Here is a 282550-nt window from a genome sequence, read left to right on the forward strand (position 1 = left end):
CCGACTGACGCTCCGGTTCGAAGATGTGACTACGGGACAGAGGTTCAGGGCCAAAGGGGTAGAGGAAGACCTAGGAAAACTTTGGAAGAGACTCTAAGAAAAGACTTAGAGTACTTGGATCTAACGGAGGACATGACACAAAACCGAGCGCAATGGCGTTCTAGGATTCATATAGCCGACCCCACTTAGTGGGAAAAGGCTTTGTTGTTGTTGTTGTTGTTGTTGTCTTCCATCCCTTTTTATTGTGCGTATCAAATTAATTACAATAGGTCATGAATCCCATTTAAATAAATCCTAGAAGTAGATTATGTGGATGCAAATTTCTTCCTCTTTGTTCTTGGACAAAATTGCACCTACAAAACAAATAATACCTTAGGACCTCCAATGCCAAAGTTGGAATTTTGAGGGAAAAGTGTTTGGAGAATTTTGAGTGTTTAGCAAGAGTGAAGACTTAGGTTTTTAGAGAAAATGATGTAGAATATATAAGGCATAGCCAGCCCCCTTGGGAGAGAAGGTGACCGGCCTCTTGTGTGTTTTTTTGGTGTAATTGATAGTTTAATTAGCCATTAATAGATTAATTAGGTAATAAATTCATTAATTAGCTAATTAACATAATTTAAAATGAGTGTTTTGGGGTTACCTTGTGGAGAAGATATGATGAGGGATGGATGAAATAGGTTATAAATAAATACCTATTTGGGCACTTTTGACTTTATTGAGGGATGATTGTCCACTGCTCGCGCGTAGGAATTTCGGTGTGCCTCGAAGGTAATTTTGTCATTTTTACCCAAAAATTCACGTGTCGCCTCTTAATTATTTTTGGCTCCACAGATTACAATATGTACACGAAATTAAACACTTGTGTGGGGCTTGGCTTGCCACTGAACTTTGCTGAGTGGCACTATAACCCACTCAAAACTCGCCACGTGCAAGTCTTAAATATAATATTTTATCATTCCTTTATATTTAAAATTTTCATAATTATTTTTTCTAGTAATTAATATATATTAATCTAATATATATTAATCTAATATTTCTTTTTTTTCCTTCCCCTTATTTTTTTTCTTCCCATATTGGAGTAAATATGTTTTTGTTTAAATATTTTAATTGCTATGTTTTTGTCTGTGGTGATATTTATATTTGGGTTTATTACAATCATTTAAATATATATATAACCTAAATTGTCTTTAATCTTACCTTTTGATGAGGAGTAATCTCTTCCACTACTTTTGAAACGTGAGAAAGCTTCTCACATTAAATGGTGGGATTCCTTCTCTGAATAGAGAAGAAGATTAGGGAAGATTAGGTCCTTATACATTCTTTTTGTTCGGTTTGAATATGTACGTTTTTTTATTTGACCTTTGAATATGTACATTTTTTATTTGACAGTTTTGGTTTCTTCAGCTTTTATTATTAAAGATTTTCAAGCCCTTGAATATAAAAAATTTGCAATGTGTTATATAAATGTAAAAGTTAGAGAGATAACCTTTATAGTGAGTGGACCGAAGCAGAGGTAAAATATCACACTGTAATTAAAACACAAGGAGATGGTAAATTAAAGAGGGGGGGGGAATGGATGATATTATTGATCTGTTTTTCATATCCTTTGATTGCATTCGAGTGCTCTATTTATAGAGCAACTCAAACAACCGTATTAATTACATATGGAAATTTACAGCATGTAACCTTTGACAAACATGATCTCATGCATCCAAAGTCACTTTCCAATTTGCATGGTCATTGAAAACTGCTACCAATGTTTTCAGTTTCTACGTGGGCATTCAATACCCACTAGTATTTTCAACACTCCCCCTTGGATGCCCACATATCAACATCAGTTGCCTCGTTAAAACCTTGCTTGGAAAAACCCAGTGGGAAAAAACCATAGCGAAGGAAAAAGAGTACAACTTTACCTGGATTGTTGATATAGTGTTCAGTATACTTATGTTGCCTCGTTAAAACCTTGATAGGAAAAACCCAGTGGGAAAAATCCTAATCGAAGGAAAAAGAGTACAACAAGCATGTATCATGGATGCTCCCCCTGAGATGTATCTTCCCTTGATTCCGCATTCTCCAAACTTAGTTGTTTGGTAAGTCGACGTAATCCGATACTTTGCACTAACTTCTGAAACGTGCATTTTGGTAGGGACTTGGTGAACAAGTCTGCCAGATTTTCATTAGAACGGATTTGTCTGACTTCAATAACTTTAGCCTTCTGAAGCTCATGTGCACCGAAAAACTTTGGAGATATGTGTTTAGTCTTATCGCCCTTGATGAATCCTTCCTTCATTTGGGCAACATAGGCTGCATTATCTTCATGAATGACAGTTGGATTGTTTGTCTTCGAAGGTAGACCACATGAATTCCGAATACGATGGATCATTGATCTTAACCAAGAACATTCACGACTTGCTTCATGTAAAGCAAGTATTTATGAATGATTTGAAGATGTAGCAACTAAGGTTTGCTTTATTGAGCGCCATGAGATTGATGTATCTCCATTCTTGAACACATATCCAGTTTGTGAGCGGGCTTTATGCAGATCAGAGAGGAAACCAGCATCTGCATATCCAACAAGGACCTGGTCATTTTTGGAGTTCTTTAAGTAAAAGAGATCCATATATGTTGTCCCACGAAGGTATCGCAATACATCTTTGACACCCTTCCAATGAAGGATTGTTGGAGCAGAGCTATACCTGGCTAACAAGTTAACTGAAAAAGCTATATCTGGTCTAGTACATTGTGCTAAATACAACAAAGCACCTACTGCACTCAGATATGGTACTTCTGGACCAAGGACCATTTCATCATCTTCTTTTGGACAGAATGGATCTTTCTTAATGTCCAGAGAACGAACGACCATTGGTGTGCTGAATGGATAAGCTTTATCCATGCCAAATCGCTTCAGAATTTTTTCAATGTAAGCTGATTGGTGGACCAAAATTCCACTAGCACAATGCTCGATCTGCAGGCCGAGACAATATTCAGGAGTTTTATGGAGCTCTTCAGGAGTTCCAACTAGGTTCATATCATCAACATATACTGCCACTATAGCAAATCCAGAGTTGGATTTCTTAATGAATACACAAGGGCAAATGACATTGTTGATATATCCTTCTTTAATCAAATACTCACTGAGACGATTATACCACATTCGTCCAGATTATTTCAGCCCATACAATGATCGCCTTAATTTGATCGAGAGCATACCTCGTGGTTTGTTACTTGTTTCAGGCAACTTAAGTCCTTCTGGGACTTTCATGTATATGTCAGTATCTAATTCTCCATATAGATACGCAGTGATGACATCCATAAGTCGCATGTCAAGCTTTTCTGAAACCACTAAACTTATTAAGTAACGGAACGTAATTGCGTCCATTACAGGAGAGTATGTCTCTTCATAATCAATTCCAGGTCTTTGTGAAAAACCTTGTGCAACGAGTCGTGCTTTGTATCTAGCAATCTCGTTTTTCTCATTGCGTTTCCTTGTGAATACCCATTTGTAACCCACGGGGTTTGGACTACTGGTCCAAAAACACTTCGCCTTTCCAAGGAGTTTAATTCTACCTGGATTGCATCTTTCCACTTAGGCCAATCTTGTCTCTGTTTGCACTCATCAACAGAGTGAGGCTCAATATCATCACTTAATATGATTTCAGTGGCTACTGCAAATGCGAACATATCATCAATGATTATTTCATTCCGATCCCACAATTTATTAGTACATGCATAATTTATAGAGATTTCTTTGCTTTCATGTACTTCTGTCTCTTCAGGGACATATGTCTCATCGAGGACATTTTCTTTTTCTGGAAGTCCAGAATCATGAATTGTGGATTTGTCATTCATTCTTTCTTCCTGAATGATTTCATTTGGATTCAGTTGTGCCCTTGTCTTTCTCTTTCGAGGGGCTGAATCTTTTGAACTTGGTGGTCTACCACGCTTCAGGCGTGCACCAGATGAATCATTCGCTGCCACTTTATTTTGTCAAACAGGGACATCAATTCTAGCAGGTGCATTTGCAGCTGGTATATGCGATTTTGTCACTTTCATAGCATCATTAAATGCATCTGGCATTTGATTGGCAATGCTTTGAAGATGAACGATCCTCTTTACTTCATTTTCACATTGAATGCTTCGAGGATCAAAATGAGACAAGGTGGGAACAACCCATGTCAGTTCTTTCCGTTCTTCTGGAACGGTCTTTTCTCCCCCTAACGATGGGAAGACTGTCTCATCGAAATGACAATCAGCAAAACGAGCTGTAAACATATCACCTGTCAAGGGTTCTAAATATCTAATGATATATGGTGAATCAAAACCCACATAAATTCCCAGTCTACGCTGAGGTCCCATTTTAGTGCGTTGCGGAGGTGCAATAGGCACATAAACAACACAACCAAAAACTCGTAAATGTGAAATGTTTGGCTGATGTCCAAACACGAGTTGTATTGAGGAGTATTGGTGGTTGGCTATAGGTCTCAATCGAACCAATGATGCAGCATGTAGGATGGCATGTCCCATGCAGAAACTAGCAATTTGGTTTTCATAAGCAGAGTGCGGGCTATTAACTGAAGCCGCTTGATCAATGTTTCTGCTAAACCATTTTGAGTATGGACATGAGGAACAGGGTGTTCAACATCAATGCCCAATGTCATGCAGTAATCATCAAAGGTTTGAGACGTAAATTCACCAGCGTTATCAAGTCGGATTGACTTAATGGGATAATCTGATAACTGTGCTCGTAACTTAGTTATCTGAGCAAGAAGTTTCGCAAAAGCTACATTCTGAGTAGACAAGAGACAAACATGTGACCATCTGGTGGATGCATCAACCAAAACCATAAAATATCGAAATGGTCCACAAGATGGTTGAATAGGTCCACAAATATCCCCTTGAATTCTTTGCAGAAATGATGGGGATTCAGCATCAACCTTTAGTTGTGATGGTCTTATTACCAACTTCCCTTGAGAACAAGCCTTGCAAGTGTTATCATTTGAGATAGCAATGTCTCTGCTCAATAATGGATGTCCATTAGAGTTGGTAATGATCCTACGCATCATGGTGGATCCTGGATGATCCAGACGGTCATGCCAAAGCATGTAAACTTTTGAATCAATGAACTTATGGTTCATGACAGTATGTGATTCAATTGTCCTTATATATGTATAATATAATCCACTCGAAAAACCACGCAACTTCTCCAATATACGCTTCTGGGTATTATTGGAGGTAATGCATATATACTCCACATTTTCTGCACTTTTCGTTTCAATGTGGTATCCATTTAGACGTATGTCTTTGAAACTCAACAAATTTCGAGTAGATCGAGTAGCATACAATGCATTTTGTATGGACAATATTGTTCCATTTGGTAACATAATCTGGGCTTTCCCTGAGCCTTCAATCACATTTGAAGGTCCTGATATTGTTGTTACCCCTACTCTTGTAAGCATTAAGCTTGAGAAATACTTTCGATCACGAAGTATTGTATGTGTGGTTGCACTGTCTGCAAGACAAATATCTCCACCATTTCTCATGTTCTGAGAATAACCACAGTTTTTATCCATGCTTTCTGAGTAAATGGAATCACAGTTAACAAACAATTTATAACAGGAAATTTACATGCCACTTTTATTGAATCTGAAAAACTAGTTTTAGACAACAAGTTCAGCATAATAAAAGTACATCAAACATAAACGATTTAGTCGGACCGATATACTTCATTCCCCCTTTCCATAATGAAGTCTGAAACATCGAGGTGAGTTGCGTCAAATTGCCCTGATAAATCAAACACTGGATCAAGTATATCCATTGGTTTAGCCTGGTCGAGAAAATTGGTCTCGACACCCTTCTCCTTGAGGGAGGCTTGATACAACTCCACCAGATGTTTTGGGGTACGACAAGTTCACGCCCAATGCCCATTGCCACCACACCTATGGCAGGCTCCTTCAGAGTTCCTGGGAGCATTGGTCATGTGAGCTTTGCCTTTGTGACGATTCACATTTTTGAAGCTCGGGCCAGAATTATGCCTCGGAACCTGGTTGTGAAACTAACCACCATGGTTCTTGCCTTTTCTATTCCATCGACCTCGTTTGTGGCCACGTCCTCGTTTATGATAATCACCACCAGAGGATGTGGCGTTCACTTCGAGGGAAGCAGCATTCACTTCTGGGAATGGTGCAGATCCAGTAGGTCGGGAATTATGGTTTTTCATCAGGAGCTCATTGTTCTGTTCAGCTACCAGGAGCACAGATATCAGCTAGTTGTATTCAGTGTAGCTTCGCGCTCTATACTGCTGCTGCAGGAGCACGTTATTGGCATGAAATGTGCTGTAAGTCTTTTCCAACAACATTTCCTCAGTAATGGTATCCCCACAGAGCTTCATCTGAGAGGTAATCCTGAACAACGCAGAATTGTACTCCGCCACTGATTTGAAATCCTGAATTCTCAGGTGAGACCACTCATAGCGAGCTTTTGGAAGAAACACTGTTGTCTGGTGATTGTATCTGCTTCTCAAGGCCTCCCAGAGAGCTAACGGATCTTCAACCGTTAAGTACTCACTCTTTAGTGCCTCATCAAGATGGCGGCGAATAAAGATCATGGCCTTCGCCCGATCTTGAGAGGATGAGCTGCTTTCTTCCCTGATGGTATCTCCAAGATTCCCTGCTTCCAGATGGATCTTGGTATCAAGTACCCAGGTAAGGTAATTCTTCCCAGTAATGTCCAGGGCAGCATATTCAAGCTTTGCCAAGTTCGCCATTTTCTTTTCTGAAAGAAAATGAGATGTGTAAGAACTTGCAATAATATGTATTCCTGGAGGAATGTAATGTTAGAACTTCTGGTTCTTACAAATTTTTCATTTTGATCTTCAGGCCAAAATGATAAGCACTCGAAACTTCTGGCTCGAGATTTTCAGGGTGAATGAGAAAGGCGATTGTACCGCACCATTCTCATTGAAAGAATGTAACATGGAATGGGCGATTAGTCCGCACCATTCAAGTAGCAAGAAAATTGAAATACGCAGAGCAGGGTGGGCGATTATACCGCACCACCTAAAATTGCAATGAAATTAAACAACAGGTAAATGTAAATTTGCAGAGCAAGGTGGGCGATTATACCACTCCACCTGAAATTTGCAGTAAAAGTAGATCTGCAGTCCAAGATAGGCGATGATACCGCACCATCTTGGATCGCAGTAAGATGAAATTTGCAGTTCAAGATGAGCGATTGTACCGCACCATCTTGGATTGCAGTAAAATCAACATAAATAAATACTGGGTTAGTAATCAATATCCAAACCAAACAAGTAATCAAAGATGTATGTAACCGCTAGTTGGAGAACTACGAGCAGGCATGGAGCAAATAGTTCTTCGCGAGGGTATACCGCGCAGTTGAGGCAGAGGAAGAAGATGAACAGGAAAAACCTTAGAGGAAACAATTTTTTTTTTTTCGTTCGGCGGAGAGAAATGAGAGAATGATTTCCTTTTTGTTTAGTGAATGTAAATGAGACATGATTATATTTAGAGACTCGTGCTGATAACGTGTTATATAAATGTAAAAGTTAGAGAGATAACCTTTATAGTGAGTGGACCGAAGCAGAGGTAAAATATCACACTGTAATTAAAACACAAGGAGATGGTAAATTAAGGGGAATGGATGATATTATTGATCTGTTTTTCATATCCTTTGATTGCATTCGAGTGCTCTATTTATATAGCAACTCAAACAACCGTATTAATTACATATGGAAATTTACAGCATGTAACCTTTGACAAACATGATCTCCTGCATCCAAAGTCACTTTCCAATTTGCATGGTCATTGAAAACTGCTACCAATGTTTTCAGTTTCTACGTGGGCATTCAATACCCATTAGTATTTTCAACACAATGTATATTTTATTGTCTTGCATATATAAATGTTCCTTGTTTCGAAGAAAAGAGGGAGGAGAAAAAGAAACAACAGCTTATTTTTTTTTTTAAATTGAGTTCTGAAAGCAACATATATAAAAGGTGTGAGTTCAAAAGTTCTTTCATTGTGCAAGGAAGAAGGTTATGGGCTGTTTTATCTTGGGGACGACGTGGTGTTTGAAAACTGCTTGCACACTTTGGGCAGAGCCGCGAAACGTCTTAAAGAGAGCGACTTAGTCCGCGACTCATCCCAAAAATCACTCACCACTCAAGACTTCTACATTTTTCGGGTAACTTTGTTCCTTTTTATTACTACAATTTTAAGACGTATTCAATCTGCCATGCATTATAAGGCAAACTCTGCTTTTCGGGCAAATCTTGTTGAAGAGCAACTGATTGCAATAATATCAGAAATCAACGTAGTTGATGGATCTGAGGGATGGTGGGTGGACACTGGCTCTTCTCGCCATGTTTGCTATGATCGTTCCCTTTTCAAGACCTATTCTGTGGCTGAGGGAAGGAAAGTGTTGTTGGGTGATTCGCACTCAACTGATGTAGCAGGTACTGGAGAGGTGGAGTTGAAGTTTTCCTCTGGAAAAACCATGATACTGAAAGATGTGATGCACGCTCCAGCGATAAGGAAGAATTTGGTCTCGAGCATTGGCGCAGATACATATACTCTTACTAAAAATGGGGTTTTTGTGGGAAAGGGATATGCTACTGATGGAATGTTTAAATTGAATGTTGATGCTAAAAAAATGTCTACTTCTATTTACATGTTGTCTTTGTTTAATACTTGGCATGCTAGACTTTGTCATGTTAACAAACGCTTAGTTAAGAACATGAGTAACTTAGGTTTTTTACCCAATTTATCATTGAATGATTTTGAAAAATGTGAATATTGTAGTCAAGCTAAAATCACTAGAACTTCACATAAATCTGCCAATAGAGAATCTGAACCACTTGACTTAATTCATTCCGATATATGCGAATTTGATAGAGTGTTAACTGGAAATGGAAAACGTTATTTTATTACCTTTATTGATGATTGTTCGAATTACTATTTTGTCTATCTTATGAAAAATAAAAGTAAAGCTATTGACATGTTCAATAGAATTGGGAAATTATTACAATTAACGTATGTATTATTGAGCTTTTATATGATTTTTTGAGAATTTATAATAATTGATGTGAGTTAAGTTTTAAATTAAACTAGTTACGAGGTTTAAAGTTTGGAAATTAATTATTTAAAATTCGTAGACCCTTCGAGGTCACAATTTATATGCTTGAATAGAGCTCGATCTCATGAACGCGTAGGCATAAACCGTTCGTGAAACGGAATTATAACGAGGAAGTTATTAACGATAGAAGTTGAGGGTAAAATAATTATTTTGTCATTAAGATGGAAGATTTCAGAAAATCTGGAACAAAAGGGGAGTGCCACGTGCGTGGCACTAATGGAAAGGAAATGAGAGATAAGGGAGAGTCTCGGGACCAATCCAAGGGTAAAGAAATGAGGGAAATGAGATAAGAGGGTAGGAGGAAAACCGGGCTCCATCGACCCGTGACCCGACCCAACTGAAACGTTGGTTTCCAAGGCTCCCTCCGGTTGAATTTCGGTGAAAAATTTTGTGTCACCTCCTAAGAAATACTACACAACCCTCCCTTTACCTTGTACTGATAAGATCCAAATCTCTAGGCCCTTAATCAACCTGCAAGTAACACAGAGGATAGAGATGGAGAAGGAAGGAAGAGATGGAGCAGAGCTCTTGAATTGTTTTTGTTTATATTTCTTTTTATCAAATTAACCATTGGGAAAAGCCATTACACATTGAACTATTTAAAGTACTCCCAAACCCACTGCCAACTAGCAGAATCTAACAACTTTCCTAATTACTTGTAATGGTCCCATTTAACTACATTGCCTACCCCTTAAGGACAACCTTGTCCTCAAGGTTAAAAAAGAAGAACTGGTTGTACTTCTCAATTGCTTTTTTCTCCCCAGTGAAAGCTGCAACTGTTCTAATGGAACCAACTGTTTGTTCTACCATATTGCCAGCTTCTACATAAGCAGATTGTCCGTGTGACAACATTTTTGACATGATAGTAGCCATGATTGCACCAGCAATGACAATGGCAGGAATGGTGGCCAACAATACAACAGTGAGGCGCCACCCTTGGACAAAAGCAATCATAAAACCACCAAGAAAAGTTGAACAAAGTTGTATATACTTCCACACTACAAAAACAATGCTGCTTGCAAGCTCATCCAATATCATATTCTCTGCATAGTTTTTAATCCCAATTTTCCTTGCAAGTAGGCGTGTTGTCTCGTGTCTTGCATTCGCAACATCGCAATTTTCCCCTAAAGTAATCAAAAACTCGCACAGCGTAGCGGGGCAACCTCCTGTTGCTAACATCAATGGAGTGTATCCATTGGCCTCAGAAGCACTCACATTAGAACCCATCTTATCAGCACGCAACTCCATCATTATTTCCTTTATTGCTAGCTTTGTGGTATTATAAGATTTCCCAATAATGGCAGGAAGTGTGGGTACAGAAGAAACCATAATCACATGCCTCGCCAATTCAGCCTTGTATTGAGTAATTGAGCTCTCTTGTACAATGGGAACATTTGTATCAACAATAAGGAACATAGCTACCGTAATATTAGCTTCATTGTGCTCTTTTGTCACAGATTTCCCACGCTCCTTGAAATGCATTACATGAAATAAGAAAAGTAAGATTGAAGCTGTTGTTGTTCCATCTTCCTGAAAAGGAAGCTTGACCGCAATCTCTAAATTGGGGGAACTTGTGAAACTGTTGGCAACCATGGAAATGACTTTCTCGAAGTAAGAGGTTTGTGCAATCAGTGACTTTCTTGGATTAAGTGGCAAGGCATCAGATAAGTAGGCGTCATCAAGAAATGTTGATTCATCTCTACCAAATATAACATCTCCATAACCATGAAACAATGATCTTCAAACAAAATGGCCCAAGTCTTGATATCAGGCACATTTTCATTTGTAGCTCTCTCTCCTTTAACAATACCCACACTAGCCTTTCTTACACCCAATAGCCCCAAGAGGAATTGTAATACTATAGTATCTAGTGCAGCATCACAGAATAATATGGCAATTTTCCAAGCATTATCTTGCTCAATAACCAAGGGTAGGAAAAGAACTATAGGAAGCAACTTCTGGATATTATAAGGGAATAAATTTGCCTTGATTTTGAGAGGATCATTTCGGTGTTTATGGTTGAGTATTACAAACACTTCCTCTTCTTGTCCGAAATGTCCATCTTGATGCCCTTTCAAGTTAGCATATTCTTCCAAGAACCTGATCAAGGTTGTAACAATTTGCACCAGCAAGAGCACGATTTGACCAAAAACACGATAGTTCCATGCTTCTGTAATATTTGTAGCAAGTTGTAGACCTGTGTAGCAGACCACTTCTTGATACAACGCAGGGTTTGGAGTGTTGGAAAAGATCTGGAGTTTGTTATCATTCTTACTGTTCTGAAAAAATATCGATACATATAGGTTCTTCCCTTTACTGATTGTAGCATTGAGAGCACTAGTAGCAGGCATAGCTGAGTCCTCTTTGTCAAACTGAACAAACCCAAAACCTTTTCTCTTCCCATTTTCTTCTACTACCGTGAAAGAGAGGAGAATGCAGGGCCTCTCCATCAACCATATCGTATAATTCCTTTGATTGAGAGAGCTTAGAGGATATTTGTTTTCCATCAACTTTGGATAGCGATTTATTCTACCCTATAAGAAAGAGAGAGCTTAGAGGATATTTGTTCCCTCTCCTCCAGCAATCTTCTACATCTTGCCCGTGCAAAGGACCGTCTTTCGTTGATTTCTTCGTCTTCTCCGTGCCGCACCGACGTAAGAAAATTTTAATTTTTTCTTGTCTTCTTCTTAGGAGGTGCTGCCACGGGGCAGCCGTCGGGGTGGTGCGGCACGTCGGCTGGCGGGGGCCAGGAATCGGCTTGTCATGGGCCAAGGAGGTGGTGTGGTAGGGGCCATTGCTTGTGTTGCTCGGCTTGATTGAAGCCAAGGAATAGCTCGGCATGGGCTGAGGAAGTGGCGTGGCATGGGCAACGATTTAGGCTACCATGTTTGGGCTGCTTGCCAAAAATGAGGAAACTGTTTGAGTTTGATTTCTCAGCTGCCGTAGATAGAGCAGTCAAGGATAAAGCTGCCAAGATTGGAGCTGCTGAAGATAAAATCTCGGATGAGTGAACTATTATGTGCAAAAGTGGCTGCTGCCCCTGACCATTTGCTGCCTAGTTGATCTTCAAACATTCGATCTTTTAAGCTATATGGCCTTCTCGCACTGGAGAGCTTACCTAGATGGGTGTCGGGGAATTAGTTTACCCTCTCGCACTGGAGAGCAATTAGTTTACCCTCTCACGCTGGAGAGCAATTAGTTTACCCTCTCGCGCTGGAAAGCAATTAGTTTACCCTTTCGCACTGCAGAGCAATTAGTTTATCTTCTCGCACTGGAGAGCAAACCCATATAGGTATAAATATATTAATTTGGGGTGTTATTTGATGATTCAATTAGCAATTAATATATTAATTAGGTATAAATATATTAATTGGCTAATTATCATAATAAAAGAAATGTTTTGGGAGGTTTTGGGAGGTTATGTAATGATTTCCTTGCAGAGGATATGGAGATGAGATAAATTTGAACTTATTATCTATTTTGGGCACTCTTGACTCGGTTGATGGATGATTCTCCACTGCTCGCGTGTAGGAAATCCGGTGTGTCTCGAGGGCAATTTTGTCTTCTTCACCCAAAAATTCAGTGTCGCCTTGTGATTATTTTTGGCTCTACAACTAGCTCATTGTGAGGCTTAGCTCACTTCCCCACCCCTCTTAGTGTATATAATATCATTTGGTAAAAAATTTAAAAAAAAAAGCAAACAAACTTTCAATTCCCTTGAAAATTATTCTATCTATCCGTAAGTGAACCGCAATTGTCATTCTAATTTTGGTTTTGAGTAAAATATTGCAGATTTATTCGTGTATATTTATCTATGACTAGTTCAAATGAAAACATTTATGTTGGGTTCAATTCATTCGATATAACGGAAAAATGGAAAAGTACGATTTTTTTCTTCAAATATGACTATGATTTTGACTCGTCAAATATGACATGCCAATATATTGTCTCTGTTGAGATTTAAAGAGAATCTTTTGTCAGAGTAATATAAAATAAAGGAGGATACTAAGAATAAAAAATTTGAAGAAAAAATTAAGCAACATTAAGCTCTTAATAAGGAAAAAACTTGAAGACAAATTGCCAATTTGGGATTGTTTTTGGGACAAAAATAATTGGTTTCTTTTTTTTTTCTTTCATTCTTGGGGGTTTTTTTTTTTTTTTTAAATGGGACAACTGGTGGCGAACCACAGTTATCCATTCATTTTGGAGTCCAGAGGAGGCTAGTTAGGAATTGCACCATACTCGTGGCCGCGATCAAGCAAATTCACAACTTACAGAGTATCAAACCTAGTTCCTCCCATTGTTTCCCTTCATTCTTGGGGTTTTACCTTTACTTAAATTTAGTGTACAAATACCTCCATAGAGATATACATTTGTTCCATGTTTTTGTTTTAAACTTTTTTTTTTTACTTTTCAATTATTATTTAAACTAGTGTTTGATGATATAGTTCTCATAAATTTACAACTTAGGTTTATATGTCTTTTATGATTTTTGCTTGTTTTGATGTGTGTGAGGCTTATTGGAGGAAAATTAAGTTGATGGTGTTAGTTTTTATCTATTGTAATTTCTGTTAATTTTGTTGTCGAACTAAACTTTTTATTAGATTTTATTTATCGAATTTTTTTTTGGGATTATAAAACCACTCAACTAAATGATAGAGGGCTGGTTTGGAAGTGCTTTAGATGATTGAAAGCGGTTTTGATGAAATTAATTTTGGGTTCCAAAAACATTTTAAGTGTTTTTTTTTGGAATAAGCATCAGATATGTGTTCCTTGAAAAAAAAAACACTTAAAGTGTTTTTCTATGATCCATTATGATTTTTTACTAAGAATTGGTTTCAAAAACACTTAATATCAACTATCTAGTCTACCACGATAAAAATGTTGAGTTTGGTATTAATTTCAATTTTTTTGCAAAAACTAAAACGAATTGTGAACTTTTTGCATCATTTTATTTTTCAGTAATCAGATATTGTTTGGGGAAAAAAGCCAACCCCAAGATTTTAATCCAAAAGTTTAGAAAGAGAACAACAGTGGGCTGTGGGGACTTGCATTCGGTGGAGCTGTCGACTATGTAAGAGACAAGCACAATGCCATCCCTGTTGTAAACAGTTGGTATGTTTGCCCACATGTGTATAGTAATGTGTATAGTAAAGTATCACATGTGTATAATAATGTGTATAGTAAAGTATCACATGTGAATAGTAAATTTTGTAAGTTTTCATTGAGGTGGCTCTATAAATAGAGCACTTCGGTTGTTCATTGGAAGAGAACATCAAGAAGAGAAAATGAAGAAATATAATAATCTCAGTATCCTCATTCTCTAATATTTGTAATATTTTTGTCAGTATGATATTTTGCACCACTTCGTCCTCCTCGCTCTTTTCTCTACTTTTGCCTATTTTTAAATGATTTTAATCAAAAAACTTCCTTCCCTTTTAAACACAATGTCCACTATTTTAGAAGTCAATGCCAGCATATATAAGAGACAAAGACTTTGACTTGTAGTAAGATAATTTATTAAATACTCCAATGTCATTTTCGTGTGGAAAATGTGACATTCTGCAAGTTGTGTATTTTGGTTCTTCTCTCTCACTCCTTTCTCTGTACGTGTCAAATTGATTACAATAACTCATGAACGACATTATAAATAAGTCTTACGAGAAGATCATAATATGTATACAAAATTAAACAGAGGCCATGACATCTTTAGCTTTTCACAAAATATGCCTTCTGGCTTATAGCCTTATTTTATACGTAGAGCTTGTTTCATTGCCAAGTTACGTTGCTTTTGTTTCTGCTGCTACTGCTACTGAAGCAGAAGCACTTCTCAAATGGAAAGCTACCTTTCAAAATCATACCCACCTGCAAAATCTCACCTCATGGACTCACCTACCCACTAATAATACAAAAGTAGCCCCATGCTTTTGGACTGGTGTTTCATGCAATGCTGCTGGAAGCGTCATTGGGATAAACCTTACCAATTCTGGTATACAAGGTACGCTACATGAATTTTCATTCTTGTCCTTTCCCAATCTTCAATACCTCAACCTTAGCTACAATAATCTCTTTGATGTCATTCCTGCTCAGATCAGTTCCCTCTCCAAACTCATCTATCTTGATCTTTCTAGCAATAATTTTTCTAGCACAATTCCTAAAGAGATAGGGAAATTGAAATCTCTTGTGGACCTAGATTTGTCTGAGAATCAACTCAATGGTTCAATCCCAACATCTCTAGGTGATCTCACCAGCCTTACCATTCTCCATCTCTACAGCAATAATCTTTCCAGCATAATTCCTAAAGAGATAGGGAAATTGAAATCTCTTGTGAAGCTACAATTGTACGAGAATCAGCTTAGTGGTTCAATCCCAACATCCTTAGGTGATCTCACCAGCCTTACAATTCTCTATATCTTCAGTAATAATCTTTTTGGCACAATTCCAAAAGAGATAGGGAAATTGAAATCTCTTGTGAAACTACACTTGGGTGAGAATCAGCTTAGTGGTTCAATCCCAACATTCTTAGGTGATCTTACAAACCTTACCGTTCTTGATCTCTCCAGTAATAATCTTTTTGGCACAATTCCTAAAGAGATAGGAAAATTGAAATCTCTTTGGGTGCTCTCTTTGTATAAGAATCAACTCAATGGTTCAATCCCAACATCCCTATGTGATCTCACCAACCTTATCTTTCTCTATCTCTATCATAATAATCTTTCTGATTCAATTCCTAAAGATATAGGAAACTTGAAAACTCTTGAGGACCTAGAATTGTCTGAGAATCAGCTCAGTGGTTCAATCCCAACATCCCTAGGTGATCTCACAAACCTTATCGATCTCTTTCTCTTTAGTAATAATCTTTTTGGCGCAATTCCTAAAGAGATAGGGAAATTGAAATCTCTTGTGTTTATGGAGTTGGATGAGAATAAGATCCAATCAATTCCCACTTCAATAGGCAATCTAACCAACTTGGAATTCTTATCAATGAAATATAACCAACTTTCTGGCTCCATCCCCCAAGAGATAAAGAATCTGAAGAAGTTGACTACACTGCGTTTGGATTTTAACCAGTTAATAGGTTATTTGCCCCAACATATTTGCTATAGTGGACAACTCCAAAATCTTTCGGTGAGATATAACCATTTGACTGGTCCAATCCCCAAAGGCTTGAAAGAATGCAAGAGCTTAGTCAGAGTTCGTCTTGATGGGAACCAATTCACAGGCAATATATCAGAAGACTTCGGTGTTTATCCAAATCTTAATTTCATAGATATGAGCCATAATAAGGTTTATGGTGAAATCTCACCAAAATGGGGACAATGCTCACAATTAAAAACCTTAATATTTGTGGGCAACAACCTTACTGGTAGGATATCTCCCGAGATTGTCAATGCTGATATTCATGTGCTTGATCTTTCTTCAAATCACTTAGTTGGAGTGATTCCGAAGGAATTCGGGAAAATGACTTCTTTGGAGAAGTTGATGTTGAATGGAAATCAACTTTCAGGTCCTATACCTTCGGAATTTGGATCACTTATCAATCTTGAATATCTCGACTTGTCATCGAACAAGTTCAATGGGTCAATTGTGAGCATTCTAGGTGACTTTCTCAAGCTGTACCATCTGAATTTGAGCAACAATCATTTTTCTCAAGGAATTCCATTTAAGTTGGGCAACTTAGTTCAGTTGACCGAACTTGATTTAAGTCACAACTCACTTGAAGGTAGCATACCACCAGAAATCAGCAACATGAAGAGTTTGCAGACACTCAATCTTTCTCACAACAATCTTTCGGGTTTCATACCATCAAGTTTTGACGGCATGCACAGCTTGTCGTATGTTGATATATCTTACAATGAATTGGAAGGTCCCCTTCCCAACAACAGTGCATTTCGACAAGCTAAACCAGAAGCTTTACAAGGGAACAAAGGATTGTGTGGCAACGTTGAAGGTTTGCAACCTTGTACGCATGGCTCGAGAAAGGACCGCAAACGGGTATTTAGAATCACATTCTCCCTTCTAGCAGCAATTTTACTTCTTTCTGCTTTCTTTACAATTATCTTCATTGTGAAAAGAAAAAAGAAACGTCCGGATAAAGCAGAAAAAAACATGCATGAAGAAATATCATTTTCAGTTTTAAATTTTGATGGAAAGTCGATGTATGAGGAAATCATAGGGGTGACGGAAAATTTTGATTCCAAATATTGCATCGGGGGCGGAGGAGAAGGAAACGTCTACAGAGCAAGTTTGTCATGTGGCGACATAGTGGCTGTGAAGAAACTACATCAATTGTGGGATGGCGAGAAGAATTCGGGAAAGGGATTCTGGAATGAAATAAGAGCACTAACAGAGATAAGACACAGGAACATTGTGAAGCTTTATGGTTTCTGTTCACATCATCGACACTCGTTCTTGGTGTACGAGTTCGTTGAAAGAGGTAGCTTGGCTGCAATTTTGAGCAAAGATGAAGAAGCTAAAGAAGTGGGGTGGAGAAAAAGGGTGAATATTGTTAACGGTATAGCTCATGCCTTGGTATACATGCACCACGATTGCGTGCCACCAATTGTGCATCGGGACATATCAAGCAAGAACATTTTGTTGGATTCTGAATATGAGGCTTCTGTTTCAGACTTTGGCACTGCTAAGTTTTTGAATCCAGACTCAACTAATTGGACCGCTGTTGCAGGCACATTTGGATATATTGCACCAGGTAATATGTTTTCTTCCTTTTAACCTTATTAATTCAGTATTGTTTATGATTAATTTTTTTGCCAAATATTATTTCTTTTCAACGTTATGATGGGTTAAACGTACCACTTTACATGCTTTAATTTTGAAGAGAACATTCACATAAAGTATAGGAAATACTTGGGTTCATTGTAAGTTCTTGGCTGACCCTCTTTCTCTAAAGCTATAACATAAAATTAATTAGAAAAAAAAAAACAATTATAAGCATACAAACTGCAGTAAGCACCTAATGTAATAAGTAATACCAATCGAGATGTTAATAAACTACTACAAACTAAGTAAAACAACATGCAGTAAGCATGCAAACTGCAGCAAGAATACAAATACCAAGTCATATAAGTCTTTCTTCATCAAGGTATTTCCGTAATTTAGATTTCACACTTAAAATTGAAATTTTTATCGAAATCCTGCATATGAGAAGTACAAAAACACAAAACATAAGATTAGCAAAGTTTATTGTGGTGTAAAATAACTCTGATCCAAGAAATTCAAACAAAATTTTATGAAGAAAAAAAAAATTGTCTTGCATTGTTTTCAATTAGAGGTTATCATCACCAAGGAAAAGCATTCACATATCAAAGGGAGCCCATGTCAAGTATTCTTCTAATTTAAACATGGCATGTAATAATAAAAGTGACAACGACTAACCCTCTTTAATGGGTGATTATGGATTTCGTGGGTTTACCTGAAATCACCAGTTAAATTAACGGGTTGCTGACAGGTTCACCTATTTTTAATTCAGTCCTTTAAGTCTTCACTTATTAGTTGAAATTTTGCGAGCGAAATGAGTCATGTTAATGGGTTGGGTCCATTTTGCCAGATTTGTTGCCATCTAGTTTTCATTAAAATTGATTGTAAATTAGTTGTCCAATTTTGTTCAATTTTTTCACTCTTTATCTTCGATTTAGGTATTATATATACAAACTAATAGTCCCAATATTGCTATGATCTTATTTTGAGTAGAACTTGCATATACCACGGAGGTGAACGAAAAATGCGATGTTTATAGCTTTGGAGTGGTCACATTGGAAACAATCATGGGAAAGCATCCCGGAGATTTTTTCTCATCTTTCTCATCAATGCCTTCTTCGTCCACATCGTCATCAGCATCTACATTACCATCCCATCAAATGCCGATCGCAGATGTTTTGGACCAGCGCATTTTGCCTCCAACACATCAAGAAGAAGCAGGGGAAGTACTCTCTCTTGTGAATATTGCGTTTTCATGCTTGAATCCCAATCCACATTCTCGGCCTACAATGAAAAAAGTTTCTCAACTCCTAGCAACTCAGAAGCTGCATTTGTCGAAGCCATTACATATGATGACCTGCGGTGAATTGCTTGTTCTTGATCATCTGACTACCTGAGAACCAGAGAATGTGCTTGTTTCTAATAAATAAATTTTGAGTTTTCCCTTTAGAAGAAAGATTCTTCGTATATGTTTCCCTTATTGTAATTTATTTCATGCACTTGTTTGCTAGGGCTCTATTCACTTTATACAGGATGCTTAATGCTTTTCAGTTCAAATTGTGTTTACCCTTGTGAGGAAGAAACAAAAGTGAATAAAAAAAAAAAGACTTGATTTTCATGCATAGGGACAACAATTAAATATGATTTGTAGTGTGACTCCACTTCTAATTAAACCGAGGTTTTTTGTGATAAAACTCTTATACCGGGCAGTGTTGTGTAGATGATAAGATACGAGTTGGGAAACAATATATGTATGATTAGTTGTGGGCCGCTAAATTTATTTTATAAATTTGGTGGAGGCTATTCACTTCTTAGTTCTTACGATAAGAAAATGTGTTCCTTGATTGCAGAAGAAATATAGAGAAACTAATTATTCGATCTGTTCGATTCTTCAATTCGTTCGTAGTGCTAATGGATAAAGCTGCATTGGCAATATAGTCACTTTTGAAAGCATGAATTTACTCAAGAATCGGGACATTCTCTGTTCAGTTTTCATATCTTTTCTTAGGAATTGATTCAGGAAATTCTTCTTTAAAAAGCACTTCACTTTGTCAAAATATAAAGAAGTTCTTGATTGTCATATGTATTCTTGAGAGAGAAAGAGAGATTTGAGAGAATATCAATCTTAGAGAGAGAAATGAATTGTATCTTGTTATGTATTGAATGAATCATTTGTGTTACAATATCTACATATATATATAGACAAGGCTATCTTAGTCACTAAGTAAGTTAACAAACTTTAACTACCTAGCAACCTAATCTACGTACACTTGTCTAAATCTGAACCACCTAATACATCTTTACATCCCCCCGCAATCTCATGCTTGATCGAACTAAGCATGAGATTGGAACAATGAGACTGAAACAAAGGAGCAGCAAGGCCCTTAGTAAGAATATCTGCAAACTGTTCTTTGGAAGACACATGGCAAACATTCAAATCACCTCGAATCACCCTTTCCCGGACAAAATGGTAATCTATCTCAATGTGCTTCACCCGAGAATGAAAAACTGGATTAGAAGATAAAGCAATTGCCGAAATATTGTCACAGTATATCACTGGTGCAGTGAAAACAGAAACATGGAGATCACATAACAACTGACGAATCCAGGCCAATTCTGCAGCTGCAATAGCTAGTGCTCTATATTCGGCCTCAGTCGAAGATCTGGAGACAGTGTGTTGTTTCTTAGAAGCCCAAGATATGGGACTGGAACCAAAGTATACGACATGCCCTGAAGTGGATCTGCGATCATTGGGATCACCAGCCCAATCTGCATCACTGTATGCTTGCAGATGTAATTGTCCAGGTTTGAAATGGAGACCATAGTCCAGTGTGCCACGAAGGTAACGAAGAATACGCTTAACTGCAATAACATGAGAAGTCATGGGAGAATGCATAAACTGACAGCATTGATTGACAGAAAAGGCAATGTCTGGCCTTGTAAACGTCACATACTGCAAGGCCCCAACAATACTCCTATATTGCTCTGGACTGTGATAAGGATCACCATCATCTTTAAGAAGTCTGTGGTATGGTAAGCAAGGGGTAGGACAGGACTTAGAATCTTGCAAATCAACTTTGCTTAAGAGATCTTTGATGTATTTGGATTGAGAGACAAACAGGCCACCAGATTGATATGAAACCTGCAACCCCAGAAAGTAATTCAACTGACCCAAATCCTTCATATCAAACTCCTTTGTTAATTCCACAATAACATCATCAATCAGTGTAGATGAACTGCCTGTAAGAATAATATCATCTACATAAAGTAACAACACAACCGTACCAGCACCATTATGTTTAACAAATAAAGAAGGATCTGCAAAGGAGGACTGAAAACCCAAACCAGGTAAATAACTTGTAAATCGTTCATTCCAAGCCCGGGGAGCTTGCTTCAGGCCATACAAGGACTTATTGAGCTTGCACACATACTGAGAAGGAGAAGCAACACTCTGAAATCCAGGAGGTTGAGTCATATACACTTCCTCATGTAACTCACCATGCAGAAATGCATTCTTGACATCTAATTGACGCAAGGACCAATTGAATTGAGCTGCCAAAGCCAGGATCAACCGCACAGTTGTTGGTTTAACAACAGGGCTGAAAGTCTCAGTATAATCAATACCTTCCTCCTGATTATAGCCTTTGGCAACCAACCTGGCTTTATACCGAGCTATAGAACCATCAGAATGTGTTTTGATCCGATACACCCACTTGCAACCAACCAAATTCTTCCCAGAGGGAAGAGGAACTAAACTCCAAGTGTTTTGAGCATGAAGAGCATCTATCTCTTCTTGCATAGCTGCTTGCCACTCAGGACATTTACTCGCAGATTTGTAGGAAGTAGGTTCACTACCTTGTGCAGAGGACTGAACAGTTGCGGTGAACACTTTTCTCTTTGAGATTCCACTTTTGGACCGAGTTTGCATGGGGTGCAAACTCACTGAGGGAAGGGGAAGAACAACAGGGAATTGTTCGATTTGAAAATCCGGATCAATAGGTATTTGAGACTGTGTAGACCTCGGAGAAGCTGGCTCAATGGTAGGAGAGGGAAGGGTTTGCAAGGATTCCGAGGGTGGAAGGGAAGGAGCAAGGGAAGAAGATGGTTGAGGAGGTATGACTAGGTTTTGAGAGGTGACTAAGGGTGGTAAGGACCGAGGGATAAGAACAGGCACCTGTGACTGTGAGAAAATGTTAGGAGACTGAGGAGATGAGGATTGAGAAATGGAAAATGGAAAATCAAATTCATCAAACAACACATGCCTAGAAACCAGGATTTTATTGGTAAGAAGATTAAGACACAAATAACCTTTGTATTGGCCTGCATAACCAAGAAATTCACATTGAGATGTTTTGGGTTGCAACTTAGTGGTATTATATGGTTTTAAAAGAGGATAGCATGCACAACCAAAAATTTTAAGATGGGAAATTTGAGGAGGTTGACCAAAAAGACATTTATAGGGTGAAAACATGTGCAAGGTTTGACATGGCATGCGATTAATAAGGTACACAGAAGCAGCACATGCATGAAACCAATACTTAGAGGGCATGGAAGCATTTTGGAGAAGAGTGATGGCAGTTTCTAAAATATGGCGATGCTTTCTCTCGGCAAGACCATTCTGCTCAGGGGTGTAAGGGCATGATTTGTTATGAACTATACCCTTGGTAAGTAAGAAATGTTGAAATTGATGACTAGAGTACTCACCCCCTCCATCACTTTGAAAAACTTTGAGAGGGGCAGAAAATTGAGTTTTCAAAAACTGATAAAACTGAGCAAAGATATGGAACACTTCACTTTTATTAATCATTGGAAAGATCCAGGTAAACCTGGTACATTCATCCACAAATGTAACATAGTATTTGTAACCTTCAACCGAAACAGTGGAAGAAGGTCCCCAAACATCACTATGTATCACCTCCAAGGGAGTTACAGTTTTATGTGCAGGAAAAACAAAAGGAAGTTTAGAAAATTTGCCCTCTAAACATGATTTACAAACAGAAGACACATGAGAAACAGGCACAGAGATATTGGATTGTTTTAACATTGTAGAAGTCACAATGTTGGAAGGATGGCCGAGCCTGTGGTGCCACAACGTTATTTTGACTTGTTGACCAAGAAAACCGGAATGTGTGGTATTGTATGCAGAAGGTTGATGAGCTTTATTGATGAGATGTTGAGGAAGAGAGAAGGGAATGGGATATAAGCCAGCTCTACACAGCCCCTGGAGAAGAATTCTCCCGGTGACCTTGTCCTGGATCCAGTAATAAAACTCATCACATATAAATCGACATTTGTTATCCTTACAAAGTCTATAAATGGATAATAAATGTTGAGAAATATGAGGAACATGCAGAATTTTGTGTAATTCAAATGCATATTGAGGTGTTCGGAGTGTACTAGAGCCAATATGAGATATGTTCAAACCTGAACCACTGGCTGTGGTTACGGTATCTGTACCAGAGAAGGGAGTAGCAAAATTCAAATTTGCCAAATCAGAAGTCATGTGAGATGTTGCTCCTGTATCAGCCACCCAAAACTGGTCTGAAGGTGCTGATGGTTGGTAAGTGGTATGCATAGCAGATAGAGTAGAAGAAGGAGCCCGTCCTTGATGTGAGAAATCATTGCGATGATAGCACTGTAAGGCAGTATGGCCAAATTTCCAACAAATTTGACACTGAGGCCTAGAAGGTGGATTAGGAGAAGAAGAATGTCGCTGGAAGCAATCAACAGCAACATGACCTCGTTTGTTACAGATTTGGCAGGTTGGAATATCATAACCATGGTCAGGACATGTAGAGACATGTGGCTTCCCTGGACCAAGTATTCCAGCACTGGAATTGGAAAACCCCGATTGAAACCTAGGAGTGGAATTATAGTAGTTTCTACCTCTTCCTCTGCCTCTGTAGTTAAAACTGTACCCTCCATTGTGATTAGAAGAACCACCAATATAAGAACCAGCATTGATTGAACTAGTAGGACTATATGGCTTTGATTGAGTTTGAGGAGACCCTTCGCCCAACATCAGAGCCTTTCCTTTGCCTTTGGTATCATTTGCCATCATTGCATACACAAAAGAATCACTCACAGAAGTATTTTCAACCACAGCTTCCTCGGCTAATAGCTGAGACCTGAAATCTTTGAGTGAAATAACATTGTCTCTCCCCCTTATAACTGTTCGAAAAGTATTATACTCAGCAGGCAAGCCCTTAAGTGCCAAGATGACAATGTCATCATCTTCAAAGAGTACTCCGGCAGCAGAGAGATGATCACGGACATCCTTGATCCTTTGAAGATATTGAGAGACAGAATCAGAGCCTTTCTTGATATTCTGCAATTCAGTTTTCAACTGAAAAATACTTGCTTTCGTGACGGTGGAGAACCGATCCTTCAAAGTAGTCCACATGTCATGAGAAGTAAGACATCCAATGATACAAGACATGGCTGTAGAAGATAGGGTAGCAATGATCAATTGCATGAGAGCACGATCATGCATTTTCCAAATCTGAAATTCCTCAGTTTCCACACCTTCAACATCCAAATCATCTATAAACCGAGGAGGACAAGGACGAGATCCAGCAACAAAGTCAAAAATACTATGACTTTCAAGAAGCAATCGAATCTGATAATTCCATACCAGATAATTTGTATCATCAAGCTTCACAGTTACAGAATTAGAGACATTCGAAATGAGAGTCGTGATTGGAGACTGTACAATCTGTAATTGTGCAGCAGTCACCATATTTGCAAGAATTTGAGAATTCAGGAGAAAACGATCACAAATCTATGGAGTCAGAAAGACGAATCGGACAAACAACTCACAAGGAATGCAATTGTGGAGATATCTTGGAAGACGATATCAATGCAAACAAATCGTGGAAGAAGCAATTAATCAAACACTTGGCGTGCACAATGAGACAGAAACGGCAAGAAAGCAACTGCGCAGATACACAACCTCACAAAGCTATAAAGAGAGGAAAATCAAGAGCAGAAATGCACACCAGAGCAAAGCGATCAGGAATGCGGAAGCAAAAAGAAACACAGATCAGGATCGAGAAGTCGTCATCACCGGCTCTGATACCATGTCAAAATATAAAGAAGTTCTTGATTGTCATATGTATTCTTGAGAGAGAAAGAGAGATTTGAGAGAATATCAATCTTAGAGAGAGAAATGAATTGTATCTTGTTATGTATTGAATGAATCATTTGTGTTACAATATCTACATATATATATAGACAAGGCTATCTTAGTCACTAAGTAAGTTAACAAACTTTAACTACCTAGCAACCTAATCTACGTACACTTGTCTAAATCTGAACCACCTAATACATCTTTACACACTTGAAGTTCATCCTAATAAAAGTATTTGAAGCACATAATAAGTAATTCTTTGATGCAATACTTCAAGTGCTTTTTTAAACTAAAAAGAATTTTAACTTTTTCTGCTACATAATGCGTTTTTTGACATCTAAAAACACTTATAGTTATTTATACATACATACATACATACATACATATATATATATATATATATATATATATATAGAGAGAGAGAGAGAGAGAGAGAGAGAGAGAGAGAGAGAGTAATGTTTTGTTATTTGGTCAATCGCACAGAAGGTGAGAGACCACACCAAAGAATTAAGAAGGAAGAGCGAAGAGATGAAAGCAAGGCTCTACTCAATTAGAACCCAACAGATGGAGCTCGACAGGAGAATCTTGGAGCAGAAATCCACCGTGCTCGAGCAGAAGCAAAGCGAAATCAAGGTGCCGAGAGTGAATACGGACAATGGAAATCCCCAAGTGATGGATTTGTTAGAAAGCTTGAAGCGCAAGGAAGCGGAAGTTGAAGATCTGAAACACCAGCCTGAAGATCCGGTTAAGGACAGGCAGGTGAGTGCTGGTGGTCCGTCATAGCCGCTTGTGAATCTAGCAATGTCAGTCTCAAAGTGTGTCGGGAAAAGAGAAAACAGAGGTGGCAGAGACAAAAGAAGACGCTATTGAGTCCGCCGGCAACGGAGACATTGGGAAACCCATGTCTCTTATCCCTTGTCATCGACACCCATGGCAAATCTGTAACAGGTTTTTTTTTTTTTTTTTTGGTTGAAATCACTTGCTGATTGATATTTCGGAGAAATTGGAGAAGAGGATGCAGGATGGCATTCAGATTGTCGGAGGAGAGTTGGATAGAGTAGGGGTATGCTGGTATGGTCGACGGTTGGAGGAGGGAGCGGAGATGGAGTTGACAATTGGAGGAAAGAAGTTGGAGGAGGGTGGGAGGAAAGAAGGTGTGTGAGAAGTAGAATAAGGTGTGTGGATATCACACCCCTTAACATTATTGGGCCACCTAAGATGGTCAGCAAATTGGGTACTCCCCAATGAGTACCTAAGTATTATCAAGGAAAATATGTTGACCGGAAAGTTGATGACCGCGATGAAAGTAAAATCACATGAAATGGGAGTGATGGGAATGCTTCTGAACCAGGTGAGATGCAGAAACTTGCTGCAACTGCGGGTGGTGGGATGAAGTTGGAAATGCAAGAGAGTTCCGAGAAAAGTGAGGGTTCTGGGGTGACAGTGAAGAGTGGCTTTATCAGCGGCGAGAGACTGAAACGAATGGGGATCAACGGCTAGTAATAGGAGGGAGGAGAACAAGGTTAAGTTTTTAAGACCAATGGAGTGGCAAGTGTGAGAAGTAGGAGACTCCTCATACTTGATCAGAGTGGGTCTGTGGGCAAAGAAGAGGAAGCGGCTTTAAACTGGAAACTAAACAGGGGATGATCAACCCGTCCATTCTTCAGATGTTGAAAACTTGGAGCTTCCAAACCCTGCAAAAGCCGAAGATCATAGGAAACAGAAACACTTGAAGTTGGAAAATCGAAAGAGTACAGGGACGTTAAAGACATCAACAAATAACCTAAACAACACGAACACCAGGAAATCAGAAAATAGTGATGAAGAAATGAAATGTTAGCTTCTGTGGCATTGTCGCGGGGAAGGGAGGAGAAAGGGTAAATAGAGATTATGAAGGATTGGTAAAGGGTCTGATTCGGTTGTCCTTCACAATCTCAAGCATAATTAATCAAACGACCTTATATCATTGAAAACATGAAAAGTTAACTCATGGGATCGTAAAAGCAACTACAAAAAGAGCACAACTGAACAGGGGCATAAACTCCCAACAAAACCATTAACCTCAACTTTTTCAATGTATTCATCTCCACAGACTAATCATAAATCATTTCCTGACAATGAGAAAGACATATGAAGGCATGTTATATCCAAGCAAACTTGTTATTACGAAGAAGTTCCAGGAGTATCTAAAACTCCAAACCTCAGTGCTTTGCTTCCACAAGGTTCTGAAAATAAACAACTTTAGTCAGCAAAAGCTAAAATTACAGTCCAAAACAAAACAAGAGTTACGTCAGTGATTCCATTCCATATTAAAATGCCAAGGTCACTTCCAGTTGTGTTTACCTAATTCAATCCAAACGTGTTGTTTATCTTCCTCTTCTCCCAGATACTACAACAGTCCTCCAATATAGTGGCACACATTATAGAAAATAGCTACACTGCATGCTTCACAACAGATAGAAGCACTCTATACAAACCGGAATTGTACTAAATTCACCTAACCTAATCCATTGTTAGCTCTATGCGGACATTAGAAACAAAACAACACACCATGATTTTATCATCCACACACACACACACGCATTTTTGAAAAAGCAACTCCCCATGATAATCTGATCAACTGACCATATGTGAACAACTTGAAGATTGCAAATAAGCGTGTTACACATTGTCCAATTCATCTGATGATTATATTTGTAAATTTTCTTATAGATGAACCACTAACCATTTAATACAACACCATCTCTATCCGACAACCAAAAGTGCACAATATACAGCAAAATATGATGAAGGGGCATAAGAAGAATAATCATTTATCTACACGGTATAAAATGGGAGATGCATCATGGGTGATCTAATTACGTATTTGGAGTCCTAGTTACTTTTCAGCATGCACAGACACAGAGTGAACCGAATCGATACGCTGGAATAAAAAAAGTAGAAGAACAACATTTCACTAGAATGGGAAAGCGAACAGTCATATAAACGCATATCTAATTGACTACACCAAAATCAGGACCATGAGCCGCTGCCCACGTTCATTTACATAAAAACCATTGCTCATTCAAATAACCACAACAATGTTGCTTAGGATATCCGATGCCTAGGCTCGTAACCGACCACAACAATATCATAGTGCTTAAGGGAGAAAGAAATCTGAAGTACCTCTTCTTTCTTGCCTTTGCCTCCAGTGAAAAACTTGTAACCTCCAAAGATGAGTAGACCCCAGCCAGATAAAGATACAATTACAAACTGCAAAAGTACTGAATACAATTACAAACTGCAAAAGTACTGAATACAATTACAAACTGCAAAAGTACTGAACCCAGTCAAGACAACTTAATGTGTCAACTAATTTCTATCATACTAGTGGTTCAAGAACAACACTAATCAATTTCAACGAGGTAACGTGTAAAACCGCTAATCCGTAACTAAAACTCTCTTTTACCATGTTTATATTTAAGAAAATCATCACTCTTTTCGTCACAATATAAATCATAACTCAGAAGATAAAAACATTTCAAACCCAAAACAACAAAAAATGCATCTTTCTGATTATATATAGATCATGCTACACTTCTTCATCCATAAAAAAAATTATTTTTTTTTCTTTATGATTGTCAATTCCAAACAAATGGGTAAAATCAAAACCCAGAAAAAAAAATCATCAGAATCATCACAACCCAAAATTTAACAAGTAACTAATTTCATGAAATTGAACACCAAAACAATAAATACATGCACGCATACATATTATATATACACACACACACATACATAAATTCATGAGATCGAAGACCAAAAAATGTAGGGGGGGAGAGAGACTGACATGCTCTTCCTTCCATTTAGATGGGCTCAATGGGTCTTGCCAGACGTTAACCCTTGGGGGTCCATGGTGATCTGAAAATTTCACATTTTTAGTGGTTGAAAACCAAATCAGCTAAAAAATCAGATCGGAGATCAAGTAATACACAAAATACAAGATTGAAAATTTGGGATTATTACCAGCAGCGCCGGCGAGGCCGCGGCGGTGGATTATATTGGAAGGGAGAGACGAAGTTCTCGCCGTGGAGATGCGGCTTGAAGTGGCGAGTTGACGAGCTGCGGCCGCCGCTAGAGTAGCCATGCCTTTGAGCTTCAAATGAGAGAGAGGGAGACGAAGAGAGGAGCGAGAAAGGGAAATACGAGGAAACGCTTTGGTCATAGAAAGAGGCTTGCCCATCAGAAAAACGACGTCGTCTGGCCTAATTACTGATGGAGCGCGGTTGGGACTTATACTTGGGTTAGTACTTGTAAGCCCAAGGGTGACAAACTAGGCCGATTTACAAAAGGAAATTTACATGCAACGGGAACTGTAGAATAACGGTTTTTTAAATATATCACGGAACGTTATGCGTTTCAACTTAGTCGCATAAAAAATAGGAATGTCTTATCAACATACTTTTTTTTTATTTCTTACACACTTGTTGTTAATTTATATTCTTTGATCTTCTTCAACTCATACGATTCGATGATTGAAAATTAAAAATGTGTGTGAAAAGTAAAAAAGAGTGTGTGGATATCACATCCAAAAAAATATAATAAATGTAATTGTTTTAGGATACTATCGTCTTGATGTCTAGTTACATATCAGTTCTCTCCTACGAAGCGTTCTTAAAAACTTGAAAATCTAGTTGATCTTAGCTAAGAATGTACTAGCCCTAGTGCCTAAAAGAAAATTTTTACTGAATTTGTTTCAACAGTTTAATGAAGTTTCACTTATCTTAATCGCCTACTTCTATTTAAATCATGTTAAAATGAAGTTTCAGGTTGTCACGTAGCTTTTGATATGTACCAGAGACTCACACAATGTGAACAACAAGGTTTTAAAAAGTGTGAGACACTAGTCGAGCGGGCGTTGGGGTTTAGGCCATTTTTTTAATTTTAATTAAATTTATTATCTAATGTATAAATAAATATTCACTTATATTTAAAAAATACATAATTGTACTAAAATACATAAATTGTAAAATAAAATGACATATATATTATAAAGTTTAGAACGTATTGAAAACATGGGGAACAAGCATATAATGAGTGTTCATCTAATTATTTAACAAGTCTCTTACAATATATTAAAAAAAAAACAAAATGCAAAATGAAAGTTATTTATTTTTTTATAAAGTGAGAGTTGTCTAGGTAGACTAGGCAGGTGCCTCAACAAGCTAGGCAGGCTTCTAGGCATGTCTATGGGCCTTTTCTTAATTTTCAAACGGCCTAGTAGTTAATCAGGGTGGTGGCCTACCGTTAGCGTCTAGGCAGGGTCTAGGTGTCGTTGGACGGAGATTTTTAGAACAATAGTCATGTGAAGCAAGTCCTAGCTATATAATTGATTAGTGTTCGGCACAACGTGCCGGCCCGTTTTAGTATTTTATTATACATCCTTATTAATTCAAAGTTAAATTATGAGATAAAATGAAATTAATATTTCATACAATGTAAGCCTAGCAGTGTAGAAACGTACAAAGAATACAACTCTTGTTAACGCAGAGGGCAGTTGCATGTTTTTTGTTAACTCTTGAAGTGAAGCAAAATAGGCAAAAGAAGAATGACAATAACACAAGTGCCAATAACAATGGCAATGCAAGTGCACTTCCTGGTACTCTTCTGATAGTCCTTAGCCACCTCAAGCTGCACGGTTCCCCGCCTAACAAACGAATTGGCATGCGCCACGTGGCTCTCGATGTCGTTCAGCTGCTGCCCTTGTGCATCTACGAGTGCAGCCATGTCAAGGAACACCAGGTGGAGCTCAATGAGGCTCTTCTCCATCTCCTTCACAGCACCAAGCCTCTCTTGGATTTCTTGAACCGTGTCCAAAACTTGGCCGCGGCCCTGCTCCTCGATCGCCTTCTGAAGCAAGGTCTCTCCCTCTCCGCTCGATATCAAATTCTCTATTGTTTCCTTGTTGGCCTTCTCACCTGTGATTGTGAAGTACCTCCTTTGAACTGTCTCTTTGTATTCGCATGCAATTTTGGCCCGTAAACCTTGAAAATCATCCATCATGTCCTTTAGCTTCTTGGCCAAGCCATTGAGCATTGAAGTTCTTGTTCGATCCGAAGATGACCCTGTGCCGCACCCTGGAACTTTTCGCTGATCGGCATTGGAGAGTTCGAGCTTTTCTAACTTCCCCTTGATGAGTTTAACCAACTTCAACACCTGCTCAACATCAGAGTCCATCCGTGCACGAAGCCCCTTCATGGACTTGGCATCGTGGACGAGCTTGCTCTTCTCGTTCGCTCCCTCTAACCGCTTGTAATGCTGCACCACAGCTCTCATGTCACGTTGGACATTCTCTATCTCCTTGAAGAATCCATCAAGATCGACAGTCTCTTTCCATGTCTCGCCTCCATCCTGCATGTCATCGATGTAGACTTGGCGCTCAAGGTCCTTGTATCTTTTGAACGAATCGCTCATAAACAAATCGTTCATCTTCGCAGATCAAGTATTTCGATCAACTTTCCTGTTTGGCAGGTAGGAGTTTCGGGTTTGGATTGGTGAGAGGCTCGTAGCAACCTTCACTTTTTAAGAGGTCGGACATTGGAGGAGAAAGAGGGATTCATGGTTGCCCATGAACTACCACCCCATGAACTACCACATGGCTGCATCTCCTAAATGAGATACCATTTGAATTGGGTTTGACTTCGTCATTGATTTTCAACTCAATCAACAACTGTAAATTTGAAACATAGGAACGAGTTGACCAAATGGACTAATTAAATAAAAGAAACATGATGAGCACTAAACATTTTGTCGCTGCAGCTGGCCGGCCTGAGTAAATTTCGAGTGTGACGGTCATACAGTCACGTAAATTACGCAATATATAATTCAATTCATCTAGGGTTTGCAGTGTGAGCAGTGCCGTTGCAGTGAAAACTAGCAAAAAAAAGATTTTGTCAACATGCTACAAACACACATGATAAGAAAGCAGAATTAGTAACAGCCAAACTTGGTATATCTACAATTTTTTTTTATTACAAGCGATATTCCTACTTTAAGCAACGTAAGAGGAAGACCCTATCTACGTAACAAAAGTGAAATTACGCGAATGTTCAATCGGCTAATGACCAAAACTTTCTTGCTCATTCACAGAACGTTATACTCACATATACATTACAAAGGCCAGTTTCACGCATCAATCACCTTCCAAGCCAACAATTTCTAAGAAATATAACGTCACTTAGCGCCCCTGCTATATAACTTCGTCGCAACCCTTTTTTTTTTTTTTTTTTTTTTTGTCTTAGTTGCTGCTAATTAATTTGTTCTTGTTTCCAAAGTTCCAACTGAATTATACTGCACTTCAAACTCCTCTCTTCAATCTGTCCGAACAACATCAGAAGGAATAAGTCAGTTTTCCGGAGTTTGGTGCAGTTCATGTCATCTGACATTAAGCATTAGTAACCGTAATTTGGAACACGTATAGTTTTATAGGGAAAAGGAGTTAGCGTCCGTTTACTACCTCTAGTGTGGAAATGTTTCTGAAAAGCTCAAGACACTCCTCTAAAAGCAATTTTTCTTGTGCAACCACCTCCGCTAATTCCGACAGTAACGGAGCAGCTTGCTCTGCCTGTTCAAGAATCGGCTTCAATGTAAGTGCACATTACACGAATCCCAAGTATACAACATTATAAAACAACTGAAGCATACCAATGGTGAGAAATTAGAAAGCAACAACTTAATGGAAGTGGTGAGATCCGAAGCATGTCGAAGAGCAACAGAAGCAGATTGAGTGTCCGCCTGCATTCGCACTCAGTTTTGTTAGAAAAAATGCATCTCGTTTGCCGAAAATAAGAGATTAGAGTCAGTTTCCTTTCCCCTACCTCTGCACCTTCAACGAGAGGCACCCTGCAGACAACAGAATGCAAGCACTCTTTCATCATGCAAGCTGCTGCCATGTGTTGCCGTTCCATATCTCCCCAAGAATCCAATGGCTTAAGCTACACAAATTACAAACATATTAACACAGGTTGTTTCAATCAATCCAAACTTCTATACACCATCAAATCTCGTAACGAAAACCTTTAGGTATCGTAGTTTGCTACTCACTTGAGAATAGAGTATGAAGTTCAGCTTCATGTCAAGCCTTTCTTTTTGTAACTTCACTTTCTTTTGTAGCACGGAATGCCGTAACTTCATCAGAGCATCCCAAGCATATAAAACATTGACCTGCAAATGTTGAAGAATGTTAAAAGTGTCGCATAGAAAACTTTGACAATTAAATATAACTTATATTTAGTGATTTTATTTCCAATTGCACCGAGACATACCTGTGCTTGATCTGCTATGTTCTGATTCACAACATCAGCTCTAGCATTTGCAAACCGCCACTGCAAATATCGATTATGAAGCAACCGGAGTTGATGACCCATCTCTGTCATACTTGAGCCCGAAGAAACCGAATTAGACCTCACCAGCAAGACATTAGAAGAAGAAGATTTTTTACTCTTGAACAAGTCCAACCCCAAGTTGAACAACTTCTCCACCCCTTTGGTTTTCGAGGGACTTGTAGGGGGCTTCAAGCTCGAAAATGACATTGGTACTTCCTTATTCTCCACAGACATCGTCGGCGACCCTGTTCTTCCCGGCGACAATGCCCACTGTGTTGTCGCCGTCAGAGAATGAGCCCTCCTCATCACATTTTTAATGGTGAATTTGTTCGGCTTCGGAGACTTATCTCCCGATATCGGATTTGCGATGTTAGAATCCGACGTCCCTCTTCGATGCCTCAAAGGTATCTCATTCATGTACTTGGAAGAAACCTCTACACCCGATTTCCGAGCAGCTGAACCAACATTCGGAGACCCCATAATCATCCCTGAAGAGCCGTCACTGCACTCTGATTCCGAATCAAGGGTATCCGGGAAACCATCCGAATTTCTCCGAGATTGTTTCTGATACAGAGCATTTTCGTCCACTGAAAATCTCCGAGGAGCTGCCACATTCGAACTGCTTGAAAACTTGCTGGAAGACGACGAAGTAGAAGAAGAAGAAGAGTTAGAATTTCTGGAAAACCTGAACTTTCCAGTGTATCTCATCGACCCGCCAAGAAACGGTATGTGACGTTCTTTGGCGCTTTCTCTCCCTTTCTCTTTGGGATTATCCAAATAACCAAACTCTCTGCAGCTCCTTCCTCTGTCAAAGATTGAATCCTTACGTTGGACGCGATCTTCGCGCCTGTCGTTTCCGAGGTGGTCGGCGAGAGTGTCGAGCTTCTTGTGCGACGAGTTTGAAGAGGGCCATAGTCCGCGGGTGGGGCCCGAATCGTCGAGCTGCGTTTTGGGCTTTCGGGCATCGGAGAAAGGTGAAACAGGTTTGCGCCGGACCGGCGAGATGGGATGGTTCGGCGACGGGAGCGTGGTGGTTTCTGTGGTGGTTGGCGATGATAGAAACCGCGAGCTTACTTCGCGGGATTTGGCTCTTCTGGGTTTGTGGGATTGGTCTGTCACCACTTGATCGTTCTTCATTCTCTGTGTGTGTATGTAGAGAGAGAGAGAGAGAGAGAAGTGTTTTGAAGGATTTGAGAAGTTGATTTGTCTGCGTTTGTTTGGGAAAGAGATGAGACCAAAAACAAACAACCACATTTGAAATGGCGGCAAATTAGATCCTCTGCCGGCATATGAGGGGGTTTTGTGGGATATTCGAGGTGGGATTACTGAAATGCCCTCGTCGAGGCTGACTTGGTAAATATGTGGCCAATAAAAAAAAATTGATTTGCATCAAATTTTCTTTTTGCGCTCCAAATTGAATATTTTACAGTGAACAAAAAATAATAATAATCTTAACTTCAAGTAGGAGTGTGAGAGGTCAAACGAAGAATGTTAAATCGTTATAATTTTGCGATAAATTTTAGAAACAAACTATCGCTACAAAATATCGATAAACGTAAATGAATTTAGATATTTGCATCATGTTTGTTTTTTGTCAAAATTTACATCATGTTTAATAATTATAGTAATGCTTATATGTATCGTATTTACTTATTGGAATTACGTAAAATTTATCAAACGTAGCAATGCTCCATGCACTTTATTTAATCGTATTGGTGTTTACATGAAAGAATGGCTAAATACAACTAATTTATCTTTAGAAATTTAAAATGTTTTCGCTTTGGGTGGTGGAAGGAGTGAATAGATATAAGAGTTAACGAAATGAACTGAGCCGGCAAAGTTAAGAGATAACAAGGGGTTTATTTGGAATCTGCCATTTGTCAAATTGTGTTTTTTGTGGGCTTCTGCAATACACTTGGTATTTGTTAATTTTGTATTTAATTTTTGGGTTAAATTTGTTATTAACATGAATGTGCGTGTTTATGTAAGCTAATTGTTTTATCTTTGTTACTGTAAATAAAATTCAAGTGATAAATTAATCCCAAATCATATGAAAGAACCACTCAATTTCAAATTCGATAAAACTAAGAGACCTTTTATATATTTTGTATGATTGGTAAGCTTGGAGTTCGAGTTGGAGTTGGAGGCATAAATATAAGCGTAGTTAGTTATAGGGGTAATGTTAGGGAGATCAAATCTTTTAAACCAAATTTGCAAATTAAAAGATATGGTTGGAGATGATTGGATTATTAATTCATTATCGATCAACGTGCTTTGTTTTTTTGTTAGTTATACATCATTTGGTTCGCAAAATGATTTTAAAAATTTTGTCTCTTAACATCATTCAAGTTAGATAGACGTGACACAATTCTAAAAGAAAGTAGAGTGGTTACATTAATTCTATAAAGATGAACAGTTACTTTGAATTACGGGTGAGCAAAAGCGAACTTAGAGCTACCAAATAATTACATGCACGCACAAGGGGGTCGTGAAATACTTGAAAAGTCAAACTTTGTGTAAGTTGGTGAGCTTCTCACATCACAAGCCAGAGATAACAGCAGCTCGGCCTCTGAAAAAAAGGAATAAAAATAATAAACAGCTTAAAATTCAAAAACCGAAACGCCGTTGCCGGGGATCGAACCCGGGTCACCCGCGTGACAGGCGGGAATACTTACCACTATACTACAACGACCTTGTTGTTCCAGATCCCTATTTGTTATTATTTGTTATTTTAACATTGTTTTTGCTCCATGTTAATTACCAATCGATTACCATCAATGACAGGAAGAGATAGAAGTATTATGGGTTAAAAAATCGACTTCACATTTTCCTACTACAGTTGGTTAGATCTGTAAATGGATCGGGTTTATTGAATTTGGATCGGGTTGGTTTATTGGGTTTTGATCGGATAAAATCTGATCCGTTAATTTAACGGGTCATCCAAACCCAACCCGTTAACTTAACAGTTCATTCAAATCTAACCCGTTAAGCTAACGGGTCATCCATTTCACCCGTTAACAATATTTTTTTTTTGGGTAAATTACATAGTAGCCCCTCAGGTTTGTGGTCTATTACAACCTCATACCAACAACTTTAAAACATTTCACTTTCATACATCCAGTACCATTTTATTTCAAAATAACATCTCCGTTAGATTTTCCATCCATTAGTCTGTTAAATGCTGACGTGGCTGCCACATTGTGCTGATGTGACTGCCACATGGCAAAAAAATAATTTTTTTAATTTTTAAAAAAAAAAAACCTAAATCTTCTAAATATTAAAATTAAAAAAAAAAACTAGAAAAACCCTTCCTTTGTCTCCCTTCCTTCCCCCCCACCCTTCTGCAACTCCCAAAATCCTCTATTCTCCCCGCAACCCCAAACCCATATCCATCATCTTCATCTTCTTCCCTGCAATCCAGAAGTGATAACCCCTCCCCTACCCCACCCGCGTCCCTCACCCCAAAACCAGAAACCCAGAACACCCCCACCCCCCCCCCCACCCGCGACCCTCCCTCCCTCCCTCCCTCCGCACCCACCCTCTTTCCTTCTCTACACACCCCCCACCCTTTTTCACTCACTCAAATTCACCAGGGCTTAGCCAAAGATGATGAAACATTCTCACAGTTGCAGACCCTCCCGCTACCATCGAAATTCCCATCCAGTCCTCGAACGCCCCAATTCCCATCACCCTTCACTTACCGCAATCCACCGCAACCATCAAAATTCAATCGGCCTACCGAGCCCACCTCATCCGCACCCACTTCAAAACAATCGCAGCCGTCCACTCCGAGGCCGACGAGTTCCAGCGCCTGATCCAACGGCAAGAAACTGTTGATTCTGTCAGGACAAGCGAGTGCGAGAAGCTGAGGATGAACGAGTCCCTGATGTGGCTGCTGTTAAAGCTGGACTCAAACCCCACGGTGAGGGAAACGAGGAGAAAGGTGAGCCGTCGGATCGTGGACGCAATCGTATCGGAAGACGTGGATGGCTTTTGGGGTGGCAGAGACGATGGGTTTGGGAGGAACTGGGACGACGTCCTTGCGGAGATGAAGGAGGAGACGTGCAGGGATAAAGAAAGGGAAGAGATGGAGAGGTTTTGCGCTCAGTATATGGGGGTTTTTCTAGTTTTTTTTAAATTTTTTTTAATTTTAATATTTAGAAGATTTAGGTTTTTTTTAAAAAAAATTAAAAAAAATTTTTTTGCCACGTGGCAGCCACGTCAGCATTTAACAGACTAATGGATGGAAAATCTAACGAAGGTGTTATTTTGAAATAAAATGGTACTGGAGGTATGAAAGTGAAATGTTTTAAAGTTGTTGTATGAGGTTGTAATAGACTTTAAACCTGAGGGGCTACTATGTAATTTACCCTTCTTTTTTTTCGTTTCACCCGTCGTCCGCACCTTCATCATTGACCTCTTCTGGGCCACAACTCTGGCTGATTTTTTGTATTTCCCTAAGATCCATGAACAAAATCACCCAGAGTTCAAAGGACCTCACCGACAACATTTTCGAATTCCCCGGACAGAAATCTCCTCTGAAGGCTATACACATGATCGAATTGGTGCTCAACCAAGACGACCCTGTTTATTGGGATTTCCTCTCCTTTTGCTCATATCTTCCCAAATCCAAAGGAATCATCGTCAACACGTTCGAAGAGCTCGAGCCACCTGCCATCCTTCAGGCCATTGCTGAAGGCTTGTGTAAATTTCATGCCTTAGGAGACGTCGGCGAGGGGTGTGAATTCCACGGCGTTGGAAGATCCACCGCCTTTGCCGAAGCTGAGGTATCTAGTGCCGCTAGATTTGGAAAGGAGGCAGTAGGAGAACAACCGGTTGTATTTCAAGGCGGATTACTCAATGAGGGAGATTTTTTCCAGGTCGAGACCGAGCAAACCGACGCCCCCCCCCCCCGAAGAGTCCCTGATTGTTCTAGCCGCACCTAAACAAAAACCCGTCAAAAATATCTGTCGGTGTTAAGCTCAGATGTTTCTTCTCGAAAAATCCGACGAAGAATGACTGGTCTTCGTACTTAATGTCGTAGATACAGCTAAAGGAGGAGCACTCAGGAGTGTTTTTTGTGACTGACGCTAACGGGTTAATGGGTTTCGCGGATTCACCCAAAATGATTTTTTATTTAACGGATGATTAACGGGTTGACCCATTAACCACCTGACCCGCTTATCACTCACCCGAATACTGATTTTAACGGGTTAAGTCGAGTCAGGTTAACAGGTCGGGATGAAAATGCCATCTACAATTGGTATTCAAGTAATATTTTAATCTAAACTACAACTTGAGTAATCATTTAGTACTATGACCTAGTGATATTTTACAACTTGAGTATTCAAGTAATGCCAGGTCTTAGGTTCGATTTTCGCCAAAGGAGAATTTGAACCACATTATTGCTAGCCTATTATGAGGCTAAGCCACCCTCATCCCCTTAGTGTAGAGAATATGGTTTGTTAAAAAAAAAAAATACTACAACTTGAGTGAAAAAAAAAATTACTACAACTTGAGTGCAAATGAAGGAGTTCTAACCAACTCTGCTACTCTATGGTTTGCCAACTCGGTTACCGTATTTGTTAAATCATAAAACTATATGTTGTCAGCACGTAAAGAAAAGAAGAAAATGATTTCTACACACCATTTTTCTTGTTCTAGACATCCTTGTTTATGCTTTCTCCTTCATTCTCCTTCATTCTCCTTTGCTTTGCTTGATCCAAAGTCATAGATTGAAGAGTAGATGAAAATGATTGATTTTATTAGAGAGGGTGTGATATTTCCTCTAGAACTCGACCAACTAATAGATCAAACAAATATGTGGTCTAATATCTTAGTGAATAAGGTATTGGATTTCCACCCAAGCGTCTCAGGTTCGAAACTCCCTCATCTCCTAAATTATTATACCACAGATACTGCAAAAAAATAGTTCTTGAAGAATAGTGGTTAGCATTAACAATCTGAATGACATATATGAAGTAAATCATCATCTATAGACTATACTACAACACAACTAGGAAGATCATATAAATAGCCCCACCCCTCTTACAACCACTACCCATCCATCCATGCTTTCATCCTGCAAAAATTATGCAAGCATTCATCCATGGCCTCAAAGAGGTTACGTCTCCTTTCCGCGCCCAACCTGTCGTGGTAAAGTCGAAACTTCCATGCCTGAAATCTCAATGGAAATTGCAACGTTGCAATAACGAATGACCATAATCAACATATTTCTCCCAGAGGGGCTTGTACTTTTCCATCCCGATCTTCAACCATGGTTTTGAGTTTCCGTTATAGTGCAGCACAGCACCTTTCTCTATTAAGTGAGGGTCAACAGTTGTGTAGCCCAAACCCAGAATATGCCATGAGGCGTCCAAAGGCTCTGTCAATCCGTAGAATGTCAACAACCCAGGTGGTAGTGTGCCAAGCTTCCACAATGTCCGGTCTATGTTTCTTTCCTGCCAGTAGTGGTAGATGCCGGTGACATTCCTTTTCCTCCATTGTACCAAATCAAAAACATTCATCCCGAATGCCCATCCACATGCATCAGGATCAAAATGAGCTCTTATGAGAGGGTGAGAGTAGTTCAGATATTTATGGTATCTGTGAAATGTTTCCATGCATGTCTCCACCGCACCATTGACATTACCTTTCAAATCAATGGAGAACAGATCAGACAGATCCTTCTGAACCACAACATCATCATCCAGAAATACCACCTTCTTCAGGGCAGGAAAAACTTCCGGAATATAAAACCTCAGATGATTAAGCATAGAAAGATACTTTGGGTTTCGAAACTTGATTGGTGTCCGCCCATCATCACTATTTCCAGAGAAATAATAACTCTGAGTATCAGTGTCTTGGAGCTGCTTAAGTACAGGAACATAAGAAGCATTCAACCACGTAAAATCCTCAAACTTTTGAACCTCAACGGCCACCCCTCTGAAGCTGTTTATAGAAAACCAGGCCTTCATTGCAGCATAGTTGATTTCATCAGTTACGAGATGGAAGACAATCTTATCTTGATTTTTGGAATTCATCGAAGTTGAATTCACCACAACAGAAGTTGCTAGGATGTTGTCAGAGAAAACGCAGAAATGATAGAGATTGTTATCCTTCAGTTTCATTTCTATTTGCTTTCTGTCCTTAATTTTCCTCTGTATATTCGGGCTTCTGAACCATTCACTAGTCAGCTGAATACCAAGGCAGTAGAGACTTTTTGGGACTTCTTCAGCAGCTATTTGTCCATACTTAGAACTTTTCTCACTCACCGAACTCATCTGTTCTTCCAGAGTTTGGATTTTGGCTTTCAGTCTCATGATCATGGTTGCACTATCATAATGGAGCTGCTGTGCTTGGTAAAGTATAAGTGCCATATCACGGATTGCAGTTTCCGTTTCTCTAATAGTCAGAGGAACTCGCCTGGTTGCCGCATTTGACAGCAGGATCTGCGAACTGCGAATCTGGGCACTTAATTCCCAAGCAAACTGAAGGTTGTTACTTTCTTTGGCAATCACAACAAAAGCTTTTGCAAGAGCAATTTGGTCATTGAGCTGCCTTGAAACTGAGTTGGGGCTCAGCATTTCGTCAGTAATATTAAGGCCTTCCATAACTTTATCATTCCTGAACCTCTGTGAAAGGAAAACAAGCACATTTTATTAAGGTTTGCAAATTAAATTGGAAAAGGTAAAGGGGAAAAAAATGCATATTTATCACTCCTCTAGAACAGAAAAGAAGAGAACAAAGATTTAGTTCGTCTTCCAATATATGGAAGGATTTTATTGGTGCCTGTCACATAAGAGCAGCTTCCCAGCAATCTTGCATCAAGACCACATGATTTGTGTCATGATACACTTCCAATTCAGAATGCTAGGATTCAGACAGCGTTTTAAATATTTTAACTCGACATCAGTCGAAAAGTAGATCATCAAGTCGTAGAAGTTATCTATATGAGTTCACTCTAGCCATACCACAGTAAATGTGCTGTCTTAAAGTCCCTTTTCTCGACACTATAGCATTCACTTCTCTGGGTACTTACCTCACTTTACGGTGACATCTACCTTGACTTTGTGATGACAATAAAATCTCTAGATTCTTCTATGGATCTAATCAAGTCTATACATTTTACAAGAATCCACAACATGAGCAGACTTTGAAACACTGAAACAGACATAACCAAGCACATCCATATCATTTTTTATGATTCAACAAACATCACTATTCCACTTCGAAAAACATAATGCAAGCAAGTTCAGTCAAATACACCAGAATCCCTTTACCCAAATAAAAAATTTATCTTAGAATTCTTCCGTTATATGCCCTTGCCACGGCATTAGTTCCCTCCTTCACTTAAATTCATATACTTATACACAATAGCGATATAGATCAGAAAGTAGCAGGTTCCTACCCAATAGATCTTGTGCACTCAACTCCTGTTACATGGAAATCAGAGTCTTCAGCCCTTTCGACGAAATCATTGGAAATAATAAGATTATATCAGATGAAATCTAGATCATGCTGAATCCCAACTAAACAACACTTCATTGTCTCTAATCGAACCAAACCCACGTATGCAAAATCAAATCCTTGCTCTACTAACTAAGAACACCAAGTAAAGGGAAAATACTATTGAATCCTAAAGCTCACATCCTTTTGTTGTTTTAGCTCCCAAAAAATGGAATACTCACAACCCAATTCAGCATTTTTTTTACCCCAGCTCCCAACTTACTCAGAAACCCATCATCCAATACTCCAAACCCTCCACTTCCCTACATTTTCTAGGCAACCAAACAGTGTTCAAAAACCCAACTAAACACAAAAACAACAAAAAGGGTAGAGAAGTAATATACGCATACCGTGGGAATGACAGGCCTGGACTCCATCTGATTCACTCTGCTCAAAGTAAAAACGAAAAGCAAAACCGCAACCCCGCACAGCGCCCACCAGAAGGCATTGGGGAACCGCCGCCGCAGCGGCCGCCGGAAGTCCGCGGCTCTCCGCCTCATTTCTCCACTGCTTCCAAATCTGAAGCGTCCAGAATACCCGTTTGTTTCCCGGAAAGTTGCAGCCTTCCGGACAGAGATCGCAATCCGGATCAAAACTTGGAGGGATTGGATCTTGTCACGCGAGGAAAATTGGGGATGGGAATTTAGGGTTGTGGGGGTTGAATCTGTGGTGGGTTTTTGGATTGGGAGGAGATTTACTGAGAAATAAAGGAGTTTTTATGTGTCTTCTTCTTCTGCTTCTCAGTCTTCCTTCGTCTTTCGCAGGGAGATAACAACTGTTGTTCTGGGAGTTCGTGTTTTGTAATTATATGTGTGGAGTGGCGTGGCTTCTGCTTCTTTGTTTTATTTATTTATTTATTTATTTTAGTACAGTTTTATTTATTTTTACTTCTTTAGGAGTTTTAACGAAAAAATTATTCATTTTAATAAAAAATCATATTTTTACACTAAAAGTCAAACTTCATACTATCTACTTTATTATTTATTTTATCATTATCGTTAAAACTCAAAATTTTCAAGTTTTTTTCATTAGTTTTTTTTTTTCCTTATAAAGTTAGTAATTTTTGTTTCATGATTTGTATTAGGGGGGTACGAATTCCACCTATTCATTTTACACATTTTCTCAATTTTCGTTCTTGAACAAAAACTAACAAAGATGCGTGAAAAGTAAAAAGCAATGTCTGCATAACACTCTCCTTTGTATTATTCAATGATCCAAAGTAATTAACTATTAGATATTGCATATAGAGATTTGGTATATTTTAGCAACGTTAGTTATTGCATGAAATTCTCATCATTGTAGTTGGATCCAAGATTTTGAAATGCGGTTACAATGTTATATTTCACTCAATATCATACAAGTTTTATGCAAGATTTAAGCGTTGCAAGGTTCTATAGAATTTCTAAATGTAGGATCTAACAATTAATTTTTCGGACCACTCAAGAAAAATTGAAAATTTTGATGCTGCTGCTTCTTATTATTTTTGTTTGTATTTATTTGGTTTTATTGAGATGAAAATAGCATATTGAAGCGAAACAAAGGTTAGTAGAATAATTAATTCAATTTGCTGATGTCATTTTCGTTTGATCCCTCAAAGTCTCTTTCCTCGATGGTTAAGTGATGGTTACCTCTGCATTATTGGCAAAAATAACTTCCATTTTATAGGAACAATAATAAATTTACTATGATATAAATAGATCAAAAGAGGAGAGTTTCTATATAACGAGATTGCAATCTTTTTGTCTGTGAGAATCCCACTGGAGCGTCTTCTACTTTTAATAAACGATGAACTAGATTAGGTTATCCTCAACAAATCCATAAGAAGTGATCTCATTTTTTCATCGGGTTAGTGTAAAGACCAAAGATCTTGAGTGACTGATCCGGCTTAAAAATTCAAAAGCACCATACCTGTAGTAGGGGATACCATAGTTATGTAGCATACTTGTAGTAAGGGATACCTGTGACGTCATTGTGAGATATGAAATCAACCACGTGTTACCACAATAATTGACTTACGATATTACAATGAAATCCTCTTCAATCAAAAGAAAGGCGTAATTCTTATGCGGACTAGCTCTAAGTGGTAAAATATATGTCAAGAAAATGAACTAAAATTAGTATATTAAGTTTGTTTATACCATATTTAGGGCCTCGTATTTAAATCTCGTACAAATACTCAGGGGACTCAAATGTAATTATGTAATAAAGGAAGGGGCAAATATGTAATAAGTGAGGAGCCCTTATTCTATAAAAGGACTCCTCACCCTCACAATTAGGGGAGGCCAATTCCTAGGCCTGAGGTATCTCATATTTAGAGGAAGCCTCCTCACCCCCAGAGGCTTCACTCTCACCTCACAAACTCTCTCTCCCTCTCAGAAATACAATATCAGTGTGGACGTAGCCCAAACCTTAGGGTAAACCACAATACATCTTGTGTTATTTACATTTCTTGCATATTCACAGTCGGATTTACGTTGTTCCAAGACCTCCGGTTTTGTGCATCAACATTTGGCACCGTCTGTGGGAATCGACACAAAAAACTATGTCGGTTCTCTTTCATTTTTTCAGCTCCACCATGAATCTGCAAAATCACAAAAAACCCAAAAACAAAAAAGATCCAAATCTGAAACACTCATCAATTCCCTATCTCTCTTTCGCTCTGACCTTCTTTCTTCACTCTCACTTGTTTCTCTTTCCTCATTTTCTCTCTCTACATTTGCTTTCAACTTCGGATTCTAGAAAGAGAAAGTAAGGTAGCAAAAAACATGGGGAGAGCTACAAAATGGTTAAAGGGCTTGCTGGGGATGAAGAGAGAGAAACACCACGTCGACAACACCAGCACTGTGTCCAGCGACCGGAAGGAGAAGAAAAGGTGGAGCTTTGCCAAGTCAGGGAAAGACACTACCACCAATCGTCCGCTGAATGTTCCTGTCCCTGCTGACTCTGCCTGGCTCAGATCCTATCTTGCCGAGTCGGAAAATGAGCAGATCAAGCATGCAATTGCAGTGTCGTCTTCGCTTACGACGACTCCGCCACCCTCGCCGCCAAATTTTGCAGCCAGCAGATCAGCGCCGGTTCCGGCGCTAACGAGTCTACCTCCGCATCAACCGTAGCTACTACCGCCAAGATGCTCCAGCACTAGCTTTGAGAGCAGAAATTGTAGCAAACGGAGATGATCAGCAAGCACAAGCCACAATCCAGGAACCAGATTACAGCAATGGCGATCCGTGACACATGCGAGGAATCTTCCGTCCTCGAAAACGACGACGTTCAGAATGGTGGTGAACTGCCTGCACAGACTTGAGCATGTACGCGACTGCTGGGGAATTGCTGTTGTACGACACGAGGTGGTGCGCGGAGCAGCTGAACAAGAACGTGAAAGGGGTACGATAACGACAGGGTTTGGGGAAGATATTCTAATTTCCCATATGTTTCAATAATTTGCCTGACCCATGCCGAGACAGAGACAGGGAGAAAAGCAGTGGGAACAGAAAAGCAAAAAGAAAAAGAAAAAAAAAAAGAGGAGTGAGAATGGATGAGCATGACCAAGCTGTCTAAGAAAAGCAAGTGGGTTTGCAAGCAAAAGATACCTTACAAAACAAGGTGGACAGAAAATGAGCGGGGAGATCAAGAAAACATCAAAAGCAGAAAGCAAAAGTAAGGAATAAACACCCCACCAGAATGATGTGATTTACTTTCCTTACTTTAAACGATATAATTTATTTTTCTTATCTTTTAGAGACATATGTATAAACCCTATCAGAGGGTAATAAAAAAAATAAAAAAAAATAAAAAAAACGGCAAGCCCAAAATAATGGGCTGCAATGTAATATAGAGAGCGAAGGCCCATAAGCCCAAAATAGCTCCAACCAGGTGATCAAAAATATGCCTAGTACTCCACAATTATTCGGCAACTTACCACTATTATCACTAACCAAGTGATCAAAAGTACGTCCAGTACTTCAAAATTATTCGGCAACCTGCCGCTATTATCACCAACCAGGTAATCAAAAGTACGCCCAGTACTTCAAATTATACATGAGCATTACTCATGTCAATCATACATAAAAATTCATGAGCATTACTCATGTCAATCATACATAAACATTCATGAGCATCACTCATTCAATCATACATAAACATTCATGAGCATCACTCATGTCAACATTCATGAGCATTACTCATGTCAAACATCCATGAGCATCACTCATGTCAATCAACATGAACATTCATGAGCATCACTCATGTCAATCAGCTTCAAAAACTTCATTTACAGAGCTCCAACTTCAAAAGCTTCATTTATAGAGCTTTAACTTCAAAAGCTCCATTTACAAAAAGCTCTAGCTTCAAAAGCTTCATTTACAGAGCTCCAGCTTCAAAAACTTCATTTACAAAAGCTCCAGCTTCAAAGCTTCACTTGCAAAGCTTCACTTGCAAAGCTTCACCTACAAAGCTTCAGTGCAGGGTATATAAATACCGTCTCCGAACAACCGCCACTTCGGCCCATACATGGATTTAATTTGAAGTCTCCAGCCAACAGACTCTATTGACCGAAGACTTGGGGGACTACATTATGTACCATATATTAGGCCTCATGAAAAATATTTGGGGGATTTAGCCCATTATCTATGTACTGAGGAACGATCCCTTATTCTATAAAAGGGACTCCCTCACTTTCATTAGAGAGCACCCATTACTCATTTACTAAGGAGCGAGCCCTTATTTTATAAAAAGAACTCCCTCACCTTCATTAGAGAGCATCGCCACCAGCTGAGCAACCGCCTCGCCGCAAACATCACTCCTGACCCATTATTCATGTACTGAGGAGCGAGCCCTTATTTTATAAAAGGGACTCCCTCACTTTCATTAGAGAGCATCGCCGTCAGCTGAGCAACCACCTCGCCGCGAGCATCACTCCTAACCCATCACTTATGTATTGAGGAGCGAGCCTTTATTTTATAAAAGGAACTCTCTCACCATCATTAGAGAGCATCACCGCCTACTGAGCAACCTCATCGTCGCGAGCATCAACTCTAGCCCATCATTCATGTATTGAGGAACGAGCCTTTATTCTATAAAAGGGACTCCCTCACCTTCAACGCCACAAGCCGAGCCAACCAAGGCAACATAAGCCACAAGCCGAACAGCCTCGCAGCATGTGCTACTTCTAGTTGAGCATCATTTTAGATTGAGCACCGCCTCATATCAAACATCAGTTCAAGACAACATCTAGTTACTTCGGCCCACACATGGACTGAATTTCAAGTCTCCAGCCAAAAGACTTTCTTGACTGAAGACTTGGAGGACTACTGTTTATACCATATTTAGGGCCTCGTATTTAGATCTCGTACAAATATTTGGGAGACTCAAATGTAATTATGTAATAAAGGAAGGGGCAAATATGTAATAAGTGAGGAGCCCTTATTTTATAAAATGACTCCTCACCCTCACAATTATGGAAGGCCATTTCCTAGGCCTGAGGTCTCTCATATTCAGAGAAAGCCTCCTCACCCCCAGAGGCTTCACTCTCACCTCACAAACTCTCTCTCCCTCTCAGAAATACAATATCAGTGTGGACGTAGCCCAAACTTTGGGGTGAACCATGATACATCTTGTGTTATTTACATTTCTTGCAGATTCACGGTCGGATTTACGTTGTTCCAAGACCTCCGATTTTGTGCATCAACAAAGTTTATATAAACATAAGTTAGACCAGTTAGGCAAGATAATGTATGCTCAACTCGCCTTTGGAATACCGCAAGAGAAAGAACATAAAAAAAAACCTCTTAGATATACCGTTCAATTCCACCCATTTATTATAAATGATTTATAACAAAAGAAAAAAGAGAAATGTTAAAGAGACTTTTTTCAAAGTGTAACTCTCTGGCACCTCACAATTAACTTAAATTATCGTGCCAAAATTATAAAACATTATGTGAAAAACATGAAGTGATAGAGAGTTCATGGAGAATCCACTGTCTCCTAATCATTTCTCAAAAACTAAACACTATATCTCTTTGCTAATTCCTGGGTTCGTTTAGAAGTGCTTCTAAATTGTCTGAAAACATTTTTGGTGCACATGTTTCTGAACTCAATCCTCAATAAAAATTCAAGTGAATTATGGAAAAACATTTAAAATGTTTTCTGCAAAAAGCACATACCTGGTGCTTTTTCCAACAAACACTTGATGTGCTTTTGGAACCAAAATCAATTTTACCAAAAACGTTTTTAGTTATTTTAAAAGCACTTTCAAACGAGGCATCTCTTGTATGGAACACTTTTTTTTCACTTGATCCAAGGTGAGTAACGTCTAACGTGCTTAGGCTTGGGTTTCGTTTCTAAAAGCTTGGTGGCATTTACCATTGAATATATATCTTCCATTAACATTGCTAAAAACGGTCCTATCAATTTTAGGCCAGCTTTGGCCTTTAATTTGTACAAAACCTACAGAAAACGGACACAGTGGTTCAATAAAAAAAATCTACAAACACTCCCCAATTCGTAAACCAGAGGATCATATTTCATACGTGTTTGTGTGACAGTATAATCTAGACAACCAATCACTTTAACGTCCTGCTTAGTAACAAACTCATGCTACTAGATTCAGCCAATCTTGTATAATAATACATAAGAAAATAAGCCAAATAATCAATTTATAATAACACAACCATTCATACAAAGCGCATAGCGAAGTGATACCGGCTGATGCACATGAAAAATGATAGTGTGCCTAAATGATACACTCTAGAACAACAATATAACTTCTCAGACTGTGACCTAAACGATACAACTCTTCAGAAAGGTTTATGGTATCCTTCTACTTGGAAAAGAGTATGGACTAAAGCAGGGGTACTAAAGAATGGGAGTTTAACATACTTGCCGGCAAGAGCACACTTTATACACTCGAGCAAGACCGAAACGTACACGAGTGCCACGACCGCCCAGTATTCTATGCCGAACGTGCCGTTGAAGTGTATAAGCGGGAAAAAATTGCTCGAGTACCACACCACTTGCAGCATTGTTTCTAATAGCATTGCCATGATTACGTGGTACCTGAAGAAGTGAGGCCACTCTTTTCTCTTCACCACTCCAAAGTATGCGAAGAAGAAATATATCATTGTGAACCAATACGGTAACCTCTTTATTGCTCCTGGGACATAATAAACCAAGTCTCCAAACAATTCATAGTGTTCTGCTAGGGGTTGAATATAAAACCCGGCATCAGACATTTGCAAAGCAATTAAGTAGGGGAGACATGCTAAAGTTCTCCACCACCATTCCGGCTTCTCTTTCATTTTCGGAAAAGGTATACTGATTGAGTTACTCTTCTGTGCTTGTGCCAATGTTGAAGATCTCCGTTGTCTTGGTAAGACGGATATGTTGTGTGACTGATCGACTTGATCCCCTCTTAACAGTGTGGATGACGTAGAAGAAAGGTGCAAGCTCGGCAATCCTGAAAATTACAAGTTTGGGAGAATAAGGACATAAACAATCTCAAAGATGCTCCTATCTAAAAGGCATTGCTTCTGTTATACATAACATATTAAGAGAGCTCCTTCGTAACACAAGCAACTGATTCATTTCAACCAGGCTATAGGAGAAACAAAGATGATACTCGACAAGAAACTTTGCATACCTTTCGGAGCCCAAGAATGCAGATTGTGACTAAGCTGTAGGCTCCTGCTACTTGACAGTATAGGCATTGCATTCAAGTTAGAACTGCATGCAACCCCGTTGCGCTTGTTCTGTGTTTTTAGATTCACATCCTTGTACCTAGTTAAAGACCAATATAATATAAGTGATTAACATGAGCTGGGAAACAATCATACACACTTAGCAACACTCTTGTTTCATTACTCAAATGCTGCTAATAATTGCCCCTATTCCAGACCAGAAAAAGAAAAGGTGGATCTCAAGACAATAAAAAACAAAACTGCCGTACTCTGTAAAAATACTCGGGAACAATTGAAACCAGTTAGAATCTGTCTTCCAAGCCTCGGAAAAAGCTCCTTACATAACATCTCTAACACGACTACTCTGTAAGCTCAATATCATCCTTTCTTTTGGTAATTAAAGATTCAACAAAACAGATTTCAGATCTATGTAGAACCATGCATGATCTCAGCCCTATATCTGTATCTCCACCATCACTTACTCATTGGAAAGTCATTCCGATCCTCCAAACTACACAAATTTTAGAAATTAGTTATGGCTTCCCTTAACACATACAAATAAGATGTTCCCAAATGTCACACTCTGTTTCAGATTAGAATTTTAAAGTATAACTCTACCGTGATATTACCCTAAAGCAAGGCAACTCAAGTGTGTCCCCTACTTAATCACACTTATAGCGATAATGAAAACAGTACAAATGATATATTAACTCAATGAAAAAAGTAGTAAAATTAAGAATCTCGGAGAATGTTAATCCTGCAAGCAAACAGAGGAAGAAGGCTTCACCAAAACTTCAGACCGCTTAAAATTGCCCATAAAAACTAATCATATTCTATTGCCAAGAATCTAAATATGCAGCCGAAACACAACTCATATTCCATTGCCAAGAATCTCTAAATCGATATCATATTCATACGCCTACAAACGAGAAATCAACAACTAATTACCAACAGACCTACTTTCCGACCTTGAATTTAAGGTTGAGCTTAAAAGAAGAGTGCTAAAATTACGGACCAATATTCAGCTCATGTAATGTAACAAACCTCTAAATCACATTCAAATTTTCATAAATTCCTAATTGTTCCCTCTTACATAACATCAAAAACTCTCTAACTCCGAAGAAATTTTTCGTTCCTAATCTCCGAAAATTATAAAATCAAAATCTTTCATCAAGCAAAACAACTCAGAAACAACCTACCACAGCTAAAGCACTGAAATAATTATTTAAAAACATTACAAACACCATTAACAAATAACAACCCCCCCCCCCCAACCAAAAAAAAAAAAAAACCAAATTCTTCACTTTTCCAGGAATTAAGAAATCGAAAAGCGAAAAAAGGGCGAGGCAAACGAAACCCAGAATTGGTTCCTTCTTTTGAATCTAATTTTCCAAAAAAAGAAACGACTTTTAGCATAATACAGCGTTTTCTCTGGAGATTAACATAAACAATCGTTTTTTTTTTTTTTTTTGGTTCCAATTTTGTTGATTTTCGGAGAACGAAACTACGAAAGAAAGTGTAGCTGTGAGAAGGAAGAAAACGTACCGGGAGGCAAGAACGCTGAGGCGGCAGCCCAAGGCGATCGCCATGGCTTCTCGAGATGTGTTGTGGTTTCTCTCGCACTCTTTAGAAACTCTGGTGCAGTCGGCTTTTCTTTCTTTCCCCGCAAGTATATGGCCCACTCTTTTATGGTATTCCTCAGGGTCTTTGTTGTAATTACCAAAACTTCAGGGGTCTATGCATACTTTTTAGTGGTGTATTGGTTATTTTGAGGGAAAAATTATTTTGTAGTACGTTTTTCGGTGGTTGTAGTTCAAGTGGTTAAAATATTCATCATACGCAAATGGTCATTTACCACAGTGATGGAAAAGTGTTGAGTCATTGCATGATATCGTGCGTTCCATCGATGACTAATCTAACATTTAATCTAACAAATCGTTTAAAAATAAAATAAAATATATATATATTCATCATACACTCGAAATCTGTTGTTCAATATTTGGTTCTTCCCTTGAGTATCCATAATTGTTTCCTGCCAAAAAAGGAAAAAAAGTGCATGATGATGTTACAAAGTGCTAATAATAAATTCATTTTTTTTAATCATACTCTTTCTTTTAAGGATTTTTTTAAAGAAAAAATAATAAAAAGAGTTTGAAAACTTTGAGTTTTAACTAATGACAGAATAAAGGGTAAAGTGAATGATACCATGATTGACTTTTGAGTGTAAAAATATGATTTTTCGTTACAGTAAACAGTACCGTGAGCTTTTCGTTAAAATTCTTTTTTTTTAATCATACTTTTTCTTTTAAGGATATAGGGGTGAATTTGAAGATTTAGTTGTTTTGAGAAAGAAATGTGGGATTGGTCTAAATTTCGTAAACTAATAATTTCTTTTTGTTTTGATTTTTTTTAATTTTTTCTAACAATATACTCTAAACTATTTTAATTTATAATAATGTCGGCAACCTCAGGTGCAAAACAAATTACATTAAGTTATTTGTTCGATTCTCCTTCTCCTCAATGTCACATGTCACTTATGTTGAAAAAAGAGGGGTGATATTTGTCTTCTTGCCTTATTTAGTTGAAAGGGTAGGTGAAAAAACATTTACTTTGTTAAAAGTAAAAGGGTAAGTGCGGGAATCAGCAAGAAAGTCTCATCTCATTTGTAAATATGGAAAATATTGGGCAACTTGAGAAATTAGAATTTCAAGTCAATATAACTTTTGAGCCTGTAACATCTAGATCGAACCAACTTCTTAGATTATGTTTGTAAACCATGTGATATGTCATAAATAGGAAATTATCACGTTAAATCATCATTCAAGTTGTAATTTAATCGTCAACAAACATGTCATATGGTTTACAAAATATGCTAGAGATACCATTTATTTAAATCATATTTTGTGAGTCATATGACATTGTTGTTGATGATAGGATAATTAAGTGTTGATTAAGTGCTTATTTCCTATTGGTAACTCATCACATGATATACAAACGTAGTTTAAAAATTTAGTTTCCTTAGCATTAGTCTTTAATAACATACAATGTAATGTTAAGGAGATTTTTTTAAAATGTGACTCTCTATGAACTCTTTGTCACCTTATAATTTAACATTATCGTACCAATATCATAAAACATTATGCAAAATCCATGATGCGACAGAGAATCCATGAATAATTTCACTCTGGAGAGAATTTTCTTAGCATTTTTCGTGTAACAATATAAATCAACGACATAGTTAATATATCTCAAATATCTTTTCCAAGTCCCTCCCCTACATCAGGGAACAAAGATGTAACTAAACTTGGTTGTTCAATGCTAAGTACTTGATTGATCCCCAAAGCACTGAACAACATGGGGTCCTACAACCAATCAAACTTCCAACGGTTGCTTTCTTTCACCAAGCTCTTGACCTCCCATGTCAGCCAAGGTCGTCATGACGAAGCCCTTTCCATCTTCCACCACATGCAGACCTCTCTGGCTCTATCTCTCGACCCCCATGTCTTCTCTCTTGTTCTCAAGTCCTGCTCCGCCGTCCACCGCCCGCAACTCGGCGTCTCCGTCCATGCCCATGTCGCCAAATCTTCCATCCTATCAAACCCATTTGTGGCTTCCGCTCTTGTTGACATGTATGGCAAGTGCGTGTCATTGTCGACCGCACGCAACCTGTTTGACGAAATTGCTCACAGGAACGTTGTTGTGTGGAATGCTATGATATCGCTTTATACGCGTAACGGTGATGTGTTTGATGCTTTGGGATTGTTTGAGGCAATGGATGTTGAACCCGATGTGTCAACTTTTAATACCATTATATCTGGTATGTCAGGATTGGATGATGGGTTGTTTAAGGCTGTCGAGTTCTATAGGAAAATGAGAGCGTGCGGAAGGGAACCGGATTTAATAACGCTGCTTGCTCTGTTACGTGCTTTTGTTGATATAGCGGCTTTAAAGTTTATTAAGGAAATTCATGGTTTTGATGTGAGAAATGAGATTGACTCGCATTCCCAATTGAGTAGTGGCCTAGTAGAGGCCTACGGGTGCTGTGGTTGTCTTGCAAATGCGCGTAATCTGTTCCGCTATATGAAGAAAAAGGATGTGGTTGCATGGAGTAGTCTGATATCTGCATATGCACTTCATGGGGAGGCAAGAGCTGCATTGGAAATTTTCAGAGAGATGGAATTGGGGAAAGTAGAGCCTGATGAGATTACTTTTCTTGCAGTACTGAAGGCGTGCAGCCATGCTGAAGGATTAGCAGATGAAGCACTGCATTATTTTGGTCGGATGCGTGAGGATTATGGTGTGCAAGCAAATAGTGATCACTATTCTTGTTTAGTAGATGTTCTGAGCAGAGCAGGGAGGTTGCATGAGGCATATGAGATCATAAGGAAAATGCCGGTGAAGGTGACTGCTAAAGCTTGGGGTGCTCTTCTTTCAGCATGTAGAACTTACGGAGACTTGGACCTTGCTGAGATTGCAGGGAAAGCTCTGTCCGAAATTGAACCTGATAATCCTGCCAATTATTTACTATTGGCAAGAATGTATTCTGGCTTAGGCAGGCACGAGGAAGCGCAACGAATGAGAAGGAAAATGAAGGAGAAGGGAGTGAAAGCATCATCTGGCACTAGTTGGGTGGTTTATCAAGACTAATATCAGGTGTTGGAAAGTTATCAGGCTTCGCCTTACTGCGAACAGCTTTCTCCTGTCAAATATCAGGCCAAAAAACTTAATTAAACCTAAACGGGGTTCAGTATAATGCCGTGCTTTTCGAACCAGTGGCAAGCTTCAAGATGTCTTCATTTTTTCAACACGATTTTTCTGGTTTTTTACTGAATTTTGAAGACGGTGAAGGGTGAAGATACATTGAGTTGCTTTAGGTCCCCGGATGTATATGTAAAAATATATTCTTGAGTTATTTTGCGCTGCGTGGATGAAGAACGCACGCAGTTACAACGATCCAATAGAAGTGTCCTAGAATTGTTCTTCACTTTTTCAATTCTTAGTTTCTGAATGACTCAACTCAACATTGTATGTGAGCTGCCTTGTTGAATCAAGGGCTTTCATTCGTCTTAGAATTGTTTTCACCAATGCATTCGTACATGTCATGTATCATCCCTAACAAAGTTAAAGCCCTTGATTCAATGTATTTGGGATTTAAAACAACCGCGTTGCAAATTCTAATTTAGGAGAACAAAAATGTGCAAATAGTGAATGTTCAGCGTCACATAGTCAATCTTGTGCGATCGCCCAATAAGTTGTCATGGTGTTGACCCTAAAAACTACCAAGCATACATGACGCGCAGGACGAGTAACTAATAAGCTAGCTACGTCCTTTGGTTGTGTGCGTGGCATGCCAACTCGTCGGCCAAGTTCGGCCGGGGAGTAAAATATGTTGATGTGGCATTGGGTGTGCTGCTAACTTCTTGATCTCGCGACTGCGGCCAAGGAAGGAATACGTCTTGGCCTTCGAGTTTTAGAGCCTGAAGACAAGGCTGCTAGTTTCTTCGAAGTTCACAAATCGTCAACGCCGGATTCAATCTCGATAATTATATTCGTCAGAGTATAAGTACGCTGAACTGGTACCAGACTGTACAAACACAAATACTCAAAAGAGATAAATGTCTTGATTGTAAATGTGGATCTGCCGTCGGAATGCCGAACTCTAAAATGTACTTGCGAATATCCAATCATAAAATAAAACTCGGCTTTTAATGTGCCGAGCCCAGTAACATGGTAATGCCTCACTTCGCCAAGAATGCTGATGAGATGACATCTACCAACAAGGACTCGGAAATCCTTGTTGACCGAGACTTGGATAAATAACTAGTCAATCTTGAAGTAGTGTTGTCTATCCAAACTGAATGTGCTCCTTGGTCGGATGATTCTACGGCTCCAGTGATGTCTATCCAAATTGAAGATGTCGTCGGTTGCCTTCATAATGTTGTCTATCTAAACTAAAAATGTGTTGACGAGAAGAAAGGGGGAGAGGAAAAAATCCCAGGGTTGTTGAGAAGCTTTGCGCACGGCAATTGTGTTGATTTGAAGAGAGCTTTCCTCATTACAGATCGTCCGTATTTATAAGGTGAACTTTCACGATGACTAGATAACCAAGTTGCAGAGTCCTCCACGAACCATACCTTGTGAAATAATAATCATGAACTACCACACATTATCCTCTGACTTTTGGTGATATCGTAATGTTAATCACTGCGATGCATTGAACCTTTTAATCTTCACGGTACATCACCATCTTAATGTTTCAAACAGATAAAATGGCATATCCATATGCTAATCATCCAAAGTTGCATCTGTGGATGCAAATTTTCTCCTCTTCGATCTTGGACGATTTTGCACCTACAAAACAACTAGCACCTTAGGTTAAGGCCAAGAGCCTCACGCGCCCACGATGAATGGGGGGGGGGGGCTTTGGCCGAAGAACCTCCGATGCCAAAGTTAGAATTTTAGAGAGAAATAGTGTTTAGAGTATTTGTGATTTTTTGTGAGAGAGTTGGAATGAATTTTTGGTGAGAATATGTGTTTATTTATAGAGTTAGGGTTTGCCCTATTTGAATAATAGTAGCCAGCCATAGGGTTTTTGTGGGGGTTAATTTCATGTTTAATTTGCCAATTTATTGGCTAATTAAATATGAAAATAATAAATGGGTGGTTATAAAAATGAATGATTATTTTAATAAGGAAAATGGGAAAGATGAGGATGTTATGGAATGTTTGAAATAAATGGCTAATTGAATAAGGAAAAAATGAGGTAAAAACATATATGAAATAGGTTTTGAATTTTACCCATTTTGGGTACTCCTGACTTGGTTGATGGATGATTCTCCACTGCTCGCGTGTAGGAGACCCGATATGCCTCCAGGGTATTTTTGTCCTATTTTGTCCAAAAATCCACGTGTCGCCTAGTGAATATTTTTGGCTCCACAAATGCCCCCACACCTGTTGGGCTGCTCGTAGGAAAGGGCAGCAGGTGTAGAGATCTTCTTGCTTTAGGAAACGTAGGATTGCTTCTTATTTTGATGTTGATTCTCTCTTTAATTGGAAATTAGGCCCTTCTAGGAAAGGGAAATAAACTTCTCTCAAAGCCTATTTAAGTCCACCTTAAGTGGGTTATTAAATCAACTTTGGAGAGCAATTTATTCTACCCCACAAGAGAGAGAAAGTTAGAGGATATTTGTTCCCCCTCCTCTAGCAATCTTCTACATCTTGCCCGTGCAAAGGACCGTCTTTCGTTGATTTCTTCATCTTCTCTGTGCTGCACCGATGTAAGAAAAATTTAATTTTTCTTGCCTTCTTCTTGGATTAGTGCTATTGCGGGGCAGCCGTCGGGGTGGTGTAGTACGTCGGCTGGCAGGGGCCAGGAGTTGGCTCGGCATGGGCCGAGGAGATGTCGTGGCAGGGACCACTGCTTGGGCAGACTTGGCTTGGCTTGAGCCAAGGGTAGCTTGTGTGGCTGGGGTCGCGGATTGTGGCGCTGGGGCGCAGTGCTAGGCGAGCCGCATGGCTAATGTCCTTTGGGCTCTTGGACTTGACTCGGGCCAGGCTGGCGATTAAGAGAAATGAGGAGATTGCGGGTCTCATGGACTGCTGGAATGTTGGGCATGCAGGCCTTCTGCCTGCTGGAATGCTGGGTTGAGCTCCCCTGCTGAGTACCATGAATGTCGTTGGCTGCTTAGTCTTCTTTGCTGAAAGAAAGATGGGCTGCTCCAGAAAGAGGAGGTAAAGAGGATCAAGGCGGATGCATTGGCTCGTCTGATCGCTGTCGTGGAGCTTACTATGAATGAAGATGGAAAGAAGAGATCTTCCCCGCCTGCTCATGAGATGCCAGTTAAGAAAAAACTGAAGACTTCTTCTGCTGCTCATGAGGGTCCGCTTGCTACCGATAGGTATGTGATTGACATGATTTTCCAATGGGAAGAAATGTAAGGCTGCTAGATCTGAGCATGTGGCGTCTTCCATGTTGAGAATGGCTAGTACAATTGTGGATAAGATTACTCAGCGTAAAGGTTTTATCATGCCCCCAGTGCCGAAGTCTGTACCAGGACGTTCTTTGGTAGCCAAGTCCGGTTCACCTTTGTAGAGACTTGCTATTATGAAGAGTGGTAATGTGGACTCTTCTGCTAAAGTGGCGCCAAAGCCTGCTCCTTTTGCTGCTGAGATTGATTCGCCTCAGATTCAAGATCTTAAGCTTGCAATTTCTGAGCTTCGTTTCGCTACTTATGCTAAGAAGAGAGTGGATGAGCTTCTCTATTTCTCCGGAAGACTTGCTTGCTTTTACTTTTAAGGCTTCCATTGGTGAAGTAGTTGGAGAAGTTAGTGCCCAGACTGGGGCAGCCGGGGGTGAAGCGTCGGATGATGCCGCTGCTAAGAGCATTACGGCTGTTGAAAGTGTGGCGACCGAGTAGTCATGGGATGTCCAAGCTGCTGTAGTGTAGTATTTTAGGTAGCCTTTAGGATTTTCTTTGTTTTTCCTTGTAGCTTTTGTTTTGCTTGAACTCCTCCGGCCTTTGTTAGTTGTTTATAAACATGTTTTCCTTCGTTTTTCTTCATCTTCACTTCTTTTGTTCATGCCCTAACCTTTAGACTTGATAGACCAGTGGCAAGCATGCTACTTTTTTATAAGCAGACAAACTTGCGTAGCCTATGCAGCCGTAGGTGTTGGTGTAGAACTTTGCAAAGTTGTTAGCCATAGGGTTGGCAGCCGGATGCCTTACTTACAGAAGCAGACAAGTCCGCGTAACCACTAGGCTGTTAACCTTGACTTTCTTCAATTCTGTAGGTTGCGTAGCAAGTATCACAACACTTTAGGACTTGGTGTAGGTTGTTCCGCGCTTGGCAGAGGTGAAGCTTATCGACTACGTAGCATGTCGGCAGTGGATAAAACTTCGTATATGCGCGCTAGCTTGTTTAACCTTTCACAAGAATGTGCGGTTGTACAAGTCTAGTGCGGCTTCACTGCTCGAAGGGCAAGCCGTAGGCAGTCTTCCGGAATCCGTAGGCTACCTTAGTGCACTCGGTAGCAGCTTTAGGATTCCAGGGCAGCCGTCCATCGGATGTACTGCGTAATGTGCCCTCTCCGTCTCTAGGGCCCGGTTCCCCACGGATTAGGCCAAGAGACCCAAAATCCTTCAGTTAGCTAAGCCTTGAAAAAGACCATTGCGGCTACTTCTAGGAATCCCGGCGCAAGCCATCGTGCATCTAGTTATACTAGGGCAGCCAGGCTCATCCACGTCTGGATATTCGGAGTGTAAAGTTTATCCTCCCGTCTTGGAGAGCTGACCCATATGGGTGTCAGAGAATTGGTTTACCCTCTCGCACTGGAGAGCATGGTTGGTCCCTCGGGGGGGGGCGCAATTCCTGCGATGAGTCCCTAAGAAGGGCGCAGTCTTCTTTTGAAGTGCAGGAGTGATTAGTTGTTGTAAGCATGCAGCCAAGCCAAGTTGTGATTACTTCTAAATTCTTCATTGAAAAACAAGTGAAACGAACGAGAACTTTAGCTGTAAGGTAAGAACTGCATAACAACTGGATAGTCCTCAGCTTGTGAGGTGGTGCCCGTCGAGCTTATTGAGTCTTCGGGTTTTGATGTAGCGGGAGGTCACACATGGTACTTCTTCAGATTGTAGGCTATCCATTGCTTTTCAATCTTTTTGCCGCTTCATGGTGGTGAGGGTGTAATTGCTTTTGCCCCATACTCTGCTGATCTTGTACGGACCTTCCCAGATGGGATCCATCTTTTTGGAGCCTTCTCTGCCGGCAGTGATGAAGGCTTTTCTGCGCCGTCGACATGCAAATGCCAGAAGTCTCCATCGGGTGGAGTAGGCGCAGCTAGAGTGTGCTCAGCTACTTCTGAGGCATCGTTGGGCCGCTCTGTTGCGTCACCTAGGCTCGGCGTGAAGGCGCAGTAGGGAGCTGTGGAGATGGGGCCATGTCATACGCAGCAGGAGATGCTCAACTGTCGGTATTGGGCCACTCTAGAGTTAAATCATTGAGCAAGGGTCAGCTAGGGCCGTGTGATGCGTAGCAAGAAATGGTACTTAACTACCGGTACATGTTGCTCCTATGTAGAATCTTTTAGGGTGATGAGGACAAAACTTGCTTTCGAGTGTGTTCTTCCAATGTTGCGTTCGTCAGAAAACTTTACATCCGCCAAGGTCTACGCCTTTATCGTCGCGCGTCTGGATTGGGCAGAATAGTACTTCATGAGGATGATTGCATGCGTTTGAAAGTAAAACTTGTGCTTCTGGGTTGCAACAACTATCGCCAAAGTTAGCTTTTGAATTTTTAATAACATCGATGAGAGCTTTTGAACTGTAGAATACAGGTAACTGTGGAATACAGGTAGTCGGGCCCTCATCTCTTCTCGCATGATGGTAGAGCTTATTGCTACTTTAGATACCGTCAAACATGTGAATAAGTCATCTGCTGCTTCTAGGGAGGTGATGTCGGGTACTTCTTCAAGTCCTTGAATGTGCATTGGCGAGCCTCATCCCAAAGTGCATACTTCTCTGCCAAAGCAAAAGAGTCTGCTAGAGTTAGATCTTCTTTCATGATCAATTTTCCGAATAGCGGGTGGTCTGCTGGAAGTCCTTTTTGGAAGGCTGCTCTAGCTATCGAGTCGTTGCATCCGACTATTTTTGCCTTCTCTACTTTGAACCTCCTCACATAGTCGCGAAGCGACTCTTTTGGGTTCTTCTTGACGTTGAACAAATGATCAGACTTCTTTTTGATCGAGCGATAGGATGAATATTCTTTGGTGAAAACCAAAAAAAGTTCGTAGAAATTCCGGATGGATTGTGGCGGCAGGGTGTAGAACCAATCTTGCGCCTCGCCTTGTAGAGTGGTGGCGAATATCTTGCACATAAGCTCATCATTGTTTCGATAAAGGATCATTGCGCTTCGGTAGCGCTTTAAGTGTCTCTCCGGGTCTTCATCCCCTTTGAAAAATGTGAAATGTGGCATGCTGAACTCTCGTGGAGGCTCTGCCTGCTCAATCTCCTCCGTGAAGGGTGACCTGCTTATGTTGGTTATGTTCCGTCGTAGTGCCTCGTCGGTGACCTCGTTGCGTTGGAAATCATGCAATCGCTTGGTCAAGAGTCTCTCTACTTCTTCCTGAATTTGCCTTTGTTGGGGTAGCGGAGCTCTCGGCTGCCCCCAGTTATGACTTGCTGGTCTAGGCTGCTCTTCCATGTGTTTGGCTCGTCTATGCCGCGGATGCAGTGCATGTGATGCGTTCCTAGTAGGCGAGCGAGTTCTTCGCATGCTGCTGGTTGAACTTGAGCTGGATTGAGTGACTGCTTCTCTCCGTCCGTCGTGCTGCCTACTCTGATGTGAGGTGGATGATGCTTCTTGTGGGCTTAGCCGCGAATGAACACTTTGTCCGGAAGGTTGCTCATGTTGACTATCGGAGTGTGACCCCAACCGTGAATGTATGCTCATCCGTGGGCCTAGTCGAGAGTACACGCTCCTCCGCGCGCTAAGACGGGAGTATACGCTATTTCGGGGGCCCAATCGGGAATGTACACTGCCTGAACGTTCAGCTCGTGGCTGGTCGAATGGCTGCTTGCTGGGACGCTGCTGGAAAGGTTCGTTTGCCCTTGTCCTACTTCGGGATACCTCGTCCGGGGCACGTTGGATCCCGATGCGTTGCAAAAGTTGATTCACCAAAGTTGTCTGTTGTGCAAGGGCGCTCGTCAACTCTATGACTTGTCGAGACAAGTGTTGTTCGCCATTTGGATTGGAAGAGCTTGGAAGGAATGCGCCTCCTTGGGCAGTGGAAAGGTGGTAGACTCCAGGCGCGAGATTTGAGTTGGGAAATGTCAAATCCGCGAAAAAATGTGGTGAGAATGCCCCCGGCTCGATGGTAGGTCCGGATGGTTGAGATAGTCTTGGGCCGACTTGGGCTGCTTGGAAAGCCACAGGAGCAGGCTGGGTCGTGAGAGTGGGTTGCTCGTCGGGAGCAGGCTGAGTCACGAGAGCAGGCTGCTTGGCAGGAGCAGGCTGGGCCACGGGAGTGGGTTGCTCGTCGGGAGCAGGCTGGGTCACGAGAGCAGGCTGATTGGCAGGAGCAGGCTGGGCCACGAGAGCAGGCTGCTTGGCAGGAGCAGGCTGGGCCACCGGAGTGGGTTGCTCGTCGGGAGCAGGCTGGGTCACGAGAGCAGGCTGCTTGGCAGGAGCAGGCTGGGCCACGGGAGCAGGCTGCTTGGCAGGAGCAGGCTGGGCCACCGGAGTGGGCTGCTCGACGAAAGCAGGCTGGGCCACGGGAGTGGGCTGCTCGTCGGGAGCAGGCTGGGTCACGAGAGCAGGCTGCTCGGCAGGAGCGGGTTGGGCCGTGAGAATGGGTTGCTTGACGGGAGCAGGCTGGATCACGGGAGCAGGTTGCTCAATGCGCGGTGCATGTGAATGCGAGGCTTGGGCTTGGGTCCACGTAAACTTGGATAACACGGCTTGGATCGTGGTCTTGGTACGGTGAGCCTTGGATGGCACGGCTCGGGCCGTGGTGAAGGCTTCATGGACCTCGCCACGAGTGGCTACCGAAGTAGCCATCGCGGTGGTTCCTATGGTGGCCGTGGTGAAGGCACCATGGACCTCGCCGCGGGTGGCTACCGAGGTAGCCACCACGGTGGTTCCCATGGTAGAAGCTTGTGGTGATGATGCCGCTCCCCTTATTGTCGCATTTTGCCTCACGGATCTCCGGGCCGTGGTGAAGGCTCCATGGACCTCGCCACGAGTGGCTACCGAAGTAGCCACCGCGGTGGTTCCCATGGTGGCCGTGGTGAAGGCACCATGGACCTCGCCGCGGGTGGCTACCGAGGCAGCCACCACGGTGGTTCCCATGGTGGAAGCTCGTGATGATGATGCCGCTCCCCTTATTGTCGCATTTAGCCTCACGGATCCCCGCAATCCCATTTCTTGAACATTAGAATTTTCACTTGTGGAATTTTCTAAATTTCTAGCCATTATATTTTGTTTATACGTTTTATCAAAGAACCTTTGCAAGTAAAAAATTCTAATAATAAGAACGTATGAAAAATATTCAAATGGACTAGAAAATAAAGAAAAAACCTTTTTGTGCGAGAGTCTTCTACGAGTATGGATTTCAACTCTCAATGAAAGCACCAATTTGTGGATGCAAATTTTCTCCTCTTCGATCTTGGACGATTTTGCACCTACAAAACAACTAGCACCTTAGGTTAAGGCCAAGAGCCTCACGCGCCCACGATGAATGAGGGGGGGCTTTGGCCGAAGAACCTCCGATGCCAAAGTTAGAATTTTAGAGAGAAATAGTGTTTAGAGTATTTGTGATTTTTTGTGAGAGAGTTGGAATGAATTTTTGGTGAAAATATGTGTTTATTTATAGAGTTAGGGTTTGCCCTATTTGAATAATAGTAGCCAGCCATAGGGTTTTTGTGGGGGTTAATTTCATGTTTAATTTGCCAATTTATTGGCTAATTAAATATGAAAATAATAAATGGGTGGTTATAAAAATGAATGATTATTTTAATAAGGAAAATGGGAAAGATGAGGATGTTATGGAATGTTTGAAATAAATGGCTAATTGAATAAGGAAAAAATGAGGTAAAAACATATATGAAATAGGTTTTGAATTGTTACCCATTTTGGGTACTCCTGACTTGGTTGATGGATGATTCTCCACTGCTCGCGTGTAGGAGACCCGGTATGCCTCCAGGGTATTTTTGTCCTATTTTGTCCAAAAATCCACGTGTCGCCTAGTGAATATTTTTGGCTCCATAGCATCCTTGTACCATTGTTCCACGTGGTTTTGCATGCAAACCCATTCAAATATGGAATCCATGCAACTGACTAGATACCATTTTGATTAGGATAGAATCCTAAAGCTGCACGGAAAGCCCTCACATAACTCTCCTTACTGCCGTATTGATTGTAAGGGGTTGGCAAGCAGCCAACTGATCGATCTCCTTTAATTTCTCCACAATCCGATAAAACCCTTGATTATTTGCAAAAGAATCACACGCATAACTCTGTAAGATTTAAGGATATTTTCAAGATAATTACTATGATTAAAATCAATAGTAATGCCAAGAAAAATCTCTTAATTTTCATAATCATCCGACCGCTTTGATTGCTTGGGCCGAAAATGTAAAATCAAGTCCAAACACATGGTTTGGGTGAACCAAAACAAGGAGACAATATTATGTTCATCAGATACACCGCATGACAATGCCACCTAGTATATCCATTCTATGGTTTAACATGTGTAATCGAATGGGTTTGTCCTACTGAAGTTTTTCTCTTAAGAAATAATTTTTGCACACCTTTTTTTTCCTTTATGTATACAGTATACCTTGTTTATTTTCTCTTGTTTGATTTTATTTAATGTAAAGGCTTTAAATTTACGGAAAAAAAAAAAACGAAAGTGCGGAAATCACTTTCCATTTCCTTTCCGAGTCTAAGCGGACCGGACCTAATAGTGTGACATGGGTCAATTGTGAAGTGTTTTGGGGCCATAATGCAAAAAGTCTGAACCTTCAAAACCCCAAAACACCAAATCTGCGGCTCCATCGCTGCTGCCGATAATGGCAGCAAAACCTCTCTAATCCCAAGCCATGGCGACTTCCATTCCCACATTCTCCGCTCCAACCCCCTCCATTCTCAGACTCAAAGTCACTTCTTTTTCTCCCCCCAGAATCCAACCTCATATCCAAACAATCCCTTTTCGCAATTCAACCAAATTCCAATGTTTGAACCGAATACAAGCTCAGAATTTTCCTGGGGTATCCTGGAAAACAAATGGGTTTTGGTTTGAGAGAAAGTTGAGGGTTCGTGCGAGTGCGAAAAATGAGGGTGTTGATGCAGCTGAGGAGGAGAGCAGAGGGGAGAGTACTATGCCTGAGCGGTTCAGGTACTTGACCAAGGAAGCTCCTGACCATCCTGTCAGGTGGCCTTGGCTTGTAGGTAAACTGTTCTGCTCTCTTTCTTCTTCTTTTTACTATCTGTTTGGCTGCTGAGAAAATGTTGGTTCATGAAAGAGAGAAAACAGAGAAAGTTTGATTATTTGGGATTGTTGTCGAATACAACAACAACAACAACAAAGCCTTTTCCCACTAAGTGGGGTCGGCTATATGAATCCTAGAACGCCATTGCGCTCGGTTTTGTGTCATGTCCTCCGTTAGATCCAAGTACTCTAAGTCTTTTCTTAGAGTCTCTTCCAAAGTTGTCCTAGGTCTTCCTCTACCCCTTCGGCCCTGAACCTCTGTCCCGTAGTCACATCTTCGAACCGGAGCGTCAGTCGGCCTTCTTTGCACATGTTCAAAATCACCGGAGCCGATTTTCTCTCATATTTCCTACAATTTCGGCTACTCCTACTTTACCTCGGATATCCTCATTCCCAATCTTATCCTTTCTCGTGTGCCCACACATCCCACGAAGCATCCTCATCTCCGCTACACCCATTTTGTGTACGTGTTGATGCTTCACCACCCAACATTCTGTGCCATACAACATCGCTAGCCTTATTGCCGTCCTATAAAATTTTCCCTTGAGCTTCAGTGGCCTACGACGGTCACACAACACGCCGGATGCACTCTTTCCATCCAGCTCGTATTCTATGGTTGAGATCTCCATCTAATTCTCCGTTCTCTTGCAAGATAGATCCTAGGTAGCGAAAACGATCGCTTTTTGTGATCTTCGCTAGATTGCTCCGGTCATTAGTGTGGATAAGTATATAAATGGATAGAGATAGGAAAGCAAACACAAGATGTACGTGGTTCACCCAGATTGGCTACGTCCACGGAATAGAAGAGTTCTCATTAATTGTGAAGGGTTTACACAAGTACATAGGTTCAAGCTCTCATTTAGTGAGTACAAGTGAATGATTTAGTACAAATGACATTAGGAAATATTGTGGGAGAATGATCTCGTAATCACGAAACTTCTAAGTATCGGAGTGTGGTGTCGTCTTGACTTGCCTTATCTGTCTCATAGGTAGATGTGGCATCTTCTCTGGAAGTACTCTTCCTCCATCCAGGGGTGGTATCTTTAACTGGTGGAGATGCACAAGGTAATGTATCAATTTCACTTGAAGCTTACTTGTAGTTTCAGGCTTGGTCAAGCGCGATACAAACCATGTAGTAGGAGTCCCCCAAGTCGCCGAGCTAGGGGGTCTGCTGAAAGAGGTGACAGACAAGGTAAGCAATCAGAGCTCCGACTGATTGTTCACCTTCTCCCCATCTTGCAGCAGCATGAAGGATAAAGAGAAGAAAAATGAGAAGAGATGATATGAGATACTTTTGCTTTTGAAGAAGTAACTTTCCACAGGCTTATTCTTGAACTGAGCTGGAGGGTTTTCTGGTTTCCTCCAGAGTATAAGGCCGACTGAAGAATTTGAGGGTCAAAACAAGTCCATCAAATCTAGAGTACGTTCCACCCTGCTGATATGGGATACTTTTGCTTTTGACAGAGTAATGAATGTATCGGCACGTGTGCTGTTACGCTTGTCTCCACATGCTTCCTTGTATCCTTCGCACTTGCCCTATCTGTTCCTCAAGCAGATGCGGAATCTTCCCTGGAAACATAAGATGTTGAAGATGAGTACTCGAGAGCAATGCCAGGTAAGTAATCAGGTAAGGGGTTCCAGGCAGTCAGTTTCTGGCTGGAAGCTTGATTCCAAGTGCTGACTGATTGCTCTCTTTCTCCTTGTCTTGCAGGTAAAAACAAGGTCAAAAGAAAAGACAGGGAAAAAGCATGATATGGGATACTCTTGCTTTTAACCCTGATGATATGAGATATTCTTGCTCTAGTATAGCTTGTTTGCAGAGGTATTATCGGGGGGAAAGAAAGCTGAATATTTCGAAAGGCTTCGTTGGGAGTGCCCTCTCAGATATGATGAAGGGTTGAGCATTTTTGCAGGTCTGCCTGTCCGTTGGGGATGGAGGTCGACATATATAGGAGTCTCCCTAACAACAAGTAGTAATGTTATTCCTTTACCCTGCTTGGTCATAGCACGGTAGTGGGAGCTGCCAGTTTCACATGTTTTAACTCTGTCAGAGCACTTTGAAAAAGTGGTCTGTGGTATCTGGCTCTCGAGATTCGGAGAACGATGCCTCTTTGATTTTTGAGAAAGCAATCATGCTGGGGGTATGACTCTCGAGATTCGGATAGCAGTGTCTCTTCGATTTTTGAGGAAGTAATCATGTTGGGAGTCTGGCTCTCGAGATTCGGAGGGCGGTGCCTCTTCGATTTTGGAGCAAGCAATCTTGTTGGGAGTGTTGTCTCGAATGTGAGTAAAGGTTGGGCATGTTTGCTAGTCTACCTTGCCACGAAGCACAAAGGTTGACACACAGGGACTTTCCAATTATCCAGCAATGGTACTGTTCCTTTACCCTCTCTTCGATTTTGAGAAAGTAGTCATGTTGGGAGTCTGGCTCTCGAGATTCGGAGGACGGTGCCTCTTCAATTTTGGAGCAAGCAATTTTATTGGGAGTGTTTTCTCGAATGTGAGTAAAGGTTGGGCATGTTTGCTAGTCTACCTTGCCACGAAGCACAGAGGTTGACACACAGGGACTTTCCAATTATCCAGCAGTGGTACTGTTCCTTTACAGTTGTGGGTAATAATATGGTAGCTAGGCCTTCAAAATTTATGTGTCTAAACTTTTGTTAGTGCTGTTTCTTTGCTATTCTTTTACCTTTCTTGGTCAGAGCGATGTAGTGGGAGCTGCAAGCTTCACGTGCTCAACTTTGGCAGAGAACTTTGGCAAAGTTATTTGTGGTACCCATGAGCTATTGTTGCGTGTGGGAAGTGGGTGATTGAACAGTAAGATTCATGTGCTTTCTACTTCACCAGAAGTCTTCGACAGAATGCCCATAATTTCTGCAAAGCTGAGTGTGCGTGTGACAGGTGCTGACAAGGCTAGAAAAGTAAGTGCCTCTTCGATTTCTGAGATCGGCCCTCGTGGTCTCTGAGCAGCCCAGCTTTTGAGAAAGCGAGCGCCTCTTCGATTGATTCGGAGAACGATGCCTCATCGATTTTTGAGAAAGCAATCATGCTGGGGGTCTGGCTCTCGAGATTCGGGGAGCAGTGTCTCTTCGATTTTTGAGAAAGTAATCATGTTGGGAGTCTGGCTCTCGAGATTCGAAGGGCGGTGCCTCTTCGATTTTGGAGCAAGCAATCTTGTTGGGAGTGTTTTCTCGAATGTGAGTAAAGGTTGGGCATGTTTGCTAGTCTACCTTGCCACGAAGCACAGAGGTTGACACACAGGGACTTTCCAATTATCCAGCAATGGTACTGTTCCTTTACCCTCTCTTCGATTTTTAAGAAAGTAGTCATGTTGGGAGTCTGGCTCTCGAGATTCGGAGGACGGTGCCTCTTCGATTTTGGAGCAAGCAATCTTATTGGGAGTGTTTTCTCGAATGTGAGTAAAGGTTGGGCATGTTTGCTAGTCTACCTTGCCACGAAGCACAGAGGTTGACACACAGGGACTTTCCAATTATCCAGCAGTGGTACTGTTCCTTTACCCTTGTGGGTAATAATATGGTAGCTAGACCTTCAAAATTTATGGGTCTAAACTTTGTTAGTGCTGTTTCTTTGCTATTCTTTTACCCTTCTTGGTCAGAGCGATGTAGTGGGAGCTGCAAGCTTCACGTGCTCAACTTTGGCAGAGAACTTTGGCAAAGTTATCTGTGGTACCCATGAGCTATTGTTGCGTGTGGGAAGTGGGTGATTGAACAGTAAGATTCATGTGTTTTCTACTTCCCCAGAAGTCTTTGACAGAATGCCCATAATTTCCGCAAAACTGAGTGTGCGTGTGACAGGTGCTGACAAGGCTGGAAAAGGCTGGAAAAGTAGGTGCCTCTTCGATTTCTGAGATCAGCCCTCGTGGTCTCTGGGGAGCCCAGCTTTTGAGAAAGCGAGCGCCTCTTCGATTTTTGAGATCGGCCTTCGTGGTCTTTGAGCAGCCCAACTTTTGAGAAAGCAAACGCCTCTTCGATTTCTGAGATCAACCCTCGTGATCTCTAAGCAGCCCAGCTTTTGAGAAAGCAAACGCCTCTTCGATTTCTGAGCAGGCGCCTCTTCGATTTCTGAAGCTTCGTCGAGTGCAGATTTTTATAGGGGCTGGCATTAAGTTCCAAAGCACACTTGAATCTCCACCAGTAGAAGCTTCATTCTTGCACTTCTAAGATCTTGATTTGTCCGACCTCTTCTCTTTTCAACACCTTTGAAAATGTCTGGCCCCTCCGACCGTCGTTTTGACTTGAACCTTGTTGAAGAGGCAGCCCCGCCTTCTCCAGACAACATATGGCGCCCATCCTTCGTCTCCCCTACTGGTCCTCTTACCGTTAGGGATTCCGTGATGAAGAATGATATGACCGCTGCGGTGGTGGCCAGGAACCTTCTCACTCCCAAAGATAACAGACTACTTTCCAAACGGTCTGATGAGTTAGCTGTTAAGGATTCGCTGGCTCTCAGTGTTCAGTGTGCAGGTTCTGTGTCTAATATGGCCCAACGCCTATTTGCTCGAACCCGCCAAGTTGAATCATTGGCGGCTGAAGTGATGAGTCTCAAACAGGAGATTAGAGGGCTCAAGCATGAGAATAAACAGTTGCACCGGCTCGCACATGACTATGCTACAAACATGAAGAGGAAGCTTGACCAGATGAAGGAAACTGATGGTCAGGTTTTACTTGATCATCAGAGATTTGTGGGTTTGTTCCAAAGGCATTTATTGCCTTCGTCTTCTGGGGCTGTACCGCGTAATGAAGCTCCAAATGATCAACCTCTGATGCCTCCTCCTTCTAGGGTTCTGTCCAGTACTGAGGCTCCAAATGATCCCCCTCCGGTGCCTTCTCTTTCTGGGGCTCTACCGACTGCTGAGACTTCTCCTAAGCAACCTTTGTGAAGGCTCCCTCTTGTGTGCTTATTTTGACTCATGTATATGTACATATTTGTAGCTTATCGCGGATATCAATAAATAAGCTTTCCTTCATTTCAACGTATTGTGTTAAATACACCAAAGCCTTCTTCGCTAAGTTCTTTGAATTTTCTTTTGTTAAAGCTTGTATGTTGAAGCTTTCTGAGTTGAGCATGTAGGTTGGGGTAGTGTTCCCTTAATTTCCCGAGTGAGGAAAACTTCTCGGTTGGAGACTTGGAAAATCCAAGTCACTGAGTGGGATCGGCTATATGAATCTTAGAACGCCATTGTGCTCGATCATGTGTCATGTCCTTCGTTAGATCCAAGTACTCTAAGTCTTTTCTTAGAGTCTCTTCCAAAGTTTTCCTAGGTCTTCCTCTACCCCTTCGGCCCTGAACCTCTGTCCCATAGTCGCATCTTCTAATCGGAACGTCAGTAGGCCTTCTTTGCACATTTCCAAACCACCGTAACCGATTTTCTCTCATCTTTCCTTCAATTTCGGCTACTCCTAATTTACCCCGGATATCCTCATTCCTAATCTTATCCTTTCTCGTGTGCCCACACATCCAACGAAGCATCCTCATCTCCGCTACACCCATTTTGTGTACGTGTTGATGTTTCACCGCCCAACATTCTGTGCCATACAGCATCGCCGGCCTTATTGCCGTCCTATAAAATTTTCCCTTGAGCTTCAGTGGCATACGGCGGTCACACAACACGTCGGATGCACTCTTCCACTTCATCCATCCAGCTTGTATTCTATGGTTGAGATCTCCATCTAATTCTCCGTTCTTTTGCAAGATAGATCCTAGGTAACGAAAACGGTCGCTCTTTGGTATTTCTTGATCTCCGATCCTCACTCCTAACTCGTTTTGGCCTCCATTTGCACTGAACTTGCACTCCATATATTCTGTCTTTGATCGGCTTAGGCGAAGACCTTTAGATTCCAACACTTCTCTCCAAAGGTTAAGCTTTGCATTTACCCCTTCCTGAGTTTCATCTATCAACACTATATCGTCTGCGAAAAGCATACACCAAGGAATATCATCTTGAATATGTCGTGTTAACTCATCCATTACCAACGCAAAAAGGTAAGGACTTAAGGATGAGCCTTGATGTAATCCTATAGTTATGGGAAAGCTTTCGGTTTGTCCTTCATGAGTTCTTACGGCAGTCTTTGCTCCTTCATACATATCCTTTATAGCTTGGATATATGCTACTCGTACTCCTTTCTTCTCTAAAATCCTCCAAAGAATGACCCCAAGATATTTTGAGAGCAGAAGGGACTTGCTTCCATGTATAAATACAGCTTGTTTGGTTGATTTCTTGTTAGAAAGTATTTGACATTTTTCACCAAGACTTTCCTCGAATTTAGAAATGTTTGAAGCGTATGTGAAGAAAAGTATATGAATTTGTCACCAGCATCTGAAAAATGAGCTAGCAGGTTGTAATATGTTTAGGCATTACAATGTGTTTGAAACTTCAACTAATTGTGTTTTCTCATAGTTTTACATTCGGTCTGATCGGGGATATTTCATGACTTAATCTTCACACGATGTAACACAATTAAGTTTATTGGTTTATATTGAAGACTGTCGTTTCTTATGGGTTTGTAAGAGATGATTTAGACTAGTGCTCTGATTAATGTGTCTTACTTCTTCATGCTTGACAGCATTCTCTCCCACAAATGCTTTTTCATTGCGAGTGTATGAGTATAGAACGAATTGGTGAATTGGGATGCTTATGAAGTTTAGAAACTACTTAAGAGAGGGAAGAAAGCACTGGTTTGTAGAGTAAAACAGATCTGAGCACTGACTTTATTGATGTGATATTGTACTTAACCTGACGAGATGAAACTTTAATGTATTGGTTTAGACTATTTAGTTCCTGATACGTGCACACATCAGTGGTGTTATGAGATGTTTTCTAGTTATAACTTTTTGAAGCCTCAATCGAAGCTGAAATAAATCGTTTCGTTATTTAGTTTCCGGTTGAGGCTTTCACGTATTAGTTTTTACAACCAATGCAACTTGATTTTCTTAACTCTCTCAAAATACTTTACTATGAATACAAATTGCACTATAATAGTTTATGGAGCTGACTAAATACTGTTTGTCATTGATCGTGCAGCGTTGGTCTTCCTTATCTATGCATGGAGAGCCGTCTTGCTGGAATTAGCTAACTGGAGAAAGGCTGCTGTGGGCGTTGTCCGTTTTGTTGGATACCCCTTGAAACTTATCCTGGCCCTAATCTTCCATTTCATTGGTGATCCCATTACTTCCGTGATCAGATTCATAGAAACAACATTGTATGCCATACGCTCTTTCTACTCTGGCATAGTGGCATACGCTCCCATTCCAGAGTTGACGACAGTGATCATACTTGCATCAACTGTTCTTGCTATCGCAGAAGCTGTTGTTCCAAATGCTGTAAACCTTTTCTTCTCACAGCATCTGGTGTAGTAGGCTACGCAGCAGTGGCAGGTTACATCTCAGAGCCTTTCTTCTGGACGATTCTAGTAGGGTTCTACGGTTACTCACGATTAGTTAAAAAGAGGGATGATGTTACATCCGCATTGCCTGCGGCAGCTGTGATGTCTGCCATAGGAGAACCATGGGTTAGAGTTTTGGTGATCGCATCCGTATCTGGCCTTGGCCATTTTTCATCACTCAAAGAAGGTATCAGATACGGAGGAGGAAATTGTAGTGGCTAACAGGAAGCTTCGAATGCCCTTGCTTGGTGCAGGTTTAGCCATCGGAATTCATCTTGCTGCTAAGTGGGCTGGCTACCGGCATTTGACATGGATGATGGTATGAGTGTAAGAATACCATTATCTGAGATTGATGTAGTTTAAGCGAAGTTCCGCTTTGGTCCTGCAGTTTCAGTTGTCTCGAGTTAACCCTTGGTAGATTGTAGACTTTGTAGTGTGCTAATTTATGCAATTCAAGGACAATATTACTTACATGGTTAAATTTGTCGATCTTTGCATCGTAAGTAGCTCGTGAGTGACACTGAGGGAAATCGGACTTGTCTGAGGTAAAAACACCACACATACCTCTTGCGTAATGATCGTGTTGAAAAAATTGCAGAATTGCGGGGTTGAATTGCAAATTTGCAACAATATGAGTTCAAAACGCAACAACTGAAATTAAAAGGACCGAAGTGGAACAAAGACCGTAGAGGGGGTAGATTCGTAAGAAGATGACTATTAGACCATGAATGCTAAAACGATGCCGTTTGCGCCGTAACAATCGCGAAGAACAAGCCCTAGGGTTTCCGTAGGGCTTTGGATGCCTATATAAACAACACTAACCCCCGCTCCTTGTTCAAACTCTCCAGTCTCCATCGAAGCCTCCTCTGCCCTCTCGTCCAGAATTCCCCCAATTCCCCTTCATACAATCAAAACCCTAATCTTTAATTTCTGCAATTTATAGTTTGCAATCATGCACGATGCACCCCGGGCTTCTCTGAGAGTATATTTCACTGAAGAAGAAAGCCCCAATGCTCGTGCTAGAACGTCGCCGTCAAGTGTTGCAGTTTAGCCTCGCTCTTCCCTACGGCTTTTCTGTGTCAAATCGACGGCTACATCTCCCCTAAAACCCTAAATAATTTTATCAATTTTCAGTTTCATACGGTCCGATCCGATGCGCCTCGACACACCTTAAGCCTGTTTTTGAAAAATCTCCGAAAACTGAGCTAGTCATGGAGGCGCAAATCCAATGGCGGAGTCACACGTGGGGGTTTTTCTCTTCTCATAGTATTTCCTCTAAAAACGTCCGCTAAATTTTCTATTTTTTTGTGGATTTTGATATCTTTTGTTGAATTTTTGGCTTTGATTACAAATTATCCGCGCTTCTGAGAGCAATCGATGAAGTAGAATGTGATAATAAATGGTTGAATTTCTTGATATGAGCCAATTTGTTTTGTGATTTGTTGGTCTCTGTGTTTGAAAGGTTGAATTTTTCGGTTAATTGTGGCGCTGATGACTGAAATATACAGCTTTATGCCAGTTCTGCTTCAGAAAATTCGTGATCGAGAGAGCTGTTTCATACTCTGAGCCCTTTGTGTATAAATTTATTTGATTTGGTTTTTTGATGATTTGTATTTTATGTTGGGATTTTGATGATTGTGTTGCCGATGATGATTGAATCCGCTTGTTCGAGGTACAGTGGAACTGAGACCCTGTTTACAGGGAGAACCCCTCGGCGAAGCTGCATTTCATATGAATTTTATGGATTTAACTGAGGTTTTAATTTTTTTAATAATTACTGCGAATGTTTTTGTGTTAATTGTTTTGTTTTTCTCCTATAAGATTTGATTACTTGTTTGTTTTGTTGTTAATTGCTTCTGTTGATTGTTAAGTGTATTTTTGCTCACTACCATTTTGTATGGAGTATTCTTACCATTCTATTTATCATAGTTAGATAAGTTTGAATTTTGAAATTTGTGCTTATTTACCATACGAATCTTAAAATTCAAACCCATTAGTATCTAATGGTAACCATTCTATTTATCATAGTTAGATAAGTTTGAATTTTGAAATTTGTGCTTATTTACCATACGAATCTTAAAATTCAAACCCATTAGTATCTAATGGTAACTCATAGTATGATAAGCATATACCATATTAAATGGTAATGAGCAAAAATGCTCCCTTATTCTTACCAACCGTCCCAAATTTTTTTCTAATTCGTCATCAATTTACAATTGCAATTGATGCCCCTACAAATCATGTGTTTGCGGTACGTTGTTAGGAACGGTGGCGCAATAGGAAGAACGAGTTTTGGGTTTCAAAATGGCCCTCTCGCAGGTTGTTTGTATCGGTATTGCAGTTTTGGAGCGGATGGACCGCTCGAACCGGGTCGTTGTTGCTGCTAATCTTTTTGTGACTCGGGTTGATGCTGCTAATCTTGTTGTGACTCGGGTAGATGCAGCTAATCTTGTATTGTTGACAGAATTAGATTTTTGTAGTGATTGAGTAGTTTGCAGGAGAATCAAGCTTTTGCAAATATATAACGTATTTCTAACATGCAATTTGTTCGTGATATTCAGACCAAATGCGAACATGCAAGACTCATTGAGTTTTAAGAAAACTTTAAAAAAAATCATATAACTCTTAAGGCATGTTGTAATAATCACAAGAAACCTTAGTCAATTCCAAGGACAACCCTCCTCAAAATTGCATCTCCAAATGTCCTAAGGCTCGTGGTCTCATCCTAGCCAACGGAATTTAGTTACTAACTTTTATAAAACAAAATATTATTAAGATCATAGATGGAAAACACCTGGAAAATAAACTTGAATTGTTGAATTCTTGAAAGTAGTGCCTTTTCTAAAATAATGTGTTCATCTCTCTAATGGCCAAATAAAGTTATTTATGCTACTACAAAATAAAATCCTATTTAGAAAAGGTCTTCTAAAATAATGCGTTCTCTAATGGTCAAATAAAATAAGATAATTAGGAAATAAAATGTTTCATATTTAAACTTAAATTCGGACTGCAGAGAAAATCCATCTTTTGACCAACCAAATCAACTCTGATTTGGTCCCAAAAGGTTTCTTTTTAAAGCTTGAGACGTCTCTAACAAATCATCAGAAGGAATCTTCCTCAAAATATGCCATCTTGAACTTCAAATACTCAAAGTGTCTAGAAATGTCAATTCGGGAAAGTTGTGCGCTAGGTCTTTTTTTTTTTTTTTTTTTTTTTCCGTTATAGTCAAACGGCTTGGTAGAAAAATCTGGAATTTTGATACAATCATCTTGAAATACTCATGAACATCTTCCAATTGAAATCACTCCAAAATTCATCCGTTTGACCACTTCCTGCATTAAAAATATAATTCAAAGTATCAAAATTCTTTCAAAATAATAACAAAAATAAACTAAGATTAAGGTAATATATAATATAATATTGACTCATCACTCATCTCAACCATTCAAACACTACCCTACGAGACAATGCCACTTGCTCACATTTGAGCCTAAGATCTCTAACAAACTTAATCACAACCCTTCAGCAGTGACACTAATTTACACACACTACTACAAAAGGGCCTTATTGTGTCGGTGGTTGGTGTGTGTTTTATATAATATAGTGACGGATAAGACATTTCTGACACCTACTTAACATGTCGGAATTACTATCGGTTATAAGCGATATAAATTGTATATGTCGCTTATAACCGACATAAACTGTTAATGTCACTTATAACCGACATAGATTTTAATATTTTTTTAAATAGTGGTGTTGCATAAAGAAAAGCGTGTCGCTTGTAACTGACATAAAGTTAGCGTCGGTTAAAAGAAGACTGGTGTCACTTCTACCCAACACTAATGAAAGTTTTTAAATATTTTCAAAGCATGTGTCGGTTGTAGCAGGCATGGATTTTAATTTTTTTTTAAATAGTTTGAAACACAATGTTGGTTGTAGGCGACATATTGGTAGCCTTTGTATACCCTCCCCATGTTTTCTTCTTCCTCTCTCGCATCTTTCTTATTTCTTCTTCCAATTTATAAACTATCCCCCGTGTTTTGTTCTTTCTCTCTTGCATCTTTCTTATTTGTTCTTCCAACTTCATTAATTCCTTATTCTTCATACTAAGTTTTTCTTGCTTCTACTATTTTTACTATTTTCTCTTATGTTTATTTTTATTTACAATTTAATTTTGTAGGGATTTTATTTGAGCTGGTTGAATACATAAAGAATTAATCAACAACGGATAATTTGAAATATTTAGGCGGGAATTTTCTTGCTTGTTTTGCATGAGGAATTGGATTGAGAAGAGTTTGTAGTTAGTGTCAGACTTAGTGTCGATTTTAACCGACGCCAAGTACATTTAATTCGACGCAAGTTTCATTATCCGTAAAGTGTGTCAGAAGATGGTGTCGGTTAGAACCGACACCAAATTTCATCTAAACTAACGCCACATGAATTTCAATAAAGTGTGTCCGGAAGTGGCTTCATTTTATTCGAAGTGCATATCAGTAAAGTGTGTTAGAAGTTGGTGTCGGTTTTAACCGACACCAAGCTTCATTTAATTCAACACCAGTGGCTTTTAATTTGACGTCAATGCAATCAATGTCGGTTTTAACCGACGCCAACTCAGTATCTATATTTAAATCCCTTTCTTCCCCATTTCATCTGTGCTTTCATTTCTTCCACAATTTCAGTCTTTCTCCTTCTCCTTTCTTCCCCCGTTTCAATTTTTCTATTTCTCCTTCTAGTAACTTTTGCTATGGATCAACATTTTGCAAATCAACTTTATGAGCAACTCCATTTCGAAGATGAAGAGTTCGAAGGTGGTTCATTTTTAAATTATTATGATTATTAATTTCAGTTTATGTTTTGTATTCTAACTAGTATTATGCTTAAATTGAAAATTGATTTTTGTTTCTTGGTTTTTAATTGTTTTTTCTATATTTATAAGTATGAACTCAACGGAGATGCGGATCCTCAATTCCTAATTGGAAAGAACAGCCTTGTTCATTTGATTCGTCTGGAAAATGTATTAGTGATAATTCTAGTGCTTTTTCAAAACATGTAGCGGTAGAGATTAGAGATCACATAAATCATCCGTTTATGATTTATTTTATTATACCTTGAAATTTGTCTAATAAATTCTCTTATTTTTTCAGGAGATAGCTATAAAGAAATAAGCATAATCGTCAGTTGAAAACAATGAACCACACAACCAGTTCAAGATCTTTTGCAAGAGTTCGGGAAGAATATATGTATAGGTTGTACATTTTTAAGAATTGTAGTTAATTGTAGTTATGGTGGATAATTGTTAGTGTTTGGTACTATTGTTATTGTTAATAGTTTTATTAATGTTTGCTTTGGCCTATATATGAAATATGGTGGGAATGATTTTTATATAATTTTTTTTAACATTAATAACTAAAAACTGAAGCCAATTTGTTTTTTATTATTAATATATTTGGTGTCGCTTATGGGCAACAACATAATAATTATTTTATTTATCGAGATGTTAGGTAATGTCGGTTAGGATTGACAATAGTTTGATATTTTAATGTTGCTTCTAAGCGATGTAAAGTACAATGTCACTTTTAACCGACGTTGTTGTTCTTTTTTATTTTATCTTACTTTGCTTCTTGATGGCGAATTAAGGGGGCTAACCGACGTCAATACCTTTTTCGTGACGCTAGCAATGGTGTCGGTTCCCCTATCCGACATTGCATGATTTGATGTCGGATTTATTCCAAAAATTCGACAATAATTGGGGTTTCTTGTCGGTTTTTACACCGCCAGTGATAGTCTTTTTTGTAGTAGTGACATCAGCATGAATAATTTAACTCTAATAAATCAGTTTAGAGAGCCTTAATTCCCAACATCATGATCGTATGTAGTCCCGTTGAAATATACGTGCACCATAATTCATAGCAAGCATAAGTGCTTAGTATGGTACATTAACTTGCAGTCGAAGCAATCTAACTCGAACACGTCCTAATCCTAACTCAAACCTCTATCTCTTCTCGGGTTTTGGGTAGGTGCTGCCTCAAGGGTTTCACATGGTTGAGCATTGATGAGTTTGAACAGAAGCTTTGACACGGGAAGAACAATGTTCAAGCCTTTTCCATACATTGCTTTTTCTACATAGGCTTGGTCCAATATGGCAGCTGCGTGCTGAACATGCGACTTCTGGGGTTGCAATGGTGAATCTGGGCTCATATGTAGTTGCTTCATGGGTTGCAATGATAAATCAGGGCTCACAAGTCGCATGCACTTCACATACGCAAGTGCAGTCAAGCAACGTGAGCATAAAAACAAGATTTTTTATGCGAAGGTTGAATGGTATAACTACATAGTTGACTTGAAATGATCACCACGAAAAGGGCATATAGGTTAAGTTCTAGTACCATGCATATGGTTATATCTTTTGCCTGTCTGCCGATTTTTTTTGGTGCAGCCATGGATACCAAACCAAACTCAAAAGTTTGTCTTGTCCGTGATTTTATTATGTGCATTTCTCGAGTCCCATGTTTCCCTAGCACTATCAGCGAAAACCAATCTCTCTCCGGCGATCAAACCATTTTTTCCGCAGGTGGGATTTCGAGCTAGGCTTCTTCAAACCAGGTCAGCTTCCAAACTACTATATAGGCATATGGTACTCAAAGCAAGTCATGAGAGGACTGTTGTTTGGGAAGCAAATAGGGAAATACCAGTCTCCGAAAGATTTTCGGCATTGAGGATCGTAGATGGTAATCTAGTTGTCTTTAACGAGTCCAAAACCCCAGTTTGGTAAACAAATTTAAACTCCACCACCAATTCTGGTTCTGTCCAAGCGGTTCTTTTGGATAGTGGAAACCTTGTCTTGAGAGCGGGGTCTAGTAATAATACTTCAGAGCCTTTATGGCAAAGCTTTGATCATCCCACTCACACATGGTTACCCGGAGGTAAACTTGGATTCAACAACATTACCAAACAAACCCAATTTCTCACTTCATGGAAGAATTCGGAGGATCCTTCATCGGGACTTTTCTCTGTTGGGATAAACCAAGATGGAAGCAATTCGTATAGCATATGGTGGAATAGGACTATACAGTATTGGACCAGCGGATCATGGGATGCAAGTTCGCGTACTTTCAGGTTGGATCCTGAGCTGAGGCTTAATTCCATCTATAATTTCAGATATGTAACAAATGAAAACATAAGTTACTTCACCTATTCTCCTTATGATCCTAAGTTAGTATATCGATGCTTGATGTCTGTCACGGGGCAGGTTCAGCTACTGTCATGGATGGAGAATACCAGGCAATGGAATTTGTTTTGGTCTCAACCAAGAAGACAATGTGAAGTTCATGCAACTTGTGGGCATTCGGGAGTTGCAATGATGCATCAGGGCCCCTCTGTACTTGCTTGATGGGTTTTGAGCGAAAGTCGCCACCGGACTGGTATTTGCAGGATTATTCTGATGGTGTTCAAGAAAAACGAGTTTGCAGTGTGGGACGTAAGACAGGTTCCTAGAAATGCATAACATGTTAATGCCTGAAAATAAACAGGCTTTGGAGGTTAGGAGTGTTGAGAAATGTGGATCAGTCTGCTTAAGTAACTGCTCTTGCACTGCTTATGCTTATGATAGCAGTACTGGATGTTCAATTTGGACCCAAGATATCTTGGGCGTGGAACAACTTGCGGAAGATGACAGTCACGGAAGAATGTTATACATCAGACTTGCAGCTTCTGAGCTTATGTATCTTAAAAGTAATATGCGAATGATTATTCGGGTTGTTTTGAGTGTCTATTACTTGGAGAGCCATCATTTTTATTGGTTAACCAAATCTTTTATTTTATTTTCAGGCGGTAAGGGTCGTGCTGATAAGCGTTCCCTTAAAATTGCACTGGTCTCAGCAGCAGCAGGATTGTTTGCTGTAAGATTTGGCTATTTCTTATGGAAGAAAACAATGGGAAAGAAAAGGTACTGCTTCCATTCTGCCTGTCTTTCTTTGCTTCTCATACGTGCACGCACACACACACAAATAGAAGTACACGCAGTAGCATGGATTCTAGCAGTCTTTCTTTGTTTCTCATATACATACGAATGATCCATGCTCTAACAATAAGACTGAAACAGGGAGCACAGGAGGAAGCATGGTGGGATTGAAATAAACTATGGAGCTGGAGGTGTAAAGAATGATACGGAACTACCACTTTTCGGTTTAAAGAGAATATTAGCTGCTACAGACAACTTCTCTTAAGCTAACAAACTCAGAGAGGGAGCTTTGTCGCTGTTTATAAGGTGACCCTTCCATTTAATTTGTAATGCTAAAGTACATTGATTGTTCTTGATAAAAATGATAATTTCTTTGTACTTGTCTTAGTAACCTTTTCCCCAATTAAGTAATATTGGTACGGTGGTGGTTCTCTTTGTGGCATTTCCCTTCCTCTACTGGGCACTTTGCTTGAAAATCAAGGCGTAGCGATAAAAAGGCTGTCAAAGAAGTCAGGGCAAGGACATCAGGAGTTTTTGAATGAGGTGGAGCTTATAGCCAAGCATCAGCATACCAATCTTGTTAGGCTCTTGGGTTGCTGTGTCGAAGAGGAGGAACTACTATTGATCTACAAGTACATGCCCAATCGGAGTTTGGACAAACTTTTGTTTGGTATATCCTCATCATTTCTAAAATTTATATCTTTTATATTGTTGATTTCAGGGATGTCGACTTTGATTAGGTTTGTCCATCGAAAAAACACTAGCTCATTTGCTTTCATGGTCTGTCCAATCAGATCCATGTGCAAAAACAGAATTAGTTGGGGAAAGCGTTTTCGAATTATAGAAGGGATCGCTCAAGGAGTACTTTACATCCACAGGTGCTCCAGAGTGAAAATCATTCACAGGGACCTATAAGCAAGTAATGTTCTGTTGGATGGCTTGATGAACCCCAAAATATCAAACTTTGGAATGGCTAAGATTTTCGAGATAAATCAGACTGAAGCACATATCAATAGGGTTGTTGGCACATAGTAAGTCGATATGGTACATGCTTTCAATCATCTAAACCTTACTCAACCACTACTTTAGTACTTTTGCTTTTTGTACCATTAATTGATGCAGCGGCTACATGTCACCAGAGTATACAAGATATAGCCATTTTTATGAGAAATTGGATGTATTTAGTTTTGGAGTTCTATTGTTGGAGATTGTAAGTGGAAAGAAGAATGTTGCTTTCTATCACTTTGAACATTCACCAACTCTTGCTGGATGGGTAAGTACTAAACAAACATTCCAACTTATAATCATTCTGTTTTTAAGCCTTGCACTTGCAAATGACCGTAAATTCAACATTTTAATTAGGCATGGGAGTTGTGGAAAGAAGGAAGAGGAATGGAGGTGATTGATGAATCAGTAAGGGAAACATGTCGGCCAGATGAAGCTTTGAGGTGCATCCACGTAGGGTTTTTGTGTGTTCAAGAAGCTCCAAGTGATCGACCAACAATTTCTTTGGTGATTCTTATGTTGCAGAGCACTGAAACTACATCTCTTCCACCTTCCAAAGAACCTGCCTTTTCAACATATAAGAATTCTAGTTTTGTTCCCTCTTCTCAAACACCTACAAGTTTTTCCCACAACGCAATCACCATAAGTTTGCCAGAAGGTCGATAGGAGTTGGAAGAGTAGTGACTGGCTAGAAGATGAGAAAATAGTGTATTAAATTAGAAAAAAAAAACTAAAAAAAAAAAAAAAACACCCTGACAACTATAAGTTTTATACAAACACTTCAAGGGCTCAATTGGAGAGATAAAAAAACCCCTCAAATGCGAGGCCGAGTCTCTTAGACACGTATATACAAAATGGATTTTTGGTCTTCTTTACGCATTTTAACACATTACAGGAACTCTTTGTGTGCTTTATGGTTTATTCCCATCCAAACTAAACTTAATAACACAAGATTTTTTTTTTTATTATTGTTCAACTACAGATGTGGACGTAACCATATCATGAGAAGACAAGTACACTAAACTAAAAGAAAAAACAGGAATTTTCTAACTTCTCCCAATTTTTAGAAAACAAGTACACTACTCCAAAAACTAACTAGTCTAGCTAGAACGAACAATATCACATTAGAATCTTCATAGTTCACAAAGACATGGTTAGTGTGACCTGAACACAGAATGGTACACTACGTGTCACTATATAAATAGTGAGATATGTGTGTTAAAAAATTAATAATTTAAAAATTAAATTTGCAACCACTGGTATAAAAACAAGTGATGCACCATCCGTATTCCGATCACAATAAAAAATTTCTCGTAATGGCAGCTATTGATCAATATTAAATATCAAGTATAACAAGATTTCAATGTGAAGGTTAAGTTGTAGACGTATAAATATATGAATTTACCCTTAAATAGTTGACTTTGAATCCATACAGTACAGTTTAAATTCTACCCTTTCTGCTATTTTTTTTTGGCAGCCATGGATACCAAACCAATCTCGTTGTTCAAGTTCTCCATTATTTTATTACGTGTATTTCTCAAGTCTCGTATCTCCGTTGCAGCTGACACCATCAGCGAAAACAATTCTCTGACCGGTGATCAAACCATTGTTTCTTCAGGTGGGATCTTCGAGCTAGGTTTCTTCAAACCAGGTCAGCTTTCAAACTACTATATAGGCATATGGTACTCCAAGCACGTAGTATCTAAGAGGACTATTGTTTGGGTGGCAAATAGGGATATACATGTCTCCGATATGACCATTTCTCTGAGAAATTAGATGTATTCAGCTTCAGAGTGTTTTGTTGGAGATTATAAGTGGAAAGAAGAATGTTGTTTTTTATCGCTTTCAAAATTCAGCAACTCTTGCTGGATGGGTAAGTACTAAAACATTATTCTAACTCATTCTCATTCTGTGTTTAACTCTTGCAAATTTATGAGTAATATATATATATATATATATATTGAATTTTAATTAGGCATGGGAGTTGTGGAAAGACGGAAAAGGAAAGGAGGTGATTGATGGATCAATAGGGGAAACATGCTGGCCTGATGGGGCTCAAAGGTGTATCCATGTGGGGTTTTTGTGCGTACAAGAAGAGCCAGATGATCGACTAACAATGTCTTCGGTAGTTCATAGCTGCAGAGCAATGAAGCTACACCTCCTCCACTTTCCAAAAAAACCTTCGTTTTCGACACATAAGAATCTTGGTACTGTTGGTTCTTCTCCTCGAACACCTACCAATTTTTCCCATAATTTAGTCACCATGAGTTTGCCAGAAGGTCGATAGGGGTTGCATGAGCAGTGACTGAAAAGAAAATAAGAAAATAGTATAGTAAATTAGAGAAAAACATCACGACAAACTATAAGTTTTATACAAACGCTTCAAGCATTCATTTTCGGGAGAGATTCAAGCCGTATTTGGAGACTTCAAAGCACATTTCTGGCACATGTCAAACTATATTTGAAGAGGTCAAAGCACATTCTGGCACATCTAAATTATTATCCTTATTAGCTAGGTTCACTATTGTGGCATAATGAGTGTTTGCATTTGTTTATGCGATTTGTTTACTGTCACAATGTCGAACTTACTGCAGTAATATCTTGTTCTCTCAATTCTTTTGAATGTGCGAAATGTCGAGCTTATTGTAGCAAATATGTAGTTTATATATTCTGTTGATTGAGAAAACGTTCATAGAATTAACTCAATTGTTTTTTGGTAAGTACAATATGAACACATTGTCACCGAATCATAGGATACAATTCCCTTCATACCATCGATGTTAAGAAAAAGATACAACATCACAGACTTATAGGATACAATTTGATTAGTATGAGGGACAAATCTCACGATATGAATAGTTACCCAACTGTCTGTGTTTTGCCGATCGACTGGCTCCTCACGTCCTACAAAAGTTATACATCATCAGAGAAAACCCTATTTGATTAGATGGTGAAAGCATTACAAATTAATTTACAACCTAGTCTTGGATTGTTGGAGAAGGTACACGTGTCCTAATATCCAGGTTTGACAAGTCAACCTCGGACCCAAAAAAATAGTGTTTGTCCGTCTAACCTTAGACCTCGGACCTTCACTCACATACCCGGCCATTAGAAACTGTCACACCCCAAGTTTTCGAATTCTTCTAAATCCAGAAATAATATATCCGCCATTGTAATTTTCTAACCTTTTCTTTCCCAGAAAGAATCAGAAACAATTTGAGTTTCAGAATGTGGGGACATTCTTTCTTTGAGACAGCCTCGAGGCTTTTCCATCAACGTTCCTCTCTATGCAAGATTCTTGTTGTTGTCACTGTGAGGTACTTGTTCAGTTATGAAACATACGTATGTTCTTTATTTTAAAAAACAATCGATTGTCAATATCGGTATATTTTTCAGAATAATAATATGTATTCATTTTTTAATAAAGAACAGACGTCATGCACATGAAATTTCTCTCTTTAACACACATGTTTATCGTGCCTGCATAATTTTTGTTTTTTTTTCTTTTGCAAGGATTTATGTATTTATTTATTTATATCTTTTTTGCCGATTATATATGGTGCACATAACATCTTTGGCATTTTATGTTAAATGAAACTCTGCATATCATGATTTCTTCTGACTTGCATTGCATATATTTGCAGTGGGGGAGGCCTAGCAACATTTCATGAGACCAAACCAGTCCATACTGTATATGCTGATTCGGCTCAGGAAGCCGAAACAAGCAGGAAAAAGAAGGTGGTAGTACTAGGAACCGGTTGGGCTGGAGTCAGTTTCTTGAAGAATTTGAGGAGTTCTTCTTATGATGTTGAAGTGGTGTCACCCAAAAATTATTTCATGTTCACGCCTTTGCTACCGAGTGTTACATGTGGCACGGTTGAAGCACGCAGCATTGTTGAACCAATTCGCAAGATTACTGAGAAGGTATGTGCCTAGACATGTAATGTGTATAAATTTTATGATCTGGATGATTGATTAATTGGATATGATGAGACAATTATGCTTAATTCTCTTTGGTTTCAATGATATGGCAGAAAGGTTTAGATGTTGAATTCAGGGAAGCAGAATGTTATCGAATCGATCCAAAGAATAAGAAAGTTCTCTGTCGATCAACCCAACACAGTAATTTGGGTTTGAAAGAAGCTGAGTTTAGCGTAGATTACGACTACCTGATCGTTGCAATGGGAGCCAAAACAAACACATTTAACACTCCTGGTGTTGAGCAATATGCTCATTTCTTGAAGGTAACTTAAACTTATTCTTCCTCCCATGTCCGAAAAGTATTTTACAAGATGAAGAAATAGTAAGTGTTAATGTTGGGTTTGAGCTTTTGATTTGCAGGGAATAGAAGACGCTGTGAGGATCCGACAGACTGTGATTGACTGTTTTGAAAGGGCAAGTCTTCCTAGTGCAAGCGAAGAAGAGAAGAAGAAACTTCTGAGTTTTGTATGTGTTGGTGGCGGTCCAGCTGGTGTAGAGTTTGCTGCAGAGCTTCATGACTTTGTAAAAGACGATTTAGCCAAATTATACCCTTCAGTTACAGGATACGTAAAAATTACTGTGATCGAAGCAAGTGATCATATTTTGAACATGTAAGGCATGCATACAGGTTTCTGTATTAGGGTTTTACATGTTTAAAGATGCTAATTTAATTTTTACACACTTGGTTAATTTGGTGTTGCAGGTTTGACAAGAGAATTACTGCATTTGCTGAAGGGAAGTTCTTCCGAGACGGAATTGATGTAAAAACAGGTTCACTGGTCGTAAAATTAACTGATAAGGAAGTCTCCGCTAAGGATAGAGACACAGGAAAAATTTCAAATATACCTTATGGGATGGTTCTCTGGGCAACTGGTATCGGGCCACGCCCTGAGATTATCGATTTTATGAAGCAGATTGGTCAGGTTTGATACGAACTTGTGCTTGTTTCCAATTGTAGTCGAGAGCTTAACTTTGGATTTGATGCTTCAATTAATCAAATGATGTAATTTGTCTGCACAAAACAGACTAATCGGCGTGTTTTGGCTACGGATGAATGGCTGAGGGTGGAAGGATGTGACGGCGTGTATGCTTTAGGTGATTGTGCAACAGTAAATCAACGCCGTGTCGTGGTATCTATTTAATGTTTTTCTGCTTATGCCATGCATTGCAGTATGGTTGAAAGTGTCGATGCATGTATTGTTGTATGGTAGAATTTGCCGATTCTATGTATGATATTTTGTTGTCATTGCATACCGATTTGTTGTCAGGATGATATTGTTTCAATATTCCGAAAGGCAGATAAGGACAACTCTGGTACATTAAGTCTAGAGGAATTTCACGAAGTCATGGAGGACCTCATGGTCAGGTATCCTCAACTGAGCCTTCATTTGAAGAGCAAGCATATGAGGAATATTGATGAGTTGCTGGAAAATAGTTGGAAAAACCCGAAAGATGAAATCGATATTGAAACGTTTAAAGCAGCTCTTTCCCAAGCAGATTCGCAGATGAAAAATCTTCCGGCAACTGCCCAGGTTAACTCATTATATTCACTTCTTTTTCCATCACATCTCCTTATCCTCTAACTCATATTCCATTTCTTTAACTATTTTTGTTTTCTAAATTCTAATAATTTAGGTAGCTGCTCAACAAGGTGCCTACCTTGCCGACTGTTTCAATCGTATGGAGGAATGTGAGAAGTACCCTGAAGGTCCCCTCAAGTTCAGGGATGTTGGACGCCACCGCTTTCAACCCTTCAGGTGAAATTCTATCACCAATCCATCATACAACCGACTTTAATGTCGTGCTTAGTTACAATGCTATGCTACTAGGCTCGTTGGCCTGAACTTTTTATATGATTTACTTGAAGGTACAAACACTTTGGGATGTTTGCCCCACTGGGAGGAGAACAAACTGCAGCTCATCTTCCAGGAGATTGGGTCTCAATTGGCCAGAGCACTCAGTGGCTCTGGTACTCAGTATATGCTAGGTAAATATCTGATACACATTTTCTTTCACTCAGCTTAAATCCGGCATTAGCATATCGGTTTCTGCTGAAAATTCTCGGAATTTTTGCAGCAAGCTAGTGAGTTGGCGCACAAGGGTGCTGGTGGTTTCGGACTGGGGAAGGCGATCTATTTTCGGAAGGGACACCAGTCGGATTTGAGACCAGATGGGAGCATATATATCATCACACTGGAACTGTGTTTCCACCATTTGTCTTGCAATATATTAGGCAGAGCATTGGTTCCATTTATTTCTTACTGTCAAACTTGTAACCGGATTGAAGTTATGATATTTGTACTGCATATATGCAAATAACTCATTTGTATTTTGTATGCAACTAGTAGTTGTTTGTATGAACCAAGCCAAGACTGGAAATCTACAGTCTAAAGGTTAAGGAGCTAAGCGCTCAAATGGTTAACAACTTTTATTGTTTGCACCCGAGGTTCTAGATTCAATTCTCTTCTACAATATTGGTTGTATTGAAAGAAAAACTTTATAAATGATAGCTAAAAACATCAACCATGTCAACGAAAGAGATCAAAGTTGAAATGAACAGAAGTCAACTTTTCTTAACCTGTCTCCTTTTTATAAAGATATAATGTCTTATTTAGAAGTTCTTCTGTTCAAAAACCGAACTAGGGACACTGAGAGAGAGGGTGGGATCAATGAATGGGCAAGTGTAGGCCTGAAAACCAAGGGATAAGGTATATGTGATTTTTTGTGTCTTGCCGTATAGTACAAGTGAACCGGGTGCTAGATCTTAGAATTTCTCCCTATCAAGAGCAGGGAAAATGATTATGTACAACAAAATGGCAAAACTGGGCCAAAAAGAAAGAAGTCCAAAAAAACCAAGAGAGAAGTGAAAAAACCAAGTGTGCCGGCTTGTTTAAAGCACTTCTATTAAAACCCGCGCAGCCGCTCCTCAACGTTCTTCTCCTAAGTCCAGTGACTGACGGCTGTGGCATTTCATCAAACACCTTACCTGCACTTCCGAAACCCCCACCCCGTCCGCTATGAATATCCAGAGCATGCTATCTTCTTCCTCAAGGTGCTTGCGATGCTACATAGCAGCAGCAGCAGCATCAGACGTACGCGCTCTCACTTTCCTCCCCAACTCCGCTCCAATTCGGCGCCCGAATCACAACCCCCCGCCATTCTCCACCTCAGTCGATCCGCCATTGTTTTCCACCGCAACCAGATTCATCAGCAGCTCTCGGACCTCTTCTTCCCCAGAGCAAGAAGCTACCCTGAATCAAATTCTTTCCTCCATACAAAACGCCGCCACGTTACTCGAATCCTTGTACGAAAACCGCCTTTTCCTCAGCCCCAAATCATTCAACAGCGTGCTGGTTGCGGCCGCCGCCGAAAGCGGCGACCTTTCCCTCCTATCTCAGCTTCTTCAGGTCGCAATCGCGTCTTCTCAACCTTTAAATTCTGCTTGTTTTCTCACTGTCGCCAAAGCTTTCGCAAAGTCGGATGATTGCGCGGAGCTGCTCAGATTAACCAAGCAGGTAATGGAGCTCACCGCTCCCAGCATGACAGTCATAAACAGGATTCTCTTTGCTTTTGGCGAATGCGGAGAGACTGAGAAGGCGCTCCTGATCTTTTCCCAGATGAAAACTCTTGCTTTCGTGCCCGATTTGTACACCCACAACACTGTTTTAGAGATTTTAGGATGTGCCGGTAGGATTGATGAAATGGTGGGTCAGTTCAGGGTTATGAAAGAGGCCGGCATTGTCCCTGATGTGGTTTCTTACAATACTGTGTTGAACAATTTGAGGAAGCTTGGGAAATTCGATGTGTGTTTGTTTTACTTCAAGGAAATGGGTGAAAATGGAGTGGAGGCAGATTTGCTTACTTATACTGCAGTGATTGAGAGCCTGGGAAGATCAGGAAATGTTGAGGAGGCATTGAGATTCTTCGATGAGATGAAGGCGAGGGAGATTCGTCCTTCCCTGTATGTTTATCGGTCGCTGATCACGAACCTGAAGAAGATGGGGAAGGTGGACTTGGCATTGAGTTTAACGGAGGAGATGAATTCGTGTGATTCGGAGCTTGCTGGTCCAATGGATTTCAAACGTAATAAACGGTTGTAAATAGTTATAAGCTGGAGATACCTTCTGGTTTTCGATTTGTAGGTCTCTTGTTATTGCCATTTGATGTAGTTGTATGGTGATTTAAATCTGCTATTCACTTTGTTTGCCCAGTTTTGAAATGATTTGTATCAAACATGATTTGAATTCAACAGTTTTTCTTCGAGCAAAGCTGTTCTTATTTGCAGACTGATGATACTCAGATTACTAGTCCTATGGACTTCAAATGAAATATACACTTGTAAGTAGTTAGAAGCTGAAGTTATCTTTTGGTTTTCGGTTTCAAGGTCTCTTGCTATTGGCAATTGGTATATAGTTGTATACCAATTGGTATATATTTGTATACCAATTGGAACGATTTTGTATCAAGATTCAGATTTCGACACTTTTGTTTGAGTGAAATCGTTGTTATTAGCAGACACATCTCGCTAGGAAGCAAGAAAATAGCTTCATCTATTATTATTGCATAGCAGAGAAACCAGAGACTTACAAACCCAATTAACCAATACAAAATGCATACTTACTCCATAACAAGAGTTATGGCTAACTGAAAATCAAGTAAACTTTTGAACAAAAATTAACAAATTCAGTCGAGGTGAAGTTCCTCGACAATTCCACTTATTCTTCCTCAGCACCTTCTTCTGCAAAACTCAATTCATGGCAAACCTCCCCATTGGTGCTAAAGTAGGATTTCATCCCAACCAATTCAGCAGCCCTTTTGGCTGGCCCCGAACCCCTCGGAGTATCAATACCACATCGGACTGTCTTAATTTTTGGCAGCACATCTCCTATCTCGGCAATAACTGAAGGTGACTTGTTATCCTCTGCTGCAACTTGGTACACCACTATCTCACTTGGAATCTCCCACCTCTTCTTCACCCGGCACTCCGGTCCTTGACTCCTGGATGTCTCACGGGCAATGCCATGCGGCTTTCCAACCAAGGAGACCCGCCTCTTGTCACCTCTCTTACTGTCATCCTTATCATCCTCAGGCCAAGACCGCTTCCGACCATCACTCACTGCCGAATTCCCAATCTGATTGTACCTACTAGGCACAACCCTCCCAGGCTTGAATGGTGTTTTCTTAGCAGGCACAGACTTCTCGGCTCCGTCTTTAAAAAGCTTCTTGGGTCCAATTGATGCAAGAACCTTGTCTTGCTTCTTCACAGGCCTTTTGGACCCTCCAACAGTAGTTGCAGCCTGTTTCGGAGCTTGAACCTTGGACACAGTTTTCCTCGATTTCGGACTCAAACTCAAACTCTTGCCCCTCTCTTTCGTAGCCCTCAATTCATCGATGTCCTGAAGCTTCCAAAAGCACGATTTCCGGCGACTCTGCGTTGCCTGAACAGGGGTGATCTCGAACTTACTCGGCCTCTGAAATCCGGCTCCAGCTATAATCTCAGACGGCCCCAAACTCATTCCTCTCCGATTATCCTTCGACCTCACACTCATCATCATAGACTCAATCTTTTTCAACCCATCCAAATTCTTCACACCTTGTTTCTGCTCCATGAACTTCGCCGCCACAACCCTTCCACGCTTCTCTACCGCCTTCTCGTTTCTCTCAGCCTTTTCAAGTTTAAGCGCTTCGAGCCTCGAATTCAATCTACTAATCTCCTTCTCAATCTCTTCAATCTCCGCATCGATCTTCCCCTCATCTCGAACTCTCTCTTCTCCTTCTTCAACCTCTGCAAGACCCTTCTTCTTCGCAACCGCTGAGAAGGGATCAAGATTCGTATTTGTGTCCAGCGGCTTGAAGGGCACCGAAGATTTGACGCAGACAGGGGTTTTCAGAATCGTGGGGCTCAGATTCTCTTTGCTGCAACCCGATTCAAACGACTCTGAAGAGCAATTCAGCGAAAGGGGTTGGAGTATATCGGACCAGGAAGCCTTCACGACGGAGGAGCCACCTTCGGAGTCTTCGTTGTCGAAGGCGGCGTTGTTCCACACCTGAAGGTCTGGTGCGTTAATGGCGTCTTGGCATTCAACTACACTCATTTTCGCTCACTGGGTTCGAAGTTCAAACGATTTTAGGGGAAGATGGAAAGATTAGATGATGGGGTTTTGTACTGTAACTGCTGGTTTGTGATTCTTGGACGTGAGAGAGAGAGAGAGAGAGAGAGAGAGAGAGAGAGAGAGAGGCGATCTTTATTTTTTTTTGTATTTCGAGATTTTTGACCGTTGGGAAGAAATTTAGGCGTTGGGGCCAGCCTGAGGCTCCATGTAATCGTAGCCGTCGGATGCTAAACGGCTCCTATAGACGCTCCGATTTGAGTTAAAGTTTTTTGTTTTTAATGAGATTTGAAGTATTTTTGCTCTCGTTTTTTTTGGACATATTTGTTTTTACCTTTTACGTTTATATTTTTTTGGTTCAGAGGTTATATTACGTAGGGCTGTGCCCAATTTCTCAGAAAATATAATTTTGTTTTTTTCAAACACTAAATTGGGTGATTTTGGGAAACCCAATTTTTGAATGTTTAAAAATTGAAAACTGAAGAGAACCAATATATAATTCTTGACATCACATGGTAAAATCCTTGTTTTTCAACATTATATTGTATAGAAAAGTCTCGTTCAGTAACTCGAACTTGACATGAGTATCGTAAGGTGGTGTCACCTCTAACGTTTTTTTTCTTCTATTAAGATTAGACATCTTTCATATTTGGTGCTCTTAATCATGTGAGGACTAGATTCATTAAAATTGACAGTTGTGCGACCTATTAGTTAGTACAAGAAAATCTCGATCATGTCCTCGCCCGCCCACCCAAAGAGGCAAGAGCATGATTCTAATTTTTCATGGTATAAAGTTGTATTTCAATTTTTTTTTCAATTAATTTGGTTATTTTTTTTATGGAATTAATTTGGTAGTATTGAAAATTTTTGGAACAGTTCCTTCGGGATTACAAGCATTACGGGTGGAATATGACTCTTCCCTTCACCACGGAACTAATAACGGAGAATGGTAATTCAACTTATTTACGATTATACCAAAAATAATTGGCTGACAAATTTCCAACTTATAAAAAATAAAGATGCCAGCTTTTTCGCATCAATATATGAATAGGAAGGCTCCGATTAGAGAGATAGAGATATCGGGGCGTAATCTTTTTGTGTATAGTGCTGAAGTGAAGAAAGCTCAACAAAAACACACGAACACTATGCTCATAATTGAGATCGCTGACCATTTCATAGAACACATATGCTTGACTTTCCGCAATGCTCTTTTGGAGTGACCTACCAAACCAGCGATTGATGACACTTTCCAAGAAAAAAATCCCGGAGTGTTGGGTGTCCAAAGGTCTTGACTCAGCCCCAACCCAATCCTCTAGCCGCAGCCCACTCAGCCCACTTCCAATCTTTCTCTATAAACAAAGGGTCGAAGTCGAAACCCTAAATCTTTTGCCTTGTCAAAAGACAACTCTTGTGACTGTAAGTTGGAAACTTTCCTGTATCTTCTTCTTCCTCCTCCATTATTCTTCTCTTCTTTCTTCTTATGTAAAGTAAGTTCTCTTTATATGTATCTTCACTAATATGTATGTATATTTATATGTGTTTATATACACGTTGAACTCAATTATCCGAACTTCTATTTTTTAAGATGCACTTTATATATATATATATATATTAGCGTTTCGTATAAATAAGTTTTATTTAGGCCCTGATCATCATCAGCACTGACTTGAGGGGCGTTTTCTTTTATATTTTCATCAGGTAATGAACCCCTTAACCCATGGAAATCACCAGAGCTTTTATAGAGGGAGAAAAGAAAGCACACAATGAGCAAAAGTGCAGTATTGACAGAATCAGCAATCTTCCAAACGATGTTTTGTACCAAATACTCTCCTTGTTACCCTTCAAATACACAGCACGAACCAGTGTTTTATCTAGAAGATGGAGATATCTATGGACTTCCGTTCCCGTCCTCGACTTCTGTGCGGGCTTCACATCTGAGGTCGATGATACAAAACGGATGCAGTTCATAACCACTGTTTTGACTCGTCGTCAAGAAAACTCCAACATAAAGGTTTTTCGCATTGCGAGTGAAGAATCTAGAGATGCGAGTTTTGAATTTTTACATGACTGCATCTGCTGGGTTGTGCAGCATAATCAGGTTGAAGAAATTGTACTCTATCTGAAGATCGTAAATGGCAGGTTTGATTTGCCTCTTTGTGTATCTGAGTGTGATTCATTGAGGAGTCTCACACTGGCAGCCACTAGCGGTTTTTACTTTCTCCGTGTTAGGATGGCTACTACTACTATTGGTCTCCGTTCACTTCACACCTTGTCTTTAATTCGTGTGAAATTCTTGGATAATAGGGATTTGGTTATGGATTTATTTTCTGATTCAACATTCCCTTTCCTTGAGAAATTGACCATTTTAATATGTAGAGGAATAAGTGATCTCAAAATAAGTTGTTCGCGCCTTGAATATGTACGAATGTTCCGAACAGATTTATTTAGGCTGCACATATGTGGAATGAGACTGAAGAATTTGGACGTTGTGGGCTGTTTCATCCATGCAACTCAAAGTTTCGTCGACATATTTGCTCCAAATCTGCAGACGTTTCGTTGGAAACATAATTACCTTACAACTGGGAAGTATTTGATCCAAATCTCTCCTACCATGAGAACATCTGACGTAAATTTTTTGGTCCGGGGCAATGATATTAGCATGGCGATGACTTGTGTCGCAGTCAATCTTTTGTGCGGATTATCCCATGTTCAACAACTTGTCCTCAGCATCGATGCTCTCCAGGTTCATTTGCTCATCTGTTTTCTTGTCTACTACTTTGAAGCTCTTTAGACTTTTAATTTCATAAAATGAGATATATATATATATATATATATATATATATATATATATATATATATATATTAGACTAGAGAAATTGTGTTAAGTGATGATATCATCTACTTGTATGCATTTTCTGAATTATTTAATTGATATATGGCATATTTAACCACATCCAGGTTTTATCCAGAATATATTTCGAAGATGGTCTACCAAATTCATTTGTGAAACTTCAGACGTTGGAAATTCAAACTGAGGGCTTTGGCAAACGTGAGATCCCAGGTCTAACGTGCCTGTTCAAGAGCTCTCCCATACTCCACACTCTCAAAATCGACATATCCAATGGCAGCGACCATAATGATGTAAGTTTTTGCCTACTTAGAGTGTACTGTATATTGGCAAGTTTACAAGGACAGATGAGGTTTAAGGTTACGCTGTGAACTTTATAGAGTTTTGAATATAACTAGTAACGATTAACGACATATTTTATAATTTTGTTGCAGGTATGGAACAACAGTTTATTGGACATTACTGAATGCACTGAAGAACAGTACTGGGAAAGTCAAGCTCAGGTTTTGAGTCCCTCCCTTTGTCATCTAAAGGTGGTGAAGATCGTTGTTGCCAGTTATCCTATGAATCTTATGATCCCCGAGAGTGTGATTAGCGTTGTGAGGGTTTTACTTCAATATGGAGGAGGATTGCAAGACATGGTTCTCAGTTCTTATCACCCGACATATTTCCGAGATCCTTGGAAGGATACAATTGGTTTAATAGAGGGATTTCCGCGAGCATCTGCCAATGTCAAAATCTCAATCGTTTTGCTTGCTGACTGATTGTTTTTCAATGTGCATGGATCCATGTAGATGATGAAGCTATTGGCTGGTTCTTCATGTTTAATATGTGATCAAAACGAAAATGTAACTAAAAACATCTCCCATGTATGCAAATTGAATATAAACTTGATGGATTGGTGATGTCAACAGTGCAAGTTAGAGAACTTACAACCGCAGGATTTAATCTCACTGATTAAGCCTCCACCATTTGATCGACAGAAAAACACTGCCCGCTAACTAAGAGAGTCAAAACAGAGCTGAACTCTCTCTCTCTCTCTCTCCACCCTGAACTCGCACGCTCAGTCTCCCAGTCTCGCCGTCACTACCCACCACCACCAGCCCCCTCTTCGTTCGCCGTCCATCACCACCGCATATCTACCTCCATCTCGTCCTCCAGCTTCCACATCCAGCTAAGCCGCCAAATGTTAAAATGAAACCCCAAATTGAAGTCCATATCGAGTCCTCGACCTCCATCTTCCACCTGCAGCTTAAAACAAGGTATTATTTGTGTTATCCCTCTCCAATTTGGTTTGATTCTTCAATTTTGAAATTAGTGATTTATTGTTTCGAATTAGGATTTCAATTGTTGCTTTTATAATTCAAATTTATTATCCATTCCCCCCAAAAAAATGATAATTTTTTCCTACTATTTTATTCGAGTTGTACGCTCACCATGAGAGCGTTGGGGCGAAACTCTATTCGGAGTCCATATGAAAAAGTTGCAAAATTGCACGTGGAACTCCAATTATTAATGTGTCGTGGGGCCACGCTACTGACACTCTATCCTCTTTACTTAACACGTCCTGATATGATATTCTTCAAACACCTGAGGGTGACAAAATCATTTTAACATGCATGCAAGTTATGAAGAAAGAATAAACGAAAATAAAATATGTAAATTTAAAATATAATGAAATATGCAAATGCGGGAAAGCGTTTAGAGCATACAACTAATCAAGAGTACTACGAAAGGAATATGATTACAAAGAAAAAGGGGTTCTACACCGAGAGGACTCGAAGGTACCAATACGGGAATGCCTCAACGCCGAGATCCTACGCCTTGTTTTTAAGTCCTGAAGGGGGTGCAAAACAAAACGTGAGTGGACCAACGTTTATAGTAAGAATAATAAGAAAACCGTTTTTCCTTTATGAAAATACTAACCTCATGTTTTGAAAACACATATAATACTATATAAAAGGTTCTTTAAAAACCCTAGCATGCCATGAAAACGTTCGTAAAACATGTACGTATAAACCAATGCTTAGTAATGGTAATATAGTCGCCCGAAGGCAAATCTATAAAATCTTCGTAAATCATAAAACAGTGTACTTAACTAGGGGTATCATAGTCGCCCGAAGGCATTCCATCATCCGAGCGTGAAGCTATGCAACACTGGGTTACAACAGTGAAGAAACATGGTAGGTCCTATTACCTGAAAGTGAAGCTGTACGACTCTGGGTTACGTCAAAGAAGAAAAAGTGCATAACACACCGACATTGGTTTCGCCAGTGAAGCTGGGAGCATGTCATAAAATATCTCACTACTCATCAAACTGTGTCCTATGGCCATAGGCATATACATACTCATGTTGTGTGTATGTCTTGTATGATTACCCCCTAAATAAGTACCGAAAACATAAATCATATCTCTTGTATCAAATCATCGGAGCTCAAAAGCTCAAGCATTATATCTTAAATCATATTCGTAAATCCATCATATATCGTAATGTATAAAAAGTCATGGTTCGCAAATCTTTCTAAACGTAAATTCAATAATCATAAACATTTCATAAAACGTAAATTCGATAAATCATAAATATATCTCATGAAGTGTAAAATCAGGAAATCATGCTTTTCATGAATGTAATCCTCATATTTTGATAAAAACATGCAATTTAAGATGGGGTCCACTCACAAATACTCCGTTGCCGAAGAATCATGCAAACTAAGGAGGATGGGGTCGTCCTTAACAAACGCACCTAAGTGCATAAAATGACCACAAAACAACAATAACAACAAAGCATTTTCCCACTAAGTGGGGTCGGCTATATGATTCCTAGAACGCCATTGCGCTCAGTTCTGTGTCATGTCCTTCGTTAGATCCAGGTACTCTAAGTCTTTTCTTATAGCCTCATCCAAAGTTTTCCTAGGTCTTCCTCTACCCCTTCGGCCCTGGACCTTTGTCTCATAGTCGCATCTTCTAACCAGAGCGTCAGTAGGCCTTCTAAGCACATAAAATGACCAATTAGTAAAAACTAAAACCTTACCAAAACAATTGAATTTGGGAAAACGGAGCACGGATTTGGAATCAGGGCGTCGAAATTAGTCTAGGAGGGGTCATGGCCGAAACCGGAAAAAAGTCAACAAAAGTCAACATTGACGGCCAACTGGTCAATTGTCAACGCTGACTCACCCGAGCCAAGCCGCCGAAGTTGAGCCAAGCTGCCAGAGCTCACACTGGATTTTGGAATTTTTGGTCGAAAATTTGGGCAAATTTTGAAGCTTCGTAACTTCATTGTTTCTTAACCAAATTCGACCCATAATATATCAAAACGACGATAGGAAAGTGTAGAACAAGATTATACCTATTTGGAAGCTCAATGGTGGCCAGAGATAGATGGGAAATAGCCTAAAAGGCGACAAGTCCGCAGGAAAACTGGGTTCTTCGTCGAAAACTAAAAAAACTTTAAACATCCATAACTTCGTCTATACTCAACGAAATTAAGTGATTCAAAAGTAAAAATTATACCTCGAAATGAGACGAAAAGATTGGTACCCTCCTCAATGGCTAAGTCGTTATGGTTTGGTCAAAAAATGGCTTGAAAGCTATGGAGGTTGTGGGAAACAGGGTAAACTTTAAATGTTCATAACTTCTTCAATTCTTAACCAAAATCGACAATCTTTATATGGAAATGAAGCTTAAAATGAGGAGAAAACATATGTACCAATTTAGACCGAGTGGTGGTGGGAGTTGGTTGGAAAACGCCTGCAAAAGTCGTAGTTTTAATTGAAAAACTGGGGAAGTCTTTCCCTAAGGCATTTATGGTCCAAACGCCACCAAAGCTTCTCAAAAACCTTCCAATCATATCCCTAGACATGATCAACTAAGTTTTGGACTAAGTTTGGGGCTTACCTTCTTGGATATGGCGGGAACTCGCAGGGAAATTTTGTGCACAATGGCTGCACATTATAGCGCAATGGAGAGATTTCTCAAGGTTCTTAAGAGGTTTTGCGTAGAGCGAAGGTTTGCGCATGGCAGTTTGTGTGTTAAATTGGAGGTCCCTTTAATGTTTCCTGCCGCTTGGTATTTATAGAGACCTACATACCTAAGTCGTGGAAAACAATCCCAATTGCATTGTGACTCCAAATCTTTAATTGTTGCTGCTGCCCACAGACCTATCCCATGCATAATCACAATAAATGAAAACTCTGAAAACTTTATCCTTTATGCGCCTAAGTCCACGCCTTAGGCCTTATCACATCAATCAAAGCTTAATCTCATCTCCCAAAACTCCATCAGTAGCCTTTATCCCATGCATGCATAATAAAATGAAATATAATCCCATCATGCATGCCTTATTATCTGATACTTTAAAGACCATCTTCCATCAAACACATGGCATCCAATTGTTGCACGGCATCAGTCACTCACCCATTCAATCTCATCTGTATACTAACCAACATTTAATTTGCACGCAAATTGTTGCTTAACCAGATAAGAGTCTCAAAGCTTGAGATATAGTTTGCATCCCATTTTCTGTACTAAAAGATAATTATTATGATAAAACCATAATAATATCTTTAAATAACAAAATTATCTTCACCTTTTCATCTGTCCGTCTGGCACTATGCTCAACCAACGACCTCGGTTGCACGGGCCGATGGTGTAAATTTGGGTCCAAACAGAAGGCATTCCCAAATTTGGTAGCTCAAGGTCCTCCCCTCCTTGCAGTACCTCTTCTTTGCAAACCCACCTTTAAATATTATCCCTCTGCTTGTAATCTTGAGTAGTAGTATGCTCTACACATGTTCATCATTCTCACACTTTAATTCTTAAAGATATGTATTTTAATATGATTATTATATTCAACGCAAATTTGCAAGCATGCTTACATGTTCTTAGTATAAGCATGATATGATGGCTTGCTTCACTCATTGGGAGTCGGCCAACAAGTGGCTATCCTGGTGTCCTCCGGACAGCAGGATCGGGGCATGTCATATATAGCAAGTTTGTTTGTTTTTTGGCTGTCTACATGCTTGGACGTTCTTCAATAAAATTAGCTCAGACAAATTGGTTAGGGTTTCATATAATTAAGTTTTATTTAGGCCCTGATCATCATCAGCACTGACTTGAGGGGCGTTTATTCTTTTGATCTTTTTAGCAGGTAATTAACTCATTACTCCATGGAAATCACCAAAGCTTTTATAGAGGAAGAAAAGGAAGCACACAATGAGCAAAAGTGCAGTATTGACAGAATTAGCGATCTTCCAAATGATGTTTTGTATCGCATACTCTCTTTGTTACCCGTCAATTCCATAGCACAAACCAGTGTTTTATCTAGAAGATGGGAATATTTATGGACTTCTGTTCCCATCCTCGACTTCTACGAGGGGTTTCCATCTGACGTCGATGATATTAAATGGATGCAGTTCATAACCAATGCTTTGACTCGACGTCAAGAAAAGTCTTTGACATAAAAATCTTCCGCATTGCGATTAAAGATTCTGGAGGTGCAAGTTTAATTTTTTTAAATGATTCCATCTGCTTGGTGGTGCAACATAATAAAATTGAAGAACTTGTACTCTATCTGAAGCTCGTAAATGGCATGTTTGATTTGCCTCTGTGTATTTGAGTGTGATTCATTGAGGAGTCTCACAGTGTTAGCCACTAGCAGTTTTTTGTTTCTCCGTGTTAGGAGGGGTGTTACTACTAGTGGTATCCGTTTACTATACACCTTGTTTCTAGGTTCTGTGGAATTCTCGGATAGTAGTGTTTGGGTTATGGATTTATTTTCTGATTCAGCCCTCCCTTCACTTGAGAAATTGAAATTGATTATATGTAAACGTAGAGGAATAGGTGATCTCAAAATAAGTTGTCCACGCCTCGAAGAAGTACATATTTTCGGAACAAGTTTATTTAGGCTGCACATATGTGGAATGAGACTGAAGAATTTGGTCGTCGAGAGCTGTTTTGTCCATGCAACTCAAAGTTTTGTCGACATTTTTGCTCCAAATCTGCAGACGTTTCGTTGGAATCTTAATCACCTTACAATTGTGAAATATCTGACCCCAATCTCAACTGCCTTGAGAACATCTGATATTGATTTTTTGGTTCGAGATAATAGTATTAGCAAGGCGATGACTTGTGGCGCAGTCAATCTATTATCTGGATTATTCCATGTTCAACAACTTGTCCTCAACATCGACACTCTCCAGGTTCATTTGCTCATCTGTTTTTTTGTCTACTAAATTTTTCTACTTTTTAATATACTTTTTTTTTGACAAACCCTTAACGTAAATTTTGTATAATAAAAAAAAAAAACATACGACGTGGCATAATGTGGATCATGGATTTTAATGGACGGTCCAGATTAAAAGCATTGTACAATCCGGTACTAGGCCGGTAAGGCAGAGGATCCAGGTAGACGCTGGACCGTTCCGATCAGCGGCACTTGGCCCTCTGCAACTCCAAAACTCGTGCTAACTTCAGCTTCTTCTTCCAGTGAGCCGTTAGGGGGTCTGTTTGTACGCCTGGATAAAGATTTCGGACTAAATTATCCCGGAATTGGATTCGAAGATGGATTCAGGGAGGCAGGTGTTCACGGTGGATCTTCTGGAACGATATGCGGCCAAGGGGCGCGGAAATATCACCTGTATGGCTGCCGGAAACGACGTCATTTTGCTCGGAACCAGTAAAGGTTGGATCATTCGACACGATTTCGGCGTCGGCGATTCGTTTGGTACGTTACTCTTATCCAATCCTTTCGTTTGGTACTTTCAATTCTTTGCCAATTCACAATTTTTTCATTTGATGAGAATTTAGAATTCAATCTTTTGTAATTGACGTGAAATTCTAGACCTTCATCTCAAATTAGTGATTTTTTTTATTTAATTTTTTTTTGCAGAGAAAGTCTTGAATTCCTGTCAAATTTCGGATTTTGATCCGAGCTTATATGCTTAGTGATAGTGTTTAGCGTAATTAGCTAGATAGGATATGATTAGTAGCAATTTACTTGATTGATTGAGCTGATTAGAACAGTGTTTTGCTTTAGTTGCTAAGAGACCCGTTGTCGAATTCGGTTGACTAGATTGTTTTGCTTTCTATTTTGTGTATGGTATGATCAAACAATGCTTGATGGTTGTTGTTTATTTGAGCTATAGATATTGATCTCTCTGTGGGTCGTCCTGGGGAGCAATCCATCCATAGAGTTTTTGTTGATCCTGGAGGGAGCCACTGCATTGCCACCATTGTTGGGAGTGGGGGTGCTGACACGTTCTATACTCATGCAAAATGGACCAAGCCCCGTCTTTTAACCAAGCTAAAGGGTCTTGTTATGAATGCCGTTGCCTGGAACAGACAACAGATTACAGAAGGTAATTTGTCAGTCCATTGACTATTTTCCCCCATTGCATTTGGATGGAGGGTTTGTGCATATTGACTCATTTGAGCTATTGTGTGTGATTTTGTTCGTAAAAATCTCAGCTTCAACAAAGGAAGTCATTCTCGGTACAGACAATGGCCAACTTTATGAAATGGCAGTCGACGAGAAGGATAAGAAGGAGAAATACGTAAAGTTTTTGTTCGAATTATTGGAACTTCCCGAGGCTTTCATGAGTTTGCAGGTAATCTTTGATCACCTTCTCTAATAGAGAATTGATTTGACAGTTATACCAATTTGCAACTCTACGCATCAGGATCTTGATCTCATTCTTTGTGTGCAGATGGAAACAGCAACCATTCTCAGTGGGACTAGATACTATGTAATGGCTGTAACTCCTACAAGACTCTATTCTTTTACTGGTATTGGATCACTGGAAGTAAGTTTTCTTCCAAGCCTAGTGAAATTGTCATTTCCAGTGACAATATATTTGTTGCTGTTACAATTCTCATAATCTGAATATTCTGCGTTTCTAGACTGTTTTTGCTAGTTACTCGGAACAAACAGTGCATTTCATGGAACTTCCTGGTGAAATTCCTAACAGGCAAGTGTTTATGTTGACACTACTAAAATTATTTTCGAAATGGGATAAAAATATTCCCTTTTTTTTTTTTTTGGGAATCATTGTTCCTTTTATTAAATAAACTGTTACCTTTGATTTGCAAAATTGTTGATGTACTGTTTCCTGTCATTCTTGTTGAGCTTTCTGGTTTCACTTTGTCATCTTTCAGTGAACTGCATTTCTATATCAAGCAAAGAAGAGCAATACATTTTGCATGGCTTTCTGGTGCTGGTATATATCATGGTGGTTTAAATTTTGGAGCACAACATAGGTACAAGATAACATTCTTCTGTTCTTCCTTCTTTTCTGATGGCATTGTCTGTCTAGATTCTGATCATTCTGTCTTCTACTGAGTAGTTTTATGGTTGACATTGTGAAACTTGTTAATAGCATTCCTTGATATATTTAATATTTAATGATTGTTAGCATATAACCTTCCCCTAATTTATCTCTTTTGCAGTTCTCCTGATGGAGATGAAAATTTTGTGGAGAACAAGGCTCTTTTGAACTATTCAACTTTGAGTGGGGGTTCTGAAGCGGTGAAACCCAGTTCTATGGCAGTTTCAGAATTTCATTTCTTGCTTCTTATCGGGAATAGGGTTAAGGTATTCACATTTTAATTCTCTGAATAACTTTTTTCTTCTCAGTGCTGTTATCTCTATGTCCCTGTTGAGTATCATGTTATGAACTGCTGCTGGTGCTAAGCATTAGGTTAAATGCATTAGATATGTGATTCTTTTATTATTCACAGAATACTGCTGAATACTGTACCTGCCCCCTTTTTAGCTTCCATTATGAGTGTAATTCTTTTGTAGGTCGTAAATAGAATAAGTGAGCAAACTATTGAGGAGCTTCAGTTTGAGCAAACACCCGAAGCAGTTTCAAGGGGTGTCACTGGATTGTGTAGTGATGCCACTGCTGGGTTGTTCTATGCATATGATCAAAACTCTGTATTTCAGGTTTGCGTCTTCAATTGCCTAAATATTTTCTGAATTTAGTTCATTTTCCATCAGACAGTAAAGTTGTCCGTACTGCTGAATTTGAGAACATAATGTAGGTGTCTGTTAATGATGAAGGCCGAGACATGTGGAAAGTTTACCTGGACATGAAGGAGTATGCAGCTGCTTTGGCAAATTGCCGCGACCCACTTCAGAGGGACCAAGTATATTTGGTGCAGGTCGTATCTAAGTGATGGTTATACTCATTGTCGCTTATTGTAATTCATTCTCACTATGGCACTTAATTAAAAAAATGTGAAGATTATTGCGTTACTGGTTGTATATGTGTCTTCTCAATCTTGTATTTACCTGGGTAGTCAGTAACGAAGTAATTTGATTTGCAGGCTGAAGCTGCATTTTCCGCCAAGGATTATCTTAGAGCAGCATCATTCTATGCAAAAGTGAATTCTCTATTTCCTTGATCTGTTTTCCCATATATTTATTGCAATAATGGCTATAGGTGCAGCAGGCCATTTGTTGTTTATTAATGATAATATGATTCTTATCTAATCTTATTGCCTCGATTTTTCGGTTTTGGTTATATTTATACTAGATTTGAACGTACTTCTAATTGTGCAGTCACATGGATTACATTTAGGAATATGCTTCACTTACTGAGATATTGTGTGGTAGCTATTAAACTATAAAGTACACATTGTTTTTGTCTTGATGTTTCTCATATTGTAAGGCAATATCTAAGAAATTACCAGTTAATATCTTTTCAGTGAACAACTACATTACTAATATCGTTAAATTGAAATTGGCTACCCTTTCCATTCTATCACAGTCTGATCACCCAGGTCTCATATTTGATGGATGCTGAGAGTAACTGAATTAGTGATTTAATATGGTAGAAGCATAATAACAATGATTTTCCTGCCACTTCTCTATGATTGTTTTGATTTATTTCTAGTTATTATAACTTGTTACAGCTCATTTATTAAATTATGGGATTGTCTTGCAGATTAATTACATATTGTCATTCGAGGAGATCACTTTGAAGTTTATCACTGTAAATGAACAGGTACTTGCAAAATGTTCCTTGCACCGTCTGTGTTTTTGATTTGGTATTAAATTCTTATGCATTTTTTATTTTACTTGGCATGCTTGCAGGATGCTTTAAGAACCTTTCTGTTGTGGAAACTTGATAGCCTTGCAGTGGATGACAAATGCCAAGTAACAATGATTTCGACATGGGCAACTGAACTGTACTTGGATAAGGTCTTACTTAGCTCTTGGATAAAGAACTAGTTTTTTTTTTTCTTACCTCTCCTGCCTTATACTGGATAGCTTGTAAATGTTGCATTCTTTTTTCTTAATGCATATCAAAGGGCAAGAAGGATAATTAATGACGATGCATTCTGCTTAAGATAAAATCTGAGAACATCTTCCTTTTGACACTGTCGTCAGTTTATGCACACTTAAAATAGAATAATGTAGACGTTGAAAGTTTCCTTTTACCTGAAGTTACGAAGCCATCACTAATATGTTGTTTTTCATTGTAGATAAATCGTCTACTGTTGGAAGATGATACTGCAGTGGATAATCGTAATTCAGAGTATCACTTGATCATTAAAGAGTTTCGTGCATTTCTTAGTGACTCCAAGGATGTTTTGGATGAGGCAACTACCATGAGACTTTTAGAAAGGTAATTGTCATTGAATTTGTTTTGAATTGTTCATCTCGCACCATTCTTTTTAAATTCTTATACAGCTGTGGAATCCCATATGCTAATATCATGTTGTTTAAATGTATCAGCAGAAGAAAATGTCATTTTTAAATATTATCATCTACAATTAGATTATTGTGAAAGATCTGTGCCATTAGGTACTTGGTGGGTCTTTCTCTTTAGATTATATTATAGTTGAAAGAATACTAAAACAAAGGATCCTCTGGCTACATGCTGCAGTTATGGCCGAGTCGAAGAATTGGTTTTTTTTGCTAGTCTGAAGGAACAGTATGAAATTGTAGTCCACCATTATATTCAGGTGCTTTATGCTTCCAATTTATTTCTTATTTGGTTTCAGATTCTTGTCATTATCACCTGTTTTGCTACTTCCATGGTTTCTTTTAGTTTTTTATTTTTTTATTTTTTATAAATGTCCTTCTAGTCATGCTTGATTTACATTGACTGAATGCACATTAGCAAGGAGAGGCAAAGAAAGCATTGGAGGTGCTCCAAAAACCTACTGTTCCTATAGATCTTCAGGTATGGGTTATGTTCTCTGGTTTGGTGTTTGAAATTTTTCCCAAACAGGTTCCAGATGTTCTCAAGTGTTTATGTGTTATAATATTATTAGTATATATGTGTTTTATTTTATCAAATTATGCAATCCTTCACTTGCAGTACAAGTTTGCACCAGACCTAATCATGCTTGATGCATATGAAGCTGTGGAGTCATGGATGACTACAAACAACCTCAATCCAAGGAAACTCATTCCTGCAATGATGCGTTATTCAAGTGAACCACATGCAAGGTATTATCTCATGTTCATACTGGACTAGAAATTGCAATTATGAATTGAAGATCTGGATAAGGCTCTTTAGATACTAATCAATTTCCCTTAACACAAAAAGAGCACATATCCACTATATTTTATTTGTTGATTTAGACATAACACTTGAAATTTCTAATTCATTGTGAGAAGTAGCGTATTGCAATGCCTTCTTTGAATACATGTACCCCTCCTTTCGCATGACATATTAGGTTCCCATGGTGTATTTTATACTTTGGTCACTGAAGTATTTTATACTTTAGTTAATGATGCATTTAAAATTTAAAGCTTTACTCTTCTTTCTTACTGCTACTAATTTATTTTATATCACATGCAGAAATGAAACACACGAAGTCATCAAATATTTGGAATACTGTGTTCATCGTTTGCATAATGAGGATCCTGGTGTTCACAACTTGCTATTATCACTATATGCCAAACAGGTTGATTTCTTGAAGAATTTGATATGATTTTAGTATGATCTTGGTTTACAGGCGTATACACATACATACATACATACTTACATTATTAATTATTATATACATCTTTTAAAAACTGTGATGTCCCCGCTTTGCGAGGGTTGGGGGGTTCAAAACGTTTATCGTATGCAACCTTACCCTTGCTTTGCAAGGAGGCTGTTTCCACAACTCGAAAGTAGGAAAATATTTTGTAGCTTGAAATTTGCAGAAAAATCACATCCTGAGTTTAAAAGTGAATTTTAGGCTTATAGCCATATCTCTTACTTTCCCCTCGGTTTATTTCAGATGAAATTATATGTATGCGAGAATTTCTTTGCCTTGTAGCCATATCTATATATGAATGCGTTTCATTGCTTTCACAATAATTTACAGGAAGACGACGGTGCACTTTTGCGTTTCCTTCAATTCAAGTTTGGAAAAGGACGGGAAATTGGCCCAGAGTTCTTCTATGATCCCAAGTATGCTTTACGCCTTTGCCTCAAGGAAAAGCGAATGCGTGCCTGTGTTCATATATATAGTATGATGTCCATGCATGAAGAAGCAGTTGCTCTTGCCCTGCAGGTATAGTTTGAGGCTATGTTTTTGCGATTCAACTATTATTGCCCCAATCTATATATTGTTTTACTTGTAGCAAAAGGATTTCAATTTACATAATGTTCTCGTTTTTGGATACCAAGGGTCCTCTCTGGTTTATTTATTTGTTAGAACTACCTTTACGACATGTGCTGCCATTGGGATAGTTAAGATTGAGGTTATCTGAATGTTGAAGTAGTTATAAATTCCGTGTATCTTGTTTCTCCAACTCAATGGGAATAGGAACAATCACCTCCACCTAATATTCTCTTCTCCAGTGGAACCCAGGAAAATCTAATTGTTACCTAATTCTTTTACGGTTATATAATTGTAAGTTGAAATGGTTTTATCCTATTGTTTCATAACTTGTTCTTTTGGTGCCTTAAGGTTGATCCTGAGCTTGCTATGGCTGAGGCTGACAAGGTTGAAGATGATGAGGACCTGAGAAAGAAGCTTTGGCTCATGGTTGCGAAGCATGTTATAGAACAGGAAAAGGGAGCTAAAAGGGAGAACATTCGGAAGGCAATAGCATTTCTTAAGGAGACTGATGGCCTTTTAAAGATAGAGGATATATTACCATTCTTTCCGGACTTTGCCCTCATTGATGACTTCAAGGTAGAACTATCATACCCTTCTGCTTTGTCATGGTTTGTAATGTTTATAATGATTCAAGTCTTTTGCGAAGTTTCAAGCTTTCTTCTTTTCCGCCAGAAGTGATTTTTTCCGATTTTGTTTTTGTTGGCCACTTTACATATGATTTGTGATGTTGAATTGTGAATTTATTTGCATGCATGGAAACATGTTTTATTGTGTTCTGGTTACAGTGAATATGATTATATAGCTTTATTTGTTTCCCCTTTAGGTTACCTCTTTGTCAATTGCTATAGTGGTTGTTTATATATTAGATTTCCATTATGAAGTGGTTTTCAGAATATTTACTTGTGTGGTGCTGTTGGAACTATTAGTTTTCAGCACGTTGGATTTTGAACTGAATCTGTATGTATGTAGGAGGCAATTTGCTCGTCATTAGAGGATTACAACAATCAAATTGAAGAACTGAAGCAAGAGATGAATGATGCAACACATGGTGCCGATAACATTAGAAATGACATTAGTGCACTTGCTCAAAGATATGCTGTGATTGATCGTGATGAAGAATGCGGGGTATTGCTCATGTTGATGTTATAGTTTCAAGCTAAATTGAATTTGCTCATACTTTCATTTCTTTTTCCAATATTTGCTGTTCTTTTTCTTCTTCTATCAGGTTTGTCGGCGTAAGATTTTAACTGTGGGTAGGGAGTATCAGTTGGCTAGAGGCTATGCATCCGTAGGCCAAATGGCTCCATTCTATGTGTTTCCATGCGGACATGCCTTCCATGCCGAATGCCTGATTGCCCACGTCACACGTAGTACAAATGAAGCTCAAGTAAGTTGAAGTATTGTTTTCTGTTTTCTTCTCTTTTATCATTATCAGCTCGTAATAACATAGTATTCTGCAAAAGCTTTACAATGTGCGCCCAAGTAGTTGAAGTGTAAGAAATACTTTGGGCTAGATGATGCTTGTGCCAGTTGAATTAATGTTTTTGTTTGGTATGAAATGTATTTCAGTAACAGGAATTTTCTATAACTTGCCCCATTTTTTTATTGTGTATTGTAGGCAGAGTATATATTGGATCTGCAGAAGCAGCTTACTCTACTTGACGGGGAAGCTAGGAAGGATTCAAATGGTAGCCTTACTGAGGAAACCATAACAAGCATGGCCCCCGTAGATAAGGTCTGCATTTTGATCTTCTTTTGCTTTACATCGTATTTTATTTGATTTATTCTCTGTTTGGTTATTAGCCATTTTCGATAAGTTTCTATTTGATATCAACTATTTTCATATGTACGATTTCAACTTAACTTTGCAGTTTCTGGTGATAGTTTTACAAATGTATCTACATTACATTGTTTTTTATTTGATCTCTAATTGATTCATGAAATTAAGATCTGTATAGTAAGCTAAACCGAGTATTTCATGTTGGCAGCTGCGGTCGCAGTTGGATGATGCAGTGGCCAGCGAATGCCCATTTTGTGGGGACTTGATGATCCGTGAGATCTCTCTACCTTTCATCCTGCCTGTGGAGCAACAGCAGAATACTTCATGGGAGATAAAATCGCATAATCTTGGACACCAGAGGAGCCTGGGTTTATCTTTATGATCGTCTTTCTCTTCGTACGGGTGCCATGTGAGTTGTGTACTCCTACAGAGATGTCTCGTTGCCAGTTGCGGAACTTTGTTATCTTTCTTCTTTTGTAACAATTTGTTTGGCGTCATAAGGGCTGTTAACAGTGCCCTTGTTGCTTGTATAATTTTTTTTGTACCCTTCGGGCGGGCATTTCCGCTTCCTCATCTTTATCAGGGGATTTTGGGGCCCTACACGGTATGTAGTTACAAAATGGTTCCAAGTTGTTGTCAAAGAAACACTATTTGCAGTGATTACTTTTCAATGGCTTTAAACACCGAGACTGTATTGTAAGTGAACCATGCTGACTATTTTTGGAAAGAGATTTGAATTTTCGAGCTCTTAATTATTGGACCACTGTAGTAAATTTGCAAATTTGGGTTAGATCAGTCGGCCAAGAGTTATGTGCCCGCTCCCTTACGCCGCCATCCAAGTTCGACTTGCCCTCTATAGAGTACTTTAAAATACTCTTGTTACAAAATAAAATGGTAGATTTGAAAATCTATATATAAAGCCAATGAAAAAGATGAATAGTGATTTTGGTGTCACCACAAAAATATTTGGACAAAAATGCCCCCAAGATAAAAAACTTCAAAGGCATTCCAAAATAATGCATCAAATAAGGTAGGGGCATTTTCATCATTTTAACAGTATTTTTTTTAATAATTAATTTTTTTTGTGGTTTGTTTGTTTTTGTTTTGAATTAGTATCTCACAATAGGTTGGCAATAATGTAATTCAATTTCTCTATTTTTAAACAAGTTCAAAACATCTTAAGAGGTGTGTAATGTCTGTTATAAAAAAATGTATTTCGCACGCGGATAATAATGTGATTAAATTAGTTGTCAAATGATTTTTTTTATTTTTTTTAACAAACGATATTATCTACATTAAGGGGGAAGGGGGTGGGCTTAGTCTTACAATGAGCTAGCAATAATGTGATTTAATCAGTTGTTTTTTAAATATTATTTTCTCTATTTTTAAACATATTCAAAACATCTTAAGAGGCGTGTAATGCCGGTTATAGAAAATGTCTTTCTCACGCGGATAATAATGTGATTAAATTAGTTGTCAAATGATTGTTTTTTCTTATAACAAACGATATTATTTATACTAAGGAGGAGGGGTTTACTTAGCCTCACAACAGGCTAGCAATAATGTGATTCAATCCGTTGTTTATTAAATATTATTTTCTTTATTTTTAAACACGTTCAAAACATCTTAAGAGGCGTGTAATGCCGGTTATTGACACACCCCGACCTGGAATGTCCACTAGGACTCCGAATCGAGCTGTGATGGCCGACACCAGGAAGGTGACGAAGCCATAAAATGTAGTGATGTGGAAAATGTGAATAAATTTAAACCTAAAAGTGCCTAAATACAAGAGTGTGATGTGAGCAGGAATGAACCCATTTATAATAAGGCTTATACCCTCAAAGGTAGCCACCTATACTGAGATTTGCCAAGAATCCTCGTCGATAAGAAAGCTCAGCTACTAAAACCAGGAGGGGCGAAAAACAAGGGTGTGTGGGCCTGAAAATAAAGTTTTATAAAAACCTTTCTGAAAACATTGTAACCCATCGCTGTAAAACAAGTATAGTTTCCCGAAAATCATACTACGTATAAGTATGAAATCAAATGCATGCCAACAATAAATCTAGAAATATGCCACATCAGAATATCTCAATGGCAATATAAATATAATTATGTGCTCAATAATTTATAATAGCACGCAAGTCGGAGTCACTTAATGTGACCTGTATGACTGCACCTATTGCTCATCAATCTATGCTAACACACGAGTCAGAGTCACCTGGTGTGACCTGTACGACAAGCTAGGTGTGATAATATACGTTATAGTGCTACGATCACGTGAAAGCTAGAGCTATGCGTGGGTCGCCTACGAGTAGGAGTCACCTAATGCGACTTATACGATAGGCTAGCACCTAACTTGGATCTAAGGTGAGCATGTGGTGCGGGAGGTGAACAATCACGTGAAGACTGGCCCTGGCCCAAGACGGGAGCACTAACATCGGGGTGCAGCAATGATGAGTGAACTATATGAGTATAAGCATGCCATAATGATGCAATAACTCCAATCAACATAATAAACTTACCTGAACTTACCTGCACATCTCGTAGGATCATCTTGGTATTTCACAATAGTGCAAACATTTCTCATAACATAATTTAATAATGGCATGAAGTACATAAATCAATTCAAAAGAATTTGTGGAAACTATCAACCATATATATATATATATACTATAAAAAAAGAAAAGACCCACTCACCTGAGGTCCGCGCTACAACTCTCTAGCACGAATATCGAGGGTCACAAACAATCAACGCCTAGAACAATTATCAAATCACATCTCAGAATTCTTATCGATAGAACACGTAACTTACATAAACACATCCCCAAGGACGTTCTAGAATGGTTTGAAACCCATTGACCAAAAGTCAATTGTCGATCAAAGGTCTACGATAGGGTCCATAACCCTACGTAACTCAATTCGGAAAGATCCATATGTCAGATTCCCAATCCGTAAGTTTCTAAGATCCTCAAATATTACGTATTATAATGTACTAAAGTTTGGTGATGATCCAACGGTCAGATCGTCAATTCATATAAGGATCAAATGTGGTCTCTATCAAAACTATGTCCAAACGATGAGATTTCATCAATCGGACTTCACATATAGAATTGGGGTATCAAATTTAGCCTAGGAAGGTCAAGGGGTGTCTCGGTCCATGCACCGCTGCACACGGCGGTCGGCCTCCCTGACTCGCCGGAAAAATCAACTATTTCTAAAAATTCTCAAATTTTACAAGAATGAATATCTCAATGATTAGAGCAAGTTTTATACCTTTGTTCAAGTCCAATTTGACCGGGAAAAGCTTCAAATCGTTACGAACCCACCAGAACCCTAGAAATTGGTGGCTTTCGATTCGACTTCTCCGGTGTTCCGCCGCCTCCAAAGTTGTTTGGGCTTTGTTCTAGGCCTCAAGGGAAGTCTAATGATGGTGGTAATTGGAGGGAATCATTTCACAAATGGTGGTTCTCGCCATGACTCATTTGGAACCCCCACGAGTTCGATGGTTTCGTTCTCCTCAAATCGGGGGTTAAAGGAACTGGGTTTTGGTTGGAAATGGAAGAGGTGTTGATATTGAGTGACTTCCAGGTGGTGGGTGACTGTGAATCGCTAGAAAAACCGCCCAAAAAGGTGTCGGAAAACATGGTGGAAGTCGGCCGGGTTGCACACGGGAAACGGGTCAAGGTGGATCTGGGTTGACTGCATCTCCCACTCTCTCCTTTCCCTCCTGACCCTTTGTCTGATGGGTCAGACTCTCATCCCTCATCTCCTGATTTGTTCCTCATCTCCCTCTCTTCTCTTCCGATTGGGCAATTATGCCCAATCCCTTCTCCTCTATTTCTCCTCCTCCTTGATTCCTTTCTTTTCCCTTCTCAACCACACACGTGGCATACCAATTTATTAGTATAAAATAGTATACTATAATTAAAATAGTGATTCCTTCAAAATACTTTCGGATTCGTAGCTCTATAAAACTTTAATCGTACATCTGATTTTGATTCCGCTTTCGCCTACGCGTTCGTATCGTTGAGTACTTCAAGAATACACTAAAAGAATATTTCGTACGTCTCATTATATGTTGGTCAACGAAAGTCAATACCATTGCCTCTAGGACATTTTTGTAAATTCACATTTTAAAAATAAATAAAAACGTAAAATTAGGGACGGGTTGTCAAAGTTATAAAAAAGGTTTTTTGCATGTGAATAATAATGTGATTAAATTACATTAAATTAGTTGTCAAATGATTGGTTTTTTTTTTTTAACAAACGATATTATCTACGCTAAGGGGGATGTGGTGTGTTTAGCCTCACAATAGACTAGCAATAATGTGATCCAATCAGTTGTTTATTAAATATTATTTTCTCTATTTTTAAACTCGTTTAAAACATCTTAAGATGCGTGTAATGCCGGTTATAGAAAAGGTCTTTCGCACACGAATAATAATGTGATTAAATTAGTTGTCGAATTATTGTTTTTTTTTTTTTAACAAACGATATTATCTACACTAAGAGAGAGTGGGTGGTCTTAACCTCACAATGGGCTAGCAATAATGTGATTCAATCAATTGTTTATTAAATATTATTTTCTCTATTCTTAATGTAAATTCTATAGAGACCGATTTTATTATGTGAATTCAGCTGCTTGAATTAGTTTATGAAGGGTTTCTTCTAGCATGATCTAAGATTATTCATTTACTTCAAATATTTGACTTTCCTTTTGTCAATTTACGCATATAAATACATTTAAAACGTGTAAATCGTGCGTAGCACGCCTTGATTCAAAAAATGTCTTATGCATGCACATGAGCACGTTCAAGAAGGCTAGTAAATAAATAAATTGGATGGTGGATACTGATCAAATCGCTAGATGCCTACACTTACGTCCGCATAGTATATTTCTACGTCAAGTTGGTTTGCTACCCGCTTATCAAAGGTGGGGTCTGTCCTCTCTGAGGATTTGGGGCATGCTTAATGAATCACTGCTCGACTTATTCATCATACAATCAATTACTTTAATGCCCTATTTAATTACAAGCACACACTACTAGATTTGACAGCATAATATACTTCTAGTGTAAACAACAATATTTTAACCCATTTAGTGGAGTCGGTTGTATGAATTTTAGAAAGCCACAATTCACCAACAATTTCTTCTTATTTATTTATTTCTTTATCAAAAGTGAAAAACTATTAAAAAAAAAAGAAGAAAAAAAGTGGAATCTGGAAATAACATTGATGCTTGCTTGTGCTCTTTTTATTCATGCATTTATTTTCTCTTGTTGAACTCGAAGTCTCCCCTCTTCAGGCTCCCAGCGCTTATTTTGTTGTTCCAGCAATACAAAGCCATTGACCAACAAATATGGTGTTGCAGTTGATGTTAGGGTTGATTGCAAAGAAGTGAGCAGTCAGCTTGAACTTGCCCATGATTCCATTGCAAGTATCCCCAGCTTCTACCCCATAAACTTTTTGGCATCTTAGAGTTGCTTTCACACCCCCAAACCCAACTACACCATCAAATATTCATAAAACAAAAATCAACCACAAAACGCAACATATCAATATCCCATATAATCTCACAAAAGAAATTGTTATTAGCTCTCCTAAAATGTCAATTTGCATTTTTCCCTCATTTTGTAATTTACATTGGCAAGGGTACGGTGTTTGCTTGATGACTTGCTAGAGTGCCAATAACAACTCCCTAAAAAATGAGAAGATTTCATTTCATTTTATTTTACAAAAAACGATGATACGTGATTACCATTCATAATTGGACAATTAAAATTCTAATACCATAAAGCTTACTGTCGCCTATTTGTTTGCCCTCAGCAAAGGAGATGATGAGAAAAAGGCAGAGCATGAGAACCAAATTAAGGGACTTGTTAGATATAACCACAGCCATTTTTGCTTTATTATGTGATTGTATATTAGTCTTAGAAAATAAGTGTGTTTAGTGCGTTGGGTGATGATTTGATGAGAGTGTAAAGCCATATTTATAGGTCGAGATTGTATGCCTAGTTGGAAGCCGGCTTGTCCAACGTCCATTTTCTAGTGTATTTGCTTTGGTTTCCCAAAGTAATTATATTTTTGTTTAATCAGTTTTTGTGATCGTGAACAACATGTTGTGTGTTTCAGGAATATTGCGCATTGGGCAGGCTTAGCTGCCTCTGTATAATTTGCTATGTCCTGCTCGCCCATTTGTCTCATTTTCTTGTTGTTTGCTAAGATCTTTCTTTCTGAAAGGACCTACAACAAGAAGGATTTAGGCTTATTTTTTAGGGAACTTTAACGAAAAGCATCCGATACTGTTCACTTTAACGAAAAACCACATTTTTACACTAAAAAGTCAATCCTGGTACTATTCACTTTACCATTTATTTTGTCCTTATCATTAAAACTCAAAGTTTTCAAGCCATTTTTATTAGTTTTCCTTATTTTTTATCTACGCCTTCTGGAACTCGATTTTAATCTCCTTCTAACTTAAAAGTCGTCACTTTATTTTCTAGAACTCAAAGTTCGTTTCACTTTGCTCCCTGGAACTCGATTTGATTCCATTTTGCTCCCTGAAACTTGAAAGTCGTCTTTATAAAACTCAAAATTCGCTCCACATTGCCTTAAATCTGTTAATTTCTTACGTGGGTTTGATTTAGGTGCGCCAAGGTAATCAATTTTTTTTTTCATCTCTTTAATTTCTTTTAAACTTATATTCTCTGATTGTTAAATGTTAACATAACATGGAGATTTATAATTAAATTTATTGCACATGTAGCATAGTCTTTATAGGCGTTGGATCCCACATATGTTTTAGGAGGTGACCTACAAGTTTTTGGGAGAAGAGAGAGTCCACGGACTAAATTTTAAGTTTCAGACATTAAAGTGATGACTTTTGAGTTAAGGTGAACAAAATAAAATCAAAATAGGGTTACAGGGAGCATAGCTAAAATAAGCCAAGGAGTCATCGTTGGTGTATATTATCATTGTAGTATTTTGTGACAATGATGGTTTTTTTTTTTTTATACATAATATTTCATGATTGACAAGTAATATCAAGGTGGCACCCCTGTGCTACCTACCTTGGTCTCCTACAACTATATTACCCATTATTCTCATTTTTTTTACATGAAAAGGTGGGATCTTAATTTAAGGAATATTGTTCAGATAGGATGCTTGCATGCATTTTTTAGATGATGATTGTAATAGCATTCACATGATACTGATTATCATTGTTTACATCTGACAACACCTAATTTGATCCTATGTTTAATGCTTTTTCATCCTGTGATGGGATGCTTTTACGGAAGGATACTACTAGAGATGTTGAATTAATTTTCTGCGTTATAGTACTCTTATATAGAAGAGGGGAACACTATTCATGTCAATCCATGGATATATATAATATAAGGTGATGAAACAAAATCATCACAGGCAACAACACTATATATTGGAGAAAAGGAAATCGTAGAGAGGACATGAAAGCTAGAGTATAACTAGCTCATCCTCTTTATTTATACAATTATATAATTAATTCTCTCAACTGAACACGGTCAATCGATTAATTGCAGCTTAATTCACAGTCCCTTCGGTACACAGCCATTGACCCACAAAGAAGTTATCGCAGTTGAGATTAGGGTTGATAGAAAGGAAGGAATCAGAAGTCAGTTTGAACTTTTGAATAACAGATTCGCATGTATCACCCTCCTCAGCACCATAAACTGACTCGCAAACTACATCTCCCTTCTCTCCGAATCCAACTGCTACATTAATAATGCATGTATCAGATATGAGAACTCATATAGTTTTTTTACTAATATTTATGTATATACGAAACTAAGAAAAACAAGCATATATGAATAAATATTCTTACTGCCGAGCTGTCTACTCTCAGCAATGGAAATCATCAGAACAAGAGAGAGCACTAGAATCAAGTTAAGAGTTGTTGCCATTTTGTTGTTAGCCTTAGCCATCTCTGCCTTCTTAATCTCTATGATTAGTATTAAGTAAAAACTGTGGTTTCTCTGTTGGTTGTGCTTTAGAGAGTGGCCAGGAGTGTGTATTTATAGATAGAGAAAAGCCCACAAAACAAAGTTTGTGATCGAGAGCTAGGAGCATTGTAAACTTGATTCTTGGTTCAAGAGGGACGGCTTCTACATTGTTCAAGAGGGCCGGTTCGGTTAACATTGAGCAGAACACATGCATGAAAGAAAAAAAAAATATTGAAAAAGGGCTCATTGCAGGCCATGGTATACTTTTGTGGATCAATGTTGCATGAGACAATTACCAGCCGTCTTACATTTTTTTGGTATTTTCATAGTTTATTTGATAGTATGCCTAAAAAAATAAGAAAGTAAATTATATAACTTGGGGACACTGATAAAGTTACATGAGTGATCACCATCAATTTTGCATGATTAAACTTCAGTCTGTGACTCGGTTAAGTAAAATTAACATGATATTCATCATCTCCATCCTTTATGTGATAGCATCCTAGCTATATATAGGTTAGGTTTGGTTAGTTTATTCGACAACATACTAAATGAGTAATTAAATCCCATAGTGTGAATTTAATTGTCCAAGCGTTAAAAAAAAAAAAAATGTCTCCATATGAAAGATAATTGCCTAAAAATATTATGTAGGGGTATTGGAAGCAACTAAAGCACACAAGTAACGGTGTTTCGTATTCTTTCTTTCTATACGATTCTCAAATATCAAAGTAGTTGATTTTAATGATCTGAGAATCAAAAGGTGAAGACAAGTTAAGAAGTGAAGATTTGTTAGTGCTACTCTTAACTAAACTTTTTCTTATGTCATTGATAATTTGGGGATGTTTATGCATTCTTTGCACAATTTTAATAGTGTCTAATTTGTAACCAAGTATCCTATTGATTTCAGTCTCGATTTATAATTTGAAAATTTTTCTTGTACTCGGAGATAAAACTCAAAAAATTAAAAATGACAAAATAGAAAATTTTTCTGGTATTTTGCTAATCGGAGCTAAAGCTCAAAAAATTAAAAATATAAAAAATGCTCAGAAAAAATATGTTCGTAAAACAGAAACATATACGTACTCCAATGAATGTGTACTAGTCCATTAGAAACGGCGATAAAGCTCAGAAAATTAAAAATGCCAAGCACCCTATACCATCAGAAATGATCAGAAAAAATATATTCGTAAAACTAAACGTATTTTAATGGATCATAAAACGTATAGTTCATTCGAATTAGAATAACTTGTAAAATAATCCATTACTATATAGTTAAAATAGTCAATTTATTTTGATCGAGCCGCCTAATTTCATTCCCAGATGTCCAATGGAGTGGCGTATTTAAACTAATTCAGTTCCTAATTTTACTTTCATTTTAGTAAATAATAAACACAATAAATTGAAATACCAAAACCGTTCTCTTATTCATGGTTTTCATTTTATCTCCACAATTTTGTACAATTTACATAAATGATTCCATCCGAGTTAACTCAATAATTGAGTTGTCCGTTTCAACTATCTGTTTCCATGACGCTCGTCAACGGAGCAACTCCCGAGTCCCGATCAACTCTCTTAACTTTTTTCCGCCGGAAAAATTCCGATCTCCGGCGACCTTAGCCCTGACCCCAACAGTTCAAGTACATGACTTTTTGGATAGACTCGTCCGCGTGGTTCCGTCTCTCCTCGCAATTCTCCAACACTCCGGAGAAATCCGATCCAACTGCGCCGGATAACGGTCGGAGATCCGATGATGCGTCGCCGCCAGCGAAAGATGATCGCCTCCGGTTTAGCTGAAAGGATTTTAGGCCGGATTTCCACTTATGTCCATGGTCGACGGGGCCTTGCACCACGGCCACGCTCGCCGCCATCCACACTCGACTCAGTTGATTCATTGTACAAAGATCTCTTAACTTGAAAATTGAAGGTGAGACGATCGTTTTGTTTGATGATGTGTGTTCTTGAGTGGTTGGTTTCAGCGTTGTATTGAGGAGACAAAGGCGTTTATTTATAGGCAAAGGTGAAAGGTGGGAAGTGATACTGCGTTTCGTGAAACCGGTGGTTTATGGGTGAGTGGGAAGTGGTTTTGGGAGAAAAGTGGTGACTTAGTTATGCGTGGTGGCCCATTTGTTTTGGCGTTTTCTCTTTTGCTTTGGAGGTATCAATGATTCCTAAAATTTAATAATTGATTGTGTCCAAACTTCACATTGTGATTTTATCCTCAGTTTCTCGCCGATTGTGATTTGTGATGTGATGTTAATATTCTTTTTTGTTTTTGCAAATTGATGTTAATTATGTTCATTCAGTTTAGGAGATTATTTATTGTTGATTGTGAGCTTAATTTTCAGAATCTCCAATACGTGTGTTTCGCTAACGAACAAACTTCGTAATTGAAATTGTTATATTCTTAATTATTATTTAAAGATTATATATATAAAAAAATATTTAATTTGGAGATGGTTTAGTTATTCATGTGTGTCAACTAATCGATAGTTGGATAACAAATAGTGTTCTCATGATGAGTCATCTATTTGTTGATGTATATAAATTGCTAAATGTTCTCTTAAGTGACTGATCATTGACAAATATAATTTTTAGATAATGATATTGAAAATTAACGTCCAATTATAAAGTTGAACTAGTAAATATACGTTAATTATACATGGGAGATAAGTAGGTACCCCTGGAAGAACACAAGCATTATCCTTTCAAAATGAATAGTACTTGTGTTTTACATGTGAGGGAACGTGCTTGTCCTCCGCAAAAAATCAACGTAGTTTTATTAAACGTATTTCATAATCAAAATTGTTCATACTTAGTAATAACAATATTATGTGAGCCAAATCAATTGCGTGTGGGTTATAGACGACTGTGAGTAGTACAAATAATTGAGCTACTATCACAGACACGAAGCATGGTGATTAGAAGATCGGTGTGCTTTTAAAACAAAAGTCGAAATTGTATAAACGATAATAATTGCATCCCTCTATGAGGAGGATGTACATATTCTTTCATTTACAAATAACGTGCTTAATTTATCGAAATCATTCAATTTATTAAGTTTCATTAAAGATCACACGTACTAAAGTCACTTAAATTGAAGAATGTTTACTCATATAAACGTATCATATAAATAGATAATTCATTATGGATATGATACTTTAAACCCACACGTCTTTTTGTTATGTAAATTTGGATGATTAATTAATATATGATTGAAATAATTTTTTATGGTGATTTTCAAATAAAAATTAAGAAATTGAACAGTTTTGATTATAAAATTTGTACAACCATGATATTTGTTAGGTCTTGTGCTCCTCACCGAGGGACTTACTTGTCCTTTTCCACTTATGTTTAACAAAACTTTAGAATCCAAATACCATAATCATAACTGTTTCTTCTCTTTGTCATTATATTTTTAAGTAATTATATTTAAATTAGAGATCTTTCATCCATTTATATGCATAAAACAAATGAAACGTTCATCATGAGAATACTACTAGTTACCAAACAGTTGATTAGTTTAACATATCTGGATAACTAAACGATCTCTAAATTGAATAATTGTTTTTCATATATGATTTGTAGATGATGAAAAAAAGAAGAATGATTTCAATTATGATATGTGGATTGTAATAGTTCATTAATTGTGAGTGATAAAACAAGTAAATTCTCGTGATAAAACAAGTAAATTCTCGTGGAGAGACATAAGCATTATCGTTAAGAAAATATGAAAGATAAAGCTAAGATAATTAAATACTAGATTGAGTACTCAAAGAAAAACTTTCTACTTTTATGCATTAATATTTTTTGCTACAAGTTGTATCTGGAGATAAACATTTGAATTCGGGACACCATTCATAACGTGTAACAATCATTAGATTATACTATTCATTATCTTTTGATTTAATACAAACATTGTTTAGACAATACACTGTTCTTTATTAGACTTTTCTAACAAGTTGGATGAGATCGATCGCGATATGCAATGATGAAACCCTAGAAGACGAAATGAAGAGAAAAAGAATCTTTGTAGTAGCTAGAAGGCAGCCAATGAGGGCAAACAGGTGTCGTGCTTATCCGAACTTTCCCCTTCAATCTCATGACTCGTCGCTCGTGCATCCCGCCAGTGCAAACACGTGTACGTACAACATCGTTTCATCGTCCCCTGCTACCCTTACGTCCTCTTTCAGCATGTGGCTCGCCACTTGTCCTCCTCCCCTAGTTATCCTATAGGGTGCGTTTGATACGCAGACGGGACGGAACGGAACGAAGGTGTAATTTTTGAAAAAAATATGGGGTATATTTGTCTTAAAATGGTAAAACATTGTGTTCCACAGACGTGGAACAAACCCGTTCCAAGGGGGAGGTGGAACGCAAAAAACACCCAAAATCTGTCCCGTGGAACAGCCCGTTCCACCCATTTTTGGCGCACCAAACGCGGGACGGAACGCCTCGTCCCGTTCGATCCCGTCCCGTCCCACGTACCAAACGCACCCATAAGGATTGTGATTTTCACACGTCCTTTACTACTTTTCTCACATCTCTTCTTATTTTTAGTTAAATGGTATCGTACTATTTAATCTTTCATATATACCATTTTTACTTTTTTATGGTAATTAATGAAAGATTAAATAAAGAGAGGTATATATGAAAGATTAAATAGCTGGATACCAATTAAGTAGTAAAAAAATAAGAAGGGTGTGGGAAAAGTAGTTAAGGGTGTGTGAAAATCACAACCCATCCTATAAAACCTCAGGGGTAGTTTCGTCTTTCCGATGTGATCGGAGAGTGGATAAGGTTACGGAGGGAGAGGGACACGTGAGCAGGCAGTGCCGGCGGCCCTTTTGTGCGTTTTGGCGCCATGGGTGGTCATGCTCATGGGGGCATGCATGGCCATCACGTGCTTTGACGTGGGGTCTGTCGTCTCTATTATCCTCTGGTTTTAAAGCTTTTAAAATGAATAATTTTTTGCTTTTGTTTTTAGTATTCCGATCTTTGAGCTTTTTGGACGGGTGAGATTTCATGCAGCGCGAACGAACGGTGTCTGATATTAGTCGGTTGATCATCCGACGGTCGCTTCTTTTTCCCTTTTCTGTTGAAAACTCGACCAACAACATTAAACTTTCATTATTGTTTTTGGATCAGAACTTTGTTTTTTCTTCAAATTTTCATTTCATATGTGTCGAGAAAATTTTGTCTGGACCTCGTATGAGTTGTATTGTATCATGTCGATATATTGACGAATACAAATTTTGGGAAAATTTGGTTACGGTTGTACGGTATCATCATCAATCATGTTTATGCAAAGAAAACTTGCATGAAAGGTATGTATATTCATATTTATACTGTTTAGAGAATATTTTATTTTTTAGAGTTAATGTCACATTTTGAATTTGCGAATACGTAATCCTATCAACATGAACATTCTTGCTGAAGTAAAATAATTTCTAACTTCTGAAGCATGTTTATAGATTCTTAACATGAAACTTTTATATTTCCATATTGCATCTTCAAGATTATCTCCTTCCCCCCTTCTAACTTCTCAAAACGTTTCTAGGTCAACAGTATTTTTTTCAATCACACATCTATTAAAAAATAACCTCTTTGGAGTTGGAAATTTTGTTTGGTCACAACTTTATGACAATATAGAGGTTTTACCGTATAAGTAATTGGGTATTGGCTATTTGTAATCTCTATTACAATCGAAAAGTGTCTTCAAGTTTAAATTCTCACCTCTGTTGAGAGGTGATCAAAAGAGAGATTTTTCTGATCGAGTTAAGTTTAACTAGTTGACATGGTATGGTATGAATCTATATGAAATAATTGTAGATACATTGTTAGAGAGAATGGGATTGTGTACTTAAATATAGAATGGTTGGCAATAACCCTATATATGTATGTGGTGATAATGAAGATATAGAGATACTAACTGACTGAAGTTGCCAAGTTAATAGAGAAATACTTTTTTGAATGTGGAGAGGAAGAGGAGAGGTGGCTTACGATTGTAGGCATTTCCTAGCACACACTAGGATAAATCGTGAAATACAAATGAATTGTAACTCGAGTTGTAAACATTACTAAAGTTTTATATTCGATTTTGTCTCCGAATATCACTTATTTTCAGTTGTTAGATATTCTTAGGGATTGAGTTTAGGATGAGAAGATTCATCATGGCTGTCACATACAATGGATGGGGATCAAATTACAACTTGCTTCCCACCATGTACATTCTGTTTATTTTTATCCTTACTGCAGATGGGTCACCTGATATAGAGTGGGACTTCCATTTCACTAAGGAGGTCCACCACTCATCAGGCATCAGTTTTGACTAATAATTGTGTTTACTATATGCTCTCTAGTCATTATCAGAGTGGGGGAGCTGGTGGAAATTGTACAAGAACTGGTCCCCATTGTAGAGATATCTATTATATCTACAGTTCCAAAAGTGCTTTTACAATAATCGCTTATGGACTTTGTCAACAAAGAGAAAATGAAAAGAAACCCAACTGTGCTGCTGCTGGTATTGGAAACCAAATGTTTTAGATGTATCCATTCCTTTTTTTGATAGATTTTGCACTAATGGAGATTATTGTTCTTAGTATAATCCAATAATGAAGATGGTTAATTGATTTTTAATTATTTGTTGGTTTCATTTGCTATCACTTAAGCTTTACCAATAATAACTTTTTAATTATTTGTAATTACAGGCAGGTATTCCATTGTTAAAGAAAATTGTGAAAGCGATAATATATACTTAGTTGGGGATTAATTTATACTAATTAGAGGCAGGTACCTATCCATTGTCATTAGCTTACATTCCAATTCATTGTTAAGATTAGTTTAAAAGATAAGATCTCCTCTTATTCTCCATATCATATATATAATCTTTTATATTAGAGGATGACTTTGCCATCTGTCTAGCTCAAGTTACTGCACACCTCTTCTTCTGATAAACACTTTGATATAACTTTTTACAAATCTTTAATTAAACTTGGAACTTTTTATACTACAGGGGAGTCACACATTCAACATGGAACACCAAACGATTTAAGAATTTTTTGGACGTGTTTTAATAAAATGTTTTTGAAACCAGGTGAATTTTGAAAAAAACACTTGAAGTGTTTTGTGGAAGAAGCACATAACTGACGCTTCTTTTAAAAAGCAATTCAAGTATTTTTGAAATTCAAAAATATTATGTCTCAAAACGCTTTTAGTCATTTTAAAAGTACATCCAAATGTACTGTTAGTGTCCCTTATTAATGGAAAAAGTTCAAAAGTTATTTGTAAAAAGTTGTATCTATTTGTATTGTATTTAGTCTCTTTAGTGGAAAAGTTCAATTTCCTATTGAAAATTTGCAAAAAGTAAGCTTTATCTGTTTGTATTTCTTTATTCTTTAAGCCTGAGTTTTTTATTCTCTCTGTATGGGACAAAAAAAAATTGTAAACTAGAATCTCAAAGATCATGAGCAAGATACCTCCATGAAAATAAAAGGGAAACCAAGAAATGGTCTTTGATGGATAAGTTTGGTATTAATACGTTTGTTTTATGGTTAGTGGACCAAAAAATAAGAATTAAACTCAGATCTCAATCCACTTTCCACTAATTCCATATAATTAAGAAATGGAGAGCAGCCTCAGTATTGCTCTCTTTCAAGCTGTCAACTCTGAAGTCTGAACAATAGCAAAAGTGTAGTTGTATGTGTTTAGAACCACAAATTTCATAAAGTCATTAGTAATCTGAATCAAGATCATTTCAGATCAATACATAGTATACATACACATATATCATGATCCTTAGAGTGTATGTCAACATGGAACAAATAATTGCACATAGTTTTTGCAAATTCAGCAAAACCGTAAATTCGCCGCATCGAGAGTTCATGTTGCATATCTCAAGACAAAAATGAGGTAAAACAACCAGCCAGAACAGAGATTATATCTTCTGTCAAAATTAAAACATTCATTTATACTATCTACAGGTTATAAGGTAGAGATGGGGACCGGAACCAATAAGTACTTTATTCTAATTTTTCTCTTGAAAATAAATCTCTCAAAGGACAGAGAAAAACGAATCCATCCACAGCGAAACATGCTTTCAATTAGAAAGAAATGCCCTAAACAAACACAACTCTACACTGAATCAGCCCCTTCAACCTGCTGCTGCGCTAGGTATCTTTCCCTGCGCTCTTTCTACAAACGAAACCACACATAGCGTAAGTAAGAATGTGCACAAGAAGAATGGTCTAAACAAACACAATAATCGTCACTCTACCAAAAGAAACAACATGTTGAGTGCCTCACCCATTCATCTATGACAAGTCCTTCCCCTACAATCCGGGGGCCTGCTTCTTCTGGAGGCTTCTTTCGTGTTTCAAGGGCAGCTTCAGCTTCAGCCAATTGCCGCTTAAGTTTTTCCATTGCCTTAAAAAACAAAATTGAAAGTGAAAGGGCTTGTTACCGAGGCTAAAGCTAAGACAACCAAAAAAGTATGTATTGTGCAAGAAATGGCAAATTGGTCCATCTACTTACAGGGGTAGGGTGCTCAGGGTCAAGGAAAACAACACGCAAAACCTGCTCAACCACAACTTCGTCCCTCTGCTCCTCAAACTGCATAAACACATATTACAGTTAATGTTTAATATCTTTGAATTATGACGCACACTGGTTTCTATCTTGTCATAAAGTAAAAAATATACAGCAGATTTCAGGTCATAAATCGGATATATAGCAAGATTAACCTGTTGCAGAAGCAAGATATATGGTCTAAACAAATTATAAGGAAGCCTTAATTAGAAATTATGCCAAATGTTTGCTACTGTAGTATGTGACATCTGAGTTTTCACTTATTAACATATGGCGCAGAAGGTTATAGACAGTATGTGCTTTCACAACTGCAAGAATATTCCCAATTTCACACACCGGAGAAAACAACCTCAAATCTGACATCTCAAAGTCTACTCACAATATTTACTGATATTATCTTGAGGGAAAGTAAAAATGTTACTGTGGAAAAACAACGTAAATGAATATGGTAAAAGTTATTTACGAAATGCCTGCAACAATACCAGTTCTGGTACATAGTCCATATCTCCTTTCACTTTTAAGCTCATGATCTTGAACTTCACCCTGCTCTTCTGGTCTACAGCTGGTTTCTCATCGTTCTCCGGAGGTTCCACAAACTTGAAAACTGTCAAGATTTAATATTACAATTTTCAACAATGAACTTGCTAAAATATGACTAGCTAGTATGTTGTTCATTGCAAATATATGGACGTGAAATATAACCCGAAATAATGGAAGATCATGAAAAATGAATTACCAGTTGCAATAAGACTTTCACCAGGAGCAAGTATACCTCCAGGAGGACGCATGTAACAACTCTTTGGTGCAGTTGTTTGGAACTAAAGCAACCAACACGTAAGCAGTTAGATAGTCGTATCAAATTCGTAATAGGAAAACTCCTGATACTGTCATCCAATGCTATACAATTTTCAAAACTATGCTAACCAAATTTGGTCGTAAATCTAGTCGAACAGTCAGTTTTTCCAATTAGCTATGACTAGTTTCGATAATGTTATAGAGGTAAAATACATAACAGGGGAACTTAGGATTCAATCCATACCTTGAAAGCTACAAGAGACTTGCTTGTGTTTTTTATCCCAATTGCACTCCTGACCTGCTTACCGGGTTCATCTTCAGACGAAACAATCACAAAGTGAGGCCAAATATATCTAGCTTGAATCATCTACCAGCGAAGGAACTCAGCCAGCATTACACTTTTATAATGATTAGCAAATATTTCTGAGTGAAAAGCTTATAAGAAATCCTAAGTGGAACAAAAACAAACTACACAAATGGATACTTAAAAACAAACTATCAAAGAACAGAGATATCAGATGTACAGACACCGATTAGAACCGTCCAGATCGGCAAAAAGAAACAACATTTGGAACTACTATAAGGGCTTGTTTGGGGTTTGCCTGTAGAATGGTTTAAATCGCTTTCTAACTACCAAAAACAGCTTATGGCTACGTTTGGCAGAAAAAATTGAAAGTGCTTTGACGGGTTTCTTATAAAAACAATTCTATGAAAAGTGCTTCTAAGCATAAATGCTTCTCATCGAAGCATCAGCAAACGGTTCCCAAGTCTTTCACAGTTTAACTCATGAAACTAATAAATCATGCAACTTAAGCAAATCAAAGAACAAAAATTATGGCATTATGTTTTATGTACTAGATGTTGAAGACCCAGAAAAACATTTATCATTGAAAAAAACTGTCTAAGCTTAAAAGCACGACATTTCCCGCAACCAATTAGACAACCCAAAAGAAACAAAGGTCAACTTTTTCCATTGAAATTCTTAGAAACTAGAAAAACCCAGATCACAATTATTACATAACAACAAAGATAACTAGAAAGATACAAGTAAAGGGGCTTACATGGAAAAAAGAGCTTATTCGGAGGATCAAGACGCAGCCTTCTCCTAGCCGGAAGCAAAGACTTGGTCACGTACGACACCGTACTGGCGGAATGAAGAGCCATCCGCTCCGCCGCAGACTCGTGAATCTGACCCAGCTGGTGGTGAACATTGTGATGCATTGAAGACAAGGTCGAGGACGACGACGAAGAAGCGTTCCCGGACTGCCAAAACGGCATTTTGAATAGACTCCAAAGCTTCCCGTCAGGCCCAGATTTCTCAGCCTCCACAGCCATTCTCGACCAACTCGCCGGAAATCACTTCTCGTCGCTGGCAAGTGGGTTTCGCCGGAGATGGTGGGAAAACAGTGAAAAGAGAGATTTTGTTTTTGCGCGGATGAAGGCGAAAGCTGAAAGATTGAGACTTCGGTGGCAAGTAGTGTTTGTGGGAGGCCTTTATGGGATGCGATTGCCAAATGTGGATGAATGCGACCTTTCGTTCTGGACCTTTTGGATTGTCGGAAGTGGCGGTGGTTACTTTTGCTCACTCCACTCTGTTCTGTTGTCGTTGTTGGCTGTCAGTTGGCAGCTGAGGATCAAGTTTAAAAACTTATCGTGGGCTACATATGGACTATATATTTCGGAATTGGATCCCCTCCTCCGCAAATGGTGGGATCCTCGTAATCCATTAGCACGGATCGTTGAATTTTGATTCAACGGCTACAATTATTATAACTTGTTCAGGAGAGGATCCAATTCCATATATTTCGATTTCATTCAAATTATTGGACTATATATTTTTTTTAAGTAATATCCTAATCTAATATCTTTTTTTGTCTAACTAACGTCGTAATCTAATTTAATCAACGGGAGGGAATTCAAATTTGAATTGAAAGAGGGATACATTACCCTAATTAAAGTGGTTACGCCAAAATAAAATTATTGAAATATAAGAGCATAGTTGTATGTTTTTTCCTTTGTCGAATCTTACACTAATTTGATTTTTGGGTGCCACCAATTTTATACATGTACACACACACATATAGAAATGTAGAAATATTCCATGACACTATATTTTAGTCCAACATGGCAATTAATTTGATTTTTATTTTTACGATTTCTTTCCTTCTCCACCATCATTAATTATTTTTCCTTTCCTTCTACTGAATATCTCCTCCCTCCTTACCCTCTCCCCTTTCCTTCTCCACCTTTTGGATCTTTCTTCGTCCTCCCATGGTTGCATCATAGAAAATTTACTCGCATATTCAAACTTCAAACCACATAAACAAATCCTGCATCTGTCCTCCATTGCTCCACCTTTCGAATCTCCATTGCTCCACCATTTGAATCTCTAGTTTTGTTTTTTAATTTCCATTGTCATGTAATGAATGCTAGAGCTACAAAATTTGAAAATACCAGCACATAAGAATCAGGCCAATCGACCGGATTAGTGTGCATACTCTCTTGCATCTGAGTACGATCGTCTTTCATGTAAGTTAGAGCAATTTAAAAATACCTAGTCAAATATCATAGTAAAGTTTAAGATAAATAACATACAAATCTTACAAAATGTATGTGTTTAACTCATACGCTTAACTTGTATATGCGTGATTAAAAAATTTGCACATGATTTTTTCATAAGTTTTTCTCAAACTAAAATATTAGCCGTTTAATTGTTACATATTTTTAGGTATGTTATATTACTATGAAAGGAAAAAAAAATTCTTATGTTTTATTTTATTTTATTTTTACAAACGATATTATCTACACTAAAGGAAGGGGATGGGCTAGCAATAATGTGGTTCAAACTCGCATTTGGTGAGAGTCAAACCTAAGACTCACTCACAAGTGAAGATGAATACCCTTCAACCGTAGTACTAAGTGGCAAAAAAAAAAAAAAATTCTTATGTTATATACATGAGTTATGACATTCTCGCTATCGAAATAATTCTTATTGATCGATTCCTTTAGTGGATAACATTTTCTCTTCAATCCATTGTACTTGACGTTCATCGATCTCCCCTTAATATAATTTGAAGCAATAATATCGGTTGGAAAAGAAAAATTGATAGCTTGGTCCAAACATAAAATTGACAACTAGGAAGAATATACCCAAACCGTTGGTGGAAGAACTATAGCTTTGGATACGACATGGACATGCACCAAATCCACACTTTCTTTCAAATCTTCATATGATTCCTTTTTCCTTTCATCTCTCTTTTTATTCTTTTGTCTTTAAAAGAATGGATCAATCGCATGAGGCCATAATTAAAATAGGCTAATCATGTTTAGAGCATTAGAACATGTTCTCCTGGTGGTGCCATTAAAGATAACGACGCAGCAATCAGCAACTCCACTGATATTCCCATGCGGCTCCTCCCTCTTTCAAAGGCATCTCATCTTTTTCCCATATTTCATGCACCATAATTTTGACCTGCCATTTTTCACTTGGGAAAATCACAAAGTTCAAACAGCTTTTGCGTAAAGTTACTTCCGTTCTCTTTATTTTTCTCACAGTGCTTATATAATAAGTTGATCGACCCAAGGGCTAATTGCTTGGACCAACATAATTGCCTAGTGAAATTTAAGATTTAAGGATTTCTCTCTCTTAATTATGTTAAACACATCAATTTAGTCCTCCAATTTCCAAATCCCTCGATGCACATTTATACTTCGATATATATAATTAAATTTTAAAGAGCACGTAACTAATGTCGTGTCAAATAATAGGATGACGACATTGAGTGACTTTGGAGTTTAAGTTGGAAGACCAAACTGATGAGTTTTTGTAATTTGGAACCATTTTCAATCAGAATCCAAATTTTATTGTTTTATTTTTGTTAAAGATGAAATTCAATTCATTATTTGGTCTTGTATGTGTCATATAAAATAGGAGGACCAGAAATATGTGATTTCCTTCTTTCTGAACAAATTAAAAGGATATCATATTAAAAGACTACATACACAGCATACGTAACGCTTGGTAATGATTTCATAAACATGGGAGTGGGCAGGAATACGGTCTTTCCAGCTCAGTTGGGCCTCAACAACTCAAGTACATTATTAGTCTCAGTGGTCCTTCTGATTGCTTCAAAGTCCCCCTCTTCTTTGCCACCGTTCTTTTTTCGAAGAAGAAGATTCTCCCACTTGTGTAGAAAGTGGCTTCAATAATGTTGCTAATTAGGGGTCTTCATTTGGCACGTGGGCCATGGGCCTGCCCGGCCCATCGGAAAAACGCCCGACTCGGTTCTTTATGGGATACGGGCCGGGCCATCTAGTTATATAGGAGCTAGGCTTGGGCTAGGGTGTTTGAGGCCTGGCTCAGCTCATAGGCCCGTCTCATTTAAAGCCTAGGATGCCCGGCCTGTAGGCCCATTTCATATTACACACACATGACACACTTAGGGCTGGTTTGATATTGATGTGCTTTGAAGAAAAAAAACTGTTTCTGCTATGCTGTGAGAATAAGCTCATTTTTGCTGCTTCACGTTTTCATTTTTTTTTTCCACCTAAAACTGTGAAAATGAGCTGTTTTTAAGTGTTTACTAAACACTTTTTTGAGCTCAGTTTTTTTTAATACCCACTTTTTATAAAAGTACCTCAGTATCAAACCAGTACTTATACTAGCTGTTCCCATTTCGGCCCAAACCCAACTCACTTTCTCTAGCCATACTCGACCTTAAACTCACACATACCATTTCTCTCATCTCCAACTACATAATCGAATTGATCTAACGGTAATTAATAGAATAGTGAACAAAAATGTATCCTCCATAATTTATTGACGAGTGTCCTTATGTAATTGGTGTAGTTAAGTCTCTTGTATAAATAGTGATTCATTGTCACTATTTCCTAAATTCCGATTCCTCTGTTATCAAAGAGAATATTATGCAGACTTTCCTTTCCTTGCTTTCGTCTTCTTTTCTCATCTAATTTCTGTCATCAATTCTATATTTCTTCACTTAATAAAATGCAGTTAATAAAAATAGCAATTTATGGATGAATCTCCAAACTTTGTAGGGAATAAATATTTACGTGCCAGAAGGAAATGTTTCCAAAGTATGTACAGATTACAATGACCTCAAGCTGAGTTTAATTTGGTCTCAGTTGGGAACCCAAGAATTTAGATACATAACTTTCCTCATAGACTCCTCTGCCGGCTTTGCTTTCTCTTCTCGCATGATTGTGTTTGAAACCCTAGCAGCAGAAGAAGGAGAAGAATACAGCTCCTTGGCCTCAGAAAACGACCTGGTGAGATGGTTCTTGGCATGCTGGTGCATCAGTCTTATGGGGTCGTTCCACCTGCACACCCCTTGGTCTTTCAGTACTTCCACAACACCAACTGTTGCCCCGACGATCCAAGCGCTACCTGCTGCACTCATCATCTAAATTTTCCTTTTTTCCTTGGGACAATCTTTTGATTTGTATTGAACAAAGTATGGGAATTTAGAAAGGTTGAGTTGAAATATTTGGCAGGGAGGATGTATTAAGATTGAGTAGTTTGATTTGGATACACGAATGGATGGAAGCAAAGCCAAAAATATTGGGGAAAAACCAGAGGTTGCAGAAGTTGCTGCTTGTTTTCCAAGGAAATCCACTGGTTTTTGTATAATTTTTTAGTACTTTTCTGCTGGTTTACACAGGCGCACTTTGTTTTGTCAATAAAATAGTGCTTTTAAGCGCAGACTAATATGGAATGGAACTTTAAACCGTGCACAACAATAAAAAAATTGCATGTGCATCATCACTGCATACATCATTTTCTTTTATTTTTATTTTTAACAAATGTAAATGTTATTATCAAGGAAAGACATGTATATAAATGGAGGCCCAATCACAATGAATGCACAAAATAAATATATAGATCTTTACAACAACATAAAAAAGAGTCCAACCCAAACTTTTGAGCCTGGTTTTCCCCTTAACACCCTTACGAGGGATATAAACATTTCTATTAGAGGAAAACTGATAAAAATTGTTTGAAAATTTTAAATTTTAACGATAAGAACAAAATAAATGATAAAATGAATAGTACTATGATTAAAATTTTTAATGTAAAAATATGATTTTTCGTTAAAATGAATAGTACCGGCAGCTTTTCGTTAAAGTTTCCTTCTATTATACTTCAATAAATTCTATTCTTTGATAAACCAAAAAAAAAAACTTTGGAGCCCAAAACTAAAAAGCACAATACTAAAAAACCCGAGCTGCCAGTTTCCTTTGCCGTCGCCGGAGCACCAACCAACCATCCACCAAGAACCAACTTCCCTTGTAGATGTTGAAGATCCAACAAGGCAACAACCCAGAAATGAAAAGAAGAAGGCTCCATCTACCTGCAACAAGAACCATAAATATCCAAATCGCAACCACAAAGGAAAGGAAGCCAGTGGGAAATTCCACAAGCGGCAGTGCCGAGAATTGCAGACAACTGGATAATGGTGGTGTAAACACTCCAGCCGGAGCTCTATGCACCATCCGATAAACCCACAAACGCGAAGAAGGGAAGCATTTACAAATATGAAATTTTTTGGGAGTGAAGAAGACTGAGCCAATTGGTATAGGTAGAAGATGGATTGATTAGAACTATGGAGGTGAAAAAACAGTAGGAAGAAGATGACGGGGAAGGTCTGAATTTTGACAAAGTTATTTACTAATTAATTACTTGATAATACTTGAATTCTCCCTGCAGACAACACTTTATCGTAGTAACAAAAAATAATTATATTTATGCGACTTGATACGGGTTCGATTTTCACTCATAGTACTCCTTCCCCTTCTATAAGAACTAATTAATTAACCTATTAACGTTATCACTCTACTAAAAATCACTTGTATCCTCTCTTTGGATGTACTCATTCCCAAAGAGGAAATACAAGTATTATTCTATTATAATAGTAGGATTTGTTAGACATAATTGTTTAACCCCCCCTAAGCAGGCTATACAAGATAATACATTTTCTAGTTCATCAACTATAAGGTAATAACAAATACAACTGAATATCCAGGTGCCATTAGCACATTGGTTTATGTTACATAAGTTTGCCATGTTGTAATAAGTTGGATTGAATAAGATTGGATTGCATTGCCACATAGGCTTGGTAATTATCACTGTACTAGTATACATACACTATTGTACTGCCTTCGTTCATTAATTGGAAACTTTAGTGATTCCTGACTCTCTCTTACTTTCTTCTTTTGCTATTCATCTTTTTCTACAGAATTACAGATTTATAACTCTAATTCAGTACTGTTAGGATAAGGAGTGCTAATTCATTTGACTAAAATACGTGTTGGTTATTTCTAACTCCTAGTAATCATTATTTCAGTGAAATTAATGAGGTAGCACCAGCAACATCAATTTCCAACCCTTGTCACTTGTTATATATACATTTTGCCAGAACAACTCTGTATGTAAATGAATATTCTTTTTAGAACCTCAGTAGTACGAGTAAATTTTATTAATAATATATTAACAACACTTACTAATACTAACATATCGATACACACCAGTTTTGTTTTAATTAGCAAAGTCTAGCGATTTGAATCTTCAAGTGCATGCACAAGAGAAAAAATGGACAACTTCCATATTTGATAAGATGAGTAATTTAGATGGTAATAAATCAACACACAAATTATATCCTCGTTGATCATGAGAAGAAACTAGTTGAATCTAAGGAATTTGGTAGAGGGGGACTTGTTTGACTGCAAAGTCGATTAAATTTTTTTGTTCACCAATGAAATTGGAAGGGAAAGGCATACAAATAATCCAAGGCAAAGAGAGAAAACAAAGGGCTAATGTTAATGTTGATCACATGATAAATTAGTTATCATATTAATTTTATATACATTACAGAAAATTCAGAGATCTAAAATTAACGATCAATTTGTTGCGAAAAATTACAAATCCCTTCAGGCTACAGTCTACAAGTTGTTCAACCATGGCCAACGATTTCTTGCTTATCAAAATTGAAAGAGTGGTTGAATGGATGATCAATTGGGACCCCAGCAGCTGAGGTACATGACTTTCCTGAGAGACTCCTCAGACTGCTTTATCTTCTCATCTTGTCTAACTTGAATTGAGATCAAAGCAGAAGATGGGGAAGAGAACTTGTTGGCCTGAGAAAACGACCCAAGTTGGTTCTTGGCATGCTGCTGCAGTAATCTCATAGTATAATTCCACCTGCAGATCCCCTGGTCTTTCAAGGCCTCCACAACTCCAACACTTGCTGCCACTACCCAACCTCTCCTTGCTGCTGCTGATGAAATAGTCATATTTTCTATCTGTATATATTTTTTAACAAATAACTCTTGATGGAAAATTGCAAGTGAAGAAAACTGATGTTTGTTTGATGTGTTTGAATTTTGATTTGGTGAAGAAAATGGTGAGTGGGTGTTGCTTTTATATGGAGTAACACTTCAACTAAATTCATGAATGTAGGAGGAAACTGGAAGCCCATATAATGTGGGAAAAACCATGGGAAGCCAATGGTTTACTTAGCTGGTCAGACTCACTCATTGACAGAGGAGACAAACTTAGGTTGGGTAGGACCAAGCAAAGGCACACGGTTTTCCTTTAAAAAAATCCATTTAAGCCTCAAGTATGGGAGGAGATACCACTTGTTTTACTTTATGGAGCTAAAACAGGGACTCAGTTTTTTTTTTTTTTTTTTTTTTAAATAAGAATTAGAGATGTCATTGTTAAAAGAAGTTGAGATTTATATCATAAAACTAATTGGTATTCTAACTCGATTTTTCATAAGTACATGCAGGGTTTATTTTATTTTATTTTTATGTGAGATTCTTCCCCCCAACAATTTTCCTAAATTAGAGAATGGTTATTAGAAAATATTTAGGTTTGAGTCTCATACTAAATGCCTAAAAGGGATAAAACCATGAAACAAACTAGTAAAGTCATCCAATCTCATACTAAATGCCTAAATTGCATTGGACTGGATTCTCACTAGTAAAGTCATCCAATCTGATTCAATCATGTTCGTTTGAAATTTAGGGATCCAAAACCATTAAAATCGGATCGAACCAGATTGGATCAGTCGGTTTGGGAGGTTTGAAAGGGATCTTCAACACCCCTACAATCGTGGCTAATCTTCTGTCCTAGTTCAGACTATGTTTCTATTTCTGTTCTTTTGATCTAATGGAAAGTTTTTGCTCCCTTTTCTTTTGGTATGGTTGGATGTTGCTAATTCTTCACTCTTTTGGTATGGTTGAACGTCTTGCCAGCGACCACGGAGGCAGCCACACTGGAGCAAACGAGATACAAACAATTTTGTCTCAAATTTGAAAATCACCTAACTACGTTCAGCAACATTTCAAGGAAAGTGAGAGTATAATAGGCGCTTTTGTCAATCCATCATAGCACCATTTTTTGTGGGGGCAATATTTAAACTTCAATTTCCATAAGAGCCCTTCTTCAAATGTACCGTTGTGAAAATAAAAAAATTCAACTCAATAGTGATCAGCAATTCTCAGATTTATATGTTTGATTTACATGGCAATTGTCATAACATAACAAAATTTACATCAATTTGCCAGGACCTAGCAGACATCAATTGCCTGCCACTTACGATCCCAAACGATAGCCTTTGCTAATAACTTAAGGACCCCTTCATGGGGTGTTCCATCAGCAAGCGCTTACACAAAAACATGCAATCTTAATTTGCTCTTGTTTCTGTGAATGAATAATTGATTAGTTGTTGGGACCCCAGCAGCTGAGGTACATGACTGTCCTCAAAGACTCCTCTGATTTCTTCATCTTCTCATCTCTCACTTTACTCAGAACTGAAGCAGAAGGAGAAGAGAGCTTGCTGTTGGCCTGAGAAAATGACCTCACTTGGCTCTTGGCTTGTTGGCCTACATATCTCAAAGCAGAGTTCCATCTGCAAATCCCTTGGTCCTTGAGTGCCTCCACAACTCCAACACTTGCTGCCACTATAGCCTTGCTTGCACTTGATGAACTCATGATTTCTTTTCTCTCCTTTGGGTATTCTGAATTCTTTTGGTAGTGATTGTGAATGTTTAAGTGTTTGATGAAGGATATGAGCATGAAGCGCTCTTTATATGGGAACTAGAAAGGGTGGGCCTTTCCACCAATTACTAGAGGCGGTTTAGAGTGTAAAGCCAATGGTATATATATTTCTTTTCTTGTCTTTTTGTCACACTCATTACCACTAACTATACAAATGAGCACACGGTTTTCCTTATCAAATCCACCTAAGCCTCAGGTATGGGAGGAAACACCACCTGCTTTTGTTTGTTACAGTGAAAATGTGAATGTATATACAGATAAAATGTCAATAGCATGTCAATAGTAACACGTATTAATACTAACATATCGATACACACTAGTATTTTTTTTTTTTTAACAAATTCTAGCTACTTGAATCTTTAAGTGCATGAACCAGAGAAAAAATGGATAACTTCCATATTTGGAAAATGAGTAATTTTGATGATAATAAATCAACACAGTAATTATATCCTCATCCATGAGAAGAAACTAGTTGAATGTAAGGAATTTGTAAGGGTGGGCCTTTCCACCAGTAACTAGAGGCGGTTTAGGGAGTGTAAAGCCAATGGTATATATTTCTTTTCTTCTCCTTCTGTCACACTCATTGCCACTAACTATACAAATGAGCACACGGTTTTCCTTATAAAATCCAACTAAGCCTCAGGTATGGGAGGAAACACCACTTGTTTTTGTTTGTTTTAGTGGGAAATTGTCAAACTGTTTCCAAGACAAGATAATCTATTCAGCTAAACAACTATATCCTTTTTTTTTTTTGGGATAAAAATTAATTAACTCAGATTTCAAAGATTTTAGATTTCATTTTTCTAAATAGTACTATCCATACATCATTTTTTACCTTATACTCACTTTTATTAGTTTTTGTTCATTAATCTTTTTCATTCATTCGATCCAACAGCTGGAAATTAAGAGAGTGTATGAGAGGTAAAATTTGGTGTATGGATAGCACTACCCTTCTTATAAATAAATATCTAAGAAAATTGCTACTAAAAATTACTTAGAAAACAAACTTATTGAGAGAATAAATCTTACATCAAGTAAAATAAGTCTTATTTGATAGTTTAAATGATTTTGGCATCTCTCCCTTATTGTGAGTTGTGTTCGGATGGATACTCACATTTTAATATGAAATCAAAGCAGGCTATGCACTTGTTGAGTCAAGGGTCTACGTGCCCACACGTTAGCTAATTAATGTGGCCCACGTGCTAGACTTAAAATGACTCCACACTTCTTTGTCAATAATTGCGATATCATCAAAAAGTGGTGTAGTCTTTTTCGCGTGATGCCTTTATAGTATTTCTCCGGCTGGATTTGGATTCTCCGGGTGGTGTAGTCTTTTTTATGAGTTTGCAATTGCAGTATTTCTTATAGCATGAGTGGCCTCTCATTCCTGATCGAGAAATTTCTCATGTGGTTCTTCTTAAGCAAGGCTTCTTGTTGAGGAATAAATGTTATTATTCACTTTATGATGATACCTGCCTTCACTTCTTCGATTTTCAAGTGGTTCGCCTTTTGATTTCAAGTGATTTTACCCTGAAATAATTCTAGCCTTTCTTAAATTACTTTCAAGCATGTCCAGTCAGTCCAGTCATTTAGCTACAAGCTTCATACTTAAATACTCCTGACTGCTCAAATAGTCTTAAACAATTTTAACTATCTGAGTGGGCTTAAATATTCTTAACTACCTAAACAGGCTCCAAATTACGTGTCCAAATAGAAATTACCTAACTACGTTGATAAATTTCAATGGAAGAGAGTATACTGTATGCATTTCTGTCGCTCCATGTCATAGTACCAACTTTGGTGGGAAATTTTACACAATGTCAATGATTTCCGGAGTTCTTGCATTCTCTCATCATCGCCCATATATTGCGTATGCTTGCACAGGCCTATAAATTTTGAATAAAAAACGTTTGAATACTGGCAAATTTAACGCCATTATAGGATGATAAATGTTCCACTCAGGACAAAGTAACTAGTAGCTAAGTGTGTCCTCTGCGGAGTCCAGGGTGAATCTACAATTCACCTTATCCGCGATTGTGCATTTGCTAAGTGTTTGCTAAGTGTGTCTGGCTTGCTACTCCGATTGGTATCCCTCCTTCTCCGCCTTATGTCCTCTCGATGTTGGATTGGATTCTGAGTTGGACTTCTCACCTCAATCCATCGAACTTTGCTCTTGGTTTAATGGTGCTTTGGGCAATCTGGGGTGCACGAAATAACCATCTCTGGAATGACTGTATGGACTCTCCTGACATCATCGCTGCTTGGGGTCTCTCTTGGTGGCAAAAGTTCCAGAGAGTTGCTCCCCTCCCCCCCCCTCCCTGAGACTCGCTACTCGTCCCCAAGTCCCTCATAGGTCGTCCCGCCCTCCTGCCCATTTCCTTACAGCTAGGGGGTTTTCAAAACAATATCCTCGAGAGTGGTTCATTCCAGATTGTGACGCTTCTACATAATTCTTCCAATTATTTGTCCGACATTGGACTCTTCCAACTATTTGTCCGACATTGGACTCTTAATTGAAGACTCGCGTGTGATCCTGTCTTCAACCACTAGAGCTTATGCTACCATGTTCGTCGCCAAGTCAATCGTATTGCTCATCGCCTTGCACGGTTTGCCTTTACTTCAAGTTCGTCATGTAACTGGTTTGAGAAACCTCCGGACCTCATCTCAAATTTACTGTTTGACGAAGCTGTTTTGTAATTGACGTAGGGCTTTGTAACTCTGTTTTTGAAATGAAATGAATCTATCGAGTACTTTTTCAGGAAAAAAAACAACTACTGGCTAAAGATGAAAAAAAGAAACGAGATCAAGGTAGAAATTCTCAGCAACAATTTCTGTTCTATATGGTGATTGTTACAACGAAACAAAATTTACATCAATTAGCCCCAAGCAAACATCATCATTTGCCGTAATTTACAACCCTAATCTTTGCTCTTGCTTTTGCGAATGAATCATTCAATTAATTGTTGGGACCCCAGCAGCTCAAAAACATGACTGTCCTCAAAGACTCCTCTGATTTCTTGAGCTTCTCATCTCTCACTTTACTCAGAGCTGAAGCAGAAGGAGAAGAGAGTTTGTTGTTAGCCTGAGAAAATGATCTCACTTGGCTCTTGGCTTGTTGGCCTGCATATCTCAAAGCAGAGTTCCATCTGCAAATCCCTTGGTCCTTGAGTGCCTCAACAACTCCAACACTTGCTGCCACTATAGCCTTGCTTGCACTTGAACTCATGATTTCTTCTCTCTCCTTTCGATATTCTGAATTCTTTTGGCAGTGATTGTGAATGTTAAGTGTTTGATGAAGGATATGATCATGAAGTGCTCTTTATATAGGAATTAGAAAGGGTGGGCCTTTCCACTAGTAACTAGAGGCGGTTTAGAGAGTGTAAAGCCAATGGTATATATTTCTTTTCTACTCTTTGTGTCACACTCATTGCCACTAACTGTACAAATGAGCACACGGTTTTCCTTATAAAATCCAACTAAGCCTCAGGTATGGGAGGAAACACCACTTGCTTTTGTTTGTTTTGGTGGGAAATTGTCAAACTGTTTCCAAGACAAGATAATCTATTCAAGCTAAAAAACTATATCCCCTTTTTTTTTTTCTTTTTTTTTTTTTTGGGATAAAAATTAATTAACTCAGATTTCAAAGATTTTAGATTTCATTTTTCTAAATAGTGTTTTCCATACATCTCTTTTTACCTCATACTCACTCTTATTAGTTTTTGTTCATTGATCTTCTTCATTCATTCAATCCAACGGCTGAAAATTAAGAGAGTGTATGAGAGGTAAAATTTGGTGTAAGGATAACATCGCCCTTCCTATAAATATACATCTAAGAAAATTGCTACTAAAAAATTACTACGAAAACAAACTTATTGAGAGTATAAATCTTACATCACCTAAAATAAGTCTTATATGATGGTTTAAATGATTTTGGCATCTCTCTCTTATTGTGAGTTGTGTTCGGATGGATACTCACATTCTAATATGAAATAAAAGCAGGCTATGCACTTGTTGAGTCAAGGGTCTACGTGCCCATACGTTAGCTAATTAATGTGGCCAACGTGTTAGACTTAAAATGACCTCACACTTCTTTGTTAACGATTGCAAGATCATCAAAAAGTGGTGTAGTCTTTTCCTCGCGATGCCTTTATAGTATTTCTCCGGCTGGATTTGGATTCTCCGGGTGGTGTAGTCTTTTTTATGAGTTTGCAATTGCAGTATTTCTTATAGCATGAGTGGCCTCTCATTCCTGATCGAGAAATTTCTCATGTGGTTTTTCTTAAGCAAGGCTTCTTGTTGAGGAATAAATGTTATTATTCACTTTCTGATGATACCTGCTTCACTTCTTGATTTTCAAGTGATTTTAACCTTAAATGATTCTAGCCTTTCTAAATTGCTCTCAAAAAAGTCAGCCCGGTCACTTAGCTACAAGCCTCATACTTAAATACTCTTGACTGCTTAAATCATCTTAAACAATTTTAACTATCTGAGTAGGCTTAAATATTCTTAACTACCTAAACAGGCTCCAAATTACGTGTCCAAATAGGAATTACCTAACTATGTTGATAAATTTCAATGGAAAAGAGAGAGTAAACTGTTTGCATTTCTGTCGCTCCATGTCATAGTACCAACTTTGGTGGGAAATTTTACACAATGTAAATGATTTCCAGAGTTCTTGCATTCTCTCCTCATCGCCCATATATTGCGTATGCTTGCACAGGCCTATAAATTTTGAATAAAAAACGTTTGAATACTGGCAAATTGAACGCTATTATAGGATGATAAATGTTCCACTCAGGACAAAGTAACTAGTGGCTAAGTGTGTCCTCTGCGGAATCCTGGGTGAGTCTACAATTCACCTTATCCGCGATTGTGCCTTTGCTAAGTGTGTCTGGCTTGCTACTCCGATTGGTATCCCTCCTTCTCCGCCTTACGTCCTCTCGATGTTGGATTGGATTCTGAATTGGACTTCTTACCTTAATCTATGGAACTTTGCTCTTGGTTTAATGGTGCTTTGGGAAATCTGGGGTGCACGAAATAACGGTCTCTGGAATGACCGTATGGACTCTCCTGACATCATCGCTGCTCGGGGTCTCTCTTGGTGGCAAGAGTTCCAGAGAGTTGCTTCCCCCGCCCTCCCTGAGACTCGCTACTCGTCCCCAAGTCCCTCATAGGTGGTCCCGTCCTCCTGCCCAGTTCTTTCGAGCTAGGGGGTTTTCATAACGTTATCCTCGAGAGTGATTCACTCCAGATTGTGACGCTTCTACATAATTCTTTAAATTATTTGTCCGACATTGGACTCTTAATTGAAGACTCGCGTGTGATCCTGTCTTCAACCACTGGAGCTTATGCTACCATGTTCGTCGCCAAGTCAATCGTATTGCTCATCGCCTTGCACGGTTTGCCTTTACTTCAAGTTGGTCATGTCACTGGTTTCATAAACCTCCGGACCTCATCTCAAATTTACTGTTTGACGAAGCTGTTTTGTAATTGATGTATGGCTTTGTAACTCTGTTTTTCAAATGAAAAGAATCTATCAAGAGCTTAAAAAAATAAAAAAATAAAAACTACTGGCTAAAGATGAAAAAAGAAAAGAGATCAAGGGCGAAATTCTCAGCAACAATTTCTGTTCATGGTAATTGTTACAACGAAACAAAATTTACATCAATTAGCCCCAAGCAAACATCATAATTTGCCGTAATTTACAACACTAATCTTTGCTCTTGCTTTTGCGAATGAATCATTCAATTAGTTGTTGGGACCCCAGCAGCTCAAAAACATGACTGTCCTCAAAGACTCCTCTGATTTCTTGAGCTTCTCATCTCTCACTTTACTCAGAGCAGAAGCAGAAGGAGAAGAGAGTTTGTTGTTGGCCTGAGAAAATGATCTCACTTGGCTCTTGGCTTGTTGGCCTGCATATCTCAAAGCAGAGTTCCATCTGCAAATCCCTTGGTCCTTGAGTGCCTCCACAACTCCAACACTTGCTGCCACGATAGCCTTGCTCGCACTTGATGAACTCATGATTTATTTTCTCTTTGATCTTCTGAACTCCCGTAGTAGTGATTGTGAATGTTTTAAGTGTTTGATGAAGAAGATGAGCACCAAGTGCTCTATATATAGGGGATTACAAACGGTGGGCCTTGTCGCCAAAACCAGGGGCGTTTAGAGAGTGTAGAGCCGATGGTATTTGTTTTCTTTTGTCACACTCATTGATGGAGACAAAATTCGGCTGGGTGGATGAAATGACACTCACTGCCCACTGGACCACAAATGAGCACACGGTTTTGCTTATTATATCTATTTAAGCCTCAAGTATGGGAGGGATTGTATAAGTGGAAATTGTCACATTGTTTGACAAGCTAATCATTTTTTTTAAATAGAGATGATACAAATCTTAATGAAGATCCTCCACAGATTATTAAATCATAAGTGTCTAACTTATCCTATGTATGATTTCTGGGGGGAAATTACATACGTATGTCGTAGATCAAGACAAGCTATTCTACTGATTACCAAGTAACTCAAGTTTTTGTTTTTTATTACTGAGAAAAAATAAAATTACAAAACAAACTCATACAGAATAAAATATAGAGAAGCTAGGGAGAGAAAAGAGACAAAATAAATATATGATATGAGTAATGCTGTATATTAATATTCTAATACAAATCATGTGATGTATTAATAATAGAAAATATGCACGTTAATCAACATTTAAGTAATAATTCAATCATTGACATCCGTGTAATAAATAATTTATAAAACTTGATTAAAATAATTGATCTCTGTAATATTACTCGATATGATACGCACACACACGTATGATTAAAATAATTGGTCTCTGTAGTATTACTGGATATGGTATATTTTGAGATGCCTTATATATATTCTATTATTTTCAGATCATTACTTCCAAATTTGTTTTGAAAAAACTTGGTAGCATATGGGGCCTTAATTTTGTTTTGACAATATTGCTAGCTGAAATTTTTTTCACTTTTGTGCCTCTACCATTAGATTACGTTTGACGATCTAGGCTAAAAGAACTTTTGACAATATTGCTACCTGAATCCAATTTTCACTCAAAATTCCATTTAGGTTAACAACGTGACTTGCACAAGACAACATTTTAAGGACAATTTCTTCAAGTCAAGCTTCAAAGAATATCAGACGCATTTCTTACGCACACATAAAAAACAAAACAAAAAAACAAAATTTTCACTCATGTAATGCCAATTGTAGATGTTTTGAGGTCATTTCCTCCAAAACAATTTGGATATCTTTTAATTTCTCGCATCTTCTCTTATGACGTGTTTACGTAACCATAATGAAAATATGTGGAATTGAATTGAGGAGAAATTGAAATGAGGAGGAGTTAGAATCAAATTCATGTTGAAGTTGTTTACTTAAATGTTCTAGAATCGGAATAAAAATGAAACTAATTCCATAAAGTTGTTTACTAATTTAGCAGAATCGGAATATAAACCAGTATGATTACTAAATTGCCCTTATCCCGATTCAAATATTTTATATACTTTTTCTAATAAAATTTGATATAATATATAATAGTAAGAACAAAATAAATAAATCGCTTTTTTATTTCATAGACACATTAAAGTGTTTTTTTTTATTTATTTTTAATAAATTTAAGTATGTACTTTAATATTTAAATTTTCTCGCTCAAAATTGTAGTTTCTTCTATTCGGCATATGCATGGAGTTGTGCATAATGTGAATGAGGGCATAATAGGAAGAAAAAATGCATTCCTGATTCCTTCACCATCCAGGAATCCAAATACCTCACCTATGAAGGGAGTCCAATTCCACCAATTTCAGGAATTGAATTCCATTTTTCGTGTGGGTCACACACGCTATTGATTCCTCCAAATCATAGTAAACACAAAAATTATCCGTAATCGGAATCGGATTCCTTATTTTCATTTCGATTACGGATGCATAAACACGCCCTTAATCTAACCATAACCTAGCTCGTATTTTGTAACTCTGCTCAAGATTGATGATGAACTAACCGCATTTTATCTTCTTTTCATTATCAAACTCCAACTAATTCTTAATTATGTAATTATTAGTTGAAAAAACTTGTTTAGTATAAAAAATAAGTTGCATTTTTATCTATTTTTTTAAGTGGAAATTACGTGGAGGGTCCTCACATAAGCTTGCAAGTAAATTGGCCAACTCTCTAGCTTACTAATTAAATTTATGATGGAAACTCAATTATGGGCGAAATCCAGCGGTCACACGCACTTCACGTCATCCTAATTGTTTTGTCCATATGTTTTTTTAATGATATACCTAAACCACACAATGAGCTAGCCTAATTTAGTATTAATGTCGCAATTCATGAGCGTCAAACTTAATACCTCTTATTTACAAATGAAGAGAAATATCACTATACTATTATACTAAGTGAATTATTGTTCACTTGACAATTCACCAATATTAAAAATAAGAGTAATGCTAAGGAGACTAAATGTGCAGATTAAATTTTATAAACTAAATTATATGGAAGTTGATGATTGGAAAATTACTTAAATGTTGATTAACGTGCTTATTTCTTATTGTTGACACATTATTTAGTTTGTAAATTTAGTTTATAAATTTGGTTTACCTATCATTACTTAAGTGTTGATTAACATACTTATTTCTTATTGGTGACACATCATTTAGTCCATCATATGTGAGACTTTGTCATTCATATTTTTACACCTACCTTATATGTGTTGAATTTTTAGATTAAATATACAGACAATACTGATTCGGTGACATGGATATGTAGCAATTTTCAATGTGATTGTTGACAGATCATTTAGTTTATAAATTTGGTTTACCTATCATTACTTAAGTGTTGATTAACATGCTTATTTCTTATTGGTGACACATCATTTAGTCCATCATATGTGAGACTTTGTCATTCATATTTTTACACCTACCTTATATGTGTTGAATTTTTAGATTAAATATACAGACAATACTAATTCAGTGACATGGATATGTAGCAATGTGATTGTTGACACATAATTTAGTTTGTAAATTTAGTTTATAAATTTGGTTTACCTATCATTACTTAAGTGTTGATTAACATGCTTATTTCTTATTGGTGACACATCATTTAGTCCATCATCTGTGAGACTTTGTCATTCATATTTTTACACCTACCTTATATGTGTTGAATTTTTAGATTAAATATACAGACAATACTAATTCGGTGACATGGATATGTAGCAATTTTCAATGTGATTGTCACATGTATCAACTTCAATTCAAGTTCTAATGAATCTAAGTGGGTACATCCTCAAATTTATGGCTTGATGAATTCACCATGAGCTCCAATTTATGTCAACTAGCCTTCATGCACGCGCTTATGCGTGTGCATAAGGTATTTTTTGAATCACGACATGCTACACGCGACTTACACGTTTTAAATGTATTTATATACGTTAATTGATAAAAAGAAAGTCAAATATTGGAAGTAAATGAATAATCTTAGATCATGTTAGAAGAAACCCCTTAAGTGTAGATAATATCGTTTGTTCAAAAAAAAAAATCATTTGACAACTAATTTAATCATATTATTATGCGCGTGCGAAAGACCTTTTTTATAACCAACATTACACACTTATCATGATGTTTTAAACGTGTTTAAAAATAGAAAAAATAATATTTAATAAACAATTGATAGAATCATATTATTGCTAGCCTATAGTGAGGTACTAATAAAAAAATTAAAATAAAAACTGTACAAAAAAAAATTAATTATTAAAAAACACTATCAAAATGACAAAAATATCCCTACAACTATTCATTATTTTTTATGAAGCTTGTGACACAAAAAAACACTATTCATTTGGGCTTGTTGGCTTTATATAAAAGAAGATAATTAAGGCCCCCAGCAGCTCAGGTACATGACTTTTCTTAGAGAATCCTCAGCTGCTTGGTTCTTCTTTTCGGATTTCAGTTTGTTCAAAACCATTGCAGAAGACGAAGGCGATAGTTCCTTTGCTTGCAAGAAAGATCTCACATTGCTCTTGGCATGCTGGTGAACAGATCTCATGGTGTAACTCCATCTGCCGAAACCTTGATCTTTCAAAGCCTCAACAGCTCCAACGCTAGCCGCTACTATCCACGCTCCTCTTGTTCCACACATCTTGAAATATAAACAGAACAGAACAAACAGCTTAGTTCTAGTTTAGTTTCTTGGGTGTGAATATATATAGGAGAAAGATGAGGCTAAAACCAGATGGATTCAGAAAGGCAAAAATACAAAGTTGCTGTGGATTTGTATATTTCAGGAAGCTGGCTTTGTCCTTTTAAGTTTTTTACATATGAAGTGACAAATTATGCAGTGGTTTTCAGTGAAGAAACCAGGGGTCTTGCACCTTGTTTTTGCAAAATTTGATCAAAATAGTAACGGAAGGAGGACCCCAATATTGTGATCTCAGCTTATTTGTCTCAGTTGCATGCTATCACGCATCATGCCATCATGCCATCATGCACCCTTTCATCCCTGCTGTATATTCTAGTGATTATGGTCTTATCTCCATCGTTCAGTATGGTGTGCCTGATAAGTACGAATACAACCCATTTCGTGCTACTGTACGTTGTGTACCGGATCCGTTTTCGTCTAATCGAAAAGAAGGAAACAAAATAATCTTATCGAATCTGCGTTATGCTTCGTACCAACTTGATCCGTTTTGCCATTTTCAAATTACGGTTTCAATAATCCTATACTTACCTCTACTCAAGTTGCGGCCATGACTTCACTCATTTGTTAGAATCAATCAATATCATCCCATACATAATTTAGGATAAAAATGAAATGTTACTTGGTGATCACATTATTTACAAATTTAAACTCATCTATATATCATCAGTACCTTTTGAACTCTAAAAGCTAGTAGCCATTACTTCAATCAAGAAACCCAAAATTTAACCAATACCCGTTTAACATGATCCGAAAAGCCACACTCTATAAATTAACAAATTTTGTAAAAGTTAGAAGAAGCTAGGCAACATCAATCATGCCTTATCATCATCACATGTATTCTGAAATAAGGTTTCCTACCATCTATGATGCCGTGACGAAGAAGGTTAAAGTGGAAGAGAGACGGATCGCGTTACAATACTAAAATAACCATATGTATACTGTGCATGTAATGTACTATCTTCTCCTTATTATGCTAGAACTATGCAGTTGAGCTTTCTTCCTCGGAAAGAGAGTTTTGGATTCAAGCCCACATACGGGATGTAATTTTTGTTAAGGCAAAATAGCTAGTTATATAAATACTTGCCTTGTCATGCTCTGCAATTTTGTTCTTGACAAATACAAACTTGTGCATGAGAGGGTAATGAAAAAAAAAACTAGATTAAAAACCGTCATTTGTTTCATCCCATTTCATCATCTTTCAAAATTTTCTCTCTTTCTTTACTATATAAAAGAAATGTTTTGAGACACCAAAGAGACCATTCTGTACTTCACTTTTATAAAAGTACAAAAGAAAATTTATACATACTGTAGGATGATATTTTTAGAGTGTCAATAACAACTCGTATAAAAAACACATAATATTTAACATTGCACGGGGAAAGAGGGAAGATCAAGATCTTGATTCATACAATTAATCCAACAAAATTAGCTGTACATATTATTAACACTAGAAAACAAAAGGACTAGTAATACAGATCGATGACCACATCACCGCATCTGCATGGATCGTCTAATTAAACACTAATTAACAAAGGTTAATTGGGAGTTGAATTTCCAGATATTTATTAGTAGGTAATTAGGAATAGTACTTAAGACTCATCGTCTCTCATGTATTAGGACCCCAACAACTCAAGTACATTACAGTCCGGAGAGATTCCTCAGCCTGCTGTTTAAGCCTGCACTGATGATCACAGCTGCTGGTACTATTCTTGTTGTTTACAGCACCAGAAAATTCTGTGGCCAATTCCTTGCGACATGCCTTGCCTTTAGACGCTTGGTCTCTATTAGTGCTTCCTCTTCCTTGCATTGCTTCTGATATTTGAATCATTTCAAATGAAAGTAGTGTTTTAGTCGTTTGGGTGTGGCTTAGAACTTGGGAAACCAAGTTTCATATATAGGCAGAGAAAAGGTCATTAGCATATAATAGCTGCAAAATTTTAGTGGAGTAATTTAGTTTGACTGTAATTCAAATTAATAATTAGATATGACTTTATGAATCTTTCCAACCTTCGGAAATGTGAACTGCAGTAGCAAATGTGAACTGCAGTAGCAAAAGCACCTGCTGGCCCTCTTTTAAAAAGTAAAAAAAGATATGAATTGCGATCTGTAGCTAGCCGAGTGGAAAGTAATCCACATGACATTGAGAGTGATTCAAATATTAAATTACATTGAGGATCAGGGAGCAGCATTGTGGTGTTCCACTTGGCATTATATTTCCGTATTCGCTTCAAATTTATAGCAATCAACAGATCAAACCATTTTTTTTTTCTCTCACTTTGCTTGTTTATTTTGATGGATTCCCAAGCTATGCTCCTCTTCTCGTATACAATATATGATCCTATGGTTTAATTAAGGAAATGGTTGTGGACTGAAACTAAAAAACAATAGGGTGCACGTTCCCTTCATCGACATTGGAGCAAAGTAAGGCATATTATCACATGGGTGGAAGATTAGCATATACACGTTTAGCTCTGCAAGGATATGATTGATACCTAACACACTTCCTTTAATATCCTTTAATTTGCTTTTTAAGTATTGGATTTTGTTTACTACTTTAGAAGCTAATCACTAGATTCACTACCACTCCACCCCATTCATCTTTTTTTAATTTTTTTTAATTTTTTTAATTTTTATAAATTTTACTTTTAGGAGGAGGAGAGAAAGTTTGAAACTATTATAATAATTTAGAAGATGAAGAAATTTCGAACTCGGAATTATGGGTAGAAACCCAACAACCTATTTCCTACAATATTGAACCATTCATGATTATCATGTATCATTTGTTACATATAATGCATAGACTTAAATTTATGTATATTGATGACCACTTAGCGAATAGATAGCCATATCTACATCTGTGAGAGCAACATATATAGAAAAATGTGTCAACAATGTGATTAGTAAATATGGTTTGAATAGCAACACTTTATTCAAAAAGTAAATAACTGTAAACTCGAATGGGGAAGCCTACTACCCTTTGTTAATCGTTTTCAATATTGGAAGGAAACTCAAAGTTTGGATACCAACTTTTTTCTATCAAAACATGGAAATAAAATAAAACTTAAGATTTAATGGTATAACAACAACAACAATACGTTAAAAGTGCTTTTGAGCTTAATGTTTTAGACAAATTAATGAGTTTTCAAAGTGGCCAAATTTAGTTGAAAATTAGGTAAGAACTAATAATCAAGTTACTTATATCAATATCAGTCTTCCACTAACTAAGTTTTTATTAGTATTACAAGAGATCTCAAAGTCAAATCTTTCTTTCTGAAACGATAAATAAGAGAGGCTACCACATTGTCCAATAAAAATGGGCAATGAATGATTCTAGTTCCTATAGTTTGAGCAAAATTTCACTTTCAGTTCTTGTAGTTTCAATTCTTGCGATTTCAATCTTTGTAGTTTATTAATTGTTGTTGTTTAAGGACAATACCTTAATTGTGGTTTTGTTGGTCACTACTACTTATGTGACATATGTAAAGGTGGGTTAGTGTTTTTGCATTTTTTTTTCTTTTTTTTTTTAGCAATCTCTAATTTTGACTTTTCAATGTCGTAATACAACGCACACACTTCTCAATTCGCTAATTTCTTAAATTAAAAAAAAAACTCTAAGAAAATTATTGTCCCTCAATCACACAATTATTAAACTACAAACCTAAATCGCAACATATTTTTTTTAACAAACAATACACTAAACGGGTTAGCAATAATATGGTTCAAATTCGTCATTGATGATAATCAAACTTCAAATCTCTCATTTACAAGTGAAGGTTGCAACAATTAAAGATCAAAGTGAAACTTCACTTAAACTATAATAATCAAATCATACTTATCTATTATATATAAAGAGAGAAGAAAAGGTGAATAGTGTTTTGGTGTCACCAAGCTTCAACAAAAAAAAAAGGACAAAAATTCCCCCAAAACAAAAAACTTCAAAGGCATCCCAAAATAAAGCATCAAATAAGGTAGGGGCATTTTCGTCATTTTAATAGTATCTTTTAATAATTAAATTATTTTGTGATTTTTTTTTGTTTTTGTTTTTAATTAGTACCTCATAATTGGCTAGCAATAATGTGATTCAATTTATCTATTTTTAAACATGTTCAAAACATCTTAAGAGATGTGTAATGCCGATTATAAAAAAGATCATTCACACGCGGATAATAATGTGATTAAATTAGTTGTCAAATGATTTTTATTTTTGTAACAAACAATATTATCTATACTAAGGGGGGAGGGAGGTGGGCTTAGCCTCACAATAGGTTAGCAACAATGTGATTCAATAAGTTGTTTATTAAATATTATTTGCACTATTTTAAACACGTTCAAAACATCTTAAGAGGCGTGTAATGCTGGTTATAAAAAAAGTCTTTCGCACGCGGATAATAATGTGATTAAATTAGTTGTTAGATGATTGTTTTTTTTAACATATAATATTATCTACACTAAAGGGGAGGGGGTGGGCTTAGCCTCACAATGGGCTAGCAATAATGTGGTTCAATCAATTATTTATTAAATATTATTTTCTCTATTCTTAATGTAAATTCTATAGAGACCGATTTTATTATGTGAATTCAACTGCTTTAATTGGTTTATGAGAGATTTCTTCTAGCATGATCTAAGATTATTCATTTACTTCAAATATTTGACCTTCCTTTTGTCAATTTACACATATGTATACATTTAAAACGTGTTAGTCGCGCGTAGCACGTCGTAATTCAAAAAATACATTCTACATGCTCATGAGCTTGTGCATGGAGGCTAGTTGACCCATAAAGGGAAAAGAAATCATAGTCTTTGCCAAAAAATAAAACGGCCCGGTCCAATCCAATTCAACCCGGCCCATTAAAATATCTCTCTCTTGTAGTGCACCGCACGGCACTGGGCACAAAATTACTGGCTCACAAATCGTATCAAACACTGGATAAGCAGCCCTTCCTTTCGTGGACCTCTATCTCTCCCACTCCCACACTTCTCAACTACAATTAATATATAAATTAAAATTCTAAAACCCACGAAATCTTCTCTCCCTCTCCACCATGCTCAAAATTTTCCCGGAAAATTTTCAACGCTAAATTCTCTCTCTCTCTCTCTCTCTCTCCAATGGCGGCTGTTGCTGCTCTGTCTTTCTCGGCACTCAGTCCATGCTCTGATAGAAAATCGGTGGTCTCGTCCACTCGGAATTTGGCTTCCAACGCCGATGGCCTTCGATTCCGTAGGTGCATTTCCAGCCGTAGCGGTGGAATTCGAGCTTCGAGTTCGAGCTCTCGCATGGTGGTTCATTGCATGGCAGGATCGTCAGGTGGGTTTTTCTTGGTTACTTGTTTGATGGCATTTAATCGTTTAAATTTGCTGCATTTTCTCGGGAACTTGACTGGATCTTTATTTTATATGTTTGCTGCCAAAGCTTAATTTATTTTTAAAAATATTGTGCATTGAACAATGTTTAAAGTATAATTAAGTTCGATCTAATTATATTTAATGCACTTTCTTTCTTGCCAAATTATGGTCGTTTTTGTTTTTTGACAAACAACAAGATAATTACACTAAATTCATTTAACTACGAGCCGGTATTTGAACTTGGATGCAGAGGGTGGAGTATGGCTAAACCTTTGTCTGCAAATTATGGTCTTTTTTGTTGAAAGTAGAATTTTGACTTGCAGATATGGAAAGGAAGGATTTTTATTAATCATTTTGTGTAATCCTGTGAAACAAGACGAATGGGTCCTTAATGAATGAGGCTAACTATACTGTAAATGTTCATATTCTTCAGCTGCTCAGCACCGGTTTTCTGTTTCCGAATCGATATGTTTGAGTTGAATCAGAGTTTTTATTAGTCAAAGTTTTGTGCTTAACATTTTTGGTCATTATGTGGTATGATTACTTGATTTGCAGATCCTCCGACTGTGGCGGATACAAAGTTGAAATTTTTGAAGGCGTATAAGCGACCAATCCCTAGCGTTTACAACAGTGTCCTGCAGGAGCTGATTGTGCAGCAACATTTGATGAAGTACAAGAGGACATACCGGTATGATCCTGTGTTCGCTCTTGGTTTTGTCACTGTATACGATCAGCTCATGGATGGATACCCCAGCGATGATGATCGAGAGGCAATCTTCCAAGCGTACATTAAAGCGTTAAATAAGGACCCAGAGCAATACAGGTTTGTCACTTGTGTTTTATCTTCTTTAGGGATTTATTTTCTCTGTTTTCTGCCGTGCTTAACTATTTGAAATGCAGCAATGTGGTATGTAAATTGTGACGATCACATATTATGAGGTTAAAAAAATATGAAAACTGAGTAAACATATTATGAGGTTGAAAAAAAAAATGAAAACTGAGTAAACATATTAAGTGGCTAATTGAGACTGATATTGCTATGATGCAGTCCTTTATGTGATAACCAAGGAATATCCCATTAAGAAGATAGTTTCTTTTCCGGTCATCGGAATCATACTAACTTCATAGTTCTACACCAGAATTTCCTAGTTTCTGGCAGAAGGTTGATTGATAAAATAATGTGCTTAAGATGCTGTAGAAAAAGAAAATGAATCCTAATTCACATATGATCAATCTCTTTCTAATATGTTTGAGATAAGTCTCTATCTTGATTAGATAAGTTTCAATGCTAAGCACTACAGAACTGATGCACAAAAGTTGGAAGAGTGGGCTAGGGCGCAAACTTCCAGTTCATTAGTGGAGTTCTCATCCAGAGAAGGAGAAGTTGAGGCAGCACTGAAGGACATTGCAGAGAGGGCAGCAGGAAAAGGAAGTTTTAGCTACAGTCGTTTCTTTGCTATTGGGCTTTTTCGTCTTCTTGAGGTGGCAAAAGCAACTGAACCAACAGTATTAGAAAAGGTTAGACTTTCCAGTCCTATGAACATTACGGCTCAATGATGGATATTCGGCCAAGTGATTAGGTTACTGCATTTTGAGCTTGTTTGAGTTAATGATTGTTTGGATTCAATTATTCAATGGCCTTGCACGATGATAGCAATGATTGAGCATGTACACTTTGGTTCTGTTCAACAGTTATGTGGAGCCTTAAACATTGACAAAAGAAGTGTGGACCGGGACCTTGATGTGTACCGCAATCTGCTTTCCAAGCTGGTTCAGGCCAAAGAACTGCTAAGGGAATATGTGGACAGGTAACAAATCCCAGGATCATAGCAGTTATTGAACTCGTAGCATTACATGTGATATATAAGATAAGACATGATAATAATCCTCAAATCGACTGATTTCGTAATCACATTTAATACGACATCCACCAATTGACACTTTAACATCATACCGGTTGATCCCCTGTACTGCCTAACATTAAAATTCATAGCTCCAGTTCGATTATCTATAGCTTAGGTTGTAGTTTATGATCCAAGGACAGGTAAGCTTTTGTGCTTACTGCTCTCCATCATATTTGAATGCACTGAATTTGGCTTTCAGGGAGAAGAAGAAAAGAGAAGAACGGGTGGAAACACAGAAGGCCAGTGAAACAGTTACGAAATGTTTGGGGGACTATGACTATGTTAGCCAGTGATCGGAGTGGTGGCTCCATCAAAGCTGATCACTCTCCGCGAAGCTGAAGATCCCCAAATCTTTTAAGGTTTTTGAGGTAGAGTTGGAGTTTTTATACTTAGACAAGTACCTTTCATCAGCTTGTACGTTTGCAGTTCTAGTGTATTGCTTGCAGTGGTGATCCAGCAACAGCCTATGTACCGACATATCTTACAAGTTTGTTTCTCATCAATATCTTTTGTTTTACTGAAAAGAAGTGTATTATAGCTTGTAACTACAATTCTCGATGTGCAAAATTTGGATCGAGTTCCCCATAGTAAAACTAATTTTCTCATTGTCTCTCTCTGTCTTTCTCAAGACGACAACAAAAATGGCGTCAGCGCAGTAACCGATTCTCGATTTAATTCACTGCCATTGGGTTTGAGAATAATTATTTGCATTCATTCACATAAATCAATCATTTACAGCTAGATAACAATGGGGTTGCTAAGTAAGAACCCTAGAAAGCACAACAATACTGATAGAAAGATCTTCCATGGATTCCTGCTAGAAATGTTACTAGGATGATTACGAAATTCCAAAAGAAATCTCACTCAATCATAAGGGGAATTGGACAGGACTGAGAAACAAATTACTTCGGGCTGGTTTGGTATTGATGTGCTTTAAAAAAAAGTTGTTTCTGCTATGATGTGAGAATAAGCTCGTTTTTGCTGCTTCACGTTTTCAGCTTTTTTTCACCCAAAAGTGTGAAAATAAGCTGTTTTTAAGTGTTTACCAAACACCTTTTTGAGCTCAGCTTTTTTTTATACCCACTTTTTATAAAATCACCTCAGTACCAAACCAGTACTTAATAAGAAGTTAACTGAGATGCGAAACATCAATCTCTTCCGGGAGCTTAAATGTGTCTGCTGCACCAAACTTCTTATACTCTGCCGATTCACGAGTTTCTTCATCATCCCAATCCTCTTCCTCATTTCCCTCGCTGCTGTGTGACTCAGGATTGTGAACGCTTTTAGACCTGCAGCCATGTCGAGCAAGAATGTTCACCTGGTGAAGGTGAGATATTTCAACCATGATAGTTTCATCATCAACTGGGAGGGGTTGCTTCCAGGGTTCCCCGTCGATCCTCATGTACGTATGATCAATTGCACCCTTGTGAAACTCAAAGCGAATACGGTGGGCCTATCATTGATAAAAAAAATAATAGTGTGTAAATACCCAATGCTGGACGGTACAATTGATTTATGAACGTAGATTTAACTTCTTGATCAAATACCTGGGCAAGACGAGTCCCATGTCCCTTCGGCGCAAGCAAAACAAGCCCATGCCATGCATCTCGAAATCCAACAACTTCAACAAGACCATCGTCTACATATGCTGGAGTAAAACGTCCCTGTAAAGTCATAATCCACCAAATATGTTAGATTTGAGAAATACCAATATAAAGAGTATTTCAACTACTTATCTAAAACAAAAGGAGGAAAGGGGGAGTGTTGTGAACTAACATTATGCCTCCTAGCCGGGACTCCCCAAGGATTAAATCCACCAGAAAAGCTAGGCAAATTGAGGATCACAATTGACTTGATACTGGACATAGAAACAGAAAGTTTAATAAGACATAATTGCAAAGGGAAATCAAACGTAAATACATCAAGTTCCGGAGAGAAAACAGGGGGAAACAAACAGTGCAAAGAAATTTGCATTGAGCAAGCAATGTACTTTGGAGGAATTTGGAGATCTTCCCATTGGCCATGGTTTTTCATGATCTTCACCTTTGCGAACTCCGCTATGTTCCTATTTCAAGAGAGATAATAAACTTCACATTCAGTAAAGAATGTTTTAGAAAGCGATTCCTTGCTGGACGGGCAATTCTCTAGATGCTCACCGTGAAGTAGATTGAGAAGGAGAAGAAGAAAACCAGCCTTGTGAATGGGTAATCTTTGCATAAGTAGCCTGTATTTAGAATTAAAAAGACACAGGAGTAAGCATAGTTTACTGTATATGACACATATAAAAATGAGCTAGAATACCCTGATCAACAAACAAGCAACCTTTTAGCTGATGTTAATATTATGAATTTGTTACAAGATCAAAATAGTTTTCATTCGTTTACTACGTGATGTCCATGCGTTTACTACATGATGTCCATGAACAAAAATGGTTTTTGCAGAAACTCCATACCTGATTGGTTAACTGATTTTTGAACTTTTCGGGATGCAGCTTTCGCTCAGTATGAAACGCATATGATACTTGAGCATCCATTCCTAAACACAACCACAAACATGTAGAGTTCATTTCAGAAAACACAGTTGAGTGAGAGAAGATATTGATAAACAATTAATCGTCTTATTTTGAATGTACAACGGTGGGACTTAAATGGACTGACAAAAGGAGAGATTTACTAGAATGATTAAGATAGCTTTGCAGATTTATGTTCAAAATACTTGACAGGACTCCAAGGGAAGAACTCCTACCCATACTGAAGTAGTTCCAAAATCCCCCACGAAAGGTATGGCACCCTTCCTGCAAAACACCGAAAGTTTGTGCCTATAAAACATCCCCAAAGGTTTGTATCTAACAAGAAAGAGAAGAGCTTTGAGCTTAACAAAAGTAATGCAATCATTTAAAGTAACATTTTGACATGGAGCTTAATTTTGCAAAGAAAAAAAATCAGCCACCAATAGCAAGCGGACCCAGCTCCTGAATCTTGGCTTAGCAATAGCTGATTCTATCTGTCTGCTAATCCCTGAGACTGGTTCTCTTGGCTAATGAACCAGATAAGTCAGAACTCTACTATATTGAGAATAGGGATAATTACCACGTTCAGCTCATTTGAATCAGAGACACGGCCAAATGCATGCAAAGAATGTGGTAGGTCAAGAGGCGCAATGGGATCACACGGACCTTCTTTTGGTATCCTCATCCTCATGAGAATGTGCCAGCTATATCAGAATAAAGAAGGAAAAATAAAACTAGAACTTTCATTTACGGGAAAAATGAGAGGCAAATGGTTAAAACTACAAAGAAAATGCACTAATGACCTAACGAGAAAAAGAGTGAACAAATTAGTCAGAATACTTCATCACTCCATCATATGGAAACAGGTAAATCTAAGATATACGAACAATAAAGAGTAGATTTAAAATGATGAGATCTGATCATTTGACACATCTAGCAACAGGGCTGTGAATCTACAGAAGGTGAATTTACAAAGTTTAAGATGTGAAAGGAAACAATGATGACTGTCTAACCTGTCTATTTTCATTTCCTTGGCTCTCTTTACTTGGTCCAAAAAATGCTTCACAGATTGAGGATCTGTCCCAGGATTCTTCTTCCCCTGTATATTAGCAAACAGCACGTCATGCATGCACGATTCTGGCGATCAATTGCTGCATTTCTTACTACCATGACAATCACAAATTACATATAACATTTAAACTTCAATGAAAAAATGGAGAAGTTTTCTCCTCAATTTACCGATATACACAAATATATATACATATATATATACATACATACATATATATATATCAATGAAAAAAGAACTACTGATATAAAAATATAACAAGCATGTATAAACACAGAATTTACTTGACTCAGATTGTACACGATTTGCCTCGCTTCACAGTTAAGAAAGACAAGGGAAAAAAGTACGAGTCTTAAAAAGAGATGAGTGCAATCAAAGTTGTAACTACCGTCTGCCTGCATAATGTCAAAGCATATTGTAATTTGCATGCAGTACAACTCAACCAGTCTTCCACATATGAAATATCCATTTTAAGACAACAAAGACATCGGGACAGGAAATTCCTTACCCATCCAAATGCAAAAGGAAGATTGTTTCCAGTTCCCAGTGGTACAGTGGCTATTGGCGGCGAATGAGATAATCTGAGATCAGAAACAACTCCAAGAAGCCAACCAGCAGTTCCATCACCACCTGCAACCTAGAGGGGCAATTCATGTCAGAAACATGAAAAGGTAACATCACACAAGGTCATGAAAAATAGAAAATTCACACCACTAACGTTGATTTAATTCGACTCACAATGATTCTCAAACTCTCTTGAATCTTTGTAGCGACTTCATCTCCATTGCGCTTGAGCATTTCAAGATTCGCATAGATTTGGCTCAGCACCTTATCAGGAGCCTCTTGCCCCAAATCATAAACCTAAAAATTATTTAGTTCAAGGTCAGGTTCATAAAAACTTCAAACTAAAACCCAAACGTTATATTCAACCAAATATTCAAAACAAGAAGAGTAAATTGTAGCTATGGTCCCTCAACTTTAACTCAATTGAAGCAATGGTCCCTCAACTAAAAATTCATTACTATTGGTCCTTCAACTCATCAAAACGTGCAGCTATGGTCCCTCAACTAAAAATCTATAACCATTGGTTCCTTAACTTTAATTTAACTGGAGAAATGGTCCCTTAACTTTAACCTAATTGTAGCAATGGTCCTTCCAACATAACTCGTTTTAACAAAAATTTTGACGTAATTGACGAAAATAACCATAATTACACACTTTGATGAGTTGAGAGACTCTAATTATATAAATGGTTATTCCAACATAACTTATTTTGACAAAATTTTGACGAAATTGATGAAAATGACTATAACTACGTATTTTGAAAAGTTGAGAGACCAATGGTAATGGATTTTTAGTTGAGGGATCATTACTCCAATTTGATTAAAGTTGATGGACCATTGCTACAATTTACTTAAACAAGAAATCTAACAACATTCAACCCTATAGAAAGTACCTGATTTTCGTTTAGAAGGGAACGGTATGTTACAAGAAGATTCCCACCAAGCTGGCCACCACTTTTGGAGTTGATAAACACTAAAACCGGACACTGCGGTACATCAGCAACATGTTCACTCTTTGATTCAGGCACTAGTACATACTTAGGAATTCTGAAATCCTTCAAGAAATCCTCCCCAAAGTGAGAATTTGCCATTATGCCTCTTATCTGCACTACAAAAATCATAATCAGTAACCGCGAAAAGAGCAGTTTTCTACAACCAATTTGAATTCGTGTCCTCCGAAAATACAAAATTTCACAAAACTAATCCAATACCATGCAATTTCATTGGTGATTAATCCAAGGAAAAAAGGAATTTTTTTTCATTGGTAGTGATAAACAAGTTGAAAGATTCAGTCTTTGCAGGATAAACATATATCAAATGGCACAAAAATTTACTCACAGAAAACCCATTTGGAAATAGAATCAGAAAAGTGCTGGAAATTCAATTTTGGCAAATGATAAGTACAAAAAAATGGAAAATTTATCTAGTGAGTTTAGGAGAGTGAGCCTCTAACCATGATCCAAATAAGCTAGAAGAAAAGGGTATCTAAACTACCCAGAAACTGGACCTGCGGGCGGTAAAGTCGATGAAATCTCGGATTTCCAGAAGGCTTTTCGGATCGAAAAGGAAGAACCCAAAAGTGCAGAGGAAGCGCGCAATGGTTGACTGGTTCGTGAGCTCAGAAGATTTTTATTCCATCGTGGAAACGCGAAGCGTGACCGCAGCCCTTAAAACGTGTTCGAAATTATTGCGGGGAAGGAGGGCGGGGAAAGTTTCTTGGAATGGAATTTACTGCTATCTTTATTATTTAGGAGCGCGGTATTCACACTTCTTTTTTATTTCTTTCATATTTTTTTAGTTTTAGCTTGTTCGAATAAATTGAAGAACATCAATAAATATAAATTAACGAGATATGTGAGAAATAAAAATCGGTGTGTAGATATCACATCCCTTTATCTACGTGTCGATTTGAACGAGTGGGGGAAAAGTCCGATGGGAATGGATTGGATTCCACTTGTGATTCATTTGTGGTCTGACGTGTCGGATTGGATTCCACTTGGCATTTTTAGTGGGGCCAATAGCTGTACTCGTTCTTTCCCACTAAGATTCCCACCCCAATACTTGACAAAGTAAGTCACCTTTTGGTCCATTTGTGAACACGTTTATAGAGTGTACTATAACCGACGGAATTATCCACGATTGTATGTGAACGATTCGAATGTCCAAATTTTTAAGTCATATTTCAAATTTTATCATTTCAAAGATTAAATAAATGCGAACACATTTCTACATTCGTGAGTGTAATGTTACAAACAAAAAAAATGTGATAGCTTGCGATGTCGCATGTTTTGAAGTATCATCAAGCTATGTTACTTCGTCATCACTCTTCTAAAACTTCTACATAGCGCCATCTAAGTCTAAATGGTTTGTCATCGTTCTGATTAATACCTAGGCGTTTTAAAATTAATAAAAGGTGTCTAGACCTGTTGAGGCGTCCGCTTAGACCCGCTGAAGTTGCGACTCACCTAGAGATAAAATATATAAATTTCATTTTGCATTTTATTTTTTCAGTAAATTGTGAGAGACTTGTTGAATACTTAAATAAACACACATTATATGTTTGTTCCCCATGTTTTCATTGTGTTATGGTACTTCATAATATATATGTCATTTTATTTTGTAGTTTATGATAAAATTATATATATATATATATATATATATATATATATATATATATATATATATTAAGTATAAACAGACACTATTTACACGAAAATATAATAAATTTACTTAAATCCACCTAATCCACCTAGGCGCCCGCTTAAGCCCCGCCTAGCCTCCTATGTGCTAAGTCCTAACCCACCGCCCGACCATTGCCTAATATCTTTTAGAACCTTGTTTGTCACTATCTCCATCTGCTCAAACCATCTAATTGACTTGTTACCAGTACGAGTGGCACATAGTGTTTGTTTAGAACCTCTTAATTAGCTAAATGGAGGCAAACATGACGCGTCAAATAAAAAAAACAAAAGAAAACTAATGAAAATGACTTAAAAACTTTGAGTTTTAACGATAAGGATAAAATAAAGAGTAAAGTGAATATTACTAGGATTAACTTTTTAGCGTAAAAATATGATTATTCGTTAAAATAAACAGTAGCAAGAACTTTTCGTTAAAGTTTTAAAAAAAAAAACAAAGATAAATGTACTCAAGCAGAAAATCAGCGCACTGTGAAGGCGAACGTTGATGAAGGTTGGTGCCAACCAACTTGGTGAAGCTGAAGGAGTTGATCCCACCGCACTGGTGGAATCAAATCAGACATAATGAGGAAGCAATTAACAACGCATTACCTTAACCACGTTTAATATCTGCAATCCAAGCCCTCCATCCTTGACTCTGAAAGCACTCCCATTCCACAAATGAAGTTTGAAACGCATTAAACATACGTGACCTTAAATATATGGTATATACTAGCCTCCATGGACGCACTTACGTACGTGCAAAATGTATTTTTTGAATCACAATATGCTACGCGTGATTTACATGTTTTAAATGTATTTATTAATGTAGATGGAAATGAATAATAAATACATTTAATAAAAGAGGTATTTAACTAATCAAAACAACTGAGTACATATTAATAAAAGCAGTCTTTCAATTTCCACCTACATTATATTGAATTTACATTAAGATTAGAAAATAATATTTAATAAACAACTGATTGTTAGCCCATTATGAGGCTAAGTCTACTCTCTCCCCTTAGTGTAGATAACATCGTTTGTTAAAAAAAAAAGATCATTTGACAACTAATTGAATCGCATTATTATGTGCGTGCAAGAAACTTTTTATAACCAGTACTACACACCTCTTAGGTGTTTAAAATTTGAGAAATAATAATTAATAAACAACTGCGTGCAAAAGACATTTTTTGAATCACAGCATATTACGCGCGACTTATACATTTTAAATGTATTTATATGCGTGAATTGCTTCAATATTTTTTTATTTTGTTTTTTTCTTTTTTTTTATCACTAGCGCTACGCACCTCTTAAGATGTTTTGAACACAACATTCATGATTTTTCTTATTTTTATTATATTTTTCTTCCCCTTCACGTGGGCACCGTCAACTTTGTCATTTGTTTATTCTTTTCTCTTCCCTTTTATTTTTTTTATTTTTTTCTCTCTTCCCACTTATATTTATATTATTTTGGGCTGGTTTTGGATTTTTTTGGCTGAGGGGCATTTTGGTCCAATTATTTTTGTCGAAGCCGATGACACAAAATCCCACTGTTCACTACCTCTCGCTTTATATATAGATTTGTACCAACCTATCCACTTCCATAATTTGATTGTCATTTGATTCCCATGAGTCACAAATATAAAGAAAATACTTCGGTACTCACCGGAGTGTACCCAATTTACTCACTCTCTTAAGTGGCCTAATAAAAAATAAACATGTGTCATTTTAAAACAACTTGATATGTAGACTATTCCTAGAACAAAACATCCTTAACCACACAACCAAACATCTGACTCCGTCCAATTTTCTCATCCCTCTGCTGCTCTCATCTCCCATGAATGTTCATCTTCACTCAACACAATTTCACCATCGTTCATTTTTCCGAAGAGGGTGTAATTAATTTGAGTTCGACCCATTCTAAACTATGCATCTATTAAAAGGAAAACCCCTTTAATTCCAATATGAATAAATCGTAACTTGGGAATTTGTGTGTTTATTTGATTTTTGCGACTGCACCTAGGTCAAACCCTACATTGTCTATGTACCCTCATTGAGGGATCAAGTCACTCATAGTTCCTTATGTATTTGTTGGGGTTTGATGCCTTGTGCAATTTCAGCTTATGCAGGCAACGAGCATTTGATACCTTATGCAGTTTTAGCTCATGCGGGCGAGGACTTTGAGCCATTGGAGCATTTGTTGCCTTATGCAATTTTAGCTCGTGCGGGCGAGGACTTTAAGCCATTGGAGCAAAACGCAGCTTCGTGCCATTTGAGACTTGATACGGCTTCATGCCATTTGAGATTTTCCTTTGGCTTCGTGCCATTTGAGACTTGTCGCGGCTTAATGTCATTTGAATTTGGAGCGGCTTCATGCCATTTGTATTTAATGCAACTTTGTACCATTTAGATTTGATGCAGCTTTGTGTCATTTGAAACTTATCGTGGCTTCGTTCTATTTGAAATTTTGACGCGGAATAAATCCACTAATTTGAGATGATAAACCCACCGAGCTTTGTGCTTTGAGATGGTTCACATCACGACATTTGAAGTGACGCTTATCCACCAATTTGATGCCGACATTGTCTTCATAATGTTGACATTGTCTTTATATTTCTTTTCATTTTAATACACACCGTCCCCTCTCCATTTAATACTTGGCCCAAATTCAAATTCATGCGGTTAGTCATTTATAAAGCCCATATAAATTTGGATGGGGAGTTATAGCTTTCTTTAGATTGCCACGTGAGTGACTTTCCCATTGTCAAGGAAAGAAGACCACATCAACATTTTTAAATTCTACTTTTGATGTAACAAAAGCCTCTTTTGTATTTTTGGCTGGAACTCTTCTTATCTTCCTTTTAAGTTTTAAACTCTTTTTTTTCTTGCACAAAACCCCACTTTAACGGAGAAGAGACAATCATGATTCATGAGTGATGATTTATCAGATGTTCCTGTTAGAGTAATTGAATCACGTTTACAAGGAACAAATGATGCAGACGGCCAGGAAAGATGCACGGCTGCTTGCTTAGTGTAATTATCCCCCTTGCTTCAGACTTTGCCTTCCACTCATTTTGTTCATTGCTCTCACTAGCTCGTCATCTCTCTACCTGCATATTTTGTTAGGCTGAAAACTTATCTCTTTCATTTTTCTTGCATGATTTCTCTTTCCACCATAGGCTTTTCTTCTTGTAGAGTTTGTAATCACTTGGTCAAAGTAAGAACAAAAGTATGGTCCACCTTTCCTTTATGATTATAGGTCTTACACAAATATTTTTCTCAAACATAGCTACACCACCTTTCAAACATAGCTGATGCGCCTTTGACAACACACCTCCGAGCATCGTCCTTGCATAATTGTTGTCTTGCGTTGTAGCAATCACCAAGTCACAAATGGCTGCTGTCTTTTCTTTTTTGTCATGCTCTTGGACTGCGAAGGGGGCGTGCCTTCAACTTCGGCGCCCAACAGCGTCATGGAATTCCCAGACTCCACGAAGCGTGGCCATGTTGCGATGGGAGGTGTGGAAGGACTCGTGGCAGTTAGTTGGGGCTAGGTTGTGGTAGAGATGGAGGACCACAAACGGCTTCCTTCTCGGGACGGAGCATGGACGATGAATAGCATCGATCACTTAGATTTGATTGGAACTTCCGGGGTGGTTTAGACCACCCCGAAGAAATTCATGGGACTAACAGCAGGGACAAGAGGCGCCTCGGACTGCTCATTTTTCTTCTCGGTATAGAAGAACTTGCTGGGCAGAGGGAGGAGGACTGCAGCATCGTTGCAACATCCTTTTGGGCTTCCATTTAACGTCGGCGACGATGCTGCAATGTCTCCATTAGTGTTGTTAAAGTGTTAGTGATCGACGACTTGAATTTGTAGCGTGGATGTCGATGGTTGGCAGGATGAACTTGCTAGTCAGAGAAGTCACAACATGGTCGCTGTTGGTGGCAGAGGCGATGGTTTCTTTGCTGTTGTTGGCGGAGAAGACGGCAAATATCTTCAATGGTGGAGAAGAAGAATGAGTATTCCGTGGCTGGAAGAGTTGACAGCGACAAGGATGGAGAAGGTGGCAAATGTCTCCATTGGTGGAGAGGAGGAAAGAGCAAGCCCAATGACAGGTTTGGGGGGTCGATGTGAATTGTGTAAGTTTGTGAGTGTCAAGGAGAACGACTTCTGTTTCTCACTCTAACCCATGTTTCAGTTATGGGTTATCACGTGGAGAAGATTAAGCTATTACTTGGCTGAGATTAAGAGTCCTAATATGCAACTATTATTGGTAAACCTTATCACGTTTTGACAAAGAATTCAACAGCAAGTAGGACTATTGTGAAACCCTAATAATATCCGGGTATCAGTTGATAGGCCTGATATCAAGGATGATTGGCTATATATTAGGAGGTCCCTGCACTCACAGTATTCCTTCCATTACGTGCGAACCCTATTCTAGCAGGAACTTTAGGCTGCTGAGTGTAGAAGATCTCTTTTCATCCTTCTGCAGAAATGTCGAGCTCTTCCTCAGGTAAGCACTCACTTCTCTCATGTATGCATGTTCATATATGTATGTGGTTCTATACATGCAGTCAGTTATACTCTTACATGTGGTATCAGAGCAATCACTGTCATGTTTAGAATCCTTACGCAAGACCCTGATTAAACAAGTTGTGATCCTGATAAAAGTCTTCCGCATATTGAAACTGATGTTTTATTGATGATTATCATTGTATGTTAGTCTATTCAACTCGCATCCATGTTTCACTTATACATAGACGCACACATAAACATATATATATATATATATATATATATATATATATATGTATGTATGTATGTTCTGCAAAGTTTATTCCTCAGAAAATGAAGAAGAATCTCCGGTACTTGAAGAACTAAAGGTTACTATCACTAATGACTTTACATACAAACCATTTTGTGAATCATGATCAATTTCGACTCAAAAGTGTTTGAATCATGTATTCTAGTATCTGTTCATGCTGAACATAATGATTAAACTGATGGTGAATATATTTTGAGATAATTCTAAAGAATTCTTGTATTCAGTCATGTTTAATTGGTGTATAAGTGAAATGCACAATCATGATCCAAGCAATTTTATCTGCTCAAAAGTGTTAAAATTGCCTAGCGAATGTGAAACCTTGTATTTCAATTGTGCAAATCCTAATATAATCAGTTTTCGATCTAAAGATGTGACTGGTATTATATGTTTTACGATGCCATTAATTGTTCATATTTTGGACTCTTAATGATGAGCTTATGAGAACAAGTAACATATAATTATGGTTGATGCAGCCATGACTTCTCTCAACTTTTCTAACATTGAAACCCTAACGGGTTCCAATTACAAGAAATGGAAAGAGGACTTGGAGATAGCCCTTGGCATGATGGATTTTGACTTGGCTCTAAGGGAGGACAAGCCTGCTGCACTGACTGTTGAAAGCACAGCAGAACAAAAGTCGAAGTCTGCTCAATGGGAGAAGGCAAACAGGATGGCCCTTATGATTATGAGAAGGTCCATGACAAGCAGCGTGAAAGGTGGCATTCCAAAGAGTGACAGTGCAAAAACATTCTTTGACGCCATAGGGAACAAGTTCAAGGAATCTGAAAAGGCTGAAACTGGAAATTTTCTCACGAAATTGACATCCATGAAGTTCGACGGTGTTGGGAGTGTGAGAGAACACATTCTAAAAATGTCAGACATCGCACAAAAGCTGAAAGAACTGGAGCATCCATTGACAGACCAGTTTTTGGTGCATATGGCACTGAATTCCTTGCCTGCACAGTATGGCCAGCTAAAGGTGTCGTACAACACTCAGAAAGCAACCTGGGATATTGATGACTTAATTTCCATGTGTGCACAGGAAGAGTTGAGGCTGTCAACTGATAAAATTGAGACTGTGAACTTTGTTCACAATGCAAAGGGCAAACATGTGGCTGTTGATCAGTCATCTATGACTGCTGGTAAGCAGAAGAAAAATTCAACCTTTTCTTCTTTTAAAAATACTAACCCTCTTAAACGATCTCAAAAATTTAAAGTCACAACTGAAGCTCTTAAGCCTTGTTATTTCTGCAAAGAAGTCGGCCATCTAAGGAAAGATTGCACTGGTTTTAAAAACTGGCTGGTTAAGAAAGGTAATGAAATAAATGTTTTTGTTTGTTTCGAGTCCAACTTGATTTATGTTCCTCCTTTTAGTTGGTGGTTTGATACTGGCTGTTCAATTCACATTACGAATACCTTGCAGGGCTTCTCAAAACTAAAGGAGAAAAATAATGAGATTTACAATGTTTTCGTTGGGAATGGGAGCAAGGTAGCAGTCGAGTCCATTGGCAGTGTTTCATTAAAGCTTTCTTCTGGTTTCATTTTATTTTTAAGTCCAGTACTCTATGTACCTTCTATGAGAAGGAATTTGATTTCAGCTTCTAAGTTAGTCAAATCAGGTTATACTTTTGTTGGTGACAATGAAAGTGTAAGACTTTTTCATTCAAATAAATTGGATACCTTGCTCGGATATGCTTCTCTTCAAGTTGATATGTGGCAGCTTCAATGTGATTATTTACATGAATGTTTTACTGTCTGTCACATTGGTTCCAAAAGATTATTTCAAAGTGATGATTCTCCCACTCTTTGGCATAAAAGACTCGGTCACATATCCAAAGAAAGACTTGTGATTTTATCAAAACAAAATCTTATACCAAAACTTGATTATGGAAGTTTACCTACTTGTATCGACTGTTTTAAAGGGAAAATGACCAATACCAGAAAATTAGGATCCACAAGAAGTAACCAGCTTTTAGAAATAATACACACCGATGTTTGTGGCCCTTTCCCAAATAAAACCATATGTGGTAACTCATATTTTGTCACCTTCATTGACGATTTTTCAAGATACTGTTATATTTTTCTCATAGCTGAAAAGTCTTCTGTTCTTGACTGTTTTAAAATATATAAACATGAGGTTGAAAAACAACTTGAGAAGAATATTAAAATTGTGAGATCGGATAGGGGTGGTGAGTATTTTGGCAGGTTTACAGAGACTGGACAACACAAGGGAGCCTTTGCACAATATCTTGAAGCATCAGGAATCGTTGCACAGTATACTACTCCAGGCACTCCGCATCAAAACGGCGTGGCAGAACGGAAAAATAGGACTCTGAAAGACATGGTTCGATCCATGTTTTCAAGGTCCAAACTTCCAATTTTTCTCTGGGGAGAAGCACTCAAAACAACCAACTATACACTGAATAGGGTCTCAAGCAAATCTGTCCAAGTTGTACCCTTCGAAGCTTGGACAGGTAGGAAGCCAAGCTTCAACCATTTCCATGTCTGGGGATGTAGGGCTGAGGCTCGGTTTTACAACCCTCAAGAAAGAAAATTAGATCCTCGAACTGTAAGTTGCAGATTCATTGGCTATGCTGAGAAGTCTAAAGGCTTCAAATTCTATTGTTCGGATTCCCACACTAGAATACAAGAAACCAACAATGCAAAGTTCATTGAGGATTTAGAAGAAGGTATTGTGCAACATAACAACACATATTTTGAAGAGATTGGAGATGATTGTGATCAAGCTTCAGCAACCATGCATGCACCGTTGCTTGTTGACCAAGGAAGCTTGTATTCCCTTCCAGTTGTTCTTCCAAATGCTCAATCACAAGATACCACGTTCATTCCAGAACCTGCCCAGCCACCGGTGGACAATTATGATACTGAACAACCAGTGCCTGAGTAACAAATTCCTGACCCCGATGTTGATCAGTCTCTACATCAAGTGCAGCTGCCCTTAAGACAGTCTAATAGGCAAAGAAAGCCTGTGATTCTCCCAGATTTTGTCTATTTACAAGAGACTGAATACAACATTGGCGATGAAGACGATCCCATCACATTTCATCAAGCTGTCAACAGCTCAAAAGCAGAATTATGGCAGGCTGCAATGGCTGAAGAACTTGCAGCTATGGAAAAGAATAAAGTTTGGACGTTGGTGCCACTTCCATGCAATGCCAAACCCATTGGGTGCAAGTGGGTTTTCAAAACCAAAAGAAATGCAGTGGGAAAGGTTGAACGACATAAAGCTAGGCTCGTAGCTAAGGGTTTTACACAAAGAGAAGGCATTGACTATAATGAAACCTTCTCTCCAGTTTCATCCAAAGACTCTCTAAGGGTGATTATGGCCTTAACTGCTCATTTCAACCTGGAATTACATCAAATGGATGTAAAGTCCGCATTTCTTAATGGAGATTTGTTCGAAGAAATAGTAATGGTTCAACCACCAGGTTTTGTGGAGGAAGGGAAGGAGTCCATGGTCTGCAGGCTCAACAAATCTATCTATGGCTTAAAACAATCATCCAGGCAATGGTACATTAAGTTTGATCAAGTTGTTGCTGCTTTTGGTTTTGAAGAAAACAAAATTGATGACTGTATATACCTCAAGGTCAGTGGCTCGAAATTTATATTCTTGGTACTATATGTTGACGATATTCTATTAGCTAGCTCCGATTCAAATCTTCTACACACAACCAAAGGCATGTTGACTGAGAGTTTTGATATGAAAGATCTTGGTGAGGCACATTTTGTTCTTGGTATTGAAATAGAGAGAGATAGATCCAAGAGAATGCTAAGATTATCACAGAAGACTTATATTGACAGAATCTTGAAAAGATTTAATATGGAGAAATGCGCAGGTGGCGAGCTTCCAATTGCAAAAGGGGATAAGCTAAGCACTGATCAATGTCCCAAAAATGATCTTGAAAAGAATGAGATGAAGGATAAGCCTTATGCTTCACTTGTTGGCAGCATCATGTATGCCCAAGTTTGCACTAGGCCTGATCTGGGATTTGCAGTCAGTGTCCTAGGGCGTTTTCAATCTAACCCTGGGAATACTCACTGGACTGCAGCTAAGAAAGTACTAAGGTATTTAAAGAAAACTAGAAACCTGACACTAGTGTATCGACAAGTTGAACAGTTAAAAATGGTTGCATACTCGGATTCAGACTTAGCTGGCTGTGTGGATGAAAGAAAATCTACAAGTGGGTATGTTTTTCTTCTTGCTGATGGTGCCATCTCGTGGAAAAGTTCCAAGCAAAAGGTGATTGCTTCCTCAACTATGGAGGCAGAGTTTATTGGTTGTTATACTGCCACCAAACAAGCAATCTGGTTGAGGAACTTTATTATGGGACTAAAGGTTGTGGACTCGATAGAAAGACCTATCACTATTTTTTGTGACAACAAGGCTGCAGTCTTCTTTTCCAGAAATAACAAGAGATCCATTGCTTGCAGACTAATGGATATTAAGTACTTGCGTGTAAGAGATGAAGTCAGAAAAGGGCTGATCAACATAGTTCATATAGGAACTAATGCCATGATAGCTGATCCAATGACTAAAGGCTTACCAGTGGGAGTGTTCAAGAAACATGTTCACAACATGGGTATGCGAGAAGATTTTGATTCTGTTGATGAGTGGGAGTAATATATTCCACTTGGTTCTGTTAATAAGTGGAAGTAGTAACTCACTCATTGTTTCGTTATGTTTCTTGCTAATTGGATGTTTTCATGATGTTTTATGCTCATAACTATCTTATTGAAATTATATGAGCCATGTGTTAGCACGCGGCTCGGTTCAGGAGTTGAATTTTGTTTATCAACCTGAAGTATTTTGAATTTTGTCAAACAACACAGTGCTCATAGTTTGAATGCTTGTGACGATAAAACGCACATGTAGAAGGAATTACATACTGTGTTTATGGTTCAGTATTTAAAGCTATGAGTGACAGGTTGTTAAAGGTAAACTTGCAGTTACTATGGACTAGTGATCACCTTAATCTCGATCAAAGTAATGTCGTTCTTCTTGGACACTCAAGTGGGAGAATGTAAGTTTGTGAGTGTCAAGGAGAACGACTTCTGTTTCTCACTCTAACCTATGTTTCGGTTATGGGTTATCACGTGGAGAAGATTAAGCTATTACTTGGCTGAGATTAAGAGTCCTAATATGCAACTATTATTGGTAAACCTTATCACGTTTTGACAAAGAATTCAACAGCAAGTAGGACTATTGTGAAACCCTAATAATATCCGGGTATCAGTTGATAGGCCTGATATCAAGGATGATTAGCTATATATTAGGAGGTCCATGCACTCACAGTATTCCTTCCATTACGTGCGAACCCTATTCTAGCAAGAACTTTAGGCTGCTGAGTGTAGAAGATCTCTTTTCATCATTCTGCAGAAATGTCGAGCTCTTCCTCAGGTAAGCACTCACTTCTCTCATGTATGCATGTTCATATATGTATGTGGTTCTATACATGCAGTCAGTTATACTCTTACAAATTGGTGGTGCATGTTTCCACCACCAACTTCTTTGCTTAGGTCAAACAAGAAGAAGAGGAAACCTCCTCTTTTTTTTTTTTTTTTTTTGCAAAAGACGACAGGAACTTCCCAATAAAAATCAAGTATCCATTATAAAAATGTAATACCTTTTTAAGCTTTCTTCTCTTTCTTTGGCTTCTTGTTGATGTTCATTTTCTCTTTCTTTTGCTGCTTGTCTTCTTTTTTTGTCGATTTCTTCTCCGTGTGCTTCTCAATTTCTGCAGCGTTTTCTGGTTACTCTTCCCCCTTCCACTCTCCGTGTGCCTTCCCCCTTTTATAGACACAAGGAGTAGTTTCATTAACTTCTTCTATTTTTTGTAACATGTTCTACTTTCCCGGGGTGTGGGGAAGTTGAGGAAGGCTATCACTTTACTGCGTTGAGAACGTGAGAGCTTAGGAGAGTTCTGGATAGACAAGAACTCTATTTTTGTGGTTTGTGGACTGTTTCTGTCCTTTTATATATATATATATATATATATATCAACCTTATTTCTAGTCGGTCCACGTTTTGGACTGCTATTTTTTTTTTAATAAAGTGTCCCCATTTTTATAAAACTTGCTAATATATTTTCTCTATGAAAATATATGGCTCAACACCTCCAATCGTCGACTTCATCTCCGCTCCTTTCTCCAACCGTTAGCCCTACTCTTCCAACTGTCAACAAAAAAGACACACCTCCACTCTATCCATCCCTCCTCCGTCAATCTGAACTCCATGCTCTTCGATCAGCAAGTGATTTCGATTTGACCATAAAAAAAGCAAGTGAATTGGACAAAAAAAAAAAAAAAATTAGTCAACCTATAACAGACGGAGAACCTTTGATGACAAAGGATAAGAGACATGGGTGGTTGGGAAGACGGAGAACCTTTGGTGGATCTGCCATGGTATCAACAAAGGTGAAGTAAGAAGGCATGGAGATGGTTGCCGGAGAAGGAGAAGGAATGGGCTGGGCAAGGAAAGAAGATGGAGAAGAAGAGAGGTGTTTGGTCTCGGGTACAAAATGTGTTTGGTTACAGAGATAGAAAAATATTAGAAGAGAGTTAAAATGCTAGGTGTTTTAAATTTATTGGGCCATGTAGGATGGTTAGTAAATTAGGTACTCCCTGAAGGGAAAAGGATCTAGCGAGGATTCTTTTCCTAGGAATCCTAGGGATCATGTGATCATGTCTGTTCATCGTACATTGTGTGGTCAATTTTGGTTAAGTACTATTTATATTTAAATTTTAAATGATTTTTTATCGCACGATGTACGATGAACAGACACGATCACGAGATTCTTAGGATTCCCAAGAAAAGGATTCCGCGATGATCCTTTTCCCTCCCTAGAGAGTACCCAAGTAGTATCCCAAATGTAAAATCAAGAGTTTGAAAGGCATTAAACATAAGTGACCTTAAATATAGGGTATATATTTGTACCAACCTATCCACTTCCATAATCTGACTGTCATTTGATTCCCATGACACAATATGAAATCAAGAATTTATGCAATTCATGTTATCTTGGCAAGATGAAATTTGTGTTTATAAATATTTCAACTCTTTTTTTTTTTTTTGGGTGAACAATAACTCTTTATTACTTTGATTTGTAGTATTGTTTCCTAAGCTAGTCTAATGGCTTGCACATTTAAGGTCTTAGAGCAACGCAAGGTCTCTCCACCAAAAGATTCAGTTCCTACAACCTCTCTTCCCCTCATATTTTTGGACATACCTTGGCTTGGCTTGCTACAACCTGTCCAACGCCTCTACTTCTATGAATCCCCCCACCTATCTCACCATTTCATACAAATTCTCCTTCCATCACTTAAACACTCTCTCTCCCTCACTCTCCAGCACTTCTTCCCGCTCTCTGGAAACCTCACTTGTCCCCCTCCTCCCCCCATGCCTTACACCCACTACACCGCCAACGAGTCTTCTGTCAAATTCACCATTGTTGAGTCCACTGCCAACTTCGCCCATCTTATAGGCAACCACCTAAGACATATCCAAGAATTCCATCACCTTGTTCCCCATTTGCCCAATTTTAATAATTTGGACTCTTATTCCAATTCCAATGACACAACCACATTTGTACTTCCTATTCTTGCATTACAAGCAACAATTTCCCCAAACTCTGGCTTATGCATTTCCATAGCGTATCGCCACGTTGTGGATGGACGGACTGCTAATCATTTCATGAAATGTTGGGCTTCCGTTTATAAGTCAGGAGGAGACTTATCTTGTATACATGAATCACCTCCTATCTATGATAGAGATTTGATCAGAACCCCAAAAGATTATGAGCCGATTTTGTTCAATCAATACATCGGTTTGAGATCAACATGGAAAAATCATGACAAGGGCAAGCCTTCTTCCATTTTCGTAGACAATTTTCGTGCAACATTTGTACTAGGAAGAGAAAATATTCAAGCCCTGAAACAGTTTGTGTTGACTTAAATGCAAGAATTACAATGAACCAACCCCAAAGCGGTTGACAAAATTTGTAGTCACATGTGGTTTTGTGTGGGTGTGCTTGATGAAGGCACTAGATGGTAGAGAAACAGCGGTGACTTCAATGAAGGGTGATGACCTCTTACGCATAAGGTTTGCAGCAGATATCCGAAGCCTCTTTCAAAGTCCAGTGCCCATCACCTATTTCGGAAACTGCTTGTCAGCATGTTATGTGGCAGAGAAAGAGCGAGAGATAGTGGCGAGTATGGGATTGTTAAGGCCGTGAAGGCCTTGGAGGGTGCAATTTTTGAGCTGAAAAATGGAGATCTTGAGGGTTAAAGAGGATGGTTCCGTCTCGAGGGAAGTTAGTTGTAGCAGAAAGTGGTGTAGCCATTGCTAGATCGCCAACGTTGGGAGTTTATGGGACTGATTTTGGATGGGGAAGAGCAAAGAAAGTGGAGGTGGTTCACTTTGTTAATTCAACAGTTTTTTCTCTTGCAGAGAGTGGAGATGAGGAGGAGGACGGCATTGAGGTTGGCTTGGCGCTACCAAGGGCTACAATGGATGCATTTACTTCTTTGTTTGAACAAGGTCTGCGAATTTTCCGCTAAAATATGGATACTTTAATTTCATTTACATTTGAGATAAATTTTAGTGTGTGACAGAGGTACAAAAAAATAATCAGTCATGCAATATTTCTTGGGGGCATTTGAGCATGATCCTTTTGGATCATCTCCTTGAATGGAGTGTGGTTCTGGGTTTTGCTTTCTTAGGATTTTTATATGTATGGGGGCTTGGGCGCTGTTATGGTGCTGTCGTTAGTGCCTCATGGTGGTTGATGCGACGAACTTCATAGCAGTGGCTGTTAGGATAAGGGTTTTTATGCCTCTTTGTTGGGCTTAATGTTTAGGGTCATTGCCTTATGTTTCTAGTCTGGTTTGTTATTTGATAGGCCTATTTGTGGGTTCTATGCTTCTATGACTATTTTAGCACCTCTGGATTCCTATTTTGTGGACCTTAATATGCTTGAATTGAGGCTTGTTTCTGATGCGTCTTGTCTCTGCATGTTCTTAATGAAATATATTGAAAAAATTGGCTAAAATGATTATAATTTAACTCTCAATTTTTGTTGACCAATATTAAATATTGACGTAGCATGAAGCTAAAGGATTACAAGCGTAATTCTTTGAAGAGAAAAATTCTGGAGTCCACCCAGTTTTTGAGATAAATCTCAAAAAGTTTGTTTGGTTAATGATTGAAAGATGAATTACATTGGGAGCCAATCGACTTAAAAAGACATAAGCACAACACTGGGGAAGCTCATGAGCCTTAGGAAATTAAACAACATGAATTTAGACGAAAATTAAAAAGTCCGAAATTTATTGCAAACTTTATTTTGTAGTTTTAGAAGTCTAAAACTTTGGATGGCCTTAAACAAAGGGGACCCAGTATAATCATGAGTCTTGTTCTGCTCGCAATTCTCTTAAAGAACGAGCGCCCAATTCTGACACAAAAATATTTCTTGCAGCCTTTTCTATCACCATATTGATTGAATTCAATATTTTCCAACTTCAATTTTTTTCCAAAATTTGAAACATTTTATTTTCTTTATATTTCTCCATCATATTTGACCCATATCTTGTCTTACATCTGATTCCTCCACTTGAAATGATCTTGATAGCAATAGACTACAACTCCCTTGTAAAGCAAATAAATTCTTCAACTCGAGAAACCCCAACTTTCAGTGTACTTAGGTGAAATAATCACAAAATTAATTCCATAAACAAGATTAAAATATGCCAATCAATAATCAAAATATTTTTCCTTCCCCAATGTTCTTGTTTGGTCAACAATGGAATTTAACTCCAATTTATTAGATTGTTGATTCTTCATAGCCATAAACATTTAGAATCACCCATACCTTGAATTTCTTGAGTCTCCACTTGTTGAGTTGTCATGTTTTGGGAGATCTCCTACAACAAGATTCTCAACAAGCCAAATTACTTGTTTTTTTTCTTCCACCTTGATCTCCACCATTTCTTGGTGTGATGAAATATCAGTCTCCATCATTTTAGTTTCTTTTCTAATGATCGCTTGACCCATCATTTCTAAATACAATTTATAGAAATCGAGAAAGAATTATTTAACCCTTAGTTATTTCAACCAATGCCAAGTTTTGATAGAATTTTTACCTAGTTGTTGCCTAGCCCCTTGTATTTGATCCCACCATAACCGCACATCACCATCTAAACAAGAAGCAACCATTTTCACCATCCTCCTTTCCGGAATTTGTTGTGTCTTGAAAGACCCACAAGAGAAAATCTTCAATGGAATCACTTCCCAGGAAAATAGAATTACCTTCAACATCAATAGATGATGTCAGTTGTGGGCGAATCTCATACCGTGTTCATCTTCAATATTTCGTACTCCCTTACAAACAACGTTGCTTGTATATGGTCCGATATCCTAGTGGATAGGATGTTGAGTTTATACTCATGCGTCTCGGATTTGAAACTTCCCCTCTCCTAAATTAATGTAATAGGCTCGAACCCTCCCCCTCCCCTTAATAATAGTAAATTAAACATAAAAAAAATGTCGCTTAGGGTGTTGCTGCTCCCACGATTGATTGCCAATTGATGCAGAACGAGTAGAGGGATCCGAAATTTATTCCAAGCTGACTTGTTATACGCCCAATTCTAACACCAGAATATTTTTTGTCCTCATATCGATTGAACCCAGTATTTTCCCACTTTAATTCTTCTTTTCCAGAAATTGAAACATTTTAATTATTTTTTTGTCGGCATTGACCTATATCTTGTCCTACATTAATTACCGGTGACATAACAATCAAGTATTCACTACACGATTTGATATTGAAAGTATGTGAAAACCAAATAATTTCATTGAGACTTGTAAAATAATCATTTTGACCAATTTCTGCAATATTTCCGACAAAAAAGGCTTCAGATGCTAAATGCATAATAAAATACTAAATCTTTGTTCTCTAATATTTGAGCTTAACTAATATTGTTTGTTCAAAAAAAAAATATTTGAGCTTAGCTTAACCAATTATTAAGACAGAGCCTAGTGAATGAAAACAAAAAAGAGGTTGGACACAGACCAGCTTCCATTCATTCAGCATGCCACTATGGAAACCAAAAAACAAAAGAAAAAGTCGATAAAAGTGCGAGCATATTGAAGCCAATAAAAAAAGGAAGGAATTATGTGAAAGGCAATAATGAGAGATTAAAATACAATCCCATGCATCTCATACATTTTCTTAGACTATTAATAATTTGCAAGGCCCCGTATCGCATACATATTATTGTATAATACTCAGATTTTCCCTGCATGCGCACACCACTAATCCCATGCATTAATATAATCAATTATATATCTATGATGTCACTGTCCACATCATCAAAATATATTTGAAGGAACAGCACAGTGGCCAACAAAAAAAAAATTAAAAAGGTTGATCAACACCAGAACAACCACTAACTTCGATCAGTTGCGTGTAATTTTGCCATGCATTGCATACAATTTTGGTACCACAATTCTAATCCACGTGTTTACAAGTGACAACAGCTGAGGCCTCATGAGGGGGGTCAACTCTTCATGCAGATTCTCTGTATATTAATCTCTGTAATTATTCAATCCTCAAATTTGTAGTATACAACTTTAGATTTCATACTGTCATACACAACAACTACGTATAAATAATGTGCATGGATGTATAGAAAATTCAGGGATCGACCTGTGACTCTATTACGTCCACAAAACTTAGATCACATTTCTCATTTAAAAACCCTAAATCGATCATGCCCTCAGAAGATACAAGATGAGGAGAACCAGTTGATATATATTCAAAGTTTGTTGGGAATTTTGAAGGCCACACATCAACAAAAGTTAGCTATCAACGATCATACGATACAATTAATTAACTACCAAATTTGTTATAGTATAATTTACCAACCCTAGATTTGTGACAAGTAATTACCTAAACTGGTATAATGTGTACGTCTAGTATAAGGCATGCATCAAGTTCATGATCGTAAACCCTTTAAAGCAATTCTAGTGACGAAGGACGACTTGGAAAACTTTCCAGGACCACAGATATGGATTTATGATACATAGGTATGCATGATCTGGCCGAATTGATGAAATCAGTTTCGGGCACATGTCTGCGGCCATAAACGTGTGATTGAAAGCTCGATCGACCTCTAATCTAAATAAAAATTAAATTAAGTGATGGCTAACATGTATGTCTAATAGACACCAAACAGGGGACAAAGATAAAATTATGATTTGCTTAAAATTATTTTATTATGAGGCATGTACTATAATATTGTAAGGTATGAGCTGAATTGAACTAGCAGCTTCTTCTTTGAAATTCAACGGCTGATATCATATATTTGAACAAATGATCCTTATATAGTTACATACGAATATTTTAAGGGGTAGAAAAACAGCAGATCGATATTCATATTCTTCTAGATTTTCGCTTTTGGGAAGAAAGAAGAAAGATAGTGAAAACTGCAAAGCAAAGTGAAACAAGCAAGAAAGCTGCAGCAGCATTTTGACCTCTCGATGCAAAATCTTAGTAGATAAATATTATAAGATAGTATTTGACCAATTCGGGTAATGTTAGATAGAGGTGGATGGACTGTAGCACCTGATTTTCAATGACTCATTTGATTTTGCAGATGGAGAGAGAGTACCTTGCCCTTACAATGCTACTGCGCGCAGATGACAGAAACTCTACGCACAGAGGACATTTGTCAGTTTTGAGATGGCTTTGATATGGGTTGACTTTATTGTTGGAAAGTAGGAAGTATACCTTGCTATGTGGCTTCATCTTAATGGTGTGTTTTAGAATACGTTCCAGCTTGGAAAGTTAGCAACGAGGTGTAACATGTGTGAACAAAGACGACACATCATCTTCAACTCATCTTGAACTTTTAATTTCAAGACTTTATTTTCACAAATAATAAGATAACTAGAACTAAATTTATCTATATTACAAGAATTAGAGGGTTTGAAACTAAATACGGTGAGTTGAAGAGGAATACTCTATTCATTCAAATAGACCATCACTTGTGAGTTTTCAAGATTTATCATTTTTGACCAAATTTTTTTTCAATTTATGGATTTGTTGTCACCTATAGTCCGTCATATGTAAAATAGAATGTTGATATATCATCTAATTATAAGTATATTATAGCCAACAAGAGCAATACGTTTCAAATGTAGAGAAATTTTAACAATAAGTTAAAATTTCTCAAAATGAATCCAACGAGCATTTTATGTTCAAATTTCTTCTACCCGTATGATAAAAATGGCATACATATGTAGATTCCATAGAGAAATAGAGACGAAGAGATACAAATGCATGTTGGTTTTTTCGAGTATAGTGATAGGATAGTATGGACACAAATTGTTCGAATGTAGTTCTTTTTCTTTCTGTTTTCTTTGGTTAACGAAACACACAAAAAGGTTAGGTTCCAATCAATCAATCTTAAAACATGGCAAACATTACCGTATGTTCCTAAATATGTCAACATACAACTGAAATTTTGTCAATTGTTGTAGGACCAAGTAGAGAAGTTATTTTCAATTATTCATTGTAGATTCCAACCAATCAAGAAATTAACTGCACTTTTAGAAATAAATGACAATGTTTTAAAAGATGGTCAAAATATTCAATATTATCATGACAAAAAAAAAAAAAAACGCAACATCGATCAAGGGTTTCGCTTTCTTCCCTTTCATATATATAATGTATTTTAACACAACAAATAAAAATGTATTTTGATTAATTAGACATAAATAATTGTGGATCTAGGAGCTAGCATCATTGACCATGCTGATGATAGCCCGACGTAAATAAAGTTAATAAGCTTTGCCTTCCTAGCCTTCATGAGCAAGTAATCTCAGAATCAGAAAGTTGATAGAAAAGGATCAAACACTTAAAGAAACACGAAATTGCAAAAAACAGAAGGTCGATCAAGCTTTTCTTGTTGTTGATCAGCAGATCTAACAACCTTACCGTCCTATCCTTTTCATGAGCACTACTTTAACAAACTACAAGATTTGGGTTTAATGATGGAGAAAAAGATAAAAAGGTCAACCCCATAAGGCTAAAACCCAAAAGCGTAGTTTGTAGTATTATCTGCTGTGACTTCTCGGGCACAATTATATCCAAGCATGACTCTCTTAATTTACTTGGGTTCATTCTTTTTTTTTTTTTCTTTTTCTATTTATTTTTTTAACGTGGGCTTATGACATAACTAAATATTATACATATTGCATTCATATTCCCTGTACTGCAGATAAATGGACATGTGTCCTCAGGCCGGGGCCAAATCCCTTTTGACTTCAAAAATGTTTCTCAAACTTCACCCCTTTCCACTATATAAAGGCCTCATCTTTCCCTTTTGATCAGCAACTTAAACTGCTTTCTGATTCTAAAGTCACAAAGTACCCTTTTCTATCCTAGTAAGTACTTTTGGAAACTCATCCTCCACCTCCACATCAAGTTAGATAACAGAACCAACTGTACCACTGCAAATATGGGAAGAGCTCCTTGCTGTGATAAAAATGGACTCAAGAAAGGTCCATGGACAACTGAAGAAGATGCCATGCTAGTGAATTATATTCAGAAGCATGGACCTGGAAATTGGAGAAACCTTCCAAAGAATGCAGGTATACACAATGTTCATCAAACAGTTGTTTTTTTCTTTTGTTAATAATAAACAAACTGTCATCGATGAGATTTAAACTATCAGCTTAATTAATGATTTGTTGTGAAAAATTGTATAGGACTCCAGAGATGCGGGAAGAGTTGCCGCCTCAGATGGACTAACTACCTTAGACCTGATATAAAGAGAGGAAGGTTCTCCTTTGAAGAAGAAGAGACTATAATCCAACTACATAGCATCCTTGGAAACAAGTAAGCTTATGTTTAATTGAAATTTAATTAACCGTACAAATTGCTAAACAAATTGTTGAAGTATTTTAGGGTTTCTGACCTCCCAAAATCAAAATGATTTGTAATTAATAATTATATTACATCTTCTGATCAATTTTCTTTTTCCAATAATGTTAGGTGGTCAGCTATTGCTGCTCGCTTGCCAGGAAGGACAGACAATGAAATAAAAAACTACTGGAACACGCACATCCGAAAAAGGCTCCTTCGAATGGGAATTGATCCCGTGACTCATGCTCCACGCATCGATCTTCTTGATCTGTCCTCAATTCTCAGCTCATATGTGTGCAACAACCCAGCTGCTGCACTACTCAATTTGTCAAACTTGTTGAATAGTACCCATCAGCAACAACCACTTGTTAATCCAGAAATGTTAAGGCTAGCAACAAGTCTGTTATCAATCAAACAAGCAAACCCGGAAATGTGTTCCCAAAATTATAATCTCCATCAAAACCAGATTTCCAATTCTCAGGAACAAAATAATCAAGTTCTCCCACCTTTACAATCCAATGATCAGTTTCAAAATCTCATCCAAGGGGGAGACTTTTCTGCTGACATGGCAAAACATCTGATGCAACAGATCAATGTGGAAGGTTTCTCACCAAACATAACCAACTTGAGCTGCCCCCTTTCCCAAGAAAACATAGTCCCCCCGAATTTGAGTGCCGATCATCATCAAACAGCTGTCTCCCAAGCAAACTATGTGCCTTGCAGTACTACTTCTGGTAACCCTGGTCCTGATTTTCCGGAAAATTCATATTTCCAATCTTTTAACTACAACAAGAACCACGATTTCAGCTTCGATTCAGTTATGTCAACGCCTTATTCGAGCCCGACTCCTTTGAATTCATCAGGTACATACATAAACAGCAGCACAGAGGATGAGAAGGAAAGCTATTGCAGCAGCTGGTTAAAGTTTGAAATCCCAGAGAGTACTTTGGACATCAGTGATATCATGTAAAATCTCTTGGTGGTCTCGTAGGCTTAATAATCTTGTACTTTGTGTTTGTAGTTTTGTATTTTCTTGTAGTTGATGTTGTTACTGAAATTCTTTTTTCATTGTTAATTAATACTACAGTCTTTCTTTTTTGTACGTACTAATTAAAATAGCAGTTTCCTATATATAATATATATATCTTAGATATCGATCAAAAGGTAGGGCTTGCATGCGCATTAATTACTAACTAGGGTTCTTCCATGCACGACGACGAAAGTATAAGCATATATAATGTTATCATGTTCTTTGCCAAACTATAGATAATCTTTTTTTTCAAATTAATCTTATATATATATAAATGTGTACTTTTTTGAGAGTTCATCTATTATTATTGGGTACTCTTATCTTGTTAAAGCATCCCCAATGAGGGGCTCTATATGAGGTTAGAAAAGTGGTGAATATAACCCAATTTAGAGCTCCAAGGAATCTTAGCGGCTCTAAAAAAAGAATCTCTCCTAATAAGAGGCATATATCTTTCAGGCTCTATATGAGGCTATATATTTTATTATGTAGTAATTTGATTACGCGGTAAATTTATTATTGTATTAACTTCTCTAAACTTGATTTTTGGACATGTTATCTTAAATTTTAATTTATGAACTTTTTAACCTAAAAATATTCAAATTCTGACAAAGTTAGATTTCATCACTTATGCATCGTTGTAGGATCTCTTATCTCAATCTCATATGTTGGTTTGTTTATATGAAATCAGACAAAATAAGATTTCGTTTCATAACAATCATTGGTTTTGATTATCTTATCACAATCTCATATGTTGGTTTGTTTCTATGAAATCAGATAAGATAAGATAAGATAAGATAAGATTTCATTTCATAACAACTATTGGTTTATTTCTCTGATTGACACATTCTCCGAAATCAAACAAGATTTTCATTTCATAACAATCATTGGATTGGATTATCTTATCACAATTTAGTTATGTTATTTGTTTATATTTTCGGTTTAGGTCTCTAAACTACCAATGTTAAATTTCATCAAATTTTTTTATGAATTTTTCATTCTAGAAAATTAAACACGAACACAACATTTTTTCTAATCAATAACACAAAAAATAGTCGTTGTTTGTATATGTTTTTTTAATCAAACAAACAAATGAAAATAAACTCTTAAAATCCTAAACGGTTGAAAAATAAACCCTTAAAATCATTTTTTGGAATTAAAAATGGGGCTCACCCATTTCTAAACAAAAACCAAGACTAGACCCTCAATTTGGTGTGGTCCCCCTACTTTTTTATGCTACCAAGGATTGAAGTTGCTAACCCTTGTGGTGGATATAGCCCCATTTTCCGGCCCATTGAGGATGAAACTTTTCATCAGAGCTACAAATATGGTAGCCTCATGGAGGATAAAGCCCCCATTAAGGATGCTTTTAGAATATGTAATGTGGGCAGCAGGACCATCAATTACGAAGTGAAATGTATTACAGAGAATCAAATGAGAAAGCACTTTGATTTTCTTACTTTGAAGATTTCAAAATTCTCATTCACTACTATCTCCAACATCTCTACGTACAGTAGTACTGGATCCTTTATTTTTCCTTTTCTTAGTTTATGTTGATTGCCAACTTAATAAAACAAAACCCACGGTGTTTTTGTTACATTGTAAGGGAATCATGTTAGCAAATTAAAGAGAGAAATAAGCAAACTAATTGCAAACTTTGAAGTTTATATTATTGGCTAAAAGAAAGAGGAAAACTACATAGAATTGGAAAACTAGTTGATAAAATGAGTAATTATAAAGGAAGCGATCCTAACATTCCAAATCCTACAAAGAATTGGAAAACTAGTAAACAAAGAAATATATAGGGAAATTCTAACTGAACAAACAATGGCGGAGTCAGAAATTATTTGGTGGATGGGCTAAACTAAAATTATTAGTACGAAATCAAATGGTTAAATTTTTTTGTTACTTACAAAAATAAGCCTAAAAACAATCATTTGAAGTAAGAAATTTAACTATGAATAAATCAAGTTTCAACTAGATTTAACAAAGAAAACATTTAAAGTTGCAACTTATAATAGAAAGAAAAATACGTCATCAATCTTGTCATAACAACCTAACAAATAAAAAGAAAAAAAAAACCTATTCAAGTTGTGCCCTTCAATCCTCAATGGAATTGAAATCTTTTGCTATTTTATCTGAATCAATCTTTTATGGCAAGCTATTTTTCAATGTAGACAACCATTGAATCTGCTAGAAAATCACTCTCCATCTTGTTGCGAAATCTTGTTTTAATAAGATTCATTGTTGAAAAAGTTCATTCAGTAAATGCAAAAGGTATATCACTCTCTAATTTATCACCATCATCTATTTTTCTAAAGAATGAATCGATAGTTCTTAACCTCTTCATCGAACATACGTTGACCTAACAAATTGAACAACAATAACCAAGTTTATATAATAAATTATATTTCTAAAAAGGGTTTTTATATTAACACCCCACAAAATGTTGAATGCACCCCACATTAAAATTTAATATTAAATGACTTATTTACTCTACTATGCAATGACAATTTTGACCTTATTAGGTTTTAAAAAAACATAAAGATTTATAAATACATCCCAAATAACTTTTAGCGTATTATTTATCTTCTCAACTATCAAACATGTTGATTAAGAAAAATTGTTTTGACGAATGGAATACAAAATTGATGTTTCAGGAGCTTCACATGAGGTAAGACTTCATAGTTTTCATTGTTTTAGTGATTTCGATGATATCGATAATTATTTAATCTTGCGTTTGCTGCATTATTTAAACTTCTATATTCATATTCATCTTTTAGTGTTCATATGGTTAGATTCAATCCCTGAAAATAAAAAATGAGTGTTATAAGATTTGAGAAATGTGGGATGTAAAGAAAATGGGGGGTGTATGTACAAAATATAAAATGTATATTGAGAACGTGGGGTGTGGGGTATTATGGGAAAGTAAGTGGGGTGTATTAAGATAATTTTTAAGTGAAAAAGAAAATGTGGGGTATATTAAATTTATGAGGTTTATTCAACAATTTGTGGGGTGTTAATATAATTAGCCTTCTAAAAAGCCTATCAGAAAAAAAAAATATTAATTTTGAAACTAAACTTTTCAAGTACAAACTCTTAAAATTCAAACAATAAACAAATAAACTTATCAAGAATTAAAAATAAAGTAATCAGAAACTTACATAATGATGAGAAAAATCAATAAACTTTCCCAATTGTAGGCTCAGTATCTGTGAATTGTACACGAATGTCACCGAAACTTTCTGAAAAGTGAAAAAAATCAACCACCGTTTAGCCAAAAGCCGAAAATACAGTCTTAAGAAACATGTAAGTACTCATTAAAATGAATAAATTAATAAAAGTTAATAATTACTCCTAAAAACCTAGAACCGTGCGTGACTACTCCCTATGAAACCTAAAATAATAAAATCCTAAAACCTAGTTTTTAAAACTGTGTGACTACTCCCTAGGAAGTCTAAAAATAATAAAATATTAAAACCTATAGACTGCTCGCTAGCAAACCTAGGAAACGTGTTCATAACTTTCGGACTTGGATTGTCTTCTCTGCTATTTCGGTGCCTTTTCCGTACCCTCTTGTTTTGTATTGTCACGGTTAAGCCACGTCAACATTTTATATTATTTTTTTTTATAAAAATAATAAAACAAAAAGAAATAGTAATATAAAATGTTGACGTGACTTAACCGTGACCATACACACAGACAATCCAAGTCCATAACTTTCACTTAAGTAAACAATTTATATATTTTTTAACCCTTCCTTTTTCTAAAAGTAATCTTAGTGTCAAAACTTTTACTTATTGAGTGGGTTATAATAATTAAAAATAATAAAATAGTTTAAATTATTAGTATTTTTAAACCCAAACAACTAAAATTCTTCTTATACTAGAGCCCACCCTAACCTTGTTACTGCCTCCTCCGCCGTTGTGAACAAACCAAATTTATAACTCCAGATCTAGTAAAAAAATCAATTAACTACCGAAAAACCCATTATTCCAACCTAATTGTAACTCATTTTTGTACCCACACTCACCACTTGGGTAGTATTAATTTGTTAAGAATTTACAGTTGAGCTAATGGCTCAGAATTACATCGATATTGTCTTAACTTGACCACCTGCACAACCCGACAAATATTAGGTTTTATCACAAAAATGTCTCAGTGACTAAAACATTGGATATAAGTTGTAATTTATCTTGTGGTGCGGTACTCTATTCTCCGATGATACTAATCCGAGTGGCTTTGGTTTGGCACATTTTTATTGCTGGATCTTGTAAATTGGCTGTGATTGGTAGGAAGAGTTGAGACAAGTTCTGCATTCCTAATTTTTGTAATTACAACTCAAATCAACAAAAGGCAAACACAAGTATATTTCCCTTTTTATCTGTTCTTCATTTATTCATCTAATGTATCTACGCATTTGCATAATTAGCAGCATATAAATGTAACTTTGGTAGAACTCTGATGACGATTGTTTGTTAATCATGGAAAAGCACTTGAAGTGCTTTCTAGAAAAAAATACCAGTTATATGGTTCTTGCAAAAGCATTTCAAGTGCTTTTGGACATGATAATATTTTCTCTAAAAACGTTTTCAGTCATTTAAAAGTATTTCCTAAACAAGCTCTCATTCTTTACAAATTCGTTCTTTATAAGTAAGCATGCTGCAAAATGACTAACTTTTTTTTTTCACAAACAATATTATATACATTAAGAATGAGATGGTGAACTAGTCTCACAATAGACTAGCAATAATGTAGTTCAAATTGACTAATTTGTTTAAGATTGAAAAGTGGGCTATGAGATTAGTTGAAACCTCTATCACCTCGTACTTAATTATCTTCTTAATTCCCACAGAGAAAGCGAGACTTTTGACTTCAAAACGCTCGCAGTCATCTTTTCATTTTCTTCACGACAATAGAAAAGGTACATTTAATTTGTTCCAATCATACAAACAATAATTGCTATTGGTCATTATACTTGTGCTGTTTCAAATAAGAGTAATGTTAGAGAGACTAAATTTGTAAGCAAAGTTTTGAAAACTAAAAGATATGAAAGTTGATGATTGATTTATTACTTAAACATTGATAAACGTGCTTATTTTTATTGGTGACATATCATTTAGTTTGCAAATTTAGTCTCCAAATTTAGTCTTCCTAGCATTACTCTTCAAACAATGAGTTTTCTTCCACTTGAAGAGGGGGCAAAATTAACAAATATCTTATACATTTAATATATATTTTTAAAGGATATGAACTCAAACTTATTCTTGCAAGTGACCATTTATCACAATGGTGGAAATGAATTGAACTCTTACATGACGGCATGAGTTTGAACTATGTCGGTGATTAATTTAACATCCAATCTAACAAAAATTCACCATTTGACAAAAACAATCAAGCAAAGCATGAGTCCAAGGTATAAAATATCGATGATATCGGAAATATCGGTAGTTCAAAAACAAAGAAATTTCGATGGAAATATCGGAATATTATTGATATCGATAAAAATTAAATAAAAGACACGGAAATTGTAAGAAAAACTTGAAAATTTTTATTGAAACTTTGCAGGATGTTTATTTAGTCAATTATCTATTAGTTTATAACAAAAAATTGGAAGGAAATGTATTGCATGATAGATATAACTGATTTAAGTTGATAATATAGCGAGTTGACAAACATTGTGAGTGTAGAAAATATGTAGTAATTAATGAAAGAAGTTTAAACACACCATAATCATTTATATATAATGAATTAGTATAATATTTTACACTTTATACATTGCATGGTAAGATATATGAGTGACTTAGTAAGGTCAAAAATATCGATGATATCAGAAAAATCGGTAGTCCAAAAAATTATCAGTAGTCCAAAAATACGGAAATTTCGATGGAAATATCGGGATACTATGGATATTTTAGACCATGAGCATGACACATTTATTGCCCCATAAGCAAAAAACTCAAAACGAACATGTCTAAGTAAAAAATAGTGGGCGAAAAAACCAGTGGGCGAAGAAGTGCAAAAATAGTATTGGCGGTTTGATTGGTCGATTCTTAATTTTATTTTTCACGTGTTCCATTTTTGTGTAGAAAAAATGCACATATGGATCAATAAAACCATTTTTTTGTTGGCTAGAAAAGAAAAAACAGAGGCTATAATGTATGTGATGACAGTGATGGAGTCGTGAACGGGCCTCCTTCCCAAATTTGTGGTAAATTGAGTGGGGGCGTGTTTAACATGCACAAGGCCTTCCACTAATTACACCCCAGTCTAGCTTGAAGAGGCCCATTTTAAAGTTGCTAAATGTTACTCGGTTCTTTTTTCTTCATTCAATTTGTTTCACACGTCATCACTTAATAAAATTTATAACGATCAATCTAAAGCCGGAGTCGGCCTGTCAAAATTTCACAATATACCGGGTACTAAACTGTTAATCCAAGACGCAGGTACTAACATGTCTTATTGGATGAAGTTTAGGGTATTGAACTGAAATTAACTCCTTTTAAATCCAATTATAATTTGGATTTGATGATGTAGTGTACAATCGATAATTTTTTTTATTTTTAATAAACGATATTTTTACACTAAGAGTGTGGGGAAAGTGGGCTAAGTCTCATAATGAGCTAGCAATAATGTGGTTCAAATTCATCTCTGGTGAGAATCAAACCTTAGATCTCTCACTTACAAGTGAAAGAGAATATCACTAGACCATAGTACTAAGTAGCTACATTCGATATTATGATGTCTACAACTTTACATGCTCAATGCATGAATAAGAATTTGTTGTGTAGGATGTGAGACAACCTTTGTTTTGACAACACATCACCTATCCAGTGTTAGTTACGAGATTTTTTAGGCACAGATCAACGTAAAAAAATATGTCCTAACTTCATATAAGAAATTATTTGTTTCCAACTTCCACATGTATTTATGTAACATATTAGTAAGGGAACAATATAGTAACAATGTACCAAATCAGACCCACAGACAACACAAATGTACCCAAACCATCTACCCTTACACTTTTCGTGAGTGTAGGTGCAAACTACATCATCAATATAGGCCATGCCCTGAAACCATTACTAACATTAACAAGTTTAAAAAAGTTTTCAAGATGTTAAGAATATATCGTTGAGAATGTACCCCTGCGTACAATGCTTCAACTCTATAAATATTAAATTGTACCCCATACCACCTAGTTTGTACTCCTGCTTGTTAATATTAGTAAAAAGAATTTATACTCCCAACATTGAGAATGTACCCCTGCATACAATGTTAGCTGCAACTCTATAAATATTGAAGGGGCGTGCTATCCACACACACCCCTTAATAATTTATGTCCGTTGATCTTCTTTAATTTATCTGATCTGACAGCCGAAAATTAAAAAGAGGTGTGTGGATATCACACCCATATTAAATTGTACCCCATGCCACCTAGTTTGTACCATTGCTTGTCAATGTTAATAAAAAGAATTCATACTCCCAACATTAAGAATATAATCAATATATTCATACTCCCAACAATAAGAATATAATCAATATATCCATGCCATCTACGGCCCCAACTAAACAAATATTGCATTGTACGTCGTGCCAACTAATTTGTATGCTTGCCTACAGTTCTGCAACTCTCAAAATATTCACTCAAAAACCTATATTTGCATGGACCACTGTAAAACATGAATACAATGCAATTGAATTGTACCCCACCCAATAGTTTTTTAAGCACCACAAAGGGAGAAAAAAACGTATTCAAGCATTTTTATAAACACTTGCTATGCATGGAAAATTTTCATATGCAAAAATTCTCATTTAAATATTTCAACAAACACTTGGCATACACGAGAAAAACACTGCAAAACCATAAGGTACATGCTGAAATCATTGAAGTTCCCCAATATGTGACAAAAAAAAATCGTAAAATAATCATTAATATATACAAAATCAATTGTGAAAGTGATACTACGTTCTCGTAAATATGGTACAAAGATTATAACATCAAACAATATGGGTGTAATTTCAAAAAATGGAACAATACCTCGAATTTTAGCTCGTGAGGGTCGTTGGGTCTTCAAGTCCCCCTGCAAAAAACTGCGCTCATTCGAATGCTCGCGGAAAAAAAATATGATTTTGACTCAAATCTTGCTGAAAATTGAATTTGAGGATTCATATCAAAGATAATAATGATGAATTTGAAAATGTGAGTGAGATTATAATGGAATTTGCAGTTATGAAAATAAAAAACTGAAGAAAATCAAATGAGCGTTATTATTTGGTGGAATGGACGGTGGAACGGACATGTGAATTCAGTTCGGGAAGCAAAAGAGGTGTTGGAGGCATAAGAGTTGTGAAATAAAAACACAGCGAGGATAAAAAATACAATAATTAACTATTTTAGTAAAATAAAAAGAAAGTTGACATGGAAATATATTGACAGTAAAATGATGATGTGGACAAATTCTAGGGATTTTGATCAAAAAATAAAAAACAATAAGGTTTCAGTCAAAGATCTCTACCAACTAAGGACCGGATACAAAGTGTCCATTTTTTTGTTGAACAAACGATATTATCTACACTAAGGGTGTGGGGGGAGTGGACTAAGCCTCACAATGGGCTAGCAATGATGTGGTTCAAATTCGCCTTTAGCGAGAATCGACTCTTAGATCTCTCACTTACAAGTGAAAGGGAATACCTCTTGACCGTAGTACTAAGTGACTACATTCGATATGATGATGTTTACAACTTTACATGCTCAATGTATGAATGAGAATTTGTTGTGTAGGATTTGAGACAACCTTTGTTTTGACAACACATCACCTATCCAGGGTCAATTATGAGATTTTTGAGGCTTGGGGCAACGCCAAAAAATATGTCATAACATCATATAAGGAATCATTTGTTTTCACCCGTAAGATTTCGATAAAATTATGCTTAGAAAAACACTTCAAATTCAATAATTAGGAAACACGGAAAACTAATTTATTTTTTATTGAGAGAAAGGAACTAAAAAACCTCGAGTTTACAAGCAGATAGATGATGAGTTTTGTTTTCCTTCTATTTGAACTTTTAAAGTGTTTTTATATAAATCTTGAGCCATTTCCTTGTCAATGTGGGACAAAAAGAAATAATCATATTTTTTTCGTCTTTAATTGATATATATATAAGCAATGTATGAGTACTAAATTAAACCTATTTGTAAATTTGGTCTAAAAATCTGGTCTACATTACTCTTTGTTAAAGGTTAGACTTGAAGTGAAATGAATGGCTTAAACTATAACCCACATAGCTACTAGCTAGTAATTAAAAAGAAATTAATAATGAAATAGAAGTTCAAAAAAATTGGAAAGAATAAACATGGACATACTATTTCGAGCTTAGGTCCTCTCATTAATTTTAAACAACAAAAACTACTGCTTCTAGTTAAGCTTTTTGATTATTTAACCAAATTTTATAAATGTATACTTTTATGAAAAAAAAATTAGTAAAAATTTGAAAATAAAAAAGCAAACATAGTATTTTGAAACCGAGACCTCCTGGTTAATTTTAAACATCATAAACCACCACTTATGGTTAAACTTTCTAATCATTTGGCCAAATTTTATAAATTTATACTAATTCGTAAAAATTGTAAAGTAGATAAACACACATAGTGTGTCAAACCCGCAACCTCCTAATTAATTTTAAATAACATAAACCACTAATTCTAGTTAAACTTATTGATCATTTAACCAAATTTTATAAATTTATACTCTTATGAAAACTTATATGAATATACCACCCTAATAATTTTGGTGGCCCCAATTTTTTTGGGCCCCGAACATTACTAGGCTAGGGCCGGCCTTGCACCTAACAATCAACTATCTCATATCCAATGAAAGGATCCCACTCTTGAAGGTTTGTTATTGGGTAGTGTTATCTACACATATATTTTTACCTTTCACACACATCTCTCAATTTTTAGTTGTCGGATTGAATGAATAAAAATTAACAAGAATCTATAGAAGGTAAAAAATAATGTGTGAATAGCACTAACTTTTTATTATGCCAATGAAAAATGATATTGACACATCGATTTATTCTTATGCAACACCATGCAAGTGTGAAAAAGGAGAAAAACAATGTGTTAAAATCACTTCCCTGTGACAATACACACACACACACTTATTCTTATGGCTAGCACCTCTCCTGAAAGCTTAAGCTTAGAGAGAAGCAGAAATACAAGAAACCATGCCTTTCCTTTTCGTACAGCATGCGAATACCCGACAACAACCGTACTACTACTAGGAGTATACTGTACAAATTAAGACTTGACCCCATTGTATAGATATGCAAGACCATGTTAAGGGTTGGTTTGATATTGCTGTACTTTGAAAAAAAACTGTGAGAATAAGCTCATTTTTGCTATTTCATGTTTTCAGTTTTTTTTTTTCACAAAAAATTATGAAAATAAATTGTTTTTAAGTGTTTACCAAATACCTTTTTTAACTCAACTTTTTTTTATACCATTGTTTGTAAAAGCACACCAGTATCATATCAGTACTAAAACTTTTACGCTTTTTCTCCTACTTTTGAATGTCCATTTCCAATAAGCTTAACTTTGCAAGAATCTTCTTTTTGCTTTTAAACCTAATCTTCTTGTATAATAATCTTGATTCAAAGAAAAAGCTACGTACATGCATTAGCTTTTGTTTTCTTTAAGACGAAGTGGTTTGTTACTGAAACCCTACGTTGTGCAGTTGCAGTATTCTCTACACAATAATTTTCAAATTGGAGGACCCAACGAGTCTTTGGCAAAGACCCATCCCAACGCCCAAAGGAGATAATAAAAGCTTAAAGCTTTAACAAATCAAAGTTATTAAAATGCAGGTAAAGAAAGTCTGTGGGGCAAACGAGAGAGGATTAGCTTTTCGCAAAGGAACTTTTGGTTGGAATAATTTTTGCTTGATTGGCCCTTTATGTTTGTCTTGTCTTAGTAACAAGTTATTATATTTTTCATTTGTGGTTTGGACTGTTGTTTTTCCGTTGTAAATATAATCACACTCTTTTATCTCTTCCGTGAGTTGGAACCTACTTGGGTTTGTGCTAATTTGTCCTCTGTGGAAAGGAAATTTCACTTTTAATCTTAGAAAGTTTTTTTTGTTTTTAGGTTAATTAACCCTAGCTTGGTTGAATGAATTTTTTTCGTTACCTGCAATGCAAATCAGAGTTTGAAATATATGTAAAAATAGTTCGTTAAAATTAGAAACAATAACTTTTATACACATATCAAATTGTAATTTGTTAGCACGATAACTTTATATGTACGAAGAAAATCAAGTATTATATATGAATTAAATGGATACCATTGTGAGACATTTTACAGTTTTGCTTTTTGCTTATACATACAAAATTTATTTTTCTTGAGTACAAGCACTCAACTCCGACTCATTTTAACCGTTAATCCAACAACTTAAAATAAGTGACCAATAATCATTGGACTTTATGAAATGGTAAAATGTATTTCAACTTACGTAGATATAGGCACTGTTCTAAAAAACGGCCTAGGTGCTAAGCGGTGGTGAGCCGAAGCATTTTCTTGCAAATCGGTTGGAAAAATCGGATCGGCTCTAGGCGGGGCTAGGCCGTTTTTATTTTTTTTAATTTATGAAATTAAAAAATAAAATAAAAAATCCTATATAAGTCTAAGTGGTTTAAAATTGTGAACTTGTTGTACATTTGTCATCTTACAATACTCCTCACTATGGTTATATGGCATATATGCTTAATGTGTTTTTAAATTTTGGATTTGTTGAATACTCTTTTTGCATTTATCATTTTTTTTATTATCTTATCCATGGATTTCATACAAGTATAATTTTTTGTAAATGTCAATATGTATTTATTTACAAGATATACATGAAATTCACCTAAATCTGCTTAGACAACCGCCTAGATCCCGCCTAGCTGCTAGGCGCCAGCCCGCCGCCCGACTAGCGCCTAACGTTTTTTAGAACCTTGGATGTAGTAACTAAAAAAAATTGATACAAACAATCTTTGAAAGTTTGGTGGGTGGGCGTTCCATTTCCATGTGAACTGCAGTGTAATCTCTCTCTCTCTCTCTCTCTCTCTCTCTCTGAGCAATTTATATTATTTTATGTTATCTTTAGAAAAATAATGTATGTGGAAAAGGTTTGGCTGTACCACAGGCACACACGACTTTGGTCTGAAGAGGAGCTGTTACCCACTAAATGAACCAGTTACTAACTTACCATCACACGCTCATGGTCACGCATATGCTGCTTGCTTGAAAGAGTTCATCAAAGAAACGGTCGAATCCCTGGAACGATGCCCTTCCTTTCCAACACCGAAACTGCTCAATTTGCTTTCCCTTTTCATGCACAAGTTCCAACATACAAAACTCTCTTTCCCTCTTTTCTCTTTCTTTTTTTCACCTTTATCTTTTTTTTAGCAGCATATTATTAAAAAAAAATAACGAAAAGTTCTCATGAAAATAACAAAATAAATGTGTTTATGAATAGTACTATGAATGATTTTTCAAAGTAAAAATATCATTTTCGTTAAAAGTAAACAGTACCGGAAGTATTTCATTAAAATTCACTTGGACTATGTTAATTGCCCATTTATAATTATATATGAATAATATGAAAATGTGACTAGTTAGGCTTATGACTAATTTGGCACCAGAAAACCAGATACATATCCAATCTATTCCTATCTCTATTTTCAGTCATGATGAGAGAGAGAGAGAGGGAGGGAGAAAAGGAAAATGCACACGATGCATACAAGTTTGTTTCGTTATGACCTTTCGTAGCAACTAGCAACTGAGGAAATCTTTGCTTCAGGAGTTATGCTACTATAAATCAGTATTGCAAGTGGCTCGAATTAATCCACTCATTGAAATTCTAAAAAACGTTTAATGCATATTCCGTTGTTAATTCAACAATATATGTTATGAGTTGACGTGGTATAGAATTTTTTTTTTTTTTACTTGTAGTGTTATGATTCAACCTCTTTCAGATATTGTGTAAAGCGGGAGTCTTATGCACTGGCTACGACCTTTTTTTTTACTTGTAGTGTTATGATTCAACCCATTTGGTAAAGAACAACTCTACTTAAAAAATTAACCAGAAAAGTATTGTCTCGATAAAAGATTCTATAATCCATACATTTGCCTTTTCTCAAGGTATTTCTGTAGACAAAGACCCTGTTTTTTGTTCTTTTCAAATGGTAAATATTTCTCAAACATGTAGTGTAATTCAAACTCAAGTTTAATCGTTTAGTCATCTAATGATAATGCAATAAATAGATGAAATATGTTATCAAGTTAAATATTGAAATTTTGACATAATTCATCATATTAAGGCCCCGTTTGGGATTGAGGTGATTTTAAAAAAAGTCACTGTGAAAAAAAGCTGAGGGTCATTTTTGTGTTTGGTAAACTGAAAAAAAAGGGCTTATTTTGGAAGCTGCTGTGAGAATAAGCTGAAAATCAAAGGAAAAGCTGAAGCTGCTATTTGCTGCTTTGAAAAAAAGCCATTTTTTTCAAAGCATACGGAGCTACAGTGCTCCTTTAATGAAAAGACACACTATCATCCTGCTTTTTTTTCCAAAAGCACTTTCACAAAAAAGTTTACCAAACACTCTACTGGCTTTATTTCACAGCCGCTTATTCTCACAGCACAGCCGCTTATTCTCACAGCAGCTTTTTTTCAAAGCACAGCAATACTAAACCAGCCCTAAATGGCTTAAAGTTGTGCCACATATTTAATGAGTTTCATTTTATTTTTTTATTTTTTTTGTTCAACAATCCTTACTCTTTTTTTACTCATGTTCACACCACCATTTACCTTCCTCTTTAATACATGCCAGTCAAGGTTGGCTTCTCATGTTGATCTTGATGCCATAACAAAACTTGGCAGCTATCTCAAAGGTTTCAGAGTTGCCAGAAAAGTTGAAAATAATTTTCGAATTGCATCGTTGTTCTCATCAATTTGCTTAACAATCTTCACATGTGTAACACAACACAGAAGAAAAGCATGGGGAATGGCAGGGGAGGAATGAGGGGAGAGAATCCTCCTATCAGTGTTTGAAGAGGATAGAGAATGAAAAGGAAAAATATACCACATCCTTCCAAATCTTTATACAGCCTTTTCTTAGGCCATTTCCAACCGATCCGGGCCAAAAATAGCCCAAAATGACACGAAAACCGTCTCCAACTGAGGGCTAGGCCAAAGGGCTTGTGGGCCCCACCGGACCATAAAAGGAGAAAATGGCCAATCGGCTGGTCCAACCCAACCAGCCCCAAGCCGGTCCAGCAGTTTGAATCCAACGGCTATTCGTTGACGTCAGTTAGCTGTTATATTTGAATTTAAAAAAAAAAAAAAAATTTAATTCTATTTTTTTTTCTTATAACCACCTAAGCTATTAAATAACATTAAGTAACATTAAACAACATTAAACAATATTAAACAACCTTAAATAACATTAAGTAACATTAAACAACATAAAACTTATACAACATAAAAAAAAACATTTAACAACATGAAACTTAAACAACATTAAAAAAACATTTAACAACATATAACTTAAACGCCTCCTTCATGCTTCTTTTGGCCCAAAAATGTGTAACAAGATCCTATTGTAGGTACTTGTTTGTGGCACGGAAATGTATCATCCTTTGGCACCTCATTTAAAGAGATATTACCAGTTCTTGGATCGAAAAATAATTGACAATCCATAACGTAAAATTATTGAGGTAGTTTAATTTAAGTAACAATATTAATTCAATTAAAATAATAAATTATGTTTTGCCCTATGACCATTTGGTCTCTTTAATTAGAGATGATTTTTTGTCAGAGCGCTATATTTAGCGTATAACCCTCTAGCCCCTCAGTTGTTGGAAATGATGAGAAAAATGATCTGATATTATTTATTAAAATATTAATTTCTTAAAAGACCGGAATGTAAAAAAGAGCCTATGAGTCTATGACCCTTCTTCAATTTGGAAATGAACTTATCATACAAAAACCCAGTTCTAGTACTCAAACCTCTCTCTGTGTCTGGGTTCCACCAAACGAATATCTTCTATTTTTCATGGACCCTCATTGCCCTTTAGTCTTTATAAAATTATTGAACGCAAAAGTAGTTGCGAACTAGTGTACTATGAGTGCGCACTGTACTTCGTGAAACTCCAAACACAGAGTACCCGGAGCGTCTCTCTGCTTAAATCGAGAGGTCACGGTTCCTTTTCATCTGGATCATAATCCCCATCGATATCACATCACACCATTTCTAGAGAGAGAACTCCCTCTTCTACAGAGAGAGACCAGAGAAGATGAAAAAAAACCAGTCCTTCCATCTGGGTTTCTACTAATTTCGTTTCTCACTCTAATTTCTGTTCAAAGTTTGTGGCTTAGGGTTTGAGGAGAGAGAAAGTGCAGCCTTTTCTTCTCCTCTGAATATTTTCAGAATCTCTTCCCTTTTCCAACTTTTTCCATTTCATAATTTAAAAAACAACACCATAAAGTTGTCACCTTTCTCAAACAAAAAACAAAACCAGATTTCAAAGTCCTCACCTTTCATCATTTTTCTCCAAAACAAGCTTACTTTACTCCCAAAATGTCATCATTTCTTCCCACCTCCGCTCTCACATTCTTCCTCCTCCTCTTATTAATATCCAGCTTCCACATTTCCCTCGCCGGTCTACTCGCCGAACCGGTCACCGGTCACCCCCAGCCGCTCAAACCGGGGGAATACTCCAGCCCCAACACCATCCCGGCCCTCCCGTCCCAAACCCAGACCCAAACCTGCCACCTTGACCTCTCCGCGGAGCTCTTCGGCGGCGTCAGCCAAGCATGCGGCCGAGACCTCGACCGGAGCCGGTGCTGCCCTGTTTTAGCCGCCTGGCTCTTCGCCGCCCACGCCAGATCAGCCCTCGAGCTCCCCTCGTCGGATACGGCTCCCTCGGCGGTGCCCGACCAGCCGATGATGCCGGACGACTCGCAGAAGTGCGTCAACTCGCTGCAGTCCTCGCTCGTCAGCCGGAACATTCGGATTCCTCAGCCCAACGCCAGCTGCGACGCCGTTCTGTGCTTCTGCGGAATCCGGCTCCACCAGATCGGCTCCCTGAGCTGCCCCGCTGCCTTCAACGTGTCTCGAGGATTTCACAACGCCACCCCCACCGCCGCCGTCAGGAATCTCGAGAAGAACTGCCGCAACTCTTCGTACTCTGGATGCACCAAGTGCCTTGGAGCTCTCCAGAAGGTCAGTTTCGTCTTTTCAAATTTCAATACGAATTTTTCCCCTTTTTAGATTACAAGAATGCCCTGTGACTTGAGTGGTAATTACAGCTCAAGGGAGGGAGCAAGAACGGAACGGCGGGGGAGAGGAGCACGAGCGAGAGAGCGAACAAGATGTTCAACCTTGACTGCCAGCTAATGGGGCTGACGTGGCTCCTCGCCCGGAACAAAACGGCGTACATTCCGACCGTTTCGGCCGTGTTGCGCGCCATAATGTACAGCGCGCACCCGCATCACGAGAACACGTGTAGCCCGGACCAGGAGAACATGCCGCTGGCCGTGGATTCGCTGCAGATCGAGAACGGGCAAGGGTTCGCCGCATCGCCGCCGTCCATCTTGATGTTACCGATTCTCCCTCTGATTATTTGGGCGTCTCTGTTTGTTTAGGGGAATCCGGGTGTGTGTGAGGTTTTGGGACCTGCCTTATCTGCTCTTTCACTTTCCTTACATTTTCATCCTTTTTTATATTTGCGCGATCATAAGTCACGTTAATATTTTATATTATTATTATTTTTTATTTTATTATTTTTATAAAAAATTAATATAAAATATTAACGTGATTTAATAATAAAAAAAATGGTAAAAGAAAATGAGAGTGCATGAGGAGGGAAAGGGCAGATAAGCTGGATCCGAGGTTTTGCCCATTTTTTTGGTAGTCTCTGACACCCGGTCGTGTCGGGTCACGTGACGCAAGTGGACAAGACGGGGCAGTTGAGTTGTTTTTGTCATTTTGCCCACTGTAAATTTCAGCTCGGTTTCGAAATTGTAGTCAAAATTGTAGTAAGTAATAATTAGTTCCTCACATGGGGAGAGATTCACTTCCAATACAGTAGACACAGGATGCCACGGCAATCTGCAGTGGTTCTGGGTTGGTGTTTTAAGTCATGCACGCAAAAATGACTTATATGAAACGAGAAAGCTAAATTAACAGTGTTTTTAACTAATCACGTGAAGTGTGGAAAGTTAAAACATGTGATGATGTGTAGTGATAGGTTTAAGATACCGCCTCGTTGACATTTCCGTTCTATGCAAGTCTCTTCAAGAAGTCTTGTTTTTGGCCACTAGCATTGCGAAGGCCTAGTCCCTCACGTGAATGGAGGGAAAATAAGGTAAATATGGGTTTAGGACACTGCCTCCTACTTAATCATATTTGTTTTTTTTTTTTTGAGTACATCGATGTTTTTAGACTAAGAAGATTTTTCAGTGTGATCGGTATATGGGGTGGTACACCATGTGTCACTATACAAATGATGAGATATGTGTTCTAAAAAGTTAATAACTTAAAACATAAAATTTTTCACTACTCCTATTAAAACACGTGGTGTACCACTTGTGTTTCTATCACAACTAAAAATTTCTCCAATACTAGGGTGAAAATATTCTTTTTGATTGATTATAAGGAAAACTAATGAAAAAGACTTGAAAACTTTGAGTTTTAATGATAAGAACAAAATAAAGGGTAAAGTGAATAGTAGTACCATGTTTGACTTTTTAGTGTAAAAATATGATTTTTTGTTAAAGTGAACAGTACCGCGGGTTTTTTGTTAAAACTCTTTTGATTATATTCATGGGTAATGGGAATTTCTGGAGTTGCATTAATGGTAAATGATTTGGGGCCCAAGGCTCATTTATAACATAGAAACTCCCCAAAACTGAGGATGTTGGTCGAATAGTAAATGCAAAATTTTGGGCCTAACGGTTTCGGATTATAAAACCCAGGGGCCAGGACACTGTAACTTGAGGAAGTAATAGAAATGGATTAATTAATAAATTGTTTTTGGAATCTGGACTATTAAAATGCAGTTTCACATGTTACAGGGAGCGAATTGCGGATGTATCATTGTCTTGCTCCTCCATTGGATAATTGTTTTTGTGTTCGCATTGAGAATAGTGTTCGTGTTAATTTTGGTTCGGTTTGCTTTGGTTTAGCTTGTTTGGTAAATTTTGCACAAATACTATAAGTTATTTCATCTTTGTGCAATCTCCACTTGCATTAAACATTTCTTAGTTAACCAAACAAACCGCAAATTGTGTGAAATGGCAAATCCATTCACTCTTCTATTGAATAATAGTCATGTGACAAGCACGAGGGTCATTTTCAAGCGTGTTCTCATCAATTCCACGTAATTACGGAGGAAAATTGATTTCTAAAGGGTTTAGTCGCATAGAATGATAAGAGCAGTCTTCCGCTTGTCACATAATAAAAAAGTGAATGAGTTTGACGGAAATCTAAAATTGCACAAAGGTTGAACTAGGGGTTGACATGATCCATATCAAAACATATTTTTATTCCTCATTATTTAATGAATCACCAAACTAAAAGAATTATAAATCCATTATTTTGTCCTGTAAAACTTGACCAACAGAAAATCACAATCTTCAAATCACCTAAGTAGTATCATATCCATCCCTTACCAGCCCTTCCCAATAAGCCACAACCAGTCAAGTGTCACCCCTGCAAATATACCTCCAAGCAAGAACATCACCAGAAGATTTCCCAAAGCATTTTGCTCCGGCCCCTGCAAACCCAAAAAACTCCAATAAGTCTTTGCTTTCAACTCGAAAAAACTGTTAGGTTTTAGTAAATTGAAGTGCACAAACCTTGTAGCCCTTAGGTGCTGAAGTGAGGACGCAGACAGTGAGGTAACCGTTGGTTAAACCTAAGAAGGATGTGAGCATGATCATCCAGCCTTGGTCACCATACTTGGCCGTGAAATAGAAACACGGGACAAGTAAGAAGCGTGAAAGAATCACAATCATGAGCCCTCTGCGCGATTCCATCTTCAGGAATTTCACTAGCGGAATGTATCTTCCGATGAGATCACACACATTGTACATTGTAATCAAAACGAGTGCATACCTGACAAACAAAAGTATGCACACTCATGTAAGCGTACTCTGAGCGGGAAGTGAATGGAACATTAAGGCAAAGGGAAAATTTTAACAATGCCTCTAAACTCAGTTCCCTATTCCAATTTGCCTCTTGAACTTTCAATTTGTTCTGAGGCTCCCTGATCATTTAATAGGTTCCAGTATGCTCCAAATCTGTCGATTTTTTTGTAAACTGAGAGGTACTTTCGTCCATTCAAGGTCGGAAAACTAACGAAAGTTGAGATTGAAAACCGAAAGGAAGACATAAGTTCAGGGAGTATTGGTAAGATCCAAGGCGCAAACATGTCATGTGATAGATTGTGTTCAGTACATACCATGTTCCCAAACTGTGAGATCCAGTGTCTTCTGATAAGAATCCGGGGAAAATTGACAGAGTGAGTGTATAGATTAGAAACATGCCAAGTGCATAATCAATGTTTTGAAGCAACAGCTGTTTGTTCCCAAGTCGGTCAGGTTCTTTTCGATTTTCCTCATCCTGCATCAAATTGCAGCGTTTTTTTTTTGTATAACATTAGAACATGAATGCTTGGGAAACTTTTTAAGCAAGTATTGGACAGAATAACATACTGTTGATTCTGGCAATTTTTGGATGCCACCGGCAGCAAGGTCAGCTGAAACAGTTTTAGATCCTTCGGAAGCTGCCTTTGAGCGATAGTACTTAACAATTGGCAGCTTTGGAAAGGAAAAAGCATAGAGGAAAACGCAGAGAAGCTCGAAGAATGAAGAGATGGCGAAGAACAAAACTGCAGTGGACAGTGAAAAAATAAACAGCCTATAGCTAGAGATCCCAAAGAAAACAGTAAAATGTTCAACAAAATATGAAAAACTGAGAACTTTGAACCTACTGGCTCCCTTTCGAAGACCATTTTGGGAATTCTCAAATGCCGCCTTTGTAATCAGCCTCAAAGCAGAGGTTAGAGCTCCTGATGCAGCCGAACCAGCAAGGAAAGACTGAAAAGTTTGAAACAAGAGAAACTCAGAAACTGATAACAATTTCGAAAACACAAAGGAAAACAAATATTGAGCATCGAACATGAAATTGTGGAAAGAACAATACTGACTTGGATGAGCTCAACTGGCATGAAAGAGAGGTCTCCAACCATTCCACCTTGCACATGAGCATCTGCAATTCCGAAGGCAGCACTAATTGCACAAATTCCGATAAAAGTTCCTAAACCTCCTTTCCCGGATGTAGCTAAATCCAACTGTGCCAGAATCAAGAACATTTTAGAGACTTAACCAATGATAACATTGTGAAATTAAGAAGTATACTGAAAATATAGTCTTTGAAGATTTGAAGGGAACTTACAACGAGCACCAACAAAGAACTTAGGAAAAACAGAATGTATCCTAATAGGTTTCGCTTCCTAGTATTGATCTTCGCCTCATGGTATGACAGTGCAAAGATAGTTAAAAGTGCGAATGGCTGGTATACCAGTGTAAGGACCCTCGAGGGATGGTACCGCTGCACCCGGGAAAAAAAAACTTATGAGGTATTTATCCAACTTCAAAGGTAACAAACTGTCCAAACACACTGCCTACTGTCACATAATTCAGAAGCAAATACAGGAGAGTATGAACTAACAGGAACAGTGAGAACAAAAATTGATTTATTCAGGCAGTTACCGGGAACAAGTTAACATAGTAATCTTGAATTGTGAGCATGCTGTTCCATGAAAAGAGGCATCCATTTCCAAGAAGCCAACACACTAACATTGCAGCATACTTCCCCTACAATTAGAGAACAAATCCATATTAGAAATTGCTCCTACGCTAATTTAAGCGAGGGGGATTCGAACTTGGGTGCAAATTCGTTCTAGCGTAAAGGAAACAAAAGAAAGGGCAACAAACCTCAAGCTGTGGAGGGGGTGCATTCACGTCAATGCTTGCCATGACTGCTTCCTTTCAACCAGCTTCCCTACAAAGCGAACGCCTTTATGGCAAATTAGCACACCAATAGATAATAACCCACATGATTAGAAGCCTTTTTTTGGAAATTATTTATCTGTCACTACAATAATCAGAGTCAACCCCCCTTCAATGAAGAGATTTTTACTCTGCTGGGAACACGAACGGTACACCAAGTATCATAAGACAAATAGTTGAATACTTGAAAAGAAAAATTTTCAACTACTTGTCTTATAACAATTTGTATACCGAATCGTGTTCCCGGCACAGTAAAAAATTTCTCCCTTCAATGATTATGATTTTCTTAGATTCAACCAGACAAGGCATTAGACATTTAAGTACATATATTGTCCATCCTGTATCTATAAATTAGTTCGAACGATAAAAATGAATTGTAGACTTTTAGCCAGAAGATTCATTACAAGATAAAACAACAATGTGCGCATATACGAGTTAGGTTAGTTGAATAGGACGATGTGTCACCACTCCTACACGTTGATGTTCAAACCGTAAATTAGATTAATTTATAATATCGGTTCGCAGGAACAAACAATAAATGATATTCCCAACGTATACAATTTGAATCCTATGATGCAAGAAGAAACAAGACTTTCGTTCATCATTATCTTTCATAAACATGCAAAACCAAAGATTTATCCAAAAAAGGAGAGAGAGATAGAAACTTACTCTTAGAAGAAGGTGGGTAGGATTGGATATGTATGGATTGGACTGTGAGTGTGAGACGACCCCTTTCGATGAAGACTCCAACTTTAGCCGTCAGCTACAGTGCAAACCCAGAAATAAGAACTCGCGGGTGTTTGGTTGCACGCGTAAAACTCAAATCCTATGTTTGTTCAAATTTTTTGTGGCTTTGTGGCATCCGGCGTTGCACTGCATTCAACAAAGTCGTGAGGATTCAGGAATCACAATGAAATAATAATCCAGTTCATTTCAATCCATAAACAAAATCAAATCTCAACCCCTTTTTGTTTCCCCGGAAAACGTCTCAGATTCTCAATAATCGCAACAGAAAATTAAGGAATAAAAGAAAAAAGAAGTGTAAAAGTTTGAATTTGAATAGGACTGGACGTTCATGGCCAGTTGTTTGGGTTTCTATAAAAGGACAGAAAGGAGTGAAACTCTCCTGAAAATGGACCCAAGTGTTAACAATTTAGAGGGTGTTGACTCTGCCGCCACGGCACTTGTTTCTCCCTTGTTGTCACTTCCACGCGTAATACTTTATTTTCTTTATTATTGAATAGATGCTTTATTAGATATCATAAAATAGTAAGGATAGGAAAATCTCTTTAAAACTCAAACGTTAATATTAAAAACTAAAATTACTGTTGCAGTCGTATTTAGAATAAGAATGTGATTGTGTAAATCATAGTAGATATGAGAATGTATCTTATATTCCTATTAGGAGTTGATTACTTATTAAATGTTGTAATCCTAAAGTGAAATGTTTTTACATATCCTACTACTATAAATAAAGGCATAATTGGGTGATACAAACACACCTCACAACTAAACCACTCTCTCCTCTCTCTATTTGCTGCCGGCCCTCTCTCTCTCTAAACCCTAACACTATGTTTGAACGAAGAAATTTAAGATTACTAAGGAATTTTAAAATGACGGAAATTGAAATGAATGGATTTTATTTTCTAGAATTTGTTAATTTTGTTGTTTGGTTAATTTAAAAGAACAATGGAATTGAAAACGAAATTTGTTAATTTTAAACTCTCAATCATAGAAATTGGGAAATGATACCTATTTACATGGAATTTAAACTTGGAAATTGGAGGCCCCAAATTTCAAGTTTTTTTCCACGTAGAAATTCTAAATTTCTATGTTATTAATCCAAACAAGAGAATTTGTGCATGTCAATTTATAAATTCTGACTTTTATCCAAATTTCAAGTTTATTTTCATCATTCAAACATAGTGTAAAGATCATTCAATCAAATAGGCTTACAACAATTACAACTTATTTAAAAGACACGTTGCCTGATTAAATATTATTAGACGTAAACTAAATGTCCTAAAAATAATGAAATACAGTCTTCCAAAAAAAAAGCAAGCCCGAAGAAATAGTGTCGGCCTCGGTAAAAAAAAAAAAAAAAAAAAAAAAAAATCCCAAGAAAATCACTTTTGACAAGACTTCGGGGTAGGAAAAAAAACTCTATGCACCCATGAATTTCAACTTTTATCAACTATTGCATTATTCGACACCACCTTCATCACCTTCACAATTGTAAAGCCAAGCAATACCATCATGGAGAGTAACTCCAAAATTCATTCATAACCTCTCGCTTAGCCGGGATATTTCCTTCTACCATTATGTCTATTCCCACGAGTCATGGCTCAGGTTTCGCTTTGTCTCCCGACTTGCTTCGTGAGGTAATGGAGCTTGACCTGGCACCTGGTCGACATGATCGCGTTTTATCTAAGTAATGATACACTTACTACATGTCGACATGATTCTGTTTTATCTGAGTAAGCTACATATATCACATTTGTATTACCTTTCTTATAAAAATATGACACCAACATACGTAAGTCTCATCTTTATTAGAAAAATGTTGTAGCATTATTGGCTTTATCTATCCCCTATAGTGGGGCAACTTCAAAGTTCAACCATGGCTGCTGATCCTATCAATCAGCTTGCCGACATGGCAAATGACAACAACACTTGGGTCCACATGGATGCTATGGTGGGAGTGCCTGTAGTTGTCCCGAGTTTAGGCACTACTTGAACGGGTTCGAGCGAGTTGACTCGCTGAGTTTGAGTCCACACAAGTGGCTACTCAGTTACTTGGATTGTTGTTGCTTGTGGGTCAGGAGACCCGATTTGTTGGTCAACAGGTTCAGTACGAACCCAGAGTTTTTGAGGAACCAAACCAGTGAGATCCGAGTCAGTGGTGGTGAACTACTATGATTGTCAATTGGGCACTGGCTGGAGTTTCAAGTCACTAAGATTACGGCTCGTGTTACGTAGTTATGGTCGGACGTCCTAATGGCTAAATGTTCGAGGGTTTCGTAAGTTCCGACCCCTGATTTGAAATCGGTGGGCAGGTTGGACAAAGTTATATAGTTGTTCAAAGCTAAGTCGCTATCATGTATGAAGACATAAATTTGGTTAGTGGTGGTGTTCAAGTTGGACAAAGTTATATAGTTGTTCAACATTGTCTGTGTTGCTTCATTTGATTGGTCTAAATTCTGCATCGGGTAAAATTTGAGCTTTTCAAATTGAATCCGTTACTTATATGAATTGTCAAATAATATGGCAATTTGAATCTGGTAATTCAACAAATTATAAATAAATTTTTATGTGACTTAACTTAATGTGACACGTTTGTAGTCAGTGGCAGAGATATAATTTTGCCACGATTAGTGCGCGATAAATAAAGAAGCTCCCATCCTCAAAACCCTTAGAGATCTTAATTCCCATACTCAATGGAACCATCAACTACAAGACAATACAATACAATCCAACAGGTTTTGCAAAAGCCAGTATTAATACATAAAGAACAAAAGATCAGAACATGGCAAAAAATTAGGTCCTCCTTGGACACAAATAAATGCTTCAAATTCAACAAAGAATAACCTTATGACACAGGTTGTTTATGAACGAAGCAAGATATGGTGAAACAATTCAAATTACATATTTTCATAAGTGTGGCTTTGTGATGTTTAAGACCACCATGGATCTTCGCCGGTTCTGAAGTCGGTTTCAACCCATGGAACAAACAGCACCTTCCCATCATCAATATCGGCATGAGCCAACGCCAGAGACTGTTCCAACAAGTAAAATTTCAAAGATTGGTTATTTCAGAAAGGAGATAAAGAGACAGACTTTTATCGTATGTATTATGCAGCATTCGACATAAATTTATGCATATTGCAGTTTGAAAACCATTGTGGACATAGCAATTTTGTATGCTCAGTTAGCCTTCATCATAAAACCAATCACTTTAACGCCTTACTTAGTTACAACCCTACGCTACCAAGCTTGGTACATACTTGGTTAATATATCTTCAAGAAAAAGAATTTAAACTAGCAAGAGTCAATAAAAGTCTAAATGAACTCACCAAAGGAGCAGGTCCTCTGACAACCCTTCCTTGGTCATTGTACTGGGATCCATGGCAGGGGCATATGAACTTGTTCTCCGCCTTGTTAAATGGCACGACACAGCCAAGGTGAGTGCAGACGGCATTGATTCCGTACGTGGCAAGAGTTTTATCTTTCTCCACAACAAGGTATGTAGGATCACCCTGACAAGCACAGCAAACAATCCGAGTTAATTTAATACCTTCTAATAATATATATCCCAAATTTCTCAATTCGATTTTCAGAATGGTTGATCACAACAAAAAGTATCATTAGCTCATAATCCCATAATGCTGCTGATTGTATTGGAAGTCAGACTTGAACTTTTCATACAAATTGAAATGAGGATATGATAATCTAAGATATTGAGTTTCATCAGTGACATGTATCAGTACCTTCAATCCTTGTGTGAGGGTCCTGTCACCAGGGCCATGAGTCTTAAGCCATTCAGCTGCAATCACGTCGTTTCCCAGAGCATCCTTAGCAACTTGACCACCAGAGCCGGAACCGGAGCTATAATGTTTTTCCAATCAATCGTAGCCATATCAAAGAGCTATGGAGAAATTATTTCATGCCAATACACTATTGTGAGTATGATGGCAATTGTGATATAACATGATTGTTCACTCACATCCTAACAAACTCTCACTAATAGAAATCAAGAGTTCTTGTTGAACAGCTCAGTGGTGAAGAAAAAACTCATAGTGTGAGGAGAAAGGAGTTTCTCTCTTGAGTGATGCTATTTAGAAAGTGTCTCAACAAATATTGTTAGTTTGGTGTGTCTAAATAACATTATTGTTTTCTATTTGGTATCAACTTCTAAATGGGGGATCAGTTCAACTTTTAACATTGAAGACGTGGTTCCATATAGAGGTTCTATAACTTCTACTTTGGCTGTAAAACATTTGAAGAAAAATTAGACTTCTTGCAGCTAAGCAAAGCTCAGTCGATATCAGTGGACCAATGAGACTAATAGTTTATGAAATTACATTAACGCAAAAATCAATGAAACCTTTGAAGTGAATCCTAAGCAAGCCGCATTTGGATTGGTCTTAGTGAGTTCAACGGTTCAATATGATATACAAGATATAATCCAAATACAATGAAAAACCCAATAACAAGTACCATCACCAATCAATACAAATACTTAAACGAAAGAAAAGGGCAAAAAGTAGATGTGAGTTATGTTAGTTAACAATTTAACCACGTCTTCGTATATTAGAATTGTTTAAAATATATACACACACACACTTGTTAAACAAAATAGAAAATGGGAAAGGGTAAGGTGGGTAGGAAGAGAACTCACCCAGGTGGAGCAAAGAAAGTGGCATAAGGAACCAGCATGAAGCCACTGGGAAGTGAGATAGCACCCAGAAGAAGCAGATTCATAAGCTTCCTCTTCTCCATGTCTGGCACTCTATCAGCAGAAATACTGGCTGCCTGGCACGTGACTCTCATTCCCTTCCCCTTTCCCATCATCTGTGTCCTCTTGCCCTTCACGGCAAAGCCCTGCGCCGATGAAAACATTGCACTCTTGCTGGAGCATAGCTGAAATAAACAAATAAATAAATCAAACACAACAAAAGATGATTTTTCATTAATTCTGGCCTCAACCCTCCAAACCCACGTCAGGGAAATCAAGTGAAAGAGATCAATCAGTACTAATCAATGGTTAAGTAAGCAATAGGAGAGTTGGTTTTTGGTTTTATTACCTGGGAAGTGGTAGCAGGAGAAAGAGTAGAGGAAGCCATTGGAACGAGATTGCTCGGAGATAAAACTGTTAGCTTCTTTTTTGTATGAAAAATGGTTTTGTAACGACCACAGCCATTGGTGGATAAGGCGCGTGGCCAATAGGGAGCCACATAACCACATGTTCATGATCAAGAATTTTCATTTTTCCCCTCCTCTCTATACAATAAACTTTCAAATAAAATAAATTGACGACTCTTTTGAAAAATCAAAAAACAACAATGATGGGCTGACTTACCCAAGATTGGGATGGGCTATAAATATATTTGTCAACAAAGATTGTGAATTGTAGTATTGGGCCATTAGTGGTTTGGCTTTGGGCTTTTCCCTGAGAACGGAAAATTTTCTTAAAAGTTTCGGAGTATGGTGGCAATGGGGTCATGTTTGAGTTTAACCATTTATGTTCGTGTTGCGTTCTCGATGGATGCAGTCACATTATAACCATATATCTTCACTGTGTAATTAGTTAGATTTTTTCCACTTAAGCAGTCGCAATCGTTAATTTGGTTGCCAAAGCAAATATACCAACTTGTGTGAAAGACAATCGATTAATAGTGTTTGAGAAATAATAGAAATCAAATAAGAATTCAAACGCATGAAGACATAAAACTGAAGCTGAACCTAGTTGTTGGAAGTTGTTATTGGGATAATGGGACTAGTAGCAAAAATTATATGGAGTTGTTGGGGTTATGTCAACCCATTGACCACCCCTTCCCTCCGCTGCTGATGCAAATGATGTGAAAATACTGACAATAACTAATTTTAATCATCTAAAATTGAAAAAAAGTTACCATTTTGTTAATATAATATTTGTCGAACAGTTTTAATCGTGTTTCGTGGCATGCACACAATGATTCCTACATTTGTGCACATTTGAAGTCATTAGAATATGTTGTGCCCTAAATTGCTACTCATTCACGACTTAATTATCGTATCAAGAAAAGAGTAATTTATTTGACAACAGAAAATTTGAATAGGGATTAATTTTCTGCTTAAAGACAACTTTTGTTGTGGTAGTGTGAGTGACAATGTTAGATCACTATCACCATTTCATGATTTCACATAAACCATAAGTCAAACACCAAATAGACAATTCAGCTAATCCCCCTTTTTTCTCACTACCCACCCTTTGAATCCTTTGACAATAAGGTAAGAGCAATGTTCAATTATCTTCAACTTCCACTTGAAATTCTGGGCTTGCATGCCCTCCTTTATCCTAGTTTATTGAACCCAAGTTTTGACATTCTTTCCTCTCCCTGTCCCTCTTACACTCACTCATATACTCCCCTTGCAAGTTGATCTTAGGTAAAAACACAAATACAACTAATCATAATCCTAAAAACAATCTCAGCTTTTGCTTCTAGCATTATTTTCTTTTACCATATGATTATAAGGAAATTTTTACCATATGTTATATATCTCAAATCCCTAGTACTGCTACTTCATCATGATTTTTTTTCCACAGTCTACAGCCGAGCACCGTAGGGAAAAACTTTTGGTGCACTGGTCTCCAGAAGCTAATTAAGCTAGTCCTTTGGCAATGAGTATGGACTTGGAATTGGATCCACTCTGGACCTTAGTGTCCGGAGTCTTGGGATCAAATTATCTGGGCCGCTAATTGGTGTGTAAAAGAATTCAGAACCGTTGGTTTTGTGCGGTGGACCAAGAAAATAAGTTAATGATGACCGTTGGATTGAATTTGTGCGGTCCAGATGAATTGATCTCTAGACTTCGGACAATAAGGTCTAGAGCGGATAAATGAAAGAGTTATAACTTATACGAACAAGAGTCTTTCTTATCTTGAAGAGTATGGATTATGAATTGAATTAGTGAGACAACTACATGTATACGTAAAGTTACCATTGGATTGTGATCAACGGTAGTCTACAGCCTTTAATCTTAATATTTAAATACTAATGTGTGTGAGATAAGGAGTCTTTCATCTCTCCCAAACTGTTTTCGTGGTAGGTTAGCATGCAGTACTGCCAATGAATTCTCCAGAGAAAGATAAATCATTGAGTATAACTAGGTTTTCACTTTTGTCCCAAAGTAGAACAAGGTCCACTTCGCCTGTCTCCACCATGAATTTGCAAATCCAAAAAAATAATATATTAATGATGATGTTATCTGCATAGGGTAATGGCGTGAAACACACACATCATATGGTTCCACCTCTCTCTCTCTCTCTCTCTCTCTCCCCCTCAATATCTCTCCAAGCGTGCAATCTCAACCTGTTCACTCTCTATCACTCTCAAATCTCATCCTTTTACCAAAACTCCATTAACAATTTACTTAATAATCAATCAATCTTCTTTTAAATCTTATTTATATATATACATTGTTAAAGGTTCAATAGTTCACGGGCTACTGCTAATTAATGTTGATATTATTTCCATTTTAATATGTGCAATCCAGTGAGCGTGAATTTTTATACAACAAATCTCGATAAAACTAGTGTAAAACCATTCAATTCAATTAGTAATTCAGTTAAGTTTTGAGTGTGAAACATACTTCAACATACACCTAGCTCTAAAAGTATTTAAAGAGACCTTATATTGTATACTCTATGTATTGGTCTTCCAAGGATTAAGAAAGAATAGTTCTTTGTATTTTCTTTTGCTTTCTCTTGCACCAATGTTGAGAAACTAAAGAGAATCCATTGTCTTTGTCAAAGATGAAGACACCCAACAAAGTAAAAGAAAGTAGGAAGAAAAGAAAAAAATATGTAAGGTACCCGTATCAATGATTAAAAGTAGGGTTTCGAGATGGAGCAAGCTTGAAGCAACCAAAAAACAATGGAACGTTCTTCAAAGCAATTAGCCAGGCATTTCGATTCAAGTGATAAAACAAACAAACACTAAATTAAAATTTATTTGGTTTCTTCTGGTATCCCAAAATTTTTGTCTCCCAACTAACAAGAAATTAAGATCGATTTTAGTTTCCTATTCCTTATGTATGCCTTGCGGAATGACTCACAAGTAGAATCCTATGGTAAGGTCGTTACTCTGTTACCCTTGTAGAATAATTAAAGGACAAAAAATGGTTTAAAATGTGGATGGTATTTGTAAATCATGTGAAATTGATATCCTTTTTCATGCAATCAACGGTGGCATACGATAACATGGATTCTTAGAAGTTGAATTTGACTATTGTTTTGGAATACCTGTGGTTGATGGTATCGCATTATTATATTTAGGGTGGTGCTATCTACATATCATTTTTACTTCTCACATAGTTTTTTTAATTTCTAGCTGTTTGATCAAATGAATTGAAGAAGATCAACGAACAAAAATTAACAAGGATGTGTGGAAAGTAAAAGAAACATGTGAATAACACTCCTATATTTCATTCTAAATTTTGTCTATTATTACTCTTTTCGTGCTCCGCGTAAAAAAGTGCTACAATTGGTTTGGCATCAATCTATTCAACCACATATATAAGAATTTAGTAGCTTAAAAACATGGGCGATTGTTAACTGGTAATTTATTATAGCGCTGGTGTCCGTTTGAAAGCTTTGGTCCTTAGTTACTTGCAATATATTTGGTGGCTTTGGCACGAAGAGAATCATAAAAAGTTTCTATGTATGTCGTTTACCTTCTATTAGCTCGGTCTGTGGATGTCCTATTGTTTCTCAAAGTTTTTTGCGCAAATTGTTGATAATTCGTTTGCGCTTCTGTTTTTAACACATTTTCAAGGAAGAAAATTTTGACGGATTCTTTTGCTAATTTTGGTGCAATAAATAGTAGTTTTATGTGGTGGGACTTGGTACCTAATTTTGCAAAGGCATCATACATATATAAAAGAGACAGCGTTGGACTTCTTTTTCCATTCGAGGTAATCTTTTTCAGATATGGTTTGTAGATTGTGGCTTGGTTGCAGTTATTTTTAAGTTTTGTTTTAGAGGGGTTTTGGTCCTTTGTAACCCCCTCTCCCCTCTTTTCTCTTATTCATTTTCTTCAAGTTTTAGGAGGGTTGAGTTTTTGTTTCCTTCTCGTTGCTTGTATTACGAAGTATAAGATTTGTATTCCTCCTGGCTAAATATAACTTTTATTTTTTATATCAATAAATTTTTCACGTAACATGTTTAAAAAAAAGTCTAAAATATTATATATTTAACAAAATTTGGCACAAATATGGTCCTGCCTTACAACTGTACTGGTGCAACTATGATCCTTTTTTGCAGCAAGGTCAGAGACGTTGATGTTAAATATTTCAGTCAAATCATTTTTATTTTGGTATAATGAAACACTTACAAGAGCTACTTCGAGGTAACGTTTAACATGATACACTTGTACCCTCGGAACTTTAACATGAAGGTAGTGAGTTGGAGTTCACAGATCATACGTCCTACTATTGATTACAATATCAAGATTTTAGAGAAACAGATAAGTGATTCACAACTAAAATTATTAATATTGTCTTGCATTTTACATCTGTAGGGCACGTGTGGAGGTTTTATCCCCAAAAGTCTAGGTAAAATTAAAAGTGGAACTGCACAGTATAAGTTATATAATTTTGTCTTTTTCTTTTTCAGTTGTTAAATTCTTGTATTCTTCAACAAGTTTACAAATGGTTAGATGACGCTTCACCGCAGCAGCGAAAAGTAATTATGCTTATACACTTTAGTGCGAATTCAATCCCCATCGATATTTCCTAACAACTAACAATTTAACCCACTAATATTATCGTTTGTCAAAAATAAAAATTACAAATAAATTATAAGTTCATCATCATTGACTTGAACACAAAATCACACGGCCTAAACATGACGCCACATAACTTTATTTTCACACCTGTAAGAAATTAATACAAGTACTGATGAACGCCATGATCGATGACCCAAATTCAAGACAGATGATCAGAGAAAAAAGGAGTAATTAAATTTCTAAGGACATATTTGTAACCAAAAAAAAAAATTTCAAAGGACGATCCGTAAAATAATTGAGTGGCATGATGGCAAACTATTATTATGTAATATTACCGACTAAATAGTAATTATGATGCAGCTGGGTTGCATTGCATCTTCTTGAAAATGTAATGTTAAGAAAACTAAATTTGTAGAAATTTTTTTGTAAATTAAATAACGAAAGTTGATAATTGAATTATTACTTATGTGTTGATGAGAGTACTTATTTCTTATTGATGACATATCATTTAATTTGTAAATTTAATCTACTTAACATTATCTCTTATTGAAAAGCACATTGTTTCATTTTGTATTTTTAATTTTTTTTCTTTTCATTTATACTAGAATGGCACGTTGCCAATGACACATGCCAAACGAATTTATTTAGATTTGGTTAATCTCAAATTTTATTAATTATATACGACTCCAAGACTACATGATGTCTTGATGATCTTCAACAATGTCAAGATCTATCTCAAAGTCATCTATCAAGTCCTTATTCTTTATATACAATATAATTAAGGTTAATTAATTAAAATTATTACATTAATTGATGACTTTTTGGTTAATTATATATTGAAAGGAACAAGAGGGCTCCACGTGGATTTCAAGATCAAAAGCGATAGGTCAAAGTATTAATTTGGATTGGTGAATAATTTCAAAAGTAGGTGCGTTTGAGAATGTGGGGGCCTTTTTCACTCAACTAATGTTTGGCTTTTGAGAGAGACTTATTACTGCTCTGTTCTGGTTAGGGTTTTTGGCTGATGATCCACCGGGGGATAGAGTGCTTTGGGTTATAGTCCATCCCACGCAGTAAAAAGGGACTACGATTTCGGCTTTCCGCTATAGCTGTTAGGAGACATAACATCTATATCAAAACAAGACTTTTATTTAGAAAGTTCTTAATGATCAATTGTCCATTGTGTCTGTCATACACTAAAATAAAATATACTGAATAAAATCAGTATTTTTAGTATTACTCTCACCCTAAGCTCTAATTATACTAATTAAATATTTGTATAATTAAGAAACATCAAGCATGCACAGCTAATGACATGCATGTGGTTATGTGATTGTGTAAGTAAATATATTATAGGGAGTTTTAACGAAATATTTTCGATACTGTTTACTTTTAACGAAAATAATATTTTTACTTTAAAAAGTCACTTATGGTACTATTTACTTACATCACATTTCTGTCATTTTGATTGAAACTCAAAGTTTTCAAGTAATTTTCATTAATTTTCCTTATATTATATGCACAGACTTGAGTAGGATATGTGCATTAATGTATACGTACTGCATAATTTTGCTAGATTATTAGATGAATTTAAAAATAATTATAAAAATGAAACTGTCCTTAACACTCGATAATTACAACCCTCCATTTACTTGTTCTCTCTTATATTTTACATGTTTGGAGTACATGATAACTTTTTTAGAATGTTGGTTAACAACTCCTTTAGAAAAATGATTTGTTGGAGCATCCCCAATGGGGACTTTATTCTTCATGAGGCTACTATATTTCAAGCCTCAATGAGAAATTTTATCCCCAATGAGTCGGAAAATGGGGCTAAATCTATCACTGGAGCTAGCAACTTCCTTTCTTGGGTAGCATAAAATTGGGTTACATCTAGCCCCAAAAAGTTGTGGGTCCCACAAAAAAGTAGCAACTCATGTGAGAAAAATCCTATCACTCTCCCTCTACTTGTGAATACACTTATACTCTTTTTTTTTTTTTAATTCTTTCTTCTTTTTTTTACATAATTTTCTTGCAATTTGGCTAATTAATGATTGTTTTAAATTCCATAAAAATTAAAATTTTCAAATCGATTTAACACTCATTGGCATTGTGGGTGAAATTTTCAAACAAACTTTTTCAAAATTTTATGATACTAATATACCAATTGGTGTTAGGTAAATTGTTGTGTTGTACGTGAAAATCAAATTATTTCAGTGTGGGTTTGTATCTTTCAACAGATAAGATTGACATAAGAGAATCTAATCTAACGAACAGTTCATAAATGATGAAATCTAACTTTGTCGCAATTTGAACTTTTTTAGGTTGAAAGGTTCATAAAAAAAAAGTTTAAGATAGCATGTCCAAAAATCAACTTAAGAAAAATTAATAAAAAACAAATTATCGCATAATCAAATTACTAAATAAATAAATATATATAGCCCCAAATATAGCCCATCATTGGGAGAGATATAGCCTCTCATTGGGAGAGATTCTTTTATAAAGCATCAAAGATTCCTCGAAGTTCTAAAATAGACTATATCCATCATTTTTTCAGCCCTATATAAAGCCTCTCATTGGAAATGCTCTTAGACCATGAACTCATGGTATGGCTGTATGAATTAATGCATGAACCATTGGTGCATGTGTATGTTTGGTATTTAAAGTACCATGCACGGTGCCCCTTGAATGATTGTTTTATATTATATATTGGGTAATGCTAGAGAGATTAAGTTTTTAAATCAAATTTTGTAAACGAAATATGTGATTGTTGATGGTTAAGTTATTAATTAAGTGTTAATTAACGTATTTATTTCCTATTTGTGACACATCATTTGATGTGCAAGTTTAATCTAAAATTTTGAACTGCCTAACATTACCCTTCAATTATGATTCCCTATTTGAGTATTTTTCGTCGGCAAAAGTTAATCACCAAACCGTAAGGAAATTAAGTAAGCAGTACTTGCAACCCCCATATATAGTTCCCACAATCAAAACGCCACTAGGCATCCACTACAAAATATATATTCATACATACATATACATATATGTATTCATAAATACACATCTAATTGCATAGACCTTTAATTAGTTTAAACAACTTAATTATGACATATTCTTCGTTGACTTGAATTTAATCAAAACCCGCAATGATTATATTATATAACTAATATGTTATTATACAGGCCCTTTATGCAAAGGGATCCCCATTTTTTTCAAAAAATGGGGATTAGTTGTGGAGCTCACTTCACATCGAACTTCAACGATCCGAACCGTCTATTTTGTAAGTCTCGATTCATAGATCATTCTTGCAAAAATTCAATTTAATCCGAAACCATTTGCCTATTTAATTATCAAGATAAAATTTCATTGTTTCTTATATAACAAAGTATTCGTTCATTTCTTTGAACCCAATTAGATGTCTTAAACATTTCCGATTTGGCTAATATTTTGTAAGGATGATCTATGAGGTGCAACTTGAAAAATAGACGGTTCAGATCGTTAAAGTTCGATGTAATGTGGACCCTACAATTAATCCCCATTTTTATAAAAAAATGGGGATCCCTTTCCTTAAAGATTTCCTGTTACTATATATCATTCGTGATCATCATGCATGTTAATTAGATAGTGCTGTGTTAAAACTTAAAGAGTATCAGTATAACTACATATAAGTGCTAAATTTTTGTCCCTTCAGTAGACTCTCTTCTGCTTGTAAGGAAGAATGGAGACTCATTCAGTTCAGGAATATGCTCGAGCTGTCACTCTGCCATGGACATGAAAAGACTGAATTGTATTGTTTATGTTTGGGGTAAAGCGGCAGCGTTTGGTCAAGAAATGGATCGATCTGAAAGACTTTTTTCACTGGGAGTGGTTACATAAGTTGGTGTAAAGCGGCAACGTTTCACACCTTCTTGTTTCTTTTGTTGAATAATTCATCCCAATTCCCAAGTACTGTGGTGTGGGTGGTGAACTTGAGGCCCACTTGTTTCATTTCTAGGATTCAACGAGCTAGCCAAGGTGATACAAAATTTTATGAACATTATTCTTCCTTCTTCCAAGTTGCCTCTCTGTCTATCAATAGGGTAAATTTGAACTAAATCCTCTTTTAATTTTAATTTAATTTTATGTTTATCAGGAAATCTTCTTTACAATTTATGTTTGAATATATGAAAGACGGTGAGTGGAGAGTGGTAGACGAATAAGTTTTTTTGTCAAACGAGAGATTTTGTTAGATTAGATACTAGATTAGTCATCGACCGGATTCAAATTCACACCCTCATACAAGAGCTCAACTCCTTTCCATCATTGTGGTAAAGAGCCATTTGCAAACGAAGAAGTTGAATGTTTTATTGTTAGGCCTACGTTAAAACAAGGATAATAATCATGGGACATTATATTCACATACCCCAAATTACTTCTCCCACACTTTTTTAATTTTTTAATATTTTTCTATCAAGTGTTAGTGGTGTGTAGAAAATATTAAAAAATTAAAAAAGTGTGGGAGAAGTAATTTGGGGTGTGTGAATATAATTTCTCTTTTGAGAAATGATAAATACATGCCATTTTTAATTTTTTACACACTCATTTTGAATCTAGTTCATTGATTTCGCTTAATTTATTAAATGCGATGGGCAAAAGTGTGTGAGGAAGCTGAAAAAGTAAAAATTGCCTCCCAATAATTTGAGGGCTGTTGATGCTTAAAAGCCATTCATGAATGTGTTAAGCGTACTTAGCTTACCTCTCTTGATTTTTTGATGGTTTGACTCTCCTCATTCTCTCCCTTGATTCCTTCACATGATTATATGTATACCTTACTTGGTTCTTGTATAAATTTAGAGTCTTCCATGCTATTCATATAAACTTAAACGAGAATTTGACAATTGTTGTTCATGGGATTATCATAAAACACTAACTGCAAACGGACTCCATTAATTTTATAAAAATATTACTTGCATGCACAATGGCGAAGAAATTAGATAAAATAAATTTCGCTATAAGTTCTTAAAAAGTTCTCTATATAGAAGTATATTTATCAAATTCTAGATGAAGATATGCACAATTAGTTCTTTTGAGAATATCCAATAAAAATTAAACAGATATCAAACATCTCTATCATTCTGAATCTCCGTCTACATGTTTATTTATTGTTTTAATATAACAGTATTATCAGATTGATACACAATAGAAATTACTCACATTTTAAAAATGCATAAACTCAGGTGGAAGGTTGGATTGGCTCGAATAACAAAAAGGTCAAAGACAATTAATTTAGAAACACATAAACAAAAATAATTATGCTTACCCAAAAAAAAAAACAAAAATAATTATCGAAGAAAGTTAAGGTTTCACATAAGTAACACAAATAGAGTGATGCAGAGTACTTATAGCTTTTGAATTTCACACATAACAACCTATTTTGATATCATGAAGAAAGTCGAGGTTTCATCATAAAACAAATTGGCAATATGAAAAATAATCAAATTACTTATAAATACATGCAAAGTCTTTTTCTCACGGTGTGGAATTCATACTCTCAACACTTGCATTTACTTATGGGTGCACCTACTTGTCCATCTAATTGTGATTGGTGTATTTTAATCGTACACTTGTTATAATATCAAGCGTTCAATTTCTTCAATCATTTAAGAGATTATCTTTACAAAAATCAATCAAATTGGAGTTAGAAATCCACATATAAAGAACAACTCAACAATTTTGTAACATGTTGCTTTCTTATGATAAATTGTCCATTTACCGACACATACAAACAGCTGATTGGGACCTTCTCCCAATTCTTAGACGTATCTTCGATGTTGGGAGGAGTTTTCATTCATGCTCCTAGTCGTGGATTCCACGATCGGCAAATATGGCGGCGAATTTTGTCGTAAGGAATATTTCACCGGAGATGTGCAGCTTTGGTTGGGTTGTTCAACCTCCAGCTTCGCTAGTTGGCATTCTGAACAAAGATGGTCTTCCCTGTCCTCCTTTGTAATTGGGGATGGGTTGCACTGGTAATAGGGCGACGCTGGTACCTGTTGAGGTGGTGTCTTTCTTGATCCTATTTATCTGTGTCTGGATCTTCTGGGGTTGCGGAGGTTGTTTCTCTACGTGTTGTTTGGCCTTGTGCCTCTCTGTTCTTTGAATCTATCCTTTTACCAAAAAAAAAAAAAACCGTTGTCAATTTGATTGATTTGTTAGCAGTGATGGTCATTAAATGATTAAAAAATAAACAATTTCAATGGTGAAATTTGTATAATTAAAATATGGTAAATCTCATTTTACTATCATCAAGTTTCATAGTTTTTAATATTTAGTACATGAAGTTTTTTTCGTCCCAGAGTCATACCTAAAGTGCTAATTTTGGGACAGTCTCATATATCTGTTAGTCTGCTTGTTAAATTAGTCGTTAACTGATGACGTGACGCTCACTTGGACAATGACTGGACACCACGTGTCAATATAGGGCCCATGTGAATATTAAAATATTTTAAAAAATTAAAAAAATTAAATTTCTGGGCGTTCACCCCCTCCCTCCCTTCTTTTCCCTGCACCCATCCTCCCTGCACACCACCCATTCCCCTCCTTCTCCCTCCCTTCTTTCCTCTGCAATCCACACAGAGCTCTCCTACCCCTCCCTCCAATCCCTAACCCTAACCTCAAAATTTAGAATAAAAAATAATAATAATAATAATAATAATAATTTGGGCATTCACCCCCTCCCCCATTCTCCCTCCCTTCTCTTCCCACACTCATCCTCCCTGCACACCCACCCATTCCCCTCATTCTCCCTCCCTTCTCTCATCTGCAGTCAACACAGATTTATTGTTGGGGAACCCATTTACTACTGTCAAGAAACCCAGAAAGCTCTGCCGCAAACCGACGAAAATACGTCGAGATTTAGGGCTTTGCCCTGAAACCCAAAAAAGCTCCACCACAAACTACCGTAAAGATCAGGTATTTAGCTGCCCTTGTTAAAATCTCCATCTGGGTTCTTGATCTTGGTACTGAATATATTGTTTTCTTTCTCCCTTTTTTGTTCTGAATTTTGAGGTTAGGGTTAGGGATCAGAGGGAGGGGTGGGAGAGCTCCATGTGGATTGCAGAGGAGAGAAGGGAGGGAGAAGGAGGGGAATGGGTGGGTGCAGGGAAGAGAAGGGAGGGAAAATGAGGGAGGGGGTGAATGCCCATAATTTTTTTAATTTTTTTTTTAATATTCATGTGGGGCCTTATATTGACACGTAACGCTTAGTCATTGTCCACGTGAGCACCACGTCATTAGTTAACGGTTAATTTAATAGCCAGACCAACGGATGTATGAGACTGTCTCAAAATTAACACTTTAAGTATGATTCTGGGACGAAAAAAACTTCATGTACCAAATGTTGAAAACCACGAAACTTGAGGATAGTGAACTAAGATTTACCCACTAAAATACATTAATCACAGTGAAGTGCACTCATATGATGAACAAGTAATGTCCAAAAAAACAAACCTACTCTTTTGACCAATCATGTGGTTGAGGTTCCTTGCAAACTACAGTGAGCTGCAACCCATCTGATCATAACCCTCTCACATCCCAATACCTCTGTCTCAACATGTCAATGCAAATGGAACCGGATCCTTTTCATAGGGATTCTAGGAATCTCGTGATTGTGATCGTTTATCGTAAATTTTGCGATTAGAAATTATTTCAAAATTTAAAATTTAAAATTAAATATAAAATACCTAACGAAAACTGACCGTACAATATACGATAAATTATCACTATCGCGATATCCCTATAATCCTTAGGAAAGGAATTCGGCGAGGATCCTTTTAAATTGCAACACACTAGCTATATGATGGAGTGAGAGTCATAGAGAGCTGTAAAGGAGTGAAATCCAAGTCTTCACCCACACATTCATTCACTCACTCCACTTCCTTTCGTTTCAACAACCCAAAAATAAAACACTCAAATTCTCTGCCTTTTCTTTATCTTACCACTTTGCTTCTTCTTCCCTTTCTACAATGTCTTGGGTGCTCTGCCCTCAAACTCACTGAAAACTTAACCAGACTCATCCATGGATTTCGACCTCGAAAACCCACTTGCAATTTCCCATGACTTCCACTCTGAAACACTCACTTCTTTGTTTTCCACTGAATCTGATCACATGGCATCAGAGACTTACTTTCAAAGCCTGAAAGCTCGAGACTTCGACATCTCCATTCGAAGGGAAGCCATCTCTGCCATCTCAGAGGTTTAAATTGTACATTAGTTTAGAATATCGTCTTGTAATATAAAATATAAGCCATAATTTCTTTTTCCTTACTTTATTTTTTTATGGCATTGCAGCTGTGTTGCAACTCTGATGAACTTTTACTGTACCTTGCTGTAAATTATCTGGATCGGTTCTTGTCCTGCCAAGGAATGCTGGTAAAAAACGCACACCATGGTGTTTTGCTTCTTAAAAGATTAACAATTTGGATTATTGGAACCACTTTTCTTGCTTTTGATAACCAAAAATTGTATAATTAACAAATGGGTTTTAAAAGCAAGAAGGGTTCTTCCCAATGCCAATGCATAGAAATTGTTTTCTGGGCTCAAATCTTTTCTATAAGATCTAAATCATGCTTGGTATAACAGAAACCAAAGCCATGGCTCATAAAGCTTCTTGCAATCTCCTGCATTTCTTTAGCTTCCAAGATGATGAAATCAGAATTCTCTCTACATGATGTTCAGGTAAATTAAACTAAACATTTTGATTATTGTGGTGATTAACCCATAATTAATCACTAATTATTCACTTAAATGATGTCTTTTTATACTCTTATCCTACTTTAAGCTAACCTAAACTGAAGGAAGAGAGATTCAAACTCGGGTGGTGGAGGTGTATTTAATGTGGCTACATTCACGTCTGCTAATTTAAATGATGTTAGATTTGATGAGTGTGTTTTTGGTATTTTATAGGGTGATGGAGGCATCATTTTCGACACGCAAACAATTCAAAGGATGGAAGTACTCATATTGGGAGCTCTAAAATGGAGAATGCGTTCCATAACACCCTTCTCATTCATGTCATTTTTCATTTCTTTGTTCAAACTAGAAGACCCGCCATTGCTGCAGGCTCTCAAAGCTAGAGCCACCCAAATCATCTTCAAATCTCAAAAGGGTACTTTACTTCCACAAGATAAATTTTGACATGGAAATAACTTCAGTTTCTGCTAAGGACTTAACAGTTTTTATCAAATCATTATGTTGTTTGCAGATGTTGAGCTTTTAGTGTTCAAGCCATCAATAATCGCGGCCGCTGCTCTCTTCTCTGCTTCTCACGAGTTATTTCCTATGCAATTCTCCTGCTTTAAAAAAGCACTATCCCACTGTTCATATGTAAATAAGGTAAAAAAAAAAAAAAAAAACATTCTTTATACTTACCATTATGAGGTAATTTTCATAGGAAAATACTTTTGCTTCCTATATGTAAAGATTCACTCAAACCAGAGGTTGTCATGTGTGTCGAAACATTTGATTTCTTTTATTTTAGTTAGTTATCTTTGCAATGTTAGACAACAATTTGCCTGTAACAAAGAATGACACATTCATGTAACAAGCCAAATAGGAATCACTTTTACATGAAACTATTCATCTTCAAATGCAAAAAATCATGTTTTTTTCTTCAAATTTTGTGTAGGAAAACATGTTGCAATGCTATAGTGCAATGCAAGGCATTGTGGTTGATGGGTTCGATTCAATGCTAGAGAGGGTGTGTAGCTCGGTCGTCACACCAGCCAATGTGCTAGACCATACTTTTTCAAGCTCGGCAGAAAGTGGAAAAACCAGAGTCACAAGCATTACCACGATGAGAATGGAGAGGGACTTGAAGAGGAGAAAAATTAGTGTACTGTAAAGATCACAGACTCCAAATTTCTCACAAGCATTTCCAAAGTCACAAGCACTGCTGAGACCTGAGACCTTCTCTTTTTCGAGAGGGACACTAGCTTTTAGCTGCGCCAATAAACAAAAAGAGAAATGGGCAAGAAAACAAATAGAAAAAAGATGAGAATAAACCGATGAGAGAGAGAGAGAAAGAGAGAGAGATGAAGTTTTTATCTTATGAACCAAGCCAAACAGAAACACTGCTGTCAGTTACATTATGTTGGGTTGGAGAAGAAATTGAAAAAGAATGGAGGGGTCTTTATTCCTTTTGTTCTATTTCTCTTTTTGTTTTCTTTTGGAATCAAACGAAGACACGACATATATAATAATAACTTTGAATTGTAGGGTTTGAATTGATTTTGTTTTTCAGTTCTCTATGTTTTGGTTTTAGCTTTGTTTTTATTTTTTTTAAAGAGTACGAAATTTCATGCATTGATAAAAGGGCATTATAAATACATATCTTGAAGATTCATCCTTAAAAGGGTCCTTGCAAACTAGATCTAAAAATATTACAATAAAGCATCATTAATCACAAAGCAATGAGTAGACTTCAAGCACTTGTTCGAGCTCATCGGGAACCGCACGATTATAGAGATCAATAAAACTGTTAACCTTCATGTTACAAGGAGACTATGTGAGAACAAAACCTCAAATCATAAATTGAGATAGGGAGTACGATGCCCATAGGTCTATCATATCACCTCATCACCGCCACGATCCCAGAACACCAAATAAAGTAGATCTAGCAAATCAAACAGCTCCACCATTCATACATAGATCCAAAAGAGGTAGCATATCAAAACAAAAATTAAAATCAAGCACTCTCCTATAGAAAGCAATCAAACTAGCAAACTCTCTTATAGAGAAAAATCAAACCAAACTCCAAAAGAATAACTGGAAATTATTAAACAGAAACAAAATAAAAAGAGAAAATCATGTCGCCGCTCCACATCCTCCGGACATCTAAAAGCCATACCACTGCACCAACTAAACCCAAAGTGTCGTACTAACTAAACTCAATCCGACGTAATTCAACATCTTCCATGACTTCCCTCTTCAATCCTATATCGAAGGTGATAACTTGATCCAATACATTACTTGAACCAATACATTGTGTTAACTGTGTGCGTGTGTTAAAAGATGACAACTGTCATGGTGAATACAATATTTCACTGCAGCAATTCAACACCAAATAAAGTAAACGAAAAGTGAGAGGGAAGATAAACGAATGATTTTCAAAAAGATTGTGGCCGACTCCAAAGCCAAAGGCAGGAGCCGGCAACAGAGAATTTTTCCTTTGGTTTTTTCTCTATACGGCTAGGGTTTAAGACTCTTTGTTATTGATAGTGAATTTTAAGTTGTTTTTAGCTTTGTTAGTTTTTGGTATTTTTAAAGTATATCCAGTGAAGTTCATCAATTATACATGCATTTAAGTTTATCGACGATCATAACGATATCTCCACAGCTATGTTATTCGCACATCGAAAAATGTAAGAACATAACAATATATCTTAAGAACATCTTTAATGAAGAGATACAAATTTGAAATGTAAAAAAACCTACATTTACATCTTAATTACATCTTCAGAACAAGTAAATAAGAGTTCTCATTTATTTTTCTCTCCTTAACTAGCGGGGTCCACTTTCTTAAAGATGCAGATGTAAATATATATGGATCTTTTGGCCAAGATGAGCTGTCTTTCTTAACAAACGATATTATCCACATTAATGAGGATGGGATGAGCTCAGCCTCACAATTAGCTAGTAACAATGTGGTTCAAATTCGCCTTTGGCAAGAATCATACTTGCCTTTGGCAAGAATCAAACTTAAGACCTCTCATTTACAAGTGAAGAGGAATACCATTAGACCATAGTACTAAGTGGCAAGATGAGTTTTTAACATCCCATTAAAATTTGAATACTTGGTTACTCAAAGATGAGTGGAAACTCCTACTCAAAATTTCTCAAAATTGTTTAGTGTTAATTTATAGAACTTCCTGTTTATAAACAGAACCATTCATATTATAAATCATCCTATAAAGATTGCATATACAAAAAATCAATTAAAACTAAGGTCGTTTAGTCATCAAACTGTTTAAAAACAAATGAACGAAATTGGTAAAAGCATTACGAATCATCTATGTATTTCCTACAATAAATTGACTAAATGACCTTAGTTTTAATTTATATTTTGTAGAGATGATCTTTACAATGTGATTCATAGTATGAACAATTCTGATCATAAGCACAAAACTCTGTGATTAAAACACTAAGAGTTTTGAGTAGGAGTTCATACTCATCTTTGAGTAGCCGAGTATTATTCTTAAAATTTGGCCATTAGAGAGTTTTCCGACCAATTAAAAAAATGTATCACATTCATTCTAAGGTTGAAGTATCAACAATATTAATAATATATTGGGTTGTTTAGATATAAGCCCTTGTAACTGATGTTGTCTAGACAAAAACCCACCTCATATTAAACATCCAAATAAAATCCAAAATTCAAATAGTTTGCCATGTTGGCAAATAAATGACATATCGTTATAAAATATTTACAACTTATGCCACAATGACCTAAATATGTCAATAAATATTATTATTACTCACCTTTAATTATGCTAGCAATGAGCAATTGAGCTCTTGTTTTAAAACCACGTATTACAAACTATTTACCTATATTTTAAAAATTCACTAATTTACCTACATTCTTTTGATACAAACTAATTGACCTACATTCTTTTGATACAAACTATTTACCTATATTTAAATACATTCTTTTGTTACAAGCTAATTTATCTGCATTTTTGTAGTACATACTAATTTACCAATCTACTTATTAATTTACCTATACAAGTAATACTATCATATTATTACTTATAATATCCAAAGTGATCATATACATTTCTTCTTTACAATATCACACCTATGGGGTAAGTAAATTATTTTTACAGGATTTCTATTCTAAGTGGGTACTAACATATAGATAGGTAAATTATTTTCTATGGAAAGAAAAAAATACAACCATTATTTTGTATAATTTTTTTGACAGAAATTATTTGTCCATGTCTCAATGTAAAACACCATAATATTTTTTTATTTATGTTATATATTGCATGCTAATAAGGTAAGCTAGTTTCACGATAAAACAATTTTTGGTAAAAAAAATTGGAGGAAAAAAAGCCTAATCAAATAATAGGTTAATTGACATTTAATTGCATTGAAAATAATAAAATGTAAAATTTATTATTAATTATAAGTCAAACTTAACCCACGTTACACTCTATGAGGGTATTTTAGGAACACGAGAATTATAAAACTGACATACCAAGCTTGTTAAGGAAATTTGCTTAGTTGGACTCTAGTAAATGGGGTCTATTTATGTCTGAAAAAATAAAGAGGATGGGTTTTAAGCGAGAGAAAATAAGTTTTAAGGGGGAAACTCTCATTTTTAGTAATATAAAAACATATTAACATTTATAAAAGGGAATTTAAAAAAACGCATTATTCCTTTTTCTCAACCGGTACTTGCGGATGTGCGATGCCCTTAATCTGAGGAAGGGGACGAGTTTGGTAGTTAGAAATAAAAGTCTTAGGTTTAAATTTCAGAATAAATAAACGTAGAGTGATGGAGAAATGAATTAGTTTTGAAATCGACATTCAAGAGCTTTGAACTTTAAACCACTTACTTAGAAATGAAGAAGAGTATCACTAGACCGTAGTACTAAGTGACAAACAAATTTGAATCTTAGTAATTTTAACATAACCATGCATCATTTGCCCCTGGCCCGGCTTTTGGAAAGTAAAAAGTATAAATTGATGGTGATTTGTTAAGTATAAACAGTTTTGTTTTCATTTTTGTTTTGAGATTATGTAGTTATTGAAGCATAATTAGTGGCAGTGGAAAAACTTAATCATGTGATCTCAAGGATGGATGGGAGCCGTTTGATGGTCCCCCTCGAATGAGATTTCTTCATCAAAGATATCCAGACCAACTTTTGGAGATCTCTGCTTGTGTACCTGGAAGGTGATGGAAACTGCACAGAAGAAAATTGGACCACTGGGAGAGATGCATCCAATATGTACCGTAGAATAAAGATAACTTACCACATAAAATCTAAAAATATAAATAAATATAAATATTTGTGAATCGAATTTCCCGGAAATTATTAGACTCGACACCGAATTTAATCAAATTAATTACTATTTCTGCTACAGACTTAAATTATTTATGTAATTAGATAAATGAATGATGATCATTTAATCATGACCGTTCATCGTACATTGTGCGATTAATTTTCGTTAAATACTTTTTGTATTTAATTTTAAATAAAAAAGTTCAAAATAATTTATGATCACACGATGTACGATAAACGGTTAGAATGTGAAGATCCTTAAAACTCCCGCAATTTGAATCTGAATAAGATCTAGATCCTAGATAAATTACAGTCTTGACATCTTTTGTATGAGATTTGTATAAGCATTTTTAAAGACTAAGACACTAGATTATGACACAAATGAATCATAATCATTGTTTATGCTTGGGAGCGTGTCGTACCCCAAAGAAAGAAAGAAAGAAAAAAAGAAAAAAGAAAAAAAAAACAGAAAAGACCCAAAAGATTTGAACTTGGTTTCTTGGTTTTGGTGATAAGAAAAGAAAATGATATTATTACCTTGTCATTTAACATTTTAATAATGCTTATAAAAATGTGGAGTGCTTGTTGTGATATAGAATAAGATAATTTTATAAGAAAAGTTTTTGTTATCATCTGCAAATTCGATTTGAGTGATTTAAATAAGAAAAAAAATTAGTTTCCGGTCTAATTATTAATGTTTATTAACTGAGACTTTATTAATTTTTAGATTTTAATCGAAGTTCCTACTGTTAATGCATTAAGGAATTTACATGTTAGTTACATAATTTTTTAAAATAAATATTTGTAACTGATATAGGGTTTTAATACTCACACATTTATTAAATTTCTAATTGATTTTCAAAACTTAAAAAAAAAAAAATTGTACCCATTAATGTTTTAGAATAGATTTTCAATTTTTTAGTCATTCATATAATTTTTTTTAATTTTTTAGTCTTAAACGTACCTATTTTTAAATATACAAATTTGTCACATGTAAAATATACCTTATTTTAGTATAAAATGTACTCATTTTTCTAATATAAAATCTATTCAATTTTTTCTAATCCATTTTTTAATTTTATATGGGTAGATCTTTTTTTGTTGATTTGAGAATTGATCTATGTCAAGTTTAATCGAAGAAATTTACTGATATTATTAAGCCTAATAATTTTTTTTTTTTGTGGTTTTGAAGAATTTACCCATGTTTTGGCACGATAATGTTTTGGTTAATTTTGATGAATATAACTATGTTTATATGTGTGTGTGTGTGTGTGTGCGCGCGCGTGTGTGTGTACAATAACGGAGAGTTCATTTATTCCCATCAATTATAGATTTTATTTAAAATCTCATTAATATAAATAACTAAAGATTTTAAAATTTTAATTTAAAAATACAATAACCTACATAGAAATACAATACATTATTACATTAACGTCAGAGACTTCGATAAAAAAATGAAGCCAACAATTTTTTTTGGTCAATAAACATTGATATCTACGGCCACATCCAAAGTGTCCCTTAAATTAATAAGTATAATCTTATAGTTTTGGGTTCAATCCTTTAAAATTTGCAATGATAAAAAAAAAAAAAAAATCCTAGTACTATCACTCTACAACTTTTTACTACATGACATTAAGTAAAAGTGATACGAAATTTAGAAAAATGTTTTCTTTAAATAATAATTATTATGGGAAGGAAATGGTTCAAACTATTACAATTATTTAAGGGATAGGGAGTTTCGAACCCATGACGCATGTGATAATCCAAGACTCTATCCACTAGGATATTGGATCAATAAAAGCCCTTCTCTCTTCTTAGATTTTCTTTTTGGACAAGCAATAGAATATGTACATTAAACTAGGGAGAAGAAAATTCAAACATGGTACCTCGGGTGTAAGGGTGAAATATAAGTTGGATAAAGCTAGGGCTATACATGACTAGATACACTTTGAGTTTGATTCATATTCGGTTTGTGTTTGGCTTTTTCGAGCTCGGGCTTAGTTCCTAAATGGTATAAGTTGAGCTAGAATAAAATATTAGATTCGTTAGAAAAATAGTGAAGCTTGAGCATTAGTACGTTTTTATGAAATAACTCTAGTTGAGCTCAAATTCGGTTTATTCGTTAAAGCTTGACTCATAAGGGTACGACATTTTAATCTTATAATTAAAATGAAACATGTCATAAAAAATCAAGTTCAACTATTATATTAACTTACTTAAATCCAAAGTATTATTGATAAATCTCTCAATTAATTATATACATATATCATTAGAACATATCCTATTATATATGTTCCTTTGTTTGTTTGTATTTTTAGTATTTTTAAATTTTCATTTAAGTCGGATCAAACTTATGTTCGAGCACGTTTCAAAAACAATATAAGCTCAGCCAACCATAAGCTCCAACCTAATCCACGTACAAGCCAAGCAAAGCTGAGTTCAAGTTTGAAAAAAAAGATCCTTTGAGCGGAGCTTGAGCACAACTAGCTTTATTTGCGCTCGAGCCGATCTTGAACTCGAGCAAGATCACTTTGATACTCGGCTTGTCGCGGCTTATTTACATCTCTAGTTAAATAAGGAGTTGATTTTCTTTACTTCTCCCTAAATTTTTAAGAGCTCATTTAGATACTCTTACTTTCTTTGTTTGAGTATTAAACCCATGATCGATTAAGTTGTGTGGTGAATTCTGACATTGAAGTAGTTGGTCATCTGTCCTATACTCCGTATATCAGAGGATCATGTTTCAAGTTTGACCGATTCAATACCATTGATAAATAAACTAAAACAAATTAAACCCAATTGGTTAATTGATGTTATATATGTTGTCTACCTATCATATAATACGAAATTATGGTATAGAAGGTACTTCTTCAAATTCCGTTTTGACTTGGAAGAGAAGTGGGTGGAAGTGGTTAACTGCAGTAGTGTTTTAGAACAGAGAGAGAGAGAGAGAGTACTGGGCCACTTTCACATCCTCTGGATCCCTGCGTGGACCATAGCAGAATAATGTCATAATTTCTTTGGTGGTCAGTACTGCTACATGCCATTTTTCCTTTCCTGTTTTGTAAGTATTTTCCACTTCGACTGTGCCAAATTCATTGAGCTGGAAATAATGATATAATATAAATACGCATGGAATGCCAACTGATGAACTATCAGGATAGTACATATGGCCATAAAGAACTTGCATGATTCTAAATTGCTTAATTAGTTTTGCCTCAACTGGTTTGTCATGCGGTACTCAATCTTAATTTTGTTGGACGAGATTTGGAGTTATAAATTTTATGAACAAGTTTTACAACTGCAAACCGGTTAACTTTTACGTTGAACTATTCACGTAGGACCGAACATTATATGTGTCTGGGTAGCCAACCACACAGAGAAATAAATATCGGAAGAAAATTGCAGAAGTGTAATTAAGTAGGGTTGAGAGAAGCTTATCATGGTTCAGTAGTTGTCTTATTTTCTGGGTTTTTTCTGTGACAATACAAAGAGTGGCAGTTAAATTGTGGATCCCCTGCAGAAAGTCACATGGATTCCAAGAGGTTTCTTATGAAGGTGACAATTATAAGCATCCGAAACTTTATTAATGTAAGGGTGGCTCATTGTCTCCCCTTGGGGTAATAACAGAAAGTGCCAGAGGTAGATAGCTTTGAACACTCAATGCCACGTACTCACAATTTCTTACCATGCCAGCGAAGGTGGCGCATTGTCTCTCCTATAATAGTCCTAGGCATTTGATAATGGAGGGAAGACCTCAACTGCCTTCCATCTTTTTTTATGGTTTGCTTGTGACCAGTTACTAGCTACATTTATATGTTATATAGATGTACAAACAATACTAGATTTGGATTTGGATTTGGATAATTACATTACATTGAATATGATTTGAGCCAATAACTTACCAGCAATAGCCTACATGTTGGATATAAGTCAACAATCTGTGATAATTTATATATGCTAATAAATAATAAATGCAATAGAAACTAACAAAATATAAACTAGAATATGAATTATAAAACAGACAACTTGAAGATCGAGGCTTGCGTACCGCAATGTCCTTGAAACAGAAATTTCGTCCCTACTCTGTGCTTGTAGTTCTACGGACGTCTGCTTCACCAGGATTCAACGATCAAGTTAAAATTCCAGCACCGGAAAATTTAACTTCTGGCGAATCCTGGTGAAGCAGACGTCCGTAGAACTACAAGCACAGAGTAGGGACGAAATTTCTGTTTCAAGGACATTGCGGTACGCAAGCCTCGATCTTCAAGTTGTCTGTTTTATAATTCATATTCTAGTTTATATTTTGTTAGTTTCTATTGCATTTATTATTTATTAGCATATATAAATTATCACAGATTGTTGACTTATATCCAACAATCTTGAAACAGAAATTTATGGATCAACAATCTGTAAATGTGAATGGCGCTGTGCCAAAGTACTCAGAAAAGCCTGAGAAGTTCAAAGGTTTGAACTTCAAGAGATGGCAACAGAAGATGTTGTTCTTCCTGACAACAATGAATCTCGCTCATGTTGTTAAGGAAGAAGCTCCGAAGTCTAATGAGAATCCAATGACGAGAGAGACTGTCATGGCAATTGAAGCTTGGAATCATTCCGAGTTTTGTTGCAGAAACTATATCCTGAATAGTTTGGATGACAATCTCTACGACATTTATTCTCTGTGCAAGACAGCGAATGAGTTGTGGGAATCCCTGGAGAAAAAGTATAAGATTGATGATGCCGGTTCAAAGAAATTTGTTATCGGTAAGTTTCTCAAATATACAATGGTGGATTCAAAATCTGTTGTATCTCAGGTCGAAGAAATCCAGAAGTTGATCTATGAACTGCATTCTGAGGGATGCGAGATCAATGAGCATTTCCAAGTTGGGGCGATAATCGAGAAATTGCCAACTTCCTGGAATGACTTCAAAATTTATCTCAAGCACAAGCGTCGTGAGATGAATATGGAGGATTTGATTCTGAGGCTACGTGTGGAAGAAGACCACAGAAAGGCAGACCGTTCTGGAGGGTTTGCAGCCATTGAAGCCAATGCGAATTATGTTGAGGGAGGAAACTCCAAGGCTAAGCCGAAAAAGAATAAGGCTCCTGCTCCGAAAACCAAGCAGTTTGTGCAATCTGCCCTTGCTCCTAAAGGCAAGAATCTGAAGAAGATTAAGGGCGCCTGCTATGTGTGTGGCAAATCTGGTCACAAGGCACAAGATTGTTATCATCGCAAGGATGGAAATCATGGCCACGGAAACAACAACAACCATGCTAACATGGCAACCACCGATGAATAATTGGCTGCTGTTGTGTCCGAGGTTAACATGGTCTCAAATGTGAGTGAATGGTTGATGGATACTGGTGCTACAAAGCACATCTGCGCTGACAGAAATCTGTTCACAGAATATCACCCTGCTGCCCTTGGAGAAAAGCTGTATATGGGCAATTCTGCCACATCTATTGTGGAGGGATATGGCAAGGTGGTACTCAAATTCACATATGGGAAAAGTTTGACCTTGCTGAATGTGCTGCATGTTCCTGAAATGAGGAGGAACTTGGTTTCTGGACCAATTCTAATTGCTAAGGGCTTTAAACTTGTAATGGAATCCAACAAATTTGTACTTACCAAGGGTGGGATGTTTGTTGGAAAGGGTTATGTGGCTGATGACCTTGTGAAACTCAATGTAATTGCCATTGATGATGCTAATAAAATAAATGCTTCTACTTATATTGTTGAGTCTTCTAATATTTGGCATGCTAGATTAGGACATGTTAATTTTCGTTCCATGCATAGAATGGTTAAATTAGACTTATTACCTAAATTCGAAATTGATTTTAATCATAAGTGTGAAACATGTACAGAATCGAAATTTGCTAAGCAAACGAGAAAGTCAATTCTGGAAAGATCAAATGAATTACTTGGATTAATTCATAGTGATCTTTGTGACTTTAAATCCACACCAACTCGTGGAGGAAAGAATTATTATGTCACTTTTATTGATGATTGCAGTAAGTATTGCTATGTTTATTTGATTCATAGCAAGGACGAAGCTTTGAATATGTTTAAGACATATAAAGCCGAAGTTGAAAATCAACTTGAGAGAAAAATCAAAGCACTTAGATCTGATAGAGGAGGAGAGTATGAGTCTACTGCATTCTCAGATTTTTGTGCACAACATGGAATTATACATCAAACAACGGCTCCATACACACCACAACAAAATGGTGTTGCCGAAAGAAAAAATAGAACATTCAAAGATATGATTAATTCCATGTTAAATAGTTCTGGGCTTCCACACAGTTTGTGGGGTGAAGCTTTACTTACTGCAAATACCATATTGAATAAGGTTCCTCTAAAAAAGATTGACGAGTCACCTTATGAGATATGGAAAGGACATAAACCCACTTATAAAACCCTCAAAGTGTGGGGTTGCTTAGCAAAGGTGCAAGTTCCGTTACCAAAAAGAACGAAACTAGGACCTAAAACTATTGATTGCGTATTCATTGGATATGCAAATAATAGTGCTGCTTATAGGTTCCTTGTTGTGAAATCTTCGATTTCTGACATACATGTTAACACTATATTAGAATCAGCGGATGCAGAATTCTTTGAGGATATATTCCCTTACAAAGAAAAGGAATCTGGTTCTAATACAAAGAGAGTTCATGATCATAGTCATGATGAAGCCTCTTCTTCTGGTGTCCAAGGAAATGATGTGGAACCAAGAAGAGGAAAAAGAATCAAAGTTTCTAAAAACTTTGGACCAGATTTCATTTCTTTCTTGTCCGAGAATGAACCTAGAACTTTTAAAGAAGCAATGTCTTCTTCTGAGGCTCCTTTATGGAAGGAAGCAATTAAAAGTGAAATGGAATCCATTATGGAAAATAACACATGGGAATTGGTTGATTTACCTCCCGGTAGTAAACCAATTGGTCATAAATGGATTTTCATGAAGAAACTCAAGGCGGATGGAACCATTGACAAGTTCAAGGCACGTTTAGTAGCCAAAGGTTATCGCCAAAAAGAAGGGTTGGATTATTTCGACACCTATTCTCCAGTTTCTCGCATAACGTCAATTAGGACGTTAATAGCGATTGCGGCTGTATACAACTTTGATATCCATCAAATGGATGTAAAAACAACATTTTTAAATAGAGAACTAGATGAAGAAATATACATGGAACAACCTGAAGGGTTTGTGCTTAAAGGACAAGAAAGCAAAGTGTGCAAATTAGTTAAGTCATTATATGGACTTAAACAAGCACCAAAACAATGGCACGAGAAGTTTGATCATACTTTGTTGACACATGGGTTCAAAATAAATGAATCTGATACATGTGTCTACATTAAAGGTAATGATAAAACTTGTGTTATTATCTGCTTGTATGTGGATGATATGCTCATAATGGGAAGCAATAAAGATGTAATAAACAAAACAAAGAAAATGTTGAATTCAAGTTTTGACATGAAAGACTTAGGTCAAGCCGATGTCATTTTAGGAATTCAAATTAAGAGAAATAGTGAAGGATATGTCCTTACACAATCCCATTATGCAGAAAAAATATTACGAAGGTTTGGTCAATTTGACTACCAACCTGCTGCGACTCCTTTTGATGCTGGATGCAAGTTGGAGAAAAATAAAGGCGATGCCAAATCTCAACTTGAATATTCTCAAGTAATTGGAAGTCTAATGTACTTGATGAATTCAACTAGGCCCGACTTAGCTTATGCAGTAAGTAGGCTTAGTAAATATACAAGTAATCCAGCACAAGAGCATTGGGATGCTTTAGTAAGAGTGTTAAGGTATTTGAAAAATACACTTGACTACGGATTACACTACACAAAATATCCACCTGTTGTAGAAGGCTTCAGTGATGCCAATTGGATTTCTGACACTACAGAATCCAAGTCGACAAGTGGATATGTTTTTACCTTGGGAGGTGCAGCAATATCTTGGAAATCCTCTAAACAGAAATGTATAGCTCGGTCCACCATGGAGTCCGAGTTTATAGCTTTAGACTTGGCTGGCGAAGAAGCCGAGTGGCTCAAACATTTTCTGGAGGATATTCCAATGTGGCCAAAGCCGGTAACGGCTATATGTATACATTGTGATAGTATGGCCGCCCAATCAAGGGCCAAAAGTCATGTATACAATGGGAAGTCACGTCACATCAGACGTCGACACAATACTCTTAAGAAGATGCTCTCCAATGGAATAATATCCATTGATTATGTGAAGTCAAAGGAAAATATAGCTGATCATTTGACAAAAGGCCTACCAAGAGAGCAAATATTATTTACATCGAGGGGAATGGGTCTTAAGCCAATTCAATGAATCGAACTGGGCGGAAACCTAACCTAGCTGATTGGAGATCCCATGGTCTAGGTTCAATAGGCAAACTGGTTGAGTTTGATTCAAAAGTTGAACACACAACTTACCCATTTTTATGATAAAATGTGTGTTGTCTGTTGACGTTTGAGGGGTTATGTTTTATACATTTAATGACATTAATATCTTGTTATCAAGAGGAATATGGCAGACTATTCTTAATTAATGTCACCTATATAGGAGTAAATGGGGCCACATTTATGAGAATTGACATGGCTAAATTCTCTAAAGCTCCTACGAAATCCGGGATCTGTTCAGGGTCAAAATGAACACAACCGTATGAATTGACGTGTGGCAGCCATGATATGTGTGTAGCATATTGTCTTGGTTTACTACTGCGGTGAACAGTTCAAGATCTTCCACATCCACTGCGTCACCAAGTAAACCCGATATGTTTTCACTAGGGTAAGTTCAAGTCCAAAAGACACTTCACCCGATGCATATCATGACTATTCTCTCTCAGTTTTAGGCAGCCTAGTCATACCGCCTAGTCACACATTTGCATTTACATTTGCATTCAAATGTGGGGTCATTGTTGGAGTTTGAATGAAATTTCAACTCAAATGTGGGGTATTGTTGGAAATTTGAGTAGTTTGAGTAGAAATTTCTTTGTCCCACATTGGCCATTCCCAAAAGATTTTATCACTTTATAAGGTTTTGTCCTTTAAAGAAAGTGATTGGAGTAATAGGCCTGGAGACTAAAATTGGGTTCACCCTTGGGGTTGGGCTTTGGGGTGTAATAATTAATTGGTAATTAATATATAATTAATTATAATTAATATATAATTAATATATATTTAATTGTCAAAAGATGGGCCTTGGGCCTTGGGGCTCTTGGACTCTAATAATTAAATTATTTAATTAATTATTTTTTAATTAAATTCGAATTTAATTAATTAATTATTTTTTTATGAAAAGACTCATCTTTTCAGATGAAGTCTGAGAGTTCTTTCTGAACACAGAGCAAAGCACCCTTCTGAAGAGATGTCTCCCAACAGTCACACCCCATTCTTATACCTGTTGCAAACATGCATCTATCTGCTATATATACATACATCTGCATAGCATTTAGAACACAGAAATAATAAATTTCATCTTCTACATTCATAAACCTTCTTACTGAGAGAACCACACTAAATTCGCCAGAAGTTAAATTTTCCGGTGCTGGAATTTTAACTTGATCGTTGAATCCTGGTGAAGCAGACGTCCGTAGAACTACAAGCACAGAGTAGGGACGAAATTTCTGTTTCAAGGACATTGCGGTACGCAAGCCTCGATCTTCAAGTTGTCTGTTTTATAATTCATATTCTAGTTTATATTTTGTTAGTTTCTATTGCATTTATTATTTATTAGCATATATAAATTATCACAGATTGTTGACTTATATCCAACACTACATACAACATTTTTTCTGTCTCTATGACTTTTGTTTTTACGAGGGTTGTATATAACCCGTTGGATGTAAGTTTCTCTCTTATTTAAATTAATATTAGTAGTATTGCAAGGTTAATTAGGTGGGTATGTGAATATATATTAACATTGAAAATTTCATAACAAAGTGATTTTTTTAGTTGTTGCTGTTTGCCAGGTCATTCATTTTATTATTGTTGGATCAAATAAAATAAAAAGCCTAATCAAGTGTGCCTAAACATCCTAATCCATAAACAATATTTTTGTATTTGACAAGAGAAATAGTTTTCACACACGTCTACTTATTTATGCCTCTTAATTTTTTATTTATTTATTTATTTTTAATTTGAAGGTAAAAAATGAATATGAATTCATCATGGACAATTGGACATGGCAGTGTGATCAAGTTGGTTTTGAATTTAACATGCTTGCCTTTGGTAATGGGCTCATGACATGCATTCTTCTGTGTGTGTGAGAGAGAATAAACGGACACCTAAATATGTCCTGTTTCTTGTGCAGCAAAATCTTGATCTACAAGCCATCGAAATTAAATGGACTGACGATATTACATTGCAATTTCGTACAAAACCTACACAATGCCATGCACGCTCTTGGCTTCCTTCTAAATTACTAACTTTTAAGTTTTCCACATTTTCAAACTATTTTCATTAGTTTTCCTTATTTATTAAGGTATCAGCATGTAAATGCTTAATTCTCGACTGCACTAAAACACGATCAATCTACTGAAAAAGTTAGAAAGAAATTCGCGTCCAAGGTTAGATAGGCTTTTCAAAAAGAAGGTGAAAACTACTAATCGGCAGGAGCATGTGCCTGTTAAAATAGTTTATACACACGAGTTACGTACATTTCAATTTATATAATATTAATTTTTCTTGAGATATTTAAAAAATTGTTATGAGATGTGAAGAGTTCTCACATTGGAAAGTTAAACAACCTTGCATGTGCTTACAAGGAGTTAAGTTACTCCCTAGGTATATTTGGCCATAAATTTTAGGGTTGCCCGTCAACTTCCTTCATATTATCAGAGTGCCTATTTGCCATAAAAGTTTTAGAATTTACACATTTAGCTTGAGTGTTGCGACACGTAAAGGAACATGTGAGGATGTGAACTCTCTTCCTACATCGGAAAGTTAATGAAACTTGCATGTTCTTATAAGCGATTAGGGTACTCTCCTTATTGCCAATATATTTTTGGGTGAAACCTCAAATTCCTTCAATGTTGCTACACGTGTTTGGGCGTGTGAGAATGTGAAGTGTTATTTCACATCTAAAACTTAAAGAATCTTGCATGCACTTAAAAAGAGTTGGACTATTTCCCCTATTACCACTAATAATTATGAAGTGAAACCTCAACTTCTTTCAATTATGGAAGACAAGAATCGAACAAGATGCTCAACTACCACACCTACATAGACTCCACTCCTGAGTCTTGCATTACATAATTTAGGGATCCTCAATTGAAGGGGGCTCTATAACCTTATATATCTAAACTACCTATTAATAGAACATTTTTTGTCAACCAAAAGAGGGTATAAAGACTATTTAGTCTTCTATTACCAAAAAAAAAAAAAATGATGGGCAATAATGTAGTTTTACAAACCAAAGTTTGCTGTTTTATTATTGAAGCCTCACAGGTGATTTTAGCATATATGTAATATTAAAAAAAAAAAAAAAACCTCTCTTTCCACTCCCACTCTCACTCTCACTACCACTCCCACGTTCCCTCTCTCCATCTCTCATTCCCATTTTAAAAACAAAAATCAAAATAAAAAATATTCACACACACAAAGTGTGTAAGCATATGCTAGTGTCATATATGGCTCGAGAATTATTATTATTATTTGGCAAAAAATTTGCAAAGTCAATCATACTCCAGCATTGCTATCATGAAAAGAGACTAAGGTAAATTTATTAAAAACAACAACAAAATTACAAATGTCAAGAGGGCCATGAAGCCTAACCCTGACCTTTAAAAAGCCATGAACAACAACCCAAAACCACTTCTAACATAACCTATAACAAAGAAGCTGAAAAATTATGAGAGTAAGTAGATGCAAAAAGGAGGGCATGAATCCGACACATGAACACTAGGGTGATCAATACCATAATTGACCAGACAGTCAGCAACTTGATTACCCTCTTTAAAATTAAGAGAAAGATGAATTTGCATGGAAGATAATAAAACTCCACAATTATGCTAACGAACTAAAAGCCACCAAGGCACCGTCGTCAAAGAAGACGAAGATGATGAGAGAAAGTGAACACCTCAATAATTTTGGAGCCCTTGCAGGATGTCCATGAATGCTGACACCTCAATAACTTTTAGAGCCTTTGTAGGACGTCCATGAAAGCCAACAGAACGAATAATGTAAAGCTCTTCCACTAAATTCTTCATAAAACCAGAATTAAGAGAATCAGACAGATTCTCGTTATTATTCCGTAATTTTCTCTTTTAAGATTTTGAAATCACCAAAGTCATATCATCCTCAACTTGGTTAGAAATATTATTTGCTCGCTCTAAATCATTGTTTCCACGCTCATCAATATTACTTAAAAAGCATCTTCCTCCGCCGTAGTGTACCAATCATTGACTTTTTGTATTTCAGAAGAGTAGTGCTATACTTACCATCTAGTTGTACCATCACTTATACCATCTCTCTAATAGAAGTAGGGTCCGCTAACTCATATGGATCCTATCTCTATTGGAGAGATAGTATAAGTGATGGTACAAATAAATGGTAAAAATAACATTTTTGATTTCAGAATGAACTTGAGGTGATAAAGGATGACTCGCCACCTGAACTGGAAAACCAGCTTGAATTGAATTATTAGCACTATTTCTCCCAGAGAACACAATAGAAGAGTTTACCTGAATACCTCTAATGGGAGAAACATTCGGAGAATCTGAAACCTGTTTCGAGGTTGTATCATTGTCATCAACTAAACCCTCCACAAAATGTGAGGGAGAAGCCTCATTCAAACCTCTCGCACTCGAGATGGTATCATTACTAACCAAACTTGCCTCAGCCAAGTGACCAGCCACATGATCGTGATTCGTGAGAAGGAACTGGGAGTATCCAAAACGTGTGTGGAGGCCACTTCATTGTTATCATTTAAACCCTTAACAACGTGTAGGGGCAGCACTACAAAAAATATGGGCATTATGCACAGTAAGTTATTTGTGCCCTATGATACCAAAGGGCACCAACATATGTCAGATGACAGACCCAAATATATAGAGCACAATTTTCAAATCGTGCCAAATATGTTATGTTCAAGAAAAAATAAAAATGTAATAAGTTGAAATAAAACAAAAAATTTAAAATTTTCATAAAATCACACATAATTTACAACAAATCCCACATAATTTACGACAAATCCTACGTAATTAACAACCAAGTCCTTCAGAATCCCATCCTCCCACTACAGGCGTTGGACCCAAGTTCTTCATGCAATGAGGCTCACTTAACCACAATCCCTTCTTGCATATAACTTTTAAAGAGTCCCACAACTTGTTTCTGAATTGAAAAACGGATCTTTTACAGAACAATCAAAAGAAAACACGAAGAGCTAAGAACAATATATTGAAAACAGAGCAAGACCTTTCATCTCTGTGAAACATCTGCTGCAAGCATGGCAGCATATGGGGAACACTTGTCTCTGGCAACTTTCACCTTCTTGAAACCTGCATATAAACATACATACACACACACATATATATATATAAACCTTGCATGTACAAAAGGGTTCACAACACCAAACTCCAAAATGAGACTGAAAATCTTTCATTAGATGAATAAGTTAATACTAGCAAGAGTACCCGCGCATTGCTGCGGGTTTTGAAACTGTATAAAACATGTAGAAAGTTTTAAATATATATATGATAAGCCAAACCACTTATATACATGTGGAAATCTATTTACAACCCTATCTACAATAAGAAACAATGAGTAGTGTTGAACTTCTTTAATCTAATGGGTTTGTTTCTACCCAATTCAATTCAATTCAATTCAATTCAATTCATTAGTATAACTCCTCCAATTGAATAGGAATAGCAAATAGGAAAAGGCAGAAGAAATTAGGAGTACCTGGTCAAGGGACTTGTCGCCGATGAGTACCTGGTCACAGGACTTGTCTCAGCTGTAAGAAGCAATCAAATAATAGAAATGGAATGTCAATAATGAAGCCGCTCAAATATTCATAAAAAACATGTTTCCAAGTGTTCAAGAAAAGACAACAAAAAATGAGATTTTCCCATCCATATATCCAATAAACAGAAAATTGAATAGCTTTACACATATCTGATATCAATAAGAGTTTCATTTGCTCCAACAAAAAGAGTTTAGCATTTTTCTATTGGAACAACTAAATGTCCAATGTACCTTAATAACAAAAGGAAGCAAATCTGAATCGACTCGAGGAACCATAATCGTATAAGGATTTTCATCCTCCTCTTCCTGGAAAAGAAGAAAAAAAATTTAGTAAATATGATTTCTGGAAAAAAAATATTTTCCAACATTAATAAGACCTCTAGTAATGTTGTATATACTTCTAGAAATCAAAAACCAAAAGTATTAATGGTAGATCACCTCTACAAACAGATTAGTTACCTCAAAATAAATAGATTTATCAGTTAATGCAACTTTTCCTGGCCATGCCACGTTGTTCTCCCATTTTAGGACAGGCCGCTTTGGTGCTTCCTGCTGGAACTAATGCAAAAAAAATCTCTCCTCATAAAGGTTTGGACTTTGTCATGTCTGGTATGATTTTCTTCCTTCGTGAATCCTACATAAACATGACTAGTTCAACTTGAGCTTCCTAGAACAATAAGTAGAATTAATTTGAGAATTTAGCAGGCACGCACATAAACCTATAATGAAAATGTAACACCTGAAACATCCGTACACATGGACATTAAAAGCATGAAAATGAATTTTTTTTTGGAAAATCATGACAAAGGATATCTTAATTGAGCCATAGTTGATAATCTTAGGTACTTTTGTTGAAGACATTTTGTAATAAGGAAAAAAACTCAAGTTTCACCGGATGAGTTTTTCAATGGTTAAACTTACAGAATAATCTAGTTGAAGCTGATGATCATAAGTATATCAATTAATTGCTCTACTTGTCATAGTTATCAGAAGCCTTAATTCGAGCATCTCAAGTTAGTAAAATAACACAGTTATGAAACTCACTAGAGAAGTTCATCAACATAAATCCTCAGAGTATGCCCTCTCACCCGCAAGAGCCTTCAATGGATTATGTGCTGTTAACCTATCAGGCACACAACTCCGCCTATGTCTTACATGGCCGGTCCCAAGCCCGGATAAAGGAGGAGGGGGAGGGCGTCAGGTAGTCGACAGCCGGCACTCCATGATCACGTCGAATCATTATGAAAATGAATCCAGAACAAAATCGCGCTAAAGCTAGGGCGTCACCCGTAAGTGGCGCGCTGTGTGGCCTGAGCACAGTGATAAGTGAGCAAGGGTCGCTGTATCTCCATCGGCACCCGGATGCAGTGTTAAATGAGCAAGGGGGCCATAGAAACTTCTTTTCGAACGACTCCACTCAAAGTTGTTTGGGAGCATATGCTCCTATCAACTTTACCCGGGACACACAAAAGAAGTACTTTGATCCTATTAGACGGGGGAGGGTGAAGAAGCTAGGACAGAAGGATAGAGTTCAAGAGAGCAAAATGCGTTTAGGAACGTGGAATATAGGAACCTTAACGGGAAAATCTATGGAAGTAGTGGAAGTTATGGTGAGGAGAAGGATAAATATTAAGTGCCTACAAGAAACTAAGTGGGTTGGTAGTAAGGCAAAGGATCTAGAAAACTCAGGGTTTAAACTTTGGTATTCGGGCACAAATAGAACGAGAAACGGTGTTGGCATCATCGTGGACAAGACCTTGGTACAAGATGTTGTAGATGTCAAGAGGGTAGGAGATAGAATCATGGCAATCAAGATTGTAATAGGACAAGAACTTATCAATGTGATTAGTGCGTACGCACCTCAAGTAGGGTTGGATACGAGTTCGAAGGAGAAATTTTGGGAAGATCTTGGAGACTTGGTGCAAGGAATTGCTCAGACGGAGAAGTTATTTATAGGAGGAGATTTAAATGGACACGTGGGCAGGGAGACAGGCAACTATGGAGGTTTTCATGGTGGCCATGGTTTTGGGGAGAGAAACGAGGATGGGGAAGCTATCTTGGATTTTGCAATGGCATATGATCTCTTCTTAGCCAACACCTTCTTTAAGAAGAGAGAAGAACATGTGATCACCTACAAGAGTGGGTCGTCAAAAACACAAATAGATTTTCTTCTAATGAGGAAAGGGGATCGTATAACTTGTAAGGATTGCAAAGTTATACCAGGAGAGAGCGTGGCTAATCAACATCGCTTGTTGGTGATGGATGTACATATCAAAAGAGTAAGACAAAAGAACAAGACTTGGAAGTGCCCAAGGACTAGATGGTGGAATCTAAAAGAAGAAAAACAAGCCATTTTCAAAGAGAAGGTAATCACCCAATGTGTGTGGGATAGAGAGGGGGAAGCTAGCCAAATGTGGGATTCCATGGCTAGTTGTATCCGAAAAGTAGCAAAAGAGGTATTAGGAGAGTCCAAGGGCTTTGCCCCACACCAAAAGGAATCTTGGTGGTGGAATGAGGAGGTACAAACAAAGGTGAAGGCTAAGAAGGAATGTTGTAAAGCCTTATACAAGGAGAGGACTGATGAAAATGGTGAAAGGTATAGAAAAGCGAAGCAAGAGGCGAAGAAAGCTGTCAGAGAAGCTAAGTTAGCGGCTTACGACGATATGTATAAACGACTAGATACCAAAGAAGGAGAGTTGGATATCTATAAACTATCTAGAGCAAGGGAAAAGAAGACAAGGGACCTAAACCAAGTGAGGTGCATCAAGGATGAGGATGGAAATGTTCTTGCTACAGAGAACGCGGTTAAAGACAGATGGAGAGGTTATTTTCATAATCTTTTCAATGAAGGACATGAAATGAGTGCTTCTTTAGGGGAGTTGAGTAACTCAGAAGAGTGTAGAAACTACTCTTTTTATCGTCGAATCCGGAAGGAAGAAGTGGTTGTAGCTTTGAAGAAGATGAAGCATAAAAAAGCAATAGGCCCAGACGATATACCAATCGAAGTGTGGAAACTTTTGGGAGAGACAGGTATAACATGGCTCACTGACCTTTTCAATAGGATTTTGAAAACGAAGAAGATGCCAAATGAGTGGCGAATGAGCACTTTGGTGCCTATCTACAAGAATAAGGGCGACGTACAAAATTGCATGAACTATAGGGGTATTAAGCTAATGAGTCATACAATGAAGCTCTGGGAGAGAGTCATTGAGCATAGATTAAGGCAAGAGACACGGGTTTCGGACAACCAATTCGGGTTCATGCCAGGGCGCTCAACCATGGAGGCAATCTATCTCTTACGAAGATTGATGGAAAGATATAGAGATGGGAAAAAGGATTTACACATGGTCTTTATAGATTTGGAAAAAGCGTATGATAGGGTCCCAAGAGACATTCTTTGGAGGATTTTAGAGAAGAAATGAGTACGAGTAGCATATATCCAAGCTATAAAGGATATGTATGAAGGAGCAAAGACTGCCGTAAGAACTCATGAAGGACAAACCGAAAGCTTTCCCATAACTGTAGGATTACATCAAGGCTCATCCTTAAGTCCTTACCTTTTTGCGTTGGTAATGGATGAGTTAACATGACATATTCAAGATGATATTCCTTGGTGTATGCTTTTCGCAGACGATATAGTGTTGATAGATGAAACTCAGGAAGGGGTAAATGCAAAGCTTAACCTTTGGAGAGAAGTGTTGGAATCTAAAGGTCTTCGCCTAAGCCGATCAAAGACAGAATATATGGAGTGCAAGTTCAGTGCAAATGGAGGCCAAAACGAGTTAGGGGTGAGGATCGGAGATCAAGAAATACCAAAGAGCGACCGTTTTCGTTACCTAGGATCTATCTTGCAAAAGAACGGAGAATTAGATGGAGATCTCAACCATAGAATACAAGCTGGATGGATGAAGTGGAAGAGTGCATCCGGCGTGTTGTGTGACCGCCGTATGCCACTGAAGCTCAAGGGAAAATTTTATAGGACGGCAATAAGGCCGGCGATGCTGTATGGCACAGAATGTTGGGCGGTGAAACATCAACACGTACACAAAATGGGTGTAGCGGAGATGAGGATGCTTCGTTGGATGTGTGGGCACACGAGAAAGGAAAAGATTAGGAATGAGGATATCCGGGGTAAAGTAGGAGTAGCCGAAATTGAAGGAAAGATGAGAGAAAATCGGTTACGGTGGTTTGGACATGTGCAAAGAAGGCCTACTGACGTTCCGATTAGAAGATGCGACTATGGGACAGAGGTGCAGGGCCGAAGGGGTAGAGGAAGACCTAGGAAAACTTTGGAAGAGACTCTAAGAAAAGACTTAGAGTACTTGGATCTAACGAAGGACATGACACAGGATCGAGCACAATGGCGTTCTAAGATTCATATAGCCGATCCCACTCAGTGACTTGGATTTTCCAAGTCTCCAACCGAGAAGTTTTCCTCATTCGGGAAATTAAGAGAACACTACCCCAACCTACATGCTCCACTCAGAAACCTTCAACATACAAGCTTTAACAAAAGAAAATTCAAAGAACTTAGCGAAGAAGGCTTTGGTGTATTTAACACAATACGTTGAAATGAAGGAAAGCTTATTTATTGATATCCCCGATAAGCTACAAATATGTACATATACATGAGTCAAAATAAGCACACAAGAGGGAGCCTTCACAAAGGTTGCTTAGGAGAAGTCTCAGCAGTCGGTAGAGCCCCAGAAAGAGAAGGCATCGGAGGGGGATCATTTGGAGCCTCAGTACTGGACAGAACCCTAGAAGGAGGAGGCATCAGAGGTTGATCATTTGGAGCTTCATTACGCGGTACAGCCCCAGAAGACGAAGGCAATAAATGCCTTTGGAACAAACCCACAAATCTCTGATGATCAAGTAAAACCTGACCATCAGTTTCCTTCATCTGGTCAAGCTTCCTCTTCATGTTTGTAGCATAGTCATGTGCGAGTCGGTGCAACTGTTTATTCTCATGCTTGAGCCCTCTAATCTCCTGTTTGAGACTCATCACTTCAGCCGCCAATGATTCAACTTGGCGGGTTCGAGCAAATAGGCGTTGGGCCATATTAGACACAGAACCTGCACACTGAACACTGAGAGCCAGCGAATCCTTAACAGCTAACTCATCAGACCGTTTGGAAAGTAGTCTGTTATCTTTGGGAGTGAGAAGGTTCCTGGCCACCACCGCAGCGGTCATATCATTCTTCATCACGGAATCCCCAACGGTAAGAGGACCAGTAGGGGAGACGAAGGATGGGCGCCATATGTTGTCTGGAGAAGGCGGGGCTGCCTCTTCAACAAGGTTCAAGTCAAAACGACGGTCGGAGGGGCCAGACATTTTCAAAGGTGTTGAAGAGAGAAGAGGTCGGACAAATCAAGATCTTAGAAGTGCAAGAATGAAGCTTCTACTGGTGGAGATTCAAGTGTGCTTTGGAACTTAATGCCAGCCCCTATAAAAATCTGCACTCGACGAAGCTTCAGAAATCGAAGAGGCGCCTGCTCAGAAATCGAAGAGGCGTTTGCTTTCTCAAAAGCTGGGCTGCTTAGAGATCACGAGGGTTGATCTCAGAAATCGAAGAGGCGTTTGCTTTCTCAAAAGTTGGGCTGCTCAAAGACCACGAAGGCCGATCTCAAAAATCGAAGAGGCGCTCGCTTTCTCAAAAGCTGGGCTCCCCAGAGACCACGAGGGCCGATATCAGAAATCGAAGAGGCACCTACTTTTCCAGCCTTTTCCAGCCTTGTCAGCACCTGTCACACGCACACTCAGTTTTGCGGAAATTATGGGCATTCTGTCAAAGACTTCTGGGGAAGTAGAAAACACATGAATCTTACTGTTCAATCACCCACTTCCCACACGCAACAATAGCTCATGGGTACCACAGATAACTTTGCCAAAGTTCTCTGCCAAAGTTGAGCACGTGAAGCTTGCAGCTCCCACTACATCGCTCTGACCAAGAAGGGTAAAAGAATAGCAAAGAAACAGCACTAACAAAGTTTAGACCCATAAATTTTGAAGGTCTAGCTACCATATTATTACCCACAAGGGTAAAGGAACAGTACCACTGCTGGATAATTGGAAAGTCCCTGTGTGTCAACCTCTGTGCTTCGTGGCAAGGTAGACTAGCAAACATGCCCAACCTTTACTCACATTCGAGAAAACACTCCCAATAAGATTGCTTGCTCCAAAATCGAAGAGGCACCGTCCTCCGAATCTCGAGAGCCAGACTCCCAACATGACTACTTTCTTAAAAATCGAAGAGAGGGTAAAGGAACAGTACCATTGCTGGATAATTGGAAAGTTCCTGTGTGTCAACCTCTGTGCTTCGTGGCAAGGTAGACTAGCAAACATGCCCAACCTTTACTCACATTCGAGAAAACACTCCCAACAAGATTGCTTGCTCCAAAATCGAAGAGGCACCGCCCTCCGAATCTCGAGAGCCAGACTCCCAACATGATTACTTTCTCAAAAATCGAAGAGACACTGCTCCCCGAATCTCGAGAGCCAGACCCCCAGCATGATTGCTTTCTCAAAAATCGATGAGGCATCGTTCTCCGAATCAATCGAAGAGGCGCTCGCTTTCTCAAAAGCTGGGCTGCTCAGAGACCACGAGGGCCGATCTCAGAAATCGAAGAGGCCCTACTTTTCTAGCCTTGTCAACACCTGTCACACGCACACTCAGCTTTGCAGAAATTATGGGCATTCTGTCGAAGACTTCTGGTGAAGTAGAAAGCACATGAATCTTACTGTTCAATCACCCACTTCCCACACGCAACAATAGCTCATGGGTACCACAAATAACTTTGCCAAAGTTCTCTGCCAAAGTTGAGCACGTGAAGCTTGCAGCTCCCACTACATCGCTCTGACCAAGAAAGGTAAAAGAATAGCAAAGAAACAGCACTAACAAAAGTTTAGACACATAAATTTTGAAGGTCTAGCTACCATATTATTACCCACAACTGTAAAGGAACAGTACCACTGCTGGATAATTGGAAAGTCCCTGTGTGTCAACCTCTGTGCTTCGTGGCAAGGTAGACTAGCAAACATGCCCAACCTTTACTCACATTCGAGAAAACACTCCCAATAAGATTGCTTGCTCCAAAATCGAAGAGGCACCGTCCTCCGAATCTCGAGAGCCAGACTCCCAACATGACTACTTTCTCAAAATCGAAGAGAGGGTAAAGGAACAGTACCATTGCTGGATAATTGGAAAGTCCCTGTGTGTCAACCTTTGTGCTTCGTGGCAAGGTAGACTAGCAAACATGCCCAACCTTTACTCACATTCGAGACAACACTCCCAACAAGATTGCTTGCTCCAAAATCGAAGAGGCACCACCCTCCGAATCTCGAGAGCCAGACTCCCAACATGATTACTTCCTCAAAAATCGAAGAGACACTGCTCTCCGAATCTCGAGAGTCATACCCCCAGCATGATTGCTTTCTCAAAAATCGAAGAGGCATCGTTCTCCGAATCTCGAGAGCCAGATACCACATACCACTTTTTCAAAGTGCTCTGACAGAGTTAAAACATGTGAAACTGGCAGCTCCCACTACCGTGCTATGACCAAGCAGGGTAAAGGAATAGCATTACTACTTGTTGTTAGGGAGACTCCTATATATGTCGACCTCCATCCCCAACGGACAGGCAGACCTGCAAAAATGCTCAACCCTTCATCATATCTGAGAGGGCACTCCCAACGAAGCCTTTCGAAATATTCAGCTTTCTTTCCCCCCGATAATACCTCTGCAAACAAGCTATACTAGAGCAAGAATATCTCATATCATCAGGGTTAAAAGCAAGAGTATCCCATATCATGCTTTTTTCCTGTCTTTTCTTTTGGCCTTGTTTTTACCTGCAAGACAAGGAGAAAGAGAGCAATCAGTCAGCACTTGGAATCAAGCTTCCAGCCAGGAACTGACTGCCTGGAACCCCTTACCTGATTACTTACCTGGCATTGCTCTCGAGTACTCATCTTCAACATCTTATGTTTCCAGGGAAGATTCCGCATCTGCTTGAGGAACAGATAGGGCAAGTGCGAAGGATACAAGGAAGCATGTGGAGACAAGCGTAACAGCACACGTGCCGATACATTCATTACTCTGTCAAAAGCAAAAGTATCCCATATCAGCAGGGTGGAACGTACTCTAGATTTGATGGACTTGTTTTGACCCTCAAATTCTTCAGTCGGCCTTATACTCTGGAGGAAACCAGAAAACCCTCCAGCTCAGTTCAAGAATAAGCCTGTGGAAAGTTACTTCTTCAAAAGCAAAAGTATCTCATATCATCTCTTCTCATTTTTCTTCTCTTTATCCTTCATGCTGCTGCAAGATGGGGAGAAGGTGAACAATCAGTCGGAGCTCTGATTGCTTACCTTGTCTGTCACCTCTTTCAGCAGACCCCCTAGCTCGGCGACTTGGGGGACTCCTACTACATGGTTTGTATCGCGCTTGACCAAGCCTGAAACTACAAGTAAGCTTCAAGTGAAATTGATACATTACCTTGTGCATCTCCACCAGTTAAAGATACCACCCCTGGATGGAGGAAGAGTACTTCCAGAGAAGATGCCACATCTACCTATGAGACAGATAAGGCAAGTCAAGACGACACCACACTCCGATACTTAGAAGTTTCGTGATTACGAGATCATTCTCCCACAATATTTCCTAATGTCATTTGTACTAAATCATTCACTTGTACTCACTAAATGAGAGCTTGAACCTATGTACTTGTGTAAACCCTTCACAATTAATGAGAACTCTTCTATTCCGTGGACGTAGCCAATCTGGGTGAACCACGTACATCTTGTGTTTGCTTTCTTATCTCTATCCATTTATATACTTATCCACACTAATGACCGGAGCAATCTAGCGAAGATCACAAAAAGCGATCGTTTTCGCTACCTAGGATCTATCTTGCAAGAGAACGGAGAATTAGATGGAGATCTCAACCATAGAATACGAGCTGGATGGAAAGAGTGCATCCGGCGTGTTGTGTGACCGTCGTAGGCCACTGAAGCTCAAGGGAAAATTTTATAGGACGGCAATAAGGCTAGCGATGTTGTATGGCACAGAATGTTGGGTGGTGAAGCATCAACACGTACACAAAATGGGTGTAGCGGAGATGAGGATGCTTCGTGGGATGTGTGGGCACACAAGAAAGGATAAGATTGGGAATGAGGATATCCGAGGTAAAGTAGGAGTAGCCGAAATTGTAGGAAAGATGAGAGAAAATCGGCTCCGGTGATTTTGAACATGTGCAAAGAAGGCCGACTGACGCTCCGGTTCGAAGATGTGACTACGGGACAGAGGTTCAGGGCCGAAGGGGTAGAGGAAGACCTAGGACAACTTTGGAAGAGACTCTAAGAAAAGACTTAGAGTACTTGGATCTAACGGAGGACATGACACAAAACCGAGCGCAATGGCGTTCTAGGATTCATATAGCCGACCCCACTTAGTGGGAAAAGGCTTTGTTGTTGTTGTTGACCTATCAGGCACACCAGGAATAGCAGGAGCCATTTCTCCAACTGAACCTGAAAAACAAATAGAATCTGAAGAATGAATTTGAAAAATAAATAGATATATGAAGAATGAACCTAAAAAGAAGCTTTCTTCGAACCATTAGCAAGATCTTCTCGATAAGATTCCCCTATTATAAATATGAGTTTTGGAATGAAGGTTCCTGTGGATGCGCCAACATTTCCAGAAACAAAAACCAAATTACTACATTTGCCAGATACTAATCTCAAAACCAAAGTTTTGCCGAATAGAACAGAAAAAAAAAAAACAAAATTAGCTTCCACTACCCAGTAACCAAATTCAAATTCCAAAATTCTCGAACAAAATCAGGTTTCTATGTTCAATACACAATAAATAAATAAATACACATACAGATGGCTACTATAAATTCAAATATTTTTGAAATCATTAGATCCCAAAACTGAAAGTTTTTATTTTGAAAAATCACTTACGTTGGAGGACAGCCCAGAGGAGAGGATCGTTTTTAATTCTTGGGTCGTGGTCCAATTCCGGCAATCTTGGCCGGAAAGTCGCGGTCACCATTTCTTAGATCTGAAATTCAGAAAATTCAGCTACAAATTTGCATAAACTAACTTGGGGATGGAAAGAGGACGGAAAGAGGATTCTGGAGGTATAATTTTACGATCGTTGATGACCGGTGTGCAGCGGCGCTGTTGCGCGAACGAGGTGAGGTAAAGATGGGGAGGAGAGAAAGGAGGGAAGGGAGAGGAGTTGGGAGGTCTGTCTCAAAAAGAAAGGGAAAGAAGGGGATAGAGGAGTCGGTTAATTTCAGAACTTCACTTTATTATTGGGCACAATAATTTTTTTTTGTGCTGGGTGATATTAATAATTGATTATATATATATATATATATATATATATATATATATATATATATATATATATATATATATAGATATATATATATATATATATATATGTGCACACGCGATTGTACGCCTATTTGATTGAACGATTTTAGAGCAACTCCCGTGTAGGAGCCCTCTCTCTAGGCTATTCACTATTTAATCCACCAAGTGAACAATAACTGCCTTTAATGAATAGTGCATTCCCCTGGCAATTGTTTTTTGCATCTCCACCCCTACACTAAATAGCCCTAGCAATTGGTAATAAAATATTAGTATTTAAATAATACAAAATAATTTTTAATTGTTTTCCTTTTTCTTTTTTCCTATTCCTTTTCCATTTCATTTTTCCAAACTCAACCGACAACCATTCTCTAATTTTTTTTCCAGAACACTCTTCATGTTTCCTAGCCCTCTGTCTCTCATTTCTCTCCCTCTCTCTCTTTACGACGCAACCCCCCTCATTTTTGAAACCTCACTCTATCTTTAATCTCTCTCATTCTCTTGCATGCATCATCATATCACAATTTGGGTGATCCACCATTGAAGCCGAGAAAATAAAATCCAATCCAATCATGACAGCCGTCGCGGCCACCGCCACAGACATGCTAAAGACTCCGACTTGCATCAAAATTAAGGCCATTGCCCTCCTCTTCCTCCCTTTCTTCTCCTCCACCGCCACGTCCTCCGCTGCACAATCTCCGTCTCTCGCATCGCAGACGCCGGAATCGCATGCTCCGAATCATCCGTCAGCTCCTTCTCCTCCTCCACCGTGACCACCGCTGGAGCTGGAAAGGATGGGGATAGTGGACGAGATCGGCGTAATGTTGGAGGAGTTCGAGGCCTGACAGAAAAAAAACATTAAAATAGGCGTCTGACGTCAGCTGACTTCAGACCCACCCCAGGCTCTTAGGCCGGCAAGAATCGACGGGCCTAGCGCTCGGGGGTGCTCGGGCTCCCTCGCCAGCCAACGCTGGACTTCTTTCCTCAGGCAATCAAGCCCTGTTCCGGAGCCTGTCCCTCGAACAGGAGCTCTCGCTGTAGCTACTCTTAAGGTTGAAAGAGAGAGGGCTGGCGGCAATTAGAGAGAGAATAAAGTGATTTAATTGTGAATTGTGTTTGTATCATCGCACTGTACTTTTATTTATAGTAATAGGATAGGCAAAAACCTTATCATTTAGGATTACAACATTTAATAGGTAATCAACTCCTAATAGGAATATAAGATACATTCTCATATCTAATAGGATTTACACAATCATATTCCTATTCTAAATATGACTACAACACTCCCCCCTGAGTGTGTAAATACTCAACAAACCATCGTATTAGATCTTCAACAGGTAAGGTAGAATAGTTGATGAAGTCATCAGCATAATGGGTGAATGCGAGTCTCAAATTTAAGAAAGTATGCATTTGTAGTAAAACTCACAAGACCTCGTTATGGTAAAACCTAAGGCATGGGGAAAACCTATAGACTAAGGAGAAAAGTGAGAAGTATGCATAATGTCTAAAACAAGCGTCAAACAAGACGAAAGTAGTGAATTCACTAGAGTATGATCATCCCAGGATGGGTGCCTCATTAAAACTTCGTTAGGTAGCAAAAACCCAGTGGGAAAAATGCTCCTAATCGTAGGAAAAAGAGTACATTAAGATCATGTGAGTATGTTTCTAGATACTCCCCCTGAGTTAAACATAACTTTTAAATAAGAGAACTACAAGTGATTCAACTCAGATAATTTACGCATACCGATTCCTTGGACGAGCTTTTGAAAAGTAGACTTTGGCAACGACTTGGTGAAGAGATCAACCAGGTTGTCCTGAGAATGAATTTGCTTAACTTCAATGTTCTGATGCTGCTACCGCTGGTGTGAGTAAAAGAACTTCGGCACTATGTGCTTGGTGTTGTCTTCCTTGATGTATCCCTTCTGTAACTGCTCGATACATGCTACATTGTCTTCAAAGATCGTCGTAGGAAGGTTAACAACTGATGTAAGACTACTAGTGCTTCAAATATGTTCCATAACTTTTCTCAGCCAAAAGCATTCACGCGATGCTTCATGTAGGGTGAGAATTCAGCATGGTTCGACAAAGTCGCAATTAGCGTTTGCTTAGTCCAAGATACAGCGGTGTCTCCAACAGTAAAGACATAACCTGTTTGAGAATATGCCATATGTGGGTCAGACAGATATCCAGCATTTACATAACCAACAAGGCGAGAATCAATTCAGGAACCATAGGGGGCGGCAACACTCGAAGATTCGCGGGTATAGAACAAGCCCAAATCCGTAATACCCTTAAGGTAGCGAAAAATGTCTTTAACACCATTCCAGTGCCTACGTGTGGGCGCATTACTGTATCTTACCAAAATATTAACAGCGAAAGAGATGTCGGGTCTAGTGCACTGAGCCAAGCATAATAAAACCCCAATTGCACTTAGGTATGGAATTTCGGGTTCCAAAATCTCTTCCTCATCCTCATTTGGACGGAAGGGATCTCGTTTAGTATTTAGAGTCCGAACGACCATGGGTGTACTTGAAGGCTTTGCTTTATCCTCATTAAAACGTTGCAACAAAGTGACAATCTGAATGTTAACATGCCTATCTCCCCCTAACAACGAGAATACTGTCTCATCAAAGTGACAATCTGTAAAATGTGCGATAAAGAGATATTTTGTCAAAGGTTCTAAGTAACGAACAATTGATGACGAATCATAACCGACATAGATTCCCAGTTTTCTCTGAAGACCCATTTTGGTACGTAGCGGCGGTGCTATTGGCACATAAATGGCACTCCCAAACACCAGTAAATGCAAGATGTCAGGACCGTATCCAGTTACTAACTATAACAATAAATGTGGTTAGGTAACAGTAGGCATCAGGCAGACCAACATAGTTTCTTGCAATATTGCATAACCCAGGCAGATACCAGCAATTTAGTTCTTATAACCAAAGTCTGAGCTATCAATTGAAGGCACTTTATGAAAGCTTTTGCCAGGCCATTTTGGGTGTGACCATGGGGTACATGATGTTCCATATCAATCCCTATTAACATGCAATAATCGTCAAAAGTCTGTGACGTAAACTCTCCAACGTTATCTAGTCAAATTGACTTAATCGGATAATCAGGGTGGTGAACCCTTAGCTTAATGATTTGAGCTACGAATTTCGCAAACGCAGCGTTACATATGGACAACAGACAAACATGTGACTATTGTCTCGATGCATCAACCAACACCATAAAGTATCTAAATGGTCTGTAGGTTGGTTGGATAGGTTTACAAATGTCCCATTGAATCTTCTGAAGAAACTTAGGGGGGTCGTGAATAATCTTTGTATGTAAGGGTTGAGTATTTAACTTCCCTAAAGAAGATGCTTTGCATGGCGGGAGTCCAACATAGGAATGTAACCTATGCCAATGTGAAGATTTGAGGATACAGCGTGTCATGTCACGTCCAGGATGTCCTAAACGGTCATGCCCAAGCAACAAAGTGTACTGGAACTCAAGCATAGGGCCGGCCACACTGTGGGCTTCTATGCCACGAATGGTTGTGATGTACAACCCACTCGGCAGACATTCCAACTTCTCATGAATACGCTTCTGGCCATATTCGTATGAAGTGATACAAAGGAATTCAGAACCATTATCTTCAGTGGTTTCAATATGATATTGATTATCTCAAATATCTCTAAAACTCAGCAACGTTCTTCCAGAACGTGGATAATAGAGTGCCTCATTAATGGTTAAGATAGTACCATTGGACAACATGATACAGGTTTTTCCGTATCTTTCAATCAGGTTGGATGGGCTTGAGAGAGTTGTCAAATGAGCTTTCTTGGGTATTAAGTTAGTAAAATAGTGTCATTCACGCAAGATGATGTGTGTGGTTGCACTATCTGCCAGACAACTGACTTCCTCACTAGACATACCTAGAAATAAATTGATTGAATTGGTCACATGCATAAATATTTCATTCAATTAAGCAATTTGAGAAAATAATATCCATTCAAATAACAACCCATAATTCAAAACAAACCAAAACCAAACAAATTATTCCAAATACTTGTAAAAATTGTTCTAAATTAAACCATAAACCTAGAAAACTAGGGGGTAAGGCCGGCTACTCCTAGTGGGCTTGGCCACTAGGGGTAAACACCCTAAAAACATGTCTAATTTATTCATCCATATAAGCTAACGCCTCTTGAAAATTCGATATCTCCATTGATGTAGTTGCATCTTCTGGATGATCCACATGTGCAAAGTTAGACTCACAACATGAATGATACTTGGCAATAGCCTCAGGGGAAGCTTGGCATATGCGTGACCAATGATCTCTTGATTCACAACGGTAGCATATGTCCAGTTCAGTAGAATCAGGTTGAACGGGAGGTTTGCCCTTGTTCTTGAAGTTTGAGGTCTTAGGGGCAAGTGGTGGATGTTGTTGGGTCACATTTCCTCCCTTAGGTGTGGCACTCTATTGACCTTAGGCACGTGGTGGGGCTTGCCGCCCATTGCTATGGCCATGACGACTCTTTCGTCGTTTATGGTTGCTAGAATCTATCGCATGCGCTTCAGGCGCAGTGTTCGAGCCAGTCGGTCGAGCTTGATGATTTTTCATCAAAAGATGGTTTTTCTTTTCAGTAAGAAGTAAAACAGAGATCAAATTTGAAAACTTGGTGAATTTTTGTGCCCTATATTGTTGCTGCATGACAATATTGGTGGCATGAAATGTCGAGGAGATCTGATTCAGTTAGTTCCACTTTGCAAAATTTCAACAGTGAACGGATTCTACAAACTTCAGAGTTGTATTCATTCACGGACTTAATGTCCTAGAAACAAAGATGCTGCTAGTCGTGTCTTGCTTCAGGCAAGTATATGTCTTTATGGTGATCGAAACGGTCGACCAGAGCAAGCTAAAGGGTGCGTAGGTCCTCCTTAGCGAGATACTCAGTCTGCAGTGCATGATGGATGTGTTTTTGAATAAAGATCATTGCAGTAGCCTTCTAAGCTTCATCAACAGGTTTGTCGGCGATAGGTGCCTCGATTGTGGCTCTAATGCCCTTTGCAGTGAGATGGAGCTTCACATCTTGAACCCACTTCAAATAGTTTCTTCCAGAGACTTCTAGAGCGAAGAAATCAAGCTCGTTCAAGTTCAACATGTCCCTAAAACAGAGGGGAAAACGTGAGTAGTCATATGGTAAGCCATAGACATATATCGTAGAACATACAGGTTTTATAGATATGTATTGGTTTTATTTATGCATGAAAACTACAGGTTTCATGTGGTATGTTTTGAATGAGAACTTCGGGTTTCAAAGGCACTAAATTTGAAACTACAAGTTCAATTTAGTTTTATGAACAATTAGTTCATAATAAGAGATTCCTGCAAGAAACACAGAATGCAATATACTAATTTAAATATAGTGGGTTTGAGTTTCTTCGGGAACTCAAGTGTGAGAGCTTTGTTACTACGAAAGTATGTCAACGGTTCAAAGTATAAAAATAAATTATTGAATCGTTAATGTCCAAAAGTGATATTCAAGTCAATAATTTTATATTCATTATCAGATTAATAGACTGCATGTCACTTTTAATTAATTCAATAAATTAGGCCATAAGGGGTTGATTGTAGAAGCAAAATAATACTAAAATAAAAGCATTGGGTCGAAAATACCATAGCCCAAAAAATAGGGTTGGGTGCCATGAGGAAAAGGGCTTGGAGGTGGGCTACAGGCCATGGGCCGGGTTGGAAACAAAAAACCTAGCAGCAGGGCTGCTAGTTTTGGCCTCAAAAAGGCGCGGGAGACTTGGGCCCAACACGGGGTTGGCTTGGGTGCGGCGCGGGAAACCCCAGTTAAGCTGGATTCTGTTTGGGCTATTAAGGTGAGCCCAGCCGCATGGGCTGGCTGCTTGTTATGCTGGCCAGGGCTAAGACAAAGCCTAGCAAGCATGACAGCTTGCTGGCGTGGGCCGAAACCAAGAACCGGGGCTGCAGGCCCGTGTTTGGGAACAAGTCCAGCATGCTTATGGTATGCAGGTTTGGGCTCGGGCGGACCAGGGCTTTCAGGCTCGTGTGATAGGAACCTAAGTCGAAGCTTGGTTATGTTTGAAAAGGAGCAGCAAGCCAGAAAGCTGCACATGTGGTCCAGAGAGTCGGGGCGACGCCGTCCCACGGTGATGCTGCAATAAATCACCCAATTTTGTTTTTTTTTCTTTTCAAATCTAGGTTGAAACTAATTGCTTTTGATTTATGAATATACTTTGACTCACATATTCCACATAGCAAATATAATTACGTAATGCATGAAACAAATATATAAACATATACAATATATATATATATATATATATATATCGTAAGGAAAATATAAACATAGAAGGATTCATGCATCATGGGGAATGTTTTCATGCTTCATAGATGTTTCAAATATCTTTTTTTATTTTAAGTGTATCTTGTCCGTGAGTCTTTCAAGATAATTGTATCAAAATTCCAGATTTTTCTACCGAGCCGTTTGACCGTGGCAAAGAAAAGAAAGGCCAGCGCTCAGCTTTCCTATATTGACATTTTTGGACGTTTTGGGTATTTTGGAGGTCAAGATGACATATTTTAAGGAAGGTTCCTTCTAAGGATTTGTTGGGAACGTCTTCAGCAAAGGCGTAGCCACCACAAGGCTAAGGTGGGCTGTAGCCTAGGGAGGTTTTCTGTAAGGGTAGTGTTATCCATGTACTCATTTTTACTTTTTACACACTTCTCTTAATTGTCGGTTGTTCGGATCGAATGAATTGAAAATGATCACTGACAAAATATTAATAAGGTTGTGTTGGAAGTAAAAATGGGTTTGTGAATAGATCTATTCTTTTGTAAACTCATGCTTATAGCCTACTCAATTTCAATACATATTGTTATTTAATGTATATTTAGTAGAGGAGAAGTAGTAAATAATAGTTTTATGCTAAAAATCATAAATTAGTTCTATCTCCAATCCCCCTTTATTCTATTCTTTAAGGAAAAAGACCATTTATCCTATGTAATTTAGCTTCTGTGCTTCTTACTCAAGAAAAGATTAATAAGTTCTTTAAATACACAATTAAATCCCTATCTCCGCAATTCCTAACTTTTTGTTGCAATTTTATAATGAATGTCACCTTTGGTACGTTCTTAATCTCTTTATTTACTTATTCTTGATTCAATTAGTAGGTTAATTATTTATATGATCCTTAAATTTATCGATTAGGGTTATAATTTTGAGAATAGTTTATATTATATTGTTGTTCTTTTATATTGATTATTATATATTTTATATAAGCAAAAAAATAAACATATGATTTTATGGTACTATTTTCAACTAGCCTACCCAAGAAAAAAATCATGGCTTTGTCGTTGGCCTTCAGCTTTCAAAAGAGACATTGCAGAACCACATTGAAGTTGATTTGGTCAATCAAAAGTCTTCTTTTTTTCTTCTTTTTTTTTGAAGTCTAAATTTGACTTTAAATAAGAAACCTTTTATTAGCTAAATTATTATTTTATTATGTTTCCTAAGACTTTTTTAGGTGGGATTTTATCTTGTAGTAGCATAAATAAGGCTATTTGGCCATTAGGTTAAGGGCATACTACTTTAGAGAACTCGATTAGAGAGCTTTTGTCAATTCAAGTTTATTTACAAAGTGTTTTTTTATCCATGTTCTTAATAATATTATGCTTTATGATTGTGTGTAACTAATTTGTTTTGCTAGGGCAAGGCCATGAGTCTTAGCATGAATATGTAGTATTTATTTCATTGCTTGTGATATTATGCATGCATACTTTGAATTATTAATCTACTGTGTTATACTGTCTTTATGTCGTGATGACTGGCCACGATTAAAATGTTTAAATAAGTAATTGGATGCAATTTGGTAGGAATATCACCGGAGAATTAAATAATGCTTCTTGTGGTTAATAATTGTAATTTAACTTAAGATGTCACGCCCCGATCCCGACATACGTGCATGATCGACACGTAACGCCACCAAATACTCGTATCTCTAACTTACCTCGCCTCCGGGCTATGAACAAAGCACAACTCAAGTCCCAATTTCCTAGTAATTTTTCGTATGCTTTATGGCTGCATCTAACTTCCTCGTTAGACTGCCTACGTACCCTGAATAGGGATCAAGCCATTCGTAGTTCACCTTCGTTTAATTAGAAAATGAATTTTTAGAATAAAGCAAAAATCTGACTCTATGCAATTCAAATGACTAACCTTTAATCACACATACTTGACAGATTCTTACATCCACTGAATCAATTTAGCCTTTCATAAAAGGTTATACAAGTGCAGAGCTTAAAACACATCAAATTTATAACCAAAGCAATATATATTTATGTACGATGAGGTTTCTGTTTGATTGAAGCATGTATGTCAATTTTTAATATATTGTACAATTATACCCAGAAGTTTCTTGGGAAAAACTTACAACAATGGAAGAATCATCAACTGCTGTAAACAACCCCAATAAAAAGTGAGAACCCAGAGCTAGTTTTCATCACACATCACCCAAATAACAAGGAGAAAGCATGGGAGACCAAGTGAGTAAAATTCTTGGAAGTACTGTTCTCTATCGTTGAAGTGCTAGATATCTATTTCTATATTTTGACACAGGTTAGTATTTTATAGAGATGAAACGATGCAACTCAAACCTGAAGCTTGGGGGCGTTCCCACTGATCTCAACATCCACAGCAACAAGAATTCCCCCTTCCCAATGTCTTCCTCCCTCCCTGGGTTTTCTTTTTTTTTTTTTTTTTTTTTTTTTGCCCTTTCCTAGCCCGTCTCTCCCCCTTCTCCCTTCTCTTGATCTTCCTGCCCGCATCTTTCTTTTCTTCCTCTCTCCTTCTTTTGGTCCCTCACTCTTTTATCTAATTGGTTACCATTCCCACGGTGGAAGTTTTAAATAAATTTAAAAATCTATAGTTTAGTAACACAACTTCAAATGTCCGTAACTATACTGTTAAAACCCGAACTCGCAAAAGGCTTTCACTTATCCGTTCATGGTTTCGAGATCTATTCGAAAACATTAATTGTGACCCCAAATGGTCAACAAATTTAAAATTAATTACGAAAATTCAAACCCGATAACTATTCGTTTTAATTCCACAAATTAACAGGATTAAAATTAACTAATAAAGATAACATGAACGTGAAATACAAATTTAAATTGCGAGATACGTAATGAATAGTAAAATTCCGAGGACGAGATTTCACATAAGATGAATATCACGCTCTTGAGGATTGCATGGTTTTTCAAAGGATTTTCACAGAACTTAATGAGTCTTGCATGTTCATATTAGATCTAAATATTACAGACAGATTGCATGTTAGAACTTAGATATACGTTCTTTCTTGAATATTATGATGAGAATATGCATTAGGAAAACCTAACCTTCAAAGTTGCATGTGTAATTCATAAGTAATTGGTTAAACTACATACGATTGTTAAGGTGACAGTGGAACCCTAGTGCTTAAATTGATTTTCAAATTATTTTCTTTTGTTTCTTTTACTTTGTCAATTTAATTAATTGTTTTTATTTAAATTCGTTTTTAATATTTTAAGTTACAAAATCAACATTTTCCAACCTTTGTTTTAAGTATTTAATTAAGAATTGGCTTAATGCAAATTGTTCATTCAATCTTTGTGGAGAATGACCTTACTAGAGCCGACTATACTATAATTACCTTGTTCTCTTGCAAGTATTTTTAAGTATTTTTAATCCTACTTTTGCAAGTAGTAAAAATCTTATTACAAACCTATGGCTCGAGACATCAATTGTCAATATAATTGTGTTGACCTTCAAAATTACAATGTCTACGTGGCACGTAAGCCAAGTCACTATTGAGTTAACTATGTTCTTCTTGTGAATGCATGCATGCTAACTCGCAACCAAGGTTGGTCGGGTGAGTAAAGTAGATGTGGTGGTAGTGTCAAATGTGATGTTGATAGAATACTCAATGACTACGACCGAGGAATGACGTCTCTCAGCCCAGGGTTCTAAAACCTAAAGACAAGATTACTTAATTCATTGCGAAGTTCAAGATCTTCTGCCTTGGGTTTGGCCGCTTCAACTATATTTGTGAGAATATAAGTGCACCTAGTCAGTTTCAAGCTGAATAGGAAAAGATACTCACAGGAAATGAGTGTCCTTATGGTGAATATGGTTCGGCCGTATGATGTTGAACTCTGAAATATACTTGCAAGTAACCAATCATATAACACTTCACTTCAATGGGGAAACTAATGAAGTGACCTCTTTCAGCGAAAGAATCGAAGACTTTTCGCCAGCTGAGACATAGATAGGTAACCAACAAAACTATAAGTAATGATGTTTTACCAAACTGAAGATACTCTTAGGCCGACTAGTTCTACGACTCTAGTGATGTTCACCCAAATTGAATATGTTGCTACTTTGTCAACCCAGTGATGGTCAACCGAATTGAATATGTGATGACGGATGGATTAAGATAATTAGTATTTTTCTCATAGTTATGAAAAAGCTTCACATAGAGTGTTAAGAGTTATTTGTTGAGTTGAAGGGGCTTCTCACGTTGTAAAACCACTTCTATTTATAGGGAGAGTTCGTGATAACCAAGCTTGCTGAGGTAATAAAGTCCTAATAGAACTATGCATTTTCAGCACCCACCTGGATGTTCGTGACGTTATCTCTTCAATCCCCTCCTTAACCATTATGCACTTAATTCATTATTTATAACCATAGATTTTGATTCCTAAATAATTCGAATCTTATCTAAACCCATCCTGATCCTTAGCAATTTTAATTCAACCAGGACTCGACCGGGCCACATCTAAGTCTGGCCCTTAAGTAATCCTACTTCCACTAGAATTCGGTCAAATCATGCTTTTCTGAGTGAAGAAAGCCAAATGGCCTAAAGGCTCACCTTTAGGCCGAGCGTCATGACCTTCTAACTTGAATTACCTCTCCTCAGCCTAAATCCAATATTTCATACTCAAACAAATTGATATCTTTTAGTTTCGAACCTTAATTTCTTAGGAGTACTAAATATACCTTTCATACATTATTTAAATCTCTCCTAGTCTGTCTTTGCATGCTTGTGTGAGAAGATAGGGTACATGGTCCAGCTAGGACTCCTCAAGTTGTTGGAGAAAATAAATCCCAATTGACAATTATATAAGAGATCAGATCGCCACTATCATGTGATCACCCAAAGTCTCAAATTCAAGTTCCAGATATTTATACTAGTAGTCTATAATTGCCGATTATTAATTAGCTCTTGCTTAGAGATAGCATCCCCATTGCTCGATCTGTATGAAATTTAAGATATTCTTTATTGTGTGGCACAGCCTAGCTCGTTAAGCAATAACAAGCCTTAAGTAAACAAGAGCTAAGTTTATCTTAAGTAGTCTGCATCATTAATTAAATAATTGTCTTGCAATGTTGGCATCACATGGTGGAACCAATCCATACCATCATGAGTATCGTAGAACGTTAAAAATGGTGATGATAAAATTCCCTCCTCCCTCAGGTATGTAATTGGATAGTACTCACTTTGGACGTCATTCATCATATTGTCCGGCTGAAATGGTTCGGTCCAAAAATCTCCACTCGATTTGTCTAATATTGTTTCTGATGAAGCTAGAGTACCATCTTCAGCAGAGAAATAACTCACGATAGGTTGATCATGTCCATGATTTATGTTGGAGCTCAAGGATTGGCCACTGGAAAATGTTTCAGGGGACAACGGAGAGCTCTCCAAAATTTGGTGACCATTATTATCATGTTTAGGAGCACTTTGAGCTCCCAATTCTGTATTTTGGCTAGTTACTGATGGGGCATCACTTGATTGCTCTGTCGTTTGAGATAGTGCTGTTGAATTTTGCTTTGTGAGCTTCTTAAAATAGGTATGCCAATGATTTTTAATATCATTGTCTGTTCTTCCTGGTAATTTAGCAGCAATCATTGACCATCTACATGTTGAGGAAACAAATTTTCATTATAAAACGACCAACATTTTATGGCGTTCCTAATAGATCATTATCGTTATACAAGTGTTATGGACATTTTCTTTGTAAACTTATATATAATTAGTTACTTTGAATATATAATTAACTCATGAACTAAAGAAGAAATCATACTTATTCCCGAATTCTTCATGTAATTTGATGATCAAATTGTTTTCTTCTTGAGAGTAGTTTCCCCGTTTTACACCCGGTTGAAGATAGTTCGTCCATCTTAGTCTGCAACTTTTACCACACCTTGCTAAACCTGCAGAGAGATTATATGCAAAACAAACAAGTATATTTGATCACTACGTCACTCCTTGAATTGTCTGATATATCATGCATGCTTATTGCTTGAAGGTTCCTTAACCATATATGTGATCCAAACCAAAAGCTAAATGATGATGAGTTTTCGAAATTATGGTCAAATTAGTCACACATGCTCTCATAGTTGAATGGGATGAAAAAAAAATTCATAAATTAGCCCAGAACGTTGTAGTCTTGTAGATAACCTATGTTATATGAGATTAAGCTTAAGAAAATTCTTTGAAGACACAATTAAGATGTTATTTTATGTACACTTACCAGCAAGTTTGGGAAGTGCACGCCAGTTCTTGTGACCGTGCTTATCAACATAAGCTTTTAACACATTGTCTTCTTCAGGACTCCATGCTCCTTTCTTTTGCCCATTTTTGTCATAGAAGGGCGCTCTCACCATCTCGTAGACTCCCCGCTTTCCCTCTCTGTTTTTTTATTTTTTTGTTTTATAAAAATAACATTCGAGCAGTATTTTCCCACCCACACACACACATATATATGATTAGAGTGAACATGCGATGACTGTAAAGTATCACGTGAAACGGGGAAGAAGAGGTAAATTCAAAAGCTATAGGAAAAGAGCATTAATCTTTTTATCATTTATGAAACGTGTGCTAATTTGACCGAAGATTGTAAGTGCTTTTCTTAGTGATTTCTTTAAAACTTTTTTATCGGCCGCCACAAGGTGATTCCTTGGTGATTTCTTTAAGAACTTTTTATCGGCCCCCACAAGGTGATTCCTTGGCAACATGATGGTATTTAAACAATTAAGCTTAAATTCACAATGAACTTTGTAGGCTAATGGTATACTTCATTTGCACGCAAACAATTCGCCGTACCTATAATCAAGGTTCTAAAAGACGCTAGGCGCAAGTCGGGCGGCGAGCTGAAGCCTAGCACTTAGGCGAACTAGGCGGATTTAAGTAAATATATTATATTTCATGCAAATATGTGTCTGTTTATACTTAAATATATATAATTTCATTATAAACTACAAAATAAAATGATATATATATTAGGAGGTATTGGAACATAATGAAAACATGGGGAACATGCATATAATGTGTATTCATTTAAGTATTCAACAAATCTCTTACAATTTATTGAAAAAAAATAAAATGCAAAATGAAAGTTATCTATTTTCTGTCTAAGTGAGTAGCAACCTAGGCGGGTATGGATGGGCTAGGAGGGTGCCTAAGCGGTCTAGGTGGGCGCCTCAACAGGTCTAGGCGCCCTTTCTTAATTTTCAAACGCCTAGACATTAATCAGGACGGTGACCAACCGTCTAGGCGGCGCTAAACAGGGATTTTTAGAACAGTGCCTATAATTATTATTGTGTGCTAACTATACTTCACACTCTTGAAGTTTGAAGTAATTTTCAAAAAATTGGCCACGAGATTATAATTTTCAAACATTACGTACATAAGTTTTGAAATTGTATAAATTGTAAAATGTACACTTTTTGACTCTTTGAATATTTAATCCTCCATTAAATTGATGATTTTTATTTGTCAATGTGGCTTACACATTAGCGCCCATATAAGGCCCCTATGCCTACCATGTCATTAATTTATTGAAGGATCAAACAATCAATCCCACAAAAAACATGAATTAATACAATTTAATACCTTACAATGTAAAATGAGAGAATTAAAAATTCATGACCCATTTTGAAAATCAACTCAAACCTCAAAAGTTTAAAATGTAGCAACCATATCATTTTTATCTTTGACCACAAATATTATACATATAATTAAATAGGTGAACCAATATCCTAGTGAATAAGGTGTTGGCTTCTACCTATGCGTCTTGGGTTCAAAACTCTCAAGAACAACAACAACAAAGTCTTATCGCACTAAGTGGGGTCGACTTTATTTATCATAGAATGCCACTGCACTCGATTTTGTACCAAGTCTTCCGTGATATCCAAGTACTCCAAGCCTTTTCTTAGAGTATCTTTCCAAGTTTTTCTAGGTCTTCTTCTAGCCCTTTGGCCCTAAACCTATGTCTCGTAATCGCATCTTCTAACGGAAGCGGTTGTAGGTCTTCATTTCACATGTCCAAACCACCTACCGATTTTCTCTCATCTTTTCTTCATTTTCGGGTACTCCAACTTTACCTCGGATATCCTCATTCCTAATCCTATCCTTTGTCGTGTACCTATATATCCAAAGAAGCATTCTTATCTCCGCTACATTCATTTTGTTACTTGTTGATGCTTGATCGCCCAACATTTCGTGCCATAAAGTATTAATGGCCTTATTGGCGTCTTATGAAATTTTCCCTTGAGTTCTAGTGGCATACGATGGTCGCACAATACACTTGATACACTTTTCCACTTCATCCATCCAACATGTATTCTATGGTTGTGGAAATATTTCACATTGGCCATATCTCTGTGAAAAGAAGAGTTTAAATATTATATCCTCACTCCAACTAATACTGAGGCCTTTTGTCATAAAACCCCATACCTAATAGAACTATGTTGATGGTAATTAATAAGTTAGGGACAACATCGATGTTGTTAGAAGTGGACCTTTAGCCCATTTCTCTGATAATTCTATATGGTATCAAAGCCAAGAAAAGCGAGCACGTACTACCACATGATGGGTGGGTCCTCTTGGTCCCGTGTGAAAATGGTCGGTCCCTTGGCCTCGGGTGTTGAGTGAGTCCCCTTAGCTCCAAGTGGTTGTCGATGTATAGATCTCTCATGTGTGACCCACTAATTTATCTCATATCAGCCGTATCTCTATGAAAAGAAAAGTTAATATTATAACCCCACTCTAACTAGGTCTTTTTGTGATAAAACCTCACACTTGTCAGGAATGTGCAATTGGTAATTAAAAAATTGGGGACAATATTGGTGTTGTTAGAAGTGGACCTTTAGCTCATTTCTCTGATAATTCTATAGAGGTCTCTATCCAATTCTTTGTTCTTTTGCAAGATAGATCCAAGATAGCGAAAGCGCTCGCTCTTTGTACTTCATGATCTTCAATCCTCACCCCTAACTTATTTGAACCTCCGTTCTAATTGACCTTGCACTCCATATACTATATCTTTAACCTATTGAGGCGAAGATATTTAGATTTCAACACTTCCCACCAAAGGTTAAGCTTCACATTTACTCCCTCCTAGGTTTCATCTATCAACCTTATATCGTCTACGAAAGCATACACCAAGGAATATCTGTTAGACCAAGTCAATGTTTGATTCATGTTCCAACGACTTCAGGATGTTGTGATCAACCTAAACTCTTATTTACGAAAAGTTAGCTTAGGTGACAACTCCTTTACATGTTTGTTGTTTCTGTGATATGTTTCCTTTGTGTGTTATATTGTAATTTTTGAATTTTGAATAGTCTTGTAAATAAGGATTTCATTCCCTGATGTAATTTGACATGGAATATAAATACATATAGCTTCTCATTGAAAAGGCATGCAATTGAAATGAACTATTGTGTATTCTTAAGTCTTACATGGTATATGAGCCTTAGCAATCCAATGACACAGATCCTAAATTTTTTTTCTTCCAATGGCTGATAACTTGAATGGTGCTGCAACCTCAACCAATTTAATTCCCAACCCAGCAATCATAAACCCCTTCTTATCCATGACTACAGTTGTCAACATGAAACTAGATCGAACCAACTATTCTCTGTGGTTGGCTCAAATCCTACCAATCCTCAAGAGTCATGACCTAATAGGTTATGTCAATCGCATGCCCTCCCAAACATCTCATTGGTGCCGCTGCCATCAACCCTGCATACACAATCTGGGTGCAGCATGATCAAATGATACTAAGTTGGATAAATGATTCCCTCACACCATCTATGTTATCTGTTGTGGCAAGCAAGAGATCATCTCGTGATACCTGGGAGGCTCTCAAGCAACAGTATGCTTCTTTGTCCCAAATCGCATTTTGTTTCTTCGAAATGAACTGATGCAAACTAAGAAAGGAAATATGTCTATTACTGAAGATGAGCTTGCCCAGATGATCTTGAACAATCTGGGCCCTGCTTATGAAATGACTGTGAATGATGTAAAGACATATGACACTCCAATCATGTATCCTACACTTGAGGCTCTCCTGCTGACAACGGAGATGAGAATGGCTGAGCAAATAGCTCTTATTGTGGAGGCTGCTCTTGTGAATGCATTTGTGACTGCAAGAGGTCGTGGTGGATAACTTTGTGGTAATGGACACGGTGTGTCTCCATCTGCACATGGTGGTGGTGGTGCTGTCAACCACGAGGGTTCCTTCCTCGCAACAACAATCAAAGGCCAAACTTTGCTTGCAACAGTGAGAAATTTACTTTTATATGAGAAAGATGACCTACCAAATATGTGGAAAACAAGGGCATTATGCCCTAGACTGTTACCAAAGAATGAATGTAGCATATGAAGGGATGAATGTAGCATATGAAGGGCGAATTCCAGCAAAGTGGCTTACTACTATGACGACATCTCTAATCACCATCAACAAGCAACATAATGGACAGTGGCTGCTGAACACATGTGCTAATGCTCATGTGACTCCAGACATTCAGAATTTGGTCAATCCAAAAAAGTATAACGATAATGAAAATATTAGTGGTGTAGGTAATGATACTGGCCTTTCTATATCTCATCTTGGTTCAAATAAAATCCAAACTCAGTCTTTCTCATTTGAATTGAAAAATATTCTAAGATGTCCCACTACCTCAACAAATATTATTTTTGCCCATAGGTTTACCCTAGACAACAACTGTTATTTACTTATCTTTCCTCATTTTTTTTCTTGTTAAGGACCGCAAGACTCGGAAGACGTTTTCCCATGAGAGATGTGAGAATGGCTTACCCATTTTTTGGTGGCGGTGGACAGTTCAACTACCCTATTTCAATGTGTGTAGGCATTCGAGTCTCAGCTCAGAAATGGCATTCACATCTTAGTCATCCTGCGTCGTCTATTATCAAGTTTTTAATTTCAAATAAACGAGTACTAGTTCATGGTACTTCTAATGTATTGTTTTGTAGGTCGTGTGCACTAAGAAAAAGTACTAAAATACCATTTAGTGCTTTAGAGTTTGTTTCCCAATTTCCTTTGCAAATTTTACATTTGGATGTTTAGTGTTCTCCAGTTGTTTCAATTGAAGGTTTTAAATATTATGTCTTATTTGTGGATGATTATTCTAGATATTCTTGGATTTTTCCCATGAAAATTAAGTCTGAAGTCTTTGAAATACTTGTCAAATTTAAAACTAAAGTGGAAAATATGTTCAATACTTCCATTAAAACTCTTTAGTGTGATGAAGGAGGAGAGTACAAGATTCATGTTTTTCAACATTTTCTTGCAACACATGGAATTTCTCAAAGGTTTTCATGTCCAAAACACCCTGACCAAAATGGTATTGCAGAAAGAAATCGACATATTGTCGAAACTGGTATTGTCATGCTTTCTCATTCCTATATTCGAAACAAATACTGGTTTGATGCTTGTTCAACGACAACTTATTTAATTAATAGACTATGAACTCGAGTTTTGTCACATAAGTCACCATATGAGAAATTGTTTTCCAAATCTCCAAGTTATGAGACGTTGAAGGTATTTGGTTGTCAATGTTTTCCTTGGCTAATGCCTTATGCACAAAATAAACTCCAACCTAAGTCAAAACCGTGTGTATTTTTAGGTTACTCATTGAACCAGCAAGGGTACAAATGTCTGGACTTGTCCACGAGACGAATTTATTTGTCTCACCATGTTCTATTCGATGAGGACTCATTTCCATTTAAGGAACTCACATCTTCACTGAAGAATGTCGATCAAACATGTAGTGTTACAAATCTTGATCTTTTGTTTACCTTTCCTATATAAATGTCCACTTCATCCACCAACTCGCTGACTTCTACTCAAATCATAGTGTCCTTGTCTCAACCAAATACTACCACTCCTGATTCGAACAACCTTCCACAAAATCCCATATTATCTCATCCTGCCAATCCACCAGTCACTATATCTATGCCTAACCCTATCTCCACCAATCCCGATTTAAATAAGCGAGCAGTAGTTAATGAACCAAACATAAATCTGCCTATGCCATCTTCAGATCATGACAATACACAGTTGAGTCAGCCCTATGTGCCATTGAAGCAAATGACAACTTGTTTGCAGTTTGGAATACACAAGCCAAATCCTAAATATGCTTTGCATGTTTCTACTGACCTTTCTTTCGTTGAACCAACATGTTTTAGTCAGGTAGTTAAGCATCAAGCATGGAAGGATGCCATGGTTCAAGAGTTTAATGCATTGCAACACTGTGGTACTTGGAAACTTGTTCCTTATCATCCCCAAATGAATTTGTTGCCAAACAAATAGGTGTTTAAGATAAAAAAAAACGGGCAGATGGCTCGGTGGAAAGGCACAAGGCCAGGTTGGTTGCCAATGGGTTTCATCAACAGCCTGGAATTGATTACATAGAGACCTTTAGTCCTATGGTCAAGCACATCACCATAAGATTTGTCCTCAGTTTAGCAGTTTCAAAAAAAATGGCATGTAAGGCAACTGGATGTACATAACGCTTTCTTGCATGGATTTCTAAAGGAGGACGCATATATGTGACAACCTGCCAGATTCATTGATAAGCAGCATCCCAATCATGTGTGCAAATTGCAACGAAGCTTATATGGCTTGAAACAAGCCCCAAGAGCGTGGTTCCAACGTTTTTCAGAGTTTATACTTCAATTGGGGTTTCAAGCTTCCTCTTGTGATTACAGTTTATTTGTTTTCCATCATATGTTCTCAAGATCAGGTTGCTGATCTGTTTATAAAAGGTTTGTCATTGGCGCAGTTCAACCTTCTTGTTTCCAAGCTTTCAGTTATTCCTCCGCCTGCCAGCTTGCGGGGGGAGGTTAGACCAAGTTAGTGTTTGATTTCTGTTCCCGCGACTTCATGAGGTTTTGATCAACCTAAACTCTTATCTACAAAGAGGTAGGTTAGGTTACAACTCCTTTAAATGTTTGTTGTTTCTATGATATGTTTCCTTTGTATATTCTGTTGTAATTTTTTAATTTTGAATAGCCTTGTAAATAGGGATTTCATTCCCTAATGTAATCTGAAGTGGAATATAAATACATGCAGCCTCTCATTGAAAAGGCATGCAATTGAAGTGAACACTTGTGTATTCTTAAGTCTTACAATATCATCTTAAATATTTCCCATCACCTCATCCATTATCAATGCATAAAGGTAAGGACATAAATATGAGCATTGATGTAATCCTATAGTCATGAGAAAAATTAGGTAAGGACTCTTCTCTCTCCTAAATTATTGTAATATTTTCGAACTCCCCCCCTCCATTTAAAATAGTAAATTTTAAAAAAAATTAGGTTAACCAAACTTTTTATTTTTGGATGGATAGCAGTTCTATTTTATGTTTTTGCGTATATTTAAAGAAGGTCATGGCATTGGCAAATGGCCATTTATAGTAATTTGGCAAGGCTACATCATGTAGCTAATGATATCGTACCCTCAACAAAGAAACAGTCAAGGAGAGAAGATCACACGTGTAGCATAGACTTAGACCAATAAAACAAACTTAGATAACCGCATCTGGATCCAACGGTTGACGCGCTTAATGTCACATGCAAATGTTTGGATAGGATCGACAATTAAATAATCAACTATCAATACCCTAATCACTTATTAAGTTGATGACATCACAGAAAATGACGTAGAAGTTGCGATGTCATCAATGGTTGAATAAGAAGAACCAAATTAAGAAAAGGGACCACTGTTTCCGACTGTTTCGGTTGATGATACAGACACGGTTTTCCCCGAAAAGTAAATCTTTGAATAAAACAATAATTTAGTAGACGCTTTCACACTTTGAATAATTCGGTTTCACACTCTATTAATCTTGCACAGATGTCTATATTTGTCTTGTTACCGGTGGACAAAAGCCAACCCTACAGAGGAAGAGGATCATTTCTAGATTCATTTTGTAGAGATCCTAGGAATTCTATAATCTAACCGTTTATCGTATATCGTGCGATTAATTTTCGTTATACTATATGTATTTAATTTTAAATAAAAAAAGTTAAATAATTTCTGATCACACGATACACGATAAATGATTAAATCAAATTCCTCCTAATTAAAGAAAACACCAATACAATCCACAAACCAAAACACACAAAAAGAACATAGGATTTATAATACTACCTAGGTTTTTGTTTTTTTTTGATAAAAAAAATAATTTATTAAACACAAACTTACAAGCAAACCAAATGCCCAACTTACACCTATAAACAAACAAAAAAGGGCTTAAGACAAAAGAAAACACACAAAGAGAGCCCTAAAATAGTAAGGCCCAAAAAAACACAACAGCCGACCATAAGCTTCCACTGCATTTTCCACCGATAGATTACTAGTCAATCCATCTGATTCCCAGTCCACCCTCAAGTATCACCTCATCAGACGCCACCTCCAACCTAGATTTGCTACCTGAGCACAACCGTAAATAGGGGATAGTCGGCAACTAAGCGAGAGAAGCCAACTACCAGTACGAAGCTCGTGGAAACCCACAAACGACACTATCGGAACCAGGAGACAACAAGGAGAAAGTGATGGTGTTGGAAACACCTGAGCCAGTGTTAACACCGGAACTCTACACGCAATCTCAACAGGATACTTGAAGATCGAACCAAGGAAGAGCTAGAAAGAGGTATACCCTCGGGGGTTGAGGAATTGGACAGATCAAAGTTAAAATTTGGGTGAAAAAACAGTAGAGGCAAGGAAAACGGAAGGAAAAGAAAGACAAGAGGACACTGTAACTAACCCCGCCGAAGCAAAGGCCAGTACCACTGTAAAATCTTAAGTTTGAAAGCCTCACACAAATAGTGAGAAAAACTATCAACTTGGAGAGAAAAGCTCTCAACTCGTGGAGAACTAAAAAGCAATTGTTTTGGTTTTTTTGTACTTAGGTCTATTTTGGTAATCGAGTTTTGGAGTACATAAAAATCTTCTTTTTTCAAACATTAGCTTAATCTCTCACACACTTGCTCACAAGACTCAAAATGTTTCCCTTGTAATTAATTATACTCAAGTAAATAACCCATAAGGTCTTATTTATATGTTATAGGCTTTATATTGCAGTAGGGATCCCAAAAACATCAGGAACTTAAGAAATCTAAATTCTCGAAAGTGATGGTGCACTGTGTGGAAGTAAAAAATTGTGTGGATGAGATCCTCATTGTGCATTTTGATCAAAATTTTGATCATGAAATGACGTTACAAGACAATTCTCTATACTCTCCTTCTATAAATAGAAAACTTGAAGTAGAAAACAATGGAACCAAACACAAACTTGAGCATTGAGGTAACCTAATCCTTAAACTTTAAAATTAGGGTAAATTACACAAAACTAACTCAACTATTTTTCAAGCCATAATCTCATATCTCATGTTTTATACATTGCAATGTTATACCTCAACTTATGAATTCGTTGCAATGTCAGACCTCTGTTAATTTTTTGTCAATTTGGTTGTTAAATGATGACGTGGCAGAAGTGGGGCCCACTCCTTCACCCACTAAAATAAAAAATTAATTAATTATTATACATTATAAATTTTTTATTTGACAATTAAAATCAATTAAGAAAAACTCTCTTCCTCACTCACTCACTCTCTCTTTCCTCTCACTTGTCTCCCTCACTCACTCGCTCAGCTTTCACTTGCAGAGAAACAATGGCAGCCATGCTCGCCATGGCCACACTTCTTCTAACGAGATTCTTCTTTGTTGTTCTCCATGTCTCTTCAAATTCGGATACCAAACCTCTCATATCATTCAAAGTCACGTCTGATGCATCCAACATGATCACCACTTGGAAGTCCACCTCCATTGACACGTGCACCTGGACTGGTGCCTTATACATAAGCAATCGAGTATTCTGACTCATCATTGAGAACCTCGACCTCCGTAACTCATTCAAGCCACTTATCGCGCTAACTCAGCTGTGAATCCAACCAAAGCTTATGCAGATCATACATGTTAGAGATATGTCAACAATATGTGATAAACTTATATATATGCTACTAATAAATGCGAATAAATATATTATAGATAATAAACAAGATGAAATATTATTTAAGCAGTGAAACAGAAGATCGAGGCTTGCGTACCGCAATGTCCTTGAAACAGAAATTTCGTCCCTACTCAGTGCTTGTAGTTCTACGGATGTCTGCTTCACCAGGATTCAATGATCTAAGTTAGAATTCCAGCACCGGAAAACTAAACTTCTGCGAATTTGTTTGTGGGACTCTCAGTATGTTTGGTATATAAGGATTGATGATTTTCAGTGAGTTGAATAATATGCAGATGCATGTATTTATAGTAAGCATATGTTTGTTCACAATAAACATGTTTTTGGGAGGCGACTGTTCAATGCAAAGGTGTGTTGCTCCATCTGTTTCTCAAATATGTTTATACACTCTCAGACTTCATCTAAATGATGAGTCTTTTCATAAAAAATAATTTAATTTAATTCGAAATTAATTAAAAATAATTAATTAAAGAATTTAACTTTCAGAGCCCAAGATCTCCAAGGCCCAAGGCCCATCTTTTGATAATTAATTATATATTAATTATCAATTAATTGTTACACCCCAAAGCCCAACCCCAAGGGTGAGCCCAATTTTATTCTCCAAGGTTTATCACTCTAATCATTTTCTATAAGGGACAAAGCCTTATAAAGTGAGAAAACCTTATGGTGGTGAGCAATGTGGGACAATGAAATTATACTCAAAATTTCCAACAATACACACCGATGCCGACGCCACTGACTCCTTCAGCGACGACAATGTCACATCCCGGCTCGGGAAGGACCACTTCCCGGGCCTGCTCCATCACCGTAGCACAATATTGTCCGCCTTGGGCTTACCATTCCCTCACGGTTTTGTTTTTGGGAACTCACGAGCAACTTCCCAATGGGTCACCCATCTTGGAAGTGCTCTGGCCTCCTTCTCGCTTAACTTCGGAGTTCCTACGGAACCCGAAGCCAGTGAGCTCCCAAAATGCTTCGTGCTAGGTAGGGATATGAATATACATTTAAGGATCACTCCCATGGACGATGTGGGATGTTACAATCCACTCTCCTTAAGGGCCCGACGTCCTCGTCGGCACACTTTCGGCCAATGATTGGCTCTGATACCATTTGTCACATCCCGGCTCGGAAGGGATCACTTCCCGGGCCTGCTCCATCACCGTATCACAATATTGTCCGCTTTGGGCTTACCATTCCCTAACGGTTTTGTTTTTGGGAACTCACGAGCAACTTCCTAGTGGGTCACCCATCTTGGAAGTGCTCTGGCCTCCTTCTCGCTTAACTTCGGAGTTCCTACGGAACCCGAAGCTAGTGAGCTCCCAAAAGCTCTCGTGCTAGGTAGGGATGTGAATATACATTTAAGGATCACTCCCCTGGGCGACGTGGGATGTTACAACAACGAGGACAGTGTCGTGTTAACGGTGAAGCAGCGCAGCAGAGAAATCAACCTTGAGGTCTTTTCGCCTTCCTCTGCTTCGTCTTCTTTGCCTTGCTCTGGTCGTCCTAAGCTGTGCTGAATCTACAACACCAACTGGAGTTTGCTGATTTGAGCCTCCAGAAGGTACATCAAATAAACCTGACCTGGCCTGGATATAAGGCATTTCCCGCAACACTAACTAGAGTTTGCTGAGGTTCCCTATTCGCCATCAACAATGGTGTATCAGCCAATGTGGAGGAACTTGACGAAGCAGTCGGAGTGGGAGGCTTAGTGGTCGAAGAAGGGAGCGTTGAGGTCGAATGAGATGTCGTTAGGGATCTGCGTAGGAATTTTGGTGTGTCTAAGGCAAATGAGGAAGAAGGGGGACAAATGAGGGAGTGAGGGGAGGAAAAAGAGGGGCAAATGAGGGAATGAGTGGATTAAGACGGTGGACGGAGGTGGGCGTGAGAGAGAAAGAGTGAGTGAGGGAGACAAGTGAGAGGCAAAAGAGTGAGTGGGTGTTGAAGAGAGTTTTTTTTTTAATTAACTTTAATTGTTAAAAAATTAATAATTACTTTTTTATTACTTTAGTTGGGGAAGGAGTGGGCTCTGTTCCTGCTACGTCATCATTTAATAGCCAATTTAACAGAAAATTTAACGGATGTATGATATTGCAACGAATTCAAAAGTTGAGGTATAACATTGCTATGTTTAAAACATGAGGTATGAGATTGTGATTCGATCTATAGTTGAGATAATTTTATGTAACTTACCCTTAAAATTAATGTTGGCCAACTGAGATCAAAGCAGAACAAATGAATATATACACTCTAATTAATGAGTGATGAGAGTTTCATGATTTAGAGGTCAAAATATTTACTAATTATGTGATGCTGTTTTTTTTTTTTTTTTGAATACATCTGTATTTTTACACTAAGAATTTTAATGACTGAATACTGACACGCAAATATATATTAATCCTAGCAAACCAGTTTCATGAAATTAAGAAGTCCAAAATAAGAACAATTTGGCATATCCATGGTATATAACACGTTTTCACTAGAATTTCCAAGAAACCATGGGATTGATTTTGAAGCTTCTAGTTACTTTTTTCTAATGAATAAGGTTTGTGTGAATCACATGCATGTACGTAACAGATACAAATTGTGTAATTAATCATGTTGATAATCAATTATGGTGGCGGCACATAAGTTAAAGTACTCGTCAAATTAATAGTTTCTAAGATAATGACGTAAGATTCCGACGGATAGATAGTACTAGTGGTACTTGGTACAAATCACATTTGATAAAGCAAATCTTATATGCGACAATAGGTACGTGTTCATGTTGAATAACCTGCAAGATAATGGGCCTGGGCGATCCTATTAGCCTTAATCATTATCATATCATGGAGGTTAATTAGTCGCTTGCTCCGTGGCTGGTGATGACTTAGTTTTTGCTAGCAGCCTGACAAACAGTCTAAAGTATGGCAATTTTTTTGACTTTTTGTTACTTTTTTTTTTTCTTGTTTGTAATCTTTTTTAGCAATAGCTTTGCCGTCAGCAGCAACGCTTGCTCTATGGATGTTGCTCTATTTTCTTGTGGAGGTGAGCGGTTTAGGATGATGAAGGCTGAGATTTTAAGAATTCAAGCAACCTAGTACCAGCAAGGTGAGAACCAACTATTGGGTCTTTTCACGTACTTTCCCAAAGTAACGTGTTACGAGCATACCGGATTGAGTGCAGCACCATCAGCCGATAAACTATCAAAGCGACCTTGTGACCGGTTAAGAGGCAATATAACACAACCATTTTGTAATAGAACAAGCAATTAAGTCATAGGATCGAATCTGAAGTGAAGATGAGAATGAGACAACCCTGGCAAATAAGCACTCCTTTAACACATGCAGTGCCGACTTCAGAGGGGAACTGCAAGATAAACAGTTAATGACCATCACCATACTTTTTGAGACAAAAATTAATCGAGTAGGAAGGATATCTTTGCATAAATTTCATAAGTACAAGATAAAGCTTTCTAAAGGGTAGATCACACCCCCGATGAACTAAGGGACGCCCATCATAACTTAAAGCAACCGCCACTTGATCCAATGCAAGTTCATTTGTACATCGTGTTAAGCTGGGTGCAATACACAATTGTTTTCCGTACTTGTGTCGCCTAATTTTATCGTGGATTTATAGTCTATAGAAATATACGAAGTACAAATACGTTTACATATGTCCATGTGAATGTTAATTTAATTTTGATAACCAAGCTTAGCTACAAATCAGCTATTGTTCCATTCTTCCAGTGAAGGAGTAGCTAGCATGTTTAGCACTAATTCGATAAATAGGAGAAAGAATTGTAATTTCAACATGCTGTAATTTTTGATAGAAAAGTTCTTGTTCATACACAAAAACACAAAATGCTGGCATTACATTTGATCTCCAAGCATAAAATGATATTTTGATTAGATAAGACGACCTCACTTTACAAGAAATCTCCACCAAATAGTGGATACACAAACTCAGAATCCATCAAGGGCGTGTAAAACCCACTTGGAATGTAGGAATTATCAGCCAAAAAAGGCTCGGTCCAGAAATCATCGATGAACTGACTATCTGCATATGCTTCCATGGAAGTAACATTGATGTCTTCCACATAATTAACCCAATTATTATCTGCACTCATGGATGAGACTTCACTCGATGACGGTTGTGGAGACGGCGAAAGTTGGGAGCTATTATCAACACGATCATCAGTTTTTTGGGTTACTTGAGGGGTAACGGTACTTTCTGCATTTGGAAAAATAGCTTTCTTAATTGGTTGATCCACTGCTGCTTCAAGGCTTGAGTAACTGGGAGTTTCTTCAGTATTTGTGGCTGATGATGAAAATGATGAGTTGCACTGTTTATTATTCGTTCGCTTCTTGAGGTTTGTATGCCAGTGATTTTTGATCTCATTGTCCGTTCTTCCTGGTAGCTGAGCTGCTATAGCAGACCATCTGCAAATCAAGGAAAACAAGATTAATATATATCATGAGATATATTTGCACTTAACTAATTACTGAATTCTAGATTTTGTTTATTACAAGCAATGTTCTAAGCTAAATTAAGAGGAGGGGGATTTGAATACTGGACACAAATTGAGGAGGAAATGTTCAATCTACTAGAGCAATCCAGCAATTACTGAATTCTGGATTACAAAAGGCTTTTTTTTTTTTTTTTTTTTTTGGTTACATTGGAGGGTTTCAGACGATGGACATAGCATACTCCTACTTCTCACTCTACGGCCATCCTCACTACTGGGCTAACCCTAGTGGCTTAAAACATATGATTTTACGTGATCCAAGTTATCAAACAATTAGGGTCTAGGTTGCATAAATTAAGAAGAGTGTTATACCTATTCCCCAATTTTTCGTGTAATTTGACAATAGTTTCCTCTTCTTCTGTGCTGTAGTTTCCTCTCTTGATGTTTGGCCTCAAATAATTCATCCACCGCAGTCTGCAACTCTTCCCACACCTCGACAAACCTAATCAAGTAAAACCAAATTGATTAGCACTAAGAACTGATTAACTCTTTAGCTAAATACTTTAACAACTAAAACCCAATTCAATTATCATCTCTAATTACAAGTTCAGCAACTTAATAAATCACTTAGTGTCTCACCTGCAAATTTGGGAAGTTGGCGCCAATTCCAGCAGCCATACCTGGTGACATAAGCAATTAGCTTCCTGTCTTCATCAGGTGTCCACGTACCTTTCTTCATTCCATTTTCATCGCGGCAAGGAGTTCTAACCATTTTTCCTAATCAAGTTCTCTCTACTATTTCTCTCTGGTTTAAGTCTTGCTTTCTCTGAAGTTTGAGTGAGATCTCCACTGCTTGTTTTTCAGGTTTTTCCGCAAGTTGAAACTCTTATTTATATCAGTCCCAAAAACGTGTGCCACACAATATAGTATTGCATAACGTTGCCCTGAATGTATTTTTCTGGTTTTCGGCCCCACACCCTAAATAATAAAAAAAGGAGCTTTTGGCAACTTCGCTACAAGTGGGCCCCAAGAAGAAGATTCAACGGAGCTACATGTTCGTTTTTTATGTATATAGAGTGACTTTGACTGTATGTTATCAGGTGGAATTATATCAAGTAACCTATTGAACACGAGTGCAAAACAGCCAGCTTCAAGGAAACTGGCCACCTTGATCCATGATGCTTCCTACTTTGCATCAAACCATGTGTTGCACAGCAAACGCCTCCTTTTGCATGGGTTCATTTGCCTAATCTGCCCGGTGTATATCCAGTCAACGCCTGGTACTTGCTGCCTGATATAAAAATGTGTGGCCACGGATGGCGCCGGTAAAGGAATACCCGCATAAAATAATTGCAAGTATGGACAAAGGAAAATTTTGATATTTAGAGACAAACTATGACAACAACGTCATGGGGCGAAGAAGTTTGTATGGCTACGGATCATCATCGTATATTATACGAGAATCCGTTGATTCGAGTATATAATGTTAGAGATATCATACTATTGATCATATTTTTGTAAGGCTTTTTATATTAGCATTCTACAAAATATTGAATGCACTCTAAATTAAATTTTAATACTAAATTATTTATGTATTCTATGCAATGACAATTTTGACCTTATTAGGTTTTAAAAAAAATAAAAAATTTCTAAATACACCACAAATCATTTTTATTATTTATCTTCTTCAACTATCAAAACTCCTCCCACCCTCCATTTTTTTATGGTTATTTTCAACTAGGTTTATCTTACAGAATAGAAAGTATAGAGCATTTAGGAAGCATGAATACTACAAATTGGAAGAACATAGATACCCGATAGCTATAAAATTTGTTAGCAAACCATAATTTTCATATGAAAAATGCCTACAAATTCATAAGAGCTTTTGGTTTCATTACACGGGCCAAATATTCCTTCATAAGATATTACATCAAAGCACAACTTAAAAGTTCACATGTATCAAAATCACCATTGAAAATTAATAAGCTACACAGGTTAACCCTGTCCTGAACAAAGTATAACGAAAAACAAAATCATAAGATGTTTAATTTCTAAAATATTAGAGCATGATTTGGATGGTGAAGTGGTAAACTCAAGTCACAGTTCAATAAGCCAACTAAGCCGTTTAAAAATGAACGAAAAACAACAAAGTAGAACGAAAAATAAAATCATAAGGTGTTTAAAAATGAGTGTTATAAGATTTGAAAATTGTGGGGTGTCTAGAAAAGGTATGGAGAAAATGTGAGGTGTATGTTGTGTCAAATCCCGGCCCGGACCCTCACCACATCCCGGGCTCGACTCCATTGTAGCATGATATTGTCCGCTTTGGGCCCCGACCATGCCCTCATAGTTTTGTTTCTAGGAACTCGCACGAAAACTTCTCAGTGGGTCACCCATCATGGGATTGCTCTTGCGCAAACTCGCTTAACTTCGGAGTTCCGATAGAACCTGAAGCCAGTGAGCTCCCAAAAAGCCTCGTGCTAGGTAGAAATAGGAATATACATATAAGGCTTACAGGATCCACTCCCCTGAGCGATGTGGGATGTCACATGTTGAGAATGTGGGGGTGTGAGGGTATTATGGGGAAGTATGTGGTATATTAAGTATGTGGGTTTATTCAATAATACGTGAGGTATTAATATAATAAGCCTTTTTGTAATAGTAAAAACTCTTTGTAATAAATGTATATGGCTATATGTCATAATAAGATCAGTTAATATTTTGTTGAAGCATAAGAAAAGATAAATTTTATTTGAACCTATATAACTTCTTTCTACACATAATTTACTTTCTACATCTATATTATTTTTAATTAAAGAATAAATAGAGCCCTTATTTACTACCTAAATACCCTCACAAGCCCAATTCAAAATGTCAATTTATCTTTACACCTATTTAGAAAATAAAATCCTTGAAGTTTCTACTTTTTTATGGGAATAAAAGCTTTCTGAAGTTTGACTTCTGTTAACAAGTTGAATAATTTGATGAAGTTTCTACTTATTTATGAATCTTCCGTATACTAATAATAATTTTTCTTTTTAGATTTCCCTTCATATTGTATGGCTTGAACTTGACAAACTGTTGTGTTTGTTGAGAAGACTAAATGTGTGGCAATGGCAAAGTATTATGGAACTGAGTATGTTAGGATTTTGCATATCTGCTAAGTTATTTTTCTAAGTTACTCTTTAATTTGAAGGAGTCAAGATCTATGTTTTTTGGTCCTTGTGAATTTAGATTTGCTTGTTCAATTAGAATTGATATATTTTTGGTAACGTTACTTTTATTACATTTTGTTATACTGTATGTCACATCCCGGCTCGGGCCCCCATCATATCCCGGGCTCAACTCCACCGTAGCATGATATTGTCCACTTTGGATCCTGACCATGCCCTCACGGTTTTGTTTCTGCGAACTCACACGAGAACTTCCCAGTGGGTCTCCCATCCTGGGAATGCTCTCGCGCTAACTCGCTTAAATTCGGAGTTACGATGGAACCTGAAGCAGTGAGCTCCCAAAATGTCTCGTGCTAGGTAGAGATGGGAATATACATATAAGGCTTACAGGATCCACTCCCCTGAGCAATGTGGGATGTTACACTGTATTTGTATCACATCTCTACTAGAAATGGGACCCACATGTGTTGGTGGATCTTACCTCTATTAAAGAGATGATACAAATGTGAGATGAAAAATGTGGTAAGTGCATCATTATTCTACATTTTTTTTAATTAGTCTTGTATCTTGTTTTATTGGCTTGTTCAGAAAGTGCTTTTAAATGATTAAAAACATTTTTAGAAAATTGGAACCAATCCTTAATAATAATGCAAGTTAATCCTGAAAAAACACTTAAAGTGCTTCCTATAAGAAGCACAATTTCGGTGCTTCCTACAAGAAGCACAATTTCGGTCCTTAATAATAATGCAAGTTAATCCTGAAAAAATACTTAAAGTGCTTCCTATAAGAAGCACAATTTCAGTGCTTCCTACAAGAAGCACATCATCGGTGCTTCTTGCCATAAGCAATTCAAGTGTTTTTTAAACTCAATAATATTTTCTATAAAAGTGTTTTTAGTCATTAAAACACCTCCCAAATGAGTAGTCTGTGTAATTTGTTCTGAAATTATGAAATGTTGAAATTTACCCTAAAACTTTTGCTAGCATGTTTGTCAACGAAATGAAAATGTTTAATTTGTCTACAAACATTAAATAGTGATTAATTTTTTGTTTACCTCAAAGAAATTATAAGAAGTTTGGTTTGTGTAAATGATTAATTTATACTTTAGCATAGGTTGATGGTAAGGTTAGTACCACCTGCTAAAATTTCTCTTCAGTGAACTCTTCTTATAAGCATTAAAAACTATTTAGTGATCTAAATAAATTGCCCAAATTAAATTAATAACTATTTTTTTTTTTATCAAATTTACCTTAATTATATATTTTTATGAACAAATGATATTATCTACACTAGGAGGGGGTGTGCTTAGCCTCACAATGTGCTAACAATAATGTGGTTCAAATTCATATTTGATGAAAATCAAATCTAAGGCATCTCACTTACAAGATTGATAGTCTAGCTCTGATAATATCTATGTGTAAGAACTGGGATATTGATGTCAAGAACTCAGAGGCGAGCTGGTAGATCACTATTAATCATACTGATGTACATGTTGTCTCAATTTAACCACCTGCACAGTTTGATATAATTTGTAATTTGTTATGTCCCGCTTTCTATATGGGATTGCATCACGTATGACCATGTCAGAGTTCTGATATTATGTTAAAATTTAAGAGTCAAGTTAGTAACACACTAATAATCACACAAAACTATCCCAACTTAACCATGCATCTACACTACCCAAGATATGTTGGGTTTTATCACAATTAAAATTATGAATGAAACGTTCAATATTATGAATTGTAAGTTATCTGTCAAATTATCGAAAAAGGATTGCATTCTTTAATAACTAATTGCTACATGTCATACAATGT

The 282550-nt window shown here is 37.4% G+C and overlaps 31 protein-coding genes, 1 long non-coding RNA gene, 5 other non-coding genes and 5 pseudogenes across 63 annotated transcripts; 21 read left to right on the top strand and 21 right to left on the bottom strand.

The window, feature by feature from the left end:
- Positions 1-5606: 5606 nt before the first annotated feature.
- LOC126610119 (uncharacterized) lies at positions 5607-7650 on the bottom strand. Of its 2 annotated transcripts, none has more exons than XM_050278099.1 (2): positions 7578-7650; positions 5607-6771 (listed from the first exon to the last, which is right to left on the bottom strand). In XM_050278099.1, the coding sequence occupies exon 2, from the start codon at positions 6761-6763 to the stop codon at positions 6263-6265; it is 501 nt and encodes a 166-aa protein (XP_050134056.1). In that variant the 5' UTR covers positions 6764-6771; positions 7578-7650; the 3' UTR covers positions 5607-6262. The 2 variants fall into 2 exon arrangements, with proteins under 2 accessions (XP_050134056.1, XP_050134055.1); XM_050278098.1 differs by lacking the exon at positions 7578-7650 and adding an exon at positions 6853-7291.
- Positions 7651-14848: 7198 nt separating this feature from the next.
- LOC126610102 (probable leucine-rich repeat receptor-like protein kinase At1g35710) lies at positions 14849-19489 on the top strand. The gene is made up of 2 exons (XM_050278076.1): positions 14849-17863; positions 18865-19489. The coding sequence occupies exons 1-2, from the start codon at positions 14854-14856 to the stop codon at positions 19266-19268; spliced, it is 3414 nt and encodes a 1137-aa protein (XP_050134033.1). The 5' UTR covers positions 14849-14853; the 3' UTR covers positions 19269-19489.
- A 7536-nt stretch (positions 19490-27025) lies between these two features.
- On the bottom strand, positions 27026-29206 carry LOC126610122 (uncharacterized). 8 transcript variants are annotated; one of them, XR_007618372.1, is made up of 5 exons: positions 29006-29194; positions 28830-28900; positions 28166-28252; positions 27344-27438; positions 27026-27225 (listed from the first exon to the last, which is right to left on the bottom strand). XR_007618372.1 is itself a non-coding variant. In XM_050278101.1 (5 exons), the coding sequence occupies exons 1-4, from the start codon at positions 29202-29204 to the stop codon at positions 27390-27392; spliced, it is 441 nt and encodes a 146-aa protein (XP_050134058.1). In that variant the 5' UTR covers positions 29205-29206; the 3' UTR covers positions 27026-27225; positions 27344-27389. The 8 variants fall into 8 exon arrangements, 5 of the variants coding, with proteins under 5 accessions (XP_050134058.1, XP_050134057.1, XP_050134062.1 ...); XM_050278101.1 differs by having other exon boundaries at positions 27344-27445; positions 28166-28280; positions 29006-29206; XR_007618371.1 differs by having other exon boundaries at positions 27094-27225; positions 28166-28280; positions 29006-29203.
- A 1284-nt stretch (positions 29207-30490) lies between these two features.
- LOC126610112 (syntaxin-124-like) lies at positions 30491-31518 on the bottom strand. Its single transcript, XM_050278088.1, has one exon. The coding sequence runs from the start codon at positions 31466-31468 to the stop codon at positions 30551-30553; it is 918 nt and encodes a 305-aa protein (XP_050134045.1). The 5' UTR covers positions 31469-31518; the 3' UTR covers positions 30491-30550.
- A 768-nt stretch (positions 31519-32286) lies between these two features.
- Positions 32287-34500, bottom strand: LOC126611724 (QWRF motif-containing protein 3-like). The gene is made up of 6 exons (XM_050280104.1): positions 33304-34500; positions 33083-33202; positions 32857-32973; positions 32684-32773; positions 32496-32603; positions 32287-32355 (listed from the first exon to the last, which is right to left on the bottom strand). The coding sequence occupies exons 1-6, from the start codon at positions 34498-34500 to the stop codon at positions 32287-32289; spliced, it is 1701 nt and encodes a 566-aa protein (XP_050136061.1).
- A 1483-nt stretch (positions 34501-35983) lies between these two features.
- Positions 35984-36055, bottom strand: TRNAD-GUC (transfer RNA aspartic acid (anticodon GUC)). The gene has a single exon. It is a non-coding gene; the product is annotated as a tRNA-Asp (tRNA).
- An 85-nt stretch (positions 36056-36140) lies between these two features.
- LOC126611725 (uncharacterized) lies at positions 36141-38309 on the top strand. The gene is made up of 3 exons (XM_050280105.1): positions 36141-36159; positions 36996-37480; positions 37848-38309. Exons 1-3 carry the CDS (start codon positions 36141-36143, stop codon positions 38307-38309), a joined length of 966 nt encoding a protein of 321 aa, XP_050136062.1.
- A 970-nt stretch (positions 38310-39279) lies between these two features.
- LOC126610105 (probable galacturonosyltransferase 10) lies at positions 39280-42701 on the bottom strand. Of its 2 annotated transcripts, XM_050278081.1 has the most exons (3): positions 42222-42359; positions 41774-41798; positions 39280-40997 (listed from the first exon to the last, which is right to left on the bottom strand). In XM_050278081.1, exon 3 carries the CDS (start codon positions 40974-40976, stop codon positions 39549-39551), a length of 1428 nt encoding a protein of 475 aa, XP_050134038.1. In that variant the 5' UTR covers positions 40977-40997; positions 41774-41798; positions 42222-42359; the 3' UTR covers positions 39280-39548. The 2 variants fall into 2 exon arrangements, with proteins under 2 accessions (XP_050134038.1, XP_050134036.1); XM_050278079.1 differs by lacking the exon at positions 41774-41798 and having other exon boundaries at positions 42222-42701.
- Positions 42702-48507: 5806 nt separating this feature from the next.
- Positions 48508-51190, bottom strand: LOC126610116 (protein TIC 20-IV, chloroplastic-like). The gene is made up of 3 exons (XM_050278094.1): positions 51090-51190; positions 49508-49644; positions 48508-49324 (listed from the first exon to the last, which is right to left on the bottom strand). The coding sequence occupies exons 1-3, from the start codon at positions 51131-51133 to the stop codon at positions 48666-48668; spliced, it is 840 nt and encodes a 279-aa protein (XP_050134051.1). The 5' UTR covers positions 51134-51190; the 3' UTR covers positions 48508-48665.
- Positions 51191-52804: 1614 nt separating this feature from the next.
- LOC126610108 (putative pentatricopeptide repeat-containing protein At1g03510) lies at positions 52805-54633 on the top strand. Of its 2 annotated transcripts, XM_050278086.1 has the most exons (2): positions 52805-53280; positions 53371-54633. In XM_050278086.1, exons 1-2 carry the CDS (start codon positions 52899-52901, stop codon positions 54189-54191), a joined length of 1203 nt encoding a protein of 400 aa, XP_050134043.1. In that variant the 5' UTR covers positions 52805-52898; the 3' UTR covers positions 54192-54633. The 2 variants fall into 2 exon arrangements, with proteins under 2 accessions (XP_050134043.1, XP_050134042.1); XM_050278085.1 differs by having other exon boundaries at positions 52805-54633.
- A 9371-nt stretch (positions 54634-64004) lies between these two features.
- Positions 64005-73885, top strand: LOC126610110 (uncharacterized; annotated as a pseudogene).
- On the top strand, positions 72886-73032 carry LOC126612747 (small nucleolar RNA snoR134). The gene has a single exon (XR_007619309.1). It is a non-coding gene; the product is annotated as a small nucleolar RNA snoR134 (small nucleolar RNA).
- LOC126612746 (small nucleolar RNA U36a) lies at positions 73270-73358 on the top strand. The gene has a single exon (XR_007619308.1). It is a non-coding gene; the product is annotated as a small nucleolar RNA U36a (small nucleolar RNA).
- Positions 73414-73506, top strand: LOC126612720 (small nucleolar RNA Z223). The gene has a single exon (XR_007619280.1). It is a non-coding gene; the product is annotated as a small nucleolar RNA Z223 (small nucleolar RNA).
- On the top strand, positions 73576-73690 carry LOC126612727 (small nucleolar RNA Z278). The gene has a single exon (XR_007619286.1). It is a non-coding gene; the product is annotated as a small nucleolar RNA Z278 (small nucleolar RNA).
- Positions 73886-74237: 352 nt separating the features above from the next.
- LOC126611726 (G-type lectin S-receptor-like serine/threonine-protein kinase At2g19130) lies at positions 74238-80158 on the top strand (annotated as a pseudogene).
- On the top strand, positions 79890-81844 carry LOC126610118 (G-type lectin S-receptor-like serine/threonine-protein kinase At4g03230). 2 transcript variants are annotated; one of them, XM_050278096.1, is made up of 4 exons: positions 79890-80199; positions 80282-80924; positions 81016-81166; positions 81256-81844. In XM_050278096.1, the coding sequence occupies exons 2-4, from the start codon at positions 80836-80838 to the stop codon at positions 81562-81564; spliced, it is 549 nt and encodes a 182-aa protein (XP_050134053.1). In that variant the 5' UTR covers positions 79890-80199; positions 80282-80835; the 3' UTR covers positions 81565-81844. The 2 variants fall into 2 exon arrangements, with proteins under 2 accessions (XP_050134053.1, XP_050134054.1); XM_050278097.1 differs by having other exon boundaries at positions 80375-80924.
- Positions 81845-84029: 2185 nt separating this feature from the next.
- On the top strand, positions 84030-87220 carry LOC126609552 (external alternative NAD(P)H-ubiquinone oxidoreductase B3, mitochondrial-like). The gene is made up of 10 exons (XM_050277397.1): positions 84030-84215; positions 84543-84822; positions 84933-85142; positions 85240-85490; positions 85583-85802; positions 85905-86009; positions 86148-86411; positions 86515-86636; positions 86747-86866; positions 86956-87220. The coding sequence occupies exons 1-10, from the start codon at positions 84127-84129 to the stop codon at positions 87041-87043; spliced, it is 1749 nt and encodes a 582-aa protein (XP_050133354.1). The 5' UTR covers positions 84030-84126; the 3' UTR covers positions 87044-87220.
- A 504-nt stretch (positions 87221-87724) lies between these two features.
- LOC126609553 (pentatricopeptide repeat-containing protein At1g11900-like) lies at positions 87725-89128 on the top strand. The gene has a single exon (XM_050277398.1). It carries the CDS (start codon positions 87897-87899, stop codon positions 88977-88979), a length of 1083 nt encoding a protein of 360 aa, XP_050133355.1. The 5' UTR covers positions 87725-87896; the 3' UTR covers positions 88980-89128.
- Positions 89129-89405: 277 nt separating this feature from the next.
- Positions 89406-91130, bottom strand: LOC126612466 (uncharacterized). The gene has a single exon (XM_050280890.1). The coding sequence runs from the start codon at positions 90972-90974 to the stop codon at positions 89595-89597; it is 1380 nt and encodes a 459-aa protein (XP_050136847.1). The 5' UTR covers positions 90975-91130; the 3' UTR covers positions 89406-89594.
- Positions 91131-92091: 961 nt separating this feature from the next.
- Positions 92092-94724, top strand: LOC126612002 (putative F-box/FBD/LRR-repeat protein At4g03220). 2 transcript variants are annotated; one of them, XM_050280290.1, is made up of 4 exons: positions 92092-92405; positions 92688-93732; positions 93948-94130; positions 94272-94724. In XM_050280290.1, the coding sequence occupies exons 2-4, from the start codon at positions 92707-92709 to the stop codon at positions 94599-94601; spliced, it is 1539 nt and encodes a 512-aa protein (XP_050136247.1). In that variant the 5' UTR covers positions 92092-92405; positions 92688-92706; the 3' UTR covers positions 94602-94724. The 2 variants fall into 2 exon arrangements, with proteins under 2 accessions (XP_050136247.1, XP_050136248.1); XM_050280291.1 differs by lacking the exon at positions 92092-92405 and adding an exon at positions 92413-92476.
- A 4281-nt stretch (positions 94725-99005) lies between these two features.
- On the top strand, positions 99006-100070 carry LOC126611727 (putative F-box/FBD/LRR-repeat protein At4g03220; annotated as a pseudogene).
- Positions 100071-100241: 171 nt separating this feature from the next.
- On the top strand, positions 100242-108939 carry LOC126610827 (vacuolar sorting protein 18-like). The gene is made up of 23 exons (XM_050278968.1): positions 100242-100561; positions 100983-101195; positions 101305-101444; positions 101544-101639; positions 101737-101804; positions 101992-102093; positions 102283-102427; positions 102638-102781; positions 102880-102999; positions 103165-103221; positions 103785-103844; positions 103934-104041; positions 104326-104468; positions 104730-104808; positions 104967-105029; positions 105168-105298; positions 105654-105759; positions 106168-106356; positions 106756-106983; positions 107377-107532; positions 107633-107794; positions 108026-108142; positions 108396-108939. Exons 1-23 carry the CDS (start codon positions 100399-100401, stop codon positions 108567-108569), a joined length of 2964 nt encoding a protein of 987 aa, XP_050134925.1. The 5' UTR covers positions 100242-100398; the 3' UTR covers positions 108570-108939.
- A 4564-nt stretch (positions 108940-113503) lies between these two features.
- On the bottom strand, positions 113504-114103 carry LOC126610828 (uncharacterized). Its single transcript, XM_050278969.1, has 2 exons — positions 113990-114103; positions 113504-113691 (listed from the first exon to the last, which is right to left on the bottom strand). Exons 1-2 carry the CDS (start codon positions 114084-114086, stop codon positions 113504-113506), a joined length of 285 nt encoding a protein of 94 aa, XP_050134926.1. The 5' UTR covers positions 114087-114103.
- Positions 114104-124160: 10057 nt separating this feature from the next.
- LOC126610830 (vesicle-associated protein 4-2-like) lies at positions 124161-127190 on the bottom strand. The gene is made up of 7 exons (XM_050278970.1): positions 126606-127190; positions 125789-125859; positions 125486-125567; positions 125232-125353; positions 124696-124773; positions 124468-124587; positions 124161-124356 (listed from the first exon to the last, which is right to left on the bottom strand). Exons 1-7 carry the CDS (start codon positions 126877-126879, stop codon positions 124297-124299), a joined length of 807 nt encoding a protein of 268 aa, XP_050134927.1. The 5' UTR covers positions 126880-127190; the 3' UTR covers positions 124161-124296.
- Positions 127191-135039: 7849 nt separating this feature from the next.
- LOC126612433 (uncharacterized) lies at positions 135040-135694 on the bottom strand. The gene has a single exon (XM_050280830.1). The coding sequence runs from the start codon at positions 135641-135643 to the stop codon at positions 135287-135289; it is 357 nt and encodes a 118-aa protein (XP_050136787.1). The 5' UTR covers positions 135644-135694; the 3' UTR covers positions 135040-135286.
- A 2746-nt stretch (positions 135695-138440) lies between these two features.
- On the bottom strand, positions 138441-138939 carry LOC126612247 (uncharacterized). The gene has a single exon (XM_050280622.1). It carries the CDS (start codon positions 138849-138851, stop codon positions 138582-138584), a length of 270 nt encoding a protein of 89 aa, XP_050136579.1. The 5' UTR covers positions 138852-138939; the 3' UTR covers positions 138441-138581.
- Positions 138940-141235: 2296 nt separating this feature from the next.
- Positions 141236-141722, bottom strand: LOC126612246 (uncharacterized). The gene has a single exon (XM_050280621.1). The coding sequence runs from the start codon at positions 141644-141646 to the stop codon at positions 141374-141376; it is 273 nt and encodes a 90-aa protein (XP_050136578.1). The 5' UTR covers positions 141647-141722; the 3' UTR covers positions 141236-141373.
- Positions 141723-145280: 3558 nt separating this feature from the next.
- Positions 145281-145869, bottom strand: LOC126612001 (uncharacterized). The gene has a single exon (XM_050280289.1). The coding sequence runs from the start codon at positions 145781-145783 to the stop codon at positions 145517-145519; it is 267 nt and encodes an 88-aa protein (XP_050136246.1). The 5' UTR covers positions 145784-145869; the 3' UTR covers positions 145281-145516.
- Positions 145870-150801: 4932 nt separating this feature from the next.
- On the top strand, positions 150802-153695 carry LOC126610476 (protein THYLAKOID FORMATION1, chloroplastic-like). The gene is made up of 5 exons (XM_050278534.1): positions 150802-151148; positions 151742-152009; positions 152488-152704; positions 152879-152994; positions 153290-153695. Exons 1-5 carry the CDS (start codon positions 150950-150952, stop codon positions 153381-153383), a joined length of 894 nt encoding a protein of 297 aa, XP_050134491.1. The 5' UTR covers positions 150802-150949; the 3' UTR covers positions 153384-153695.
- An 85-nt stretch (positions 153696-153780) lies between these two features.
- On the bottom strand, positions 153781-158920 carry LOC126610475 (diacylglycerol kinase 5-like). Of its 3 annotated transcripts, none has more exons than XM_050278533.1 (13): positions 158726-158920; positions 158125-158334; positions 157407-157529; positions 157177-157305; positions 156613-156698; positions 156180-156303; positions 155836-155884; positions 155543-155625; positions 155247-155314; positions 155081-155155; positions 154867-154948; positions 154638-154754; positions 153781-154543 (listed from the first exon to the last, which is right to left on the bottom strand). In XM_050278533.1, the coding sequence occupies exons 2-13, from the start codon at positions 158320-158322 to the stop codon at positions 154220-154222; spliced, it is 1458 nt and encodes a 485-aa protein (XP_050134490.1). In that variant the 5' UTR covers positions 158323-158334; positions 158726-158920; the 3' UTR covers positions 153781-154219. The 3 variants fall into 3 exon arrangements, with proteins under 3 accessions (XP_050134490.1, XP_050134489.1, XP_050134488.1); XM_050278532.1 differs by having other exon boundaries at positions 158739-158919; XM_050278531.1 differs by having other exon boundaries at positions 158685-158919.
- Positions 158921-163841: 4921 nt separating this feature from the next.
- Positions 163842-166396, top strand: LOC126611728 (uncharacterized). The gene is made up of 3 exons (XM_050280106.1): positions 163842-164028; positions 165215-166054; positions 166165-166396. Exons 1-3 carry the CDS (start codon positions 163842-163844, stop codon positions 166191-166193), a joined length of 1056 nt encoding a protein of 351 aa, XP_050136063.1. The 3' UTR covers positions 166194-166396.
- A 5442-nt stretch (positions 166397-171838) lies between these two features.
- Positions 171839-173318, top strand: LOC126611730 (coumaroyl-CoA:anthocyanidin 3-O-glucoside-6''-O-coumaroyltransferase 1-like; annotated as a pseudogene).
- Positions 173319-179066: 5748 nt separating this feature from the next.
- On the top strand, positions 179067-180788 carry LOC126610151 (transcription factor MYB41-like). 2 transcript variants are annotated; one of them, XM_050278134.1, is made up of 4 exons: positions 179067-179412; positions 179530-179659; positions 179816-180420; positions 180550-180788. In XM_050278134.1, the coding sequence occupies exons 1-4, from the start codon at positions 179280-179282 to the stop codon at positions 180654-180656; spliced, it is 975 nt and encodes a 324-aa protein (XP_050134091.1). In that variant the 5' UTR covers positions 179067-179279; the 3' UTR covers positions 180657-180788. The 2 variants fall into 2 exon arrangements, with proteins under 2 accessions (XP_050134091.1, XP_050134089.1); XM_050278132.1 differs by having other exon boundaries at positions 179816-180788.
- Positions 180789-195795: 15007 nt separating this feature from the next.
- LOC126609763 (uncharacterized GPI-anchored protein At4g28100-like) lies at positions 195796-197836 on the top strand. The gene is made up of 2 exons (XM_050277692.1): positions 195796-196976; positions 197063-197836. Exons 1-2 carry the CDS (start codon positions 196332-196334, stop codon positions 197396-197398), a joined length of 981 nt encoding a protein of 326 aa, XP_050133649.1. The 5' UTR covers positions 195796-196331; the 3' UTR covers positions 197399-197836.
- A 1446-nt stretch (positions 197837-199282) lies between these two features.
- LOC126612251 (equilibrative nucleotide transporter 3-like) lies at positions 199283-202961 on the bottom strand. Of its 3 annotated transcripts, XM_050280628.1 has the most exons (11): positions 202792-202961; positions 202499-202702; positions 201755-201821; positions 201530-201634; positions 201213-201368; positions 200965-201108; positions 200749-200854; positions 200471-200646; positions 200218-200378; positions 199613-199871; positions 199283-199530 (listed from the first exon to the last, which is right to left on the bottom strand). In XM_050280628.1, exons 3-11 carry the CDS (start codon positions 201794-201796, stop codon positions 199423-199425), a joined length of 1257 nt encoding a protein of 418 aa, XP_050136585.1. In that variant the 5' UTR covers positions 201797-201821; positions 202499-202702; positions 202792-202961; the 3' UTR covers positions 199283-199422. The 3 variants fall into 3 exon arrangements, with proteins under 3 accessions (XP_050136585.1, XP_050136583.1, XP_050136584.1); XM_050280626.1 differs by having other exon boundaries at positions 200471-200854; XM_050280627.1 differs by having other exon boundaries at positions 200471-200854; positions 201755-201836.
- A 2268-nt stretch (positions 202962-205229) lies between these two features.
- On the bottom strand, positions 205230-207800 carry LOC126612173 (cytochrome b6-f complex iron-sulfur subunit, chloroplastic-like). The gene is made up of 5 exons (XM_050280509.1): positions 207634-207800; positions 207228-207469; positions 206317-206434; positions 205903-206085; positions 205230-205605 (listed from the first exon to the last, which is right to left on the bottom strand). Exons 1-5 carry the CDS (start codon positions 207670-207672, stop codon positions 205504-205506), a joined length of 684 nt encoding a protein of 227 aa, XP_050136466.1. The 5' UTR covers positions 207673-207800; the 3' UTR covers positions 205230-205503.
- A 12349-nt stretch (positions 207801-220149) lies between these two features.
- On the top strand, positions 220150-222581 carry LOC126609874 (putative cyclin-D6-1; annotated as a pseudogene).
- Positions 222582-238063: 15482 nt separating this feature from the next.
- On the bottom strand, positions 238064-250671 carry LOC126610174 (uncharacterized). Of its 10 annotated transcripts, none has more exons than XR_007618411.1 (8): positions 250300-250671; positions 249816-249861; positions 241381-241459; positions 240796-240970; positions 240568-240642; positions 239788-240325; positions 239063-239328; positions 238064-238987 (listed from the first exon to the last, which is right to left on the bottom strand). It is a non-coding gene; the product is annotated as an uncharacterized LOC126610174 (long non-coding RNA). The 10 variants fall into 10 exon arrangements; XR_007618414.1 differs by having other exon boundaries at positions 238064-239328; positions 239788-239870; positions 240274-240325; positions 250300-250668; XR_007618406.1 differs by lacking the exons at positions 238064-238987; positions 239063-239328 and adding an exon at positions 239492-239703 and having other exon boundaries at positions 239788-239870; positions 240274-240325; positions 250300-250667.
- LOC126610173 (uncharacterized) lies at positions 244958-248935 on the bottom strand. Its single transcript, XM_050278160.1, has 2 exons — positions 247344-248935; positions 244958-246647 (listed from the first exon to the last, which is right to left on the bottom strand). Exon 2 carries the CDS (start codon positions 245669-245671, stop codon positions 244997-244999), a length of 675 nt encoding a protein of 224 aa, XP_050134117.1. The 5' UTR covers positions 245672-246647; positions 247344-248935; the 3' UTR covers positions 244958-244996.
- Positions 250672-262054: 11383 nt separating the features above from the next.
- LOC126610170 (transcription factor MYB4-like) lies at positions 262055-263481 on the bottom strand. The gene is made up of 3 exons (XM_050278158.1): positions 263312-263481; positions 262862-262991; positions 262055-262693 (listed from the first exon to the last, which is right to left on the bottom strand). The coding sequence occupies exons 1-3, from the start codon at positions 263442-263444 to the stop codon at positions 262117-262119; spliced, it is 840 nt and encodes a 279-aa protein (XP_050134115.1). The 5' UTR covers positions 263445-263481; the 3' UTR covers positions 262055-262116.
- Positions 263482-276895: 13414 nt separating this feature from the next.
- Positions 276896-278437, bottom strand: LOC126610172 (transcription factor MYB4-like). Its single transcript, XM_050278159.1, has 3 exons — positions 278203-278437; positions 277936-278065; positions 276896-277537 (listed from the first exon to the last, which is right to left on the bottom strand). Exons 1-3 carry the CDS (start codon positions 278333-278335, stop codon positions 277024-277026), a joined length of 777 nt encoding a protein of 258 aa, XP_050134116.1. The 5' UTR covers positions 278336-278437; the 3' UTR covers positions 276896-277023.
- Between the last annotated feature and the right edge of the window lie 4113 nt (positions 278438-282550).

This window comes from Malus sylvestris, chromosome 17, assembly GCF_916048215.2.
Source record: "Malus sylvestris chromosome 17, drMalSylv7.2, whole genome shotgun sequence".
NCBI classification, from domain to species: domain Eukaryota; kingdom Viridiplantae; phylum Streptophyta; class Magnoliopsida; order Rosales; family Rosaceae; genus Malus; species Malus sylvestris.

Bases quoted from the DNA above. Each gene is read 5' to 3' on its own strand.
- LOC126610119 (XM_050278099.1), bottom strand. From the start codon at position 6,763: ATGGCGAACTTGGCAAAGCTTGAATATGCTGCCCTGGACATTACTGGG.
- LOC126610102 (XM_050278076.1), top strand. From the start codon at position 14,854: ATGACATCTTTAGCTTTTCACAAAATATGCCTTCTGGCTTATAGCCTT. The intron at 17,864-18,864 runs GTAATATGTTTT...TATTTTGAGTAG, and splicing joins ATTTGGATATATTGCACCAG to AACTTGCATATACCACGGAG.
- LOC126610122 (XM_050278101.1), bottom strand. From the start codon at position 29,204: ATGACCAAAGCGTTTCCTCGTATTTCCCTTTCTCGCTCCTCTCTTCGT. The intron at 28,281-28,829 runs GTCAGTCTCTCT...GTACTTTTGCAG, and splicing joins CTAAATGGAAGGAAGAGCAT to TTTGTAATTGTATTCAGTAC. The intron at 27,446-28,165 runs GTACTTCAGATT...TCTGTTGTGAAG, and splicing joins GCAAAGGCAAGAAAGAAGAG to CATGCAGTGTAGCTATTTTC.
- LOC126610112 (XM_050278088.1), bottom strand. From the start codon at position 31,468: ATGAACGATTTGTTTATGAGCGATTCGTTCAAAAGATACAAGGACCTT.
- LOC126611724 (XM_050280104.1), bottom strand. From the start codon at position 34,500: ATGAAGAACGATCAAGTGGTGACAGACCAATCCCACAAACCCAGAAGA. The intron at 32,974-33,082 runs GTGAGTAGCAAA...TAATTTGTGTAG, and splicing joins ACTTCATACTCTATTCTCAA to CTTAAGCCATTGGATTCTTG. The intron at 32,356-32,495 runs GTAGTAAACGGA...TTGTTCGGACAG, and splicing joins GAAACATTTCCACACTAGAG to ATTGAAGAGAGGAGTTTGAA.
- LOC126611725 (XM_050280105.1), top strand. The intron at 37,481-37,847 runs GTTTTTCTAGTT...AAAATCACCCAG, and splicing joins TTTGCGCTCAGTATATGGGG to AGTTCAAAGGACCTCACCGA.
- LOC126610105 (XM_050278079.1), bottom strand. From the start codon at position 42,371: ATGAGGCGGAGAGCCGCGGACTTCCGGCGGCCGCTGCGGCGGCGGTTC. The intron at 40,998-42,221 runs GTATGCGTATAT...TTCCTTTCACAG, and splicing joins CCAGGCCTGTCATTCCCACG to AGGTTCAGGAATGATAAAGT.
- LOC126610116 (XM_050278094.1), bottom strand. From the start codon at position 51,133: ATGGCGATCGCCTTGGGCTGCCGCCTCAGCGTTCTTGCCTCCCG. The intron at 49,645-51,089 runs GTACGTTTTCTT...GTCTTTAACTAG, and splicing joins CTCAGCGTTCTTGCCTCCCG to GTACAAGGATGTGAATCTAA. The intron at 49,325-49,507 runs GTATGCAAAGTT...TGTAATTTTCAG, and splicing joins GCATTCTTGGGCTCCGAAAG to GATTGCCGAGCTTGCACCTT.
- LOC126610108 (XM_050278085.1), top strand. From the start codon at position 52,899: ATGGGGTCCTACAACCAATCAAACTTCCAACGGTTGCTTTCTTTCACC.
- LOC126610118 (XM_050278096.1), top strand. From the start codon at position 80,836: ATGAACCCCAAAATATCAAACTTTGGAATGGCTAAGATTTTCGAGATA. The intron at 80,925-81,015 runs GTAAGTCGATAT...TAATTGATGCAG, and splicing joins AATAGGGTTGTTGGCACATA to CGGCTACATGTCACCAGAGT. The intron at 81,167-81,255 runs GTAAGTACTAAA...CATTTTAATTAG, and splicing joins CACCAACTCTTGCTGGATGG to GCATGGGAGTTGTGGAAAGA.
- LOC126609552 (XM_050277397.1), top strand. From the start codon at position 84,127: ATGTGGGGACATTCTTTCTTTGAGACAGCCTCGAGGCTTTTCCATCAA. The intron at 86,412-86,514 runs GTTAACTCATTA...CTAATAATTTAG, and splicing joins ATCTTCCGGCAACTGCCCAG to GTAGCTGCTCAACAAGGTGC. The intron at 86,867-86,955 runs GTAAATATCTGA...GAATTTTTGCAG, and splicing joins TGGTACTCAGTATATGCTAG to CAAGCTAGTGAGTTGGCGCA.
- LOC126609553 (XM_050277398.1), top strand. From the start codon at position 87,897: ATGAATATCCAGAGCATGCTATCTTCTTCCTCAAGGTGCTTGCGATGC.
- LOC126612466 (XM_050280890.1), bottom strand. From the start codon at position 90,974: ATGAGTGTAGTTGAATGCCAAGACGCCATTAACGCACCAGACCTTCAG.
- LOC126612002 (XM_050280290.1), top strand. From the start codon at position 92,707: ATGGAAATCACCAGAGCTTTTATAGAGGGAGAAAAGAAAGCACACAAT. The intron at 93,733-93,947 runs GTTCATTTGCTC...AACCACATCCAG, and splicing joins TCAGCATCGATGCTCTCCAG to GTTTTATCCAGAATATATTT. The intron at 94,131-94,271 runs GTAAGTTTTTGC...ATTTTGTTGCAG, and splicing joins ATGGCAGCGACCATAATGAT to GTATGGAACAACAGTTTATT.
- LOC126610827 (XM_050278968.1), top strand. From the start codon at position 100,399: ATGGATTCAGGGAGGCAGGTGTTCACGGTGGATCTTCTGGAACGATAT. The intron at 101,445-101,543 runs GTAATCTTTGAT...CTTTGTGTGCAG, and splicing joins AGGCTTTCATGAGTTTGCAG to ATGGAAACAGCAACCATTCT. The intron at 102,428-102,637 runs GTATTCACATTT...ATTCTTTTGTAG, and splicing joins TTATCGGGAATAGGGTTAAG to GTCGTAAATAGAATAAGTGA.
- LOC126610828 (XM_050278969.1), bottom strand. From the start codon at position 114,086: ATGGCTGTGGTTATATCTAACAAGTCCCTTAATTTGGTTCTCATGCTC. The intron at 113,692-113,989 runs GTAAGCTTTATG...TTGATGGTGTAG, and splicing joins GGGCAAACAAATAGGCGACA to TTGGGTTTGGGGGTGTGAAA.
- LOC126610830 (XM_050278970.1), bottom strand. From the start codon at position 126,879: ATGGCTGTGGAGGCTGAGAAATCTGGGCCTGACGGGAAGCTTTGGAGT. The intron at 125,860-126,605 runs GTAAGCCCCTTT...TTTCGTCTGAAG, and splicing joins GAATAAGCTCTTTTTTCCAT to ATGAACCCGGTAAGCAGGTC. The intron at 124,774-125,231 runs GTATTGTTGCAG...GTGTTTATGCAG, and splicing joins TGGACTATGTACCAGAACTG to TTTGAGGAGCAGAGGGACGA.
- LOC126612433 (XM_050280830.1), bottom strand. From the start codon at position 135,643: ATGCTCATATCCTTCATCAAACACTTAAACATTCACAATCACTACCAA.
- LOC126612247 (XM_050280622.1), bottom strand. From the start codon at position 138,851: ATGAGTTCAAGTGCAAGCAAGGCTATAGTGGCAGCAAGTGTTGGAGTT.
- LOC126612246 (XM_050280621.1), bottom strand. From the start codon at position 141,646: ATGAGTTCATCAAGTGCGAGCAAGGCTATCGTGGCAGCAAGTGTTGGA.
- LOC126612001 (XM_050280289.1), bottom strand. From the start codon at position 145,783: ATGTGTGGAACAAGAGGAGCGTGGATAGTAGCGGCTAGCGTTGGAGCT.
- LOC126610476 (XM_050278534.1), top strand. From the start codon at position 150,950: ATGGCGGCTGTTGCTGCTCTGTCTTTCTCGGCACTCAGTCCATGCTCT. The intron at 151,149-151,741 runs GTGGGTTTTTCT...CTTGATTTGCAG, and splicing joins TTGCATGGCAGGATCGTCAG to ATCCTCCGACTGTGGCGGAT. The intron at 152,010-152,487 runs GTTTGTCACTTG...TAAGCACTACAG, and splicing joins AAGGACCCAGAGCAATACAG to AACTGATGCACAAAAGTTGG.
- LOC126610475 (XM_050278531.1), bottom strand. The intron at 157,530-158,124 runs GTACTTTCTATA...AATAATTTTTAG, and splicing joins CCCTTCTAAACGAAAATCAG to GTTTATGATTTGGGGCAAGA. The intron at 155,626-155,835 runs GTAGGAGTTCTT...GGTTGTGTTTAG, and splicing joins TTGGAACTACTTCAGTATGG to GAATGGATGCTCAAGTATCA.
- LOC126611728 (XM_050280106.1), top strand. From the start codon at position 163,842: ATGGTCGCTGTTGGTGGCAGAGGCGATGGTTTCTTTGCTGTTGTTGGC. The intron at 164,029-165,214 runs GTTTGGGGGGTC...TGGTTGATGCAG, and splicing joins AAGAGCAAGCCCAATGACAG to CCATGACTTCTCTCAACTTT. The intron at 166,055-166,164 runs GTAATGAAATAA...AATACCTTGCAG, and splicing joins AAACTGGCTGGTTAAGAAAG to GGCTTCTCAAAACTAAAGGA.
- LOC126610151 (XM_050278132.1), top strand. From the start codon at position 179,280: ATGGGAAGAGCTCCTTGCTGTGATAAAAATGGACTCAAGAAAGGTCCA. The intron at 179,413-179,529 runs GTATACACAATG...AAAATTGTATAG, and splicing joins AAACCTTCCAAAGAATGCAG to GACTCCAGAGATGCGGGAAG. The intron at 179,660-179,815 runs GTAAGCTTATGT...CAATAATGTTAG, and splicing joins CATAGCATCCTTGGAAACAA to GTGGTCAGCTATTGCTGCTC.
- LOC126609763 (XM_050277692.1), top strand. From the start codon at position 196,332: ATGTCATCATTTCTTCCCACCTCCGCTCTCACATTCTTCCTCCTCCTC. The intron at 196,977-197,062 runs GTCAGTTTCGTC...TGGTAATTACAG, and splicing joins GCCTTGGAGCTCTCCAGAAG to CTCAAGGGAGGGAGCAAGAA.
- LOC126612251 (XM_050280626.1), bottom strand. From the start codon at position 201,796: ATGGCAAGCATTGACGTGAATGCACCCCCTCCACAGCTTGAG. The intron at 201,635-201,754 runs GTTTGTTGCCCT...CTCTAATTGTAG, and splicing joins CACCCCCTCCACAGCTTGAG to GGGAAGTATGCTGCAATGTT. The intron at 200,379-200,470 runs GTATGTTATTCT...AATTTGATGCAG, and splicing joins AAAAATTGCCAGAATCAACA to GATGAGGAAAATCGAAAAGA.
- LOC126612173 (XM_050280509.1), bottom strand. From the start codon at position 207,672: ATGGCTTCCTCTACTCTTTCTCCTGCTACCACTTCCCAG. The intron at 206,086-206,316 runs GTACTGATACAT...TGTGCTTGTCAG, and splicing joins CCCTCACACAAGGATTGAAG to GGTGATCCTACATACCTTGT. The intron at 205,606-205,902 runs GTGAGTTCATTT...TTGTTGGAACAG, and splicing joins TCAGAGGACCTGCTCCTTTG to TCTCTGGCGTTGGCTCATGC.
- LOC126610173 (XM_050278160.1), bottom strand. From the start codon at position 245,671: ATGTCTGGCCCCTCCGACCGTCGTTTTGACTTGAACCTTGTTGAAGAG.
- LOC126610170 (XM_050278158.1), bottom strand. From the start codon at position 263,444: ATGGTGAGAGCGCCCTTCTATGACAAAAATGGGCAAAAGAAAGGAGCA. The intron at 262,992-263,311 runs GTAAGTGTACAT...ATCTCTCTGCAG, and splicing joins TGCACTTCCCAAACTTGCTG to GTTTAGCAAGGTGTGGTAAA. The intron at 262,694-262,861 runs GTATGATTTCTT...CTCAACATGTAG, and splicing joins CATGAAGAATTCGGGAATAA to ATGGTCAATGATTGCTGCTA.
- LOC126610172 (XM_050278159.1), bottom strand. From the start codon at position 278,335: ATGGTTAGAACTCCTTGCCGCGATGAAAATGGAATGAAGAAAGGTACG. The intron at 278,066-278,202 runs GTGAGACACTAA...TTACTTGATTAG, and splicing joins CCAACTTCCCAAATTTGCAG to GTTTGTCGAGGTGTGGGAAG. The intron at 277,538-277,935 runs GTATAACACTCT...CTTGATTTGCAG, and splicing joins CACGAAAAATTGGGGAATAG to ATGGTCTGCTATAGCAGCTC.